Source organism: Leucoraja erinacea, chromosome 8 (genome assembly GCF_028641065.1).
Source record: "Leucoraja erinacea ecotype New England chromosome 8, Leri_hhj_1, whole genome shotgun sequence".
NCBI classification, from domain to species: Eukaryota; Metazoa; Chordata; class Chondrichthyes; order Rajiformes; family Rajidae; genus Leucoraja; species Leucoraja erinaceus.
In genome coordinates this window covers 12737042-12943630 of record NC_073384.1, presented here as the reverse complement: position 1 = coordinate 12943630, position 206589 = coordinate 12737042, and the positions used below count along the sequence as shown (strand labels likewise).

At 44.6% G+C, this 206589-nt stretch overlaps 1 protein-coding gene and 1 long non-coding RNA gene across 2 annotated transcripts; one reads left to right on the top strand and one right to left on the bottom strand.

The window, feature by feature from the left end:
- Positions 1–29492: 29492 nt before the first annotated feature.
- LOC129699323 (ras and Rab interactor 2-like) lies at positions 29493–164542 on the top strand. The gene is made up of 12 exons (XM_055638994.1): positions 29493–29637; positions 118493–118579; positions 128512–128606; positions 130822–131014; positions 137550–137661; positions 139714–139786; positions 145426–145517; positions 147451–148521; positions 154232–154537; positions 156608–156739; positions 159754–159920; positions 161870–164542. The coding sequence occupies exons 2-12, from the start codon at positions 118538–118540 to the stop codon at positions 162191–162193; spliced, it is 2607 nt and encodes an 868-aa protein (XP_055494969.1). The 5' UTR covers positions 29493–29637; positions 118493–118537; the 3' UTR covers positions 162194–164542.
- LOC129699324 (uncharacterized) lies at positions 131018–137541 on the bottom strand. Its single transcript, XR_008723830.1, has 3 exons — positions 137348–137541; positions 131207–131688; positions 131018–131140 (listed from the first exon to the last, which is right to left on the bottom strand). It is a non-coding gene; the product is annotated as an uncharacterized LOC129699324 (long non-coding RNA).
- Positions 164543–206589: the final 42047 nt, after the last annotated feature.

The window sequence follows — 206589 nt, the reverse complement described above, 5'->3', positions numbered from 1 at the left end:
CCCAGAACACTGATGCAATCATAAAGAAAGCACATCAGCGCCTCTACTTCCTGAGAAGATTACGGAGAGTCGGTATGTCGAGGAGGACTCTCTCGAACCTCTACAGGTGCACAGTAGAGAGCATGCTGACTAGATGCATCGTGGCTTGGTTCGGCAACTTGAGTGCCCAGGAGCAGAAAAGACTGCAAAAAGTTGTAAACACTGCCCAGTCCATCATCGGCTCTGACCTCCCTTCCATCGATGGGATCTATCACAGTCGCTGCCTCAAAAAGGCTGGCAGCATCATCAAAAACCCATACCATCCTGGCCACACACTCATCTCTCCGCTGCCTTCAGGTAGAAGGTACAGGAGCCTGAAATCTGCAACATCCAGGTTCAGGAATAGCCACTTCCCCACAGCCGTCAGACTATTAAACTCAACTCAAACAAAAATCTGAACTTTAATAACATATTGCACTTTATCTGCTTATTTATGTGTGTATATACATATTCAATGGTATAATGGACACACTGATCTGTTCTGTATTTATTTATGCCTACAATATTCTGTTGTGCAGAAACAAAGCAAGAATTTCATTGTCCTATCATGACAATAAACTCTCTTGAACCTTGAATCTTGAATCCAAAGAATACAGTCCCAGCCTGCCCATCCTCTCCCTGCAGCTCCTCCCCTTTAGTCCTGGCAACATCCTTGTAAATCTTCTCGGCACGTTTTCCAGTTTAATGACATCCTTCCTGCAAAACTAAACACAGTACAGTACTTCCAAACGTAGCCTCGCTAATATCTGCAGCCAAGGTCCCAATTTTTCCACTCAATTATTAACACAAAGTGCTGGAGTAACACAACAGGTCAGGCAGCATCTCTGGCGAACATGGACAGGTGTTGTTTCAGGTTGGGAGCTCTCCAGTCTGAAAAGAGGTCACCTATCCACATTCTCCACAAATGCTGCCTGACCCGCTGTGTTACTCCAGCACGTTGTGTCTTCGTATCCACTATTGTACTCAATAACCTGACTGATGAAAGCCAATGCAACAAAAGCCTTTTTTGACCACGCTACTGTATCTACCTGTGACTTCCAGGGAACTATGTACCTGTACACCGTGATCCCTCCGCTCTGCAACACTCCTCAGGTTCTTACCATGGGGAGGGTGATAGTCCTCAGACACAGGCTGGTAGGGGTGTCAAAGAGAAGAACGTGCTTCTGTGTAGTAATACTTTTACTGAAGATAGACACAAAACGCTGCAGGAACTCATCGGGACAAGCAACATATCTGGATAGAAGGACTGGTACGCCGTTTCGGGCCAAGACCCTTCTTCAGACCTGAAGGAGTGACTTGAGTCTGAAGAAGGGTCTCGGCCCGAAACGTCACCCAGTCCATCTATTCTGAGATGCTGCCTGTCCCGCTGAGTAATGCCCCTGTCCCACACAGTTATTTGTGCCCCAAATCTGTCCACCAACCGGCAATCCAGTAACATGAGAACACTTAATGTGCCGTGGTGAAATGTTCCCTTCACCAAAGGAGGCTGACTGCCTGCTTCCTAGCCAAGAAAAACAATGCAGCAATGTTAAATCTGAAAGAGGAAGTTGAGCAATCAGTCATGAGCAGTTTTTGATGCAAAATCAGATGACGTTTCAAAATCTGCAAAGTCAACCTCAGAGGCCGAATTTGGAATCAATATTCACCCATGTAATATTGTGGTACTGATCCTGACCAGCAAGTTCAAAGTGCTCGTGCTTTAGCTGAAGTGTGGCCATGCATCTAACGGATTTATGTTTAGATAATAATTTAGTTTTGTTTAGAGATACAGCGTGGAAACAGGCCCCTCGGTCCACCGATCCCGCGCTGACCAGCACACGAACGCTTCCGCTGCGCCACCGTGCCGCACAGATCGGGATTCAGGTCGGAGGCTGAATATAGAAATAGCCAATCAGTAACTGTGTAGGAAGGAACAGCAGATGCTGGTTTACACTGAAGACAGGCACAAAATGCTGGAGTAACTCAGCGGGTCAGGCAGCATCTCTGGAGAAAAGGAGTATGTGATGTTTTGGATTGGGACCCTTCATCATACTCCGGGGAAATCAGAGTGCCCCATGATGAGAGGTTACCACTTCAGTTGCTGAATGGTTTTAATTTTAACAGAAGCTGCAGGACTTACAACCAAATATTTAGCCCAAAAGCTTGGACGAGCTTTTTTTTTCTTTTTTTTTCCTATTGTTACTATGTGAGAAATGTTGAAGTTTTATGTGCAATGCTCCGGTATTCCCAGGGAAACATCTTCTCATTTTGCATTGTACAATTGTTGCTTTGCAAGATGACAATAAAGGTTGATTGATTGATTGATTGAGCTTGGATGTACATCTTGGTCAGCATTGACAAGTCGGGCCGAAGGGCCTGATTCCATGCTGTGTAAATCTATGAATCTATATGCATGTGACCTTATGATGAATCTGATCACCACCATCTACTGTCTTGTCGATCAGGTTGAGAATGTTCTCTGTCCACAGAAACATTTAGTGACGGGAACATTTAACCATCGAACGTGAAGTGTTCACAAGTCACTGGCTGGTGGAGAGGTTCATAATTCACAATGGTGCTTTATTTAATGTTCAACGGTACATTATCGTCACATGTACCGAGGTGCAGCGAAATCCCTTTTATTGCACATGGTTCAGTAAAAGTATTACCATACGTAAGCACAAGCTTAGTTAAGTAGACGTTACTTTAGACTTTAGAGATACAGCCACTGTGCCCGCGCCAACCAGCATTCACCCCATACCCCAGCACTATGGTACACACTGGGGGCAAATTACACTTTACAGAAGCCGATTAACCTACAAACCTGTAAGTCTTTGGCGTGTGGGGGGGAAACAGGAGCATCCGGAGTTCTGGGCACCATGTTATTGGAAAGATATTGTCAAGCTTGAATGGGTTCAGAAAAGATTTACGAGGATGTTGCCAGGACTAGAGGGTGTGAGCTATAGGGAGAGGGTGAGTAGGCTGGGTCTCTATTCCATGGAGCGTAGGAGGATGAGGGGAGATCTTATAGAGGTATACAAAATCATGAGGGGAATAGATCGGGTAGATGCACAGAGTCTTTTACCCAGAGTAGGGGAATCGAGGACCAGAGGACATAGGTTCAAGGTTAAGGGGAAAAGATTTAATAGGAATCCGAGGGGAAACTTTTTCACACAGAGGGTGGTGGGTGTGTGGAACAAGCTGCCAGAGGAGGTAGTTGAGGCAGGGACTATCCCATTGTTTAAGAAACAGTTGGACAGGTACATGGATCGGACAGGTTTGGAGGATTATGGACCAAGAGCACGCAAGTGGGGCTAGGGTAGCTGGGACATCTTTGTCCGGTGTGGGCGAGTTGGGCCGAAGGACCTGCTTGCACACTGTATCACTCTATTACTCTAATGGATAAACTCCGTACAGACAGCAGCAGCGGTCAGGATTGAACCCGGGTCTCTGACACTGTAAGGCAGCAACTCTACCGCTGTGCCACAGTGCTGCACACAAGTATATAGGGATAGTACACTAAGACAGAATACAAGAGTCGCCGTGCTTTGGAACAATTTTTCAACACTCAAGTCTGAAGATGTTATAAGTGTAGAGTTCTTGAATTGGCCGTGAAGCCCCTGGTGGCATTTCAGGGTTGGCGTGGCCAAGAGAAGCTGTCGGTGTCCTCCTCCACTGCTCCGCCTGTCCCGAGCTGCTGCGGGCCTCATCCGAACCCCTCGCTCGGAACTCCTGGAGTGGTGCCCGATCCAGGCAAGCACCAGGCTGCTGTAAGCTCTCCTGCGGCCCACTCCACGGGTTCGTCTTCAAGGCGGGCACCACCAGTAGGCCCGGGCAATGCCTTCATCTGCCTAGAGCCGTGACCCACGGCACTAGGCTCTGGGAGTCCCAAGATTGGGATGGTGGAGTCAGAAAGCAAATCATATTTGGCAGAAGCTTGCCTGAAGAAGGGTCTTGACCCAACACGTCACCTTTTCCCCTTCTCCACAGAATAATGCTGTCTGATCCGGTGAGTTACCCCAGCTTTTTGTGTCTATCTTTACTCAATTCAACAGGTCTACTTCGGTTCAGATTAGTTTATTGTCACATGTAGCGAGGTAGAGTGAAAAGCGTTTGTTCACTGTCATTATACCCAATGCGCAGGGAGAATAGGAAGACACCCATGTGGTCACAGGGAGAACATGCAAAATGCACAGTGTGCTTTAGTTTAGTTTAGAGATACGGAGTGGAAACAGGCTTCCTGGAACATCCCTTTGTGAAGAATCATTAAACATTCCTGCAGAGTAGAATGGACAGTAGCTATCTGGGCTATACCATTGTTCCACACCGATAGTTTCCGACTGAGGGCCCCTTGTTATCTCATTGGGACAATGGAGTCAGATACTTTAATTCTCAAGTGTATTGTGACTAAGATGTTTTTCCCTTTATCCATTCATATATTGTTTGATTTCTCTCAATGGGTTTTTTTCAGTCAATCAGTCACACTTCACAAAAACGTAGAAACATGGAAACATTGAAAATAGGTGCAGAAGTAGGCCATTCGGCCCTTCGAGCCTGCGCCGCCATTCAATATGATCAAGGCTGATCATCCAACTCAGTATCCTGTACCTGCCTTCTCTCCATACCCCCTGATCCCTTTAGCCACAAGGGCCACATCTAACTCCCTCTTAAATATAGCCAATGAACTGGCCTCAACTACCTTCTGTGGCAGAGAATTCCAGAGACTCACCATTCAATATGATCTTGGCTGATCATCTAAAATCAGTACCCTGTTCCTGCTTTTTTCCCCATATCCCTTGATTCCTTGAGCTCTAAGATCTAAATCTAACTCTCTCTTGAAAACATTCAGTGAATTGTCCTCCACTGCCTTCTGTGGCAGAGAATTCTACAGTTTCACAACTCTCTGGGTGAAAAAAGTATTTACTCATCTCAGTCCTAAATGGCTTACCCCTTCACTGTGACTCTCAGTTCTGGACTCCCCCAACATCAGGAAAATGTTTCCTGCATCCAGCCTGTCCAATCCATTAAGAATTTTATATGTTTATATAAGATCCACTCATCCTTCTAAAATCCAGTGAATACAAGCCCAGTCAACCCATTCTTTCATCATATGTCAGCCCCGCCATCCTGGGAATTAACCTGGTGAACCTACGCTGCACTCCCTCAATAGCAATGATGTCCTTCCTCAAATTAGGAGACCAAAATCGCACACAATACTCCAGGAGCGTTCTCACCAGGGCCCTGTACAACTGCAGTAGGACCTCCTTGCTCCTATTTACAACGTTTTCATCAGTTGCTTCCTGTCTTTATCAATACTCCCAGCTCTCAAAGTTTCAGCGTAAATAGAACAGGGAACGTAGAATAGTACAGAGAGTACCCGTAGTCAGGATCGAACCCGGGTCTCTTGCGCTGTAAGGCAGCAGCTCTACCCGCCGCCCCAACCTCACAGTTCCACCACAGTTGTGTTTCAATCATGACACTTGATACATAAATTTGGAACTTCAACTGTTGCAAGTTAAATGCAGCTCACAGCAATCTACTGCTAAAATAAAGCACAGTTTACAGTGATCATGAGAATAGATTGAAAGCTGTTTGCTTTTCTCATAGTTAATGACTCAGAATACTTTCTCTATTAAAACATATTAATACATTTAATCTTGCTCCGCTCTGGACCACTTGGACAACAAAAACTCATATTCATAGTGGGCTGTTATTCATCGATTACATTTAACACAATCGGCATTTAACACAATCATCCCCTCCAAACTGGTTACCAAACTCGCAGAACTGGGTCTCTGCGCATCCCTCTGCAATTGGATCCTCGACTTCCTCATTCACAGACCACAGTCTGTTTGTATTGGTGGAAATGTGTCAGCCTCGATAACAATCAGCACGGGAGCACCTCAAGGCTGCGTGCTCAGCCCCCTGCTGTACTCACTCTATACTCATGACTGCGTAGCCAGTCACAGTGCGAACTCCATCATCAAGTTCGCTGACGACACCACTATTGTGGGGCGTATCACTGATGGGGATGAGTCAGAATACAGAAGAGAGATCGAGCAACTGTCCATATGGTGCCAGCGCAATAACCTGGCCCTCAACACCAGCAAAACCAAGGAACTGATTGTGGACTTTGGAAGGAGTAGGAGGGGGACCCACAGCCCCATTTATATCAACGGGTCGATAGTTGAAAGGGTCAAGAGCTTCAAATTCCTGGGCGTGCACATCTCTGAAGATCTTTCCTGGTTCGAGAACACTAATGCAATTATCAAAAAAGCTCATCAGCGTCTCTACTTCCTGAGAAGATTACGGAGAGTTGGTTTGTCAAGAAAGACTCTCTCTAACTTCTACAGGTACACAGTAGAGAGCATGCTGACCGGTTGCATCGTGGCTTGGTTCGGCAATTTGAGCGCCCTGGAGAGGAAAAGACTACAAAAAGTAATAAACACTGCCCAGTCCATCATCGGCTCTGACCTTCCTTCCATCGAGGGGATTTATCGCAGTCGCTACCTCAAAAAGGCTGGCAGTATCATCAAAGACCCACACCATCCTGGACACACACTCATCTCCCTGCTACCATCAGGTAGAAGGTACAGGAGCCTGAAGACTGCAACAACCAGGTTCAGGAATAACTACTTCCCCACAGCCATCAGGCTATTAAACCTGGCTCGGACAAAACTCTGATTATTAATAACCCATTTTCTGTTATTTGCACTTTATCAGTTTATTTATTCATGTGTGTATATATTTATATCATGGTATATGGACACACTTATCTGTTTTGTAGTAAATGCCTACTATGTTCTGTGTGCTGAAGCAAAGCAAGAATTTGCATTGTCCTATACAGGGACACATGATAATAAACTCACTTGAACTTGAACTTGAACTTGCTCTGCCCCTAATATGAATGAAGTATTAAAGAAAGATGGCAAAAGCTTGCACTCCTGTTAAATACATTGGAACATTCAGAGTGAAATTCACATTTAGTGGCATTCACTATCCTGGCCCCATTGCCTTTTGATGGAAGGATGCTGATTGAAGGATGTTGATGGAAGAAAGCTGTGCTTTGCCCAAAATGTCTTGCTTCCTCATGTCTTCCAAACCTTTATCTCATTTTATTTAACTTTCAATTGTTTAGTTTAATTTAAAGATACAGCATGGAAAAAGGCCCTTCGGATCTCCGGATCTGCCTCGACCGGTGATCACCAGGACACTAATTCTATCCCACATGCCAGGGACAATTGACCAAGACCAACTAACCTACAAACCCACACCCACAAAACCTACCTGAATGTGAAACTGTGCCATGTGTTATCTGGAGGGGGCGGGGTAAAACGCGATTTTTACTAGGCTGTACTAATCGCATATGTTCAGCCTAGTAAATCATTAACCAAATCGCTGCAACGTGCAGGTATTTTGTAGGCCTCGTTAATTGTTTTTTAAATTACTGCTTCTGCAGCCCCAGGGTTTTAAATTGGCCTTAGAGTGCAGGATCTGTAGCGAGTAGAGTGGGCTTTTTAACGATTTTTTCTCGGCATTTGAACTAAAGGGCGTTCTGTCCCACTTGAACCCGTAGAAAGCCGATCGCGCGCCATTTACGCAATTGAACTCCTCCATTTGGCCTATAAATTAATGTAAATTAGGTAGCATTGTGGGTAGACACGCTATTTAAAACGTTAATCGCGTAAGAAGTGGCTTTTGACTATGGAGGAGCTTTGTGTAAGTGGCGTGGAAACAAGGAGTGTGGTCATAAGTGATATGAAAGTGAATTTGGTGGAGGACTTGTGGAGTGGCGTGGAGGATTGTGGACTTCGTCCTGCACAAAATCCTCGCTCGCCACCGGCCTGTTGCGTAACTGGCGGCCAAAGTGGGACAGCGCAACGTCTCACCTCCAACAGCATCAGTAGCAGGAAAACGATCGCCGAGCTCGTCCTTCGCACGGAGCGTGGGCCAAGACGATTGGACATAGAAAACAAAATGCACCGGCCTGTCGCGTAACTGGCGGCCAAAGTGGGACAGGCCCAAAACCCTGGAGCGGTGCAACATCTCACCTCCAACAGCATCAGTAGCAGGAAAACGATTGCCTTCACGGAGCGCGGCCAAGACGATTGGACATAGACACAAAATGCAGGAGTAACTCAGCGGGACCGGCAGCATCTCTGGAGAGAAGGATCAGATGATGTTTCGGGTCGAGACTCTTCTTCAGTCTGAAGAAGAGTCTCGACCCGAAAAACATCATCCATTCCTTCTCTCCAGAGATGCTGCCAGTCCCGCTGAGTTAGCCCAGCATTTTGTGTCTAACTTCAAATGACGTTACGCGCTCCAGACTGCGGTGCAGACACATGATGATGTGCCCGACCGTCACATGTCAGTCACTACCGGCCTGTCGCGTAAATGACGGCCAAGTGGGACAGGCCCTTAAGTGTGCTGGTGATCATTGGTCGGCCTGGGGCCGAAGGGCAGTGTTTCACCAGAAGGTTCACCAGACTGATTCCTGGGATGTCAGGACTTTCATATGAAGAAAGACTGGATAGACTCGGCTTGTACTCGCTAAAATTTAGAAGATTGGGGGGGGGATCTTATAGAAACTTACAAAATTCTTAAGGGGTTGGACAGGCTAGATGCAGGAAGATTGTTCACGATGTTGGGGAAGTCCAGCACAAGGGGTCACAGTTTAAGGATAAGGGGGAATTCTTTTAGGACCGAGATGAGAAAAACATTTTTCACACAGAGAGTGGTGAATCTGTGGAATTCTCTGCCACAGAAGGTAGTTGAGGCCAGTTCATTGGCTATATTTAAGAGGGAGTTAGATGTGGCCCATTTGGCTAAAGGGATCAGGGGGTATGGAGAGAAGGCAGGTACAGGATAATGAGTTGGATGATCAGCCATGATCATATTGAATTGCAGTGCAGGCTCGAAGGGCCGAATAATGGCCTACTTCTGCACCTATTTTCTATGTTTCTATGTTTCATACTCTAAACTAAATTAAATTATCTGCAGCAATTCATTACCTCACACTGCTGCTCAATAATTAAATCAACTGTTTCCTTCCCCTGAAAGGCAGTACAGTTCTCCCCGCTGAGAGTGTTGCCAGTCGCAATCACCAAAGCACACTAATGAAAATAAACACATCCTCGCCTCATTGTTCATTCTTGTGGGATGTCCTTGTCGGAATTGGTTCCCCCAGTGCCAGAGAGTGTCAGGAAGATTTGCAGTCCGCTGAATGAAACCCAGTGCCACTTAAATTGCCAGATGAATCATCGCCTCATGTGCCTTGCTTTGTTCTCCTTGGTTTCTACCACAGCATTACATCAGCAGATCCTCAAGAACATTTAGGACCGCAAGATAGAAATACAGACTTTGTGCCCGTCAACTGATAAAAAATATCTTCATTCCGCGACTGGAAATTAGAGGCTTTTGTTTTTTGATAAAATGAGATGATTTTAACAGCGTGATTGCCCGCCAGCTGTTGTTTTCATCCTGTTATCTGAGCGCGACTCGCTTGAAATGAATTGACTTTGTGTTGTAAAGCTGTAAGCGAAGGGTCACTTGTAAAAGATTTTGAATGAAAGATTCCCCAGAGGCACGGCTATGCAAGCACTATTTTCACTGAGGCAACACTATTTACCGTCACTATGTTTGGCACATCTCACTTTTAAAATCGATCTGGAGTTTTCACCCACATCCACGGTGCTATTGAAGTCAATCATAGTCCTTTAAACTGTGGAATTCTCTGCCACAGAAGTCAGTGGAGGCCAATTCACTGGATCTTTTCAAGAGAGAGCTGGATATAGCTCTTAGAGCTTACGGAATCAAGGGATATTGGGAGAAAGCGGGAATGGGATACCAACAATAGACATTAGGTGGAGATGTAGGCCATTCGGCCCATCGAGCCAGCACCGCCATTCAATGTGATCATGGCTGATCATACCCAATCAGTACCCCATTCCTGCCTTCTCCCCATATCCCCTGACTCCGCTATCTTTAAGATTCTGGGATGATTAGCCATGATCATATTGAATGGTGGTGCTGGCTCAAAGGGCTGAATGGCCCACTCCTGCAGCTATTTTCTATGTTTCTAACTGAAGGTGCACCTGGGGAGAAGGCTACTGTTGGTGGGAATGGTTTGTAATGGTCTGATGTTCTTAACAGGAACCCGCCGAAGTATTTGTGCTTCAATCATTTTTGCATTGAGCCTGGGTTTATTAAAACTGACCGCAGCTGGTCCTTATAATGGCTGAATCCATCAAAGAGCACTGTGCACAGCAGCGAGCAGTCTCTTCCTTACAATGGAGGAGGGAGATAATGCGTGCGGCAGCTGTAGATGGGGAACAGCAATGGAGCAAGAGGTCACATCCCTTGCTGTGGGCCTGTTCCACCCACTGGAGTTTCTTGGCTACGTATGAAAAAACAAGTTGGATGCCAACCCTGCCTAAACAAGCAAATAGCACTTTGGCTGTCCTCATGGATATAGAATTTTACTGCGAAGACAGGCACAAAATGCTGGAGTAACTCAGCGGGACAAGCAGCATCTCTGGATAGAAGGAATGGTTGACGTTTCGGGTCGAGACCTTTCTTCCGACCGAGAGCCAGGGGAGAGGGAAACGAGAGATATCGCAGAACTCTCGTCGGAGAGAGGAGGAGAACTTCTTCGAAGTAGGCACACCTTGAGGACATTTCGCAGTGGAGCAGACTAGAATTTAACTCCGGCAGGACTGAATGTAACAACTTTGGACATCCACACACAACTAGTTCTAAAGATTCAACTTCCACAAACCCATACGTTCATAAGTGCTATGAGCAGAATTAGGCCATTCGGCCCATCAAGTCTACTCTGCCGTTCAATCATGGCTGATCTATCTTTCCCGTCAACCCCATTCTCCTGCCTTCTCCCCGTAACCCCTCCACAAGAAGAACGTTCGACACTTACATTATTCATTCCTTTTCATCAGGCAGTCTGGATTGAGCATAGTTACCAGCATGGCAACATCTCATCTTTATTGCACTTGGCTTCATATTATTTCCCCCTCGGGGAAGAGAGTTGCTTTGGGCAAAGATTCAGGTTCATTTCGGGCCAATGTGTGCTCTCACCAAGATGATGTGTCTCAGCACTAAGTAATGAACCAATGTTTATTGAACCACAGGATCCCTGTATCCACTGTGTACTTTCCTCTTTGCTCTATCTATTGTACTTGAATTTGATGTGATTGTATTTATGTGTGGTATACCTGATCTGTGTTGGATAGCATGCTGTTCACTGTACCTCATTACATGTGACAATAATAAGCCTCAGCAAATTTTTCGGGGGGGCTCATTGAAACTTACCTAATAGTGAAAGGCCTGGATAGACTTGTACCTTATACCTTGTACCTTCCGAAGAGTCCCCTATACAGGAAGTTGGACAATTTTATACAGGACAATTGTTTTTTACATTTATCAAGTCAATTAACCTACAAACCTGCACGTCTTTGGAATGTGGGAGGAAACCGAAGATCTCGGAGAAAACCCACGCAGATCATGAGGAGAAGGTACAAACCCCCTACAGACAGCGCCCGTAGTCGGGATCGAACCCGGGTCTCCAGCGCTGTATTCTGCTGTAAGGCAGCAACTCTACCGCTGCGCCACCGTGACTGAATGTGGAGAGGATGTTTCCACCAGTGGGAGAGTCTAGGACCAGAGGGCACATGCTCAGAATAAAAGGACGTGACTTTAGAAAGGAGATGAAGAGGAATTTCTTTAGTGAGGGGGGCGGTGAATCTGTCTAATTCATTGTCGCAGCTGGCTGTGGAGGCCGCCAATGGATATTTTGAAGGTGGAGATTGACAGATTCTTGATTAACATGGGTGTCAGGGGTTATGGGGAGAGGGCAGGAGAATGGGGTTGAGAGGGAAAGATAGATCAGCCTTGATTGAATGGCGTAGTAGACTTGATGGGGGCAAACCGCCTAATTCTGCTCCTAGAACTTATGAACTTATGAACTCATCCTGAACCTAAGACGTTAGCCTAATGCTGCCTGGAGCTCACACACAGCTCCACAAAGGTTGAATTACACTTACACTCGCACTACCAGATCCCTCAGTACTCGCTCCAAATCGCTTCTCCCTCCCACACAGTGCCAGTGCTGACAAAAGATCAGTAGCTTGAAACTTAACACCATCTCCCGCTGCACATGTAGATGTATTGTTTACTTTTATGTCATGTAAATTGGAATGCAGCACGTAGGTAGGCCCGTATAATGCAGGAACAGGGAGAAGGTAAAACTGCCTCGGAAAGAAAGATTAGGCTTATTGTTCATTCAAAATAACTTGATTTCATGTTTTACAAGTTTTAGAGACATGGCTTGGCAACAGGCCCTTCAGCTCTCAACAATTCCACACCGACCATCGATCACCCGTTCACACTTTCACATCCACTCCCCACACACGAGGAGCAATTTACAGAGGCCACTTAACCTACAAGCACCTACATGTGGGTGGGAACTGGAGCACCCGGAGGAAAGACACGCAGTCACTGGGTCACTGGGAGACTCCACACAGACAGCATCTGAGGTCAGGATCGAACCTGGGTCTCTGGCGCTGTGAGGCAGCAGCTCTACCAGCTGCGCCACTGTGCTGCCCAAAGGTCACTTTGCGATATGACTTCTACCGGTGAAGCTAGCTAGAGCATTTATAATAACAACATGGAGTATTGTGTACAGTTTTGGTCTCCTAATCTGAGGAAAGACATTCTTGCCATAGAGGGAGTACAGAGAAGGTTCACCAGACTGATTCCTGGGATGGCAGGACTTTCATATGAAGAAAGACTGGATAGACTCGGCTTGTACTCGCTAGAATTTAGGAGATTGAGGGGGGATCTTATAAAAACTTACAAAATTCTTAAGGGGTTGGACAGGCTAGATGCAGGAAGATTATTCCCGATGTTGGGGAAGTCCAGAACTAGGGGTCACAGTTTAAGAGTTTAAGGATAAGAGGGAAGTCTTTTAGGACCGAGATGAGAAAATCATTTTTTACACAGGGAGTGGTGAATCTCTGGAACTCTCTGCCACAGAAAGTAGTTGAGGCCAGTTCATTGGCTAGATTTAAGAGGGAGTTAGATGTGGCCCTTGTGGCTAAAGGGATCAGGGGGTATGGAGAGAAGGCAGGTACGGGATACTGAGTTGGATGATCAGCCATGATCATATTGAATTGCGGTGCAGACTCGAAGGGCCGAATGGCCTACTCCTGCACCTATTTTCTATGTTTCTATGTTTCTATATGAAAGACATTTGGACAGGTACATGGTTAGGAAAGGTTAGAGGGATAGGACCAAACGCAAATAAATGGGACCAGCTTAGATAGGGCCCCGTGGTTGGCGTGGACGTGTTGGGCCGAAGGGCCTGTGTGTGTGCTGTAGGACTCCGTGACCCTATGAATTCAGATCATATTTAAGAACCCACCACGTTGTTGTGAGTGTGGAGTCCCATTCAGGCAAAACCTATGATGTTAGTTTAATGTATTAGTTTAGAGATACAGTGCGCAAACAGGCCCTTCAGCCCAACAAGTATGTGCTGACCAGCGATCCCCGCACACTAACACTATCCTAGACTCAAGGGACAATTTACAATTTTACTGAAGCCAATTAATCTGCAAACCTGCACGTCTTTGGAGTGTGGGAGGAAACTGGAGCACACGGAAAACCCACGCGGTCACAGGGAGAAAGTACAAACTCCATATAGTCAGCACCCTTGGTCTGGATTGAACCCAGGTCTCTGGCGCTGTAAGGCAGCAACTCTACCACAAATGAAGGGTGACATTTCGAGTCGGGACCCTTCTTCAGACAAGCCAGCCCCAGCTGAAACGAAAGGTGTATCTTTGTTATTTCAACCAGCGTTTACATTTCCTTCCTACACTAAATGTTTCCTAAAGTTACTCCAGCACTTTGCATCTGTCTCCTTAGTGAAAGACCGCATCTGTCAGCTCCCTGCAAGGAATACAACAGGCAAGAGGGCCAGGCAAGGAAAGAGCTTGTGCAGGAGGAGAATTGTGGTGGAGGAGACCTGATGGGCCGAATGGCCTTATTGTATTCCTATTCTTTATGAACTTATGACCTTATGGAAGGAACTGCAGATGCTGGTTTACACCGAAGATAGACACAAAATGCTGGAGTAACTCAGCGGGACCGGCAGCATCTCTGGAGAGAAGGAATGGGTGACGTTTCGGCTCGAGATAGGAGTGTAGATCTGCTTTGTGTTGTTACGGACTGAGCCCAACATCCACGCTGGGGGTGGTAAGAGAATTTCTAATATAATCAAGCTGACGATGGTGAAAACAAAAATGTAGCTTTTGTAGCTTTCAAAATATTGTTGTCCCATAACCAACATCTGTTTGTACTTACTATCAACAGCTGACGGGAGAAAAATGCTTGGAACCCTCTTCAAAGCACTCTCTCCGTCTGTCTGCAAAACAAACACTGCAAATCTTTAGTTGCACATTCACTTGGCCGGCTCTTGCAATAGGAGAGAGATTCATTTCCCCCTTAACCTCACTCCCCCCCCATCCAAATAATGAAGAGACTGAAGATGATTGAATATATTTGGGCAGCACAGTGGCACCGTGGTTGAACAGCGGCAGACTGCAGCATCTGCAGTTCCTTCCTACACATAGAAGAGTTGCCAGTTGTGAAACCAGAGAAAGGAATGCAGGCAGGGGGGGGGGGGGGGGGGGGGGGGGGGAGAAGGGGGGGAGGAGAGAGAGAGAGAGAGACATGGGTACGTCCAGATGGGGTACAGGGAAGAGGGGTTGAGGAAAAGGGGTGTGTGATTTGGTTAGATAACTAAAATTGGGGAATTCAGTGTTGATACCGAAGATAGGCAAGAAAAATGCTGGGGTAACTCAGCGGGACGGGCAGCATCTCTGGAGGGAAGGAATGGGTGATGTTTCGAGTCGATGAACAAGAACAATGAAATTCTTACTTGCAGCAGCACAACAGATATGTAAACATATTACTGTGTAAAACTCATAATAAACACAAACAAGTTTTTAATATAATATATAATTTAATAATAACATATTTTATATTATATTATATATTATTGAATTATATATTATAGTATATATTATTATTATATATTATAATATTGTATAATATATTATAATATATATTTTTATATTTTGGCAGATGTAAGAACGGCAACCAAGTTTTAATGAACTTATTTATTTCAGAAATAACTCTTTGGTTTACAGGTCCTCACAAACACGGTGGTCAGCACACAACTGTGGCGCCAAAACGAAACCACGCAAAAACAGCAGCCCCACCCGAGTCACGTGACCGCGGCTTCCGAACGCCGGGTTCGATACCAGCAGGCGCCTCTACAATATATCATATTATAGATCAGTCTGAAGAAGGGTCTCGACCCGAAACGCCACCCATTCCTTCTCTCCAGTCTTTCTCAATTTAAAAAAAGTATCTTATCATTCTTGCCTCCAAGGTGAACACCTTCTCATTTCTCCTGCCATTTTTATTCTCGTTCATCTATTTGTTTGTAAGCTGTTGTGTATTCCCGTCACACCTTGCCCTCTGCCACATCTGTTTCAAATTTGTCATCTGTAATTCGGGTCCTTCGTCTAAATCATTAATAAAGATTGTAAACAGCTGCAGTCCCAGAACTGTTCCCCGTGGAATGCCTGCTGCCAACTTGAAATTGATCACTGATTCCCGACTCGCTGTCTCCTCCTCCTCGTTGGGCAATCCTCGAGTTTATATATTACCTCCAACACCCTGAACTCAGGAGTGCAGGAGGATGAGGGGTGATCTTATAGAGGTGTATAAAATCATGCGAAGAATACACATAGAGATGCACAACGTCTATAGCCCAGAGTCGGGGAATCGAGGTCCAGAGGATAAAGGTTTAAGGTGAAGGGGCAGAGATTTAACAGGAATCTGAGGGGTAACTTTTTTCACACAAAGGGCGGTGGGTGTATGGAACGAGCTGCCGGAGGAGGGAGTTGAGGCAGGGACTAACGCAATGTTTAAGTTAGACGGTTAGACGGGTACATGGACAGGGCAGGCTTGGAGGGATATGGGCCAGACGCGGGGAGGCGGGACTAGTGTAGCTGGAACATGTTGGTTGGTGTGGGCAAGTTGGGACAAAGGGCCTGTTTCCGCACTGTATCACTCTATGAATCTATAATGCCCCTGTCCCACTTAGGAAACCTGAACGGAAACCTGTGGAGACTTTGTGCCCCACCCAAGGTTTCCGTGCGGTTCCCGGAGGTTTTTGTCAGTCTCCCTGATGGTCGAAAGTGGTTTCCGCTTCTTCTATGTTCCGGCGATTATTTCAAAAAATTCAAAACCGGCCGCGACTAAAAATAGGTTGCCGTTTTAAAAATCGGTAATTTTTTAGTCGAAGCTGGTTGCGATGCTAGTGGAAGGTAGTTGCCGGAGGTTGCAGGTGGTTGCCGGAGGTTGCAGGTAGTGGAAGGTCTTACGTTCCACTACCTGTGGTCTTACCTTCCACTACCTGCGACCTCCGGCAACCACCTGCAACCTCCGGCAACCACCTGCAACCTCCGGCAACCACCTGCAACCTCCGGCAACCACTTTCCACTAGCATCGTAACCGGCTTCGACTAAAAAATTACCGATTTTTAAAACGGCAACCTATTTTTAGTCGCAGCCGGTTTTGAATTTTTTGAAATAATCGCCGGAACATAGAAGAAGCGGAAACCACTTTCGACCATTAGGGAGACTGACAAAAACCTCCGGGAACCGCACGGAAACCTTGGGTGGGGTGCAAAGTCTCCAGAGGTTTCCGTTCAGGTTTCCCAAGTGGGACAGGGGCATAAGTCTTCACACACAATGTAACATTCGTGTGGCACCCGTTTGAACGCCTTTTGACTATCCAAATATTCCCCTTCATCGGGTGTCTGATACCTCCTCAAAGGACACTAAATGTTTCTAAACACAATCTCCCCGTTACAAACCCATGCTGACTTTACTTCACCAGATTATGACTTTGCGAGTGTTCGGCTATTACCCTCTCAATAATAATCAGTCTTAACATTCTTCCAACAACCTGGCAAAGGCTCATCTCCCTATGGTTAACCTCTCCCCCTCCCCCCCCACCCAACTCCTCTTTGAATAAGGGTGACACATTTTGGAGCCCTGCATTCAAATGTCAGTCCGGAATAATCAAAGTACTTTTTGTTGGCGTTAGTGAATCTCCGTGGATTGTCACCTTGTCGTGGTGGAGAAGCTTGTGTGGTCCTGAGATCCTGAGGGCGATGCCGTCTGGAGCTATGCTTCTGGTAGGGCCACCCATGGCGGTAAGGTCGAGGGGGAGTTCTCTGACAAAGAGCAATGCAACCAAGACCTCAACGGTGGAACAGGCGGAGGACGATGGCTGACCTTAGTGGAGCTGGGAAGGCGGATGAGGGCTGCAGCAGAAAAGGGTCTCCGGTCGTCTTGGACTCCATGCCACTGGATCCTGACCCAGATCTGTCAAGGACCGTGAGGTGGCTGTCTGTGCACCAGTCTCCCCACGTTAAACAAAGTCACGCACAGGTGTCCTCCATATAGGGAATAGCACCCTGGAGACACCCATGGTCAGCCACGACTGAAGGGGAGTGCGAATGGAGGGTCACTTTGAGGCAAAGATTAGCACTCTTCAAGTCCGAACTATGCTTCCAATAAATTGTTGGTAACAGGTAACCCATTTCCTTTCTATCACCCCTCTCTCCCCTTCCACCCATATGTCCCCTTCAGCTTTATAATTCTCTCCCCTTCCCACACAATCTGACAACTTTTTGTCTCCTTATCACATCAAACCTTTGTCACTATTCCATCCATTTTCCAATCAATTCCTGTCCCACCATCCCTTCACCCGCAGCACAAGTCACTCTCTTTTCCAACTTTCTCCCCCGGTCTGAAGAAAGGGTCCTGACCCGAAACGTCCTCCATCCATTCCTTCCTTCCGCAGATGCTGCCTGACCCACTGAGTTTCCCCAGCAATTTGTGTTCTGCTCAAGACTCCACCGTTTGCATTTTATTGTGTCTCGACCAAAATACAATTGTTGGATTGATTAATGGGAATTATTCTGTTTGTTCATATTGTACTTAGGTCATGTGTAGGAAGGAGCTACAGATGCTGTTTTATACCGAAGATAGACACAAAGTGCTGCAGTACCTCAGCAGGTCAGGCAGCATCTCAGGGGGAAACGGACGGGTGACGTTTCAGAACGGAACACTGAAAGTAAAGGGGAAGGAACTGAAGGTAGGAAAAGGTCAGATGTATTCAAGGGAGAGTTAGACCTGGCTCTTTGGGCTAACGGAATCAAGGGATATGTGGAGAAAGCAAGAACGGAGTACTGATACTGGATGATCAGCCATGATCATATTGAATGACGGTGCTGGCTCAAAGGGTCGAATAGCCTATTCCAGCACCTATTTTCTATGTTTCTATGTTTCTACGTAACAAATCAGGGTTGGCAACTGTAGTGGATTGTTTATTTCGCTCTTTAGGAAATTCAAGACGCCTGACTTCTGGAAAAGGATTTCTGCTGACACTACAAAGCAACATGACCATTAGGACTGAATTGTTACGAGCTTGCCAAGGAAATATTAACATTGTTTTGAACATCAGTGTGAAATTAATTGGAGGCAAAAATTGGCTTTAGGTTAATATAGTTTAGTTTATTAGTATATATTTACTCATATGCACTGAGGTACATTGAAAAGACTTTGCTTGTTCTATCCAGTCAAAGAAAAGATTCTACAGGAAGTCAATCAACCATCCACAGTGCACAGATGAAAGATAACGGATACACCATTCAGTGTAAGGATATAACATTGAAGCCCAAAGTTCAAAGGTCTCTAATGAGGTAGATGGGAGATCAGGACTGCATTCCAGCTGATGAAAGAACCATTCAGCTGCTTGCTAACAGCTGGGACGAAACTGTTCCTGAGCCTGGATGTATGCATTTTCAAACTTCTGAAATATGCTTGAAGTTTGAATGTAATGAGCCTGTCCCACTTAGGCTATTTTTAGACGACTGTCATAGTCGTAGCAGGCGCCGAAAAACCGGCGACTGGACCCCCCATTGACATAAAATCTGAAATAGAATCAATACTTTAATATTAAATAAAATACAAAGTCACCACCGGCGACAACCTACGTTAACCTGGTGACAACTACAACCGCACCTACGTCAGGTGAAGTCAAGCTACGCTCATTGGCGTCAAACTCCACTGTCGCCGACTGTCTCCGAAAAATGTTCAACATGTTGAAAACCCAGCGGGGACTAGAAAGATGCTACGACTCTTTGGGTGAATGTGGAGACTACTCACGACCATACAGGTGACACCCCGGCAACCATGTGGCAACAGCCTAGTCGCCTGTAGTCGCCTACAAAATCGCCTTAGTGGGACAGGCCCTTAAGTATGAATTTATAATTAGTATTGATTTCGTTTTGTTTAGCTTTAGTTTAGAGGTGTAGCATGGCAACAGGCACTTCAGCCCACCGAGTCCGCGCCGATCAGCGATTCACGCACACGAACTGTATCCTGCACGCACTATGGTCAATTTACAATTTTACCAAGCCTATTTAGCCTATTAGTCTTTGGAGTGTGGGACGAAACCGGAGCATCCAGAGAAAACCCACGCGGTCACGGGGAGAACGTACAAACTCCGTACAGACAGCACCTGTAGTCGGGATCGAACCCTGGTCTCTGGTGCAGTATGGCAGCAACTCTACCGCTGCACCACCATGCCGCCCCAAGAAATCCCAACACAAAGGTAGCGCTGGCAGACGAAAAGTGAATTTCCTTTAAGTTTACATCAGGGATAGACCCGCCCGGCTGCTTCAGTTTGTACGCACCCAGTCTCTGGGTTGGAATTTGAACTCGTAACCTTCTGGCTCAGAGGCTGCGGCTCTGTCAGCTGAGCCACTAATGATGTGTAACACACATGTACAGCTGCCACCTGTCTTTCTTACATACACTTAGATCTAAATACAGAACTTCTCAAATGCTATAGATTCCTTTACCTCTTAATCATTTGCTTCATTTTGTAACGAACTTAAACAGGAGAAAAATTAATACAATCATTTTCCCATTTAGTCAAAAAGCAAATCTCAACAACAAAAAAATCCAATTATTCCTTCATGCAGCTTTCAGATGAATATTCACTCAAGCTTCACAGCATCTACTTATTAAATTAAATGCTTGCAATTACTCTTTTCTATTAATGACTATACCAGGACAGCCCCAGTCGCCTCAATGCTGCAGTTGGACTGCTGGACTGCGGGAGAAGAACAAAGGGAAGAGATAAGACTTTTGCCTTCCATCACAGTGAGGAGGTATCAGTATCAGTATCAGTATCAGTATATCTTTATTGTTATTTCCTGAGTACTCACATATCCAGAGGAAACAAAAAAAGTTGCTCAACCAGTGTCCATTCAGTATGCAGTGCAAATAACAACAAGTAAATAGAAATAAAAATACATATATCATGAACAAATTAAATTAAACACTCTACTCTCTACTAAACATCAACAGGCGTTCCGATCGACAGCTGCTGCAGTGTGTCCAGGTTGGTGGTTGGTGCGCGATACTTTGGCAGGGGGCTAAGTCCGTTTATCAGTCTTATAGCCTGTGGGAAGATTCACTGTGATGGTGTTGGAGATTCACTGTGATGGATGTTTGTGTAAATTGTGTCAAGTGTGTGTCTTGGTTTTTTTGTAATGTCATGACTGCAGGGATGAAATTTCATTCAAAACTTGTCTGTTTGACTGACAATAAAAGGCATTCTATTCTATGCAGGTGGTAATTAGGGTACTAGCTTACTTAATAGTACTAAAAACACTATAACAACATTTAAAAGACATTTGGACAGGTACATGGATAGGAAAGGTTTACTAGATGGATATGGACCAAATGCTGGCAGATAGGACTATTGTAAATGGGGTATCTTGGTAGCCAGTGCCATCTTCTTCGCTGTGTTGTGCTGGGGTAGCAGGCGAAGGCTGCAGACGCCAATAGGATCAACAAACTCATCAGGGAGACTGGCTCCATCCTGGGGGTGGAGTTGGATTCAAGGGAGGTGGTCTTAGAGGGGAGGATGCTCCTCAAACTGCAGAGCATCCTGCACAATACAGCTCACCCACCTCCCTGACACACTGGCCAACCTGAGGAGCACCTTCAGCAACAGACTGGTTCCATCAAGATGCAAGACAGAACGCCACAGGAGATCCTTCTTCCCTGTGGCTATCAAACTTTACAACTCCTCTCCCTTCTGTCGTGGGGTGGACTGAGACTGACTTCCCTCCGCTCCCCCGCTCCACCGCCCCCTGCCCCCCTCCAATCTTTGCACATCCTCCATCCTTTCCCCTCGTCACTTTAATTTCATGTTTCATGTATTTTGTATTTTTATGACTGTTGGCAGATCAATTTCCATCCTGGGATAAATAAAGTTTTATCGTATCGTATCGCACGGGCAAGTTGGGCCGAAGACTTGTTGACTCTACTCATGCAGGTGAATTAGATTAGTTTAAGGGGGATTTGATGGTTAGCATGGAATTGATTGCACGGTGGCACAGCGGTAGAGTTGCTGCCTTACAGCGAATGCAAAGCGAGAGACCCGGGTTCGATTCCGACTACGGGTGCTGTTTGTACGGAGGTTGTACGTTCTCCCCTGCGTGGGGTTTCTCCGGGATCTTCGGTTTCCTCCCACACTCCAAAGACATACAGGTATGTAGGTTAATTGGCTTTGGTAAATGTAAAAATTGTCCCTAGTGGGTGTAGGATAGTGTTAATGCGCGGGGATCGCTGGTTGGTACGGACCCGGTGGGCCGAAAGGGCATGTTTCCGCGCTGTATCTCTAAACAAGAAATCTAAACTAAACTAAAGGACATTTTCTGTGCTATTATGACTCAATGATCTACAATGCTACATCGTAAGGTGTTAGCTTGAGATCCATACTAAACAATCTTTCGTGAAATATCTCATGATGCGATTATAAAAATCAATGTATCAATGGTCTTCCCTTTTATCAGTATTTAATATAAATTTTATATTGATTATCTTATTATGGTTTGAAAGGTTTTGCATATTGCTTATACTGCATTATATACTGCATTCTCCTTCCAATATTACGACAACATTTCTGAGATTGCATCATGTGATTTACAAATGCAAATCTTATTTTTTATTTTATTCTTAGACCATACACAACTTTTCCGTAAGACTTCAGAATTTCCCATGAAACATGCTGCATTTTCCTTGTATATGAACATATTTATTTCCAAGAGTTTAAAAAATGGTTTTCTTTAGAGATACAGCATTGAAACGGACCCTTCGGCCCATCGAGTCCACACTGACCCTTTAACAATGGGCGGCATGGTGGCACAGCAGTAGAGTTGTGGCAATTACAGTACTTTCAGCGCCAGAGACCCAGGTTCGATCCTGACCACGGGTGCTGTCTGTACGGAGTTTGTACGTTCTACCCGTGACCGTGTGGGTTTTCTCCGAGATCTTTGGTTTCGTCCCACACTCCAAAGGTGTACAGGCATGCAGGTTAAATTGGCTTGGTATGAATGTAAATTGCCCCTAGTGTGTGAGTAGGATAGTGTTAATGTGTGGGGATCGCTGGTCGGTGCGGACCAGGATAGGCACAAGGGCCTGATTCCACGTTGAATCTCTAAAACTAAAAATAACTAAAGCCCATTCACACTAGTGCTAAGTCATCCCACTTTCTCATCTAATCCCTACACATAGGGCGGTTTTGATTTCACTGAACAAAAGCCAATTAACCTACAGACTCACACGTTTTTGGGATGTGGGAGGTAACCGGAGGAAATCCACGTGGTGACAGGGAGGACGTGCAAACTCCGCACAGGCAGCACCCAACGTCATGGGGCAAATCCTACGTGTGTGCTATTCTGCAGACACATATTCTAGGACCAGAGGTCAAGGCCTCAGATTTAAAGGACGTTCCTTTAGGAAAGAGATGAGGAGGAATTTGTTTAGTCAGAGCGTGGTGAATCTATGGAATTCTTTGCCACAGAAAACCTTTCCTTTGTGGAGGCCATCAATGGATATTTTAAGGCAGAGACAGGTAGATTCTTGATTAGTATGTCAGGTTGTCGGGGGTTATGCGGAGGGCAGGAGAATGGGGTTGGGAGGAAGAGAAAGATCAGCCATGATCAAATGGCGGATTAGACTTGATGGGCCGAATGGCCTAATCCTGCTCCAAACACGTATGACTATAAACTTGCATATTCCCGCAAAGGCAGAAATGTCTTGAGAAATGATCTTCATTCATTAAAGCTCGAGGACAAATTTCATACCCCATTCTCATGGAGTGAATCTACTCTCTTCCAGTGTTTGCTTGTGGCTGTTACATGTGGGCATTTCAGAGAAACTGTTCAATTGCTCAGTATGATACCACATAAACTATCCAAAGGTCAGCAAAAATACAAACGTTTACCGCTTCCAGATGTCCGGAAATACTATAGTCAGTTGTTAAAATAAGAGTAAAATGACTCTAGAGTCACACACAACACGGACACAGGTCTGAAGATGGGTCTCGACCCGAAACGTCACCCATTCCTTCTATCCAGAGATACTGCCTGTCCCGCTGAGTTACTCCAGCATTCTATGTCTATCTTTGGTTTAAACCAGCATCTGCAACTCCTTCCTACTGGCCCTTTGGCCCATGCCGATGATGATGCCCCATCTACACTAATCCCACCTGCCCTAATTCTCTCTCAATGTTTCCTATCAACATATCTGTCCAAATGTTTTTAAAATGTTGTTATAATTTGGTTATGAACATTTCATAGTGGTATCAGTGGTATCTTATTCACCCAGAGAGTGGTGAATAGTGGTATACCGTGTGGAAACAGGCCCTTTTGAAGAAGGGTCTTGACCCAAAATGTCACCCATTCCTTCTCTCCTGTCCCGCTGAGTTACTCCAGCATTTTGTGTCTATCTTCGGTGGAAACAGGCCCTTCGGCGAACATGCCCCATTTACGTTAGTCCCACCTGCCCATGTTTGGCCCATCATCACGATAACATTTTTACATATTCCAATTGGCATATTTCCCCTCTTGGCCGAGATCACCTTATCTGAACATTTTATTCTTTATTTCTCGACATTATTGGACTCATTACTGATCGGTAGGGGGCGCTGCTCTGGCAGCAGCCATGTCAGCAGCGCGTCAGTTTTTTCAACCTTTTTTTATTTTTTAGTATGTTTTAAAGTATGTATTTTGTGTTTCTTTGTGTGCTTTGTGTGGGGGGTGGTGTGGGGAGGCGGGTAAGGGGGAAACCGCTTCGGTCACCTCCTCCACGGAGAGGCAAGTTTTTCCAGGTCGCCTCCCCCGTGGCCTAACATCAAGGATTGGCGCGGTCTTTCCCGGAGACACGCCCAGGGCTTCAGTGGCAGGTGCAGCGTGGACTCTCGGCGTTGAGCGGGTGAGCCCTCGCTGGGGCTCGCTGGAGGGGAGCGCTCCGTTTCGCTGGCCCGGGGCAGCTGGCAGCCTGAAGTCGCGGTCTGCAGAGCTCCAGCTGGTGCGGCGTCTACAGCCCGGGATCCCTCGTGGGGGACCCGGGGGAAGAAGAAGCCATCACTGCCGGCCCGCGGCCAACTTCTACCGCGGGTCTGGCATGGACTTACCATTACCCCTGGAGGGGAGCTTCGACCACCGGCCCTGCGGTCTGCGGTGCTTCTGGCTGCGGCGGAGACTTTGAATCTCGACCGATCGGCCTACACCATCTTAATGCCGCGGTCTCCGGTGAGGAAGAGCCGATCCTTGACTGACTTTGGACTCTGGTCCTGTCCACGGGGGGGAAATGGAGGAGGACTGGCCAAATTTTGTGCCTTCCACCACAGTGATGAATGCTGTGGTGGATGTTTGTGTTACAGTTTTATTGTGGTTGTGTGTTCTTTATTATTGTACTGCTGCTGACAACCCAAATTTCCACCGACCCGGGTGCGTTGGGGGAGCAGACCCGGGCTGCACTTGGTCTAGTATCCCTTTAAAACTTTCCTATCCATGTACCCGTCCGATTGTGTCTTTAAATGTTGTAATAGTACCTGTTGAAAAAGTTCCCCTTCCCCTCCCACCTTAAATAGACATTAATATATATTATTTTAAAAATATTAGGATTGATAGCTACTTAATTAATTATAATCAATGATAATTATTGGGATTTTTTTTCCCCATTTCCATTGATCCCTCTAGTTTTTTTCCCCTAACTTTCTTTTCCTGAATATAGTCACTCAAACTACTAGAACAGAGGACATCTGATACTTGCCAAACTCTTAATTCTAATACCCGAGATTGATTATCACATAATATAATTGGTGTATAAGATCATGAATGGATAGGGTTGATGCACAAAATCTTTAGCCAAGAGTAGGGGAATCAAGAACAAGAGGATATGGGTTTCAGGTGAGAGGGGAAAGATTTAATAGGTACCTGAGGGACAACTTTTTCCACACAGAGGGTGGAGTGTATATGGAATGAGCTGCCAGAGGGGGAAGTTGAGGCAGAGACTATTACAACATTTAAAAGACATTTGGATTGGCACATGGATAGGAAAGGTTTAAGGGCCTGTTTCACTTGGCGATTTTTTCGGCGACTGGCGGCGTCATTGACTGACGTATCAGGGTTGCTGAAAGAGTTTGAACATTTCAAAATCCAGCGGCGACAAAAAAAAAAGTTGCGACACTTTGGGAAAGACCGTGCGTCAATACATCATCATGCCGCGTCACCGCCACGTCACGCCTCATCACGCCGCGACTTTTTTGGTGACCTGATATGTCATTCAATGATGTTGGCAGTAGCCGAAAGAAATCGCCATTTGGGACATGGGCAGAATATGGGCAGGCGGGACTAGTGTAGATGGGGCCTCTTGGCCGGCATGGGCAAGTTGGGCCGAACGGCCTTTTTCAATGTTGCATGACTCTATGACGATGGATCTACATATGTGGACAATTTTGTTTCCGGAACTTTATATCATGTATGCTACTGATACCTTAACTAATAATTACACTGGGGAATGTAATTAACAGAATTAAATCCTCCTATAAATTTTGAAAGAATTTTACTGGGTAGTAATTAAATGTTTCGTGGTATTGCACAACCAACAGGAAATGATGCATGTAAACACATACAGGAAGTGAAGATGCTGGTTAAAACAAAAGAGGCAAAAAGTACTGGAGTAACTCAGCGGGTCAGGCAGCATCTCTGGAGAATGTGGATAGGTGACGTTTCGGGTTGGGACCCTTCTTCAGACTGATTGTGGGAGTGAGGAAGAAAGTTGGAAGAGAGGAAGGGCAGAACAATACCTGGCGAGTGATAGATGGATTGTTTGTGGATTTTTCTCCGTGGATTGTCACCTTGTCGTGGTGGAGAAGATTGTGTGGACCCGAGATCCTGAGAGTGATGCCGTCTGGAGCTATGCTCCTGGTAGGGCCACCCATGGCGGTAACGTCGAGGGGGAGGTCTCCAACCAAGACCTCAACGGTGGAACAGGCAGAGGACGATGGCTGACCTTAGTGGAGTGTCACAACGGCTGGGAAGGCTGACGAAGGCTGCAGCAGAAAAGGGTCTCCGGTCGTCTTGGACTCCATGCCCCTGGATCCTGACCCAGATCCGTCAAGGACCATTGGGTGGATGTCTGTGCACCAGTCTCCCCACATTAAACAAAGTCACGCACTGGCGTCCTCCATATAGGGAATAGCACCCTGGGGACACCCCATGGTCAGCCATGTCCAAAGGGGGCCTAAGAAGAAGATAGGTGAATACAAGTGGGGGGGGGGGGGGGGGGGGGGTGGGGGGGGGGGGGGGGTGGGGGGGGGGGGGGGGGGGGGGGGGGGGGGGGGGGGGGGGGGGGGGGGGGGGGGGGGGGGGGGGGAGGTATAAAAGTCACCTATCCCTATGTTCTCCAGAGATGCTGCCTTACCCACTGAGTTACTCAAGAATCAATAGTGTTTTATTGTCATAAGTCCCAAAACGGAATGAAATTCTTACTTGCATTTGGTGCCTTTTTTGGGGACAGTGCAGGAACCATTTATTTAATTATTGTAGTGTCTGGGTGAACATAGAAGATATTCAATGAACCAAAAGAATGATAGCATTTGACGGCTTTGGGCCAGCACTCGCTAGAATTTTGAAGGACGATGGGTGGTTTCATTGAAACTTACTGGACAGGGAAAGACGTGGACAGAGTGGATGTTTCCACTAGTGGGAGAGTTCTAGACCAGATGGGACAGCCTCAGAATAAAAAGACATATCTTTAGAAAAGGGAAAAGGAGGAATTTATTTTGCCTTCTTTGGGAATTCATTGCTACAGACGGCTGTGGAGGCTAAGTCATTGGGTATTTTTTAAAGTGGAGATTGACGGACTCATGATTAGTAAGGGAGTCAAAGATTACAGGGGCAAAGCAGGAGAGTAGAGTTGAGAGGGAAAGATAGATCAGCCTTGACGGAGTAATGGTGGAGTAGACTTGATGGGCTGAATGGCCTCATTCTACTCCTATGACTTATGAACTTGTAGGAAGTGTAAGCAGAGTGATTCAATATGGGTAGCTACAGAAAATGAATGTTGGGTGACTCCAGAAACATTAGTTTGCATTCCCAGGAACAGAATCCTTGCATAACCCAGGGATGACTTGTACTTTAAAACTATTGCAAGCCACTGGAAAATAATGAAGAGATCGAGGAAGACCTGGAATGGCAAACCTATCTTGGAGGAGAAGAAGGGTCTTGACCCAAAACATCACCCATTCCTTCTCTCCAGAGATTCTGCCTGTCCCGCTGAGCTACTCCAGCATTTTGTTTCTTCTTCGGCGTAAACCAGCATCTGCAGTTCCTTTCTACACTATCTTGGAAGAGTCCGGATACTGATGGCAACACTGTTAGTGTAGCTATAAAACCCAGGATCCTGAGCCAGAGATGGAGACTGGGAGAGATAATGTGATTAAAACTGCTGGAAAAGACCTAGACAGCCAGTGCCTCTACCTGAGGCTAAGACTCCCGCCACACACACATGTACACACACACACACACATGTACACACACACACGTGCACACACACACATGTACACACACTCACATATGCACATACACACACATACGTACACACACATGTACACACATATGTACACACACACACATGTATATACACAAACACACACACATATACACACACACACGTGCACACACACACACTTATACACACACGTATACACACACGTCTACACACACACACGTATACACACACACACACCACAGCCAGGATAACCCTGGATGATCAGCCATGATCATATTGAACGGCAGTGCAGGCTCGAAGGGCCGAATGGCCTACACCTGCACCTATTTTCTATGTTTCTATGAATGTATTAGTTAGATTGTTTTATAGATACAGCGCGGAAACAGGCCCTTCGGCCCACTGAGTCCGCGCCGGTGAGCATTCACCCCGTACACTAGTTCTACCCGACACACTGTGGGCAATTTACAGAAGCCAATTAACCTACAAACCTGCACGTTTTTGGGACGTGGGAGAAAACCGGAGCACCCGGAGAAAACCCACACTGTCACAGGGAGAAGGTACAAACTCTGTACAGGCGCCACTTGTTGTCAGGATCGAACCCGAGTCCCTGGCGCTGTAAGGCAGCGACTCTACCGCTGCGCCACCACTGTGTATTAATGTACACTTACGTATTCATAACACTAATAACACATGACACATGTCTCTTTTTGTTTTGCATACATTTTTTATAGCGAACAAAGATCAGTTTTGCAATTTAGAAGAACATGGGAGGGCAGGAATCTTCTGCAACAGCTGATTGTGCGCGTCGCTCTCACCGTGAAACGCTGTGTTATTTGCAGAAGGATAATGGAAGAGTAATAAAAATCCTCCATGTAATTTGGGTTCCAACGTCCACAGAGGGAGGCGGGGTTGGAGTGGGAGTTAAGATTCTGTTTAAAGACGTCTACATCGTTAACCCTGAACGTGCACAGGGGGCACATTGTACGGGCACAATATTGGGTACGTTCAGAAGTGATAGGAGCAGAATTGGGTCATTCGGCCCATTAAGTCTACTCCGCCACTCAATCATGGCTGATCCATCTCTCCCTCCTAACCCCATTCTCCTGCCTTCTCCCCATAACCCCTGACACCTGAACTAATCAAAAATCTATCCATCTCTGCCTTAAAAATATCCATTGACTTGGCCTCACATCATCTGGCTCACAATTCTCTATTTGATTATTTTTATTAAGTCTTTACAAGAAGTTCTTCGGTTTGCAGTGCAACTATTTGCAAACGGCATTGTTGCACCCCTCCCCTCCCCCTCCCCTCCTCCCCCTCAGCAAGGATTACGTGCTCTCCCATAAGTTTGGACCAAAGTTTACTTTTGTTTTCCTCCACCCTCCCCCTCCCGTCTGTGCTGAGGGAGCGGCGTCTGCGCAGGACGGGCTGGAGCCGGGCTCCGGCGGACAACACTCACTCATGTTGTCAGTGTGAGTGTAGAGGAGACTGGAGCACAGAGCACAGAGCAGGCAGCAGCAGCAGGAGCACAACAAGCACAAGCAAAGTCCCGGCAGGTGGGTCAGCGAGGCGCCCAGGTGTGTAGGTAAGTGTTCACACACGGAGCGGAGAGGGGAGATGAGAGAGGAGAGGGGTGGTCGCTTCTTTTGTCTCCTTTGCCTTTTGTTTTGGGTTGACGTGAATGAGCAGCTGAGGCGCTGGGTTGTCTGACTAACCCCTCTCCCTCTCTCTCTCTCCCCTTCTCTCTCTCTCTTTCTTTCCCCCTTCTCTCTCTCCCCCCTTTCTCTCTCTCTTTCTCTTTCTCTCTCTCTCTCTCTCTCTTTCTTTCTCTCTTTCTGTCTCTGTCTCTTTTCTCTCTCTCTCTCTCTCTCTCTTTCTGTCTTTCTCGCTTTCTCTCCTCTCCCTCTCCCTCCCCTCCCTCTACCTCTCCCTCCCTCTCTCTCTCTCTCTCCCTCCCCTCTCTCTCTCCTCCCTCCCCTCTCTCTCCTCTCCCCCTCCCTCCCCCCCTCTCTCTCTCCTCCCTCCCCCCCTCTCCCTCCCTCCCCCTCCCTCTCCCTCTCCCTCTCCCTCCCCCTCTCTCCTCCTCTTCTCTCTCTATCTTTCTCCCTCTCTTCCTCTCTCTCTCTCTCTCTCTCTCTCCCCCCCTCTCTCTCTCTCCTCTTCCCCTCTCTCTTCTCCCCCTCTCTCCCTCTACCCCTCTCACTCCCCCCTCCTCTCTCTCTCTCTCTTCCTTCCTCCCTCTCTCGCCCTTCCTTTTTCTCTCCACCCCTTCCTCCCTCCCTCTCTCTCTCCCCCCTCCCCTCTCTTCTCTCCCCCCTCTCTCTTCTCCCCCCCCTCTCTCCTCTTCTCCCCCCCCTCTCTCTTCTCTCCCCCCCTCTCTCTTTCTCCCCCTTCTCCCTCTCTCTCTCTCCCCTCTCTCTTCTTCCCCCTTCTCTCTCTCCCCTCGTCTCTCGCTCCCCCTCCTCTCCCCCTCCCCCCCCCCTCTCTCGTCTCTCTCTCCCTCTCTTTCTTTCTCCCCCCCCCCCTTCTCTCGCTCCCTTCTCTCGTTATTCCCTTTGCCCTGTAATTACACTGGATGGCACAATTGGAACCACGTATTGTCTTTCAGCTGACTGGTTACCCAGCAACAAAAAGCTTTTCACTGTACCTCGGTACATGTGACGATACGTGTAAACTCAAACTCTGGTTCAGTTTGTGTCTTGTGTTGTATTAAGTCTGCGGTGTTGGCTGCAGAGACTCAAACAGATCACGTCTGAAGTAAACTGCAAAGGTTAGGCATGAGAGGAATATTCGGACTCTTCATCCATTGATGTTACACTCTCGTTTTAAATCATAGTTTGAACAGGCCCTTCGGCCCACCGCCTGTGCTATCCAGCGATCACCCCTTACACCAGTACTTTCCCACTCACGAGAGAAAATGTACAATTTTTACCACAGCCAATGAACCTACTTGCCAATGCACTAACCTGAATCAACCTATTAGTCAGTGTACATCTTCGGAGGAAACCGGTGTATCCAGAGAAAACCCACGCAGGTCAGGGGGAGAACATACAAACTCCATAAATGATCAATGTGTACCCAATAATCTATCTTACCTGGATGTCACCAATGCTCCACTGCCATCATTAGAGTCACACAGAACAGAAGTCATCAAAAAATATTAGTAGGGACATTTATCCGAAGGATTGTAAGGGGTTTAGTTTAGTTTGGAGAAACAGCACGGAACTTTGGCCCACTGAGTCCGCACCGACCAGCGATCCCCGCACATTAGCACTGTCCCCACACACACACACTAGGGCCAATTTAAATTTACACCAAGCCAATTAACATACAAACCTGTGCGTCTTTGGAGTGTGGGAGGAAACTGGAGATCCTGGAGAAAACCCATGGGGAGAACGTACAAATTCGGGATCGAACCCGGGCCTCTGGCACTGTAAGGCAGCAACTCTACCGCTGCAGAGTTGCGGTACAACTCCTACATCAAAGGAGGATGTTTTATTTTCCTATTGGTTAGTAAGGGTGTCGGGGGTTATGGGGAGCAGGCAGGAAAATGAGGTTGAGAGGGAAAGATAGATTAGCCATGATTGAATGGTGGAGTAGACTTGATGGGCCGAATGGCCTAACTCTGCCTCCTAGACCTTATGGATATTATTCAGTGGTCTTTGTGGAGAAATATGGCTTTGCCACTTCAATGAAGTGCATCGGCACATTGAAGTTCTGAGATCTATGGATTTTTGATGTTGGGTATTAGATGTCTGTGTGATATTTTGATATCGTATGATTCTATCCGAAATGTCATGTGAGATATGTTTACAATCCAAGCAAATGACACTTTCTGTTTCGAAGCCCAAATAGAGCTAGACTTGGCAGATATGATTTGAGGAATAAGGAAGTAAAAATAAGCTAGCGTCAGGGGAAAGATGATGACATTGGCTGAGGAAGGTCTTGGGGCAGTTGTGAGATACTGCATCCACTACTTGGTGACAATACAGCGAGGAAACAGGCCCTTCGGCCCATTGAGTCCGTGCCGACCAGCGATCCCCGCACACTAACGCTATTGTACACACACTAGGGACAATTTACAATTATACCAAGCCAATTAACCTACAAACCTGTACATCTTCGGAGTGTGGGAGGAAACCGGAGATCCCGGAGAAAACCCACGCAGGTCACGGGGAGAATGTGCAAACTGCATGCAGACAGCACCCATAGTCAGGATCGAACCTGGGTCTCTGAGCTGTAAGGCAGCAACTCTACCGCTGCGCCACCGTGCCACATCTAGATTTAGAGATACAGCATGAAAATGGGCTCTGCGGCCCACCAAGTCCACGCTGAACAGCGGAACTAGCCTAGACCTTGCCAGAAGATAGTGGCTGGACCACCCAGTGGACATCATATCACCCATGGCAATTAATTCACAATTCCATTGCAAGAAATAATAAGAATCAAGACATGTTCGAGGGGTGATATTTCAATAATTAATGTATAGTTTGCAATAGATGCTCAGCTTAGCAATGTCACCCAAATGTTGTAAGTGAATTTAAGATTAGGTCTTCGGGGCGTCCCAGTTGCTGCCTTGCAGCGACAGAGACCCGGGTTCGATCCTGACCACGGGTGGTGCCTCTACAGAGTTTGTACGCTCTCCCTGTTTCCTCCCACACTCCAAAGACATGCGGGTTTGCAGGTTAATTGGCTTTGGTAAATTGTATAATTGTCCCTGGTGTGTGTAGGTTGGTTTATGGGTGATAGCTGGTCGGCACGGACTTGGTTTCTGCACTGTATCTCTAGAGTCTACAGTAAAAGTCTCAAAGTGTGGCCATGGAGTGTATACGTTTGCTGGTTCCAGTTAAAGGGATGTCTGACAAAGTGGGTCTCTGGACTCCCTGACCCAATGAATCCCGAATAAATCATTTGTTTCGAGATAGCATCTTTCTCAGCAAAGGCACAACAGCGGCAAGAGTGCAGAAGATATTTATGTCCTCATCCCTAGAGTGCAGTGTCATCATGAGGACTGTGGAGCTTGTTTTGTTTAGTTTAGAGATACAGCGTAGAAACAGGCCCCTCGTCCCACCTAGTCCACACCGACTAGCGATCGAAGGAGGAAGTTTTGTATTCCTATTGATTAATGAGGGCGTCAGGGGTGATGGGGAGAAGGCAGGAAAATGAGGTTGAGAGGGACAAATAGATCAGCCATGATTGAATGGCAGAGTAGACTTGATGGGCCGAATGGCCTAATTCGGCTCCTAGAACTGATGGACTATTAGAAGTACATGAAGTAGTTTGTTTTGAGAAATATGGCTTTGCCACTTCAATTAAGTGCATCGGCACATTAAAGTTCTGCGATCTATTGGATTTCTTGATGTTGGGTATTGGATGTGTGATATTTTTGATATAATATGATTCTATCTTAAATTGCATGTGAGATATGTTTACAATCTGAGCAAATAATACTTTCTGTTTCAAAGCCCAAATAGAGCTGGACTTGGCAGATATGATTAGAGGAATAAGGAAGTAAAAATAAGTTAGCCTCAGAGGAAGATGATGACATTTACTGTGAAAAGCCTTTGGTCAATTGGGAGATACAGCATCCGCTACTTGGTGACCGGAAATGTAGTTTAGCTTAGAGATACAGCATGAAAATAGGCCCTTCGGCCCACTGAGTCTGTGCCGACCAGCAATCCCTGCACACTAACACTACCCTACACACACTAGGGACAATTTACAATTACACCAAGCCAATTAACCTACAAACATGTACGTCTTCGGAGTGTGGGAGGAAACCGGAGATCCCGGAGAAAACCCACGCAGGTCACAGGGAGAACGTGCAAACTCTGCACAGACTGCTCCTGCCGCCGGGTTTGAACCTGGGTCCCCCGGCGCTGTAAGGCGGCAATTCTGCCGCTGCGCCACCGTGCCGTGTTTTCGGAAAGCAGACACATCTCTCGCCTGAAATAGACACAAAATGCTGGAGTAACTCAACGAGACTGGCTGCATCCCTGGATTGCCCTGATCACCCACTAGACAACCTGTAGCCGAACGTGAGGCACCCTGAAGGACAGTATACTGTTCACTCTGGGTTTAAGATGCGCTGGGGGTGGGGGTGGGGGTGCACGGCCAAAGCGAAGAGACACAGGACCTTGTGTAGGGGGTCACGCCTCACCGGAAACCGCCCTTCTCCCGTGTCGGACTGGTGGCGAGCTGTCGCCCAGCCTTTAGCCGCCAAATCAAACTTTCCATTGCTGGAAGCGAACAAGTATGACTGCACTTGAAGAGTTTTAAGAGCTTGTTTAATTGCGCAAAGCTTCAAGCACTTTTGTGACCTATTTCTGATTTTTCTGGCAACAGACTGGCTCTGGCTTCCCCCCCCTCACTTGTTAACCTAATCCCACGTCTGTGATGTGTGATCATTCTGCTGGCTGTAAGTTTCATTTGAGCTTTGATTTTTGTTATCCAAAACCAACATAAAAATCCCTGAAGCTTTGAAATCTCCCATTACCTCGATCCAATATACAGTAAGTGTTATTGGGCATTAGCAATCACATTGCCTGTGTGCCTGGCTGCTGCATGTGTCACCTGCAGGCTTGTTTCCGTGGTGAAAGTGGATTCCTCTGGCAGAAGAAACAACATCACACCAGAAGGAGCTTTTTATTATTAATGTTGGGGGTAGATGGAGAATTCGAAATGGAAGCCTGCTTGCTGCCTCTCTGCCTCTCTGCCTCTCTGCCTCTCTGCCTCTCTGCCTCTCTGTCTCTCCCTCAGCCTAGTCGTCCTGCTCGTTTCACTGTCATATCTCATCGTTATCACCTCTTACACAGCCAACAATGGATCATTGTGGGCTCCACCATTCCTTGGTTATCGGTGCTGGCTCTGATTTTGTCTGAACCTGAAGAGGGGAGTTCCCCTCTCCCCTGCCTCTCACTTTGAAGAAGGGTCTCGACCCAAAACATCACCTATTCCTTCGCTCCAGAGATGCTGCCTGACCCGCTGAGTTACTCCAGCATTTTGTGTCTATCTTTCGTGTAAACCAGCACCTGCAGTTCCTTCCTACACTTGGAAGCCTACAAGAACTTTTTTTTTTTTCCCGCTAGTGGGTAGAGTCTGATGTCCCAGATTGGTTAGAACTTGTAAGGGCAGCAGATTTCCCAGAACTTGGAGTGCAACATCAAGTACACATTAAACAAACACGCACACGGGCGTCTTCTTTCTGTGAGCAGCACAAAACTTCTCAAGACTTTTGGCGATCGGGGAAGACCAACGGGAGCAGGCCACGTGATGGATGGAAGCTCCTAGTCATGAACCGGCACGGAAGCGGTGAATGTTCAATCGATCAACTTTGGACAGAAGCAGGAATGTTTTTCGGTAGCAGTATTCAAGGACAGGAAACTCTGGAAAACCGTCATCCAAGAAGGAACAGCGACCTTCGAAGCCAACGGATGCGCAGAATTGGAAGAAAAGCGAAGAAAACTGAAAGAGAGGCGGCAGCAAGAACCAACCAAAGCCCGATCTGCCGCCTGGAATTATCTGTCCTGAATGCCGAAGAACTGTCAAAGCCAGGATTGGACTCGTAAGCCACCTGAGAGTCCATAAAAATAACGGAACGTAGACCATCATCCTCCACCTTGAGGCATCGCCATGATGACGCAGAGATGAAAGTCCCTCGGGACGAAAGTTGACTTGCTCCCACTAAGGTTTTTGTGGCTTCTCGGATGGCTGGTGAGGTCAACGTGGGAACTGCAGTCCCCTCTACAGAGGAAGCTGGAGCAGCTTGAGACGGCAAGTGGATCATTGATGTTCTGCTCCTCCCTTTGCTTACGAAGGGCCTCTGTGCACTCCTGTACTTCGATATTCATATGAAGGGTTTTGGCCCGAAACGTCGCCTATTTCCTTCGCTCCATAGATGCTGCTGCACCCGCTGAGTTTCTCCGGCAATTTTGTGTACCTTCGATATTCATTGTTTGGTTTAGAGATACAACGTGGAAGCAGGCCCTTCAACATTCCGAGTCTGCGCGGACCAGCGATCCCCGTACACTATAATGCCCCTGTCCCACTTAGGAAACCTGAATGGAAACCTCTGGAGACTTTGCGCCCCACCCAAGGTTTCCATGCGGTTCCCGGAGGTTGCAGGTGGTTGCCGGAGGTTGCAGGTGGTGGAAGCAGGTAGGGAGACTAACAAAAACCTCCGGGAACCGCATGGAAACTTTGGGTGGGGCGCAAAGTCTCCAGAGGTTTCCGTTCAGGTTTCCTAAGTGGGACAGGGGCATAACACTCTCCTGCACACGAAGGACAATTTTACAATTTTTACTGACAATCTGAAAATTAACCTCCAAACTTACACGTCTTTGGAGTGTGGGAGGAAACTGGAGCAACCGGAGAAAACCCACGCGGTCACTGGGAGAACGTAAAAACTCCGTATGGAGAGCGGGTATAGTCAGGATCGAACCCGGGACTCTGGCGCCGTAAGGCAGACACTCTACTGCTGCGCCACCGTGCCATCTTTCCATTGATAATTCAAGGCTGTTGCAAGGATCATTGCTCAACCTTCTAATCACCGAACGGCTTTTGGATATCTGATATTCTGGCTGACTTGGCCACTTAACCAACGGAAGTGTGCATGGAAACCCCCCGGGATTGAAGCAGAATAATTAGTAATTTACAAATAGTTGAGGAATTCTATGGTTCGCAGCATGGTGTAAAGCAATTATTTTTGATTTTAACTGATAAATTATAAACAAAGCTAATATAAGGGAGGCTGACGAAGACAAATGGACAGTTTAAGTGTAGCAAGCAGCAAGTCTTTAGTCTGAAGAAAGGTCCCCATCGAAAACAGATATTGGAATGCGTTGCTGAGTTCCTCCAGCACTTTGTGTTTTGCTTGAGTAAGTGAATCCTGTGCAAGAAATCTCCAATCCAAGCATAAAAATTTGCACAAAATGCTGGAGTAACTCAGTGGGTCAGGCAGCACCTCTGGAGAAAATAAATAGGTGACGTTTCAGGTCGAGACCCTTCTTCACACTGAAACGACCCGGAACGTCACCTATTCCTTCTCTCCAGAGATGCTGCCTGACCCAGCTGAGTTACTGCAGCTGTGTCTTTGGTTTAAACCAGTCTCTGCAGTCCTCCCTACATCTCAAGATTTGCACTTTAAGGGACCGTCCCACTTTCCCGAGTTACAAATTCTCCCGAGTTTTCCCCTTGATTCAAACTCGGAGATGCCAGCCGTAGGTACTCGGGGCTATATTTTTTATTCGTGGACATTTTTCAACATGCTGAAAAAACGTCCCGACTTACCTGATGCCCCGAGTACCTACGGCTGGCATTAACGAACCGCTACGATATATCCACGGACTCGCTACGGACATTCTCCGAGTTTGAATCAAGGGGAAAACTCGGGAGAATTCGTGAGTAACTCGGGAAAGTGAGACAGGCCCTTAACTCCATCTTGAGATGTCAGAGTACAGCAACAGGTTCTATGGTCTTGATAGCAAGGGCTGTGAATCCCACCTTGCTTCTGGAAGTCACCCCTTTGATCCATGTTTGGACCAAGGTTGAGATGTGGTCTGGTGCCAAGTGGGCCTGGCCAAACTGGACACTAGTGAACAGATTATATCTGGAAAGAACTCTGCTTGAAAGCTTTGAGAATCTCACCGTTCATCACTTTGCTGACGAACGAGTAGACTGGTAATTACTCAGATTAGATGAGAGCTTCTTTGTGAAGACGACGCGCCGGGTCAATTCTTCCACATTGTTGGGTAGACGCCAGTGTTCTACTGGAGTAGTTTGGCTCGAGGCACAGCGAGTTTTACGATGCTGCCTCTCCACTTGGTGTATTGTAAAAGGATCGGAGCGGAAATGAAGTTGTGCTTGGAAGGATAATAGAGGCAGAATTCTCTGCCGCATCCAAGCAGTACTTGGATTTGTACCTGAAGAACCATGACTTGCTGATTACAGACCCGTTGCTGCAAGACCCCTGGCTGGGTAGCTCTTTCAACCAGCACAGATTTGATGGGCCAAATGGCCGCCTTCTGTGTCATAGAGAGGGAAGTCTTTTAGGACCGAGATGAGAAAATCATTTTTCACACAGAGAGTGGTGAATCTGTGGAATTCTCTGCCACAGAAGGTAGTTGAGGCCAGTTCATTGGCCATATTTAAGAGGGAGTTAGATGTGGCCCTTGTGGCTAAAGGGATCAGGGGGTACGGAGAGAAGGCAGGGATGGGATACTGTTGGATGATCAGCCATGATCATATCGAATGGCGGTGCTATCTCGAAGGGCCGAATGGCCTACTGCACCTATTTTCTATGTTTCTATACATTTTCTTTGATACAACAGATAGAGGTATCGTAGTTCTATAGTAGATTATAGTTATAGGAGAGGAAACGATAAGAATTAATTTTATTACCAATTAATTGTGATAATGATGTAGGGAGGAACGTCCAGCAGGTTGGCTTTATTATTTTGCACATTTTCAACAATATGTCACCATCATGGGAAATTGCTGTTTCCTCCTACACCAAACCATGCTACCCTACTTGCCTGTCCCAGACGAGTCATCATTACCACAACTTAGTTCAAGAGTGTTTAATTGTCATTCGCACGGACAACAGAACAATGTAATTCTTACTTGCAGTAGCTTTACAGCCCTGTAAGTGCGCTGACCTGCAGATAAAATACAATCATTGTAAGAAATTTAATAAATTAATCACTGTTAGACTAGTTTAAAAAATACTCCAAAGTCCACAATGCAACTAGAGGCAGCGTATCAAAGTTCATAGTTGCTGAGATTAATCTTGTGTTGTGTTCAAATGCCTGGAAGAAGCTTGTTCTTGAACCTGCCGGTTGCCGGAAGGAACTGCAGATACTGGTTTAAACCGAAGATAGACTGGAGCAAAATGTTGGAGTAACTCAGCGGGACAGGCAGCATCTCTGGAGAGGAGGAATGGGTGACGTTTCGGGTCGAGACTTGAGACGAGATCGGTTTGGGGTCCGAAGAAGGGTCTCGACCCGAAACGTCACCCATTCCTTCTATCCAGAGCTGCTGCCTGTCCTGCTTGAACCTGGTGGTCATGGTTTTCAGACTCCCGTGTCTTCCTGATGGCAGGAGCGGAATGACTGCATGGCCACAGTGTTGTAGGACTTTGTTGCTGCTTTGGCAGTGTGTCCAAAAAATCTATTTGATGGTGTGGAGGTCAGTACCTGCGGGTGGACTAGGTAGTGTCTACCACTCTGTCGGCTACTTCATTCCTGGGCATTCAAATTGCCGAACCAGGCAGTGTTGCAACTAGTCAGTGTGCTGTATGTCGGAGATCATAATCTTCTGTATGTGCAGAAGATCATAAGCGTATTCGGTGACATGCCAAATCTTCTGAGGAGGTCGAGGCGTTGATAGAACACAAGGAACTTGTGAAATCCCTCATAGACAACAAAATGCTGGAGTAACTTGAAGATAGACCCAAATAAATACAATTGGTTACAATATAACTGCTGGCCATTGAAACAGGCTATCAGCTTGACATCTCTGTGCCAAGATGAGAAAGCCCATCTTTCAGATACGACATTGAATCAAAACCACATTCATCTTAGACCGTTGTAAAATATCCCAGCGTCTGCGAAAAGTGTTGTGTAGTTTTACTGATCTTCTGCTTGGTCTTTAGTTTTGATTCGGTTGTTTTTGTACACGAGACTTTGTGGAAGACAAGCAGGCTGGCACTGTCCCTCATATCAGTCGTGCTTTGGCTGTGATTAGTCGCTAATCCTGTGATTAGACTTTAGAGACACAGCGCGGAAACAGCCCACTGATGTCCGCGCCCACCAGTGACCACCCCGTACACTAACGCTATCCTACGCACACTAGGAACAATTTACAATTTTACCCAAGCCAGTGTGGGAGGTAACCGGAGCACCCGGAGAAAACCCACACGGTCACGGGGAGAACGTACAAACTCCGTACAGACATCACCTGTAGTCAGGATTGAACCCTGGTCTCTGCATAGTAAGGCAGCAATCCTGCCACTGTGCCACCCCGAATAATATTGTAAGGTTGTGAAATATTTTATAAAATCCAATTTGTTCATTTTCCTTCTGTTTTTTTCCCCCTTTTACAGAATAGATGTGATCATTCCAATTTACTTTAATGTAAATCTAATGCATATAATAACCAGTTTTATTTGCAGGGCAGGGGTACCAGATTGTCCCATTTGGTTATAAAGTGAATTAAAATTACTTTCAGCACCCCCTAAAAAAACTTAAAAAGTAAAAAAAGTTATAAATTATATCTTTCATTTTCCACTCACAGGACATTGGCGTTGTAATGGCGGCACAGTGGTAGAGTTGCTGCCTTGCAGCGCCAGGGACCTAGCTTCCATCCTGACTATGGGTGCTGTCTCCCCAGAACCTGCGTGGGTTTTCTCCAGGTGCTCCGGTTTCCTCCCACACTCCAAAGACGTACAGATTTCTAGGTTAATTAGCTATGGTAAAATTATAAATTGTCCGCAGTGTGTGTCGGGCAGTGTTAGTATTTGCTGGTTGATGCGGACTTGGTGGGCTGAAGGGCCTGTTTCTGCGTTGTATCTTTAAACTATTATTTAAGATACATATGTACATGGATACATTATTATGTGTAGGAAGGAACAGCAGATGCTGGTTTAAAAAGTTGCAGTAACTCAGAGGGACAGGCAGCATATCTGGGGAGAAGAAATGGGTGACGTTTCGGGTCGAGACCCCTCTTCAAACTAAATTATTGTTCACCCCCAATGACCTCTTCACTGAGGGTGCAGTTACGAGTCGACAACATCGATGAGCCTGTAGACCAGATTGGGTGGGAATGGGAGTTTTCCTCTCCTGTTGGACCATCGGTGGAAGCTGGCTGGGATTTTAGTGATAATCTAGGAGTTTCATAGTCGTTGCTGTTGAGACTAGCATTTTTAAAGCTCCAGCTGTGTTTAAGTTCCCAGATACCATGGAGATGAAAACTCGTATCTCTGGATCATTGACCCTGGCTTTTGGCAGCTAATCCAGTAATTCGATCGGCCGTTCACGGTGCACCAGTACTGGGCGTGTTCTATGCATGTGATAGACTGATGGGATCAGAGAATTTGCTTTGTCCTATCTGGTAGAATACATGGAAATAATGGAGGCAGGCATGTTCCAACATGAAATAGATTGTTTTAAATATATGTTTAAGAAGGAACAGCAGATGCTGGTTTAAACTGAAGGCAGGCGCAAAAAGCTGGAGTAACTCAGCGGGACAGGCAGCATCTCTGGAGAGAAGGAAAGTGTTACGTTTCGGTTCTTCAGACATATATTTTGATATATGTCTAAACTCCATATCATTGGCCCATTCCTCCATATTTCTGATTATGTTAACACAAACCTAGCAATTAGAAGTTTATAAATAACAAGTGGGCTAACATGAATTGCTGCTTGTGTAAATGAGTGTCAAACTCTTCCCTCACTTGCTCTGTAGAATTGTGTTTTGGTTGCTACCAAACCAATTTTTAGGCTCTTCCCTCAAGTCTTGAGAGGTTTCCAGCCAGCAGAAATAGTTTCATAGCAAAAGGATTTGGTTCATAGCAAAGGGTGTCATGGTACACCAGTCATTAAAAGTAGGCATGCAGGTGCAGCAGGCAGTGAAGAAGGCGAATGGTATGTTAGCATTCATAGTAAAAGGATTTGAGTATAGGAGCAAGGAGGTTCTACTGCAGTTGTACAGGGTCTTGGTGAGACCACACCTGGAGTATTGCGTACAGTTTTGGTCTCCCAATCTGAGGAAAGACATTCTTGCCATAGAGGTAGTACAGAGAAGGTTCACCAGTCTGATTCCTGGGATGTCAGGACTTTCATATGAAGAAAGACTGGATAGACTCGGCTTGTACTCGCTAGAATTTAGGAGATTGAGGGGGGATCTTATAGAAACTTACAAAATTCTTAAGGGGTTGGACAGGCTAGATTCAGGAAGATTGTTCCCGATGTTGGGGAAGTCCAGGACAATGGGTCACAGCTTAAGGATGGAGGGGAAATCCTTTAGGACCGAGATGAGAAAAACATTTTTCACACAGAGAGTGGTGAATCTCTGGAACTCTCTGCCACAGAAGGTAGTTGAGGCCAGTTCATTGGCTATATTTAAGAGGGAGTTAGATGTGGCCCTTGTGGCTAAATGGATCAGGGGGTATGGAGAGAAGGCAGGTACAGGATACTGAGTTGGATGGTCAGCCATGATCATATTAAATGGCGGGTGCAGGCTCGAAGGGCCAAATGGCCTACTCCTGCACCTATTTTCTCTGTTTCTGTGTTTCTATGTCTCTTTTTAATATCATCATCGTGTAGGTTGAAGAACAGCTCCTTCCCAGCAACAGTCGGGATTTAGAACAGTGCACTGCCTCAGCAACTATAATCTTCTATGGACTTTGTTTTGGTTGCACTGTGGACTTTGGTTTTGCGCTATTACAGTCTGGCTGCCTAGTTCAGTTTAGTTTAGAGATACAGCGTGGAAACTGGCCCTTCAGCCCATCGAGTTCGCACAGACCAGCGATCCCCGCACATTAACACTATCCTACACACATTCGGGGCAATTTACATTTATACCAAAGCCAATTAACCTACAAACCTGTACGCCTTTGGAGTGTGGGAGGAAACCGAAGATCACGGAGAAAACTCACACTGGTCCCGGGGAGAACATGCAAACTCCATACAGACAAGCACGAGTGCTGTTTGTATGTTCTTCCCGGATCAAACCCAGGATCAAACCCGGGTCTCCAGCGCTATACGGCAGAAACTCTACCGCTGCTTAAGTATTACTGATTATTAAATTATTGTGCTATCGATTATTGCACGTTTATTTATTTATGTGTTGTTATGTTAATAAGCCTGTCAAGCTGCGGCAAGCACAAAAATGTCATTGTTCCGTTGTTGGTACATATGATAATTAAACGCTTGAAATTCAACATCATCTTACATTGTGCAATCCCTCGCGCAATAATGAAATCCTGTCGTCAATCTGACAATGCAGTGATGCAGTCGTGTATCTTAACTAAGGTCAGAGCAACAACTGGCACTTGAGGTGTGACGTAGCTAGGCTTTGTGTAGCTTTTGCAGGAATTTTACTCTTGTATCTAAAGGTTCATATTGTCTTAGCCTTTGAATTCCACACCTGCCCGTGACATTTTCATGACTCATGTACGTCGATTCCCCCAAATCACTCTTCTAGTTTCCAGCAGATTGTAAAGTATTCTCCAGGACTTTGAGGTCCAAGAAGGATGTTCGTGCATTTGCTTCTATTTTTGCCAAATCCATTTGTCACATTTTTTGCCAAATCACGCAACCTGTTAAAAAAATCTCCTTGCGATTAAATGCTTCCACCTGGGCAATGCTGTCAACCTGGGTGGAGTTTAGTGTTACCGTGTGGAAACCGGCCCTTTGCCCCCCCCCCCCCCTCCCCCGAGTCCACGCCGACCATTGATCACCCATACACTAGTTATCCCAGTTTTGCATCCTACACACTAGGGACAATTTCCAGAAGCCAATTCATCTACAAATTGCACCTCTATGGAAAGTGGGAGGAAACCGGAACAGCCAGAGAAAACCCACCCACTCAGCCGGTACCGGTCCATGTTCTCCATGGATACTGCCTGACTGGCTGCGTACTCCAGAATTGCATGTCTATCTTCAGTGGACACTTCCTTGTTATGACACCCACCCAGTTTCTTCTTATAATTTGAGCGCTCCAATTCCAGTAATACCCTTGTGAATTGTTTTGCACCCCTTCCTACTTAATGACAGTCTTCCTATCGCTCAGCAACCAGAAATGCACATGATTGCCATAGAGGGAGTGCAGAGACGGTTCACCAGACTGATTCCTGGGATGTCAGGACTCCTTATGAAGAAAGACTGGATAGACTTGGTTTTATACTCTCTAGAATTTAGAAGATTGAGAGGGGATCTTATAGAAACTTACAAATTCTTAAGGGGTTGGACAGGCTAGATGCAGGAAGACTTCCCGATGTTAGGGAAGTCCAGGACAAGGGGTCACAGCTTAAGGATAAGGGGGAAATCCTTTAAAACTGAGATGAGAAGAACTTTTTTCACACAGAGTGGTGAATCTCTGGAACTCTCTGCCACAGAGGGTAGTTGAGGCCAGTTCATTGGCTATATTTAAGAGGGAGTTAGATGTGGCCCTTGTGGCTAAGGGGATCAGGGGGTATGGAGAGAAGGCAGGTACGAGATACTGAGTTGGATGATCAGCCAGGATCATATTGAATGGCGGTGCAGGCTCGAAGGGCCGAATGGCCTACTCCTGCACCTAATTTCTATGTTTCTATGTTTCTGTACTCCACGAGTAGTCCAAGTAACGTTGCGCACATTTCTAACATGATACCCCAATTATTGCCCTGAACTATGAAACCAAGTGGGGCCAAATGCCATCATCACCAATTTGTCTATCTGTGTCGCCACTTTCAGTGAACTATATACTTGTACTACACAGTTTTTACGTTCTGCAATATTCCCCCGTGTCCAACCTCCTTCCTAGGGGTGCCATGGCATGCCAAAAATTTAGTTGTTAATGTAATTAGTTTAGAGATACAGTGCGGAAACTGGCCCTTCGGCCCGCCGAGTCTGCGGCAATCAGCGATCCCCGCACGCTAACACTATCCTACACACGCTAAGGACAATTTACAATTTTACCAAGCCAATTAGTCTACGTAGAAACATAGAAAATAGGTGCAGGAGTAGGCCATTCGGCCCTTCGAGCCTGCACCGCCATTCAATATGATCATGGCTGATCATCCAACTCAGTATCCTGTTCCTGCCTTCTCTCCATACCCCCGATCCCTTTAGCCACAAGGGCCACATCTAACTCCCTCTTAAATATAGCCAATGAACTGGCCTCGACTACCTTCTGCGGCAGAGAATTCCAGAGATTCACCACTCTCTGTGTGAAAAAAGGTTTTCCTCATCTCGGTCCTAAAAGATTTCCCCCTTATCCTTAAACTGTGACCTCTTGTTCTGGACTTCCCCAACATCGGGAACAATCTTCCTGCATCTAGCCTGTCCAACCCCTTAAGAATTTTGTAAGTCTAGAAACCTGTATGTCTTTGGAGCGTGGGAGGAAACTGGAGCACCCAGGGAAAACCATTGCAGGTCACAGGGAGAACGTACAAACTACATTCAAACAGCACCCGTTGTCGGGATCGAACCCGGGTCTCTGGCGCGGCAAGGCAGCAACTCTACTGCTGCCAATGTAGATAATAAGCTCTTTTTAAAAAAAAGCAGACTATAAAAATATACTCTACATGTTAGTTTCTCTGGGCAGAAGACTTCAGTTAGACATTGGGACAACCCCTAGAGGTCCAGGATATTGTCAGGTATGTACGAGCTGTGGACTTCAGGAAATGTGGGGAAAGGGGGAAGGGTGCATGTATAAGGTGAATAAGTAAGGCTTTCAGGCAGCAATTTTAGAAGCCATTCATAAACGGTTGTGACCCCAAAAAAATTCTGCTATGAGCCCACTAGTTACAGCCTAACAGGGCTCTCTGCAATTGGAGCCCAAAGTCCATGCTTTCCACTTGCTGCAGCTCAGCCACTGATTTGTTTGTTATTTCTGGCAATTCCCTGTGCCTAATTCAATTAATTATCTCCGAATGTCCAGAGTGTTATCCTCTCTCTGCTATTAATATAGTAACAAAGCAATCATTCAACTTAACTTCCAGTTACGTATATTGTGAGTATCTGTTTTGTTTGGTGACCCCTTTTGAACCTGACCGCACTTTTCCTTCCTAATATTATTGTAAGAAAATTGGGTGGATTTTGATATCCACTCCAATATTTTTTCCATTCTCTTTATTTTTGTAGCTGTTTGAGCAACATTTTGCTGCCCACAGTTTCATTGAATCACACAGAGCAGCAGTAGGCTCTTGGCTCATCGATTCCACACTGACCAGCGAGCAGCCTTATAAGCTAATTTTGTGCTTAATCATAATTTATGAGCCATGTGTGTTTTGCAATATACGAGGAATTTTATTTGCCATAGTCATACCATTATTGATAAAAATACTATTGATGCTCCTGAACACATCATCAGTGATGTGACCTGGGGTCATTGGGTGTTTCGGGTCTTTCAACATCAGACACCCTCACCCAGGCGACCCAGCCGTGGTTGATCAGACCACGGCTTGTGTTCAGGTGGCATTCGCTCCTCCCAATGGACCTTCTCTCCTGATCCAGAGCCATCCTGAGGCCTTCTCCGCTGCCTCTGTGGTGTTCTTGCTGGCTCTTCTCCTCGCCACTCCGTTGATGCCCAGTGCACTCAAGGCTTTGTAGAGCGATTTAAAAAAGTAACAAAACACACAAAATAACTTTTAACATAAACATCCACCACAGTGACTCCTCCATATTCCTCACTGTGATGGAAGGCGAAAAAAAAGTTCAATCTCTCCCCTTCTTAATGCCATTTTATTCTGCCGAAATTCCCATTAACAGCTGACAGATTCCACCATTTCCCTGCACAATGGGGGTGATTTATAGTGGTCAATTAACCTACCTGCATGTGTCTTTGGGAGGAAACCAGAGCACTTGGAGGAAACACCTGGTAGAAACAAGGACCTGTGGATGCTGGTTTACCAAGGAAAGACACACAAAATGCTGAAGTAATTCTCTGGAGATCATGATAGGTGACGTTTCGGGTTAAGCCCCCATCTTCAGATAGTGGGGTGTTGTGCAAATTCCACACAGTCGGCACTGGATATCAGGTTGAAGCTTCCCATCTGTGCCGGCCGATCTTTATCCTTCCAGGAACCAGGATCACTGGAGACGCAATAAATGCAGATGTTGGAAGGTTGGACACAACATAATGCTGGAGAAACCCAGCAGGTCAGGCAGCAGCAGCGGTGGATAGGACAGACTTTTGACATTTCAGGTTGGGACCCCTCTTTGGACTCATCTGTTGATTTCCCTCCATAGATGCTCCACTGACCTGTTGAGATCCGCCAGCACTTTGTTTGTGTCACTTTGTGTTTTTCTTCAAATAGATATTGAACCTTGATTCATCCTTGGGCCATTGTGTGTGGTTTGCCTATCCTATTTGCTTGCCGGACTTGATGTTAACCTCCAGCGACCCATGTACATATGCCGCTATTAGAAACATAGAAACATAGAAAATAGGTGCAGGAGTAGGCCATTCGGCCCTTCGAGCCTGCACCGCCATTCAATATGATCATGGCTGATCATCCAACTCAGTATCCTGTACCTGCCTTCTCTCCATACCCCCGGATCCCTTTAGCCACAAGGGCCACATCTAACTCCCTCTTAAATATAGCCAATGAACTGGCCTCAACTACCTTCTGTGGCAGAGAATTCCAGAGATTCACCACTCTCTGTGTGAAAAATGTTTTTCTCATCTCGGTCCTAAAAATTTCCCCCTTATCCTTAAACTGTGACCCCTTGTTCTGGACTTCCCTCTGATATTAAATAATATCCTTCCATTCTCCCGCCATTTTTAAAAGGAAAACTCAGCCTTTCTGGGTGATTGCATGTCTTTCCACATTATGTTCCATCTGCCATGTTCTTAGCCATTCTTAGCTGGTCTATGTCCCATTGAAGGCCATCTGCATTGTCCACAAAGCCTACTTCATTGCCTGATTCTTGCATCATCGGAAATGAAGCACAGAATGCCACAGGAAATCCTTTTTCCCCTGTGGCTATGAAAATTGTACAACTCCTCCCCCTTCTGTGGTGGGGTGGACTCACCTCCCCTTCCCCCCACCCCACCATTTCTTTGCACATCCCCACTCCTGGACTTTCTATTCAGCACTTTAATTTCATGTTTCATGTCTGTTGGCAGACCAATTTCTCTCCTGAGATAAATAAAGTTCTGTCGTATCGATCGAAATCTTGAATTACTGCCAGCCAGAAGTATCCTTCCACCATATAGTTGTAACTTAGAGATTTCATCAGCTCCACAGCCCTTTTTTTCTCAGAAATTGTGTTGTAAGTTCCATTGAACTTGCTCGTATTATTATCACATTACGATATAAGATCAAGTCCACAGAACCAGGGGTCACAGTTTAAGAATAAGGGGGAGGCCATTTAGGACTGAGATGAGAAAAAAACCTTTTCACCCAGAGAGTTGTGAATCTGTAGAATTCTCCGCCACAGAAGGCAGTGGAGGCCAATTCACTGGATGTTTTCGAGAGAGAGTTAGATTTAGCTCTTGGGGCTAACGGAATCATGGGATATGGGGAAAAAACCAGAAGAGGGGTACTGATTTTGTAGGATCATATTGAATGGTGGTGCTGGCTCGAAGGGCCGAATGGCCTACTTCTGCACTTATTTCTATGTATATAACCATCTCTTGCACGCCATTCGTCGTGCTCATTTGTGTCATAGGGACATGTCCGCCCTTCAGCCTGTTTAGTCCATGCTGACCATTAATCATAGAAACATAGAAAATAGGTGCAGGAGTAGGCCATTCGGTGCTTCGAGCCTGCACCGCCATTCAATATGATCATGGCTGATCATCCAACTCAGTATCCTGTACCTGCCTTCTCTCCATACCCCCTGATCCCTTTAGCCACAAGGGCCACATCTAACTTCCTCTTGAATATAGCCAATGAACTGGCCTCAACTACATTCTGTGACAGAGAATTACAGAGATTCACCACTCTCTGTAAAAAATGTTTTTCTCATCTCGGTCCTAAAAGATTTCCCCCTTATCCTTAAACTGTGACCCCTTGTTCTGGACTTCCCCAACATTGGGAACAATCCTCCTGCATCTAGCCTGTCCAACCCCTTAAGAAGTTTGTAAGTTTCTATGAGATCCCCCCTCAATCTTCTAAATTCTAGCGAGTACAAGCCAAGTCCATCCAGTCTTTCTTCATATGAAATTCCTGACATCCCAGGAATCAGTCTGGTGAACCTTCTCTGTACTCCCTCTATGGCAAGAATGTTCTTCAGCTGTTTGTACTCCTACATTTATCCCATGTTTTATTTCCACCCATCCCCACCCACTGCATTCCCATTTACTCCCCCGGATTTCACCACTCACGTGCACACTACAAACAATTTGCAGTGCTTCAGTTTAACCTACTGATCCACATGTCTTTGGGATGCAGAAGGGAATTGGACCAACCTACGGGAAAACCTACGCAGTCAAGGAGAGGGAGCATGCAAACTCCACACAAAGAGCAGCCCAGGTCCGAACTGAATCCAGGTCATTACGGACATACGGTTCTATTAGCTATAGTGCCACCGTTAACCCAAATGACATAATATTACAAGGGCAATATTTATGTTAGTTTCATCATGTTGTGTTGCAGTAAACTATCTCTTGAAATGCCTGACTCAATTGGAAAATTTGAGTCTGAAGAAGGGACTCGACCCGAAACGTCACACATTCCTTCTCTCCAGAGATGCTGCCTGTCCCGCTGAGTTACTCCAGCAATTTGTGCCTATCTTTGATCTAAACTAGCATCTGCAGTTCCTTCCTACACTGACTCAATCGGATTTCTTGTTGTATTTGTGTTAGTTCCATGGACGTAAACCTCGCGCATTCTCAATTGATGTAACATTTGTGGCAAAACTGTTGACACCAATCAGTATTTGCTCCGGGGTTTCATAGAAACACAGAAAACATAGAAAATAGGTGCAGGAGTAGGCCATTTGGCCCTTCGAGTCTGCACTGCCATTCAATATTATCATGGATGATCATTAGAATTGCAATCATGGCCTTCTAGTTTCTCTATTACATTTGTATTACATCGTTGGCTGGATGGATAATAGAGGCAGAATTCTCTTGGATTTGTACTCGAAGAGCCAAGCCTTGTGGGTTATAGATCTGTTGCTGCAAGACGTCAGGCAGGGTAGCTCTTTCAACCAGCCAGCTACAGTGCCGCCCTTAACACAAATTACACAATAACACATGGGCAATATTTTTGTTAGTTTCAGGATATCCTGTTACAGCAAACTATTTTGACCACCCTCCAGAAATGGTTGACTCATTGTTGTATATCTTTGCATTGTATTTGCATTAGTTGTATTTGCATTAGTTCCAAGGATCCTAAACCTCGTGCATTCTTTAATTCTCAACTTATCAGTTGAGTTTATTGTCACATGAACCGAGGTACCGTGAAAAGCTTTTGTTGCGTGCTAGCCAGCCAGCGGAAAGACAATACATGATTACAATCGAGCCATTCACAGTGTAGAGATACATGATGAGGGAATAAGCATTGGTGCAAGGTAAAGTCAGTAAAGTCTGATCAAAGATCGGGGACGGGTCCACAATGAGGTAGATCGCAGTAGAGATCTGCTCTCTGCTTGTGGTGGGTGAAATTCTTGTGTGAAATTCTGCCATAATGTTTTTGATACTAATGGCAATTAGTATTTGCTCCAGTGTTTCATTAGATCTGCAATCATGCCTTTCTTGTTTCTGTATTATGTTTACATAGAAAATAGGTGCAGGAGTAGGCCATTCGGCCCTCCGAGCCTGCACCGCCATTCAATATGATCATGGTTGATCATCCAACTCAGAATCCCATACCTGTCCATACCCCCTGATCCCTTTAGCCACAAGGGCCACATCTAACTCACCTCTTAAATATAGCCAATGAACTGGCCTCAACTACCTTCTGTGGCAGAGTATTCCACAGATTCACCACTCTCTGTGTAAAAAATGATTTTTTCATCTCGGTCCTAAAAGATCCTTTCCGATCTCATCTCGGTCCTTTCTTATCCTTAAACGGTGACCCCTTGTTCTGGATATCTTTCAACTGTGACCCCTTGTTCTGGAAGCAATATAGTTTAAGCAATATATTTATGTATAAAGCGAGTCAAAGTACAGGACACCAGAATTTTATCCATCCGTATTTTCCAAATGGAGGTACGCTATGATAGACACAAAAAAGCTGCAGTAACTCAGCGGGTCAGACATCTTCTCTGGAGAAAAGGAATAGGTGACATTTCGGGTCGAGGCCCTTCTTCAGACTGAGAGTCATGGGAAAGGTAAACGCGAGATATAGACGATGATGTAGAGGGATATAGAACAAATGAATGAAAGATATGCAAAATAGTAAGGATGATAAAGGTAACAGGCCATCGTTAGTTGTGAGCTAGGTGAAAATGAGTTACAGACAATGAGGCTCAACAGGACGACTTTGAATCTACTCTATGGTAATGCTTGTGAAACCAATTATCAAATGTGCAATTTGTTCCTCAATTCCGGGTGTTTTCACGTGTGGGTTTTTGTGTGAGTGACCACACTAGGTGCGATATGGAAATTAGAATGCTTATTAAAACTGTAATTGTGATAATCCACATATTTCCTGCAGAACTAATTAATCTGGATTTCAGACCCCAACATTCATGAATCAGCTGAAATATTCCAATGTTACAACCCCAGCAATTTCATTTCAGATAAAAGGAAAGCTATTAAAATTTCCCATTATATGGCTACTGCTTAATGCATGCAATAGTCGGCTCAATTGAAATTCACCTTCTTTAAACTAGTGCAGATAATTAGTGTGGAACATTGCCGCAGTAGTACCACTGTTATCTCCCAGCTCCAGTAACCTGGGTTAATTCCTGACCTCTGCTGCTGTGAGCAATTTGTACATTCTCCCTTACAACATTAATTTTGTACATTAACCCGTGTAGTTATCCACTAGGAGTAGGAAGGAACTGCAGGTGCTGGTTTACATCGAAGACAGACACAAAATTCTGGAGTACCTCAGCGGACCAGGCAGCATCTCTGGAGAAAAGGAATAAGTGACATTTCGGGTTGAGCCATTTTTTTCAGACTTCACGTTTGAAGAAGGGTCTCGACCCAGAACGTCACTTATTCATTTTCTCCAGAGATGCTGCCTGACCCACTGAGTCACTCCAGCATTTTGTGTCTGTCTTTGGTTGTCCATTGAGGCTTTGGTTTCCTCTAACATCCCCAGGGTGTGTGGGTTGGCAGGTTAATGGTTTACTGTACATTTTCCCAAGTATAGGTGATAGGGTGCTTGAGAGAAAGTACACTGTAGGGAATTAGATGAGGGAGTGGAGTGATGGTATTGCTCTGAGTACCAGCATGGACTCAATGGGCTGAGTGGTCTCTCTCTCTACATCCTAAGTGCAAAACATAATAAGTGAATGAGGAATATCCTATTGGAAGTTGAAGCTGAATTGAAACTACTGTTCAAAGAGTAGGAGTAAACGGGTCCTTTTCACAATGGCAGGCAGTGACTAGTGGGGTGCCGCAAGGCTCAGTGCTGGGACCCCAGCTATTTACAATATATATTAATGATCTGGATGAGGGAATTGAAGGCAATATCTCCAAGTAAGCGGATGACACTAAGCTGGGGGGCAGTGTTAGCTGTGAGGAGGATGCTAGGAGACTGCAAGGTGACTTGGATAGGCTGGGTGAGTGGGCAAATGTTTGGCAGATGCAGTATAATGTGGATAAATGTGAGGTTATCCATTTTGGTGGCACAAACGGGAAAGCAGACTATTATCTAAATGGTGGCCGCTTGGGAAAGGGGGAGATGCAGCGAGACCTGGGTGTCATGGTACACCAGTCATTGCATGCAGGTGCAGCAGGCAGTAAAGAAAGCGAATGGTATGTTAGCTTTCATTGCAAAAGGATTTGAGTATAGGAGCAGGGAGGTTCTACTGCAGTTGTACAGTTGAGACCACACCTGGAGTATTGCGTACAGTTTTTGGTCTCCAAAAGGAAGGACATTAAGGGAGTGCAGAGAAGGTTCACCGTGTCAGGACTGTCTCATGAAGAAAGACTGGATAGACTGAGCATCTCTAGAATTTGATTGAGATTATCTTATAGAAACTTACAAAATTCTTAAGGGGTTGGACAGGCTAGATGCAGGAAGATTGTTCCCGATGTTGGGGAAGTCCAGGACAGGAGCAAGGATAAGGGGGTATTAAAGATAGATTGTAATTGATGGCTATAGTTTAACCCATTTGGAGGGAGTTAGATTTGCTTTGAAACTTAACTTTTTAACTTGAGGCCCTTGTTGCTAAGATTGATCAGTTCCATCTAACTATGGAGAGACAGGCTGGTTGGATTTTTTGTGATGATGGCCCTTGTGGTCGGAAGGAACCTAATTTCTATGTTTCTAAACATAGTTTAACCCATATTGGACCCTAAGATCTGGTCACATACACATATTTTGCTTTGATAACTTTTTACCTGCACAGATAAGATCTGATCATGTTGTAACTAGTGCCCTGTTAACCAAAAGTCACATTACACTTGCAAATCTCACTGTTTCCATTCTTAACAAAACCTTTAAAAAGCAGCGTTTTCATCTCAAAACACTGAGCATGTGAAAGAATTATGTTCCTGCCTTTGTTACTTTATATTAAAGAAAGATTGTAATTGATGAATAAGGAATAACAAAATGAGAAATATGTTGCGATATTTATGACCACTTTCACTTTGAAACTTAAAAGACCAAAGGTAGACAAATAACCAACTGCTACTGATGTGCAGAAAATTCAGGATGCAGCCAATGTCTGAAATAACTCAATTGCAGATAAACCATCGGTTTGAGTTTGGATGTTGCTGTTCGCACTCGTCCAGCTAGGAAAACAGCTCAGGAAGCTTCTGTCTGGCAATGGTTGATCTATGTGTCTTGGCAGTTTCAAACACGACTGCAAGCCAACAAAGTTTGAAGCAATCCTTCACCCTTAGAAAAACCTATTCCGTAAAAATACCTTTTTAGATTTTTGTCACTGGTATTATTTTACTGACTCCATCAGCATCAATGTGTGCATAGGTTCTAGGAGCAGAATAAAACCATTTGCCCCATCAAGTCTATTCCGCCATTCAACCATGACTGATCTATCTATCCCTCTCAACCCCATCGTCCTGCCTTTGCCCCATAACTCCTGACGTGTGCAGATTGAAACTCTCATCCTGATGTCTTTGATTATTGCATAGGATTGCAAACCTATTTACGATTTCTTAAAAAATCATAAATGAAAGAGAACTTCAGCAAAAGCATGTCATCAGCAGAAGCCTATTTGACTACATACCATTATGCTCTGATGTAGGTCCAAGAGAGGAAATGTTTCAAAATGATGTTCGTGTCATCGCAAGGATACTTTTTTAAAGCATTTAAATGATTGAAGCTGTATAAATGGCATTTAACTTGATGACATGGGTCCCACTGTAAATAACATTTGATGTTTCTTTAATTGTAAGCTCTGTATTCTGCAAAAAGCACGTCTTATAGTCTGCTTCAACTCAAGAACTAAAGGATTTCCTCATGCATCTTGTCTGAGCACATGCTCTAAAGGCATCTGGACTTAATCTTATTTATACTACAACATCACTTGTTTGATTCAGGATGGTATTGTAACGCTGCAATGTAATGCAGAGACCCGAGTTTGATCCTGGCCTTGGGTGCTGTCCATGTGGAGTTTGCACATTCTTCCTGTCACCGCGTGGGTTTCCTCCGGGTGCTATGGTTTCCACCCACGTCACCAAGACGTGTGGGTTTGTAGGCTAACTGGGATCTGTAAATTGCCCTAATGTGTAGAGATTGGATGTGAAAGTGGGATAACAGAACTACTGTGAATGGACTTGTTGAGCCAAAGGACCTGTTTCCATGCTGTACCACTAAACACCCTGAAACTTTAAAAGCAGGGCATGATTTATGACGTAAATGCCTTCCCAATTTATATCAGCTACAGATGTTAATATAAAAATGTAATTGGCATTTTCTCTTCAATAAGAATGGCATTTACTTATTTTCTCAAGTATACTGATACTTTATTTTTGCATAGCCCGTCATTTTGTATACGCATTAGTGCCATTTATGAATGTTTTTTACATCCATGTGGAAATCTTTGTCTCCCGTTGATCCTAAAAAACCTATGCTGATAATAAAAGCTGAAAAACCAAATATCCCTGATAACAATTCCCCAAAGCTCATTCATAATTTGAAAGTACCCCCATGATTTGGAAGAAAGTTATTCGGACTATCATGTCTCTTTGTTCTCAGGTGGAGCAGGATAAAGTTAATACCACCGTACTGCACCCTTCCTATGGTTCTGTACCTTCCACTGACTGAAATGTTCATTCAATTTGAAGTTGCAATAGTTTCTACCTGAACCATTTCCTCTGGCACATCTTTCAATGGCATCAATATCCAGCAATATTTATTTTAAACATCGACCAACCTAGTCTTTCCAGCCCAGTTTCTCAATAATAATAATAATAATAATAATAGAACAGTACAGCACAAGATCAGACCCTTCGGCCACAATATCTGTGCCGAACATGATGCCAAGATCATCACTTATCTGTCTGCATGTAATCTACACCCTTCCATTCCCTGCATATCTATATGCCTATCCAAAAGTCTCTTAAGTTCTGTGCCACAGAAGGTAGTTGAGGCCAGTTCATTGGCTATATTTAAGAGGGAGTTAGATGTGGCCCTTGTGGCTAAAGGGATCAGGGGGTATGGAGAGAAGGCAGGTACAGGATACTCAGTTGGATGATCAGCCATGATCATATTGAATGGCGGTGCAGGCTCTAAAGGGCCGAATGGCCTACTCCACCTATTTTCTATGTTTCTATGTTAAAAGGCCACGATTGAATCTGCCTCAAACACTGCCCCCGGCAGTATGTTCCAGGCAATCATTACTCTCCGTGGGGGAAAAAAAGAAGTTGCTCCGCGCATCTCCTTAAACTTTGACCCTCTCACTTTTAAAACTACATCCTCTAGTATTTAATTTTTCCATCCCGAGGGAAAAAGGTTTGGACTCTCTAGCTTTACCTCTCATAATTTTATATACTTCACCGGGTTTGGAAAACTATCCAAGTCAGTCCAACCTCTCCCTGTAGCTAATACCCCCCCTAATCCAGGCATTAAGTAATCTCTCATCACCGACTCAAATCAGTTAAGGCAGTCAAAGTCTCTCTAATTCTGCCAAACCTTTTTGAAGTTTAAACCTCTTATCTTCTCTCCAGTTCTTGCCTCTATTCCCAACAATTTCACCCATCGTGGTGCATCTGCATTGTACACCCTTTAATTGACTACCAAAACTACACGTAATAATTATTTTGGTATAAAGTCTTTGTTCCAACTTTATTTTTATACTCTCTATGATCCACTACATTTGAACCTAGCTGTTTGCCTGTAGCCTGTATTTTCCCACTGCATTACTGCTTACTTGTTTTATTTTTGCCTCATACCTATGTATTAGGCTGCATTTTCCTTCTATCGACTTCTGCTTCTAACTAGCCTTCCTGAAGTTTTTTTCTTGGTCATCGCTAAGTGTTCTAGTTCTAAATGCAGGTTTTGAGATTGTGCTCTCCACACCTAATCCAAATCTTCCCGATGTACTCAAATAAAATAAATATTCCCTGTGCATTTAGATAGACGCATGTCTAGCATACACCTTGTGTTAGAATGACTTGATTGTTGAGGTCAATCACCAATGATTATTTTGAGATCATTTCAAGGATTTAAGAAGCTCTCTTGGCAATAGGTGTGTGAGTAATCGTGAAGTCATTTACTGACCAGAGTTGGTGCGGTTACTTTCACTGGGCAGTTGCACATGTGACAAATAGAGTCAAAGCCCCATGCCTGTTATAGACCCTTGAAGAAAAATGTCAGTGTGGTCAACTACCTGAGCCACACATCTGTTATCCACTTCTCAAGCCAAGGCAGGCAAATCAGCAGTCCCTCGACCTGCCACCAATCAGTTTTATTTGCCCGAATGAGGGCCATTGCTATTTTCCTACCTACAGAACTATAATGCATGTCTGCCAAAGATATGAACATTCTAGCTTTTTAAAATTCACAGGAGTTGGTAAGATAAAACTGAGTTATGGGGAAAAAATGCTTCCGTGTGAGGTCACATGTGACCAGTCGTATTTGACTTCCGACCCTCTGGCTCGAAGGGCCAAATTGGCCTACTCCTGCACCACTTGACTTGACTATTGTCAAACATTGTCAGCATTACATAAATATTTCACTTGATAAATTTGGAAAAAAATATGAATCGTATATACAATATACCAGTAATGCTTTCAGAATTAGAAGAGATGTGCTCAACAATTTTTCATATTTTTGATCACACACGTGACTAAGAATGGGCTATGAGGAGTCTGGAGACATTACTGCTGTTGTATTGAAACTATTGAAACTGAGCTCTTGATCCCAATGCCTAGAGCGATCCTGACAGCACCTGTATTTGCTGTTGACCTTGAGACTAGTTCTGCCACTTTTGATATCAGTGATTCAGGAGAAGACGTTTTGATGGAACTCTCCACGCTAAAGTCCCCTGTGGAATGAGGAACTAAAGCCAGAGGGGAAAGAGAGGAGAGGAACCAGAGGGACAACGTTTTCAAGCAGGGTGCTGGGTATATGCCAGAGCTACCAGAGGAAGTAGCTGAGGCAAATGCAATAACAACATTTAAAGATATTAGGACAAGAACAATGATGGGAACATTTCAGAAGAATATGGGACAAACACAAGGAAAATGGAACTCACGTAGATGGGGCATATTAGCTGGCATGGACAAGTTGGGTAAAAGGGCTTGCTTTTGAAGGGTTGTATGATTCTGACTGTAAAATAATGTTTACTGAGGCAGAATGTGAAGCAGTAAAATAGATTCCACCCAAAACAAGAGGGGTTGTATACAAAAACAGGGATGTAATGTTGTGGCTCTATAAGGCGCGTGTGAGGCCGCAATTGGAATATTGTGAGCAATTTTGTGCACCGTATCTGAGGAAGGATGTGCAGGGGAGGGTCCAGAGGAGGTTTACAAGAATGATCCCAGGAATTAGTAGTATGATGAGCGTTTGACGGCACTGGGCCTTTACTCGGTGGTGTTTAGAAGAATGAGGGGGGACCTCTGAAAAATACAGATAGGGTTGGATAGAGGGGATGTGGAGATGATGTTTCCACTTGTGGGAGAGGTCATAGCCTCAGAATTAAAATAGGAGGATGAGGAGAAATGTCTTTAGTCAAAGGGTGGTGAATCTGTGGAATTCTTTGTCACCGAAGGCTGTGGGGGCAGAGTCAGTGGATATTTTTAAGGCAGAGAGGGATAGATTCTTGATTAGTACAGGTGTCAGAGGTTATGGGGAGAAGGAAGGAGAATGGGGTTTGGAGGGAGAGATAGATCAGCTATGATTGAATGGTAGAGTAGACTTGATGGGCTGAATGGCCTAATTCTACTCCTATTCCTTAGTACCTTATGAACACAACCTAGCGTGCCTGTTGCTGTGGTAAAATATTTAGATATTGAAATTATCTTTCGAATTTTTAAAAATGAATCTTTTATTTCTTGTATTAAATAATGTATTTATCTTCCGCAACAGATATGCATCATAAAAGCTTTCTAATAATGTGTGAGTAATTTGAATTTGGGCACAACTATGTTTACAATACGACAAATATTTGCATTCTGCTTCAGCGGATTTGGTCTGATTGCTGCAATAATATGAAGGGAATCCCCACCTGCCTGTCAGGAAGAGACTAGCTACAGACAGACGTTTGCACACTGATGTTTGCACACAGAGAAATTGTCATTGAGTGCAGCACAAGAACCAGCCCTTGCACCAACTTGTCCGTGCCGAGCGAGATGCCTTACTGAGCTGGCCCCATGTTTCTCTCTCCCCCCCCGTCCCCCCCTCCAAACGTTTCCTATCTATGAACCTGTCCAAATGACTGTTGAGTGTAGGAAGGAACTGCAGATGCTGGTTTAAACTGAAGATAGACACAAAAAAAGCTGGAATAACTCAGTCAGACAGCATCTCTGGGGAAAAGGAATAGGTGATGTTTCAGGCCAAGATCCTTCTTCAGACTGAGAGACAAGGGAACAAGAGATATAGACAGTGATATAGAGAGATGCAGAGTGCCATCCATAATGTTTGAGACAAAGACCCATCATTTATTTATTTGCCTCTGTACTCCAAAATTTGAGATTTATAATAGAAAAAATCACGTGGTTAAAGTGCACATTGTCAGATTTTAATAAAGGCCATTATTATACATTTTTAGTATTTAGTCATGTTTAGTATTTTGTTGCATATCCTTTGCATGCAATGACTGCTTGAAGTCTGCGATTCATGGACATCACCAGTTGCTGGGCGTCTTCTCTGGTGATGCTCTGCCAGGCCTGTATTGCAGCCATCTTTAGCTTAAGCTTGTTTTGGGGGCTAGTCCCCCTTCAGTTTTCTCTTCAGTATATAAAAGGCATGCTCAATTGGGTTCAGATCTGGTGATTGACTTGGCCACTCTAGAATTTACCATTTTTTAGCTTTGGGAAAAACTCCTTTGTTGCTTTAGCAGTATGTTTGGGATCATCGGCTTGCTGTAGAATGAACCGCCGGCCAATGAGTTTTGAGGCATTTGTTTGAACTTGAGCAGATAGGATGTGTCTATACACTTCAGAATTCATTATGTTACAAACCATCAGCAGTTGTATCATCAATGACGATAAGTGAGCCAGTACCTTCAGCAGCCATACATGCCCAGGCCATAACACCCCCACCACTGTGTTTCACAGATGAGGTGGTTTGCTTTGGACCTTGGGCAGTTCCTTCTCTCCTCCATACTTTGCTCTTGCCAACACTCTGATATAACTTAATCTTCGTCTCATCTGTCCACAAGACCTTTTACCAGAACTGTGGTTGCTCTTTTAAGTACTTCTTGGCAAACTGTAACCTGGCCATCCTATTTTTGCAGCTAACCAGTGGTTTACATCTTGCAGTGTAGCCTCTGTATTTCTGTTCATGAAGTCTTCTGTGGACAGTGGTCATTGACAAATCCACACCTGACTCCTGAAGAGTGTTTCTGATCTGTCGGACAGGTGTTTGTGGATTTTTCTTTAGTAAATAGAGAATTATTTTGTCATCAGCTGTGGAGGTCTTCCTTGGCCTGCCAGTCCCTTTGAGATTAGTAAGCTCACCAGTGCTCTCTTTCTTCTTAATGGTGTTCCAAACAGTTGATTTTGGTAAGCCTAAGGTTTGGCTGATGTCTTTAACAGTTTTATTCTTTCTCTCAGTCTGATAATGGTTTCTTTGACTTTCATTGGCACAACTTTAGTCCTCATGTTGATAAACAGCAATAAAAGTTTCCAAAGGTGATGGAAAGACTAGGTGCTAAGAGCTCTCTTATACCTGCATTAAGGAGGCAATGAAACACACCTGAGCAATTACTAACGTCTGTGAAGCCAAGTGTCTCAAACATTATGATGCCCTGAAATGGGGGGACTATGTATAAACACAGCTGTAATTTCTACATGGTATAGAAACATAGAACATAGAAATTAGGTGTAGGAGTAGGCCATTCGGCCCTTCGAGCCTGCACCACCATTCAATATGATCATGGCTGATCATCCAACTCAGTATCCCGTACCTGCCTTCTCTCCATACCCTCTGATCCCCTTAGCCACAAGGGCCACATCTAACTCCCTCTTAAATATAGCCAATGAACTGGCCTCGACTACCCTCTGCGGCAGAGAGTTCCAGAGATTCACCACTCTCTGTGTGAAAAAAGTTCTTCTCATCTCGGTTTTAAAGGATTTCCCCCTTATCCTTAAGCTGTGACCCCTTGTCCTGAAACCAAAATGTATAAAAATGGCCTTTATTAAAATCTAACAATGTGCACTTTAACCATATGTGATTTTGTCTATTATAAATGTCAAATTGTGGAGTACAGAGGCAAGTAAATGATGGGTCTTTGTCCCAAACATTATGGAGGGCACTGTAGAACAAATGAATGAAAGATATGCTAAAAAGTAACGTTGATAAAGGAGACAGGCCACTGTTAGCTGACTGTTAAACCTTGTAACTGTTATCTGCTTATTCCACTTCCATTGGCAGCTTGTTCCAAATCCCACCATCCTCTGTGAAATATTTGTGCTGTGGGGGTTGAAATCTTTCTCCTCTCACCTTAAATATGGGCCCTCTAGATTTACCCTGGGGGAAAGACTGTCCATTTACCTTAGTTATGCCCCTCATGATTTTATACACACCTCTATAAAGACATCCGCTAGCCTTCTTTGTCCAGGAAAAATGACCCTAATCTATCTAATCTCCCCATATAAATCAAGCTGTTCAATCTCAGCAACATCCTTCTAAAACTTTTCTGCACCCTCTGATGTAAGCACTTCCTATAGTACGGTGACCAAATTTCACACATCTAGGATCTAGGGGTGAAGGTACATACTTCCTTCAAAGGAGCATCACTTGTAGATGGGGTGGTCAAGTAGGCACATTGGCCTTCATCATTCAGAATATTGAGTAGAAGTTGGGAGGTCGAGTTGCAATTGTACAAGACAGTAATCAAGCCACATTTAGAGTATTGTGTTTAGTTTTGGTCAACCTGTTGCTGGAAGGACGTTGTTAAGCTGGAAAGGGTGCAGAGAAGATTTACGTGGAAGGGTAAGGTGTGAAAACGAGAGATCAAAGAGGACGAAGCTCCAAGGGAAATGAAGAACGGATCATTGTTAGCTGAGGAGAAGGTGACATCGAGGCATACAATCAGTAGCATTGAATCAGGAGGACAGTGAAACTAGTTGGAGGACTAGGATGAGGGAGGGAGAGAGAGGGAAAGCAAAGGTTACTTGAAGTTCGAGAAGTCAATATTCATACTGCTGGGTTGTAATTCAGTTATGTTCCTGGTGATGGGTGGTTCCCAGCAAGCTGATTATAGAAAGAAAAATGCTGCAAATTGACGGCATCTGAGGATAGAGAAACGGTTAATGTTTCAATGTTGTTATCTCATCAGAGCTAGGATGTCAGCGGGTTATCCGACAACGATGATGCTGTTGAAAGTAAAAGGGAGGTGGTTAGATACTTTCCTTTATCAAAGACCATGACTCTCCTGTGACAAGCATTGAATTATTAACTGAGATATGAGAAACTGCAGGTGCTGCAATCTTGAGTAAAACGCAAAGTGCTGGAGTAACTCAGCGGGTCATGCAGCATCTTGTGACGTCATGGATAAGCGATGTTTTGGGCCTAGACCCTTCTGCAGTCTTCGGAGGGTCCCGTCTCAAAATGTCGCCTATCCATGTCCTCCAGAGATGCTGCCTGGTCCGCTGAGTTACTCCAGCACTTTGTGTTTTACTATTGAATAATGAATGCTGGGAGTGCTTGCCAGGAGTGCTTGCATCTCGCGAATGAATAATTCTTTAAACAATTGCCACTCTGAGAATGGCAGCTGCTTATTGGGAAAGTATTTCTCTTCCCTTCATTCTCAACCCCGGCCATTGTCCTCTTCTTCCACCGATCATTGAAGTGGGAGGAAAGAGTTGCCACTGTGTTCCGCTCTCGGCACAGTTCCCAAAGGATACACGTATTCGCCTTTCTCTGTGCCCATCACAGCTGTGCAAACACAGTGACATTGTTTGGCTTCTTTAGTTATACGTCCGGGCATGGAATTTGACTGATTTGTTTCACTCGATCAAAGCAGAAGAATTTTGTAAAGAAGAATTAACCAGATGCTGGTTTACAAAAGAGGACACTAATGGGCCTGTCCCACTTGGGCGACTATAGGCGACTGCCGCAAAATTTGCAGCATGTTAAAAAAAATTTTTTTTTAATTCACCGACAGTGGCGACATTATTGTTGTCGTAGCTGGATGTAGGTGTTGTCGAAGGTGAATTCCATTAAAGGGCCTGTCCCACTTGCCGATTTTTTTCTGTGACTGCCGGCATCATTGACTGACGTATTCGGTCACCGAAAAATTTGCAGCGCGATGCGGCGTGACGTGATGCGGAGGTGACGTGGCGTGAGGACGTATAACGTGCACCGTTTTTTCAAGTGTTGCAACATTTTTTGTCGCCGCTGGATTTCGAAATGTTCAAAATCTTTTGGCAACACTGACTGATATGACGCCGGCAGTTGCCAAAAAAAATCGGCAAGTGGGACAGGCCCTTAAAACTAGTCCCTGGCAGTCGCCGAAAGAGTCACATAAGTGGGACAGGCCCATTAGTTCTGACTAGGATGTTGTCTGGTCCTGGTACAGCATGTTCCAGCTGCTTCGACCTGCTTTAGGATCCCTTCACAAGAAGTAAATTGGCTGATGCTTGGCTTGTACCATGGTGGGAAGATGTGGGAGGATCATTGAGTCACAACTTCTGGCTCAATATGTCATGGTATCACAGCGGGATGTAGCACAGGTCCATTAAACATATTGAATCTGCACCAGCCATCAACCACCCATTTTACACTGACCTTTCATTAATCCTCCAGAGAGGGGGCACGGTGGTGCAGCGGTAGAGTTGCTGCCTTACAGCGCAGAGACCCGGGTTTGATCCTGACTATGAGTATTGCCTGTACGGAGTTGATATGTTCTCCACGTGACCGCGTGGGTTTTCTCCGGGTGCTCCGGTTTCTTCCCACACTCCAAAGACATACAGGTACACTGCATCCCTTGTCCATTTTCCTAGTTACATCTTCAAAAAATTCCAGAAAATTAGTCAAGCATGATTTCTCCTTCATAAATCCATGCTGACACGGACCGATCCTATTACTGCTATCCAAATGTTCGGCTAGCTCATCTTTTATAATTGACCCCAGCATCTTCCCCACCACCGATGTCAGACTAACTGGTCAATAATTCCCTGTTTTCTCTCTCCCGCCTTTCTTAAAAAGTGGGGTAACATTAGCTACCCTCCAATCCACAGGAACTGATCCTGAGTCTATAGAACATTGGAAAATTGTCACCAATGCATCCATTACCTTGCCTCCACAAATGTTGCTTGACCGACTGACATTCTCCATTTGCGATGGTTTTATTCAATGGCACTGTTGGCTTGAATATCTGTGGGGCCTCTCCTTGCAACAGTTCTTATAAACATGCGAAGTGGAACCTAGCGGGCTCAGTGACGGAGTTGGAGACTCGAGAGAGACTGCAGATGCTGCAAGCTGATGCAAAAAAACAATTGGAGAATGTCAGTAGGTTAAGCAATATCTGAGGAGGCAAGGTAATGGTGGAGTTTCATGTCAAACCCCTGCGCCATGACCAAGAGTGTAGATGAAAGAAGGCCAGTAGGCACCCTTCCAGACTGGCTATCTACCTTCTATACCCTCAACCTATAACCCGTAATGTTGACCATACCTTTGCCTCCACAGATGTTGCTTACCCTTCTGAGTTCCTCCAGCAGTTTGTTTTTTTTTGGAATTGTTTTAATTGCAGATAAGTCCAACAAAAAAAACATTTTGGAAACTGATGATGGACATGTTATATTGCTGAATGTTACATTGGACTCTCAGGCTTTAGACTTTAGGTATACAGGGCAGAAGCAGATTCTTCGGTCCACTGAGTCCATACCGGCTAGCGCAATAACACTATCTTACGCACACTAGGGACAATTTACAGTTATGCTGAAGTCAGTTAACCTACAAACCTTTACATCTTTGGAATGTGGTTGGAAACCGGAGCACCCGGAGTAATCCCACGCAGTCACGGGGAGAGCGTACATACGACGTACAGTGAGCACCCGTGGTCAGGATCGAACCCGGGTCTCTGGCGCCGTAAGGCAGCAACTCTACAACTATGCCACCGTGCCGCCCCTGAGCAAGAGGGGGCAGGAACTCTCAGAGCTAGTCCTTGACAAAACACTGCATGGATTATTTCATCCAGTGATGATTATACGGTGAAAACCAAAACCCTCGCCTGCACCTCTCACCACAAAGTTCACACCCTCCAGACTTTGCTATTTCAATGTTCTCCTCTTCGCAAACGCTGCTCTCTCTTCTTCCCATTTGTGCTGCTTAATTTGATCTCCTTGGACATCCTTGTGATTCCCTCCCTTCACAGCCTTGTCATCCCTTGCTCTGTCACTTTAGAAATTCCTATGTCTAAATTCTTCATACCCCCAAGCCAGTCTTGAAAACTAATAAGTAGAAGCAGGAGGAGGCCACTCAGCCCTTGTGCCAGCTCCATCTCTCAATAACATCATAGTTGACCTTTTACCACTTTTCTGCATTAGCCCCCTATTGCTTGATTCTCTTACTATCCAAAATTACATCCACCTCTGCCTTTAGCATCTGGTGCAAATAGACTACATTAAATGTTTTACCCTTGTCTCTTCCGTGCTTTTCATATACAACCTTTTCATTAGCCATCAAACTGGAAAACCATCGATAAACCCCGCTGAATCTCTGTGCCTCCATGAAGGCATGTCTCAAAACAACTGGTGGCATGATGGAGCAGAGGTAGAGTTGCTGCCCCGGTTCGGTGCTGTCTGTATGGAGTTTGTACGTTCTCCCCGTGACCTGCATGGGTTTTCTCTGGGGATCTCGGGTTTCCTCCCACACTACAGGTTTGTACGTTAATTGGCTTGGTATAATTGTGAATTGTCCCTAGTTTTTGTAGGATAGTGTAAGTGTGCGAGGATCACTGGTCGGCATGGACTCAGTGAGCCTAAGGGCCTATTTCCGTGCTGTATCACAAAACTAAAAATGAGCAATGTATTGCCTAACCAGCTTAATATCTCCTTATCTCGTAGTGTCATATTTCTGAAAGGTTATGCCTTGGGCTATTTTTCTATGGAGCTGGAACATGTTGTTGGTTGTATTCTGGCATTGTGTAAATCTATGACTAAACAGCATTTGTAAATGGGTTGAAATCTTCATATTTAAGTATTATGTGACTGAGATCATTGTTGATCCCAGGAATAAATCTACTTAAATGGACAGACAACAGCATGGTTATTTGTTGCATATATATTCCAGTAGTCATACATTTGCATATGCATTATTTGTTCCTCATAAGAATCAACAAAGCTTATAGTTAATGGCTCTTTAATAATATTTGTCTACCCTTTATGTTGCTGTATTTTGCTCAAGTTAACCAATTTTCATTATAACCTCGTAGAGCATTGTTAATGGTTCCAATGATGGCTATTTCAACCCTTTTAGTAAAGGCCTTTCACTTTAATCATATTGATTCATGTTGATGGCTTCATCCCTAATTTGATTCTGAGGCAAAGTGGTTGGATATTGCATCGAGGGGCAACATTTTCCTGCTTTGATTCCATTGTGCATGGAACTTAAATATTTAACATGGTGTCAAAACTCTCCGGTAATATTTCTTCACGCATTTATTCGCGTGAATGTTTAGAGAGCAGAGAATCTCTCAGCTGCTGTTTTCTAAATGTTTACAACTCAAGCCATTCCTCTTTGTTCTGTGTATCCATCCATACATGCTGACTAAATGTGTAGGAAGGAACTGCAGATGCTGGTTATACCCCGAGGGTAGACACAAATGCTGGAGTAATGGGTGACATTTCCATTCTAGACTCTTCTTCAGACTGAAGAGGGGTCTCGAAATCGACCTGAAACGTCACCCATTCCTTCTCTCCAGAGATGCTGCCTGTCCCACTGAGTTACTCCAGCATTTTTGTGTCTAACTTCGGTTTAGAAACATTGAAACATAGAAAAATAGTTTCAATGTTCCCGATGTTGGGGAAGTCCAGGACAAGGGGTCACAGTTTAAGGATAAAGGGGAAATCCTTTAGCACCGAGATGAGAAAAAAAAAATTCACACAGAGAGTGGTGAATCTCTGGAACTCTCTGCCACAGAAGGTAGTTGAGGCCAGTTCATTGGCTATATTTAAGAGGGAGTTAGATGTGGCCCTTGTGGCTAAGGGTATCAGGGGGTATGGAGAGAAGGCAGGTACAGGATACTGAGTTGGATGATCAGCCATGATCATATTGAATGGCTGCAGGCTTGAAGGGCCGAATAGCCTACCCCTGCACCTAGTTTCTATGTTTCTATGCTGCCTGTCCTGCTGAGTTACTCCGGCTTTTTGTGTCTGTCTTCTTCGGTTTTGATCAGCAGCTATCTGCATCTCCTTCCTCCACATTGCCTCAGGAAAGCCACCAACACAATCAAAAACCTTTTCCACCCCAGTCATTCCCACTCCATTCCCCCCATTTTTTCTCATAAAGATAAGTGAGAGAAGAATCTCGGGGGAATGGGATTAATGGGCTTCTGACCCTCTGATTATCAGACTTCTGTATGGTCCTTCCATAAACTAGGGTACAGTCTCCTTGTTAGAGACCCTGGTTCGATCCTGGCTACGGGTGCTGTCTGTATGGTGCCCCCCCCCCCCAACTTGGGTGGCACACAGGCGCAGCAGTAGAATTGCTGCCTTTCAGCACCAGAGACCTGGGTTCGATCCTGACCATGGATACTGTCTGTACAGAGTTCTTGTATGTTCTCCCTGTGACCTGCGTGGGTTTTCTCCGAGATCTTCCCACATTCCAAAGATGTACAGGTTTGTAGGTTAATTGGCTTGGTAGATATGTAAATTTGTCACTAATGTGTGTACAATACAATGGTAATGTCGCTGGTCGGCACGGACCCGGTGGGCCGAAGTGCCCTTTTCCGCGCTGTATGTCTAAGCTAAACTAAACAATAATTCTCAACTCCAGTGCCCCACAAAGATTGGTTCTCAGCCCTTTACTACACACCTTATGCCCATGATGACTGTGAAGCCAAACTCTGCTCTAACTCCATGTACAAGTATGCAGAGGACTCTGCTGTGCGGGGATCGCGCTGGTCGGTGCGGACCAGAAGGGCCTGTCCCCGTGCTGTACCTCCAAACTGCACTAAACCAAACCTAACTCCCCCTCCCATTCTGAATCCTACCTTTCTGTCCATTGCCAGAGTGAGGCCCAGCGCAAATTGGAGGAACAGCACCTCATATTTCGCTTGGTAGGTTACACCCCAGCGGTATGAACATTGACTTCTCTAATTTCAGGTAGCCCTTGCTTTCTCCCTCCTTCCCCTCCCCTCCCCAACTTTCCCACAAGCCTAATGTCTCCGCCTCTTCCTTTCATTTTCCCGCCCCACCCCCTCCCCGACATCGGTCTGAAGAAGGGTCTCGACCCAAAATGTCACCTATTCCTTCTCTCCTTAGATGCTGCCTCACCTGCTGAGTTTCTCCAGCATTTTTGTCTACCTTTCATTACAGGCCTTGCACTTTTTCTCTGTAGCTGTAAAGCTTTAAGATGGTATTAATTGGCTTGGTAGATATGTAAATTTGTCACTAATGTATGTACAATAATGGTAAGTGTACTTGTGCATAGCTTGACTACTCTTGCATGGAATAATTCGACTGGTTTAGCACGCAAAGGTGTATTATGCACACACTCGTATTATTTCTCTTTGCACTAGCACTAGTGTACTTGTGCATAGCTTGACTACTCTTGCATGGAATAATTCGACTGGTTTAGCACGCAAAGGTGTATTATGCTTGTCTCAGTGCATCTGACAACGCATAGCTTGACTACTCTTGCATGGAATAATTCGACTGGTTTAGCACGCAAAGGTGTATTATGCTTGTCTCAGTGCATCTGACAACAGTGCACCTGAAACCAATACTGAGCTCTTGGTCTTCAGAGTTGAAATTACATTATCAGTACACTGGATGGCGCTAAGAACAGTATCCGTGACACCACAAAGAACTAATATGTAAATAAAAGAATTGCTGGAGAAACTCAGTCTATCAGGCAGCATTAATGAAGGGAGATGAACAGGGATTTCCAGATTGGCACTCTTCATTGTCTGTCCATTTCCTTCCACAGAAGCTGCCTGAGCCACGCAGTTCTTCCAGTAACGTTTTTGTTTTTTTGCAGCATCTGCAGGTCATCGTGTCCAACAGGCAAATAACACACACATGAAGGAGAGCTGGTTCACTCTGTGTGAATGGAATGAATAGATTTGTTTCTCCAACTCGAGGAACAAGGTTAGGATTCATGTTTTAAACAAATGAGAGGAATAGATCGGGTAAACGCGCAGAGTCTCTTTCCCAGAGTTGGGGAATCGAGGACCAGATGACATAAGTTTAAGATGAGGGGTTTGATAGGAACCCGATGGGTAACTTTTTCACACAGAGGGTGGTAGGTGTATGGAACGAGTTGACGGAGGAGTTGGTTGAGGCAGGGACTATCGCAATTTTAAAAAACATTTAGGTACATGGATAGGACGGGTTTAGAGGGATAAGGCCCAGACGCAGGCAGGCGGGACTAGTGTAGATGGGACATGTTAGCCGGGGTGGGCAAGTTGGGATGAAGGGCCTGTTTCCGCGGTGTTTGACTCTTTGACGATGAAGTGTGAGTAATGGGTGGTCATGGATAGGTGACGTTTCGGGTCAGGACCCATCTTCATAATTGTAACCCTGTTCGAATGTTCAGCAGTTAAATGTCTTGATAATCCCCTGTCAAAAGGGTATAGTCGGTACGGTGTTAACATTGAGTGTGTTTACAGGAGTGCGGGGTTAGGATAGCAGTTTGGTTGTACATTCTATACACATTATTGCAACCATTATATGTAAGGTTTGCCTGATTTGAGTTCCTGTACTCTTTAAAAAATTTAACTCTGTGGGTGCGGTATAAGCCATTGAGAAGACTGATGTATCCCGAAACTGGGTATGTTAAATAATCTAACTCCTTCGGAATGGATGCCGTGTTAACACCCGCTTGTGCCGTCGTTGCCCTTTCAAGTAACTTCTCTTGTGTTGAGGATGAATTAGCTGTGATGGGTGGAATTTGTCTAGGTACATTTGCACACTTACTTAAGAAATAGGCTAAAGGGCCTGTCCCACTTAGGCTAATTTTAGGCGACTGTCATAGTCGTAGCAGGTCGCCGTAAATCCGGCGACTGGACCCCTCTTCGACATAAAATTTGAACTAGAATCATTACTTTAACAACAACAAAAACCGGAGTCAGCACCGGCAACAACCTACATCACCTGTCGACAACCATGACAGCACCTACGTCAGGTGAAGTCAAGCTACGCTCATTGGCGTCAAACTCACTGTCGCCGACTGTCTCCGAAAATTTCTCAACGTTGAAAATCCAGCATCGACCAGAAAGACGCTACGACTGTTTGGGCGACTGAGGAGACTACTCACGACCATACAGGCGACACCCTGGGGACCATGTGGAGACGGACTAGTCGCCTGTAGTCACCTCAAATATCGCCTAGGTGGGACAAGCCCTTAACTCTTGCAATGTTCTCTAAAGGGAGCTTGGATTGACTCCACTTGGAAGTGATGTTGTAAACATCTAAGTAATTAGTACATTGCTGGCTCTCAGAGCACGTGGCCACATTAATCTTGTTTATGAAACTCTTCCAGTAGTTGCACTCTCAATGCTATGAGACATTTCAGTCGGTGCACGGGTTCACTGGAATTACTGGTTGGCATTGTTGTGATCCAAGTTTCCTCGGTACACATTCCTTCCCCAAATTACATCCGGTGCCGTACATACCTATTGCCTGAATGTAGATTAAAGAAAGGAGTTTTGTTGCAAATAGTTGCCATTTGCATCCGTTTCACCTGTTCAAGGTTTCCTTCCCTCTTCATTGTGATGTACTTTGCACAATGATCCAAGTCATTGAAACATTTCCTACTGAAGGACACATTTTTCACGCAGTGATTCAATGGAATGAAGTGGGAGAGGAAGGTACAGTTAAAATGTTTAGTTTTGTTTTGGTTTAGAGATACAGCGGGGAAACAGGCCATTCGGCCCACTGAGTCTGTGCCGACGATCGATCCTCGTACAGTAGTACTATCCTCCACCCTGGGGACAATTTACAATCTTTACCGAAGACAATTAACCTACAAACCCGTACGTCTTTGGAGTGTGGGGGGAAGCCGGAGCACCCGGAGAAAACCCATGCGGTCATGGGGAGAATGTACCAACTGTACATGCAGCACCCATAATCAGGATTGAACCCGGGTCTCTGGCGCTGCAAGGCAGTAACTCTCCCACTACGCCACCGTGCCCCCTTATTTAAAGACGTTTTGAATAGATACTTGGATTGTAGAGGGATATGAGTTTAATGCAAGCAAATGGCGTTAAGCATAGCGTAGATAGGCTTTGTGGTCAGCATTAACTAGTAGGGCTGAAGGGCCTCTGTGCTGTATTACACTAATCCTTTGATCTCCTGCCACAGCTATTTACTGCAAGTAAAATGCCTTTCTTCTAACTCTACACATGTTAGAAGCTGTAATGCGGCTCGGTGGTGCAGCGGTAGAGCTGCTGCCTTACAGCGCCAGAGACCTGGGGGTGATCACATCTACGGGTGCTGTCTGTACAAAGCTTGTACGTCTTCCCCGTGACCACGTGGATTTTCTCCAGGTTTAATTTAGAGATACAGCGCGGAAACAGGCCCTTTCGGCCCACTGGGTCCGCGCCGACCAGCGATCCCCACACATTCACACTATCCTATACCCACTAGGGACAATTTTTACATTCACCAAGCCATACATACCTGGACGTCTTTAGAGCGTGGGAGGAAACCGAAGACCCCGGAGAAAACCCACTCTGGTCACGAGGAGAACGTACAAACTCCGTACAGACAGCACCCGTGGTCGGGATCGAACCCGGGTCTCCGGCGCTGCATTCGCTGTAAGGCAGCCTCTCTACCGCTGTGCCACCATGTCGGTTTCCTCCCACACTCCAAAGACATGCAGGTTTGTATGTTAATTGGCTTCTGTTAATTGTCCCTGGTGTGTCATATAGAGCTAGTGCGTGGGTGAACAATGGTCAGCATGAACTTCGGGCCGAAGGGCCTGTTTCCACGCTGTTGTGGCGGCACCTGATAGCAACCCAAGGTCACGACCTGATAGCAACCCAAGGTCACGACGAACCATTGGCTCTAGAGAGCGCGAGTCAGTCCCTGCCACACTGTGTCTCTGTTTTTTTTAAAAATTCCTAACATCTTCCTCCTCCCACCACAAGCACCATCTTACCCCCGGGACTTCCCCTTTGTGTTTCTGAAGATCTCCATTCCTTCTGCCAACTTCCTGCAGATTCAGGGCATGAAATAAAAGATGGAAAATTAAATACAGCAATTAAGCATATTTTTGTTTAAATTGTACTTTTTTTGTGTAATTTGAATCTTGCTTAACCATATAACCATATATAACCATATATAACAATTACAGCACGGAAACAGGCCATCTCGGCCCTACAAGTCCATGCCGAACAATTATTTTCCCTTACCCCCACCTGCCTGCACTCATACCATAACCCTCCATTCCCTTCTCATCCATATGCCTATCCAATTTATTTTTAAATGATACCAACGAACCTGCCTCCACCACTTCCACTGGGAGCTCATTCCACACCGCTACCACTCTCTGAGTAAAGAAGTTCCCCCTCATGTTACCCCTAAACACTAAATCTTAAAACACTGACACCGCATATTATTTGTTTTATGCACTGTACATCCACATGCTTCAGTGTAATCAGGCTCTTTGACAAACCTATGCAGGTTTCAAATGGGCAGCGGAATGTGGTTGTTGCTACTGCAGTGCATTCCTTTGCTGGTTTTCATTGTATGCAAAGTGTCTTTTGTTAGACTAATTCGAACTTCTCCCAATTGAAAAGATTGACACAAAATGCTGATGTAACGCAGCCGGGCAGAGGCAGCATGTCTGGAGAAAAGGAATAGGTGACGTTTTGGTTTGAGGTTCTTCTTCAGACCCTAGGTGACATTTCGGGTCGGGACCCTTCTTCAAACTTCAAAGCTTGTGCAAATTTGGGAAGCTTCAGCAAAAAATCAAGTGCTGGAGGTTTCTCAGCGGGTCAGGCAGCATCTGTGAAGGGGAAGGATATACCACACTTCATAGAAACATAGAAATATAGAAAATAGGTGCACGTGTAGGCCATTCGGCCCTTTGAGCCTGCACCGCCATTCAATATGATCATGGCTGATCATCCAACTCGGTATCCTGTACCTGCCTTCTCTCCATACCCCCTGATACCTTTAGCCACAAGGGCCACATCTAACTCCCTCTTAAATATAACCAAATGAACTGGCCTCAACTACCTTCTGTGGCAGAGAATTCCAGAGATTCACCACTCTCTGTGTGAAAAATGTTTTTCTCATCTCGGTCCTAAAATATTTCCCCCTTATCCTTAAACTGTGACCCCTTGTTCTGGACTTCCCCACAATCGGGAACAATCTAGCCTGCATCTAGCCTGCCCAACCCCTTAAGAATTTTGTAAGTTTCTATAAAATCCCCCCTCAATCTTCTAAATTCTAGCGAGTACAAGCCGAGTCTATCCAGTCTTTCTTCATATGAAAGTCCTGACATCCCAGGAAACAGTCTGGTGAACCTTCTCTGTACTCCCTCGATGGCAAGAATGTCTTTCGGGTCAGGGTGCTTCTTCAGACTGATTGGATAAGGGGATAAGGGGCTACGGGGAGAGGGCAGGGATATGGACCTAGGTATGGTTAGTATAGTAAGACCTGAGTGATCTCCTGGACAAGTGTCGATCGCCTGGATTGGGGTCGGAGAGGAATTTCCCGGATTTTTTTCCCGAATTGGACCTGGGTTTTTATCAGGTTTTTTGCCTCCCCCAGGAGATCACGAGGTTCTTGGGGTGGAGAGGGGTGATAGCGGTATAAAGGGGAGGGTAGTGTCTTGTGTTCTGTGTCTTGTGTCTACTGTTTGTGGGTAAGTGTGTCTGTTTAATGTTCAGCCATGAGCGAATGGCGGTGCGGGCTCGACGGACCTGGTGGTCTACTCTCGCACCTACTTTCTATGTTTCAGACTGATTGGTGTAGAGGAGAGAAAGCTGGCAAAGAAAGGTGAGGATGTGGCAAAGCCTGGCAAATGATAGGTGGATAGGCGAGGGGATGGGTGGAGTAGGTGACAAAGGCAAGAGGTGAAAAGAAGGCAAAAGGATTGCAGGGGGAAAGAGGCTGGGGAGGGGGCGGGCTGGGAGTGAAGGGATCGGCGAACCATGGAGTTGCGGAGGGAGTGGTCTCTACGGTGAGCGGAAAGGGGTAGGGATGTGAAGATGTGACTAGTGATGGGATCACGTTGTCGGTAGTGGAAATGTCAGAGAATGCTTGGATGTGTTGGATGCAGAGGCGGGTGGGGTGAAGGGCAAGGACCAGAGAACTCTACCCTTGTTCCATCTGGGGGCAGGAGGAGGAGTGAGAGCAGAGCTGCAGGACACTGAGGTGACACAGATCGGGGCTCCACCCAGATCGGGGAACCACGTTTTACTGAAGATAGATGATGCCCTCGAGCGACCAGCCTCATCTTGGGGGCAGATGTACATGGGACAGCAAAATTAAGAGCAGATGTGATGGAGATGTAGAAATTGCGTGAGGAAACGTGTAGATATAGCATCAGATGCACAAAAATAATTTTTGGGTTCAATGCCAGGAGTAAAAAGTGCCATGTATCTCAATTTCTTCCTCGTTATCAGCAGAGGCAACGTGGTGATGTAATTTGTATTCAATAGCAATCCAAGTCAGTATATAAAACAAGAGACTTCTTGAGTCTGAAGAAGGGTCCCGACCCGAAACGTCACCCATCCTTTTTCTCCAAAGACGTTGAATGACCTGCTGAATTACTTTGGTGTGCATCTTTGGTATAAACCAGCATCAGCAGTTCTTTGTTTCTATAAAATAAGAGATTTATTTGGTTTGGCAAAAAAAAAAGAAATTGCTCCTTGCATGCAAGGAATCTTGCATCACTGTTAAATATTTGATGTGGGAACGTGTTGCTGCAAGATACCAAATCAATGTCTCCCGTTCAATACCTCTGCTGGCTTCACACAACCTCTGTATACCTTCAACTCTCGCTTCTTATCTTCCCCAATTTTCGTTACTAATGACTGCATCTCAGCTGCACAGATGCTAAATCTGCATTTTTGCTCTCTCGCCCTCTTGGTAAGGTAGTTTAATTTAGTTTGGAGATGCAGATCCTTCGGCCCACTGAGTCAGCACCGACCAGCACATCAACGCAAGCCTACACACACTAGGGACAATTTACACTTATACCAAGTATCCAAACCCAAGCCAATTAACCTACAAAACTGTACGTTCTTTGGAGTGTGGGAGGAAACTGCAGATTTCGGGGAGAACGTACAAACTCCATACAGACAGCACCCGTGGTCAGGTTGAACCCGGGTCTCTGACACTGTAAGGCAGCAACTCTACCGCTGCACCACCATGCCGACCTTCATGCTTTTTTTTACGAGTGTAACTCTCATTGTTTTGGCCATATTTCAGGTCGGGACCCTTCTTCAGACTCATTCTCTCCATAGATGCTGCCTGACCCACTGCGTTACTCCCAAACTTTATGTTTTGCTTCAGATTCCAGTACCTGCTGTTCCTTGTATCTCCAAGTCACATTGTATGCTACAGAGGATGTTGCCAGGACTAGAAGGTCTGAGCTATAGGGAGAGGTTGAGTCGGCTGGGACCCTATTTCCTTGGAGCGCAGGAGGATGAGGAGTGATCTTGTAAAGGTGTATAAAATCATGAGAGGAATCGATCGGGTAGATGCACAGAGTCTCTTGCCCAGAGTAGGTGAATCGAGGATTGGAGGACATAGGTTTACGGTGAAGGGGACAAGATTTAATAGGAATCTGAGGGGTAACATTTTCCACACAAAGGGTGGTGGGTGTATGGAACAAGCTGCCAGAGGAGATAGTTGAGGTTGGGACTAACCCAACATTTAAGTTTCCTTCGCTCCATAGATGCTGTTGCACCCGCTGTGTTTCCCCAGCATTTTTGTGTACCTTTAAGTACATGGATAGGACGGGTTTGGAGGGATATGGACCAAACGCAGGCAGGCGGGACTAGTGTAGCTGGGATATGTTGGCTGGTGTCGGCAAGTTGGGCGTATTTTCATACTCCATGTCCCTCTGTCTCCATGACTCTATTGTAAAACTTTCTTTAGAAACGTGCATCTGGTCTGTTTAGATCCAATGCATAAGGGGGAAACGGTTAAAAAGACGCAGACAGGATCCTGGCATTTATAAATAGAAGCAGAGTGTTCAGTAGCTGGGAAGTCAGGATGAGCCTTCATGACTAACAAGTTTGATCTTCACCGGAGTATTGTGTTCGGCTCTGGGAACCGCATTTCAGGAAAAGGGAGGGGTGTTAATCCAGGTTCACAAGAAGTTTAAATACACTGACGAGTAAGGATGTTCTGCCGGCAACGAGGAGATCGGCAGCTGGGAGGTATCTGAAATCCAAGAGAGTTGAGAAAGTCTGAACTTCTTACAAAATTGTGCGAGTCAACAGCAGTGTTTGTTTTGATGTATGTTGGAATGGTAGAAATAACTTTTCTTGGGCTGGCGTGGATGTAATGGGCGGAGTGGCCTCATTCCGTGCCAGGAATTTCTGCGTTCTGGTTGTAACTTGTACAAGAACAGTGGGGGAAGTCAACACTCTGCCAGAGGTCATCAAAGGAAGCCAATTGAATGGAGATGTACTCAGCTCACCAAAAGACAGACACAAAATGCTGGAGTAAATCAGCGGGTCAGGCAGTATTGAGGATTCGGATTCTTTTAAGTCAATCTTTAGTTTAATAAAATTCAATACAAACACTTGTTACAACTTAACAATTTCTAATACAGCGCTGTAGAGTTCTTAGCACTTGCCACACAAGCCAGCAGCTCCGAGGTGCAAGTTTTAAGAACTGACTAACAGTCCAGAAAAGCAAAGATTATATAGTCATTAAGCATCCGTATACAATATTACAATTTGGTATCACACATTCTTATCCTATCAGCATTGTCATTAGGCACAGCTTGTTAGCATCATCCAAACAGCTAAATTAACAAATATAATTTATGTATTTGTTATCGCGCACGTGCAATTTATACAAACTGTTGTACAACATCGTTTATCGTAGTAGTGAAACATTTTGCGGTTTGGGTGTGACTCGGGTACAGGCAAGATGCGTCCTACACAATACTAGCCGTACGTGCGACCACAACTCATATGCCGCTGATAGTAGTAGTACATGAGGTGCGTGAGCAGCCCCCCCCAATACAGATAATAGTCAGTACGTGCTCAAGCAAAAAATTCATACAGCTCCTTAGCACTGATAAGACACGGCAATACGTACTTTCAGCAAGCAGCTTCTTAGCACCGATAACAGTCAGCATTTTCACTGTCAGTGAAGATTACAGCCCAATAATAAGAAAACTGAATAGTTAGTTCTTTTTATTATTTGTAATCTTGTTTTATTCTTAATACCACAGTATCTCTGGAGAAATGGATGTTTCGGGTCGAGACCCTTCTTTGTCCAGAACATCACCTATTCCTTCGCTCCATTGATGCTGCCTCACCCGCTGAGTTACTCCAGCATTTTTGTCTACCGCTGAGTTACTCGAGTCTTTTCTGTGTGACTTTGGTGTAAGCCAGCATCTGCAGTTCCTCCCTACACAAGGCCAACAACTTAGGTATGGCTTTGAGGCTAATGAGAAGCAGCAGATTTAATTTTGAAAGATGACAGAAATTGCCTCCTGCACCCTCAACTCTCAATGGTGATGAGCCTTTTGTGGATATTTTCTCGATGACACAAAAATCTCCCTCTTCTTTAACGGTTGACGTTTCGGACCGAAATTCTTCTTCAGGCTGAGTCTTTCCAGTTCTCCTCTGAGTTAATTCAGCATTTTGTGTCGATTCTCCAGTTTGTAGCCAAGCCCTGCCAGCCTCTTTGTACAATAAAACGATTCATGCTCGGTTCCCATTGTGTTTTTCAAGGAGTTTTATAAGAATTATCTGTCGGAGAATCTTTATCAACAGTAGAAAACAGTTACGATAGCCTTTCGTGTGTAGCGTGGAATTGCAGATGCTGGTTTATACCGAAGATGGACACAAAATGCTGGAGTTACTCAGCTGGTCAAGCAGCATCTATAGAGAAACGGAATGGGTGACGTTTCGGACCGAAATTCTTCTTCATGGGCTGAGTCTCGCATGACCGAAGGGGGGCCGACTACCGAAGTAAAAAGGTTTTTCTACCTGAAATGTCACCAATTCTCATCTCCTTCCTTTCGAGACCCGTGCAGAGATGCTTGCCCCTGACCTGTATTAACAATATATAATGAGCGAATTAATTCATTTGGTGCTCGCATTTTGCCTGTCTCTAAATAAAACCCATTTATCAAGAAGGAATAGACTTTCACAAAAATTGGACCCTTGCAAACCCGTTTTCGGGCCGAAACCAAGGGTTTCGGCCCGAAACGTTGCCTATTTCCTTCGCTCCATAGATGCTGCTGCACCCGCTGAGTTTCTCCAGCATTTTTGTGTACCTCCCATTTATTTCTTCTCTGTTATACACTATCAGCCAATTTTCTGTAACAACTGATGCGTATAGCTTTGCATATTAATCTCCTGCATCCAAATATCCCATGATGAATAGCTCTGCCTTATCTCAAAAACTCCAGTAGGTTTGTCAAATATCATTTCCCTTTCACTAATCCATGTCGATTTTACCGAATCCTGTGGATATTTTCTAGGAAGATAGACACAAAATGCTGGAGTAGCTCGGCGGGACAGGCAGCATCTCTGGAGAGAAGGATTGGGTGACGTTTTGGGCCGTGCTCGGTGTTCTGTTCTTTCCTCCCTCTTTCTTCTGGTTTCTTGTATTTTCCCGATGACTGATGTTGGACTGAGCCGTCTCAAGTTCCCTGTATTCTCAATTCCTCCCTTTGTAATCAGTATGTTTAAATGTGGCATTCTGCCATCTTCGTAATCTATAGAATGTTAGTTAGTTAGCTGATAACCGAATCATTCATTGTTTCTATGGAAACCTCTTGTAGTTCTCTGAGGCTTTTTTCTGCCTTTCAGTCCCATTAATTTCTCCTGCATTTTTCTTTTTATTACTAATTTTCTTTTTTGCTCCTTTTTATTCTAAACACAAAGTTGCTGCAACATTTTCCTTCACATCGGCAACTATTTGTGTTCTCTTTTCTGAAGTCGGATCGAAAGTGTCTGTTTAACTGCATTTGTTCCCCATCATAAACTCACCACCTCCTTCTGCACTGACGTTTGTCTTCATTTTCATTTCTGGCTGCATGGATCTGTTGTGTCGAATGGCCCGTTTCAGTGCTCTAGATTCCACACAAGGGCTTGCAGGAATGGCCATAGTTGCTGTTGTGAAGGCAAATCAGATTCAGATTCAATTTTAATTGTCATTGTCAGTGTACAGTGCGGAGACAACGAAATGCATTTAGCATCTCCCTGGAAGAGCGACATAGCAAATGATTTGAATAAATAATAATAAGTATCCGGGGGGGGTGGTGATTGGCAGTCACCGAGGTACGTTGTTGAGTAGAGTGGCAGCCGCCGGGAAGAAGCTGTTCCTCGACCTGCTGGTTCGGCAACGGAGAGACCTGTAGCGCCTACCGGATGGTAGGAGGGTAAACAGTCCATGGTTGGGGTGAGAGCAGTCCTTGGCGATGCTGAGCGCCCTCCGCAGACAACGCTTGCTTTGGACAGACTCAATGGAGGGGAGCGAGGAACTGGTGATGCGTTGGGCAATTTTCACCACCCTCTGCAAGGCCTTCCGGTCGGAGACAGAGCAGTTGCCATACCATACTGTGATGCAGTTGGTAAGGATGCTCTCGATGGTGCAGCGGTAGAAGTTCACCAGGATCTGAGGAGACAGATGGACCTTCTTCAGTCTCCTCAGGAAGAAGAGACGCTGGTGAGCCTTCTTGACCAGAGTTGAGGTATTGTGGGTCCAAGAGAGGTCATTGGAGATGTTGACTCCCAGGAACCTGAAGCTAGAAACACGTTCCACCTCCGTCCCGTTAATGTGGATGGGGGTGTGCGTGCCGCCTCTGGACTTCCTGAAGTCTACAATGAGCTCCTTGGTCTTCTTGGAGTTAAGGGCCAGGTTGTTGTCAGCGCACCAGTGCTGGACCTCCTCCCTGTAGGCCAACTCATCGTTGTTGCTGATGAGGCCAATCAAATGTTGCAATCATGTTTGATGTCACTGGGCCAGTTTTAGAAGAATGAGGGGGGGACCTCATTGAAACGCACCAAATAGTGAAAGGCCAGTATGGAGCGGATGTTTCCACTAGTGGGAGAGTCTAGGTCTGGAGGTCATAACCTCAGAATTAAAGGGCATTCTTTTAGGAATGAGATGAGGAGGACTTCCTTCAGTCAGGGGGCTGGTGAATCTGGAATTGCTTGCCACAGAAGATTGTGGAGGCCAAGTCAATTGAAATCTTTTATGGCAGAGATAGATAGATTCTTGATTAGTACGGGTGTCGGGGGTTATGGGGAGAAGGCAGAAGAATGGGTTTAGGAGGGTGAGATAGATCAGCTATAATTGAATGGCGGAGTGGACTTGATGGGCCGAATGGCCTAATTCTGCTCCTATCACTTACGACCTCATGATCTACTGAGGTACATTGAAAAGCATTTGTTGCGCGCTAACCCAGTCAGGCGATCTATTCTACATTCTCTTTGATCTTCATCCGCTTTGATCTCTCATTGCCACACCTTACCCATCCATATCTCTGTGTCTCCCTCTCCCCTGACTCCCAGTCTGAAGAAAGGTCTCGACCCGAAACGTCACCTGTTCCTTCTATCCAGAGGTGCTGCTGCCGGTTCCGCTGAGTTACTCCAGCATTTTGTGTCTATCGTCAGCGGAAAGACTATACATGGTTGCAATCACACCATCTTCAGAGTACAGATACATGATAATGCTGCCGTTGGGAGTAAAGGTTTAACGGGGTGGAGGGATTGTAATGCGTGATTGCAGTTCCATTGTGACCAATGGTGACCAGTGAGTCGTGGGAATGCCCATGCCTTTGAATACGATGCTCTTTGTATGATTAATTGGAAGCTTGCCTATTTTTGTTGTATTATGTAAAATTTCTTACTCTACTGGTGATGCCTTTTTTGTAAAAACATGAAAGCAACAGCCCTGATCCTTGGCCTTCTGCGTGAAATTGATCGTACTGAAGTTCTCTTTGTGCAGTGTATCGTTTCTTTGTAAGGAAGACCTCAGCCTAGGTTAATATAGAGCATGAACGGTAGTTTACCAGAGCAGTAGGGAGGGGGGCAAGGCCTGGACTTGAGGGGATGTAATTCAGAGCATGACTTCAACAGGCAAACAATGTCTTCATTGAACAAGCTCCCAGAATAAATGGTGAATGCAGATAACATTCAAAGGCAAGTTAAGTTTATTTTTGCTTGTAGTATAAAAAGGAATCGAAGATCGGTTCTATGGTGAGTGCTTTGGTGAGACCACACCTGGATGGTGAGACCACACCTGGAGTATTGCGTACAGTTTTGGTCTCCTAATCTGAGGAAAGACATTCGTGCCATAGAGGGAGTACAGAGAAGGTTCACCCTGATTCCTGGAACTGATTTCGTTCTGGGATGTCAGGACTTTCATATGAAGAAAGACTGGATAGACTCGGCTTGTACTCGCTAGAATTTAGAAGATTGAGGGGGGATCTTATAGAAACTTACAAAATTCTTAAGGGGTTGGACAGGCTAGATGCAGGAAGATTGTTCCCGATGTTGGGGAAGTCCAGAACAAGGGGTCACAGTTTAAGGATAAAGGGGAAATCTTTTAGGACCGAGATGAGAAAAACATTTTTCACACAGTGGTGAATCTGTGGAATTCTCTGCCACAGAAGGTAGTTGAGGCCAGTTCATTGGCTATATTTAGGAGGGAGTTAGTTGTGGCCCTTGTGGCTATAGGGATCAGGGGGTATGGAGAGAAGGCGGGTACGGGATACTGAGTTGGATGATCAGCCATGATCATATTGAATGGAGGTGCAGGCTCAAAGCGCCTTATGGCCTACTCCTGCACCTATTTTCTATGTTTCTATGAGTGTTAGATTTTGGGAGAAGCAGGTGGATTTTGACCTAAGCTTTCTTCCACCCTACTTTTCCTGCTATTCTGTCTGGTTCTGAACGATGTTTGGTTTCCATGAAAACTCAACTCGCTCTCGATCTCGTCAATACGTCACGCCACAACCTGGAAGGTGAAAACTAAATGAACATTGGGTAAGGGTGATGAAAGGGACAAGGTAAATGTGAATGAGCACTTTGGGCATATTGACGTCGGCTTTGGATGAGGTTTAACATCTAATTGAAAGGAGAAGGAGTTGCTACTAAGATTTTGTTAAAAATTGAAGCATGCGTTAGCTTTGGTAAAGTTTGAGTGTTCACACCATGACATTACGTTTGATGTAAAGATAAGCATGAAGTGATACCATTTCAAAGGAGAAGCACATTTTTTTCAAAGAGGGAAGGGAACTGTAAATTGATGCTATTAATTTGATAGGTAACATGGCTGACTCAATAACGATGTATTTTAGTCTTCCAAAAAAATGTATTTTGAAACATAATTATTTAATTATCTAATTATCAATGTTTTTTTTTTAATTTTCTGATGAAAGTTTAAACAAAATCACTGCCCTTAAGGTATACATCACATTGAAGCCAATTTCCTAATGAGTACCTAAATTACACTATTTCCTGATGTATCATTACTACTGTAATTACTACTGTAAGACTGATTCCTGGGATGTCAGGACTTTCATATGAAGAAAGACTGGATAGACTCGGCTTGTACTCGCTAGAATTTAGAAGATTGAGGGGGGATCTTATAGAAACTTACAAAATTCTTAAGGGGTTGGACAGGCTAGATACGGGAAGATTGTTCCCGATGTTGGGGAAGTCCAGAACAAGGGGTCACAGTTTAAGGATAAGGGGGAAATCTTTTAGGACCGAGATGAGAAAAACATTTTTCACACCGAGAGTGGTGAATCTCTGGAATTCTATGCCACAGAAGGTAGTTGAGGCCTGGTCATTGGCTATATTTAAGAGGGAGTTAGATGTGGCCCTTGTGACTAAAGGGATCAGGGGGTATGGAGAGAAGGCAGGTACAGGTTACTGAGTTGGATGATCAGCCATGATCATATTGAATGGCGGTGCAGGGCCGAATGGCCTACTCCTGCACCTATTTTCTATGTTTCTATGTCTCTACTTGGTTAAGCTTCCTTATTTTCCAAAAAGAAACACCATTTAAGATTGCTTTATGGTCCAAATATAATTGGTCAATGACAAGTTGACAGGGTAAGTAGTTTAAGATAGCATTTAATAAAGTATAAGATTTAAAAAATGTTTTGTCGCCAGCATCTCTAGGAAAGGTACAAAGGTATTAAAAGTACCCATGTACTTCCCATGTACTTTTACTGCCAGGCATACTTGAAACAATGATGTGTATTTATTCATCTGGCATGTTTATAATATCTGCGCATAGCAAGTTTTAAATTATTGTACAGACATCCATGAGTGTTTCTGATGGCGGCCAGCTTATTCCCTGTTTAATGAGTATGAAGGAACTGCAGATGCTGGTTTAAACCGAAGATGGACACAAAATGCTGGAGTAACTCAGCGGGACAGGCAGCATCTCTGGAGAGATGGCCCCTTCCTTGAGTTACTCCAGCATTTTGTTTCAATCCCGGTTTAAAGAGTCTGCCCTTTATTGTGTTCAAATTCCAAAGATGTTGGTTGCGACATAGAACCTTGTGGAAGCGTCTATTATTAACGTTGATCAGTGAAACTCAGTGAGTGTGAGTTATTGTTTAGGAAGGAACTGCAGATGCTGGTTTGAACTGAAGGTAGACACAAAAAGCTGGAGTAACTCAGCGGGACAGGCAGCATCTCTGGAGAGAGGGAATGGGTGACGTTTCGGGTCGAGACCCTTCTTCAGACTGTGTGGTCGGTGTACTGCAGCTTAAACACATTCTGTTCTCACCTGATACTCAAGCTCGTATTTCCTGCAGGGCTTGCCAGTTAGGGATCAGCAATTGGAACATTGCCCTCCAACCTAATCCAAGAGTAACTAGTTTCAATGCAGAGTCTTATGCCATAGTTTAATGTAACTCACGAACACAAAGGATCAAACCTGGGATTTAGCGGGATTACATGAACGTTTTCAGTTAATACGCCATATGTTTCCCACATTGAAGGAGGCCATTTGGCCCAGTGAGACTATGCCAGCTCACGGAGCAACCCCAGTAATTTTTGCTCGAACCAACTCTTCCAACACGGCCACCCTCAAATTCCCATCTACCACCCTCCTATACACCAGGGGCAATTTAGAAACATAGAGTGGCTAAATTTAGTGGCTCATAAACCTACCATCCTGTGCATCTTTGGTGCACCAATGTTTCCTTTTACATGGCAGACACAAAATGCTGGAGTAACTCAGGCAGGCAGCATCTCTGGAGAGAAGGAATGGGTGACGTTTCAGCTCGGGACCCTACCTTGGTGGCAACCAGATCAGTGGAAGTAGTTAAGGTGGAGGAAGATAAATATTTGAAAGATTGAGGAACTGAGGGCCATGGGGAATTGGCACAGCGAGGAGTTGAGGGCAGTGTGGTCATATTGAAAGGCAGGCCAGGCTTGAGGGGCCGAGTAGCCTACTCCTACTCAGATTTTCTTTTGGAAGTGGGAAGGAGAATGAAGCAGCCATAGAGTCTCAGGAAGAACGTGCAACCTGCAGAAGTCAGTGGAGCCAATGGAGCCGAGACATTTTAGTACATTCTGGCACACTGTGAATATTTTAAATAATGTATATTGTCTATCTTATTGGTAGATTGGCTGTCTGTGTTATAAATATTACTTGCACATTTGGAGTATGGGGAAACGCAATTTCAATCCAATTTATTTGAATCGACAATAAAGTTTACTTTGAACTTGAACTTTGAACTTTGGACAGTGGTGTGACTAAGTCAAAGTCACAGTAGCCTTTATTGTCATTCAGACCTTGCGGTCTGAACGAAATTTTGTTGCCTTGCCGTCCTGCATATAGTAAAAATGACAAAAACACACAATAAACTCAAATTAACATCCACCACAGTGAGTTCACCAGGCACCTCCTCACTGTGATGGAAGACAAAAGTCTTAAGTCTTTGTCTCTTCCCTTCTTGTTCTCCATCTGCGCCGAGGCGATCCAGGCTTCGGATGTTGTGACCCGGCCGGGCGATGGTAAGTAATGTCAGTCCCGCGGCTGAATCCGAGCTCTGCGAACGGGCCGGTTCAACTCCGCGGCCCGGGGTGGTCGAAGCTGCCGCCCTCCAGTCCAGCTGACGCAACTGTTGTTGCGGGAGCTCCGGAGAACAGGTCACCAACCTGTGACCTGCGAGCTCCCGGCGATGTCGTCCACTGGGCCCGCGGCCGATCCTCCGAGGTCGGGCTGCCGCTGCTGCTGCCCCAGGTCGGGTCGGGTCGCCGCTGCTGCTGCCCCAGGTCGGGTCGGGTCGCCGCTGCTGCTGCCCCAGCTCCCATCACCACTGCCCACAAAAGCTGTTCCTTCACTCTCACACCTCAGTGTGCGCTCTCTACTTCCTCATCTCAGCAACTCTAATTCAGGAGGGAAAATGCCCCCGTCTCATCACTCTTTCAATGTCAGCGCTTATCAGGCATCTGAACAATGTTATCAACGTCTAGAGAGCAGAGCACAAAAAACGATGTGCGGGAGAGGAGAGCAGGGGTGGGAAGAGTGGCCACCAGTGACCGAGTCTGCTCAGTGCTCCCAGCTCTGCTCTGCATCACCCAGCCGGCAGATCCATTCCACCTTTTTTCCCCCAAACGCTCCTTTGTATGTGTGTGGGAAGTCCACGAGCATTCGGAAACCTGGCGGATCCGGGGCCCTGTGGTTTTAAAAACTTTGAAAACGGCAGATGCCGCAAACCTGAAACAAAAACAAAGTGTTGAAAACCATCAAGGACATGCAGTGCAGGAGTAATTCAGCAGGCCAGGCAGTTTCTCTGGAGAACATGGATCGGTGACGTTTCAGGTCGGGACCCTTCAGATTCTTCTTTGGTTGAAAAGCATAGCAGGTTTGGCAGCATCTGTGGGAAAGAAAATGCAGGGTTAATGTTTATGTGTTCGGTAAAGGCCTTCGTCAGAGAAAAAAACCTCAGTTCGATGTTGTTGGGGGAGAGCATTCCCTTTTGGCCTGCGAGCTCGCCGAGGCGAAGGGTCCACTGCATATCTGAGAGCATGCACGCTACTCTCTGACAGTTATAGGGCATATCTGAGGGAGGGATGTTGCTGACCAAAGAGAGAGAGGAGAGCATCTGACAGGGTGAGTTTAGTTTTAGATATACAGCGTGAAACGGGCCCTTCTGTGCGGGCGCTGCGCGACCAGCGATCCCCGCACTTAAGCTAGTTAGTTTAGAGACACACAAGGAAACAGGCCTATCATTTACCACCAATTAACCGCCGACCAGCGATCCCCGCAGTGTTAAAGCTCTCGGAGCACCCACAAGAAACACCGTACAGACCACCCAGGTTTACGAGAATGATCACGGGGGAAGATTGATTTAACGTATGATGAGCATTTGATGGCACTGAGCCTCTACTCGCTGGAGTTTAGAAGGATGAGGGGAAAACATCATTGAAACTATCGAATGGTGAAAGGCCTGGATAGGGTGGATGTGGAGAGGATGTTTCCATTAGCGGGAGAGTCTAGAACCTGAGTGCACAGCTTCAGAATAAATGGACATACATTTAGAAAGGAGATGAGGAATTTCTTTAGCCAGAGGGTGATGAATCTGTGGAATTAATTGCCGCAGACAGCAGTGGAGGCCAAGTCATTGGATACTTTTAAGACGGAGATTGCCAGATACTTGATTGGTAAGGATGCAGGGGTTACGGGGAGAATAGGGTTGCAAGGGAGAGATAGATCAGCCATGATTAAATGGAGGGAGTAAACTAGATGGGCCATGATTAAATGGCTGCCTTTCTACTTCTGTGGCTTATGAAGGCCTGGTTTGCTGAGCTGATGGGCTGAATGTTTGATGAAGCCATTCAGTGAAAGGTGAACGGGAGTAGTTAGAGGGGGTAGAACAGAAACAAAGCGGAACTCTAATGCTGCGAAAGCCTATTGCAGAATCTATTTCTATTTTGCCGGAATTCCCAATTGACCCCCCCCCCCCAAATACACCAGCAGTCTGAACGCAAATAGTATTTGGTTAGGTCCCAGACATGAGAAATTGTTGTTTGACAGTAGGCCCAACTTTCCATTAAATGACTTCATTGCACAGCCTCTGCAAAAGTCATTTTCCTCCCATTGGCTGGCCCCGTGGAGAGACTAGCTGTGGGAATCTGGAGAGCAAGGCACAGGATACATGGGCGGGAACGTTGTTTTGTTTCCGTGTGTCTGAGCCCTGCAAGGAATGCTATTTCTGACATACTCCTGTTTAAATTGTCCAGAGCTGCTTCAGGTAAGTGTGCTTGGAGCCCTTGCTCCTTCTTGCAACTAAACTGCTGTCGATGTTTCCTGGAGCCACTCGCAGACTACCTGGTTAATCTGTCTTCCAAATGCACTCGTACAAATTCACCTCTTCTTGCCGTGTTCTCATGCGACTTCATCAGCAAGTCTGTGTGATAATCAACGTCCCTATTGGAGCCAGTGACAAACGTGTGGGATTATTTTGCGTTTGGTTGGTGAGATACCATGGTGATCGCAGGGAGAGGTCAAAGCGTGTGTTAAATCAATAGCTACATTTAAAACGCTGGAAACTTCATTTTAACGTTAATGCAATTTAGCCTTTGGTTTGGTAATTGTTCCAGTGAAGTAACTTGGGTTAGTTTGCGACATATGAATGGAAGTTGTTGCGGTAACAGAGTCGGTCAGAATTTGTTGATGCAAAAACAAAATACTCGTGGATGCTGGAAATCCGAAAAACAAAGAAAATGCTGAAAGTTCTGTGGGTCTGTGGTTTACTTTTTGCTGGATGTACGCAATGTGAGAATTTAACTGAGTCGACTTCACACAGTGCAGTCATAAGCCCACAGCCCGGTTCAGAGAACATTGTTTTGCATGTCTCTTCAATGTCTTGGGATCAGATGAGGTAATTGGTGTGCCATGTATGTTTGTTTTAACTAGAGGTGATATTGTCATTATGGGTGGATTAGCTTGCAGAATATTTTTTTTAATTAACAATAATTTATAACCAGGTGCCAAACAAGAGAGTATTTTCCTAGATATATTTTGTGTGTTTTAGTGTCCCATATTCTAACTGTTATAATCTTAATGGAAAGCTGATTTCCCCATGGAGAAGTTAGGGCTAATGAAAGAGGATAGGCAGCTGCACGGTGACTGACTGTTGTTGTTTGATGTCCAGTGAAAGCCTCGCTCTGCTGAAGCCACCGTGTTTTTCGGTTTGTTGATCTGTCTCTGCATTCAAGAAAATTCCTGAGCCTTAGCGAGAAAGAGATAAAATATCGTGACCCTACCGCAAGGTGCTCTTGGTCAAGTCCCAACTCGTAATAATGAGTGGTGCTCAAATCTGTTCATCCGTGTAGGAAGGAACTGCAGATGCTGGTTTAAACCGAAGATAGACACACAAAGCTGGAGTAACTCAGCGGGTCAGACTGAAGAAGGGTCTCGACCCGAAATGTCAGTCCAAAGAAGGGCCCGAGACCCTTCTTCAAACGTCACCCATTCCTTCTCTCCTGAGATGCTGCCTGTCCCGCTGAGTTACTGCAGCATTTTGTGTCTATCTTAGAGCCAAGTAACTTTGTTTTGTGCCACATATTCTACGCAAAACAGAAACTACCGAAGGGGTAGATAGTACGATTATGTTTTTATAGGTATATGCCAACTTTTTATTATTATTTTTTTAATTTTGTATTTTTATTATAAGCTATGTACATACATAATAATCATGGTATATAACATAATACATTTCATGCCAACTTGATGCCAACTTTATGTTGTGCCTGGAGATGACTTTACTGCATCGGTAATTTTTTCCACTGCAATGCTGGTATTGCAGCCCACAGTTCCTCCAGCAATATGTTTTTTTGCTAATGAAAAACCAAGTTTTAATATCCCCTAAGGTTCACTTGCACCTCCTCCAACCTCATCCGCTGTTCCCGGTGTGGCCTTCTATCCTGAACATCGGGCCGCCCACAGCAGCGACTGCGGGGGGGGGGGGGGGGGGCTCGGGAAGCCCCGACCACGGGTGAACAACAAAGAGGAGGATGACTGAACTTTGGTGCCTTCCCTCACAGTGGGGAAAATTTTATTCCGCTGTGTGAGGATGTTTATGTTAAAGACTATCGTGTGTTGTGTTTTATTCGTATGGTTGTATGGTGACACCAAATTTCACCGTACCAATTGATGCATGTGACAATAAATGTCTCTTGAATCTCTATATATTGGCGAGACCAAGCAGAGACTGGGCGATTGTTTCGCTGAACACTTACGCTCAGGCCGCCTGGGCCCACGAGATCTCCCGGTTGCCAAACCTTTTAACTCCCCCTTCCCATTCCCACACTGACCTTTCTGTCCTGGGCCTCCTCCACTGTCAGAGTGAGGCCACATGCAAATTGGAAGAACAGCACCTCATATTTCGCTTGTGCAGCTTACAGCCCGGCAGTATGAACATTGATTTCTCTAATGTCAAGTGACCCTTGCATTCCCTCATTCCCTCATTCCCCCCCCCCTCCCCCACCCCCATTCCCCCCATCCTAGTGGCCCTACCAGTTCCACTGTTCGCATCCCTGTATCCCTTCGTCATTCCCTCTTCCCCAGCCAACAATGTGTCTTTATGGGCTCCACCCTTCCTTGGTCATCTGTTGGTGGTCCTGCTTTGTTCTGGCATTTTCTTACATCCAGTTCCCTCCCCACTACTTTCAAGCTGAAGAAGGGTCCCAACCCGAAACGTCACCCGTCCCTTTTTCTCCAGAGATGCTGTCTTGACTCACTGAGTTACCCCAGCGCTTTTTGTCTATCTTTGTTATCAGCCCCTGTTCCCCTGAAACTTTGTTAATGTTTTAAGTTTTCTGATGGTTTATCGCTAACGCATGATGTTCTGCTACAAGAGCTGGCAATTGCTAGGAAGTGCTTCGATAAATGAACAATCCCCTGTGACAGTATTATGAGGCAAGGGTTGACCCATTTTTAATTGATTAGCGCCTTCTTAAAATGGTCCGAATAACATTACGAGAGTGTTAAGTAGACTTTGTGATTTTGACATACACCACAGAGACACCTCCTTATCTCTGTAACTCCCTCTCCTCCGATGCTTAGTCTGAAGAAGGGTCTCGACCCAAAACTGTCACCCATTCCATTTCATGCAGGGATACTGCCTGCCCCGCTGAGTTACTCCAGCATTTTGTGTCTATATCTTTGGTGTAAACCTTACGAGAATTTAGCTGTGCCGCAAAATTATATTCTGGCTGGGCTTGTATACTCTGGAGTTTAGAAGGATGAGACGTCATGAGAGGGGATCTTAGACATAGACATGTTTCTTATTGAAACGTATGATTATTAAGGATTTGGACACGTTAGAGGCAGGAAACGTGTTCCCGATGTTGGGGGAGTCCAGGACCAGGAGCAAATGTTTAAGAATATATGGTAAGCCACTAGAACGGACATGAGGAAACACTTTTTCGCACAGAGAGTTGTGAGTCTGTGGAATTCTCTGCCTCAGAAGGCGGTGGAGGCCGGTTCTCTGGATACTTCCAAGGGAGAGCTAGAGAGGGCTCTTAAAGATAGTGGTCAGGGGATATGGGGAGAAGGCAGGAACGGGGTACTGATTGGGGATGATCAGCCATGATCACATTGATTGGTGATGCTGGCTCGAAGGGCCAAATGGCCTACTCCTGCACCTATTGTCTTTTGTCTATTGAAGCTGTGCAGGACAGTGGTGTGGAGAAATAGTTGCTGTCTGTGTCCTCAGTTAACATCTTGACAAATAGGTTTTAACTTAACATTTTTTTTTAATGGAAACATCATGGCGTGTAGCTGGCATGAACAAGGAATAACCCATGCCTTCTGGCTCACTATCCAGCTATCTTTCCAACTGGAATCGTGACTGTTGTTTGGACCTGATACCACAGTTACTGTTTCTGTTAAGTACAGCTAGTTTTGGCACTGAGCCAAGCAAAGTTTGTTACAACGGATAGAAGTTTGTACATTTGTCCAAATATTATGGGTGTGTGCTTGTCAAGCTATTGGAAGAGAAATGTTCACATCTTCACAATTTGTTTTTACTATAAATTTTGTATTTTAAAAAAGGTCAATTTCTTTACCATTAATAGTGTTGAGTTTAGTTTTTAATTTGGAGATACATCGAGTAGACAGGCTCTTCGGCCCACCAAGTCCGCGTCGACCAGCGATCCCCGCACACTTACACTATCCTACACACACTATGGACTGTTCATTATGGGCTGATCTATGGCCTTACTCCATATTCCCCTCGTATTTCCCTTCACTTTAGACTTTAGAGATACAGTGTGGAAACGGGCCCGTCAGCCAACCGAATCCGCGCAGACCAGCGATCACAGAGTACTCCAACACTGTCCTACACTTGGGCCAATTTACAATTTAATTAAGCCATTTAACTTTGTAGTGTGGGGGGAATCCGGAGATCCCGGAGAAACCCACGCAAGACATGGGGAGAACGTACAAACTTGATACAGTCAAGTAGAAACATGGAAACATAGAAAATAGGTGCAGGAGTAGGCCATTTGGCCCTTCGAGCCTGCACCGCCATTCAATATGATCATGGCTGATCATCCAACTCAGTATCCTATACCTGCCTTCTCTCCATACCCCCTGATCCCATTAGCCACAAGGGCCACATCTAACTCCCTCTTAAATATAGCCAATGAACTGGCCTCAACTACCTTCTGTGGCAGAGAGTTCCAGAGATTCACCACTCTGTGTGAAAAATGTTTTTCTCATCTCGGTCCTAAAGGTTTTTTCCCTTTATCCTTAAACTGTGACCCCTTGTCCTGGACTTCCCCAACATCGGGAACAATCTTCCTGCATCTAGCCTGTCCAACCCCTTAAGAATTCTGTACGTTTCTATAAGATCCCCCCTCAATCTCCTAAATTCTAGCGAGTACAAGCTGAGTCTATCCAGTCTTTCTTCATATGAAAGTCCTGACATCCCAGGAATCAGTCTGGTGAACCTTTTCTATACTCCCTCTATGGCAAGAATGTCTTTCCTCAGATTAGGAGACCAAAACTGTACTCAATACTCCAGGTGTGGTCTCACCAAGACCCTGTACAACTGCAGTAGAATCTCTCTGCTGCTATACTCAAATCCGTTTGTTATGAATGCTAACATACCATTCGCTTTCGAGATCTCGGAGAAACCCACGCAGGTCACGGAGAGAACGTACAAACTCGATACAGTCAAGTACCTGTAGTCGGGATCAAACCCGGGTCTCTGGTGCAGTAAGAAATTGATCTTTTTTTTAATTCAAAATTTATACGAAGAACAAATTGAGATGTTTCCACTGTATCTCTAAACTAAACTAAAGTGATCAGGTTCACTGGGAAAACACACATTTAAGAATTTATTACTTGTTCAAACCTTAGATAAATTAAATTTTTGGTGTTTAGTAAAGTTTATAAATGGAGCATGCAAACTCCGTACAGACAGCACCCGTTGTCAGGACCAAACCTGGGCCTCTCGCGCTGTCGGGCAGCAACTCTACCGCTGCGCCACCTTGCCGCCCCGTGGACAAGTATGATTAAGTCAAACCAGATTTTTGCATATTAAAATAAATACATGCCATTGGATATAAAACGTCACCTATTACTTTTCTCCAGACATGCTGCCTGAACCGTGACTATCTTCTGCAGTTCCTTCCTACACTTGGTTATCTGAGTACTAAAACAGTTTCCATGTGGAAATGTTTGTGGTTTAAATCAAATTATGAACGATTTGGAGAGCTAGAAAGATTTAGTGGAAAAATAGAAACCAGCATGTCTACAGAGTGTGTGAAGAAACCAGAGCACCTGTAGCAAGCCCATGCAGTCACAGGAAGTTCAAATGATGCACAGACAGCACTCGTAGTCGGGATTAAATGCGGGTCTCTGGCGCTGTCAGGCAGCAACTCCACAGCGGCGCCACCGTGTTGCCCTTCCTATGAAAAGTCCCGTGTTGTGACCTGCCCTTGACTCCAAACTGAGCATTATGTTTGGAACTTCATCCTTTATACTGTACATGACGACAGAGGTTAAAACTTGGCTGAAACTAGTGGCAGCAGAAGGAGTCGTTACCTTGTCCATGCTGTACTGATCCAACACTAATGGCAAAGACAGATCTCTGCAAAGATCATTAATCTCTCCCTTCCGACGGCATGCACCAGAAGTTGGATTGAGTACAACATGGAAAATTACACTTCCGGTGAACAGAAGTGAGAAAGTTGATGTCTTTTCCATGAGGCTCAATAAAGATCACAAAGTTCAGAAACAGTTATTGCCAACTTCCACAGAAAGCATGTTCCATTCACCAAACATCAAAAAATTGCACCAAAAATATAAAAATGTATAAGAAGTTTGAACGTAATGAATTCTTAAATGTGTGTCTTTACAGTGAATCTGAACACTTTAAACTAAAGAGATGCAGTGTGGAAACGGGCCCATCGACCCACCAAGTCAATACCGACCACTGATCACCTGTACAGTGGTTCTATGTTATCCCACTTTCACAACCTACACACTAGGGGCATTTTTACAGAATGCAATTAACCTGCAAACCTGCATGTCTTTGGGGGGAAACCGGAGCACCCAGAGGAAACCTACGTGGTCCCAGGGAGAACATACAAACTCACACAGCACCTGAGGTCAGGATTGACCCAGTGATTCTGTCGCTTTGAGGCAGTAGCTCTACCTCCGTGCTGCCCTTGTTTTCACCATTCTAGTTGCTCATTTGCATTGGCTCCGATGTGTAATCTGACCCATATTTACCAAAATGGCAAGTATCACAAATATGTATTTCAATTTTGATTTCCCTGGCAGAAGCAGTATGCTGAATAACAGATAACTTTACAATAACTTTGCAGTAAATGGGACCTGACTCGAGTAGACAACTTGGTCAGTATGGACGAGGTGGGCCGAAGGGCTCGATTCCGTAACACAAATCTCTGATTCTATTTTTTTTTTTTAAAATAATAACGATCGAGAAAAACAATTTTGGGGATTTGTTTTCAACAGAATTAGAAGAAATTATTGGCTTGGATTATAACCAATGCAGTTATACAAAATTTACCACAGGATATAATTACAGGGTCTGAAGAAGGGTCTCCACCCAAAACGTTTATCTTCAGTTAAAACCAGCATCTGTAGTTCCTTTCTACACAGGGTATAATAAGATTTGGAAATACAGAACCTGGACTTCCTTGGTGAGTTTTCTCTGCATTGAATGACTGGTGGCCATCTCTGATGTTTAAACTTTGTCATAAATTGATTGGGATTTAGTTTGTGTGTGCTGCTTGTGTTCCTTGCGTTTAATAATGGGGGGGTCTCACACGACCATCAATAGCTTACACACGAATGCTGGATTTTTTTAGGTTTTGAGGGGAGATTTCTGGTGACAAAAGGTACTATCTTTCTTTAAGGTGTTTGCCAGTTGTCCAAGTGCCCAGCAGTAAGAATGTGTCACGTGCTGCAGCATATCACAAGATGCAGGTTCAGAGACCAGTTGCCCAGAGTTGAATGTGCACAGGACACTTGAAACGATCAAATGTTTTGCTGGGGTGGGTCGTGGGAAGCGGATTCCTGTGTTTGCAAGCACAGAACAAGACGGCATAAACCCCAAAGTAAGGGCTGGGCGGATAACCTGCTGGTAAAAATGGCTACGATAGACACACAAAGCTGGAGTAACTCAGTGGGTCAGACAGGATCTCTGGAGAAAAGGAAGTGGTGACGTTTCGGGTTGAGACCCTTCTTCGGAGAGTCAGGGGAAAGGGAATCGAGAGATATAGATGGTGATAGAGAGCGATACAGAACAAATGAATGAAAGATATGCAATAAAAGTAAGAGATAAAGCAAACAGGCCAGTGTTAGCTGTGAGCTAGGTGAAAACGAGTTACAGACAATGAAACTTCCTCCGCTCCATAGATGCTGCTGCACCCATATAACCATATAACATTTACAGCACGGAAACAGGCCATCTCGGCCCTACAAGTCCGTGCCGAACAAATTTTTTTTCCCCCTTAGTCCCACCTGCCTGCACTCATACCATAACCCTCCATTCCCTTCTCATCCATATGCCTATCCAATTTATTTTTAAATTATACCAATGAACCTGCCTCCACCACTTCCACTGGGAGCTCATTCCACACTGACTACCACTCTCTGAGTAAAGAAGTTCCCCCTCATATTACCCCTAAACTTCTGTCCCTTAATTCTGAAGTCATGTCCTCTTGTTTGAATCTTCCCTATTCTCAAAGGGAAAAGCTTGTCCACATCAACTCTGTCTATCCCTCTCATCATTTTAAAGACCTCTATCAAGTCCCCCCCTTAACCTTCTGCGCTCCAAAGAATAAAGCCCTAACTTAGTCAACCTTTCGCTGTAACTTAGTTGCTGAAACCCAGGCGACATTCTAGTAAATCTCTTATGTACTCTCTCTATTTTGTTGACATCCGTCCTATAATTGGGCGACCAAAATTGTACACCTACTCCAGATTTGGTCTCACCAATGCCTTGTACAATTTTAACATTACATCCCAGCTTCTATACTCAATGCTCTGATTTATAAAGGCTAGCATACCAAAAGCTTTCTTTACCACCCTATCTATATGAGATTCCACCTTCAAGGAGCTATGCACGGTTATACCCAGATCCCTCTGTTCAACTGTATTCTTCAATTCCCTACCATTTACCATGTACGTCCTATTTTGATTTGTCCTGCCAAGGTGTAGCACCTCACATTTATCAGCATTAAACTCCATCTGCCATCTTTCAGCCCATTTTTCCAAATGGCCTAAATCACTCTGTAGACTTTGGAAATCCTCTTCATTATCCACAACACCCCTTATCTTGGTATCATCTGCATACTTACTAATCCAATTTACCACACCTTCATCCAGATCATTGATGTACATGACAAACAACAAAGGACCCAACACAGATCCCTGAGGCACCCCACTAGTCACCTGCCTCCAACCCGATAAACAGCCAACCCGCTGAGTTTAGCCAGCATTTTTGTGTACCATGAAACTTAACAAGATGACTTTGTAGCTAGAACAACGACAGATGGGGGATGGATGGAGAAGGAGGGGATGCAAGGGGTATGCAAGGGAAATGGCCAGTTCTGAAGCGATCGGGGAAAGCCAACTAGCTTTCCAAATCCTATTGTGTGTTTCAGAATTAGTCCTGGACCTTGAGGATACTGTAAAATGTTCTCTGAAACTAAGAAATCGGGCAGAATGAGGAGGGAATCTGGGCAGTGACGCACTGTATGCTTCCATGGTTTAGTTTTTGGTTTAGGTTCAGTTTAGGTTTAATGTTTTGTGATACAGCATGGAAACAGGCTCTTCAGCCCTCCGAGTCCACACTGCCCATTGATCACCCTTTTACGCTAATTCTAAGTTATCCCACTTTCTCATCCACATTCCCAAGCACATTAGGGACCAATTTTACCCAGGGCCAATTAACCGACCAACCCGCACGTCCTTGGAATGTGGGAGGAAATAGGAGCACTCGGGGTCAACCCACACAGTCAAAGAGAGAGCGTGCAGATTCCACACAGACAGCACCCGAGGTCAGGATTGAACCCGGGTCTCGGCCGCTGTGAGGCTGCAGCTCCACCAGCTGTGCCACCGGGTGGAACAAAAAATACCAGGTATTTTTCGAGGTGGCTTAAATGAACATGAATGATGTACACCCAGCATTCACATTCAAATCATGCTTCAAAAATGTGCCTTTCGACCCAAGAGCATTTAAATATATCTGTCGACATTATCTCTGTTTTGGCAGCAAACATTCTCGCAGATTTGAGGCAGCTGAGTGATGGCGTTTGGGCTGGAACAGTAGGAAGGATGGGGTTGGCATTACAAACTGGGGTAGATGCAGCAGGGTAGCGCAGCGGGAGAGTTGCTGCCTTACAGCGCCAAAGTCCCAAGTTTCATCTTGACTACGGGTGCTGTCTGTACAGAGTTTGCACGTTCTCCCCTTGACCGCGTGGGTTTTCTCCAGGTGCTCTGGTTTCCTCCCACATCACAAAGACGTGCAGGTTTGTAGGTTAATTGACTTCTGTAAATTGTTCCAAGTGTGTAGGATAGAGTTAGTGTGCGGGTGATCTTTGGTCAGTGCGGACTCGGTGGAATGTTTTGAAGCTGGGGTCATATTTATGAAATAAGTCAAGCCAAGTCAAGAGAGTTTATTGTCGTGTGTCCCAGATAGAACAATGGAATTCTTGCTTGCTGCAGCACAACAGGATATTGTAAGCAAAAATACTTAACAGTTCAGTTCAATATACACATAAATAAGCAGATAAAGTGCAATAGGTTGCTACAGTTCAGAGTCTGTTTGTTGGCGAGTTTAGTAGCCTGATGGCTGTGGGGAAGTAGCTGTTCCTGAACCTGGATGTAACAGATTTCAGGCTCCTGTACCTTCTGCCCGATGGTAGAGGAGAGATGAGTGCATGGCCAGGATGGTGTGGGTCCTTGATGATGTAGGCTGCTTTTTTGAGGCAGCGACTGCGATAGATCCCTTCGATGGTGGGGAGGTCAGAGCCGATGATGGACTGGGCAGTGGTCACAACTTTCTGCGTCCTTTTCCGCTCCTGAACGCTTAGGTTGCCGAACCAAGCCACGATGCAACCAGTCAGCATGCTCTGGCCAGCCATTCAGTACAGAGGAGAGAATACATTTCTCTACCCAGTCGACCAGCATGGCCTGTTTCCACACTGTATCTCTAAAATGAACTAAATAAAAGGAGCAACACGGTTGCACTGTGGTGAAGTTACTGCTTTACAGCGCCATAGACATGGGTTGGATCCTGACTACGGGTGCTGTCTGTACTGAGTTTGTGCATTCTCCCCTTGACCGCATGTTTTCCCCCGGGTGCTTTGGTTTTTTCCCACACTCCAAAAACATACAAGTTTGTAGGTTAATTGGCTTCGGTAAAAATTGTAAATTGTCCCGAGTGTGTCGGCTAGTGCTAGTGTACGGGGATCGCTGGTCAGTGTGGACTTGGTGGGCCCAATGGCCTGTTTCCACACTGTATCCCTAAAACTAAACCCTAAAGGCAACATACAAAATGTGTAGGAAGGAACTGCGGATACAGAGTCTATACGGAAGATAGACACAAAAATGCTGGAGTGAGGCAGCATCTCTGGAAAAAAGGAATAGGTGACGTTTTGGGTCTGAACCCTTCTTATCTCAGCTTCGTAGATACGGAACAAAGGGTAACCTTCCCACCCATTTCCATGCCCATAATAGTTCAGTAATGAAGCTCCTAATAACATTTACTCTGAAGATGAAACTGGAGAGTTGAACATTCCATGCACGATACTTCAGAGTGTAGGCAGAAACGTAAGTTATGCATGAAGGAGTTTTCAAAGCTTTTAAGTTTTTAGCCTAGTCAAAATATTTAAAAATATGATTGGACATTTAAAGGCTGATTTCACTCAGTCAATTGCAATTCAAAAAGAGACAATTGGCAGCACAAAGGCACAGCGATAGAGTTGCTGCCTTACAGCGCCAGGGACTGGGGTTCGATCCTGACTAAGGGTGGTGTCTGTATGGAGTTTGTACGTTCTCCCCGTGACCGCGTGGGTTTTCCCCGGGTGTTCCTGTCTCCTCCCACACTCCAAAGACGTACAAGCTTGTCGGTTAATTGTCTTCAGTAAAATTGTAAATTGTCCCTGATGTTTGTAGGATAGTGTTAAGGGCCTGTCCCACTTACGTGTTCTTGGCACGCAAATTACGCGACCTCGTGGTCGCGTTGAGCCGCAAAGGTCGTGCGCGATTTCATGCAAATGCACAGCCGTCTGGAGCGCGTGACGTAATTTGAAGATGGACACAAAGCTGGAGTAACTCAGCGGGACCGGCAGCATCAGTCTGAAAAGAAGGGTCTTGACCCGAAACGTCACCCATTGCTTCTCTCCAGAGATGCTGCCGGTCCCGCTGAGATACTCCATCATTTTGTGTCCATCTTCAATTTTCTTGGCCCCGCTCTGGGAGTAGAAGTGGGAGCAGATCCGGACCGCAGCGGCCGTGAGCCCCAGGCCCAGTTCGGCGATTGTTTGCCTTCTTCTGCTGCTGTTGGAGGTGACACGTTGCCTGTCCCACTTTGGCCATCAGTTCTGCGACAGGCCGTTGGCGCACGAAGATTTCGTTCGCTACCAAAATTTTGGAGCCCCGCGCGATGTCGCGCACAACTACATACCCCTCCACGCTGCTCAGTGGGACCGGTCCTGCGCGGCCACATGATGCCAGTGCGCCTCAACGCGACCACGAGGTCGTGTAATTTGCGTGCCAAGGACACGTAAGTGGGACAGGCCCTTTAGTGCGTGCAAGGATTGCTGGTCAGCACTGACTCGGTGGGCCGAAGGGCATGTTTCTGTGCGGCATCTCTCAGCTAAGAACTACACTAAACTCTGAAAACCTAAATTACTCCTTGGGTTGAATTCCAAACGATAGTCACGTTGTGTGATTGGCAAACTAAGTAGATAATTAGATTTCCTTTCATGGTTATAAATACCACTTTGTTGATCTTAATGTGTGTTTATTTAAGTTATTCGGTAAATATTTACAAAGCCATTTTGTCGTTTGAAAACTATAAACACTGCCAATGTCCAAACTTTGTGATGGCTATTTTTAGGAATAATCTCCTGCAGGTTGTTTATTAAGTTGAATTAGAGTCTGTCTGTGCAGCACTGCAGCAGAAGCTGCAACTTTAGCAATCAAAGATATTATTACGAGATGCTGCTTCTATCTGCAGCATGTGGCCACATTCGCAAGACTTCCAGTAACATTTTGTGAAATGTTTGAAGGTTTTCCTTTTCTGCCTGCCTGAATGTGGCAAAAATGTGGATTTTTTGGTTTGGTGTTTAGAGATACAGTGAGGAAACAGGCCCTTTGGCCCACCGAGTCCACGCCGACCAGTGATCTAGCACTAGCACAATACTACACTTTAGGTACAATTTACAATTTTTCCAAGCCAATTAGCCCACAAACCTGCACGTCTTTGGAGTGCAGGAGGTAACTGGAGCTCCCGTGGAAAACCTACGCAGGTCACGGGGAGAATGTGCAAACTCTGTACAGACAGCGCCCGTAGTCAAGATCGAACACGGGTCTCTGGCGCTGTAAGGCAGCAACTCTACCACTGTGCCACCGTGCAGCCTGGAATATTAGGCACATAAACTCAAATCATAAAGTTTGAATAGCACACATTAAAGGGAGTCGCTGAACAGATTTATGTTGGTTATGTGACGTTTCAGGTCAGGATCCTTCTTCAGACCCGACCTGGCACCTCACTTATCTATTGATATTGCCTGACCTGCTGTAGTGGAGCATTTTGTGCCTTTGAGATAAATCTGCAGTTCCTTGTTATTAGATTTATGTTGGTGTAAGCTTTATACCATCGTCATTTCGTTTGGACCTCAAGGGGTCCAAGTGACAAATAAATTGAATTAATTGAAATTGAATTGAATTGATATTTTGAGTCCACATTCTTTTAACTGTAGATGTTAAACTCGCTTCTAAGGTTATGATTCTTTTTCTAAAAGGTAACTTCTCTAGGGATTTGTTGTGTGTGTATCGCTTGGCCACATTCTGAATAGTACATTGATCCTTCTTGTATGTAGGAAGGAACTGCAGATGCTGTCTTAAACCGAATGTAGACACAAAACGCTGGAGTAACTCAACGGGTCTGGCAGCATCTCTGGAGAAAAGGAATGGGTGATTTTTTTGGGGCGAAACCCTTCTTCAGACTTTACACCAGTAATAAGGCAGCTCTCAATTAAACTCTAGTAATCTACTTTCTTATTAATCCAAATTTAAAAAAAAAAAGTTTAATCCACGAAAACAGAATCTTGTCTCTCTTCTCATTCAAACTTTGTTCTCATTGAACTTTCCCAGCGTTACTTAACCAGGATGAAAATTTTGTTATTTGCTTTTATTCACAAGAATTTGCTTGGCAACTTGCAGGAATTGTATTGCAACCTTCAACTGTTGCGTGTTTTGTCACTCTCCGTTATCTGCCCGTATAAGGATGCCACGGGTAATCTGGGAAATGGCGGTGCTTGTAATAGCCGGTGGAAGTAGGGACTGGAGGTGGTCATTTTTGAGCAGCAGTTCCTGGAGTTTTTTTTTCATTGGTGTTCGTCCACTTTGCACCTGCCTTTCAATTGCTCCCAGGAGGTTCTGTGACCAGCTTGCTTCAATGTCCCTGCCTGTCTGACGTTTAGAACACACAGGTGCTCCATGTGAAATTGGATGCAAGCTGCTGGCATCTTGGCAATCAGGAAATGATGTCAGCAATAATGAAGTCATGGGTTCATAGCTCAGGCAAGGGTCAGAGTGCATTTGGAGTATTGTGTGCAGTTTTGGGCCTCGTATCATGAGGAAGGATATGCTGGCGCTGGAGAAGGTCCAGAGGAGGTTTACGAGAATTATCCCATGAATGAGTGGGTTAACATATGATGAGCGTTTGACGGCACTGGGCCTGTACTCGCTGGAATTTTGAAGGATGAGGGGAAAAAACGCCTCGAAACTTACCGAATAATGAAAGGGCTGGATAGAGTGGATGTGGAGAGGATGTTTCTACAAGTGGGAGAGTTTAGGACCATAGGTCAAAGCCTCAGAATTAAATGATGTTTCTATTGGGAGATGAGGAGGAATTTCTTTAGTCAGAGGGTGATGAATCTGTGGAATTCTTTGCCACAGAAGGCTTTGGAGGCAAAGTCAATGGATATTTTTAAGGCAGAGATTGATAGATTCTTGATTAGTATGGGTGTCAGGGGTTATGGGGTTAAGGCAGGAGAATGGGGTTAGGAGGGGAAGAGAGATCAGCCATGATTGAATGGTGGAGTAGACTTAATAGGCCAAATATCCTAATTCTGCTCTTATCACTAATTAATTTATGAGCTAAAAAAAGTGTGCTTGACTTTACAGCTGTAGAATTTTGGAGATTAAATTGCTGCATTCGGTATAATCCAAGCAATAAATAATAAAGTGAATGAAGAGGCTATACAAATAATGCTCATTTTTTTTCTCAGTGTCTGTGTGTTTTACTGGTATTCCATGTACAATGAATTCTGGATATGACTTTCAAGTGCACTGTTATGTCCATAAATCTTTCTTTCCAAATCCTAGCATGCAATTACTGAACTGTCAGAATTGTTGTCAGCATGCATTCTATTGATGCGGAATGAACACTATAAAAAGAATGTGTATGGCACCAGGAGCTAACGCCCCCTTCTTGTCGTTATGTCTTTGTTGCATATGTACAAACCTGGTCATGGCCCCTGGGTGAGATGCACAGTTCTCTTCCATTCAGGTATGAGAGGAAAGCAGACACAAAATGCTGGAGTAACTCAACACGTCTGACAGTGTCACCCATTCCTTCTCTCCGGAGATGCTGCTTGATCCGCTGAGTTACTCCAGCATTTTATGTCTATTTTCGGTGTAAACCTGCATCTGCAGTCCACTCTTACACGTTGATTGTATTTTATGTTGATAACATTTTATTTTATGTGGCTGCGTGTATTGTTGCTTTTCACTTAGTATGGCTGTATGGTAACTCAATTATCACTGAACCTTAATTGGTGCATGTGACAATCGTACTTGAACTTGATAGCACTGTTTAGTATGATTTGACTAGATAGCATGCCAACAGTTTTTCACTATATCTCGGCACACGTGACAATAATAAGCCAATACCAAGAAAATAACTTGGGAAAAGTCAATATATGTGAAAAATTAGTGCAGACATTTTAGGACGTAATTTGGTAGGTTGATAAAGGAAAACTAGTGGATATAGTATGTGGTTTTACACAAAGGGTGGTGGGTGTATGGAACAAGCAGCCGGAGGAGGTAGTTGAGGCAGGTACTATTGCAAAGCTTAAGAAACATTTAGACTGGTACATGAAAAGGGTACGTTTAGAGGGATATGGACCAAAAGCAGGCAGGTGGGACTAGTGTAGGTGGCGTGGGCAAGTTGGACCGAAGAGCCTGTTTCCACATTACTCTGTGCTACGTGAAAGATTTTCACTTTAAAGATGTTATACAGGGTTAATTAAAGGATCCAAAATTGGTGTTGGCAACGAAGATATAATTTCCAAATTGGCAAATGTTGTTCGTGAGGTGCCACAAGAAACCATTGCAATCTACAATTTCCAAACTGAAATGTCACCTATCCGTGTTCTCCAGAGATGCTGGCCGACCCACTACGTTACTCCAGCATTTTGTCCTTTTATGTAAACCAGCAGCTTTAAGGCAGAGTTAGATAGATTCTTGATTAGTATAGGGGTGTCAGAGGTTATGGGGAGAAAGCAGGAGAATGGGGTCAGGAGGGAGAGATAGATCAGGCATGACTGAATGGCAGAGTAGACTTGATGGGCCAAATAGCCTAATTCTACTCACTTATGATCTTTTGATCTGTAGGTCCTCGTATAGGTTCCTGAATGAGAGGGGCAGATTAGGCCATTCGGTCCATCAAGTGGCTAGCTCGAAGGGCCGAATGGCCTCCTCCTGCACCTATTTTCTATGTTTCTATGTAAGTCTACCGGGCCATTCAATCATGGCTGATCTATCTTTCCCTTTTAACCCCATTCTCCTGCCATCTCCCCAACACCCCTGATGGGGAGAAGGCACTTTCCATCTTCTGGGATATCTTACATTAATGTAAGCCTGCATCAATCACATTGGTGGCCAACAATCGGATCACACTCATCTTTTTCCCAGCCCTCTGTGCATCGCTGAGGTGATTGCAATAGGTGCAGCAAAGTTTCAATTTGCCTGACATCTTTTAGCAAAGAAAACTAGCGTGTGCGACACCGAGCCATACAGCACAAGAACAGGCCCTTCGGCCCACAATGTCCGTGACAAACATGATGCCTAGACCAATTCTTATCTGCCTGCAAATAATCCATGTCCCTACATATCCATGTACCGATCCAAAAGTCTCTTAAATGCCACCATTATCTGCCATCAACCCCGGCACCACATTCCAGGCACTTCAGTTCCGTTCAGTGTAGTTTATTGTCACATGTACCGAGGTACAGTGAAAAGCTTTTGTTGCATGCTAACCGGCTAGCGGAAAGACAACACATGAGTATAATCGAGCAGTTTACAGTGGATAGATGTATGACAAGGGAATAATGTTAGTGCAAGCTTGAGCCAGTAAAGTCTGATCAAAGATAGTTCGAGGGTTACTAATGTGGTAGATGCAACCTCTACGGGAAAAAAACGTGCCCCAGGCATCTCCTTTAAACTTTGCTCCTCTCATCTTAATGCTACACCCTCTAGTGTTTGTTTTTTTTCCCCATCTTGAGGGGAAAGGTTCTGACTGTTTACCCTATCTATGCCTCTCATCGTTTTATGTCTCTCTCTATGAGGTCTCCCTGCAACCTCCGGCGTACCTGGAAAATGATACAATTTATTTGTTGTCATTTGAACCTCATTGAGGTTCAAACGAAATTTGGTTTCTGCAGTCATACACACAAGTAGAAGAACCAAGACACAACACAATTTACACAAACATCCATCACAGCGAATCTCCTCCTCGCTGTGATGGAAGTCTTATCTCTCCCCTGCACTCCCCATTCTCCTCCCGGTGTCAGAGTCAAAGCACCCAGCGGGCGATGGTAAGTAAGTCCCGCGGCCATTAAAGCCGCGCCGGGCGATGCAAGGCCACATGTGTGTCCTACTTCTCGCTGTAGGTAATTCCCCGTAATCCAGGCATCACGCTGGTAAACCACCTCTCCCTGTAAGTGCTTGAGTCGCGAGGGGTTAATGGGCTCCGGTGAAGGTTGCTACATGCAAGTGCTTCCTTGGGAGGGACGTGGTAGGTGTTTGCCCAGGAGGGAGTTTTGTTGCTCTGGTATGAAGCAAGTCACGTTTAGATCATTGTCACATTGAAGTGACCATGGTGACAATTTCCGGCACGCATCGAGCCAGAATAAATTTCCCCGTGGTGGGGTGAGGCTGAGTGAGTGCTCTATGTTTGTGTCTGAGTGAACACGAGCAGACCAAACTGGTTTGTGTACCTTGACATCATGCAGGGGGTTGCAAATAACTTTCCTTGGAAGGAGATGGGGAGGTGGGGGGGGGAGTGTTGTTGAAGTGGGGGGGGGTGGGGGGGGGTGTTGTTGAAGTGTGGGGGGGGGGGGGGGGGGCGTTGTTGAAGTGTGGGGGGGGGGTGTTGTTGAAGTGTGGGGGGGGGTTGTTGAAGGGGGGGGGGGGGGGTGTTGTTGAAGTGTGGGGGGGGGGGGGGGGGGTTGTTGGGCAGGGGGATATCCTGTGTTGAGCATGGGGAGGAGTAGGAATTGCAAGGAGATGTCCTGAAGTGAGGTGGAGGTGGGGGGAGATGAGGAGCATCCTGGAGCAAAGGTGGGAGGGGATTGGGAAGGGGGACACCGCTTGGCAGGGCTGGTGACATGAATCTGTAGCACTTCAGGGAGGGATATGAAATATTGGGGATGGGTTTGGCAATCTAGGAGGCCTTGCAGCTGTTTGAATAACACTGGCAGAGTCATTTATTCCTACAAGTTACAACAGAGACCATTCAGCCCATCGGATTCAGCTTCTGGCCGAGTTATCATTTCAGTCCACGAACATCCTTGCAATTTTTTTTACATGACCCTAAAAGCTCTTTGGATTTTGTTTTTTGCTATTTACCCACACCTAACGTAAACCTACTGTGGCAAGTTAAAATCCTACCAGCACGTTGTTGTGATATGAGAGGAAACTGGAGCACCAAGGGCTGAAACTCAGGCAAGCACAGGGAGGACATGCGGACATGCGAATAGTAAAAGGCTTGGATAGAGTGGATGTGGAGAGGATGTTTCCACTAGGAGGGAAGAGTCTAGGATCAGAGGCCATTGCATCAGAATTAAAGGACGTTCCATTAGGAAGGAGATAAGGAGGAATTTATTTAGTCATAAGGTTGTGAATCTGTGGAATTCATTGCCGCAGAAGGCTGTGGAGGCCAAGTTAATGGATATTTTAAAGGCAGAAATAGATAGATCCTTGATTAGTACGGGTGTCAGGGGTTATGAGAAGAAGGCAGGAGAATGGGGTTGAGAGGGAAAGCCATATCAGCCAAGATTGAATGGCGGAGTATACTTAATGGGCTGAATGGCCTAATTCTGCTCCTATCGCTTATGAACTTATGACTCCGCAGAGGCAGCAGCAGCGGCAGAGATCAGGATTGAACCTGGGCGTGTTTAAAGCCGCCTGAAGATTGGGGGTGGGGGTGGTGGCTGCGGCGGGCGGCAGAGTGAATGCCAGGAGAACATCGGGAAGTGATGGTTCAGGTCGGGACTGTTCTTCAGACTAATGACCGGAGCGGTGGGATTGTCACAGAATACTCAATTGTACTTCTACAAGATAGACACAAAATGCTGCAGTAACTCAACGGGACAGGCAGCATCTATGGAGAGAAGGAATGTGTGGCGTTTCGGGTCTAGACCCTTCTTCAGACTCCAGTCACCTCTCCAGAGATGCTGCCTGACCTGCTGAGCTACTCCAGCATTTTGTGTCTGTGGAATTCTCTACCTCCGAGGGCAGTAGAGAGCTAGATAGGGTTCTTAAAGATGGGGATATGGGGAGGAGGCAGGAATGGGGTACTGATTGGGGATGATCAGCCATGATCACTTTGAATGGCGCTGCTGGCTCGAAGGGCCGAATGGCCTACTCCTGCACCTATTGTCTATCTTCAGTGTAAATCGGCATTTGCAGAGATTGACGAGAGGTCTCGACCCGAAACGTCACCCGTTCCTTCTCTCGAGAGATGCTGCCTGTCCCTGCGCTGAGTTACTCTGGCATTTTGTGTCTATCTGCAGTGAATTCCTTTGCACAATTGTTTTCCTATGTACTTTGTTATAACTCTTCGCGTGGTTCAGGTTACTTAAAATAAATGAAAATTTATCGGGGGTTTTTCTGTTGCGTCTGACGTGCCTGTAAAGCTGCAGCAAGGAAGAATTTCAATCATCCTGTTCGTATCCGGTGTACATGACACGCTCACTCATGAACTCTCGATCTTACGATTGCTCACGCAGTAAGAGGTAAGATGACAAAACAGCTTGGAAATCCCAAATGAAGTCTCTTTTGTTTATTGAGGCTAATTTTAGTGTGCATATGTATCGAGGGTTGGATTTTCGACAAGTAACAAAAAGAACCTGAATGCAAAAAGCCTCAAGGATCGACAAGCATTAACACATTTCAATCAAAGCATTAACAGATGCAAATACCTAAAAGGAATTAATAGTAAACTATTTCCGTTGAAATCTGCAAACAGCAGTCAATTTTTGAAATCACAAGCTGTCACGAAAAGACTTAGAGACAGGAGCAGAATGTGGGCCATTCGACCCTTTGCATCTGCTCTGCTGTTCGAACATGGCTGATCTATTTTTCCCACTCAACCCCATTCTCCTGCCTTCTCTGAGTAAATAAAGCTATGTGGCAAAGAATGTGCTTTATTCAAACAGTGCACAGTACAGAGCCACTTGGCACAAGTAATCCGAAAACCGATTACTATGTTCTATAGACAAATATAGGTTCCTCAATGTGTACATATACAGTGCCCTCCATAATGTTTGGGACAACGACTCATCATTAATTTATTTGCCCCTCTGTACTCCACAATTTGAGATTTGTAATAGAAAAAAAATCACATGTGGTAAAAGTGCACATTGTCAGATTTTATTAAAGGCCATTTTTATACATTTTGGTTTCATCATGTAGAAATAACAGCTGTGTTTACATATAGAGATTCACACAGAGAGTGGTGAATCTGTGGAATTCTCTGCCACAGAAGGTAGTTGAGGCCAGTTCATTGGCTATATTTAAGAGGGAGTTAGATGTCGCCCTTGTGGCTAAAGGGATCAGGGGGTATGAAGAGAAGGCAGGTACGGGATACTGAGTTGGATGATCAGCCATGATCATATTGAATGGCCGTGCAGGCTCGAAGGGCCAAATCCTGCATCTGTTATTAATGTTTCTAGTCCCCCCATTTCAGGGCACCATTATGTATTGGGTCTCATGGCTTCGCAGGTGTTTGTAATTGCTCAGGTGTGTTTAATAGCCTCCTTAATGCAGGTATAAAAGAGCTCTCAGCACCTAGTCTTTCCATCACCCTTTGTGTTTCTCAACTTGAGGACCAAAGGTGTGCCACTTTTGCCTTCATCAGTCAGAGTATTGAGTATAGCAGCTAGGAGGTCATGTTGCAGTTGTATAAGACGTTGGTGAGACCGCATTTAGAATATTGTGTTCAGTTCTGGGCACCATGTTATAGGATAGATATTGTCAAGCTTGAAAAGGTTCAGAAAAGATTTACGAAGATGTTGCCAGGACTAGAGGGTGGGAGCTATAAAGAGAGGTTGAGTAGGCTGGGTCTCTATTCCATGGAGTGTAGAAAGATGAGCGGAGATCTTATAGAGGTATATAAAATCATGAGAGGAATAGATCGGATAGATGCTCATAATCTTTTACCCAGAGTAGGGGAATCGAGGGCCAGAGGACATAGGTTCAAGGTGAAGAGGAAAAGATTTAATAGGAATCCGAGAGGTGACTTTTTCACAAAGAGGGTAGTGGGTGTATGGAACAAGCTGCCAGAGGAGGTGGTTGAGGTTGGGACTATCCCATCGTTTAAGAAACAGTTAGGCAGGTGCATGGATAGGACAGGTTTGGAGGGTTAAGGACCAAGTGCAGGCAAGTGGGACTAGGGTAGCTGGGACATGTTGGCCGGTGTGGGTGAGTTGGGCTGAAAGGCCTGTTTCCACACTGTATTAATCTATGACTCAAGGAAGCCATTATGAGACTGAGAACCAAGAATAAAACTGTTGGAGACATCAGCCAAACCTTAGACTTACCAAAATCAACTGTTTGGATCAAGATGAAGGAGAGAACTGGTGAGCTTACTAATCACAATGGGACTGGCAGGCCAAGGAAGACCTCCACAGCGGACGATAGAAGAATTCTCTCTATAATAAAAATAAATCCCCAAACACCTGTCCAACAGAGAAACATTCTTCAGGAGTCAGGTGTGGATTTGTCAATGACAACTGTCTGCAGAAGACTTCATGAACAGAAATACAGAGGCTACACTGCAAGATGCAAACCACTGGTTAGTCGCAAAAATAGGATGGCCAGGTAACAGTTTGCCAAGAAGTATTTAAAAGAGCAACCACAGTTCTGGAAAAATATCTTGTGGACAGATGAGACGAAGATTAACTGATATCAGAGTGATGGCAAGAGCAAAGTATGGAGGAGAGAAGGAACTGCCCAAGATCTATTCTAAAGCATACCACCTCATCTGTGAAACACGGTGGTGGGGGTGTTATGGCCTTGGCATGTATGGCTGCTGAAGGTACTGGCTCACTTATGTTCATTGATGATACAACTGCTGATGGTAGTTGCATAATGAATTCTGAAGTGTATAGACACATCTTATCTGCTCATTGGCCGGCGGTACATTCTACAGCAAGACAATGATCCCAAACATACTGCTATAGCACCAAAGGAGTTTTTCAAATCTAAAAAATGGTCAATTCTTGACTGGCGGTCCATCACCCGATCTTAACCCAAATCCCGGGATGGCGGGACTGGCATATGGTGAGAGAATGGAGCAGCTGGGCTTGTACATTCTGGAATTTAGAAGGATGAGGGGGATCTCATTGAAACATATTAGATTGTTAAGGGTTTGGACACGCTAGAGGCAGGGAACATGTTCCAGATGTTGGGGGAGTCCAGAACCTGGGGCCACAGCTTAAGAATAAGGAGTAAGCCATTTAGAACGGAGACGAAGAAACAATTTTTCTCACAGAGAGTGGTGAGTCTGTGGAATTCTCTGCCTCAGAGGGCGGTGGAGGCAGATTCTCTGCTTGCTTTCAAGAGAGAGCTAGATAGGGCTAAAAAATAGCGGAGTCAGGGGATATGGGGAGAAGGCAGGAATGCGGTACTGATTGGGGATGATCAGCCATGATCACAATGAATGGCGGTGCTGGCTCGAAGGGCCGAATGGCCTACTCCTGCACCTATTGTCTATTGTCTAATTGAGCATGCCTTTTATATGCTGAAGAGGAAACTGAAGGGGACTAGCCCCCAAAACAAGCATAAGCTAAAGATGGCTGCAATACAGGCCTGGCAGAGCATCACCAGAGAAGACACCCAGCAGCTGGTGATGTCCATGAATCGCAGTCTTCAAGCAGTCATTGCATGCAAAGGATATGCAACAAAATACTAAACATGACTACTTTAATTTGCATGACATTGCTGTGTCCCAAACATTATGGTGCCCTGAAACTGGAGGGACTATGTATAAACACTGCTGTAATTTCTACATGTATAAAAATGGCCTTTATTAAAATCTGACAATGTGCACTTTAACCACATGGGATTTTTTTTCTATTACAAATCTCAAATTATGAAGTACAGAGGCAAATAAATAAATGATGGGTCTTTGTCCTAAACATTATGGAGGGCACTGTAGTTTGGAAATTTTAGATGAAGTCTCTTTTGTTTATTGAGGCTAATTTTAGTGCACATACGTATTTAGGGTTGGACTTTCGACAGGTAACAAAAAAACCTCAATGCAAAAAGCTTAAAGGATCGAAAAGCATTAACACATATCAATCAAACCATTAAAAGATGCAAATACCTAAAAGGAATTAATAGTAAACTATTTCCGTTGAAATCTGCAAACAGCAGTCAATTTTTGAAATCACAAGCTGTCACTAAAAGACTTAGAGACAGGAGCAGAATGTGGGCCATTCAACCCATCGAATCTGCTCTGCTGTTCGAACATGGCTGATCTATTTTTCCCTCTCAACCCCATACTCCTGCCTTCTCTGAGTAAATAAACCTATGTGGCAAAGAATGGGCTTTATTTGACCAGTGCACAGTACAGAGCCACTTGGTACAAGTAATCCAAAAACCGATTACTGTGTTTGAAAGACAAATATTGGTTCCTCAATGTGTACATATACTGTATTAGCTGGAAAAAAAAGTCAGATGAGACCTAGAGATAGGGGCAGCAGAGTGGCACAGCCCTGAAGCTGCTGGCTTTCAGCGCTAAAGACCCAGAATCAATCCTGACTGTGGGTGCTGTCTGTACACAGTTTATACTTTCTCCCTGTGACCTGAATGTGTTTTCTCCAGGTGCTCGGGTTTCCTCCCACACTCCAAAAGCGTGCAGGTTTGTAGGTTAATGGGCTTCAGTAGAAATTGTAAATTGTCCCTAATGTGTGGAGGATCATGCTAGCATATGGGGAACGCTGGTCGGCACAGTCTCGGTGGGCCGAAGAGCCTGTTTCCTTGCTGCATTTCTAACCTACAAAGAAACCAAACCTCAACCTCATGAATATACGGATACGAATATACGGATACCAGCAGAGAATGAAGACCCTGGACATAATAAACTGAAGCATGAAAAGACCTTTTGGCCCTTGGTGCCTGTTCACCATTTAATAAAATCATGGCTGTTTTTTAAACTATGCACCACTTCCCACACTAAACCATATACTTTGATTGCCTAACAATCAAAACAATGATCTACATTTGTTTTGAATGTTTGTGGCAACTGATCTTCCACAGCCGTCTACAATTGCAAAGGTCAATCACCCTCCATATAAATATTTCTTCCCATCTATGTCCTCAGTCATCAATCTCTTATTTTGAGACTGTGACCCCTGGTTCCAGATTCACTACCCAAGGGAGATGTGAAGAATGCATCTACCTTGTAAACTGCTGTAAAGTTTGTGAATGTTACATTGCGATTATTCTTCTAAACTCTTAAAGTACAGCAAACCACAAACTATGAGAACTCAGCGGGTCAGGCTACATTTGTGGAAGTAGACCTTTTGGGTCGAGACCACCCTTCAGACTGACCTGCTGAGTTCCTCCGACATTTTGAATTTTGCTCAAGATTCCAGCATCTGCAGTGCTTTGCATCTCTCTGCAAAGCATGGTTTTGGTTCTCGAAGGACAAACTTTGCAATTGACTAATCAATCTAGCGAACCTTTGCTGCATTCCCTCTTTCAAGACCTTCCCTCTTGCAGTCCCTCTATAATTAGAGCAAGATGTCTCTACACGTGTACCTAAATCCTCTTGCAAAAAACGACCAACATGCCATTTGTCTTCCTTAGCAGTCTGAAGAAGGGTCTCGATGCGAAATGTCACCCATTCCTTCTCCCTGGAGATGCCGCCAGTCCCGCTGAGTTACTCCAGCCCAACTTCGGTTTAAACCAGCATCTGCAGTTCCATCCTACACATGGCTTCCTACACATGCAGATCAAGTTTCAGTGTCGGAATTGTATCAGCATAAATCTGTAACGCTATTGCATTAATTTCTGCACATTTACGGTTTGCGATAGATCTTAAAGAAAAGTTACAACCTAAAGTTATGTTTGTATATTTAAGAGTACGAGATTCAGTAAAGATTGACCAAGATCCACCTCGGTGATGTTCTTGATTAATTAATAGAATTATGAAACATCACTTTCAGTGACGTGGCAGGAAAAGTTTTTAACTGGCCAATGCCGAATGTAGATTTGCTTGTATGAGAAATGATTCATCAAAATGTCAGTGTTCCACCCTCGAGGCAAACTAATGCTCAAGAGCTGATAGCCAGATTTATAAGATCTTTAAAAGAATTGACTGCAAATTTAGTGGATGTGCTGGTGCTGATTTTCCAAAATTTCCCCAGTTTCTAGAACGGTCCCAGTGGAGTGATTTTTGAGAACTAACGTCAATGTGACCTGAAATGAATTGTCGGGAAAATGTTGGGATTTGCATTTAAGGAGTGGTTAAAGAATACAAATTAAAACAAAAGACTCAGGAGCTGCTTCCTCCCCACTGTTCCACACACGAGCCAAGAGAGTTGTCCCTCATTGCAGCCCTTGCAGTTTTTAATCTGCACTTACTCTGCTACTGTTATACAATATTCTACACTCTTGCACAGAAATTATGCTTCTCTTTGCTGTACATGTGAATTGAATTGAATCCTTTATTTGTCATTCAGATCTTTCGGTCTGAACGAAATGTCGTTGCCTGCAGCCATACATGTAATAATAAACAACACACAATAAACACAAATTAACATCCACCACCGCTGAGACCATACCCCACCGGGCGATGTTAAGTTCAAGCTCCACGCGATAGTACTCATGATAGATACAAAGTGCTGGAGTAACTCAATGGGTCAGGCAGAATCTCTGGAGAAAAGGAGCAGGTGACGTTTTAGGTCGAAACCTAAAACGTCACTTGCTCCTTGTCCCCTGAGATGCTGCCTGAACCGCTGAGTTACTCCAGCATTTTATGTCTATTTTCGGTGTAAACCTGCATCTGCAGTCCACTCTTACACGTTGATTGTATTTTATGTTGATAACATTTTATTTTATGTGGCTGCGTGTATTGTTGCTTTTCACTTAGTATGGCTGTATGGTAACTCAATTATCACTGAACCTTAATTGGTGCATGAGACAATCGTACTTGAACTTGATAGCACTGTTTAGTATGATTTGACTAGATAGCATGCCAACAGTTTTTCACTATATCTCGGCACACGTGACAATAATAAGCCAATACCAAGAAAATAACTGGGGAAAAGTCAATATATGTGAAAAATTAGTGCAGACATTTTAGGATGTAATTTGGTGGGTTGATAAAGGAAAACTAGTGGATATAGTATGTGGTTTTACACAAAGGGTGGTGGGTGTATGGAACAAGCAGCCGGAGGAGGTAGTTGAAGCAGGTACTATTGCAAAGCTTAAGAAACATTTAGACTGGTACATGAAAAGGGTAGGTTTAGAAGGATATGGGCCAAAAGCAGGCAGGTGGGACTAGTGTAGGTGGCGTGGGCAAGTTGGACCGAAGAGCCTTTTTCACATTACTCTGTGCTACGTGAAAAATTTTCACTTTAAAGATGTTATACAGGGTTAATTAAAGGATCCAAAATTGGTGTTGGCAACGAAGATATAATTTCCAAATTGGCAAATGTTGTTCGTGAGGTGCCACAAGAAACCGTTGCTACTATATGCAATCTGCATTGATGGTTTGTATGAAAGGATGAGATAATTCAGCAATATATTTGATGATATTCACCTGAATGAGCAAAAGCTGTGAGAGTAAATGCATGGGGATAAGGGGGGGCGGGGGGGGGGGCAAATTGAGTGGACAAGAAGATGGTCATGGGTATGAGAGCACTGTTTAAGAGTCATTTGGGCAGAGACATGAACAGAGGGACATAGACCATGTTCAGTCTGATGCAATTAGTTAGATTGTCACCATGGCCGGTGCAGACATGATTGTTATGTTGTATATTGTTGGAAAATGTAGGAGATATTCGGTTGGCAGATCCAACAAGCAACCAGAGATTGGTATTTATTGAGCAGAAGGGGGGGATCAGGAGACTTGAGGAATAGCAGATACCGGTTGACTAAAAAAGACACAAAGTGCTGGAGTAACTCAACAGTTCAGGCAGTATCTCTAGGAGAAAATGGTCAGGCACCACTTTGGGTCAGTAGGGGGGAGAAAGCTGGAGGAGAGATGGGATGGGACAAAGCCCAGCCATGTGATAGGAGACTTATCTATTCAAAACTAAGGGTTAGGAGACTTGCTGTAGCTCTGCGGGTATTTAGTTTAGTTTAGAGATATAGCATGGAAATCGGGCCCGTTATCCTGTGTATATTTACACTGTGGACGGCTTGATTGTAATCAAGTATACTTAGGAAAACTTTAATAAACGACATTCCCTTAATCATGTATCTGTACACTGTGGATGGCACACATTGTAATCAAGTATTGTCTTTCCGTTGACTGGTTGGCACAAATCAAAAGCTTTCCACTCGGTACCTTGGTACTTGTGGCTTTTAGCCTCATGGCTAAAGGGATCAGGGGGTATGGAGAGAAGGCAGGTACAGGATACTGAGTTGGATGATCAGCCATGATCATATTGAATGGTGGTGCAGGCTCAAAGGGCCGAAGGGCCTACTCCTGCACCTAATTTCTAAGTTTCTATGTTTCTACACGTAACAAGAAACTCAAGGCATTTCGACAGGCAGTTGAACAGGCACGATGTGGAAGGATACAGAACTATGCGGTCACCGGGCGAACATGCAAACTCCACGCAGACAGCCCCCGAGGTTAGGATCGAATGCGGGCCTTTGGTAGCAGCTCCACCAGCTGCGCCACTCTGCCACGATTGTCTCATTTATATATAAAAGCAAATAGAAAGAAGTTTGGTGAAGGGGTGCAAGTTTTCTATTCCTCTCTCCGTTAGAGTTCCATGAAGGGAAATCTGCATAATCCAGGCGTGTTACTTTGGGTAACTGCTGGCACATGAATGATAAATCTGCAAACTATACTGCTAGCTGTTACACAGACTATGTTTGTATGGTGGGTCTATTGCTTCCTTTCTTAGACATTTGACATGTCCTACCAGTACTTAAAATAGCTTCTTTAACAAATGCATTCACTTCCATATATGCAGTAACTTAAAATTACATTTAAGTCACAGAATTTTGTTTTGTGTGCACAGCCACTTTCTGGAAGATGACCCAAGGGCCTAGCAATGCTTCTGTGCACGGGTGGCGCGATGGCGTGGGCGGTAGAGCTACTACCTTCCAGCGCCAGGGACCAGGGTTCGATCCTGACAAAGGGTGCTATCTGTAGGGAGTTTGTACATTCTCCCCGCGACCTGCATGGGTTTTCTCTTAGATCTTCAGTTTCCTCCCACACTCCACAGACGTGGGAGCAGACATGACGTATGTCTAGTCAGTGGGACAAAGCTAGCCATTGTTGGGAACATCACAGGTAAGCAGGACCTTGGGAGTTAAGAGATAGATGTCACTGAAAGCTCCCTCAAAGATTCCAGGTGTTGCCTCAGGGCGGCATGGTGGTGTAGGAATAGAGTTGCTGCCTTACAGCGCCAGAGACCTGGGTTCGATCCTGACCACGGGTGGTATCTATACGGAGTTTGTGCGTTCTCTCCACGGGCTGCCTGGGTTTTCTCTGGATGCTCCCACACTCCAAAGACGTACAAGTTTGCAGGCTAATTGACATCTAGTGGGTACAGTTTGCATACCTGCTGCAAGTAAGAATTTCATTGTTCCGTTTTGGGACATATGACAAGAAAACACTCTTGACTCTAGACTCTCCAATAGAAGCTCGGAGAGTGAAGGGTTGTGCAATGTACACAAATGTGCAAGAACATCTAGGGACACGAACACACCTTGTTATATAACTGCTCATGGGGACAATGCTGCAAATTCCCAAATATGGTGTTGTTGTTTGGATTACTATGCTGCATTTTCATCCAATTCATTCAATGTAAAATGAAAATAGCTTGAGGCTCCATCTCCATTCCCTGTGACATCTCTCTTGTGGCTGTCCGCCAACCTAAAAGTGATATCTTTGCTATTGGTCTCTTGAACAGATAAACAAATGATGCCCTGCACAAAAATGTTACTTTATACAATGGAATTTCCAGTTCCAAGTATTTATTGTTGAATTATTTACTGGCACTGTATATAAAGTCCACAATGAGGCCTTTGGATGACTTTCATATTTATTTATCTTTTTAATATCGTGGAAGTCTGCTTAAATAAACTGCAAAAAAAGTTGGCAAATTAAATGCATTTCCTGCCACGTTCGTGATACCAATACTAACCTGATCGAACAAGAGAATATGCAAAGGTTTATGTTTGCTTGTTGTCGCCTTCCAGACAATAATTGAATATGAAAAATTTGATTTAAAGGCACAGAAGTCACAGAAATGTTTTTGTGTGCACAGACACTTTCTTTCTGGAGGATGTTTACTAGACCAAGGGCCTAGCGATGATTCTGTGCATGGGTGGCTTGGCAGCAATATTTGAATAATGGAGAGGTGCTGGAGGTTTGCAGGCTTGGGCAGGATATGCAAGAAACAAACGGCTGGAGGAATTCATTCAAAAGACATAGAAGTGTGAAAACGCACACCTCCTGTTTCAGGGACAGTTTCTTCCCAGCTGTTATCAGGCAACTGAATCATCCTACCTCAACTGGGAAGCAGTCCTGAACCACCATCTACCCCATTGATGACCCTTGGACTATCTTTGATCGGACTTTGCTGGCTTTACATTGCACTAAACGTTTTTCCCTTCTCATGTATCTATACAATGTAAATGGCTCGATTATAATCATGTATTGTGTTTCCGCTGACTGGCTAGCACGCAACAAAAGCTTTTCACAGTACCTCGGTACACGTGACAATAAACTAAACTGCACCGAACAACATTAGTGGGGTTGCGGTGGAAGGAATTGTTGTTGGTGTAGATTCTCAGTCCCTGCTTTGGGACTGAGAATTCCTCCCCTTCCCTACTCCTCCCCATTTCCTCCCTCATTTTCTCACGGATGCTGCTTGACCTGTTGAGTACCTCCAGCCGTAGAATTTCTGCTCCATTTTGAAAAGCATTGTTTGAAGCATCATTTCATTATATTATCTAGGGGGTGACAAAAAAAATAACAAGCTTGCCATTTCACAAGAACGGTAGGGAAGCTGTTGAAGAGGATTCTTCAGAATGAGATTTTACTCACATTTGGAAAAGAATTGACTAATTAGGGACAGTCAGCAATGGTTTACAACTTTGATTGAGATCTTTGAGGAGGTGATGAAGGTGATTACCGAGGGTAGGTCGGTGGATGTAGTCCTTTGGTAAGGTATTTGATAAAGTCCAACTTATCCATGCTGACCAAGATACACTAGACCCAAATGTGTAGGAAGGAACTGCAGATGCTGGTTTAAACCGAAGATAGACCCAAAAAGCTGGAGTAACTCAGCGGGACAGGCAGCATCTCTGGAGTGAAGGGATGGGTGACGTTTCGGGTTGAGACGTCTGAAGAAGGGTCTCGACCCGAAACATCACCCACTCCTACTATCTACTTTATTGGAGGCTTTCGGACTATCTTTAATCGGACTTTACTGGTCTTAAATTGCACTGAACATTATTTGCTTTATCATGTATCTGTACTCTGTGGATTGCTCGATTGTAATCATGTATAGTCTTTCCGCCGACTGGTCAACACGCAACAAACCTTTTTCATTGCACATCGGTGCACGTGACAATAAACTAAACTAAACTAAATATCATGGTTTGCGAGAATTTAAACTCCAATAGGTTCCATTTCTTCAATGTGCCACTGCCTTACTGTGACAAATTCATGAGCAATTTGGAATGTATGTTTTAGATTAAAAAGATTGTAAAGGGCTTGCAGATTTAGGCAACCCTATGAGAATAACCAGCTGGTTGAGAATAATTGTTTTTCTTCACTTTGCATCTGAATTACTCTGTGGTCAAATGAGAAAGAGTGAGATTTATACCGATTTAAAAAAAAGAACTGTATTAACGGGCCAGGTTTCCAAACTTTAAACAGAAGCAGCTGGATGGTTCTTGCCGTCAGTCTCAACGCAAGAGATTCGCGGAAGATCTCTCCAGTGTTTCTGGTTAATGAGCTCGGAGCTGTTTGTATGTAATACAGGCGAAGTGGGCTCTGGGAGACAATGTTGCTGAACTTTGTGTTCTGCTCTGTTTTGGGGTCAGTTCACCAGTATTACTCTGCCTTATGGATTTAATGAAAGGGGAGTGTTGTCATAGATCTTGGCAGAATGTGTGTTGTGACTGGTGGGGATTTTTCTTTTTGCAACGAGCCTCAGTATTTCCTTCCGCATGGAATAACCATTAAATATCTTTGGTTTCAGGTTCGTCTGGCTAACTCTACAGTTTTCCCAAATAACCCCCTGACAATGTCAGGTCTGGCTGAGCGGCAGAAAGGGAGTTTTTTTAAGGTAATGTAACCTTGTTTGCAGTCTTTTTAACAGAAGCACTATTCACTAACCACTTTAGTTCCTTGCATCTCTTCATCATCTGTTTTCTTTTTATTTCCCTTCCTTCATTTCTTTAGCCAGCCCCTTAACAACCACCCTGGTGCTTTTTATTTTGGATGGGGGTGGAGATATAAGTGGGGGGGGGGGGGGGGGGAAGGGGGGGGGGGGGGGGGGGGGGGGGGGAAGGGAAGATGCACTTGAGTCCGGCAACTCTTTGTTAGTGTTTTGCCATCAGTGGACATGCCAGGAAGCATGCTTGAGCGGTGAGGAAATGATCCCACCCTGGACTGTGTTTCCTTTATCCTGTAGACTTGCTGCTGAGACGGTCAAACGCTCAGTTGCTAATGTTAGTGGATTAAAGAGTGTTCGTGAGGGGGCAAAGTGGTTGAGAGGACAAGTACTGGCTGATCACTGCCTGTCAGCATGGACTAGTGACAAAGGTAAGTCATGATTAGCAAGCCTAGTTGAACTTAAGTTAACTGGTGTTAACCACTGCCAGATATAGATGTCATTTATCTGGGCTGCCAGAATGCTTTGGACAAGTTCCGATAAAATGTTAACAAAAATAACACTTGATATTATCTGTGGCAATTGGAGTGGGTAGAGAGAGGGTGCGGGATTGAGAGCATAGCAGAGCTTTTCACTGTGAATAGTGAGCCATACATATTAATTGGTGCGCAGTGCACATGTGTTAGGTAGGCAGTGCAGTTAAACATGCAGATGGGAGCAGAAAATGACGGAGACAGATCATAAATTATGTATGTATGCATTGCATCAGATGCTGTTTGTTTTGTAATGCACGTAGGATTTAGACCTCACCCAAGGTAAAGAGACCAGATACAAAGTCATGAGAGGAATAGTTCGAGTTGACGCCCAGATAGAAACAGAGGAAATCACGAACCAGAGGACATAGGTTTAAGGGGATTTGATGGAACCTGAGGGGTATCTTTTTCCACACAGAGAGTGGTGGGTGTATGGAACAAGGTGCCAGAGGAAGTAGTTGAGGCAGGTAATATTGCAAAGTTTAAGAGCCATTTGGACAGGTAAATGGATAGGCCAGGTTTAGAGGGATATGGGGCAAATGCAGGCAAGTGGGATGAGTGTACATGGGACATGTTAGTCAGTGCGGGCAAGTTGGGCCGAAGGGCCTGTTTCCACGCTGTACGACTAGATTAGTTTTCTAAATTTCCCCTTCATTTTTCATTGTCATTACATTTCCTTTGGTGTACCAAAAAGCTCTAAACCACCCACTGCACGGGAGTATTATAAACTACACCAAACCACAATGAGAACCACAAATGGTTTGTTTTGGATAGTAGGTTTTTAAGCAGCTTTTTGGATGAAAGAAGTCGTGAGGTAGGATAAGCAAGTCCAGAGCTTTGGGGGGGGGTGGGGGGGGGCAGAGAATCTGAAAGTTTGCGGTGGAGCTGTTCAAAGAGGAAAAACTCAATACAGTATTCAATGTAGAAGTAGAGGGAGGTGAATCTCAAAGTTACAGGGCTGGAGGAGCTTATGGAGATCGGCAGAGGGAGGAATATTGAGGGGTTAGAAAATGGGTGGCAATGTTAAAAATGAGCTGCTTCCTTAATAGTAAAGACATGCGTGACGGCTTTTTGGATGAAGCTCGCGTTTAGGGAAAGAGCATGAGGGAGGCTGGCCAGGAATGCATTGAGACAGCCAAACCTGAAAGCCCTGTCCCACTTTACGAGCTCATTCAAGAGCTCTCCCGAGTTTTTAAAAAATCAAACTCGTGGAAGTACGTAGCGGGTACGTCGGAGCTCAGGGACGTCTCTTAGTGGCTTGTAACGCTAACGGCAGTTACTCGGGAAACGTGGTAAGCTCGGGAAGACTCGTGAAGATTTTTCAACGTTGAAAAATGTCCACGAGAGCCCCGAGTACCCACGAGCGGCCATTGCCGTAAATCTCCGAGTTCGAATCAGGGCAAACTCGGGAGAACTCTTGAATGAACTCGTACAGTGGGACAGGGCTTTAAGGGAACAAAAGCATTATTGCGGGTTTCGGCAGATGACACGAGTTCAGCAGGTAGCTCGGGTTGAAATGGATGGATGGTCTTAGTCTTCTTAGTCTGCAGCAGGGTGATCCCATCCGGTTGGACATCGGTAGGTGCCCGTGCTAGAAAGGGCGCATTCTCCGGGTTGGCGCCGAGCTGTGGCGCTGCTCTCTGTTTGTTGTCGTTGGCCTGACTGAGGCCAGTTGACGGGGCTCACCACCAGTTGTGTAATCCAAAGGTCATCATCATTGGGCCAGTTATGCCACCTACCGTGAGAGTCTAGTTAAGCTTCAGGCAAATGACAAGGCAAGAGATCAAGTGGGGGTATAGTGGAGATATTGTTGATCTTCATGACAATTAAAGGATACTTGAACTCATCTGCTATGAGATGTTGAGCGGACTGAAAATGTAAACATGGCGCAGAATGTGGGTCGGTTAAATTGAGTCAAGTAATGACAGAACAAGCTGAAAGACCTACTCTTGTTCCTATTGATCTTAACTTCTGGAATATTTTAATTTGACGGGTACATGTATAGGAAAGGGTTAGAGGGATATGGGCCAAATGCGGGCAGTGTGGATGGGGTACCTTGGTCGGCATGGATAAGCTATGCCGAAGGGGCCTGTTTCCACACTGTATGACTCTATGACTACCCAGATCTTTAATAACTTGTTGATGTACAGCTAAAATTGCAGACTTGATGAACCTGTTTTTCAGTTTTTTTTAAATCAGCTGGATGATGTAATGCCCTTACACCGCCACGTCAAGTCCTTTTATTAATTATTCGAACCAAATAATGGAAAATGTTGACAGGCAGGTCTTTGGATGTGTTTTAATCAAATTCATCATTCATTTGGTAGAACTGGAACAAGTGGCATCTCTGAGATTGAACCGAGAGCAGCCTGGGGCTGTGAATGCCGCCTTATAAATCTCAATGTGTTCCTTCATATTTTTTTTTTTTAGCAGCAGTTGGGTTAACTGTAAAAACCCAGATTTGAGACTCCGTTTTGCATAACCACTGTTTTGCAACAAAGATAAACAAAGAAACAAAGATAATGGAGTACTTATGTTGGATAACAACTTGTTTTCAGTAACCAAATTCCGTGGAATACGGTCTTGCGGTCAGTGGAGTTTAATGTTTAGGAAGTCAATTGTACCCTCGCGACAAGCGACTTTGTTTTCTTTTAGCCGCAGAGGAATTTTCAATGGATTGCACTTTGCTACTTTAAAATCTATCTCTGATGTTTGTGAAAGGACTGCTGGATAGTTTGAACAAGGTCACAGACCTGTTGAAATTGATTTTTAATTATCACTTGTCCGCTCACGTTTTGCATATGGCCTCATTTAACATTTTTAAAATGAGCATTTTTCTCCAGGTCCTTAAATGTGGTTTGGGATCCATTGAATGTCGACTGACATTTGAAACATATAAGATTGTTAAGGGTTTGGACATGCTAGAGGCAGGAAACGCGTTCCCGATGTTGGGGGAGTCCAGAACCAGGGGCCCCCAATTTAAGAATAAGGGGGAAGCCATTTAGAACGGAGATGAGGAAACATTTTTTCACACGGAGATTTGTGAGTCTGTGGAATTCTCTGCCTCAGAGGGCGGTGGAGGCAGGTTCTCTGGATGCTTTCAAGAGAGAGCTAGATAGGGCTCTTAAAAATAGCGGAGAGGGGATATGGGGGGAAGGCAGGAACGGGGTACTGGTTGGGGATGATCAGCCATGATCACATTGAATGGCGGTGCTGGTTCGAAGGGCCGAATGGCTACTCCTGCACCTATTGTCTATTGAAATTCCTCCAAACATTCCATCAAAATGTTTATGCATCTGAATGGAGATAAAAGTAACTATTATCTTGGCTTTACACCTGAGGTTTTAGTCGACTCCACGTTTGATAATACAGGTGAACAACCTTTTATCCGAAAGCCTTGGGACCGGACACTTTTCGTAATTCAGAATTTTTCGGCTTTCGGAATGGAAGATTTTTAGCGTAGATTTTAACGCTGGCGCAGTGGTAGAGTGCTCGGCTCATATCCGCAAGGTCGCGAGTTTGCGCCTCGATCCCGGCAGTTACTCGATCGCGAGTTTGAGTCTTCAATGTAGTTTTTTCTTGCAGAATAGGAGAGAATAGGGAGGGTTAGGCTGGGATCATTCTCTGCGAGATGATCTTAGTGCGGGAGACAAGTGTAGGAGAGGTGTACTGACTGTGTGGGCAGCACTTTGGAAGTGATTGCCCACCATTCTCAAAAGCCGCTGTGTCTCCCTGTCCCTCCAACTCCAGAGGAATCCGCTCCCCGATGGGCCGCTACGGCGACAAGTGGCAGTTCGCCCACAGCCCGAGCTGCGCCCCCTCATCCGCAACCCGGGTTCCTCTGGAGTTGGAGCGGGGCTGGGCTAGAGTTGCTGCTGGCTGTGAGTCTATGGGATCTCCGTGCTTGCAGTCGGTGTCCCGTTGGTCCTGACGTCTCCGGCCACCCCCCTGGACTGGAGCTGAGACTGGGAACTGTACCGCCCTTGCCCCCTCCCTCTGCAACTGCAAATAGCCCCACAGTTCCCAGTCTCAGCTCCTGTACAGGGGGGTGGCCGGAGACATCGCAGCCCGAGCTGCGCCCCCTCATCCGCAACCCCAAGACCAATACGCACCTTGCACACCATCAGCTTCGGTCCCTACGGGGAGCGTGTTCCTCTGGAGTTGGAACGTGGCTGGGCTGCTGCTGGCTGTGGGTCTCTGGGATCTCCGTGCTTGCAGAGGGCCTGGGGGCCGGTGTCCCGTTGGTCCTGACGTCTCCGGTGACTGGCACTGGCTCCGACGTGAAGACAGTGCAAAGCCCCCGCGCAGGTGCAATGGGCGGGGAGCTGGAGAGGGGAGGGAAGGGGTCACACACATGGCCGGGAAGCAGAGGGGTGTAGGTGGGGTGAAACTGAAGGGAGCGACAATTTGCTGCTGCCTGCCCGCTGAGTTAAAAAGTTCCCACGCAAGACTCACGATACACTGTGTATCGTGAGTCTACCGTGGGAACTTTTTAACTCAGCGGGCAGGCAGCAGCAGATTGTCAATTATTAACCCTCCCGCGCAATATACCCTCACCTTCTCTTTTATGAATGGGGATTTAGTTCCCCTTTCTTCGAGGACCGACCGGAGGTTCCGCTGTCACCTCTGCGGGCCGCCCTCGGTGAACGTCTTCAAGGACCTTTCTTCAAGGACCGAAAAAATGTCGCTATTCGGAGCTTTTCGTTATTTGGAACTTCGGATAAAAGGTTGTGCACCTGTATTGTTTTTTACCTGAGTTTCAAAACCTCTGTGGAAAAATACTTGCATTTTACACTAAAGTGAAATGTACTTTGTTCACTGGTCCAAATCTAATTCCTTTGTAACAGCTTTTCAGGATAGAGATTTGTTCTTATGATAGAACCAGTAAGATGTTTCCAGGTTCATACGTTCCTAAATTACGGTAGCAGGATTAGGCCATTAAGTCAATTCAATCTTGACTCTTTCCCTCTCAACCCCATTCTCCTGCCTTCCCCCGTATCCCTTGACTAATCAAGAATCTTTCAATCTCCGCCTTAAAAATATCCATTGACTTGACCTCCACAATCTTCTGAGCTTGGTCATGCACCCATTTAGTCGAACATGATGCCAAGTTAAACTCATCTCCTCTCCCTGCATGGTATCCATATCCTTCCATTCCCTGCATATCTTTGTGCCTATCCAAAACTCTATTGAATGTCACTGTTGTAATATCTCTCTCAACACCCCCCCTCCCCCACTTGCTGTACATTCCAGGTATCTATCTCTGTTTAGAAAAAATCTTTGCCCCACGCATCTCCTTCAAATGTTGGCCTTCTCAAAGTTATGATTTCCACCCTGGGAAAAGGTTCTGACTGTCTATCCTCTCGATGCCTCTCATAATTTTATACATGTTTATCGGGTCTCCATTCAGTCTCCGACACCCCAGAGAAACAAACAATACAAGTTTGTCCAACCTGTCCTTATTGCTACTACCCTTTAACCCAAGCACCATTCTGCACTCTCTCCAAAGCCTCCAAATCCCGCCTGGACTAGGGGGACTAGAACTGCCCACAATAGTCCAAATGCAGCCTCATCAGAGTCCTTGAAAACTGCAACATAACTTCCTGACTCGTCTACTCAATGTCCCGACCTATGAAGGCAAGCTTCAATCCACTCAATTCACTTGTGTTGCCACTCACAGGGAGTTATGGACTTGGACCTCAAGATCCTTGAACTGTAGTGTATCAAGGGTAGAACTACTGTACCGCTGATAAATGTGGTTGTGATCCATTAAATATCTACTAACATTCCCCCCCAATGTTTATCTAAAGTTATATTTAGCTCTTAGGGCTAAGGGAATTGTGGGATATGGGGGAAAAGCCGGAACGGGGCACTGATTTTGGCATGATCGTATTGAATGCAGTGCTGGCTCGAAGGGCCGAATGACCTACTTCTACACCTGTTTATACATCTGTACTACTGTGACAAATAGATTAGCATGACCTTGGTTGAAACAGGTGATATGCTGCCAAGCCAGAGTGATCTGAAAGTTTGATTTCTTTTTAAACCTGCCAATTTTGGAGAATTGATTATTCTCATGATCTACACTTGCCTAGAAATGCTAATATAAGCTGAAGGTATAAGTCTCCCTAACACCTGTTGTCAATGATCAGCTCTGAGCTTCTCTAGCCAGTGTTAAACTATCCATGGCTTGCAAAGTAGCAAAACTTTAAATACTTATTAAATCTTTATTAAGCCATAATTACAACTAATATAATGTAAAGGCACTATAAATAAATTGATGTGTTAGAAGCAACTTAGCGAATAAGATTTAGAGGGATATGGGCCAAATGCAGGCAAGTGGGACTAGTGTAGATGGAACATGTTGGGTGGTGAGAGCAAGTTGAGACAAAGGGCCTGTTTCCACACTGTAAGATTATATGACTAAGGGCTTTGAAGCCTAATAAAGCAACAGGTGCTGCTAGACACAAAACGCTGGAGTAACTCAGCGGGACAGGCCGCATCTCCTGAGAGAAGGAATGGGCGCCGTTTCGGGTCGAGACCCTTCTTCAGACTGATGAAGGGTCTGAAGAAGGGTCTCGACCCGACACGTCGCCCATTCCTTCTCTCCACAAATGCTGCCTGTCCCGCTGAGTTTCTCCAGCGTTTTGTGTCTACCTTCGATTTAAACCAGCATCTGCAGTTCTTTCTTACACACAATAGGCACTGCTGGTCCTTCTGCCCTCTTAACGATCGAACACAATTTTTATTGTGAACTGTAACTTCAACTCCCATGTAATTAGATCCATCTCTGATTGAAGTCACACTCTTCCTAGTGATTGAATGAAGCAGTTGACTGGCGACTGTACAGATGGATCAGACCTGCCCACAGCATCCTGGCAAGCTGCCCTTAATACTTCCCTTGCAATACGGAAGAATCACATCCATGAAAACGAATACTCGTCCCCCCCTTTGTAATCGTACCTTTGGAGTCGAGTTTATTCTGCAAGTCCGTGCAAAATCCCTAAACATATTGGCTCGGCGTCATCAATTTTCACGGAAAAGTGGTTGGAGTTGGGAAGAACTCTGAACTTATCAGCACTTGGAGAATTTGTTTGTTTTTCTGTGGAATTGCTGCAGACAGTCAGACTGCAAATCCTCTGAGGAGAAAACCAACAAATATGCCCTTGGGTTAATCCCATTTATTGAAAGCAAACAACTTGCAGACTCTTCATTTTACAGCCTGTTTAAAAAAAAAATAGCTTTGGATAAAGTTCTGAACAAGGGTCTCGACCCGGCAACGTCACCCATTCCTTCTCTCCAGAGATGCTGCTTGTCCCGCTGAGTTACTCCAGCATTTTGTTTCTATCATTGGAAAAAGTTTATTTTGGGTTTCTCTCAGCATGTTGGGTGGAATATTCGGTCAAACGAGAATTGAATACAAAAACAAAACACACTGTGCTGGAGGAACTCAGTGGGTCAGAGAATTTCACAGATTTACAACTCTCTGGGTGAAGAAAGTTTGTCCTCATTTCAGTCCTAAATGGCCTACCCTTTATTCTTGAACTGTGACCCCTGGTTCTGGACTCCCCCAACATCGGGAACATTTTTCCTGCAGTTACAGTAAATAAAAATCAAGCAGGCAAGCAGGATACTTTCTCCAACCACCCCCATTTGAAGGCAACTATCTTCCACCGCTTCTACCCAGTGCTTGGTACCTACTCCCAGCAGCCACTGGTTGTCCTCCAGGATGCACCGAGCTGCAGCCTGATCCATGCCGGTCACCTGGGCGAATTTGGCACAGCGACTCTCACGACTGCAGCGCAACGCTTCGACGCCTCCGACAGCCCGGGACTCTTGCACTGAGGCTGCTCCATGGCCGGAGCTGCAGCGAGTAACTCGCCAGCCCGGCAAACACTCGCCAGCCCCGGCTCCCCATCCTCATCTGCTCCCGCCGCTGTTTCTGCTTCCATCCCTCCCTCCATCCCGGCTCTCCAACACCCACGACCAGGTCGCACAGACCACAGCAGAACCTCGTCCAAAGCCGGAGATATTGAAACAAGTCTAGCTGCAGCCCCCCCCGGTTCCGCGGCCCATGTACCTCTCTCCTGCCACTTGCCGGCCTTGCTCATATCCGCCGCTTCCCGCAAATCCTTAAATTCCGACAGCCGCCGAGAGCAGGACATGGCCTTACTTGCTGTGCTGGGTGACCCTCATTCACTGCCCGGTCCGTGTCTTTCAATGTAAATTTGCATGGGGACATGCTTTGGAGGTGTGTGACGGATCGGTCAAGTGAGAATAACAGAGAATAAGAATGCTGCTGTCTTGACAACAGATGCGCACATAAGCAGTTGATATTAGTTTTGATATTCTTGGTGATCACAGAATTTCTCACGACAGAGCGTGAGAAATTCTGTGATCAGCGTGAGAGCGTGAGAAATGCGTGATTCTCACGCTCAATGCGTGAGAGTTGGCAGCTCTGTATTATGACTGATGAAGCAGAGGGGAGACAGCTGGTAAAGCGGAATGGAACATAAAATGGCATGTGATAATTAAGTACACATTTGCTAATGGGGGAAAATGGGCTGGAGTTATTCAGCGGGTCAGGGTGCATCTCTGGTGAACGTGGGTAGGTGACATTTCGAGTCGGGGCCCTTCCTCTGGACTTTTCATCACATGTTCTCCAGAGAAGCTGCCTGACCCGTCTAGTTACTCCAGCACTTTATATCGTTTTGGTAAACTAGCATGTGGAGTTCCTCTTTAAAAAAACCAAAATCTATACACTTGCAATTTTACATTTTCAGTCCTGGAGATGTTATTTGTATAATCTATCCGTCGATGTGGTCAGTTATTTTTGGACACCTGCAGAAAATTGGTTTTAATAGAAAGGAATCGCCCTACTGTTGCTAGACATTTGGACAGATTAACTAATACCTAAATAAATATTTGCAAAATATGAATTATTTTAACTGGCTTGACTAAACGTTATTATTTTTAATAACAAACGATGCAAAAAGCTCAGTTACTGATATTTTTTATTAAAAAATTCAATATATTTGTAATATTCCACAATTCATCATACAAATGACAAAGGTTCACTGCTTTGCAATTTTGTCCCTGAAACGTGTGTATCATCTTTTCCAAAAGTAATTGTTATTTAAAAGGTACGTGAGATGCCTATGTATCTGGCACAATTAAAAGTGCATTCTAACGGGCCTGCCTTAGTAGTAACCCTTCACCGAAGTTCTGTGGAAATCCTGACCAAAATACTTTGTGTGCTTAGTAATATCAATCTTCGGCAGACCGGTTCACTCGTTCTTGGCACCACACTCTTCCGCCACCTAACTCTACACTCTTGCTTGCTTACCACAGCTGATTGACACCCTTGTCTTCGAAATTGGAGAGCTGAAAATGGTTCACTCTGTTCCCGATGCAAAGGAAGATGCTCACTCTGCTAGGTGGCTAGGGTGAGTTTTCATGCTTTGTTTTAATAATGCCTATGTTGCTGCACGAGCTATTGCTGCCCACCTGCACACTGACCAATTCTCTTTCAGCATGCACTCTATTCTGACACTCTAACTCTTAATATAGAATTCAAACATTTTTGCAGCTGAGTTTTTTCAATGCCGCGGAAATTGGTAAAATCTTGCTCATTTTTTTGGAAGCTTCGGTCAAAATTTGCTTGGGTTTCAGAATCAACATTATGGGCCTCAGCATGTCTGTTGCCATAATGGCAGAATATTTTGGTTTGGAGCTAACTATTTGTGGCTGCTTCTGATTTGTTTTACTTTGATTTTGCCAACTAAGTTGGTACCTAATGATCAAAATTCAGTTGAGTCTTCTTCCTCATTCCTCATGACTTGTTTTTGGCAAAGTCTCTCAATAGAACTTAAATTAATACATTATTGAAGGAAGTCATTTAGCTCATCATGCTTGCGTCAGCTGTCAAGAGCATAAGAAAGAGAAACAGGAGTAAGCAGTCGTGTCTTTCAATCTAGGTTCGCCATTCATTCAGCAAGATCGTGGCTAATTCTACCACTCTCTCAACATCCCATGGTTCCCTAACGTCCAGGAACCAATTTATCTCAGTTTTGGAATGAAAGGCCCAACTTCCTCAGCCACCTAGAGCTGCGGGATCCAAAGCCTTAGTGAAGAAACTGCTCCTCATTTCAATCTTAAACAATCCACCCCTTATTTTCAAACTGTGACTTCATCTGGGACGACTCAGTCAAGGAAACATTTTCCCAAGATTTTGGCTTTTCAAGTCCATCAACAATTTTGTATATTTTGATGAGGTCTCCTTTCATTCTTCTAAACGGCGTTGAATATAGGTCTAGTCAACTTGACCTCTACTCTTGGTCACAGTTTAAGGATAAAGGGGAAATCTTTTAGGACCGAGATGAGAAAATCATTTTTTACACAGAGAGTGGGGAATCTGTGGAATTCTCTGCCACAGAAGGTAGTTGAGGCCAGTTCATTGGCTATATTTAAGAGGGAGTTAGATGTGGCCCTTGTGGCTAAAGGGATCAGGGGGTATGGAGAGAAGGCAGGTACAGGATACTGAGTTGGATGACCAGCCACGATCATATTGAATGGCGGTGCAGGCTCGAAGGGCCGAATGGCCTACTCCTGCACCTATTTTCTATGTTTCTGCATCTCTGGCAAAACCATCATCTCTGGATAACCAATCTAGTGATTCTGTACTACTATTTCTCATGGCAAGTATGTTCTCCATCAGCTAAGGAGGCTACAATAATACGTATGACTCCAGGTGTGGTCACACCAAGGCCCCGAAATAAATACATCTTTAGTCAAACCCTCTTGTAATGACGGAAAACAAGTCATTAGCCCTTCCATTTGAAAGAATCAGTCCCACCTCATGGTTCCCCTTGCTCATTCCTCCATAACTGTGGAATTGCTCTTTGCTGTCAACTATTTATCCAATAGTAAAAAGATTTATTATTGATACCCCTTTTACAGACGATGCATTCAAGATCATAACAGTCCCCTGTACGAAATACTAAAATAAATTTCAGAAGACAATGGAGAAAATACAAAAAGTAATTTGATTTTTAAATGGAAAAGTTAAATGGTGATTTGTCAAACTTAATCAAACATTGCCAATTTGAGTGCTAAAATTATTCACCATGGAAGAAATATATTCATAGACTTATGGTTTGGGTGAAATAATTACAAATAATTACTGATCAAATCTCTCATTACTTTAGTTCAGAGGTACAGCTTTGTCCCACCGAGTCCACGTCGACCAGCGATCCCGATACACTAGCACTATCCTACACACTAGGAACAATTTCCAATCTATCAAAGCCAATTAACCTACGAGCCTGTACGTTTTTGGGATGTGGGAGGAAACTGGAGCACCCGGGGAAAACCCACGCATTGACGGAGAAAATGTACAAACTCCGTAAATTTGAGCGCGTAATCCCAGGAAATAGAAGCACGAAAATAGCAGCATGCCCATTCCTTCTCTCCAGAGATGCTCCCTGTCTAACGCATGTAAATTATAGTTCGGTGGTAATTAAACAAGCATGTTATTCTAAAAACGCATACATGGAACACATGTAAAATGTGAGGTGCCTGTACTTTGCTCACTTATGTGACAGGCTATTTTTATTGTTTAATTGTCTCTGTTTTTCTCATCGATGGTGACTTGTCAAGCAGTTTGCGGAGGGATATGGAGTATAACTCTGAGAAAGAACAAGCTGCTAAATACTGGCTGAGGGATTCTGGCTACGAAAGCTTCATCTGCAACCTCAGCATATTTGATCGCCTTCTGCACACCTATCCAGTCTGGCTACAACTCGGCTTGAGTGATGAAATCGCCCTTCGTATTCTGCAGCCAGAAGACCCTGGGGGTAAGTGCAATAGGCTGTTATAGTTCCGAGTTTGTTTGAAGTTGTGTTTAATAGTCTGTTGGCTGTGGGGAAGCAGCTGTTCCTGAACCTGGATGTTGCAGATTTCAGGCTCCTGTACCTTCCACCTGATGGCAGTGGAGAGCTGTTCCTGAACCTGGATGTTGCAGATTTCAGGCTCCTGTACCTTCCACCTGATGGCAGCGGAGAGATGAGTGTGTGGCCAGGATGGTGTGGGTACTTGATGATGCTGGCAGCCTTTTTGAGGCAGCAACTGCGATAGATCCCCTCGATGGTAGGGAGGTCAGAGCCAATGATGGACTGGGCAGTGTCTACAACTTTTTGCAGCCGTTTCTACTCCTGGACGCTCAGGTTGCCGAACCAAGCCACAATGCAACCGGTCAGCACGCTCTCTACTGTGCACCTGTAGAAGTTCGAGAGAGTCCTCCTTGACATACCGATTCTCCGTAATCTTCTCAAGAAGTAGAGGCGCTGATGTGCTTTCTTAATAATTGCATCAGTGTTCTCGGACCAGGAAAGATCTTTAGAGATGTGCACGCCCAGGAATTTGAAGCTCTTGACCCTTTCCACCATCGACCCGTTGATATAAACGGGACTGTGGGTCCCCACCCCTTCCGAAGTCCACAATCAGTTATACTTTATTCTTCCAATACATCTGCTCAAAAAAAAAGTGTTAATGTTACCGTGTTTTTCAAATACATTTTCTTTATTTTTCAATTTCTAAAAAACTTCAAGGTTTCTTTCACCATCAAAAGAAAATGTAAAATGCCAACCCAAAAATGAGCCGAAGAAGCTCTTCCAGTTCAAACTGAATAGCCGCAGTGTGTGGTTGGAAGCAAAAACAAACCATGTTGCTGTGTAAAGCAAGCAAATTCTCCACAAATAATTCAACATAACTCTCTCTGCTGCCCACCACTTCCCTCTAGATATATATCAAATACATGTCCAGAATATCTACATAATCTCGCATGCAACATTGAGGAAGGGAAGATCAAACAACTTGTTTAAAAACAACAGAGCCAGACGACTGTGTAAATTATCGTAAATTAAGATAACTGCGATGTGAACTATCTAAATTAAGATGGATAGTTTTGTTAGTATTAAAGGGCAATGTTGTCGGCAGCAGTTCAAAGGCAAGTCCTGCTAGGATGAACTGAGCCAGGTGTAGGAGGCTGAATAACATGTCTACATTTTCATCAAATTCCTTGTGTAAAAAAAAAAGAAAATGATTGTGCTTTAAGCAACAGAGCAGCAAATATTTTGAACCCTCAATGCTCAGAAGTGCCTCACGGGAGCATAACTGGATGTTATTATGATTGCCATGGCAGCAAAGGAGGGAATAAGGAGCATTAACCAGGTCTGGTCAAACAAGGAAGAGGGCCTTTGGAGTGGACATTCTCCAATACGGAGGGCTATGGGCCAATTAAAGGACGTTCTTTTGGGAAGGAGATGAGGAGAAATTTCTTTAATCAGAGGGTGGTGAATCTGTGGAATTCTTTGCCACAGAAGGCTGTAGAGGCCATGTCAGTGAATATTTTGAAGGCAGAGATAGGTAGATTCTTAATTAGTATGGGTGTCAGAGGTTATGGGGAGAAGGCAGGAGAATGGGGTTTGGAGGGAGAGATAGGTCAGCCATGATTGAATGGTGGAGTAGACTTGATGGGCCGAATGGTCTAATTCTACTCCTATTCCTTATGACCTTAAGCGCAGGCAGGTGGGACTATTGCAGATGGGGTGTTTTGGTCGGCATGGGAAGTTGGGCTGAAGGGCCTATTTCCATGCTGTATAATTCTATAACTACAAGGTCAAGAAAGCTGAAGCAATAACCACCATAAATCAGTAGAAAGGCAAGGGATACACAAATGAGTAGAGTTAAAGGCATTGAGAGTTTGGGTGGGGGCCGAATGAAACTGTAGTGATAGGAAGAGGCAAGAACGTTAAAGTATTTAAATATGTGGAGACGAGGAACTGCAGGTGCCGGTTTACCACAAAAAAAAGTCAAAGTGCTGGAGTAACTCAGTGGATCAGGCAGCATCTCTGGAGAACATGGATCAGTGACATTTCGTGTCAGTACCTGAAACGTGTGGCTTTTTTTTTTTAAAAGCATTTAAATATGCGGATGAAAAATTTAAATTTAATAATTTAAGGTCAGGAATGATAAGTGAACTAGAATGGCAAATACATCTTTTTCCGTCAGAAGATGTAATTTTAATTGTTCTTTCGTGGTATTGCCACTTTTCGTTGCTTGGAGTTTACATTAAAGATCCTATAGCGAAGCAAGATAGACCACTCCTTCTAAACGCAATGGGCTGACGTGTAGTACGCAACGGAACGGAACGTGGGCCTTTTTTTCATCCATTTCAGTAACCCGACCCGACCCGACTCACAGTGTAATCAACGTTGCGAGGGAACAGTTTGTGTTAATAAATTATAATTCTGAAAAGGAGAAGATTTTTTCCAAATAACTTTTATTTTTACGAGGATGTTTCCGTAACCAGCTTCCGTCTCTGCACTAGTATTCTATGGGATCTTTGGTGCAGAGACGGAAGCCGGTTACGGAAATGGGGCCGAAAATTACCCATGAATCTGCCCATGACCGTACTATGTCTTTTTCGTCGAGTGATCTATCTTGCTTGCTTTAGGATCTTTGGTTTACACCGACTCAATATGCAAGAAGTTCCCTGTCCCAGGTTTTGGCTAGTTAGCGCTGAGTTAATGTCTGCTTCTCACGTCACATGTCACACACAGCAAGCCGCCACTTAGTCGTCATGCAATTTGTCAAGTGTGACTTGTGCTGTGAATGCAGCAACAGGAGAATACACATGGTGAAGCAGAATTCACGCAACCAAAATTACCCTCTGTGTTCATCAATGGAATGATAGAATTTTAAATATGTGAAGCCCATCGAAGGCTTTTGTCGAAGAAAGACACAGAAAGCTGGAGTAACTCAGCGGGTCAGGCAGCATCTCTGAAGAAAAGGAATAGGTGATGTTTTGGGTTGAGACCCTTCTTCAGACCTGAAATGTCACATATTTCTTTTTTCCTGAGATGCTGCCTGACCCTCTGAGTTACTTCAGCATTCTGTGTCTGTCTTCGGTTTAAACCAGCATCTGCAGTTACTCCCTCCGCATTAAGGCTTATGTTGGCTCCCTCTGAGAGTTATCCATTTATCACCATTTCCCTGCCCTCAGCCCATACTATTCGTTATTCTTATATTTTAAAAGTGATCGCTGTTTTGGATCGTATGCTGCATATCCCTCTAACCAAGGATATGGGAAGAAGGCAGGCACGGGTTATTGATTGGGGACGATCAGCCATAATCACAATGAATGGCGGTGCTGGCTCGAAGGGCCGAATGGCCTCCTGCTGCACCTATTTTCTATGTTTCTGACCCCTGTGTAAAAGTACCTCTACCCATTTAATTTGGTATTGTTTTAAGATTCTGCCGCCTTGTTACAAAGCCTGAGTATCATCAGTGGAGGTAGACAAAAATGCTGGAGAAACTCAGCGGGTGAGGCAGCATCTATGGAGCGATGGAAATAGGCAACGTTTTGGGCCGAAACTCTTCATCAGTGGACATGGTTTCACACTCTAACTCAAAAATAGCCATTCATTACTTTTTTACTGCATCAAACAAACTACCCTTCGTGTTATTTTGTCTGGTTTATTTTGGAGATACAGTGCGGAAGCAGGCCCTTCGGCCCATCGAGTCCACGTCGACAGGCGATCACCCGCACACTACCACAATCCCACACACACTAGCGACAATTTACAATTTTACCAAGCCAATTGGCCGACAAACCTGGATGTCTTTGGAGTGTGGGAGGAGACTAGAGGTCCTGGAGAAAACCGACGCAGGTCACGGGGAGAACGTACAAACTCCGCACAGACAGCACCTGTAGTCGGGATCGAACTCGGGTCTCTGACGCTGTGAGGCAGCAACTCTACCGCTACGACGCCGTACCGCCCTGTCACAATGCAGAAAATAAGGAGCAATTCCAACTTCCGTATCCACTATCACCCCACATCAAGGTGACTATGTCTCTGAGCCTATCGGCTACACAAGGTAATGCAGATGCTGGAACCTTGAGCAAGAATGCAAAGTGCTGGAGGAACTCAGCGGGTCAGCCAACATCAGTGGAGGGAATGGACAGGCAACGTTTCGGGTCGGGACCCTTCTTCCGACTCAAGACTCAAACACGGATCCTTTGGTTGTTTTGCATCTTATGTATATCGTTAAATAAGTTCATAAGTGATAGGTGCAGAATTAAGATATTTGGCCCATCAAGTCTACGCTGCCATTCAATCATGGCTGATCTATCTCTCCCTCTCGACCCCATTCTGCCTTCTCCCCATAACCTCTGACACCCGTATTAATCAAGAATCTGTCAAACTCCACCCATTGACTTGGCCCCCACAGCCGTCTGTGGCAATGAATTCCCCAGATTCACCACCCTCTGACTAAAGAAATTCTTCTCATTTTTATTCTTTTTATATTCTGTGTAGATTTCACCAGTGACGGCCAATTTTTTTACCCCCCTTGACAATTACCCGAAGCACAAACTGTACTCTTCACAGCTCATTTAAATCCCATTATGCAAATTATGATCGTACAGACTCTAAAACGAGTGAGAGTTAGGGTAATGATCAGATCAAAAACAAAAAAAAAAACAACACTGATTCTAGCAAATGCCCTAATATATATGTTTGCAAATATCCACGATCTGAGAAAGACACAAGGAAATGCAGGTACAGGTTTGCAAAAAAAGACCACAGTGCTGGAGTACCTCAGGGGGTTAGCGATGCTGCCTGACCTGCTGAGTTACTCCAACAGTTTGTGTCTCCCATCACCTGATGCTCTGTTTTCAGTCCCTGCCCTCTCAAGGCTTTCAACACCATGCTACTTAAGTCCATAAGATATAGGAGCAAGATTAGGCCATTCGGCCCATCAAATCTACTCCGCCATTCAATCACGGCTGATCTATCTTTCCCTCTCAACCTATTCTCCTGCCTTCTCTCCGTAACCCCATGACACCTGTTTCCGTGCTGAATCTCTAAACTAAACTAAACTTGGCTTGGCCTCCACAGCCGTCTGACTCAATGAATTCCATAGATTCACCGCCCTCTGACTAAAGAAATTCGTCATCATCTTTCTGAAGGTACGTCCTTTTATTCTGAGGCCATGGTCTCTGGTCCTAGATTCTCCCACCAGTGGACACATCCTCTCCGCATCTATTCTATCCAGTCCTTTCAGCTTAATTATATCAATGGGCTCCCCTCCTGGTTCCCTTTGAAATCCATGAAAACAGCAGCTGCATGCTTTCATGCAGCCTGATCAAAAGGCCTTTTCTGTGAGGTTCTTTTGAGGAAAGGCCCTCAACTTGAGTTGCCTTTTACATATCTCCTGTATTTGTTCTTATCCCATGCCCATTAATATGCTGAGGCCTCGCACCTCCCATTGATCAGATGAAAATGAAAAGAAAACCCTGCAGATGCTGGAAATCTGAAATAAAAACAGAAAATGCTCTAAATACTCGGCAGGTCGGGGGGGGGGGGGGGGGGGGAGAGAGAGAAACAATATTTCAAGCAAAAGAGCCTTCATCAGAACTGGGACGAAGGCAAAAGAACTGTGCTAAGCTTCTGCGTGGGGGTGGGGGGGGAAGAGAAGGAGGATATCACGCGGAGGGTAAAACCAGGGTGACCATGGGGATAGGTTTATCGGGTTATTGAGTGACTGGGAGCAGTTAGAGAAGAGAAGAAGGACAAAAGAGTACATGGGTTTTGAAATGGAACCTGTCAATGTGCGGCACGGTGGCGCAGCGGTAGAGTTGCTGCCTTACGGCGCTGGTGACCTGGGTTCGATCCCGACTACGGGTGCTGTCTGTACGGTGTTTATACGTTCTCCCTGTGACCGTGTGAGTTTTCTCCGGGCGCTCCGGTTCCCTCCCGCATTCCGAAGACGTACAGGTTTGTCGGTTAATCTGCTTCTGCAAGCTGTAAATTGTCCCTAGTGTGTGGGATAGAAAAAGTAGAGTACGGGTGATCATGGACTCGATGGGCCGAGGGGCATGTTTCCACACTGTATCACTAAATTAAACAAAGAGAGACACAAAATGCTGGAGTAACAGAGGGACAGGCAGCATCTCTGGAGAGAGGGAATGGGTGAGCTTGCGGATCGAGACCCTTTGAAGAAGTGCCTGTCCCGCTGAGTTATTCCAGCATTTTGTGTCTATCTTCGGTGCGTACCAGCATCTGCAACTCCTTCCTGAACAAAGAGAAAAATGAACTTGCCCCAAAGCTGTGGAACTGATTACCAAGTTTAGACAGCCGCAGTGTCCACAGACAGACGATGAGCTGCCGTTCCTCAAACCTGCAGTGAGCCTCACTGTAACAGATAGTTGAGCCATCGTTCAGGTGAGTCGTCAGAAGTGAGCTGGTTTGTCTTTTTCGTTCTGCGTCGAAGTTAGCAACCAGTTCGACCACTTCTGACATCACAGTATTTGTTTATTCTAACAGATCTTTCTGGTCCGAAAATCATGCAGGACTCAGAGGAAAATCATATCCATGCGATTACCCGAGTCAGGACCACGCTTTATCCAGGACTTTCCAATCAAGGAAAGCCAGTATAGTAAGTATACCATTTGATTCTATCTTTGAAGGAACAGAAGTTAACACTATAGAGTAAGGAAGGTAATGCAAGGTGCTCTTGCTGAAGAGATGACAATGTTTAGTCCCATTAGATTGGCTTTGCATCCAAAATTGTGACTGGTGCAAATGTTAAGACTTGCACGGAGGGTTTGTTTGGCCATTGTTTGGCCATTGTTTGCAAGCATTATTAAAACGCACCTTGCCAGGCCATCTGGTTCAATATGCCCAAGCCCAGAGCAAAAGGTTTAACTATGTTGTCTTCCAAGGCAAGAGCATGACTTTGTAATTCAAAGAAATAACGCAAAGCCAAGGAAAGGAAGAAGATTGTATAATGGTTAAATAAAGACTGCAGCTGTGATTTACTACAGCATCAACCACAATGCAACACACTGCAAATTCCTTCAACCCACAAAGGTTTCATTGTTATGAGTAAGTTTTAAACTTTTTGCAGACTTTAAAGTTATTAAAGATAACAAGTGAAACTAAACGCAAAGCTCATTCAGTACAATGACTCCCACGCCCCGCTCGCTGCAGGCTTTACGGGGATGTGGCTCCAGTCCGTGCAGGGAAACAACAAAACTGTCTGCTTCTGGGAACAAAACACAAGGAATAGCATGGGAAGACACAAAATACTGGAGTAACTCAGCTGCTCAGGCAGCATCCCTGAAGAACATGGATAGGTGGCGTTTCAGGTTGAGACCCTCCGAAGCGTCCCAACCCAAAGTGTCACCTGTTCTCCAGGGACACTGCCTGACTAGCTGAGTTACTCCAGCATTGTGTGTCTTTGCTTGGCAAACCAGCATCTGCAGTTCCTTGCTTCCACAACAACAAAGGTCATAGGCTGACATTTATTATCCACCCTCCCCTGTTTGGGTGGTCGGTCCCTCTCGCTTCCTCCGACTGATTCACCAGAGCACCTGGAACGTCCAAGTGAGTTTTGTTAGCCATCATTAAACTTGCCACGGGTCAAGTTGGAATGAATGGGAGTTCTTCAGATAGAAGGCGGCTGACAAACGGGCCAGCCTGCGTTCAGTTTCTCCCAAGGTACAGCTCCTGGAGGACCCACTGCACGGACTATTGGTTTTCACCCAAACTGGGATGGTTGGCAACTGTGTATCCACTGTGTTCATGGTATTCCTTGCTCAGGTCAGCAGCATGCTCATGTTTAGTTTACTTTAGTTTAGAAATACAGCTTGGAAACAGGCCCTTTGGCCCTCCAAATCCGTGCTGACCAGCGATCCCCGCACACTAACGCTATCCTATGTACACTCGGGACAAATTAGAACTATACCGAGCCAATTAACCTACAAACCTGTACATCTTTGGAGTAGACAATAGACAAATAATTGTCCGTGGGAACAACCGGAAATTCCCGTGAAAACGCACGCAGTCACGGGGAGAACGTACAAAGTCCGTACAGGCTGCAACTGTGGTCAGGACTGAGCCCGGGTCTCTGGCGCAGCAACTCTACCGCTGCGCCACCGCGACACCGCGCCGCCCTATGTAACCTTGAAGAAAAAGCCAAACAGTGAGATAAAATTAGCAGCGATTTTGCGAATACATTAACCAGCTGTTAGCAAATGACTTTATGATTTACCAAGTGGATGGCTCCACTGCTGATGCACTGGAAATGACAGAGCTGCAGGAAATTGCTCTGGACTTTCAACCTGACTGCTCAATCGGGCCTTAACGAATATAACAGTCTCCTCATTCTACCTGGGTGTAATCTAAATATCCCTTGGTTCTGTCCAGGAAGAAAGATATTTCAATAAACCCTTGAGGATGTTACCACAAGTATGGAACAAGTAGATTTTAGCATGTGAAAGCGGGTTGCTACAGCTGTTTTAGCTTAAGACAAACCAGTAATGTCTGCTCTATATGTCTCAAAACAGACATACTGGTCATGATACATTAATTTCCTGCCTATCTTAAAAAGAATACCCAATGCTGTCTGATATTTTTCTCATCTGTGCATGCTATCTAAGCGGTCTGGTTATATATATATATATTTTCCCTCTTTCTTGCTCCACAGCCTTCTCCCTGGAAGGATCCTGCCTGAGTTTTGCAGACTTGTTTCGGCTCATTGCTTTCTACTGTATTAGCAGGTAAGAGGAGCCAGACTCCAATGTAAAGCTACTGTTAAAGTTGAGACCGAAAATTGACACAAAAAGCTGGAGTAACTCTGTGGGTCAGGCAGCATCTCTGGAGAAAAGGAATAGGTGATGTTTCACGTCGAGACCCGTGTTCAGAGAGTCTGCAGAAGAGTCTCGACCCGCAATGTCACCTATTCCTTTGTGTCTATCTTCAGTTTAAACCAGCATCTGCAGTTCCTTCCTACACACTGATAAAATTGAGACATTGCATGTATGTTCTGTTGGCCCAGAGCCTCCTTCCACGTGAGCTAGGTAACCCACTGAGTCAGGCAGCATCTGTGGAGAGAATAGACTGATGACATTTCGGGTCGGGACCCGTTAGTATGAAGAAGGTGGAGACCTGCACTATGGTGTATCTGCAGTTCCTTGTGGCTACCTCACGTACTGAATATTTACAAACATATAAAGTAGGGCACTAGCGAGGGTCAGTATTGGGTTTCTGTTTTCAATCTGGTCATTAAATTAACTCTCGGTTTAGAGGCTAGATGATCATAATTTGCAGAAAGGAGGAGGATGAGCTGTGCTCAGCAAGTGCTTCGGGTAATTGTCAAATTGGCAGCGACTGGTGAAATCTAAAGCATATAATGTAGATTCTATGCAATTATAATTTGCAGAAATGAGAGGGCAGAAATATGAAGGGTGCAGTAAGCGCCTCAAGTAAATATCAATGGGCTGATAAATTGGCCGTCATTGGTGAAATCTAATGCATCTTAAATGCAATATTAAAAATTATATGTAATAAGAGGCAAAACAGCCAAAGGCTTTATGTGTTGAATGTGAAGAAGGGTCCCGACCTGAAGCATCTTCTGTACATTCTTGCTACAGATGCTGCCTGACCCGCTGAGTTCCTCCAGTACTTTGTGTTTTCCTCATGCTTCCAGCCCCTGCTGTTCCTTGTTTCTCCACCCTGGTAACCCCCCCCCCCGAAATCCTTTGCAACAAAGGTCAAAAAAGCTGCCTCCTGCAGCCCGTCCTTTGCTTTTGAAATAAACTTCGATAACATGACCATTCATTTTATGGCCTGTTTTTGTGTGAAAGGAACGGAGGGAGGTTGGTAATTGCGAAAGTGTTTTTATTTCCACTGTGCACCTGGTGTGCAATGATGTCCCATGGCAATGGTAATTATGCTGGTCCGGACCCAGGCAAAATACATCTCGACATCCCTTCACAAAAGCTCCTTGTGTCCAGGACAAGGCTGCTATTAGTTCAGATTATATCATTTTTAAAAGAACAGTTTTTGGAAGCACACACATATTAGATCAACATTTCAGGTGGCAAACCTTCAACAGATGTTGGAAACCTCTCTGTTGCAAAGTCTGCTTAGCTTCAGTAACCAAAAAGTTTTAATGCAATAGTATCTAATGTAACCCGGGTTCGATTCTGACTATGGGTGCTGTCAGTACAGAGTTTGTACGTTCTCCCTGTGTTTTCTCCAGGTACTCCGGTTTCCTCCCGTACTCAAAAGATGTTCAGGTTTGTGCGTTAAGTGGCTGTGGTAAAGAAAATGGTAAATTGTCCCTAGTGTGTCGGATAGTGCCAGTGTACTGGGTGATCATTGGTCAGCGTGGACCCAGCGGGCCAAAGGACATGTTTCCACGCTGTATCTCTAAAGTCTAAAGAATCCTTTCTACATCCTTTCCATTATATCTTGAAAATTCTCTAGGTGCTTTGGTTTCTTCCCACATTCCAAAGAAGTACAGATTTTTTAGGTTAAAGAGAGACACAGAAAGCTGGAGTAACTCAGCAGGGCAGGCAGCATCTCTGGAGAGAAGGGTTGTTTCGAAACGCCACCCATTCCTTCTCTCCAGAGATGCTGTCTGTCCCGCTGAGTTACTCCAGCAGTTTGTGTCTATCTTTGGTTTAAACCATCATCTGCAGGTGAAGAGTCTGACAAAGGGTCTCGACCCGAAACGTCGCCAATTCCTTCTCTCCATAGATGCTGCCTCACCCGCTGAGTTTCTCCAGCATTTTGTGTCTATCTGCAGTTCCTTCATACACGCACAGGTTTTTAGGTTAATTGGCTTTGATAAAAGAAATTTAGATTAGTAAGGGTGTCAGGGATTATGGGGCGAAGGCAGGAGAATGGAGTTGAGAGGGAGAGATACATCAGCAATGATTGAATGACAGAGTAGACTTGATGGGCCGAATGGTCTTATTCTGCTCCTAGAACTTATAAGCATAAGAAAACTTTAAAATTGTGTCCTTTAGTGTAAACCAGCATCTGCAGTTCCTTTTTTATTTCTACTGGGGGATGTTAATCATTGTGCAACTGGCCAGAATAAGGCCCTAATTAATAAAGATTGGGGTTCCTGGACAGGCCATTGGTAGTGCTTCTAATCCCTTCACATTTGACCAGTTCTTTACGGACTTCTGCAGCAGTTAGATCCTATATTATTGTTTTTTTTGTGAAGCAAATTTGCAGCTGTAAGGAGGGGGGGGAAGGAATTTGTATTTGGCTCCCAATTCCGCAGTGGGAGAGGGATTTGGGTCTGTTGAAGTGCATGCCTTTTGATGAAAAGGCACAACACACCCCGGCCAAAAACCTCAGCTGCACAAACAGCAACAGGAGTGCGTGCAGTGGTTTGAGAATGAGTTTGTCATTTTCGTCTTTAACCCTTCTGCTGCCCTTTTAATATCCTAGAAATAACATTGAAGCTTCGGGAAACGTGGGCATCTGATCCACTGCACTTTATGCATACACTGACAATGACAATTAAATTTGAATCTGAATAGACTGCTGTCCAGCCAGCTGCGTGCAACTGCTGGTGATTAGCCGACTGCCTGAGGTGCTGCCTGACCCGTTGCAGACTCCCAGCCCTATCCGCTGCTTTATGTTATTGTGTAAAGGATTTTTGTTTGCAGTCACGGAGTCAGACTGTCAGCACTTGCAGGGAGATGTGGACGACTTCTGACCCTGTAGCTCCGACTGTGAATTCTGCTTTGAGGATACATCAGTCAGGCTGTTGCTGCTACCTCTGTAGTAAAAGAGGTTGGGGGGGGGTGGGTAAAGAGATCTGGGTAGTTCCTTCTCTTCTACCAAGTTTTCTTTAGCAGAGAAGTCATAAGCAAAGACTTTAGACTTGAGAGACACATAGCGGAAACAGGCCGTTCGGCCCATTGAGTCCGCGTCGATCAGCACTCACTTCACACACTACCACTATCCTGCACGTGAGAGGCAATTTACAATTTTTACCGCTGCCAATTGACCTGCACACCTGTACATCTTTGGAGTGTGGGAGGAAACCGGAGCACCCGGCCAAAACCCATGCAGGTCACGGGGAGAACGTACAAACTCCACACAGACAGCACCCGCAGTCAGGATCGAGCCCAGGTCTCTGGAGCTGTGAGGCATCAACTCTATCGCTGCGCTACAACTTGTAGAAGGATTGGAAGAGAATGGAAACACCTTTGACCTGATGAGTGATGGGGGTTCTGGATTTGAAACAGAGGTAGAGGCAGTAACTCTTGCAATATGCTATAGCTTAGAAGGAGATGATGTAGAACTGGGAAGTTTGATTGGACTTGGATAGTTCGTTATTTTGACGGGCATTGATGCTATAAGTGGCATGGCCTGTCTGCCGTATGAAGAGGTTTGCCTATGGCAATTCAAAATTCTGACTATCAGTACAAAAAATATATATTTTTACATTGGATGATAAGTATTCAGACAGTACTTTGTTGAGGCATCTTTGGCAGCGATTGCAGCCTCAAGTCTTCTTGGGTATGGTGCTACAAGCTTGGCACACCTGTATTTGGGTAATTTCTCCCATTCTTCTCTGCAGATCCTCTCAAGCTCTGTCAGGTTGGATGGGGAGCGTCGATGCACAACCATTTTCAGGTCCCTCCAGAGATGTTCGATCGGGTTCAAGTCCGGGCTTTGGCTGGGCCACTCAAGGACATTCACAGACTTGTCACAAAGCCACTCCTGCGTTGTATTGGCTGTGTGCTTAGGGTTGTTGTCCTGTTGGAAGGTGAACCTCCGCCCCAGTCTGAGGTCCAGAACGCTCTGGAGCAGGTTTACATCAAGGATCTCTCTGTACTCTGCTCCATTCATCTTTCCCTCGATCCTGGCTAGTCTTCCAGTTCCTGCCGCTGAAAAACATCCCCACAGCATGATGCTGCCACCACCATGCTTCACTGTAGGTATGGTATTGGCCAGGTGATGAGTGATGCCTGGTTTCCTCCAGACGTGACGCTTGGCATTCAGGCCAAAGAGTTCAATCTTGGTTTCATCAGACCAGAGAATCTTGTTTCTCATGCCTTTTGGCAAACTCCAAGTGGGCTGTCATGTGTCTTTTACTGAGGAGTGGCTTCCGTCTGGCCACTCTACCATAAATAGGCATTTATGGTGGAGTGCTGCAGATATAGTTGTCCTTCTGGAAGGTTCTCCCAGCTCCACAGAGGAACTCTGGAGCTCTGTCAGAGTGACCATCTCCCTGACCAAGGCCCTTCTCCCCAGATTGCTCAGTTTGGCCGGGCGGCCAGCTCTATGAAGAGTTCTGGTGGTTCCAAAGTTCTTCCATTTAAGAATGACGGAGGCCACTGTGATCTTCGGGACCTGCGATGCTGTAGAAATTGTTTTATACCCTTCCCCAGGTCTGCAACTCGACACAATCCTGTCTCGGAGGTCTATGGACAATTCCTTTGTCTTCATGGCTTGGTTTTTGCTCTGACATGCACTGTCAACTGTGGGACCTTATATAGACAGGTGTGTGCCTTTCCAAATCATGTCCAATCAATTTAATTTACCACTGGTTGACTCCAATCAAGTTGTAGGAACATCTCAAAGATAATCAATGGAAACAGGATGAACCTAAACTCAATTTTGAGTGTCATATCGCATAATGTCTGAATACTTATGTAAATGTGATATTTCAGTTATTTCTTTTTAATTTCTTTGCAAAAGTTTCTAAACACCTGTTTTCGCTTCTTCATTCTGGGGTATTGTGTGTAGATTGATGATTTAAAAAAAAAAGAATTTAATCCATTTTAGAATAAGGCTGTAACGTAACAAAATGTAGAAAAAGTGAAGGGGTCTATAGATCTGGTGAAGGGCTGGTGTGAGGCAGCTTTTTCGGAACCTGTGGCCAATCCAGATGCTGAGAATAGACACACAGTACTGGAGTAACTCAGCGAGTCAGGCAGCATCTCTGGAGAAAGGGAATAGGTGACTTTTCGGGTCGAGACCTTTCTCCCAACAAATATTTGTTGTACTTAATTTTATTGTTTGTGGTTCCACAAAACAGCGCAATGCTTTCTTCAGAAGCAAAATGTTTTGGCTCCTTCCGGCATTAACTTCACCCATCCACCCAAAGTGACGTACAAGAGATTGACATTCTGAGCCGAAAAAGTACAGCCCAGTGTAGTTGGAGTTTTTCTTGGCATGCATGCATGGTTGAAGGACCAAGGAATGTGTCAGTGTAATTATGGAAATATTATTTTACTTCATGCTGACAAAAGAAGGGACTCTCCCGATTTTCTATACTTGGTTTCTCAAAGGGACGGAATATTTCCTGCTGCATTACGTCTTGGTGTGGCTGCAGCATTGCTTCAATGGATTCAATTATGGCTTTTGTTTTTTTGGAACATAGGGACGTGTTGCCTTTCCCTTTAAAACTGCCTTGTGGTATCACAACTGCCAAGACGGAGACAGAACTGGAAGCAATTGCATTCTTGGGTCTCGGTGAGTACACTTTAGTTCTGGGGATTTTGCATGAAGTCGGGAGCCCACCTCAACCATGGACTGTTTACTCAACCATGGACTGTTTACCCTCCTACCATCCGGGAGGCGCTACAGGTCTCTCCGTTGCCGAACCAGCAGGTCGAGGAACAGCTTCTTTCCGGCGGCTGTCACTCTACTCAACAACGTACCTCGGTGACTGCCAATCACCACCCCCCCCCCGGACACTTATTATTATTTATTCAAATCGTTTGCTATGTCGCTCTTCCAGGGAGATGCTAAATGCATTTCGTTGTCTCTGTACTGTACACTGATAATGACAATTAAAATTGAATCTGAATCTGAATCTGACCTTCAACCCGCAGAAGGAAAAGACTGAAGACATTTTATCTCGCACTCTCACACTTTGTCTCTTTTGAATGTAAAAACAAATGTTGATAACCTTGATTGTGTGTGGTAATGATGTTTTTGATGAGTTAATTTATAACAACAGGTTTTAAGGTGTGTCACTGGGATTATTTATTTACCTACAATGAGGCATTAGGTGAGGTAACCAATAATTGTTCAGCGGCTAGAACTGCTGCCTCACTGTGCCAGAGGCCCTGGTTCAATCCTAACCCCGGGTGCTGTCTGTGTGGAGTCTGCAAATTCCCCCTGTGATCACGTGGGTTTCCTCCGATTTCTTCCCACATCCCAAAGACGTGCGGGCTTGCAGGTTAATTTTCCTCTCTAAATTTCCCCTGACGTGTCGGGAGTGGATGAAAAAGTGGGAGATGATATAAGACTAGTGTGAGCAGGCGCTCAGCGGTCGGCATGGACTCGGCGGGCCGAAGGGCCAGTTTTGCATGCCGTACCTCTAAACCAAGGGTTCCCAACCAGGGGGAAATTTCGCCTACACAGGGGATAAATTTGTTGATTCTGAATTTGTACATATTTTCTCTCATTGACTGACTGTATTGGGTTCTGGTATACCGGTATCTGTTCATCATTAGTTATATAACCATATAACAATTACAGCACGGAAACAGGCCATCTCGGCCCTTCTAGGCCGTGCCGAACACTTATTCTCCCCTAGTCCCATCTACCTGCGTTCAGACCATAACCCTCCATTCCTTTCCCGTCCATATAACTATCCAATTTATTTTTAAATGATAAAATCAAACCTGCCTCCACCACTTCCACTGGAAGCTCATTCCACACAGCTACCACGCTCTGAGTAAAGAAGTTCCCCCTCATGTTACCCCTAAACCTCTGTCCCTTAATTCTCAAGTCATGTCCTCATGTTTGAATCTTCCCTACTCTCAGTGGGAAAGATTCAAACAAGAGGACATGACTTGAGAATTAGTTGTTCATAAATAAGTAAAATGACATTGTTATGTGCTATTAAAGTTGCAAGGGGTAAACGGGACATAAAAGGCTGCGAACCTCTGATCTAAACTAAACCAAACTGTCCCTCGGAGTTACTTTCTAATCCCTAATAATATAACCATATAACAATTACAGCACGGAAACAGGCCATCTCGACCCTTCTAGTCCGTGCCGAACACATAATCTCCCCTAGTCCCATATACCTGCGCTCAGACCATAACCCTCCATTCCCTTCCCATCCATATAACTATCCAATTTATTTTTAAATGATAAAAACGAACCTGCCTCCACCACCTTCACTGGAAGCTCATTCCACACAGCTACCACTCTCTGAGTAAAGAAGTTCCCCCTCATGTTACCCTAAACTTCAGTCCCTTAATTCTCATGTCATGTCCCCTTGTTTGAATCTTCCCTACTCTCAGTGGGAAAAGCTTTTCCACGTCAACTCTGTGTTCCTATTGTTCCTATTTTTTCCCCTTATGGAGTTAATTTCAAATCCATAATAACACATGCTATTTGGAAACTAAAGCCCATCTGTTCTCAACTTTTCAGCATTCTTTTGTTTCAGAGTTCTGGAGTTCTTCTGTGTACAAGAGAGCAGCCAAGAGTCCCCCTGCACCTTCCACCAGTCCACTCAGCACTTGCACAGAGGCGAGGCAACAGTCTCTCTCAAACAAAGTACATTCCATACGGACTCGAACGCCTTCGGAGCTGGAATGCTGCCAGACCAATGGTGCTCTGTGCTTTATTAATCCCCTCTTTCTCGAGGTCCACAGTAAAGACATTCGCAACAGCGTGAAAAGGCAGTGTCCGCGAACCGGGGAGACGGGCAGGCCCTGCTCCCCACCTCCTCGCCCACCGCCACTGCGGGCGGGCACAGACATGAACCAGACGGTCAGACACCCGGGGGCTAAAGCTGCTCCGATTCCACCGCCTCGCTGCAAGAAGCTGGCAAACAGCTCGGAGATGGAGAGAAACCTGACACCCCTGCATGATGATGATGGGACTGCAGTGAAATCGTTTGTGGCGGAGGAGGCAGTGACTGCTGCCGGCAAGGGCGAGGCACAAGCATTACACAACGTGGCTCGCTGCTGCAACAGTGAAGGATCAGCTGCGAGTCTCAGCGCTCACATGCAGGAGATCAAAGAGAGCCAGAGGCTGAGCGACGTGAGCATGTCCACAACGTCCACGGAATCAGACTCGAGCAACATGGACGTGGACCGCGGCTGCCCCTATCACCAAGACACCAACAGCAGCCTGGAGTATTCCGACGGGGAGAGCGACCAAGAGGTGCCCCCTCCGCCCTGCAACCCCAAGAAGAAACGGCACAGCTCGTTCGTCTTCCCCAAAATGGTCAAGAACCACATTCAGAAAGTGAGCGGGGTGTTCAGCTCCTTCATGACGCCAGAGAAACGGATGGTGAAGAAGATAGCAGAGATGGCCCGGGACAAGCAGTCCTACTTTGGGTGCCTGATCCAGGACTACATCAGCTTCTTCAAGGAAAACAAGGACTGCCACGTCTCCAGCACGGACATGCTGCTCACTATCCGCCAGTTCATGACCCAGGTCAAAATCTACTTGACCCAGAGCTCGGAATTGAACCCGCCAATTGAGTCCCTCATTCCCGAGGATGAAATAGGTAAGCAGAGTGTTGCTGCTATCTGCCTGCCTATTGTAGGCTGCAGAATTCACTTGATATCTTGTTGTGATTTGGCAGCGTGGAGGAATGTGGTGTATAGAAATCCGACAGACTTTGTTCATGTCTAAAAATTACTTTGCATTTAGCAGGATCAGTGTGCATCTTACTACATAGCTCCACTTTGTATAACTTGCAAATCCCGTCCAATGTGTTCTTTTTTTAAGGGAGGAAACTTGTTGTTCGATATCCACATAAATAATAGGAGTTGCTGGTGCAGGTGGCTTTTTTTTTAAGAGGGGGCTTAACGAAAAGGTATTGTGTGCAGCCCCTAGGCTTTGGAAAATCGTTATTTTTGGTTATTAGGGGACTTATTTAACAGCATAAATCTGCAGTTAGAAATCAAATTAAAATGGATCATTTCATAGCTGTAACAAAACTGAAAATACATCATATTTTTAGAGCTGGCATAAAGTTTTGTGTCTGATTCTAAATGGTTGCATGCAGTAAAGGGTTAATTGTGCTGCGTTTTGGACATTAAATCTGATGCCTTTCTTTGGAAGCTTGTTGTAAATGTAATCAAACCAATGAGTCAATCTTAAATACAAAGTCTGAAGTCATGGAGGAACTTTCAGTACAAATATGGCTATATTATGGAAATAATACCGTGACATTTCCGAGCCCAGAATCAACAGAGTTTGATTTGAGGTTTTACTTTTCGACACGGAAAATATTTTTAGTTTATGTGTTTGGGAAATGCATGCTTTGTATCGTTAATGAAGGATTAACAACATTGAAATCAATAGGCTGTCAGGCAAAGTTGTGCGCGCTTTTTCAATTCTGCAGCTGGTGAAAGAAAAACAACCATGGTTTGCAGGTTAGTTAATTCTTGCAAATCATTTATGCAATGAGCTAAGTGGATAGGATTGTGCAGGCAGGAACTGCAGATGCTGGTTTATACTGAAGATCCACAGAAAATGCTGGAGTAACTCAGCGGGACAGGCAGCATCTTTAGAGAGAAGGAATGGGTGACTTTTTAGGACGAGATCCTTCTTCAGAAGAGATTTGTCCCAATGGCCAAAAGCAGATTAAGTCTTTCAAGTGGATGGAGAGGTGAGTCAGGCTATCGAGACATTCTCTTGCAATGGCAATATACTTGTTATTGACAATGACAATAGACAGAATCACTTCTTATCTATTAAAAGTTGCCTAATCTGGAACAAAAACACAAAAGTGCTGTAAATACTCAGCTGGTCAGGCAGCATCTGTAGGGAGAAAAAACGAGTGAACATTTCAGGTGGCTGATCTCTCATTGGAAAGTTAAAAGGTGCACAGCGTTGTATCTAATCTGGTCTGCATTTGTGGTCAAGTGAGAAAACAAAGCCCTGCATAGGTGGAGGGATGATCCAAAGAAGAGTTGTCTGTAGGGTGACCTATTTCTAGCAGCGCTGTTACAGTAGTTAACTTTATAGGCACGTGTACTGAGTTACAGTGGAAATTTTTTTTGTTGCGTGCTATTCCAGCAGCGGAAAAAAATATACGTGATTACAATCGAGCCGTCCACAGTGTATAGATACAGGAGTAACGTCCAGTGTAAGGTAAAGTCCGTTTAAAGATAGTCCAAGGGTCTTCTATGACGTAGATGGCAGCTCCGGACTACTCTCTATTTGGTGATAGGATGTCTGTTGGTGGGGTGGCGGTGGGGAGGACAAAGCAGGCTGCTAAAAGTTAGAAGATATGAATGTAGCAAGGAGAAAACCTGTTTAAATTTACGGTTCTTATTTATTTTAATGTTCTGCATTAGTTTAGTTTAGAGAGAACACACAGAAACAGGCCATTCGGACCACTGAGTCTGCGCCGACCAGCTATCCCCGTACACTAACACTATCCTACACACTAGGTGACAATTTACAATCTTTCCCGAAGCCAATTAACCTACAAATCTGTACGTCTTTGAGAGTGTGGGAGGAACCCGGAGCACCTGGAGAAAACCCACACGGTCACTGGGAGAACGTACAAACTCCGTGGTCAGGATCGAACCTGGATCTCTGGCACCACAAGGCAGCAACTCTACCGCAGCCATCCCTTCTTTTAATTTAAGGATAAGGTAGAACTGGTAGTATGTGCTTAGTCTGCTGTTTAAACCTTCCATCCCAGAGGTTGTGTTTATGTACACATCACTTGAATCAAAATTGTTCTTAACAGTACTGTGTGTGGCAGATTTACTAAACCACAGCACTTGCAAGAATAGCTGACACACTACATTGCCATATGGTGAACAGATTTAGTCATCCTTAAAACAGGAAATAAAAGCAGCCTGCTGGAAATTTTCCTATGTTATGCTTTGCAAAATGACTCCATTTAATGAAACTTGTAATGAAACTTGAAACTTGGAAATCTCAGAAGCCAAGGGATAGGGAGAGCTTAACATCTGAAATGGGATTCAAAAGTGCAGCAATCACTCTGTGTACTTTATAGTGAAGTACTCGTCAGAACTGAGAGAATTCAGCTGGTTGTATTGCATATCTGTTGAAAGGAACTGCAGATGCAGATGAAGGTAAACACAAAATGCTGGAGTAACACAGTGGGAACAGCAGCATCTCTGGATGCTCAGTCTGAAGAAGGGTCTCGAACCCGATATATCACTGGATGCTCAGCCTGACGAAGGTTCTCGACCCGATGCATCACCCATCCGTTCTCTCCAGAGATGCTGCTGAGTTACTCCAGCATTTTATGTCTACCTTCCACGCAGTCTGTGCTCTTTAAGTTTCACTGAGATTTTTGAAATAAATTAATTTTGGGCAGGTTTGGACTTGCTGCTTATTTTCAGCCATTCTAAACTTGGAGAAAAGACGAATATTCTGCGACAAAAGGTAGCCTGCAAAAAAAAGGAGATGAACACTAGGCACGAGATTTTAGTTTCTAAAAATAAGCGGCACAATGCTCTCCCCTGCCAAGGGATGATGTCACTAGGATTTGGCTTCCTTGGTGTTTTTGCAGAGAGTACAAAACTGAATTGCTCAACAACTCCAAGAACTGCCTGAGGCAGCAACAGAGCAAATATCAGTAGTTAACCCTTCCACTGCTGCTCAACTACTCTTCCCTCCGCTGCCAGCTTAGAGTAGTCTGCACGAAACATCACGCTGCAATGCAAGTTTAGCCAGCTGCTGAACATCAATTGCTTTTGAGTTTAGTTTATTGCCACATGTGCCAAGCGAGGTAAAGTCACCCGGAGAGTTGTGAATCTGTGGAATTCTCTGCCACGGAAGGCAGTGGAGGCCAATTCACTGGATGTATGAGTATGGAGTTGGGTATTAGCACTCAGGAGTAACAGAATTGAGGGATATGGCAAAAAAGCAGGAACGAGGTATTGATTTTGGATGATCAGCCATGATCATATTGAATGGCGGTGCTGGCTCGAAGGACCAAATGGCCTACTCCTGCACCTATTTTCTATGAAAAGCTTTTGTTGCGTTCTAACCAGTCAGCGGACAACAATGCATGATTACAATCAAGCCGTCCACCAGTGCACAGATACGTGATAAATGGAATAACGTGAATAATATTTAGTGCAAGGTAAAGTCCGATCAAAGATAGTCCAAGGGTCTCCAATGAGGTAGAGAGTAGCTCAGGACTGCTCTCTAGTTGTTGGTAGGATGGTTCAGTTGCCTGATAACAGCTAGGAAGAAACTGTTCCTGAATCTGGAGGTGTGCGTTTCACACTTCTACGCCTTTTGGTTCTTCAGCAAACGTTGATTAGCTGCAGCAGAATCTTCCAAAGAAACATTTTTACATCAGTCTTTAACTTTGGCCAAGTTAGAGTAAGTTAGAATAATGAAAACGTACCTCTGTGGTGCCATCCTCCACCCTAATCACAAAAGGAAACAAAGTGCTGAGCAGGCAGCATATCTGGAGTACATAGGTGAGGTTTCTGTTTGAGGACCCTTCAGCGTGAAGAAGGGCATTGACCCGAAGTGTCACCTATCCATGTTACTCCAGAGATGGTGCCTGTTCCACTGAGTTACTCCAGCACTTTGTGTCTATCCATTTGGATGACTGATAACTCACTTGCTCAGATTCTAGTTCATGCTGTGTTTTGTTCCCTGTGTTTGCCTTGTGTCCACAGGCATGCACGGTTTCCCATTTCCTGAACACTTAAGTTGTGATATTTAGACTGCAGGAAGTAATACTTAGGAGTTGGAGTACATAATTTGTCCGTCCAAAGCCTGCTCTGTCATTCATTAGGGTGGTACGGTGGCGCAGCGGTACAGCTGCTTCCTCACAGTGCCAGAGACCCGGTTCAATCCTGACCTCGGGTGCTGTCTGTACGGAGTTTGCACGTTCTCTGTGTAACATCATAGGTTTTCTCAAATATCTCCAGTTTCCCCCCACATGCCAAAGACGTGCAGGTTTGTTGGTTAATTAGCTTCTGTAATCGTCCCTAGTGTGTAGGATAGAACCAGTGTACAGGTGGTCGGGGTGAACTCAATGGGCCGAAGGTCCTGTTTCCACAATGTATCTCTAAGCTAAACAAGATCTTCACTGGTTTTCTACGATTCTACTTCAATGCTATTTTCTCGCCCTTATTCATCCTCCCCTGATTCCATTGTCGGGTGAGGACATCAGGTCATCTGCTCTCCTTGCCGCATCTGGCCTCTTTGTGACCTTTTGGACCCATCAGTGTGGTTGTTTCCTTAGCTTGGATAATGAGGGATAGAATATCAATGTTGGTCATTCCAGTGACTCTCCACATCTTGGCCAGGAATAAATTAGAATGGAAGTTCAATCAACTTTCCCCATTGTTCGCCCGTTAACTCAGTGACAGCTTTTGTCTCTACTTCCTGCTATGATGTCCGTTGTCTTGCTTTGCTAGGTTGCAGCATCCTTTCATTCAGTGGCACCATTTCTATGGAGCAGGAAGAGTGTTGTCAGTATGCATGTTCCCCTTTAACCGTGCGTGGTTATAACTTGTAATAAATACCAAATACTAAGATAGTTAAAAGTTCACAAGCTCTAGGATTAGAATTAGGCCATTCGGCCCATCGAGTCCACTCCATTCAATCATGGCTGATCTCTGCCTCCTAATCCAATTTTTTTGCCTTCTCCCCATAACCCATTCATATGAAGAAAGACTGGATAGACTCGGCTTGTACTCGCTAGAATTTAGAAGATTGAGGGGGGGTCTTATAGAAACTTACAAAATTCTTAAGGGGTTGGACAGGCTAGATGCAGGAAGATTGTTCCCGATGTTGGGGAAGTCCAGAACTAGGGGTCACAGTTTAAGGATAAGAGGGAAGTCTTTTAGGACCGAGATGAGAAAATCATTTTTTACACAGAGAGTGGTGAATCAGTGGAATTCTCTGCCACAGAAGGTAGTTGAGGCCAGTTCATTGGCTATATTTAAGAGGGAGTTAGATGTGGCCCTTGTGGCTAAAGGGGGTATGAAGAGAAGGCAGGGATGGGATACTAAGTTGGATGATCACCCATGATCATATTGAATGGCGGTGCAGGCTCGAAGGGCTGAATGGCCTACTCCTGCACTCATTTTCTATTTTTCTATGTTTAACCCTTGACACCTGTTCTAATCAAGAAAGGTACACAGATAAGTGTTATGTCAATGTCTTTATGGTCAATTATTGTGAGTTGTGCATTCTAGACTTAAAAGTTTTTAACATTTTGATTTTGAACTTTTGATTTCTTGTAATCTTTCCAGATATTGTTTTGGAGAAAGCAATGCACAAATGCATTTTGAAGCCCTTGAAATCTTACATTTATACAACTTTGATACAATTCCATGCGGCTGATGGCTCCTGGAAGGAGTTGAAGGAAAATCTGATCTCAGTTAAACAGAAGGTACCTCAAGAGCTGGGAGTTAATGCTGCCATCCCTGACACTGTTACCCTGGAGAAAATAAAACATAAATTTTCAAACATGCGCAAGACGTATTCTCCAGAGAAGAAGGTATTCCTACTGCTGAGGGTCTGCAAAGTTATCTACACTGCTATGGAGAACAACTCGGGTACAATATTAGTTTCTTTATTTCTTTAACATTTCCTTATTATCGCCTGCTTTGATCTGTCGTTTTCACACCTTACCCTTCCATATCTCAAAACTCCCTCTCCAGTGACTCTCACTCTGAAGGGTTCTCGTCCCAAAAAGTCACCCATTCCTTCTCTCCAGAGATGCTGCCTGTCCTGCTTTTTGTGTCTATCTACAATATTATTTCACTGATTTGTGGCAGACTTAACAAATGAATGATGTTAATGCATTGGTCAAGAGTGAAATATGGACGTGGCACATGAATGTTTATTGTCTCTCTAATCTCATGGAAATTAGTGTTGATTGGTAGCAATGATATGTTATTCATTGTCAAAGGGACTGGATAAATAATAATAATAATAATAATATATTTTATTGTCATTGCACATAAGCGCAACAAGATTTGGGTTTGCAGCTTCCATCCGATGTCATAACATAAATAACTAATAAAATTTAGATTTAGATACCCCGAGAACATGGTTTTTAAAAGAATAGTAAAATAGTCAAAACAGTTCAAACTGACTAAAGTGCAGATTGTCAATAGGAGATAGCTGAAATGAGTCTGGGTCACAAAAAAATGGTAAAAGGGGATAAGAAGGGATTACTACTTCTGCCTATGAAGAAAACAATAAGAAATTACAGGAAAGTTAGAGAGAATTAATGCCAGTGTAAATTTTATGGAGAGAGAGAGAAATGTAAACCTGGTTGGTAGTCTGGGCAGCCTGTTTTCAGAATTATGCTGCTATAATGATGTGTGCCTCTCAATTGGACGTACGCACCTCTCCAACGTGTTTTGGGAAGACAAGATCAGTTACTCACTGCTGGACTGCACTACTCCCAATTCGACAAATCAAAACAGACTACAGTAGCTAAAGCAAATGGTACTTAGCATTTTTTCCACGTCTCTCTGAGAAATGTTTCTGAAAAGAAACATTGCCTAAATGTAATTTAACCCCAAAGCCTTTCGATGTAGGGTAAAATGAGAGAGGGAATGATGAGGATGATGATAGTTTATTGTCACATGTATGTAGGTACAGTGACATTCTTTGTTCTGCATACTGCCCAGTAAAATCATACTATAGACAAGCACGATCATAGATAATAACAAAAGTGCAATGATCGTAGTCTAAGAATAGTAGACTTCACTGAGGCAATAGGCAAAGAGTCGCCACATTTCTGGCACCAACTTGTGCCCTTTAAATTTCAAAGTAGTTAAGACTGCAGGGTCTTATCTTGGCCATAAAGGCCCATTGTATTAGTGGTGGCACTGTTGCAGGGATTGGCCTGGGCTGCCTGCTGCCTGTGTCCTTCATCGCTGCTCTGTCTCCCAGTGCTGGTGTGGGGCCTCCAGTGGCCCCCCGTTCCAAACAATCCCCTGCTGCTGCAGGGTCTCCAGCGACCTGCTCTACCAACACAGCGACCCAAGGACGCCCGGTCCACTTGCCTCCTACTGATGGTCCGAAGAAGGGTCCCAACCCAATACATCACCCATCCATCTTCTGCACAGATGCTTCCTGACCCCCTGTGTTACTTCAACATCTTGTGTCCTGGTGAACCAGCATCCACAGCTCCTTGTTTCTATATGTGTAGGAAGGAACTGCAGATGCTGGTTTACACCGAAGATGGACACAAAATGCTGGAGTAGCTCAGCGGGACAGGCAACATCTCAAGGGAGAAGGAATGGGTGACTTTTTGGGTCGAGACCCTTCTTCAGACTAATGGTCTCAAGAGTTGTCTCGACCCGCAATGTCACCCATCCTTCTCCCTCGAGATGTTGCCTGTCCCGCTGAGTTACTCCAGCATTTTGTGTCTATCTTACTTGCTTCTATAGTTTGTTCTGAGCTGCCATTAGGAGCTCAGGAGGCGATGGGTACCACGTGGAGTTGTTGTTGACAAAGTGGAACAGTATCCACATCCTGTGAATGAGAAAAAAAAACTTAACAAGTACAAAAATGATGAATTTGCAATTCTTACTTTTTGAAACGAATTGTGCTATCACAAGAAACTTGGGGGAGAGAATCTTCTAATGACTGTGTTATTGCACCCACAGGGAGATTATATGGGGCTGATGACTTCCTGCCTATGTTGACCTACATAATAGCCCAGTGTGATATGCCGGAGTTGGATAATGAAATTGAATACATGATGGAGCTCTTGGACCCATCTCTGCTGCACGGAGAAGGTACAGCATGCAGCTATTGTTCAGAGTGCTGATTAGCTTTATTTGGTTTTCCGAGATACGGCATGGAAAAGGGCCCGCCGAGTCTGCACCGACCAGCGATCCCCGCACATTCACACCATCCTACACACGCGAGGGACAATTTTACATTTATACCAAGCCAATTAACCCGCAAACCTCTACGTCTTTGGAGTGTGGGAGGAAACCGGAGATCTCGGAGAAAACCCAAAGGGTCACGGGGAGAGTGTACAAACTCCGTCCAGACAGCACCCGTGGTCGGGACCAAACCCGTGTCTCTGGCGCTGTGAGGCAGCAACGTTACCGCTGCCGCCCCACCGTGTTAATGTTGATTACAATGCCGCCAAGCAAATAATTTAACAAAGCTCTCGCAAGTTTTAAGTGGAGAGTGGGTCTCATGCAAAGGATTATTTAGGTGATTTGATGAATTACAATTCTTGGTACAAGGGTCACCTGATCGGCTGCAACCCATGCCGTGGCAAGGAGGCGAATTAAATAGTTTGCTTCCCCAACTACTTAAAGGACAAGTTTGTGTGTTATTGGAGCAAGTGGTTCAGACTTCACAAAGAGGAGAGCAGATCAGGGAATGATCGGGTGCAACATCTGCCAAGGAGATGATGAAACATGATGTTGCAATTGTGGAAAAATTAGGAGAGGAGATGGAACAGCAGGAACCAAATGACAACGCAATGGGAGAGAGTCTCAGTACTCATTTGTAACTGGCTTGAATCAAAAGTTTATTATCAGGATCTAAAATTGAAATAGAATACTATTTAATCTGTTCTCTCAATGATTCAAAAGCCAAGAAGCTGAATGAGTATAGATGCGTGGTGAATGAAAGGAATAGATTCTCAACAACTCCCTTGTTTTTCAGTGAATAAGGAAATGAATACAGGGGAGCTTATTGGAATGCATTCCTGGCACTGAGCTGGGGTTTAACTGGGAATTATTTTGCACGGAATCGCTTTGTACATCCTGTTTACAAGAAAGAATCTTATTGTGTGGGTACAGGGTGTTCTCCTTCCTGTTCCAATGGCCATTTTGGCACCATGTATGTGATGTCACTGTGGCGTATTTAAATAGGAAATGACATCTTATAAAGAAAATCATTGGTTTTAGAATCGTGTATAAATAGTGTTTGTGTTTAAATGTGTGGGTCTACAGTGCGATTGCTTCTGACTTGTGAAGTCAGTATGTTTGTCTAATCTTCTGTCTTCAAGCCTGTAAAAGCCCACACGTGACTTAACTATCTGAAGGCACCAGGAACTGCAGGTGCCAGTTCGCACAAAAAAAAAGACACAAAGTGCTGGAGTAACTCAGCAGGTCAGGCAGCTTATCTGGAGAACATGACTCGGTGACGTTTTGGGTTCCCGACCTGAAACATCACTATCTATGTTCTCCAGGGATGCTGCCTGCCCACTGAATTACTCCAGCACATTATCTTTATTTCTGAGTATGTGAAGATTGTTTGAAGTCTGCTTCACACCCAACAGTCGAAACAAGTTCACTTTTTCCGAGAGTGAATTCTAATTGGAATTCATTTGGCAACTTAAACTTGTTGTGACTTATTCATATGGTTTTACGAAATAATGTACCAAATATCTTTATATTAAAAAGTGCTTCTTCTTTTTGTGTCTTTGAAGCTGGTTGGTTATATGACAGTTTCCCATTCCTTTACACAGTCCTTTGCGTTTTTATTGAACACTGCAAGATCCTTTGGGCTGCACTGGTTGGGTAGTAGGGGGCAGACAAGGCAGTGCTGCATTGTATGGTCCTCTTCTCCACATTCACAGATGGTTTGGCCAGTTTCATAGCCCCATCTGGCCATGGCAGCTTTTGATCGCCCTGTTCCTGTTCTCAGGTGGTTGAGCGTCTTCCACTGGACCCATGGTGCTTCTGAGCCCGGAAGGAGGGATACCCATGTCAGTAGGAGGGCGGGGGTCGTCCTCAAGCCTTTTTGTCCATAGTTGGAGTCTGGTTTCTTCCCGTGATGCTATTAGGGGCTGGACATGGCTGAGAAAGCTTCTCCTGGACTTCAGCCGTTGGGCCGGGGGTACACATCCGTAGAGGAGGTGGCGTTCATCACTAATGGCCTTAGTCATCTCTACTCGGCCGGCGACTTCCCGTCTCACATCGGAAGTGATATCAAACATAAAAATTCCACCAGATGATGTTAAAATGAACCAAATTCTAGTTGTTCTGGCTGTGCCAGTGATGCAGCTGGTGGAGCTGCTGCCTTACAGATCCAGAGAAAGATACAGCATGAAAACAGGCCCTTTGGACTAATCGAGTTCACCCCAAACATTAAATCCCATTCACACTAATTTTATGTTTTCCCACTTTTGCATCCACTCCCTATAGACTAGGGGTCAATTAACCCACGCATTTTTGGGATGTGGGAGGAAATCCATGTGGTCACTGGGATGAACGTGCAAACCTCACACGCACACAATGCCTGAGGTCTGGATCGAACCCGGGTCCCTGGAGCCCTGAGGCAGCAACTCTACCAGCTGTGCTGCTTTTACTCCACTGTTTTACAAACCTGTGTAAGAGGTAGAGTACTTGTGATATCAGACAGTATGTTGCTGGGCCTGTTACATTCAGAGTTAGTGCGCCATTAAGGCAAACACAGCCCCAAGTTTGAGCACTTGGGCAGGCACGGTGGCGCAGTGGTAGAGTTGCTGCCTTGCAACGCCAGAGAGCCAGGTTTACTCCTGACTATGGATACTGTCTGCATGGAGTTTGTACATTCTCCCTGTGACTGCGTGGGTTTATTCCTGGTGTTCCACTTTCCTCCCACACTCCAAAGATGTACAGGTTTGCAGGTTAAGTTTTGGTAAAAATTGTAAATAGTCCCTAGTAAGTAAGATAGTGTTAATGTACAGGCATTGCTGGTCGGCACGGACTCGGTGGGCCGAAGGGCCTATTTCTGCGCTGTATCTTTAAACTAAACTAAACTCAACCAGTCATTTAAAACTCTGTTGTTTCATTCCATCTAGGTGGCTATTACCTGACTAGTGCATATGGAGCCCTGTCGCTAATAAAGAATTTCCAAGAAGAACAGGCAGCCAGGTTACTGAGCTCACAGACCAGGAACACTCTGAACCAATGGCACAAAAGGAGGACTACGCATATTAGAAGCATTCCCACCGTGGAAGACTTTCAGGTGTGGCTCTCGGAGAATAGTTGCAGCCGTTGCTATGTATCGACTTCTTGTACAGTATCTTACACTGCACGCTTCAGCATAAATGATTGAACCTCCTGTGTTGAGTGTGTTGGAGCAAATGGAAAGGCCAAGCGGGGTTGGTGTTGGGTTGAAGTAACGGGCGATTTATTGAACCGATAATCACCAGGAGATCAGTCAAACTTGATCTGCTGGTGTGCGGCAGTTTTAATAAATCGTCCGTTACTACAGTTGTGGACAAGGGGGGGGCTACCAAGGATAAAGGGGGACCTGGCGTGGGGGTAGGGGCCGCCGAGAACAAAGGAGGGGGGGGGGGGCACCAAGAACAAAAGGGGAACGATTGGGGACTATAATGAATACACTGTAACCTTGTCAGCGCCGTATACATAGTATGCAAAACAAAGAGTTTCAGTGTGACGCGTCACGTGTGAAAACAAAGTACCAACCAACTCAGCGAGACATTTCAATTCTGCTACCACTAGGATGTTCTCAAATAATTAAAGAGATGATTTGAAAGCTCATGCAATCCGTCCAACATCACTGACACCCTCCCCTTATATTTTTCTTCCAATTTTTGCCAATTCGTGTCCGGCGCATGGTTGATGTCAAGTCACTTCCAGCACTGTATATTCAACACTGATTGGGAAAGACTAGAGCTAGCAGGCCCGACACTGAAAGAGTTCAGGGATGCAATTAACAACCATGCCGTAACGGCATCTTAACAAATGAATGAATACGTTTATTGGCCAAGTATTCACATACAAGGAATTTGTCTTGGTGCTCCGCCCGCAAGTGACAACATGACATACAGTGACAGTTAAGAATGATACATAAAACATTAGACATTAATAATAAAACATTATTGATTAAGCATGTGAGTTAAATGAAAACACCATCCTGTATTAGTTTGCCCAACAGTGCTGTTAATCAAAGCTGTGAACTTGCTTTTAACTAAATCACATAATGCATGGACTTTCGTAATCATGTGAGACTCTTGCGTTAACATTTTCTCCCTTGCCTGAGATCATGCAGTGCATCAAGCAATAGATATTTTTACATTGAGAAAATATTGATCCCATGCAGTTGGGTCCCTTTGCAACAGGCTTGGCCTTTGACAATGATTATATCCCATTGTGGTAGGTGAGTTGTGAGTTTTGTTTATTGTCTGAGGTGCAGTGAAAAGCCTTTCTTGAGTGCTAACCAGTCAGCGGAAAGACAATACATGATTACAATCGAACCATTCACAGTGTACAGATGCATGATAAAGAATAATGTGAACAACATTTAGTGCAAGATAAAGGCAAACAGATCAAAGATATTCCGCGGGTCACCAATGAGGTAGATAGTAGCTCAGGACTGCTCTTTAGTTGTGGTGGTGGGCCTCAGACTTGGAACTTCATGTGTGGAGATGGTGGGGTTATTCAAACCCAAGCCTATGTTCATTTAAATGCAATCACTTATCCTTTATGGCAGTTTTGGTTGTGACCAGGGTGTTGAATCTGTGGAATTATTTGCCACAGAAATCTGTGGAGCCAAGTCAGTGAATATATTTAAGGCAGGGATAGATAGACTCTTGATTAGTACAGGTGTCAGTTCATGGGAAGAAGGTAGGAGAATGGGGTTAGGAGGGAGAGCCATGATTGAATGGTAGAGTAGACTTGATGGGCCGATGGCTAGATAGGGCTCTTAAAGGTAGCGGAGTCAGGGGATATGGGGAGAAGACAGGAACGGGGTACTGATTGTGGATGATCAGCCACAATCACATTGAATGGTGGTGCTGGCTCGAAGGGCCAAATGTCCTATTCCTGTACCTATTGTCTATTGAATGGCCTAATTCTACTCCTATCATTAATTACTTTATGGCCTTATGACCAGTTTTGTGCTTCCTAAAGCCTATGCTAAAATGATCTCCTTTCTCTCAATCCGCACAGAACTACATGCGTGTGGCCTTCAACAACATGACAAGTGGCTGCACAGCCAAGACGTTACAGGTACAACCCTTTACCACGACAGAGGAGCTGTGTGCCCTTTGTGCTGCCAAGTTCCACGTGGAGGACACTGAGAACTACGGGCTCTTCCTCCTCATCAATGACACTTGGCAGCAGTTGGCTTCCGACACCTTCCCCCAGAAGATCAAGGCCGAGCTGCACAGCAGGGCCCCCCCTCAGCTCTTCCACTTTGTCTACAAGCACCTTCACAGTGACCTCCCCATCAACACCAACATCGCCTCCGAGGAATACGATCGAACTCCGTGAGCAAGGACTTGCGTGGTCTTCGAGCACCTCGAAGACTGTTTGGTCGTGCTTGAGATGACTTTTGTGGCACGCCAGAGGGCGCTTGCACTTGTAACCCTGTAGACCTTAACATGTGAAGCCTTGCCAATGTTCGTGGAACTGTGTGCAATGCTCTGCAAGTGATGCAGCTGGTTATTGGGTCATTGCATCGTCTTGAAACAGGTATTCACTCTGTGTGTGGCAAAGAGCAGTCAGATGCAATGCATCAGTAAAACTCACTCTAGTTGGATGCTTTGCATCCTTCTCTTAAACTTAAAAAGTGGGGATAAAATCAGTTTGGGCGCAGGCTGCATGAATGGTTTTATGCTTATAGGAAAACTCTGTGTTTCTGTGGATCCCAGAGACATTAATTTGATAGCAGTTGCTGGTTAACTGAGAGGCCTTTTTTTATTATTATATTTTTAAGCCAGAATTTATTATTATTATAAACATCTGGGCATATAATGGTAACAATTAATTTGGGGATTTCTTTTTTATTATTCATGATGTATATTGATTTTTTTAAATCTCTTGACCATAATGGTGGCGCTGACGAATGAAATTGTTCTTTAGATCATTCACCTTACAGCTGTTGTACTATAAGATGATAGCGCGGAGGTGCTTTCTGCCCCATGACACCATCTGGGTTTCAATTCAGCTCCAGCATCAAAATGGATGACAGCGTGGTGCTGTACACGAACTAAGTGGCCTTTGTCCAGGGAAAGGATTGCTGATCCAGGCTTCGTAATTGGTGTCCAGTTCCACATTGGTTTAGTTTGGAAACAGGGTCCTCAGCCCACCGAGTCCACGGCCACCATCGATCACCCACTTGACTGTTGCAGAATTAATTAACTGGAATGGTATCTGGGATGCTCGATTTCAGCTATACGGAGGGATCAGAGGTGCAAAAGTTATTTCAGAGTAGAAATGTTCAAGGGGAGAGGTGAGGGAAGCCTTCAAAATCAAGGAGGATTTAAATAGAGTGACTAAGGTGAATATTCTCTGGTAGATAGTCAGAAATCAGAAATAATTGATTTAACACAATTGGCAAAAGAATTAGAGGTGACATGATTTGCTGTATGTTGCAGTGAATGGCAGTAATTACAGCAAGATTTAAATAGATTCTAATATCTTTCAAAGGGATTTGGATGTGTGATTGAAAGAGGTGAAATGTACAGGGGTGTGGAATGGGAATAGTACTGATTGACTAGATTGCTCAAAGAGCTGGCTGACAATTCAAGGGCCAGATATTTCCTTCCTGTGCAATATTGCTCTATGGATCCGTGGAGGCAACGTAAGGTGACAGAAATAGCAAGAGGCCAGGCCCTGGAGCACAGTGATAAGCCCAAACTGAAGTCTGTATAAAACCTGTACTTTATATAAGCCAAGAGTGCTTGGTTATGATATTGTGCCAAGATATAGTGGAAAACGTTTATTTGCTTGCTATCCTGGAAGATCATAGTAGAATGGAAACGCACAAGAGGTAATGCAAAAACAGAAAGAAAACTGAAAGAAAAGTAGTGCCAGATATAGTATTACAGCTGCAGAGAAAGGGCTGTTAAAAAAAGTGCAAGGGCTACAACAAGGTAGATTGGAAGGTGGAGAATGCTTGTGAGAGTTCTGTTCAAGAGTTTTTTGAATAGGGTAGTATCTGTCTTTACGGGAAAGGGAAGGAGAGGGAATGAGCTGAATGCGAATGGTCCTTGATTGTGTTGGCTGCTTTCCCAAGGCAGTGAGAGATGTAGATGGAGTCGATGGGGATGGAGTCTGGTTTGCGTAAGTATCTGGGCTGCATTCACACCATTCTGCTATTGGGCAGAGCAATTGCCAACCAGTTGCAACCAGAGAGTATACTTCCTACAAGCATCTGTAGATATCATTAGGATTCGTTGAAAAGAGTAAGGTGTGTTGCTTTTCCTAATATTATTTATCATGGGGCACATCTTGCATTCTTGGTGCAGCCCCTTGTACCAAAAAGAGCTTTTAATATTATAGAGGTGGGCATTGGAAAGTGAGGATGGGAGGGGGGAGAAAGCAATCTGCATAAGAAGCAAAAAAATAAAATGGTTTTTCAAAGGGTGTGGATGGGCCTGACAGTGAAGGAGTTAAATATGGTCAAGTATTATAGGTTTAGCTTCCAGCTTCACATATCACTTGAATCCACCTTCTCTGCTGCGCTGCCAGATGATATCATGGGTAGAAAGCAAAACCTGATACTGTATCTAAAGTCAGTTGTTTACATCTCTGTATCTTTCCCGCAAAATAATGACCATGTCAACATTCCACGCTAGCATTTTAGTGCTATACTAAATAATAAAATGTCAATATTCACTATATATTTTTACAATGGACATAGAGGGTCCCACCTCTGATGACTTGACTGTGCCTGCATTAACATTCTTCTATCTACGCTCTGCCCGGAAATTAGATGAACTTTAATGTGCTCCTACCTGGAGCAGTGCTCTTTCCTGTCAGCAACTTGAGTTAGAATCTAGCCCAGAGCACCAGGATCAAACACTCCTTTGTGCAGTGAGTTTGGCTTAAAACAGGCACACGCGCACACACTTTGGCACCAAATGAGACGGTCTGAATTTGAGGAGCGCAAGGACGGTGCTGGGAAAGGGAAAGTTTCTGGTTGATCCAACAAGGAGACTTGGGGGCTTGTTCGGGACATGGGATCCCTCGTCAGTACCCAGAGTACACTGAACCCTGGCAGCATTACATTTCCTGTTGTGTCCTGGCATACGGAGAACCCCATGTGAGTGATGGGGACAGGAAAATTAGGAGAAAATCCTGCACTATTAAACCTCTCAGTTGAGGATATTCAGGCTGCCAGTGGAGGGGAAAGAAAATAATGGCCTACTTGTATATCTTGTAGTTTCTGTTCTGATTGCCTCTGCACATGGCCTTCCAGCAGGCAGGGTGTCTGGTGCATGGTCAGTCTGGTGAGCATCTGCTGCCCCCTCTGGCCAGGCTTGCTCCTACAGGGAACCTTGAGGAGCAACAGGAAAGGATCATAGACTGGCTGGCACGGTGGTGCAGCGGTAGAATTGCTGCCTTACCGCGCCAGAGACCCGGGTTCGATCCTGAACATGGGTGCTGCCTGTATGGAGTGTATACATTCTCCCTGTGATCTGCGTGGGTTTTCTCAGGATGATTCGGTTTCCGTCCACACTCCAAAGAGGTACAGGTTTGTAGGTTAATTGGCATCAATAGAATTGTAAATTGTCCCTACTTTGTATAGGATGGTGTGCGTGTGCGGGCATCGCTGGTCTGCGCAGAATCGGTGGGCCGAAGGGCCTGTTTCCGTGCTGTATCTCTAAACTGAAGTCAACTTGGTTCTCCAACTTTTTCCTCCTTCCTGAACCATTGAGTGGACAATCCACATAAAATGAAGATTTATGCTCAGTGCCAAACCTCGGTGTGCTAACAAAGTGGGAAACAAAGTACTCCATTTCCTTGCACTGACACCTTCCTGATGACCAGACAAGTGCAATAAAAGGGTCGACCCTGTTTATCTTCCACAGTTTCCCAGTTGTTTGTGGAATAAAATTATGCATTGTGTGTAAAAGTCCAAAGGAAAGGTTTGATGTGGAAAGACATGGAGGCAAATTACGGCCATGAAAATTTGAAATGGAATTATGTTCTTCAAGAAAAATAACTCCAGGTCTCCTCCATAAACAGTTTTATTTTGTGTAGAATGAGCTGGCTCTGTGTAGTAAAACGGACACCATCAGCAGAGCCAGGATCTGATAGTTGTGGTCGCTATACAGCATGGAACTTGCCTATGCCAACTAGGATGCCCCATTTACACTAGTCCCATCCACCTGCATTTGGAGATATCCCTCTAAACTTTTCCTATCCACGTACTTGTCCAAATGTCTTTTAAAAAAGACCAATGGAGAAGGCAGGCATCGATCTCGCTACCTCTTGCATGCTAAACCAGCGCTCTGCCATTTGAGCTAATTCCCCACCATAATCATCTATAATGAAGATGCCGGCAAACACATTTCTAAATTGGAAAAGTGACCACTCCACAGGAGAGACATTTTGTGTCATTTGCACATCACTCTGGAGCTGTTTGCCGTTGTTTATGTTTCCATTTGTCAACGTTGCAAAATATCCTTCCAAGCTTAACACTGGCTGCCAAACAAATAGGACATAGCTTTCTTAGCTGCAAATGAAAGCTCCAATGGATCACATTTCTGATTCTGTTGACAAGAAACGGGATTTTCTGTTCGACTATGTCAGCCAGCAAGATTTATAAGGAGGGAACTATTCTGTGCATCAGTCTCCTTGACATTTTCAGCAGTTGCTAGACTGATAAATCACAAGGGAACATTAGGCATTGGGAGTTGCAGCAATCCCGTGAGTTACATTAAATGTCTTGAGTTCTCAACTGCATTGCAATTTGATTCCCATGAATTGGCGATATATTCTTCAGGGCTACACCTGAGTCTTTTAGTCTTATCATCCTGAATTTCAAAGATAGGAATTGTCCCAGTTTAGTGCTCCTTTACTTGTTTAGTGCATTTCCAACAATGTTCTGGGTTTTACGCAAGGGCAGCTTATTCACTGGTTAATGCCATCCTTTGTTTCAGTGATGCAATTGCGTCTTGCTCTGCGCATTCGCTGGTTTATGAAGCAAAATTGACAATTGCCAGTTTAGTGCAGGTTATTCCATTGTGTACTATGGGAACAAATTGTTAACCTAAAATTGGCTTGCATTAAGATGACACTTAGGTAGATTGTCTTTTTTTTTTAATGAAGCAGCTGTAGCGGCACCTGGTGGTGCCTTGTGGTAATCGAACCCTCGGGGTTGGCTGAAGAAATCTCATGAGCATGGGTGTACGATTGGCAGTTTGTTTTTGCAGTAACTGTCAGTCCAGCACCCACACTTGTGGAAGCAACATTATTTTTGGTTGTCTTATTGGACTTGGGTGACTCAATGTTTGTGTTCTAAAATAAAGAACTTTTCGTACACCCTAAAGTCTCGACTTGCCAAACAGGGTTTGTGATTTGTATTTGTAGTTTAGAACTGCACTAAGAATTTGTATACCAGTATTGCAATAATATTTTGGTACATCAGTCCAAAACCATTTTATACTGTAGTCACATACTGTGCATATTCTGTACAACCGAAACATTGGATTTTGCACGCAATAAAAATTGAATGTTTTAGTTACATAATGCATTATTGTGTGTTTCAGTTCAAACTTAGTATTAGTTTTGGAGAGTGTGGAAATAGGCCCTTCGGCCCACCGTGTCTGTGCCGACCAGCGATCACCCGTTCACCAGTTGTATCCTACACACTAGGAACAATTTACAGAAGCCAATTAATCTACAAACCTGCACGTCTTTGGGATTATGGGGGGGGATCCAGAGCACCCGGAGAAAACCCACATGGTCGCAGGGAGGACATACAAACTCCGTACAGACAGTACCCATAGTTGGTATCGAACCTGGGTCTCTGGCACTGTGAGGCAGCAACTCTACCGCTGTGCCCCTGTGCCACCCTAAATTTATTGCTGTTTCCTTAACACACTGAAACATAGAGCAGTTTTATTTGTAATTGCATTTCTTGTCCAGGACTTTGTCAGCATTCAAGCCGTTAGCATTTAATGTCATTATCACATTTTGAGGAAGCATTTTATCCAACAGAACCATTCTCATAAAATACATCATTTTAACTGGTAGCTGCAGGATGCCACAGCATGCAAGGCTGCAGTCCTGCAGCTCCATGGACCCAGGTTCGTTCCTGACCTCCAGTGCTGTCAGTGTGGAGGTTGCACGTTCTTCTTGTGATGAAGTGAAGATCTTCCGGTTTACTCTCACACTTTAGAGACAAGTAGGTTGGTAGGGCAGGAATGTGGGGGATGATAGAATTAGTGCAAATAAGCAGCCTCATCATTCTCAAAGCAGGAATAAACAGGAAATCATTTCAGCTTCTCATTAGTATGCTGGTCAAAGGTTTATGTTCATACCAGCACCAGAGCACCAATGGGTGCTTGATGGTGACTGGCCCGTTGCCATGTAGAAATAAGGAACTGCCGTTTATAGCAAAGATAGGCACAAAGTGCTGGAGTAATCAATGGGTCAGGCAGCATCGCCGGAGCAAAAGGATGGGTGACTGGAAGACCTTGTCTGAAGAAGGGTCCCGGCATGAAACGTCAACCATTCGTTTTCTCCAGAGATGCTAGCTGACCCGCTGAGTTACTCCAGCTCTTTGTGTCTATCTATGGTCTGTTCCCATGCAGTGTGACACAATGAGCCTTAAAAATAAGACCTTGTCCTAACGTCTAATCTCTGCATAATGTCAGCGACAGTGGGTGCACGGATGCTGGTACGGACATAAACCTTTGACCAGCATACTTATGAGGAGCTAATATGGTTTCCTGTTTATTCCCGCTTTCCTGCTTTGAGAATGGTGGGGCTACTTATTCATTGAAAGTAATTATATGTCCACGAATAGACCGTGTCCTTTCAACCAGCCAGTTTACTGATAGTTTTGATATGGTAATAACATTGCTGCTCCCAGTTCTTTCTCTGCAATTTTGCACAACTGCAAATTAATTTCACTCGCATTAAAGAGAAAAATGGTTAATGGGCTAAAAGCTGTATAAGCTAAGTCTGCTCTCTGTAAGCTTAATCTGAATCGGAAGTTATGATCTAGCATCTTTCAAACCCTCATTCTCCCAAATACTTGAAGGAACTATTTTGGTGCAAGATTGTATACAGCAGTCATTGTGAGGAGCTTTATCAAAGATAGTGAGACAAATTACCATTTTTGTGAAAATGATTCGCACATCCTTCAAATCCCCACACATTTAATAATCCAATTTTTGACCATATATCTTATAGAAGTGTTGAACGAGCCCTTTGAAATAGGGCTGTGGAATCTCTTGGATCTGTGAAAACCCAGTATGGGGCTTCAATTTAATGGCTCTTTGGCAGACAGCACCTCCAGCAGAGCTGGTGCCTCACAGCGCCAGAGACCCGGGTTTGATCCTAACCTCGGGTGCTGTCCGTGTGGAGTTTGCATGCTTTCCCTGTGACTGCGTGGGTTTTCCTGGTTTCCTCCTAAATCACTAGGACGTGCAGGTTTGTAAGTTAATTGATCACTGTAAAATTATCCCTTATGTGTTGGGAGTGGCTGAGAAAGAGTAATAACATGGAATTTATTGTGAACCGGTGATCAAGAGTCAATGTGAACTCAATGGGTGGCAAAGTCCGTTTCCTTGCTGTATCTCTAAACCAAAGATCCTAGATCCTATCTTGCTCCGCTATAGGATCTTTGCTCTAACTAAACTAACAGTGCAACACTTAGTACTGTATTGGATTGAGCTTTTGTTCTCAAATCTGCAGAGAGCGACGAAAACCCAAATCCTTGAGACTCATAAAATTCCCTGCAACCCAGTCACAGCAAATATAAAAGGTACACAAAAGTGCTGGGGAAACTCAGCGGGTGCAGCAGCATCTATGGAGCGAAGGAAATAGGTGACGTTTCGGACCGAAACCTCTTCTTCAGTCTGAAGAAGGGTTTCGGCCCGAAACTTCACCTTATGCTGCTGCACCCGCTGAGTTTCTCCAGCACTTTTGTGTACCTTCGATTTTCCAGCATCTGCAGTTCCTTCTTGAACACAGCAAATATAAAGATGGGGCTGGACATCAGGGAGATTTCCTAGCATCCAGGGTCAATTTCGAAACACTTAGCTTCTCCTGGTCCCCTCTTTCTCTCTCAAAGCCTTTATTTGTGGCATGGACATTAGAAATCAATCCTTGTCAACAAAGGATGTTTACTGACACTGAGGATGCATTTTACATTCAGCCGTCTCAGTCTCAGAATTCCCTCGATAAAACCTTCTTTGGACTTGGAAATATGCAATTCAAATAGCCAGAAGTTCAACAATTCGGGCAGGATCTGTGGGGGAGAAAATTAGTTCACCCTTAACTATACGTTTTCTGTGCTTTAGTTTAGTTTAGAGGTACAGCATGGAAACTGGCCCTTCGGCCCACTGAGTCCGCGCCAACCATCGATCACCTGTTCACACCAGGTCTATACTATCCCACTTTCTCATCCGCTCCCTACACACCAGGGGCAATTTTCAGAGGCAACTTAACCTACAAACCCGCATGTGTTTGGGATGTGGGAGGAAACTGGAACACCCGCAGAAAACCTACATGGTCACAGGGAGAATATGCAAGCTGGAGAAACACACCGACAACATCTTGAGATCAATCCACCTTGTGAGGTAAAATTAAACCATCAGACTATAGTTAATGTCCAATGATAGACACAAAAAGCTGGAGTAACACAGCAGGTCAGACAACATCTCTGGGGAAAAGGAATAGGTGACGTTTCAGGTCATGATCCTGCTTCAGACTATGGTTGTTTATTGTCACGTACAGATGTACAGTGAAATTCATTTTTTAGTATACAGTTCAGTAAAGTATTGGCATACCAAAGCAAGAAGATTGGGGGGGACCTTATAGAAACGTACAAAATTCTTAAGGGGTTGGACAGGCTAGATGCCGGAAGATTGTTCCCGATGTTGGGGAAGTCCAGAACAAGGGGTCACAGTTTAAGGATAAAGGGGAAATCTTTTAGGACTGAGATGAGAAAAACATTTTTTACAGAGAGTGGTGAATCTCTGGAATTATCTGCCACAGAATGTAGTTGAGGCCAGTTAATTGGCTATATTTAAAGAGGGAGTTAGATGTGGCCCTTGTGGCTAAAGGAATCAGGGGGTATGGAGAGAAGGCAGGTACAGGATACTGAGTTGGATGATCAGCCATGATCATATTGAATGGCGGTGCAGGCTCGAAGGGCCGAATGGCCTACTCCTGCACCTATTTTTCTATGTTTCTATAATCCCCAATTAGTACAAAGCGTATAGAAATAGTTCACTGAGACTGCATGCAAGAGTCGCCAAGTTTTGTCTGGACCACACGTCTGGTCTCCTGATCCAGGCGAGCTGCAGGCTGCTGCAGGGCCTCCAGCCGTCACCTCCGTCCTGAGTACCGTCGTCCCTCTCCTCGCCCGGCCACCTTCTCAAAAGTGGGAAACATCAATTCATGGTACATTTGCCTACTCAGATGTTACTGCAGGGGAAGGGTCCAATTGCCTGTTGTGCAGCAAGCCAGAGGAATAATACGGCATGTTTTTAATCAAACAGTTCCCACTATCCGAGCGAGAAAGGAGTTGAGCTTTAACAAGAACTGTTTACATTGCATTGCTCCCATGAGTCATGCTTCAAACCTTTCCCTCCTCCTGCTCAAAACAACAATACTGAATCATGGCCAGCTGTAGAAAACTTCCTGTTTTCACAAGTGATGAGTTCCATTGAAACTGCCAGTTACTCATCCCTCTCTGGGATGACTTGCCCTGAAACGCGTCTGATGTAGCGGGAAGGCTAACTTTCAGAAGCAAATAACTTGAAGCAACCGCCAGCAGCAGCAAGCTTTTTTGCGGAATGCTAACAATTCAATGCTCAAGCTGAATTTTGTCTTTAGTATGTAATTTAAAAAAATAAAAACAACATTACAGCCTGGAGAAGCAAAAGCAGATGTCTGTATTAAGGCACAAAATGCTGGAGTAACTCAGCGGGACAGACAGCATCTCTGGATTGATAGAAGGAATGGGTGACGTTTTGGTGTAAACCAACATTTGCAGTTCCTTCCTACAAACTGGGAAAGTGGCTAAAACTATGAGTCGTCCAACTTGACTGAGTGATCCACTTCCACCACTAAACATAGAAAAGCAGGTGCAGTAGGCCATTCAGCCCTTCGAGCCAGCACCGCCATTCAATAGGATCATCTAAAATCAGTATCCCGTTCCTGCTTTTTCCCCATATCCCTTGATTTCTTAGCCCGAAGAGCTAAATCTAACTCCCTCTTGAAACCATCCAGTGAACTAGTCTCCACTACAAAAATAATTCTAATTAGAATGGCTTTTGGAGATCTTTCCTCAGGGAAACATTTCAACGGAAATGACAAAGAGAATGGTGTGACAGTACTGTAAATGAACATACGTTCTACATTTGGTTCCCAGGTGAAGAAATTTGATTACATCAATAGCAGAGGAATCAAGAGTTGCCTATTTCCTTCGCTCCATAGATGCTGCTGCACCCGCTGAGTTTCTCCAGTATTTTTGTGTACCAGGGAGCATAGCATGAGAATGATGGCCAAAAATGTTTTGACCAGAAACATCACCTATTCCTTTTCTCCAGAGATGCTGCCTGATGCGCTGAGTTACACCAGCATTTTGTGTCTATCTCTGGTATAAACCAGCATCTGCAGTTCCTTCCTACACATTTTGTCTGCCCCACTGCAAAATCTCCTAAAGGTATGCCTACTTTTTGAAGAATTTCTCCTTCTCTGCTCAAGAGTCAAAGAGTGTTTTATTGTCATTCAATAAGAGAAAATAATCGCAGCAGCACAACAGTCGACATAGTACACTGGAAACAATATAATAAATAAATAAATACATAAGGGAGAAAAAAGTTCAGTGTGTGTACACATACATACGTACACATAATAAACAAACTAACAATAATAGATTAGATTTATTTTTTTTATAATTTGTTGTCATTTGAACCCAGAAGTTCAAACAAAATTTAGTGCAATGGTAACAATAATAGTCTATGTAGTTCAGAGATTATTTGAGATTGTAGTGTTTAATAGCCTAATGGCTGCAGGGAAGAAGCTGTTTCTGACCTGGACGTTACAGTTTTCAGGCCCCTGTACCTTTTTCCGATGGTAGGGGTGAAATGAATGTGTGGCCAGGATGCTGTGGGTCTCTGATGATGCTGTTTACTGAATATGTTTGCATATTCTGTCGTGCTGCTGCATGTAAGAATTTCATTGTTCTATCTGGGACAATGAAACATTCTTGACTCTTTTAACACTTGAATCTGCAACGGGTAGACACGTGGAACTGCTGATGTTTTGCTTTCAGTTGAAAGTCATTATTTTCTCCAAAAGTGTGAAACACAACAATGACTAATTACAGGTGGGTTGACATCACCTGGGAAATCCAACCAGGTATGAGACACTTGCAACTCCGAAATGACATGCATCCGGCAGGCTCATGATGATATCACTGCCTTTGCAGTGCTCCCTTTGGAAATACCTTGAGCAAATTTAGGCTAAACTATTCTCGGATCAACCATTCAGAGGCAATCAGATCTTTCCTCTCCAGTAAGTGGGATCAGTGTATGAGCGAGAGCAGTGAATCTAATGGGCATCCAGTGGCACAGGAATGAAACTATTCCTCGGCATCATTCTTCACGAAACGCTTCTTAAATGCTGTCAGTGACCTAGCTTAAGCCATTCTCTCCGACATTGTTTTCCAGATATTTAGTACTCTCTGGGTAAAGTAGAGGGAGTACAGAGGAGATTTACTAGAATGTTGCCTGGGTTTCAACAACTAAGTTACAGAGATAGGTTGAATAAGTTAGGTCTTTATTCTCTGGAGCGCAGAAGGTTAAGGGGGGACTTGATAGAGGTCTTTAAAATGATGAGAGGGATAGACAGAGTTGATGTGGACAAGCTTTTCCCTTTGAGAATAGGGAAGGTTCAAACAAGAGGACATGACTTCAGAATTAAGGGACAGAAGTTTAGGGGTAATATGAGGGGGAACTTCTTTACTCAGAGAGTGGTAGCGGTGTGGAATGAGCTTCCAGTGGAAGTGGTGGAGGCAGGTTCATTGGTGTCATTTAAAATAAATTGGATAGGCATATGGATGAGAAGGGAATGGAGGGTTATGGTATGAGTGCAGGCAGGTGGGACTAAGGGGAAAAAAAAAAGTTGTTCAGCACGGACTTGTAGGGCCGAGATGGCCTGTTTCCGTGCTGTAATTGTTATATGGTTATATGGTTAAAGAAGGTACCATTGATATTCTGAAATGTTCATAATCATGTAACAACATTTGAAAGACATTTGGACAGGTACGTGGATATGAAAGGTTTAGAGGGATGTGGTCCAAACGACGGCAGGTGGGACCTTGATCGGAATAGGCAAGTTGGGCCAAATGGCCTGTTCCCATGCTGTATGACTATATCCTTCCTGTCTTACTCATATAATGAGCCAGAGCTCAACTGATATCATCCCCACAACTATCGTTCACCATCAATAATCTCTGTCAATAATCAATGTCTTGCATCATGGTCTCTTTGGATTTGCTGCCCTCTGACCAAATAAATTTGTCCTCATCGCCTTTCTAAAGGTATGTCCTTCTATTCTGAGGCTATGGTCTCTGGTCCTAGACTCTCCCAATAGTGGAAACATCCTCTCCACATTCACTCGATCCAGGCCTTTCACTATTCAATCCATTTCAATGAAGTTCCCCCTCATCCTTCTAATCTCCAGTGAGTACAAGCCCAGTGCCATCAAACGCTCATCGTAGGTTAACCCAATCATTCCTGGGATTATTCTCGTGAACCTCCTTAGGACCCTCTCCCACGCCAGCACATTCTTCCTCAGATGTGAGGCCCAAAACTCCTTACAATACTCCAAGGCATCAATTGGAACACACAGTTCCACAATGTAATGCTGGGCTCAAATCAGTGTTGGATGCTGATTGTCTTTGTACACCATCTGCTCTACACAGTTCCAGCAGATGCTGTGTGCCTCTTCCAGTGTAGAAAACCCACTAACTACATGGTATCTTGCACATCACATGTCATAAGATCACGCGTGTGCCTTTGTGCAATTGTATGAGAGTGCATTTGTTTGTTTGTGTTAGTATGTTTCCATGGAAGAGAAAGACAGATAAAGATTGCGTTGTGTATGTTACACGATACGGCCACCAGAGGGATATTGGTCAGCTGATAGTCACACCAAAGATCTTGATCACAACAGACAAGGTACACAAAAACTTGAAATTAAAAGTGAAAACAAAAAGAAAATGACAAGCGATTGTTGGCTGTCTGCTGTGTGCACAGCTCCTTTACCAGAACAAATGAACAAACAAGTAGACTTAAGGACCTGTCCCACTTTCCCGAGTTACTCACAAATTCTCCCGAGTTTTCCCCTTGATTCAAACTCGGAGAATTACGGTAATAGCCAGCTGTAGGTACTCGGGGCCATTTTTTTACTCGTGGACATTTATCAACATGTCGAAAAAATGTCCCGACTTAAGCCCCTGTCACGCTTTCCCGAGTTACTCACGAATTCTCCTGAGTCTTCCCCTCGATTCAAACTCGGGGAATGTCCGTAGCGAGTCCGTAGGCGTCCATAGGGTTTCCGAAGGGTAAATCCGAAGGGTTTCTACCGCTATATTAATAGCAAAAGGATAACGAGGGATAAAATTGGTCCATTAGAGAGTCAGAGTGTACAACTATCTGCAGAGCCAAAAGAGATGGGGGAGATATTGAACAGTTTCTTTTCTTCGGTATTCACCAAGGAGAAGGATATTGAATTATGTGAGGTAAGGGAAACAAGTAGAGTAGCTATGGAAACTATGAGGATCAAAGAAGAGGAAGTACTGACACTTTTGAGAAATATAAAAGTGGATAAGTCTCCAGATCCGGACAGGATATTCCCTAGGACATTGAGGGAAGTTAGTGTAGAAATAGCAGGGGCTATGGCAGAAATATTTCAAATGTCATTAGAAACGGGAATAATGCCGGAGGATTGGCGTACTGCGCATGTTGTTCCATTGTTTAAAAAGGGGTCTAAGAGTAAACCTAGCAATTATAGACCTGTTAGTTTGACGTCAGTGGTGGGCAAATTAATGGAAAGAATACTTAGAGATAATATATATAAGCATCTGGATAAACAGGGTCTGATTAGGAACAGTCAACATGGATTTGTGCCTGGAAGGTCATGTTTAACTAAACTTCTTGAATTTTTTGAAGATGTTACTCGGGAAATTGATGAGGGTAAAGCAGTGGATGTTGTGTATATGGACTTCAGTAAGGCCTTTGACAAGGTTCCTCATGGAAGGTTGGTTAAAAAGGTTCAATGGTTTGGTATTAATAGTGGAGTAGCAAGATGGATTCAACAGTGGCTGAATGGGAGATGCCAGAGAGTAATGGTGGATGGTTGTTTGTCAGGTTGGAGGCCAGTGACGAGTGGGGTGCCACAGGGATCTGTGTTGGGTCCACTGTTGTTTGTCATGTACATCAATGATCTGGATGATGGTGTGGTAAATTGGATTAGTAAGTATGCAGATGATACTAAGATAGGTGGGGTTGCGGGTAATGAAGTAGAGTTTCAAAGTCTACAGAGAGATTTATGCCCATTGGAAGAGTGGGCTGAAAGATGGCAGATGGAGTTTAATGCTGATAAGTGTGAGCTGTTACATCTTGGCAGGACAAATCAAAATAGGACGTACATGGTAAATGGTAGGGAATTGAAGAATGCAGGTGAAAAGAGGAATCTGGGAATAACTGTGCACAGTTCGCTGAAAGTGGAATCTCATGTAGATAGGGTGGTAAAGAAAGCTTTTCTGCAGTACTGCTGTAGATTTGGGAGGAGCAACAGCAGCAACAGATTAGCTAGAGATACCACTGATTGGCTCTAGCCCAAGTGTGAGGAGAGGGGTGAAACCAGTTGAAAACAGTTAAAAAGCCAAGGACGCACCGTCTTTGTTCAGTACTGCTGTAGATTTGGGAGGAGCAACAGCAGCAACAGATTAGCTAGAGATACCACTGATTGGCTCTAGCCCAAGTGTGAGGAGAGGGGTGAAAACAGTTGAAAACTGAGGAATTGGCTGTGTAAATTGGTAAATAGGCAATTTATCAGTCAATTTAAGCAGGACAGCTCTTTGCGAGCGGCAGTGAGTGAGCGGCCTAGTGAGGGAAGTGCCCTGTGAGAAAAGTGTGAGTCTTTGGCTCGAGAGTCTTCGGAGAGGAGACCACCCAATACGCTTGAGAGGCTAAGGATTCTGGGAGAGGCAAAGAGGTTTGCCACGCACTGCAAGGGAGCAGTGGGCCAGACAGGAAGAGCGGGACGGAATTACCACTAGACAGCCACCCCAGTAGGTAATTTACGGCTGGGGTGAGTACTTTCCCATTTGTAGGCGGTAGGATTATATATATAAGGGGTGTATCAATACAGTAGGGGGTTCTTAAATAGGACCAGTTAATTACTAATATAAAATGGGCGGTCAGGAGATGCGCCAATACTGCGAGATGTGGGAATTTGTCGACACCATTGATGTAGAAGATCCCTACAGCTGCAGTAAGTGTTTGAGGCTAGAGGAACTCCAGCTCCGCATTGATGAGCTGGAGACCCCAACTTCATACGCTGCGGCGGTACATCAGGGAGGGGGAGTATTACCTGGATGGTTTGGGCCAGGGGATGGTCACACCGACCAGTTTAACTAATGCAGTAGGCAGTGAGCAAGGAAAGGAAGGTGTGGCCATAAGCGAGGCAGGTAGGGGGAACCAGGAGGAGATGCGGCAGGAGCCACAGCCCTTGTCCCTGACGAGCATGACCGAGGCTCTTACTCAATGTAAGGACGGGATCAGGGGCTGTGGGGAGGGATGAGCAACCTGGCTGCAGCACCGTGGATCAGGAGGCCATTCAAGAGGGGGGAGTTTAGAAGAAATACCGTAGTGATAGGGGATAGTATTATTCGGGGGGTAGATAGATGTTCGGGGTCTGCGGCCAGCAGAACATGCAACATGTCCCGAAGGCTGTGTTGCCTACCCGGTGCTAGGGTTAAGGATATCTCTGCGATGCTGGGAGAGAAATTTGCAGTGGGAGGGGGGAGGATCCAGTGGTCGTGGTCCATGTGGGACCAAACATAGGAAGGACGAGGAAGGAGGATCTGCTGAAGGAGTTTGAGCAGTTAGGGAGTAAATTAAAAAGCAGAACCTCGAGGGTACTGATCTCCGGATTGCTACCTGAGCCACGGGCCAAATCGGCGAGGATACGTAAAATTAAGAAGCTAAATGCGTGGCTCAAAGACTGGTGTGGGAATAATGGGTTTGGTTTCTTGGGCCACTGGCACCAGTACTGGGACAGGGGGGATCTGTTCTGTAAGGACGGACTTCACCTGAACGGTGCTGGGACTGGGGTCCTGGCAAATCATATAACTAGGGCAGTAGAGAGGTCTTTAAACTAAGTAGCGGGGGGGAGGTATCAAGGGGGGTAATAACGGCAGGGGTAGAGGAAATAGAGCAGGGTATCAGTGGGGAAGCGGAAAGTCAAAATGTGACAGGAGACAGAATGTGTGAAGATAAAGCTTTAGATGTAAAAGGGGCAAAAACGGAAAGGAAGGGTAGTAAAAATCATCTGAAAGTGCTTTATCTAAATGCACGGAGTATTCGTAATAAGATAAATGAATTAACGGTGCAATTAAGTATATATAGTTATGATATCGTGGCCATTACGGAGACATGGCTGCAAGGGGATCAGGACTGGGAGTTAAATATAGAGGGGTACTCGACAATTAGGAAAGATAGACAGGAAAGAAAGGGAGGAGGGGTGGCCCTTTTAATAAGGGAGGGAATAACGGCAATAGAGAGGAAGGATATTGCGTTGAAGGATCAGGATAGTGAAACAGCTTGGGTACAGATAGAGAATAATAAGGGGAAAAAACACTAGTGGGTGTAATTTATAGACCTCCAAATAGCTGTGACGCTGTTAGTCAGAACATAAATCTGCAAATAGTTGACGCATGTAAAAAGGGAACTGCTGTAATCATGGGGGACTTCAATTTTCATATTAATTGGGCAAACCAAACTGGGCAGGGTAGACTAGAGGAAGAGTTTATAGAAAGTATTAGAGACGGGTTCCTAGAACAGTATGTCACAGAACCGACAAGGGGGGAGGCAATCTTGGATCTGGTCCTGTGTAATGAAGCAGGATTAATTAAAAATGTCATAGTTAGGGACTCGTTGGGAACAAGTGACCACAATATGGTCGAATTCCATATTCAAATAGAAGGGGAGCAGGTTGAAACTCAGGCTAGGGTGCTTAGTCTAAATAAGGGGGATTATGAAGGTATGAGGACTGAGCTGATCAAAGTTGACTGGGATAGCAGACTCAAGAATAAGACGGTACATGAGCAGTGGTGTACGTTTAAGGGTATACTGTATAACCTTCAAGAAAAATTTATTCCTATGAAGAAAAAAAGGGGTAAGGGTAAGAACAGTCAGCCATGGCTCAGTAAAACTATAAAGGATAGTATTCGGCTGAAGGCAAGGGCATATAAGGTAGCCAGAGATAGTGGGAGGGTAGAGGATTGGGAAGCATTTAAAGGTCAGCAAAAAATAACTAAGAGATTAATTAAGACGGGGAAAATAGACTATGAAAGGAATTTAGCGAACAACATAAAAACTAATAGTAAGAGTTTTTATAGCTATATAAAAAGAAAAAGGGTGGCTAAGGTGAACGTTGGTCCATTGGAGGGTGAGACTGGAGAGTTGTTGGTGGGGAACATGGAAATGGCAAAGGCATTAAACGAGTATTTTGTATCAGTCTTCACCATAGAAGACACAAAAAATATCCCAACGCTGGATAAACAGGGGGCGGTAGGAATGGAGGAGCTTAATACTATTAAGATCACCAAGGAGGTGGTATTAGGGAAATTAATGAGACTGAAGGAGGATAAATCCCCTGGGCCTGATGGATTACATCCAAGGGTCTTGAGGGAGATAGCGGTGGGGATTGTGGATGCATTGGTGATAATTTTCCAAAACTCCCTGGAGGCAGGAACGGTCCCAGTGGATTGGAAAATGGCCAATGTAACACCTATATTTAAAAAAGGAAGTAAACAGAAGGCGGGTAACTATAGACCGGTTAGTCTAACATCGGTGGTGGGTAAAGTGTTAGAGACAATTATTAAAGAAACACTAACGGGGCACTTGGATAAACATGACTTCATCGGACAGAACCAACATGGTTTTGTGAAGGGGAAGTCCTGTTTAACGAATCTGCTCGAATTCTTTGAGGAAGTAACAACCCGGGTGGATAAAGGGGAACCGGTGGATGTGGTATACTTGGACTTCCAAAAGGCTTTTGACAAGGTGCCACATAAGAGACTATTGCTAAAAATAAAAAATTATGGGATTGGGGGTAATATATTAGCATGGGTAGAGGATTGGCTAACAAATAGGAAGCAGAGAGTGGGGATAAATGGTTCATACTCGGGATGGCAACCGGTAACTAGCGGGGTTCCGCAAGGGTCGGTGCTGGGACCCCAGTTGTTCACAATTTTATATAAATGATTTGGAGGAGGGAACCAAGTGTAATATATCAAAATTTGCGGACGATACAAAAATGGGAGGAAAAGTAGGGGATGAGGAGGATAGGAAGAGTCTGCAAAAGGATATAGATAAGCTAGGTGAGTGGGCAACAACTTGGCAGATGAAATTTAATACTAATAAATGTGAAGTCATTCACTTTGGAAAAAAAAATGATAGGGCAAGTTATTTTCTAAATGAGGAGGAGCTGCGTTGTAATGCAACGCAAAGGGATCTAGGGGTATTAGTACATGAATCACTGAAAGTTAGTATGCAGGTGCAGCAAGCAATCAGGAAGGCCAATGGAGTTTTGGCCTTTATTGCTAGGGGGATTGAGTATAATAACACGGAGGTCTTGCTGCAGCTGTACACAGTATTAGTGAGACCACATTTGGAATACTGTGTACAGTTCTGGGGTCCATACTTAAGAAAGGATGTACTAGCCCTGGAGGCAGTGCAGCGAAGGTTTACAAGATTAATTCCTGCAATGAGGGGATTGACATATGAGGAAAGGTTAAGTAGGCTGGAACTCTACTCTTTGGAGTTTAGAAGAATGAGAGGCGATCTCATTGAAACATATAAGATCGTGAGGGGCCTTGATCGGGTGGATGCACCGAGGATGTTCCCAATGATCGGGGAAACTAGAACTAGGGGACATAGTTGCAGAATAAGGGGGGGCTCTTTTAAAACTGAGATGAGGAAGAACTTCTTCACCCAGAGGGTGGTTAATTTATGGAATTCACTGCCCCAGGGAGCAGTGGAAGCAGAAACGTTAAATATATTTAAGACTAAAATAGATGTTTTTTTAGCTGCCAAGGGGATAAGGGGCTACGGGGAGAGGGCAGGGATATGGACCTAGGTATGGTTAGTATAGTAAGACCTGAGTGATCTCCTGGACAAGTGTCGATCGCCTAGATTGGGGTCGGAGAGGAATTTCCCGGATTTTTTTTCCCGAATTGGACCTGGGTTTTTATCCGGTTTTTTGCCTCCCCCAGGAGATCACGAGGTTCTTGGGGTGGAGAGGGGTGATAGCGGTATAAAGGGGAGGGTAGTGTCTTGTGTTCTGTGTCTTGTGTCTACTGTTTGTGGGTAAGTGTGTCTGTTTAGTGTTCAGCCATGAGCGAATGGCGGTGCGGGCTCGATGGACCTGGTGGTCTGCTCTCGCACCTACTTTCTATGTTTCTATGTTTCTATGTTTTGGTGTGCTGGCCTTTATAAATCAGAGCATTGAGTATAGAAGTTGGGATGTAATGTTAAAATTGTACAAGGCATTGGTGAGGCCAATTCTGGAGTATGGTGTACAAATTTGGTCGCCTAATTATAGGAAGGATGTCAACAAAATAGAGAGAGTACAGAGGAGATTTACTAGAATGTTGCCTGGGTTTCAGCAACTAAGATACAGAGAAAGGTTGAACAAGTTAGGGCTTTATTCTTTGGAGCGCAGAAGGTTAAGGGGGGACTTGATTGAGGTTTTTAAAATGATGAGAGGGATAGACAGAGTTGACGTGGAAAAGCTTTTCCCACTGAGAGTAGGGAAGATTCAAACAAGGGGACATGACTTGAGAATTAAGGGACTGAAGTTTAGGGGTAACATGAGGGGGAACTTCTTTACTCAGAGAGTGGTAGCTGTGTGGAATGAGCTTCCAGTGAAGGTGGTGGAGGCAGGTTCGTTTTTATAATTTAAAAATAAATTGGATAGTTATATGGATGGGAAGGGAATGGAGGGTTATGGTCTGAGCGCAGGTATATGGGACTAGGGGAGATTATGTGTTTGGCACGGACTAGAAGGGCCGAGATGGCCTGTTTCCGAGCTGTAATTGTTATATGGTTATATGGTTAGATATTTCGTAGCGGCTCGTAATGCCAGCCGTAGGTACACGAGGCATCAGGTAAGTCTGGACGTTTTTTCAACATGTTGAAAAATGTCCACGAATAAAAAAAATAGACCCGAGTACCTACGGCTGGCTATTACTGTAATTCTCTGAGTTTGAATCAAGGGGAAAACTCGGGAGAATTTGTGAGTAACTTGGGAAAGTGAGACAGGGGCTTAATCCTCTGGGCGGAGGATACTAAACTAGAGTGCCCCCCCACACCGGGTCCCCTTTGTTCTCCCACCGTCCCTCACAGCGGTCCCCCTACACCAGAACCCCAATCTGCGTCCCCATTGTCTTCCCCTCCCCCCTCATGCTGATTGACCGCGAGGCCGCACATGTCTGAATACGTTTGTGAAATTTTGTATAGATGAGACAGTTCTCATCTCAAAACCTGAAGCGATGTTATAGCACCCAAACGATAACTCTAACACATCTAATTGCATCCCCAGTAAATTCAAACCCCATTTAGTAAATTGCGAAATTGAACTCAATAAATTTGGTCTGTTTTGTGCAAACATTAGATATGATGAAAATTCAATATGATAAATAATTGCCAAATACCAACTGTTCTTCATAAAGGTGCTTTAATCTTACTACATTGTTCATTCTTAATACACTCTGAAATCTTCAATGTGGGATGTAGTAGTTTAATCAGTAATTCAGTGGGTGAGGTAAATGTTCCAGAGACAAAAGTTCAAATACTACCAAGGAAGCTGAGGAATTTCAATTCAGTTAAATAAATAAAATTCTGTAATAAAAAAAAACGTCGTTTCAGTGTCAGTGTAATTAATAGATTGCCATGGAGACTTTAGACATACAGCGCGGAAACAGGCTCTTCGGCACACCGAGTCCACTTCGTCCAGCAATCACCCCGTACACTAGCACTATTCTACACACTAGGGACAATTTACAATTTTTACTGAAGCTAATTAACCTACTAACCTGTACGCTTTTGAAGTGTGGGAGGAAACCCACACGGTCACAGGTAGAACATACAAACTCCGTACAGACAGGTCTCTGGCGCTGTAATGCAGCAACTCTACCGCTGCGCCACCGTGCCGCCCTTTAAGTCCCATCTATACCATTGAGTCCCATCTAATACACTAATTTTCAGGGAAGAACTCAGGCCACCTTATCATATGTGTTTTGGCCTCTACATCACCTCACGCCCACAGAAATGTGGTGGACTCGTGAACTCTACAATGGCCACATCTCGAAATGGAAGGTGCATTTTGGATCAGGCCTTTAACGTAATCTAATCAGTTAATGGCACATCCTATGACTTTAAAAAACAGGCCAAAAAAAATCATGCAGCTGTGAAAAATTATTTGTACAAAATGAATGTGGACTTGTCTTGCTTGATCCATATGTAAAACTAATATTTGATTAGTTGTGTACCAGTTCTGTTGGTTGGTCAATATTGAAAATTCATGTTCATAAGTGATAAAAGCAGAATGAGGCCATTCGGCCTATCAGATCTACTTCATCATTCCACCATGGCTGATCTATCTCTCCCTCCCAACCCCATTCTCCTCCCCATAACCCCTGACACCCTTATCAAGAATGTATCTATCTCTAAATTTAGCTGTGAATTCTGGCAGCATGCTGGTGCAGAATTTATTACTGCTGCTTATTACTACAGCAGTCTTGACTGCTGGTGCTATCTGTGTGGAGTTTCCATGGTTTCCCTGTGACTGCAGGTTTCCCCTAAGTGCTTCAGTTTTTCCCATATCAAATTGATGTGATGTTATGTAAACTTGCAATCGGTTAGTGCAAATAAGTGGCCATGAGTCAAAGGGCAGTTGATGGGTCTGCGAGAGAGAATAAGTTGCAGGTCTACAGGGCAATAAGGAGAATGGGAATGGGTCTGACAGGGTTGCTCTTCTGGGAGCCAGCATGGTCTTGATGGGCCAAATAGCCTCATTCTACATTGAAAATAGGTGCATGAGGCCATTTTGCCCTTCGAGTAAGCACCTGGAACAAAAACCAACCATTAAGGAAAGCGGCCAGCTGCACCCAGGTTTGCAAAGTCCGAAAACCACTCGCTCAGGTACCGTTTATAATCTTCATTCAGGACCTATATTTGAGCCTAAATCTTCACCGTCAATAAGACCAAGCAGGGCCGAAATGTATCCTATGATTGCAATGCCTAATCCAGATGCCGGCGCAGTGGGGCCAATGTACGTGTACAGGCCATGGAGTATGGAGGATACTAAAAAGGCACTGGAACGCATTCCACATCCCAGAAATAATTTCGCAAAGTGGCAGAGGGACTTTGGAAACCTGGTTGTAAGTTATCGTTTAAATACTGTAGAATATGAACAAGCGTTGCAAAGTCTTATCGGGTGTGATTGGTGTTTAATTGAAGGAGACTGGAATGCTATTGTAAATGGAGCACCCCTTCAGTGGGCACCAGGTCAGAATGATTATCATAACAGACGAATAGCTATTGAAAATCGAATAAGAGCACACTTCCAGAGAGGAGTCGATTACAATAAAATTAGGGAATGTACACAGAATAAAGACGAGCCTGTGCTCCACTATTTCTCCACACTTAGGGTTGTCTTTGAGGCAAATAGTGGACAATAAGTACCGATCCCGTGGCGGATGATGGACCGTTTGCCCAACAGTTTAAAATCGAACTGTTAAACGGACTAAAACCCGAGATTAGTTTATATATAAAAAAGCACATGGTGGGATGGAAAACAAAGGCACTCAATGATGTAAAAGATTGGGCAGTACATGCGGTGGAAAACACCAAACAGAAAAAGATTGTAAAGAACGTTTATCTGGCCGATGTTGAGGAAATAAGCGAAAATACCGTCTCTGTATTCTACCGGGTAAAACAAGGAGATCAGGGCCGGGGAGGTCAGAGAGACAGAGGCATAGGCAGAGGCAGAGGTAGATGGAATAGGTCCCCTAGGGGGGAGGGAAGTTTTGTCTGCGGAAAACTCGACCATTGGGCTCGAGATTGTCCCCAGGCTAAGCATATTACACTAAGAGAAGGCGAGGAGGGTCCAAGGTCCCGAAGCTATGACCGATCCTGACTGACCGAGGCTGAAGGGAGGGACAAATCAAACAGAGATACTCCCACTCCCCCAGCCGACAAAGAGCCTATGCAAATATTGGATCTAGAAGAAATCTTCTATGTCTTACCTAAAGCCTACAATAGGTTTAATAGTGAATGGGAAAAGGATGACATTCTTATGCGATAGCTGAGCATGTAAAACTGTCATAATAAGAGACGAAGAGCCCCCGGGAACACTATACTCCAAGAATTCAATAACAGTAAAGTCTGCCACCAGACATACTAACGTGGAGTTCTTGACAAAACCACTTAAGTTCCAAGAACCAATATCTAATGTGTGTTGTGAGGAACAGGTACTGGTCTCAGCGACTTGTCCAGTAAATTTGCTAGGCCGAGACATTGTGATGGGATTGTGGATTGGTATAATACCCACCACACATAGATGACCCAGATGTCAAAGCACAAGTGGATATTTTAACTGCTGCACTGCAAGCTTCGGATCTTGACTTTGAGGAAGAAAAAATCTGTAGAGTCACTGTTTAATCAAACACAGTTGCAAACGGAATCTGCTGCAGTTGATCCTACAAGGGTTGAGCAAGACAATGTGTCTTTAACTGCTGACATTTCAGCCATCATTGAGGATGACTGTGTTAGTGATACAGTGCATATCGACCAATCACACATTGCACCACCCTTTTCTACAATGGTAACAGATAACCATTGTTATCTGTTTCATATGAAGAAAGACTGGGCTTGTACTCGCTAGAATTTAGGTGATTGAGGGGGGATCATATAGAAACTTACAAAATTCTTAAGGGGTTGGACAGGCTAGATGCAGGAAAATTGTTCCCGATGTTGGGGAAGACCAGGCCAAGGGGTCACAGCTTAAGGATAGAGGGGAAATCCTTTAAGACCGAGATGAGAAAAACATTTTTCACACAGAGAGTGGTGAATCTCTGGAACTCTCTGCCACAGAAGGTAGTTGAGGCCTGTTCATTGGCTATATTTAAGAGGGAGTTAGATGCGGCCCTTGTGGCTAAAGGGATCAGGGGGTATGGAGAGAAGGCAGGTACAGGATACTGAGTTGGATGATCAGCCATGATCATATTGAATGGCGGTGCAGGCTCGAAGGGCCGAATGGCCTACTCCTGTACCTATTTTCTATGTATCTATGTATCTATAACAGCAGGAATTGGCGCTTCAGAGCTGATTTTTCCAAACAACTTATTTTGCTGCTGGAACTGTACAAACCCAAAGATGTGTATGACTATCTGCACCCCTTATCTCTCAGCCTCTGTGCGGATAAGGTATCTTCAGTCCGATGGATTGCCTACAGACTGGTGAGTGAGGATCAGAAAATGTTATGCAGCTTCAACTGCTTTAGTGGTGGACTTGATCAATGAACTTGTTGATAAGTTTTGCCACAGTGTGAAGTGGTCAGGTCATCAAGCCTTTGGCTTTGTCTGCCAGGCGGTGATGGAAGATGATTATATCCCAATAGAACAATTTGCTGAGCATTTGATGCCACATTTGCTATTGCTGGCATCTGATCCTGTGTCAAACGTCAGAGTATTGTTAGCAAAAACTTTGAGGCAAACCCTAATGGAAAATGGATGAAGCGGAAAAACAGGAGGATGGACTTATGGAGATATAAAGATGGATGCTTGATATTGCCAAAGTCCCTATTCCGATTTGCCTGTGTTATGAGCCATGGGGTAACCCATGTCTCAACAGGAGGAATGGTACAATTAGTCGAGAAGGTGTTCAAAACCTATGGGTTTACGAGTTATGCAAAGAAGTACTGTGAAACGTGCGAGATATGTGCCAGGTACAATCCACAAGGGAACATGAAGAAACAACAAGGGGAGTACCCACAACCAAGGTACCCATTTCAAAATTTAAATATGGACTTTATTGAATTAACCCCCTCTCAAGGGAAGAAATATTATTTAGTGATTATTGATGTCTTTTCCCGATGGGTTGAAGTTTTTCCCTCTGCCAATGCGGACGCGTTGACAGTGGCAAAAGCTCTCCTCAGGGACATCATACCAAGGTTCGGGATACCAGAGAAAATATATAGTGACAATGGGAGCCATTTTGTCAATGAGGGAATGGAGAAACTCACGGCGACCCTAAAAATACAATTAAAACATCACTGTGACTCTGACATTGGGGGGGGGAGTGCAGTGGAGAAATAAGTTTTTTTTGGCCTTCCATCACAGCGATGTGATGGATGTTTATGTAAATTATGTTGTGTCTTGCGTCTATTTGTTTGTAATGTATGGCTGCAGAAACGTCATTTCGTTTGGACCTCAAGGGGTCCAAATGACAAATAAATTGAATAGAATTGAATTGAATTGAACTGCCTACCACCCACAGTCTGCAGGGTTAGTAGAAAGGACTAATGGAACTATTAAAAGCAATTTTAAGGAATACAATGGCGGAAACGGGATTCTCCTGGATAGATTGTCTCCCATTAGTCTTATTGAATATGAGAATGCTGCCAAGTACGAGGGGAATGTCCCCGTACGCAATATTGTATGGTAAACCATTCCAATACCCTGTTCTACAAAGGTTTTCTGAGACAGTAAGTGAAGATAGTACCCTAGCACAGTACATGAAGAAAATGCTAATAAACAAATCCCGTGTGTTGAAAGGTTTAACAGGTCTTGACCAAGCGGAAGGGGATCTCGTGGAGGAATTAAAGCCCGGAGACTGGGTGTTCGTAATAAATTGTCAAAAGAAAAAGGTGGTCAAGCCCTGGGTGGGAAGGTCCGTATCAAGTACTACTTACTACTCCCACTGCGGTAAGAATTGCCGAAAGGCCAACGATGGTACATATCACACACTGCAAAAGAGTAAAAATCCCAATTTCAGAGTAGGAGAAAGGGGGACCGACGACGGCTGACAGCCTGTATAGGTCCAGTAACGATCGGAAACCTACACCTCCGAAACCATGAAGTGGGGGCTGATTATTCTGAGTGAAATTGCATTAATCATCACAGCATATGCGAGGTATACCATATACCTGACCTGAGGAAGTACTAGCACTTTTGAAATCGACCCATGTCAGTATAAAACTGACAGTTGCGAGGACAAAGCTTACGTAATGGATGGGGTATATGTCTGTCTAGCACCCTGCTCGAAATGGCATTATGTTTTCTAGTCTCAACTCTGAGGCCTCAGGCTATAAAGAGACCGGAATCGCGCAATACCAGCGATGGTCGTTAAAAAGAAAGTCCTACACCCATACAAACCCTGGCTGGAGTAACCGGGGAAGATGGGGAAATACACAGCCTACTTGGAAAACGTTCGTATAACCGTGAGGAACATCCAGAAGAAAGATGAAGGATGGTATTACAGTGTGTGTCGAAGTTAGTTGGAAGGATCCAGTAGCCAGTTGGAAGTGAGAGTAGTCGAACCAGCAAACACTGAAGTTACAGTAAGGCCCCAGGTGGATAAGGAAATTTTACCAGGCGGAGTCAAGTGCAGTTATCATTGTATCTTTACATCTTCTATTCCCCCCCGTAGTTAAGGATATGATCCCACCTCCATTCACTGTACCAACCGGCGGAAAATGTAATTGTTTCACTAGATGGGATCTTGGAGGTAAGGAGCTGGGGTTATGCGAGATTATAGTAAACATCTCCGCCCCCGGCCCTTGCACTATCATCTGGTCCCTTGCCAGGGTTGGACACAACTGCTCTAGTTGGACATGAGGTCGGGAGGGCAGATGGTATTGTGGAGGGAGAATATTGAGGGCAAAGCTACTTAAGAACTGGAATCATAGTTCGGCAAATGGAAAAATGTTGTTATTTCTGCACTAACCGCTCTCATAGTCATTGCCGGAGTACTGGTCTACCTTGGCTGCTGCATCATCCCCTGTGTGAGAGGACTAGCCCACCGGCTGATTGAAACGGCCCTCACAAAGAAATGACTATGTTATACGAAATAATACCAACCAAAGCAGAAGAAAGACAATGCAATGAAATTGACGAGAGAAACATTCCTGACTGATTGAATCCTCACGAATGATCGAACTACAGAAAGCCGAGAGAACATGTGGTTCCGAGAAGAAACTTGGGGACTTCAACTCGAAGGACATAAATTTGTTTTAGATTATAATTCAGTAAATTTGTATAAACAGGAGAAAAATTATGGAAATGTTATGTGCCTATTATCTTGTGTATTCTTTCTGTGCCTGTACAAGATCGCTTACCGAAACTGCCTAGGGCACAAGTAATTAACAGGTCTCAGCCAAGTGATTGGGAGTGATCATATAGCTTGCAGAATTGCTGATCTTGCTCCGGCGAAACATTCCGCAGCTGTTATTTCCTTTTAATTCTGAGTCTCCTTATTGGTTACTATTTGTCTGGACGCTTTCTGGTTTCAATCAATGTATAAAAGAGATGTTTTTCAGCATTAGCACAGAGGGGTCTCGCACAGACTCTTGTGCTTTGTGTGACTCTCTCTCTCACAATAAAGTTTGTTCAGTTTGTAACTTAGTTTTTGTAATAGTCTTTGTTGGAAAATTTCTAACAGCGGTGGAGGCCGGTTCTCTGGATACTTTCAAGAGAGAGCTAGTTAGGGCTCTTAAAGATAGCAGAGTCATGGGGATATGGGGAGAAGGCAGGAACAGGGTACTGATTGGGGATAATCAGCCATGATCGCATTGAATGGCGGTGCTGGTTCGAAGGGCCAAATGGCCTACTCCTGCACCTATTATTTATTGTCTATTGCCTATTGAAATGAAAATGCAATCAGCTGTTTGGCTTAGCCTGCCCTGTGCTTGAAACTACAATGGCAATGGAAATGAAAATGCAATCAGCTGTTTGGCTTGGCCTGCCATGTGCTTGAATCTGCAATGACAATGGAAATGAAATGAAAATGCAATCACCTGTTTGGTTTGACACGCGCTGTGCTTGAAACTGTAATGGCAATGGGAATGAAAATGCAATCAGCTGTTTGGCTTAGCCTGCCCTGTGCTTGAAACTGCAATGACAATGGAAGTGAAATGAAAATGCAATCAGCTGTTCGGCCTGGCCTGCGCTTGAAACTGCAATGGCAATGTTTTGGGTAGAATTTTTTGGCAGTTTCTTGGCTGTCAGCCCACCGGGCCAGAGTGACTGGGCTGCCAGCCCACCAGGCCTGAGTGACTGAGCTGCCAGCCCACCAGGCCTGAGCTGCCAGCCCACAAGGCCTGAGTGACTGGGCTGCCAGCCCAAGACTCCAGTTGGCCCACAATGTCCATACTAGCCCTCTGGAAACCAGTCTCTTCGGCCCGCAACACCATACTTGCACTCCAGAAAGCCCCCCCCCCCCCCCCCCCCCCACTGGCCACCAATATTGGAATTGGTGCAGAGGTGGAATATTGTGTTGGGGTACCAGCCCTTCCGCGTTAACATGGGATTCAACAGGTCCCACAGTCTAGTAATTTTATATGTTTCTATAAGATCCTCATCTCATCCTTCTAAATTCCAGTGACTACAAGCCCAGTATTTCCAAACATTCCTCATGTGACAGTCCTGCCATCCCGGGGATTAACCTCGTGAAACTATGCTTCACTGACTCAATAGCAAGGATGCCCTTCCTCAAATTTGGAGACCAAAATTGCACACAATACTCCAGATGTGGTCTCACCTGGGCCCTGAACAACTGCAGAAATCCCTCTTTACTCAAATTCTCTCGTTATGGAAACATAGAAATTAGGTGCAGGAGTAGGCCATTCGGCCCTTCGAGCCTGCACCGCCATTCAATATGATCATGGCTGATCATCCGACTCAGTATCCCGTACCTCCCTTCTCTCCATACCCTCTGATCCCCTTAGCCACAAGGGCCACATCTAACTCCCTCTTAAATATAGCCAATTAACTGGCCTCGACTACCCTCTGTGGCAGAGAGTTCCAGAGATTCACCACTCTCTGTGTGAAAAAAGTTCTTCTCATCTCGGTTTTAAAGCATTTCCCCCTTATCCTTAAGCTGTGACCCCTTGTCTTGGACTTTGGATCTTCCTGCATCTAGCCTGTCCAACCCCTTAAGAATTTGTAAGTTTCTATAAGATCCCCTCTCAATCTCCTAAATTCTAGAGAGTATAAACCAAGTCTATCCAGTCTTTCTTCATGACAGTCCTGTCACCCCAGGAATCAGTCTGGTGAACCTTCTCTGCACTCCCTCTATGGCAATAATGTCCTTCCTCAGATTTGGAGACCAAAACTGCACGCAATACTCCAGGTGTGGTCTCACCAAGACCTTGTACAACTGCAGTAGAACCTCCATTCGCTTTCTTCACTGCCTGCTGCACCTGCATGCCTACTTTCAATGACTGGTGTACCATGACACCCAGGTCTCGCTGCATCTCCCCTTTTCCTAATCGGCCACCATTTAGATAATATTCTGCTTTCCTGTTTTTGCCACCAAAATGGATAACCTCACATTTATCCACATTATACTGCATCTGCCAAACATTTGCCCACTCACCCAGCCTATCCAAGTCACCTTGCAGTCTCCTAGCATCCTCCTCACAGCTAACACTGCCCCCCAGCTTAGTGTCATCCGCAAACTTGGAGATATTGCCTTCAATTCCCTCATCCAGATCATTAATATATATTGTAAATAGCTGGGGTCCCAGCACTGAGCCTTGCGGTACCCCACTAGTCACTGCCTGCCATTGTGAAAAGGACCCGTTTACTCCTACTCTTTGCTTCCAGTTTGCCAGCCAGTTCTCTATCCACATCAATACTGAACCCCCAATGCCGTGTGCTTTAAGTTTGTATACTAATCTCTTATGTGGGACCTTGTCGAAAGCCTTCTGGAAGTCCAGATACACCACATCCACTGGTTCTCCCCTATCCACGCTACTAGTTACATTATGATGGCCAACATACTATTAGCCAGGGCTGCCAACTCTCACGAATTGAGCGTGAGGCTCACGCATTTCGCCAAATTCTCATGCTCTCACACTGATCACAATTTTTTCATGCTCTGTCGTGAGAAATTCTATGATCAACGAGAATTTCAAAACTCATATCAATTGCATGGGCCGCGGGTGTTGGAGAGCTGGGGCTGAGGGAGGGATGGACGCAGAAGCAACGGCAGGGGCAGATGCAGACGGGGAACCGGGCCTGGCGAGTGTTTGCCGGGCTGGCGAGTGTTTGCCGGGCTGGCGAGTGTTTGCCGGGCTGGCGAGTCGCTCGCTGCAGCTCCGGCCATGGAGCAGCCTCGGTGCAAAAGTCAAGGACCGTCAGAGGCGTCGAAAGCGTTATGCCGCTACTGTTGTGCCAGTGTCTCTGTGCCGAATTCGCCCTGATGAATGGTTCTGGGTCTTGTTTTGGTTATGTGAACTGTCTCAATTCTTTATTCAGACATCTAGATTTATTACCAGATGCATCTGGGCTGTACCATTAAAGAAAACAGTAATTTTTACGGCTACGGCTCGGTGCATCTTGGAGGACAACAAAAAGTAAGTAAGAAGCACTGGGTAGAAGCGGTGGAAGATAGTGGCTTTCAAATGGGAGTGGTTGGAGAAAGCATCCTGCTTGCCTGCTAGATTTTCACTTACTGTAACTGCAGGAAAAATGTTCCCGATGTTGGGGAAGTTCAGAACCAGGTTAAGAATAAAGGGTAGGCCAGTTAGGACTGAGATGAGGACAAACTTTCTTCACCCAGAGAGTTGTGAATCTGTGGAACCTCTGCCACAGAAGGCAGTGGAGGCCAATTCCCTGGATGTTTTCAAGAGAATTACATTTAGCTCCTGGGGCTAGCGAAATCAAGGAATATAGGGAAAAAACAGGAAAGAAGTACTGATTTTAGATGAACAGCCATGATCATATGGCTCGAAGGGCCGAATGGCCTATTCATCATGATCACTGCTGGCTCGAAGGGCCGAATGAACTATTCCTGCACCTATTTTCTATGTGTCTATGCTTGAGTATATGGCAATGAAACTCGATCACTTGATTTTGAAGCATTCATGCATGGTGGAGGTGTAATGTAGTCATAGAGTGATACAGTGTGAAAACAGGCCCTTCGGCACAACTTGCCCACACCCGCCAACATGTCCCAGCTACGCTACCTGCTTTTGGTCCATATCCCACCAAACCTGTTCTATCCATGTATCAGTCTAAGTGTTTCATAAATGTTGGGATAGTTCCTGCCTCAGCTATGGCATCTGGCAGCTTGTTCCATACACCCATCACCCTTTGTGTGGAAAAGTTACCCCTTAAAAAGTTACTTCTTAAAAATACTTCAAACAATAAAACATTGAAATCATACATCTACAATGCACTAAAAACATGATTTGAATACATCAACTTTCAAAAAGTCCCTACTGTGGGAGGGGGATACCTCCCTCCCACACCTTTCCCCCCTCGTTTGCTCCACTCCCTCACCAGTTATCCCCAAGGCCAGTGATCGTTCAGCCCCTCCACTTCCAAAAACGCTCTGTGGCCCCTGGTTCAGACAGAGAGCACTGCCAGATGTGAGTGTGGAACTGAGGCCAGTTGTCCGTGATGTCTGGATCCTAATGCTCAGCTCTTCTTGTTTTGGAGTTGGCTAATGTTATTAATTTGTAATTAATAACATCATAGCAGCACCTCCAGGTTTGTTATCTCCGGTTTGCATCCAGTTTCCCGTGCTGGCGAGAGCAGGAACAGGGAGATACGGGACCTGAACGTGTGGCTGAGGAACTGGTGCATGGGGCAGGGATTTAGATTCTTAGATCACTGGGATCTGTTTTGGGGTAAGGGGGAACTGCACAAAAGAGACGGATTGCATCTTAACAGGTGTGGGACCAGCATTCTGGCAGGCAGGTTTGCCACTGCTACACGGGTGCTTTTAAACTGAATAAGGGGGGTGGGGTGTCGAATGGGATAGTGGAGGATGGAGTTAAAGGGAAAGGGTTTCTTAAATGTGTAAGAGTAGATACCGAGGGGTGTAAAATGAGGGTAGAAGCAATAGGTAGCAAGGTGAAAAGTAAAAGTGGCAGGCAGACAAAACCAGGGCAAAAATCAAAAAGGGCCACTTTTCAACATAATTGTATAAGGGGTAAGAGTATTGTAAAAAGAAGCCTAAAGGAGCATTCGTAATAAGGTGGATGAGTTGAATGTGCAGATAGCTATTAATGACTATGATATAGTTGGGATCACGGAGACATGGCTCCAGGGTGACCAAGGTTGGGAGCTGAACATCCAGGGATATTCAATATTCAGGAGGGATAGAGAGAAAGGAAAAGGAGGTGGGGTAGCGTTACTGATTAGAGAGGAGATTAATGCAATGGAAAGGAAGGGCATTAGTTTGGAGGATGTGGAATCGGTATGGGTAGAGCTGCGAAACACTAAGGGGCAGAAAACGCTGGTGGGTGTTGTGTACAGGCCACCTAACAGTAGTAGTGAAGTTGGAGATGGTATCAAACAGGAAATTAGAAATGCGTGCGACAAAGGCAAAACGGTTATAATGGGTGACTTCAATCTACATATAGATTGGGTGAATCAAATTGGCAGGGGTGCTGAGGAAGAGGATTTCTTGGAATGTATGCGGGATAGTTATCTAAATCAACATGTAGAGGAACCAACGAGAGAGCAGGCTATTTTAGGCTGGGTATTGAGTAATGAGGAAGGGTTAGTTAGCAATCTTGTTGTACGTGCCCCCTTGGGCAAGAGTGACCATAATATGGTTGAGTTCTTCATTAGGATGGAGAGTGACATTGTTAATTCAGAAACAATGGTTCTGAACTTAAAGAAAGGTAACTTTGAGGGTATGAGACGTGAATTGGCCAAGATTGACTGGCAATTAATTCTAAAAGGGTTGACGGTGGATATGCAATGGAAGACATTTAAAGACTGCATGGATGAACTACAAAAATTGTTCATCCCAGTTTGGCAAAAGAATAAATCAGGGAAGGTAGTACATCCGTGGATAACAAGGGAAATCAGGGATAGTATCAAAGCGAAGGATGATGCGTACAAATTAGCCAGAAAAAGCAGCATACCGGAGGACTGGGAGGAATTCAGAGACCAGCAGAGGAGGACAAAGGGCTTAATTAGGAAAGGAAAAATAGATTATGAAAGAAAACTGGCAGGGAACATAAAAACTGACTGCAAAAGTTTTTATAGATATGTGAAAAGAAAGAGATTAGTTAAAACAAATGTAGGTCCCTTGCAGTCAGAAACAGGTGAATTGATCATGGGGAACAAGGATATGGCGGACCAATTGAATAACTACTTTGGTTCCGTCTTCACTAAAGAAGACATACATAATTTGCCGGGAATAGCAGGGGACCGCGGGTCAAAGGATTTGGAGGAATTGAGTGAAATCCAGGTTAGCCGGGAAGTGGTGTTGGGTAAATTGAATGGATTAAAGGCCGATAAATCCCCAGGGCCAGATAGGCTGCATCCCAGAGTACTTAAGGAAGTAGCTCCAGAAATAGTGGATGCATTAGTAATAATCTTTCAAAACTCTTTAGATTCTGGAGTAGTTCCTGAGGATTGGCGGGTAGCAAACATAACCCCATTTTTTAAGAAGGGAGGGAGAGAGAAAACGGGGAATTACAGACCAGTTAGTCTAACATCGGTAGTGGGGAAACTGCTAGAGTCAGTTATTAAAGATGGGATAGCAGCACATTTGGAAAGTGGTGAAATCATTGGACAAAGTCAGCATGGATTTACGAAAGGTAAATCATGTCTGACGAATCTTATAGAATTTTTCGAGGATGTAACTAGTAGCGTGGATAGGGGAGAACCAGTGGATGTGGTGTATCTGAACTTCCAGAAGGCTTTCGACAAGGTCCCACATAAGAGATTAGTATACAAACTTAAAGTACACAGCATTGGGGGTTCAGTATTGATGTGGATAGAGAACTGCCTGGCAAACAGGAAGCAAAGAGAATTTATTTTTATTTATTTATTTATTTATTTATTTATTTATTTATTTATTTTTATTCCGAACAAGTAAAGACATTAAAGACATTAATAGTAACAAAATCGAAATTATCAAACAATTGGACATTACAATCAATATTTACAAGCAATGAAAAGAACAAAAAGCAAATTTCCAATGTCCAACTCTGTGTCTGTACCAGCTCGAAAAGGAGTGAGAAGAAGAATAACTTATTAAATCTCACCCCTTTTCCCCAACACTTCTACCATATTTAAAAATCAATTAATTAATAATAATAATACTACCATGGACGTCTACAAGGCAGAGTCCTACCGACTGCGAAGGGCGGTGAAGGACACAAAGAGAAGGTACAGGGACAAGATGGAATTACAGATGGAGCAGCAGGACACCAGAAGCCTGTGGCAGGGGCTACGGATTGTAACCAACTACCAAAGCACCCCTCCCTCACCCGCATGTGCCGGCACCTCCCTAGCTGACGACCTGAACTCCTTCTACGCTCGTTTCGAGAGGGGCAACACCACTCCAGGTCTGCCGACTATCGACAATACCGACAGCGGGCTGGCTACCGAAGCTGAAGGGAGGAATATGCACACATTCTCGCTGTCCAAGCACGACGTGAGGAGGGCACTGACACGGGTGAACACGAGAAAAGCTGCAGGCCCCGATGGCATCTCGGGGCGAGTACTCAAGTCCTGTGCTACGCAGCTAGCTCCAGTGCTCACTACATTATTCAACCTCTCCCTGGACAAGTCCGTGGTCCCTGCCTGCTTCAAAAAATCCATCATTGTACCGGTACCAAAAAATGCCTCCCCAGCCTGCCTGAATGACTACCGTCCGGTGGCCCTTACCTGGGTAGTCATGAAATGCTTTGAGAGGCTGGTGAAGAATCACATCTGCGCCTTCCTCCCTCGGAACATGGACCCGTTGCAGTTTGCATACTGTCCGAACAGGTCCACGGACGATGCGGTCTCCCAGGTCTTGCACACCGCTCTCTCCCATCTGGACAGCCAGAAGGGGGGCTACGTGAGGATGCTGTTCATAGACTACAGTTCAGCCTTCAACACGATAGTCCCCACCAGACTGGCCGGGAAGCTACTGGAATTGGGGCTCAACACCTCCCTGTGTGCCTGGGTCCTGGACTTTCTCACCGCCAGGCCCCAGGTAGTCAAGATGGGAGGGAATACATCGAAGTCCCTCACCCTGAGCACAGGATCGCCCCAGGGTTGCGTCCTCAGCCCCCTATTGTACTCCCTGTACACACATGACTGTGTGGCTAGGTTCAGCTCCAATTCAATAATTAAGTTTGCTGATGACACTGTGGTGGTGGGCCTGATCTCAGACAATGATGAGAAGGCCTACCGGGAGGAGGTGGCTGGTCTAGCACTCTGGTGCCAGGAGAACAGCCTCCTCTTGAACATCAAAAAAACGAAGGAGCTGATCATGGACTTTAGGAGGGCACATCATCCGAGGACGTACACTCCATTGAGTATAAATGGGGATCCTGTGGATAGGGTGAACTGTTTTAAATATCTGGGAGTCCACATCTCTGAGGATATGACATGGTCATCACACGCCTCAGCACTCGTGAGTAAGGCAAGGCAGCGCCTTTACCACCTCAGGCAATTGAGGAAATTCAGAGTGTCTCCGAGGATCCTACAGTGCTTCTACGCAGCGGCGGTGGAAAGCATCTTGTCCGGGAACATTACCATCTGGTTTGGGAATTGCTCTGCCAAGGACAAGAAGGCTCTGCAGAGAGTAGTGCGTTCGGCCGAACACACTATGGGAACTTCACTCACCCCCCTGCAGGAACTATACAACAGAAGGTGCAACTCCAGAGCAAACAAAATCATGAGAGACCTCTTCCACCCCTGCAACGGACTGTTCCAGCCGCTACGGTTAGGCAAACGCCTCCGTTGCCATGCAGTGAGAACGGAGAGGTTGAGAAGGAGTTTCTTCCCAGAGGCAATTCGGACTGTAAACGCCTTTCTCACCAGGGACTAACTCTACAGAACGTTTTTCCTTCTATTATTTATTATGTAAAAGAATATGTGTGTTATGATTGTGTTTATAATTTGTTTGGTTGTTTTGTTGTTTGTCTTTTGCACAAAAGTCCGCGAGCATTGCCACTTTCATTTCACTGCACATCTCGTATGTGTATGTGACAAATAAACTTGACTTGACTTGACTTGACCCCAGGCAATTTCCCATAATACCTACAGACATATATATATATATATACATACAACTATTATACACATACAAACTTCATATATGAAGTAACCAAACATAAGTAAACAATTGTAAAGCAATAGATAAACATTAACCCCCACTTGTCAACCATCCCCTCCATCCGGTACCCCTTGAAAATTATTTTTTTATATATCATTTTAAAATGATTCATGTTTGTACATTGCTTTAATTCCTCGTTCAATTTGTTCCACACTCCTACTCCACAAACCGAAATACAAAAGGTTTTCCTAGTCGTACGGACTCTTTGTTTCTTAAAATTAAATATTCCTCTTAAATTGTAACCCCCACACGCTCGTTAAATAATTTTTGAATGTTTCCAGGTAAATTTTTATTTTTGGCCCTAGACATTATCTGAGCTGTTTTGAATGTAACCAAATCTTCTAATTTTAATAATTTTGACTAAAAATAATGGATTCGTATGACCCAGATACTTGGCATTATGTATAATACGAATTGCTCTTTTTTGCATCATGGTTAATGAGTGTATCGAATTTTTAATATTTATTGCCCCAGACTTCTGCACAATAATTTAAGTAGGGTAAGATTAATGAACAATAAAGAATGCGGAGTGATTTGTAATCCAGAGCCTGCTTGGCTTTGTATAATACAGAGATACTTTTTGACAAATTTAATTTTACATGTTTAATATGTGATTTCCAGCTTATTTTATCGCCAATTATAACCCCAAGAAATTTATTTTCATGCACTCGTTCAACTTCCACCCCATTTATCTTTATACTTACTTTATACTTAGTTTATTTATTCTGCAATTACCAAATAACATTATTTTAGTTTTACTCAAATTTAATGAAATTTTATTCCTATCAAACCAAATTTTCAATTTACCCATTTTTTTTTTATTTTATCCAATAGCTGTTTTAAATTCTCCCCAGAACAAAAAATATTTGTATCATCTGCAAACAAAACCAGCCTCAAGGCATTGGACACATTACAAATATCATTTATGTACATGATAAATAATTTTGGGCCCAGCACTGACCCCTGTGGTACACCACAAACAATATCCAAGCATGTAGAATTATGACCTACCCAGATTCACAAACTGTTGCCTGTTACTTAAGTAGCTTTTTATCCAGTCCAGTACTATTCCTCTGATTCCATACCTTTCCAATTTTTTAAATAAAATATTGTGATTAATTGTATCAAATGCTTTCTTTATGTCAATAAATATCCCAGCTGCATATAATTTATTATCAATGGCATTTGTGATGTCTTCAATTGATTCTAATATTGCAAGTGATGTTGATCTGTTTGTTCTGAATCCATATTGACTTTCAGTGATTAATTTATTCTTTTCTACAAATTTATCTAATCTATTATTGAACATTTTTTCTAGTATTTTGGAAAATTGTGGGAGTAAGGAAACAGGTCTATAGTTTGTAAAATGATGCTTGTTCCCAGTTTTGTATATTGGTATTATTTTTGCTATTTTCATTTGAATTGGAAAAGTACCGGTTTGGAAAGATAAATTACAGATGAATGTTAAAGGTTTGGAGATCCCCTCAATGGCCATCTTAACTAGCGACATGTCAATGTCGTTGAAATCGGTAGACTTTTTATTTTTACATGTTTTGACAATATCCAGCAGTTCTTTTTCTTCTACTGCCGTAAGAAACATAGAGCAGGGATTTCTCTCCACTAAGTTCTCAGGAGTTTCTCCAGATGTCCCTGGATCAGAGTAGGAGTAAACGGGTCCTTTTCACAATGGCAGGCAGTGACTAGTGGGGTACCGCAAGGCTCAGTGCTGGGACCCCAGCTATTTACAATATATATTAATGATCTGGATGAGGGAATTGAAGTCAATATCTCCAAGTTTGCGGATAACACTAAGCTGGGGGGCAGTGTTAGCTGTGAGGAGGATGCTAGGAGACTGCAAGGTGACTTGGATAGGCTGGGTGAGTGGGCAAATGTTTGGCAGATGCAGTATAATGTGGATAAATGTGAGGTTATCCATTTTGGTGGCAAAAACAGGAAAGCAGACTATTATCTAAATGGTGGCCGATTAGGAAAAGGGGAGATGCAGCGAGATGGTACACCAGTCATTGTCATGATACACCAGTCATTGAAAGTAGGCATGTAGGTGCAGCAGGCAGTGAAGAAAGCGAATGGTATGTTAGCTTTCATAGCAAAAGGATTTGAGTATAGGAGCAGGGAGGTTCTACTGCAGTTGTACAGGGTCTTGGTGAGACCACACCTGGAGTATTGCATACAATTTTGGTTTCCAAATCTGAGGAAGGACATTATTGCCATAGAGGGAGTGCAGAGAAGGTTCACCAGACTGATTCCTGGGGTGTCAGGACTGTCTTATGAAGAAAGACTGGATAGACTTGGTTTATACTCTCTAGAATTTAGGAGATTGAGAGGGGATCTTATAGAAACTTACAAAATTCTTAAGGGGTTGGACAGGCTAGATGCAGGAAGATTGCTCCCGATGTTGGGGAAGTCCAGGACAAGGGGTCACAGCTTAAGGATAAGGGGGAAATCCTTTAAAACCGAGATGAGAGAACTTTTTTCACACAGAGAGTGGTGAATCTCTGGAACTCTCTGCCGCAGAGTGTAGTCGAGGCCAGTTCATTGGCTATATTTAAGAGGGAGTTAGATGTGGCCCTTGTGGCTAAGGGGATCAGAGGGTATGGAGAGAAGGCAGGTACGGGATACTGAGTTGGATGATCAGCCATGATCATATTGAATGGCGGTGCAGGCTCGAAGGGCCAAATGGCCCTGCACCTAATTTCTATGTTTCTAACCTGAGTTGACATTAGTTGACAAAACCTTAATTTATTAATCCTGAATATCCAGGGGGATGAGATAAGTGTAATATTAAAATGACATGCAAGGTATCAGGCTGTCTGACACAACATACAGCCCTGATAACCCATTATTTCCTTCAGTTAAATATTGGGAATGTAGCAATATTGTCATTTGCCACTCAACTTTTATGTTTGTTTACCTCACTGACTATTTCTAACCCCCCCCACCCCCCAAATTCCTTTGACAGGTTGAAAAGAAATGTCCCCATTCTCGTTGTTTTGTCAATTGAACACGTGGATGAACATCCTCAAGGAGTGTAATCAGATGGAAACTGATTCAGATGCGATATTAAAGAGCTTGTTCAAAGACGGGGCATACTTTAAAGGAGTGACAGAGATACTTGCAGGGGAATGTGTGAAGAGGTTATTATTTGTCTTTAGTTTTAGCTTGAACCAGGACACCTGAAGATTCAAAGTTTAATATAGTAATTGTGCTGATACTGACTCCAATCAAACACCTAATGAATATCATCCATTCCTGAGGTTTTATTTTTCTGATGCCATTTAAACTTCACTTGGATTTCAATGTAAAAGTAATTGGGAATGGGGAGCATTGGAACAGAAATTTGCCCTTGGTACATATTAACTGTGATATAATAATGTATGCATGTTGGTAGTTGCGATCAAAACAAAGATCTTTATATCATTAGAAGGGTTTCGGCCCGAAACGTTGCCTATTTCCTTCGCTCCATAGATGCTGCTGCACCCGCTGAGTTTCTCCAGCAATTTTGTGTACCAAATATCTTTTTATCATTGTTGTGTTATGAATACCACAGAAAATATTATGTACTCTCAAGATCCCATTTAATTGAATAATATTGCCTAGATATATAGTTATTGGACTTTGCATTTCAGAAAAGTCCCGGCTGAGAGGAAGACAGCAAAATACTGAAAATATTGGGGGTGAAAATGACATCTGGACAGATTGTTAGGAAAATAAAGGAAATGGTAACAGAACACTTATACAGTTGAGTGAGTATAATTTTATGGATGAGAAATTGTGTTCAACCAATTGATGACTTCTTTGACAAATTAACTAGCATGTTAGATAACAAGGAAGCCAATGGATGTAGCAAATTTTGTTATACAAAATTTGGTCCATGAAGTGCCCCATAAAAGATACCGCATTAGATAAGCACCTGTGGACTTGAACGTAATAAATTAAGTCCAGGGGATCAGATATGGGGCTTTATGTGTGGGCCAGATATATTGTAATGCAGAGGGGCTATGAGCAAGGCCAAGTGTGCATACAGAGTCAAGGTATGGAATAGTACTAGTTGTGCAGTCAAAGCTGGAGCAATGGGAATGTTCAGCACTGGGAACGTAAGCTGGTAGCAGTTATGATCAGGATAGAATAGGGGGGCAGGTGTAAAGCTGGACTCAGGGTCAGGAATGAGAAAAGGTATGCAACTGGAGTCAGGGCCAGGGTCAGAAGTAGCGCCTGGTTAGAGGAGAATTATTAACACTACCTAATGATATCAATAAAAGATTTGCTCAATATTATAAGAACTTATACACATCGAAAACGCTAATAGACAATAATAAAGCTTTAGAATTTCTGAACGATTGTAACCTCCCAAAACTAGAATTGAAAGAACAAGAGGAACTGGGAGCACAAATTACAGCTAAGGAAATAGAAGACACAATAAACACACTTAAGAACGGAAAAATACCAGGACCAGACGGATTCAGTAATGAATTTTATAAATGTTTTTACGATACAGTGACCCCACGTCTACAGAAAATGTATACATTTGCTTTTAAACAACAAACCTTACCTGAAACACTAGCAGAATCAACGATCACACTAATACTTAAAAAAGATAAAGATATAGAAGAACCAGGATCATACAGAGCTATTGCGTTGTTAAATACTGATCCAAAAATATTAGCGAAAATACTAGCTAGAAGACTAAGTCAATATGTCAGTAAATTAATAAATAAGGATCAGACGGGATTTATACCTAAGAGACACTCATTTAATAACCTGAGACGTCTGCTTAACATAATGCACTCTCACAAATCTCAAGAACAAGAGTTATCTATCATTTCATTGGACGCAGAAAAAGCGTTTGATCAAGTAGAATGGGATTATATGTTTAAAGTACTGCAAAAATTTCAAATGGGAGAGAGCTTCATCGCATGGATAAAATTATTATATAATAAACCCACGGCTAGAATATTAACTAATAATATACTATCTACGAAATTCCAATTAACAAGGGGCAATAGACAAGGTTGTTCATTATCACCGCTATTATTCGCTCTGGTAATTGAACCTTTAGCTGAAAAAATTAGAATACATCCTGACATCTATGGGTATAATACAAAACATTCAAATAACAAAATATCCTTATACGCAGACGATGTATTACTATATATCACAAAACCCCAAATCAGTATACCAAACATATTAAACCTAATCGAGGATTTCGGATCTTTCTCAGGATACAGAATAAACTGGAACAAAAGTGAAATTATGTCGATAAAACCGAAAGACTCAACACATCTTTTGAAATTCCCCTTTAAAATAGCTACAGAAAAATTTAAATACTTAGGAATTGAAATCACTAGAAATTATCACAGTATGTTTAATGCTAATTACAGCCCCTTACTTAAGAAATTAAACAATCTAATTAAATTCTGGAAAACGCTGCCGATGTCTTTAATAGGTCGAATAAATGCTATAAAAATGATATTTTTACCACAAATCCTATATTTATTTCAATCAATTCCAATATATCTTCCAAAAATTTTTTTTTCAAAAAATTAGACTCAGACATCACAAACTTTATATGGGATTATAAATCCCACAGAATACAAAGAGCACACCTCAGTAAACCAAAAGAGATGGGTGGTCTAGCGCTCCCTAACTTTATGTACTATAATTGGGCGGTAAATATTAAAAATATGATTCACCTGCTGGACAACTCTGCCCAGCAGGTGGACTGGATTATAATGGAGAGAGAGGACTGCGCTCCAGGTAATACAGGAGCGACTCTCCTCTCACCAACGAATTTGAATAACAAACAGTATAATAAAAATCCAATGATACATAGTACAATTAGAACTTGGAAACAAATAAAACGGAACTTAAAATTAAGAAATCTATCTTTGCTAATGCCAATAGCCAATAATCCTTCGTTTAAACCCTCAATTATAGATAAATCATTTACACAATGGGAAAGAACGGGAATCAAAACGCTCGGAGACCTGTATGAATTAGGGAAATTATTACCATTTCAACAATTACAACAGAAATATAACTTGAAAAATAATCAATATTTTAAATATCTTCAAATCCGTGATTATCTGAAAAAATATACAAAAATATCCTTCCACAGGCTGTGAGGCTACTAAACCTGATTTGCTGCTTTTGCACTGACAATTTAATAACTGTCACTGAGTAATAACTCTGGCACTGGCTCAGGCCACTTAACTCAGCTGTCCTGGACATTTTATGACTGTTTTTACTTGTATTTTTAATGTTGCTGTTTTTTACCTGCACTTTTTTAAAAACTATTCGTACTGTTTTATCAGGAACTGGATTGTTTTTTATTAATCTTTTTTATTTTATGCGTGAAATGTTTACGTTTTTATGTGCGATGCTACGGTATTCCCTGGGAAACGTCTTCTCATTTTGCACTGTACAACTGTTGCTTTGCAAGATGACAATAATGGATGATAATGATGATAATAATTAGGAATGTCATTTACCCTAAACTTATTCATAGCTAATCCAATTTAAACCATAAATATTGCATTCAAGTGTAAGTTAAAAGACTTGCTACAGTATTACCAGATTGCACAATTTCAAGCTGAAAAATGCAAAAGCTCTGTACTAATGGGAGAGGGGACACTCCCCTCCCACACCCTCTCCCCCTCCTCAGTCGCTACGCTCCCTTGGGCTTGGTCTCTTGGAATTTCTCACTCCCAACTTTCACCCAATGAAGGCAGCCCTGTGATACTTCAGGCATTTGGAAGGAAGCCAACAGGTAATGATACAGGTAGAGATCTCTGTAACCTCCCTCCTTCCCACTGCTAAAGTCAACAGCACCCACTTCGTAGAAGCTCCCACACGCAGTCACTGCTCATTCACACCCCGGTCTCCAGCTCGGAGCTCAAGCTTTCATCTAACCTGATCAAGGAACGGATTAACTGATTCAGCAGACACCTTTCTGAGGTACAAAGACCTACAGGTATGTAGATAAACTGGCTCGGTAAATGTATAAATTGTCTCTAGTGTGTGTCAGGTAGTGTTAATGTGCGGGGATTGCTGGTTGGCACAGACCCAGTGGGCCAAAGGGCCTGTTTCCGCACTGCATCTCTAAACTAAACTAAACTCTTGCCGAGTGGGACAATCTGACTCAGAGCTGCAAGCAAGCGGCAAAGATAAAATCTAGGTCATAGTCACAGAGTGACAGAGTCATCGAGCCACAGTGTGGAAGCAGGCCCTTCAACCCAACTTGCCCACATCAACCAACATGTCCCATCTACACTAGTCCCACCTGCCCGCGTTTGGCCCCGCAATACCTGTCCTATCCATGTAACTGTCCAAGTGTCTTTTAAATGTTGTAGTCCCTGTCTCAACTACCTCCTCTGGCAGCTCATTCCATAAACCCACCACCCTTTGTGTGAATAAATTACCCCTCAGGTTCCAATTAAATCTTTCCCCCCTCACCTTAAACCCATGTCCTCTGGTTCTTGATTCCCCTACTCTGGGCAAGAGATTCTGTATATTCATTGACCTATTCACCTGGTGATTTTATACACCTCTATAAGATCCCTCATTCTCCTGCGGTGCAAGAAATACATTCCTAGCCTGCCCCAACCTCTCCCTGTAGCTCAGACCCTCGAGTCCTGGCAACATCCTCGTAAATCTTCTCTGCGTTCTCTCCAGCTGAATCCTCAACTTTCTGTGTTGGATTTGTTGTAACAGACCACGATAAAACCAATACTTTCATTGATGATTATGTTGATTAAAAGATGCAGCATCGAAACAGCCCGTTCACACTAGTTCTATGTTATTCCACTTTCTCATCCCCTCCCTACACACTAGAGGGGCAATTCACTTACAAACCCGCAATTCTTTGGAGTGTGGGAGGAAACCGGTGCACCCGGAGAAAACCCACGCAGTCACAGGCAGAACGTAGAAGCTCCATGCAGTCAGCACCCGTAGTCAGGTTTGAACACTGGTCTCTGGCGCTGTGAGGCAGCAGCTCTGCCCGCTGCGCCACCGTGCCACCCTCTGGTTTCCTCCCACATCCCAAAGACGGGCGGGCTTGTAAGTTAATTGTCCCCCTCG

What these genes read in the sequence shown, in the direction of transcription:
- LOC129699323 (XM_055638994.1), top strand. Translation starts at nt 118,538, where the DNA reads ATGTCAGGTCTGGCTGAGCGGCAGAAAGGGAGTTTTTTTAAG. An exon ending in AATTGCATTCTTGGGTCTCG is followed by an intron (nt 145,518 to 147,450) that starts GTGAGTACACTT and finishes CTTTTGTTTCAG; the next exon opens with AGTTCTGGAGTTCTTCTGTG. An exon ending in ATCTCTGCTGCACGGAGAAG is followed by an intron (nt 156,740 to 159,753) that starts GTACAGCATGCA and finishes CATTCCATCTAG; the next exon opens with GTGGCTATTACCTGACTAGT.